The following is a 288,358-nucleotide window of genomic DNA, read 5'->3' on the forward strand; positions in this document are numbered from 1 at the left end:
CTGACTGCTGATTTTCCTAATTTAAATGGTGCAATTTACTGCACACATGTTGCTATAAAGACTCCATCACAAAATGAATATTACAAAAATCAGATTGTGTTCAATTGAAGAAAATGATGTAATATAAAGATTTCATGTTTTTCAATGTTCAAGAATGTTGTTTTGAGTGTCTGTGGATCTCTATTGTGCAAGTAGTATGTGTCAACCTAAATCTTTCCACTGGGTGTCTCTAAAATTCATTCTTTTTATAAATTGTAAATAGTGTTCAATGATCTTAAAAATCTTTGACTATTGTAGGTCTCTAACTTACTTAAATAAAATGAGAAACATTAATGAAGTAATCTAATAAAAGTCTGGTATGAGAAGAACATAAACACTGTTCAAGGCTAAACCTAAACTGAATGTTCAAAAACCTTATTTTCTTTCAATTTATATACCATATAAATCAGTCAGTCATGTCAGTCAGTCATTTTTCAAAATGGCCTTTTGAAAAATCATACCCTTTGTTTATATTTGCTAAACAGAGACTTCACACTTCTTGATCTGTTCTGTGGGTTATTGTAGTTGTGCCTTTGTTTAATGTAAAATCTATCCATCCATTTATCCATCCATCCAACTATTAAATTATTATCTAATTCTTGCTTGTCAGAACCTCATAGGCCTAGTCCAGCAGCATCAGGAGCAAAACAGTGACAGCCACTGAATGAAGAACCAGTATATTATAGGGCAACTACACTTTCACACTCATACATACAGGGATAATTTGAAGTATTCAGTTAACCTAACAAAAATTACCTTGGTGTACGTGAAGAAATGTTGTATGCCTGGAGAAAAATCCATGCAGACTGAAAAGAAAGTGAAAGTCCCACCACCTAAAGTGACTAGGCTAGAATTTAAAGCAGCACTACCCACTGCTGTAGTATATAATATAATATAATATAATATAATATAATATAATATAATATAATATAATATAATATAATATGGGGGCGGCACGGTGGCGCAGTGGTAGTGGTAGCGCTGCTGCCTCACAGTTAGGATTCGCTTCCTGGGTCCTCCCTGCGTGGAGTTTGCATGTTCTCCCCGTGTCTGCGTGGGTTTCCTCCGGGCGCTCCGGTTTCCTTCCACAATCTAAAGACATGCAGATTAGGTGGATTGGCGATTCTAAATTGGCCCTAGTGTGTGCTTGGTGTGTTTGTGTGTGTCCTGCGGTGGGTTGGCACCCTGCCCTGGATTGGTTCCTGCCTTGTGCCCTGTGTTGGCTGGGATTGGCTCCTGTGACCCTGTATTCGGATTAAGCGGGTTAGAAAATGGATGGATGGATGAATAATATAATATCTCTATATATAATCTTCATTTGGATCTTGATCTTTGTTTGTCCGCGAATGAATTAGAAGAAGAAGCACTAGATGGCAGTAGAGAGACAGCTAAAACATAGGCATTGCATTAAGAATCTCCTCCAGGCTTATACTACTGAAGACTGTAGTACGCCAGTCACACCTCAAAACACAGACATTCAAACTGAACAAATTGTTGTGCTTTAAATTAACTAAAGAGATCTTCATTTAGATCTTGATCTTTGTTTGTCCGCGAATTCCATGCATGCGTAGACCACCTTCCAGTTTAGTACGTTGTTGTTACTCACGGATGTCAACAATGTGCCGGAATGATGAAAGGGGTGGTGGACAGTGTTACGCTGGTTAGCTCCTGAGGCCTGGTTAGAGAATGAGATTGGCGAAGATAAAAGGTACGTGCCTACGTAACATATGACTGAAAGAAAGACAGTGGGTAAAATGAATGACAACGTAACAGCACGTTCCGGAAATTATTATTGTTACGTTGCAGCCGGCGAGTGCTGTGTGTCTCACAGTTGTACCATGACTTGCTCACATGTCAGTGAAGTGATCCCTATTTATGCTTTAGAGAGCCTGAATACCTACAGTATGTGTCCCCCTTTTATAACCATTGCTCCGTATATATTGCCTTATAAAGCAACCTGCGAGATTGGAGAAAGGTTGAGAAGAGATAGTGAGAGGAAACGACAGCGTCGTGAAAACGAGACGGACTGTGAATGGACAGAAGCAGAAATGCTCCTATACCACCACATAATTACGATTAATTAGCTGTGCTACCCATCTAGGACAAGTTGAAATCAATGTAGACCTTAGTGTTAATGTTTGCAGTGCACCTTGCAATGCATATATCTCTGTTACATACCATTTGGTATGGGGTTCGTACAACCAGGGTTAATGTTTGAAATGCACCATCAATTGGAATGAGTAATGCAATGCCTTTTATTACTACAAATGTTTGTAATGCTCCATCTTTTGGAATGACAGACACAGATCAACTGGACAGATAAACAGACAGACACATAGACACTTACCCTTTTATTAAGGTGAATGTCAGTCAGTCAGTCATTGTTCAACCCGCTATATCCTAACACAGGGTCACGGGGGTCTGCTAGAGCCAATCCCAGCCAGCACAGGGTGCAAGGCAGGAACAAATTCCTGGACAGGGTGCCAGCCCACCGCAGTAAGACGGATGTTTTACAGCAAAACTACTTTTTATTCAACAGCTGACTTGAAATTTCATTTTATCAGATTTGCAAAAACATACACAGTTCTTGCATTGAAAACAAATTATATTTGTTACAAATTTATTGAAATCATACATCGAACAGTGATTCCGAGTAGGCCGTTCCTATTGAATCAATATCCAAGGGTTTTCTTTTGTAATTTTGTTTCCCTTATAAAAATCATAATGCTGTGCGACGAAGGGCCCAGTTCACGACTGGCAGCCGCGTTTAAACAGGGAGCCCTTCACAGACAACTTTAACACGTGCAACGTAGTTGGGCGCACATGGCTAGTAATATAATAAATGTGTTCATGAGTCATTCATTCCTGAATTAACTCTATATTGGAATTAATGTATGCAGAAAATGAGTGGATGAAAGGAAAAATGACTGTTTGTGACAATAATAATGAAAATATAATAGCAGTAATAATAATACTACTAATACATTATATTTACAGAACTCTTTTCTTATTTGCAAAGCACTTTACAAGTACAAATCAAAAGTTCAACTTTTAACATATTTTGCCCCAGGAAAGCCTGTCATTTCCTAGTCTATTAATTAACACAATTTTACACTACTGTATGTCTTTTTTCTCATATTCATATCAATTAAATTCCATATGATTTATCCATCCATCCATCAATTATCCAACCCACTATATTCTAATAACAGGGTCACGGGGTCTGCTGGAGCCAATCCCAGCCAACACAGGGCGCAAGGCAGGAAACAAACTCCGGGCAGGGTGCCAGCCTACCAGAAGCCGCACACACACACACACACACACACACACCAAGCACACACTAGGGAAAATTTAGAATCGCCAATGTACCTAACCTGCATGTCTTTGGACTGTGGGAGGACACTGGAGTACCCGGAGGAAACCCACACAGACACAGGGATGAACATGCAAACTCCATGCAGGGAGGACCCGGGAAGCGAACCCACTGTGCCGCCTTCATATGATTTAGTTTATTCTTTTATAGATGTCTTAACCAAAAAGAGGCTCAGTATGCATGCACTTATTTACATATTCAATATAATAAAGAAAAGTGCACATTCGTGTGAGATTTACATATCTAAAACCACTTATTTATTTAAATGAACAGCAATTAAAAGATTGTATACTTTTTCTAATTGTTCCCAGAGAAGGAGCTAATACAATAATAATAAAAGTAAAAAAAAAAAAGTAAATGTAAAAGAAATTTTGCTAAGAAATGATACAACTAACTGGTGAGCCTAACCAGTGTTTAAGACTAATGTATTGGATGTTCACAGTTCTGATCTTTGTTTGTGTCACAAGGTGGCAATGTTGAGATTTTTTCTGTATTATGTTTCTTTTGCATTCTTCTTTTTATAATTCAGTACAATGTTTATGTATCTTATTACAATGCTGTTAAAGAAAAATTAGCTGTGCTACCCATCTAGGACAAGTTGAAATCAATGTAGACCTTAGTGTTAATGTTTGCAGTGCACCTTGCAATGCATATATCTCTGTTACATACCATTTGGTATGGGATTCGTACAACCAGGGTTAATGTTTGAAATGCACCATCAATTGGAATGAGTAATGCAATGCCTTTTATTACTACAAATGTTTGTGATGCTCCATCTTTTGGAATGACAGACACAGATCAACTGGACAGATAAACAGACAGACACATAGACACTTACCCTTTTATTAAGGTGAATGTCAGTCAGTCAGTCATTGTTCAACCCGCTATATCCTAACACAGGGTCACGGGGATCTGCTAGAGCCAATCCCAGCCAGCACAGGGTGCAAGGCAGGAACAAATTCCTGGACAGGGTGCCAGCCCACCGCAGTAAGATGGATGTTTTACAGCAAAACTACTTTTTATTCAACAGCTGACTTGAAATTTCATTTTATCAGATTTGCAAAAACATACACAGTTCTTGCATTGAAAACAAATTATATTTGTTACAAATTTATTGAAATCATACATTTTTTTTACAATAATATTGTTACTTTTCTTTTAATTTTTTTAGATTTGTTATTCCATGGGGAGTCACCATTGCTTGTTTCTAAATTTTATTTGCAGGGCCTTTTTTTATATCTTTTTTGCTCCATGGTTGCTATAGTAGGTAGATGGCACCTGTGCTATGTGACCCATTACATTGTGATTGATATAATTCACAGTATGAAATGGCTAGTCACATTAGGCAAGCTTGCAAAGACTCACCAGACAGTCTAAATATTTGGTTTTGAATTCTAGTTTGGTTTTGATTCAATATTTGGCTAACATTTTGTTTTGGTAATGATCTCAAAAGAAACTGGAGTAACATACAGTATCTATTAAGTCTACTGTCCACTGTTTAGTTTTATTCCTTAAAGAACGATGCTTGCTTACCTTTGCCACTTTTAAAACAATCACTTCACCAGTCCAATTGGCACACTCTAATGCTGAGCTATGAAAAAACCAGAGTGTTGTGAGAAAAGGTAATTTCTATTTAAATACTTCTCTGTTTCAGCAATTAAGTAATGGATTTAAGGGTATTACAAGGTTTTCATTGTCAGCCATCTGCATGCTATGTACTGTGTGTTCTACAAGGCGGTCATGTCTTCTTCCATAAATGTAAGTTGTCTGAGTAACATTTAAGGTAATTGAAACCTGACTTATTCATGACAACAACATGAAGCATAATGTAATTGTCACGCCGTGGATGATTTTTTCAAAAAGATACCTGATGCTCAGCAGCTTATGCTTTTATACTCTATATGTTATGACCTAATAGCTGAAGTAAGGTTTGTGCCAGTCGTTATACTGTATATCACAGGAAAATCAGCTATCAAATAGAATCCTGTCACTAACACTGAGGACTTTCAGCCAACAAATTATTCAGCAGAAGTGTGTCCAAAAAACACTACTTTTCCATTATGCCAACAGCAATACTTCTGCATAATGCCTCACCAGTCATTCTTTTGAATTTTCTTGCTTTATATTTATTCCAGTGTGTGTTTAGACCAAAGTGTTTGTATATATTTGTTTATTTATCTATTTACGTTATTTACTTAGCTATCTATTTATGTATTTATTTATTTAAAGAGCTTCTGTAAAAAAGCCAAATTTCCCCCTGGGGACAAGTAAAGTTCCTTAAATCAATAAACAAATCTATCTATCTATCTCACAGGCTAACACGATGGATCATCTTAAGAAACACATTAAAAACATCATTTTCATAGGTACATTTTATTTGTACTCCTAATATACTATACCTGCCTATAATGATCATTTTCTTCATGGATTTTCAGTCTTTACTAATCTCTACTTCTGTGCTTTATTTTCTGGTTTTCTGTGGTAACGTTTTTCACACCACCCCCTAACTGAGGCTCTGTGTAGCCACCTGTGATGCTCAAATGAAGGTGATACTCCAGCAGTCCATGAGACCCACTGCATCAAATTCTCTGGGATGAAGCCTGGAAGCATTGAGGAATGACATAAGTACATTTATGTTAGGTAGAATGCCCAATGACCTTGAAACAGTTAGATATTTTGATTTTCTGTTTTTTCTGTTCTTCCGTTCATCTGACTTTATCATCGTACTTATCTTTAGAGACAAAGGATACAATACAATATATACTCTACTTTTCTACTAATTATATATCTATGTTATGAAATCCCATATTGGTTTATTGTTGCTTATTCATTATTACTCTTAGCTAATTTAATTTGTTTTACTTTTCTTGCAACTATTGCTTTGATATTTTATAAAGGCCTTTGAGCGACACCCTGTGTATGAAAATGTGCTATATAAATAAATGTTTTTGTTGTTAATACCATCACAGATTAAGCGGATTAACATTTTTCTTGATGTAGTGTTGGCTGGTAAATGAAATCTTTGGCAGTCAATCTCATGCTTTTCTTTAGTGGTTAAATTCCTTTATTTCTACAGTTCATTGACACTAGAGAGATACAATATTGTAGACGAGCACTCAATCGTATTGTTTTTTTATTCCTCTCATGGCTTTAAATAGGATTGCAAAGCTATCTTTGGTCATTGTGTTCTTGGCAATGAATTAATTGTGCCAACTAGCCATTGAAGAAGAGCTGCAGCAAAACAGGTGGGGTGCAATAGATGTAAAATATTTAAGCACCTAACATATAAAAATAAATTGATTGCTGACAATGCTTTGGAAACTGGCATGACAAGCAAAAGTACTACCTATACCTGGAAACATTAGGCATCTGGGATGCCCTGCTCAGCTCCAGGTCTGATAGCTCACAATGGAATTTAAAAGCTTTTGAAGGAGCCCTGAGCGAACTTTGCAATGGTCAGGCTTACAGCTCCTTCCAGGCTGTGTGCTGTCTGTTTTGGGCAGCAGGGTTCTACGTATTTGTCAAGTGGTGTCAGCCTAGAGAGGTTGCAATGGCTTCCTAAAGGATCTTCTGGCTCTCTGTCAGATTCTGGGTCTATTACAGAATTCACTTTGTGGGAATATTTAAAGCTGTGCTGAGAATCTCTGTATCTGCCAGTGTGAGTTGTGTTCTCTGTGGAGGTTGCCTGTTGGGAGTGTCATATTTTACAAAACTTTTTTTTCCCCTTGGCAAACTCTTTCTTGAAGTGTGTCATTGAACAAATTACAATTCTCCATTAAACTTCAACCCAAGTCAATGTGAGGCACTGTGTGATCTGGACTAGTGTCTACTGAACTATGGATTTCTTATCTGTTGCAAAAGCTGTAACGGGGGGTGCTTCTTGTTTTCTGAAATAATAATAATGTTTTCTGTGTGTGTAAGTGGACCCTGTGATGAACTAGCACTCTGTCCTGGGATGTTTCATACAGGGTGGTCCAGATCTAATTATGCAGATCCAGATCGTCTGGATGACTTTGATTTATGTAAGGGCTGATTCCAGTTCGGCGCAAAGACGATTCTTCATGTCGTCAGTTCGCATACTTCTCGATTGTCCGGGATTTTTCGGGTGATTTCCTATGTAATAAACTTAATAAGTTATAGCGTAATGAAAATTGCATAATTAGATCTGGACCACACTATATATTGTGCTGCAGGGATGGACTTTGGCCCCAAGACAGTGAATTCGATTAAGTGGGCCTGAGAAATTATGTTATTTTATGCTATTTTAAAATGACTATTTCTGCTCTTCCCTGGAAATATACAAATACGAACTGACTCAGTCCTTTAGCATTTCAGCCAAAGTCATTTTGGAAACCTGGGGAGTAGTTTCTGAAACAAAAAGGTGCTCCTGGGATCATTATTGTGAAGAGGAAGCTTTCAGTGTTTTTAATTATTGTCAACAGTAGGGGTCTCCAACTCCTGTCCTGGAGCATTACTGTGGCTGCAGGTTTTCATTGTAACCCTTTTCTTAACTAGTGACCAGTGACCTATACAGCATTAACTTCAAAGGGCATTCTTGAAATAACTTGCCGGTTCCTTGTGTGGCCTGATTTAGCTGTCATGAACATAACCAGCTGTTCTGCAAAAATGATGGCTAGTCCTCTGTTCAAAGGCATCTTTTAAACTATCCATTTATACAAAGACTAGTGTATAGGAATGTCTACTTGGTACAGATCACTTCAGATCTTATTCTGTTAATAAGTAGGCATGATATTGTCTGTTTTCGCATTGTTTAATAATCAGTTCATAGAAGTGAAATTTTCTGCTGCTTCAGCCAAATACTGTAAATGCAGTAAATAAATACAGAGAATATTAATAAAAACCACAGCTGCACAAATAACACATTCTTGATGATCATGGGACAAGAGAATGTTGGTTGGACATGCATAAGAATTTCATTGTACTCTGTGCTCTCTGTGTACTACAACTGCTACTATTACTAATGCTAATGCTATAGACAGGCCAATAAAGAAAAATGACAACTTGTTTTGTTTATTGTATATTTACCATTGTTGATCCTAACTGTACACAAATTCAAAGTGATGCTACTATAAAGAAAACTGTTAAGTTATAAGACCCTTGAAATACAGAAGTATGCTGTATATATACTGGCATGAGCAATATGTATTCAGATTTAAGGCAAACAAATTGATTAGCTCGCAGTTTACTCCAGCATACTGTACGTAATGTGCTTTATGCAAGGAACAAATTTCACATAATGATATCTCACGGTGTGCATCATATGGCCAATGTTCATTAAGGATCAAGACAAAAGACACAGGACATCATTTTGTATTAGAATTATTTCAAATTAAAAAAGTTGTGCAAGCAGTTCAGGAGTCTGCAGCATTATAAAATAAAAGCAGCATTATATAAAAACACTTTACAGAGTTAAAGATAAAAATCTAAATGCTGGGTGTATTTTTCATTGTGATATTTTATTGATACATTGCTGACATGTATCAAAAAATGTTTTTATTTTCCATAATTCAATTGTAATATTTAATATATTGAATTAGTAAAATATTAGATCTGATCTGACCTGATTTTACGTATATCGATTAAAGTACATAAGACTGTGACCTGATTAAATGTAAACAAGCTGTATCGATTGATTCAACATTAAGATAGAATGTTTTTTATGTGTTCAAAACAATTATAGTAAAGAAAATGCAACACAGGATTTTTAGAACTATAAGGGAAGTTATACACTTATGTATTGATGTATTTCAAAACAGATGTAAATTAGCATGTCTGATGTCAAAATTATGAAAACATCAATTAGTGTGCGTCATCAAATTATTAGTCCAACACTCCTTAAATTGCAAAATACATCCATCCATCCCGCTATATCCTAACATAGGGTCACGGGGGTCTGCTGGAGCCAATCCCAGCCAGCACAGGGTGCAAGGCAGGAACAAACCCCGTGCAGGGTGCCAACCCACCGTAGGGCACACACACACACCAAGCACGCACTAGAGACAATTTAGGATCGCCAATGTACCTAAGTTGCATGTCTTTGGAATGTGGGAGGAAACTAGAGCACACCCACACAGACACGGGGAGAACATGCAAACTCCATGCAGGGAGGACCCGGGAAGCGAACCCAGGTCTCCTTACTGCGAGGCAGCAGTGCTACCACTGCGCCACCCAAATTGCAAAATAATATTTCTCAAAATAGAAACTGCACAGTGTTTTGGCATTTTTGACAAAAAATGCATTTTCTTGATATTATTTTAAATATAATTTTTTAACCTAGTTATGAAAATATCCACATTCGAACAAAGGTACACAAAGTTAAATATGAATTAACTAAATGTGATGCACTTTAGACAATGTCAATGAGTATGATTCCTTATGTGAACAACATAATCCAGGAAAATGAAAGAAGTTTTTGTGGGACATGCCAAGCATTTTCCCTTATGGAGCATTACTGTTAATAAAATATGCTTGCTCTCCTCCATTAATTTTCTGCATGCTCAATCAATTCAGGACCATAGAAACATTTCAGATAAAGCAGCCATGGATGGGATGCAGGCCATTACAGGGTGACTTCATGCACAAACCCGCATTATTAGGAGGAGTCATTAATTAGCCTAACCTGCAAGCCTTTCACATGTGGGAGTAAAGCTAAAGTACCTTAGAGTGAAACAACATAGAGACATGAGGAGAATGGGCAAATTCCATACAGACATTTGGAACTGAAACTGACTCAACTGTGTGGTAATAGTCCAGTCATTCTGAAATATTCATTTTTGACAGTTATTTTGTTAAAAGTGTTTGTCAATGCAAAGTGTCATAGGTTCACAGTCTGGGTGCCCCCTGTGTGGAGTTTGTATGTTCTTAAGTTCAATAATAATTATAATAGTTGGTCAATGTTGAAATTTAAAACTAAAATTATAAAGTATACTATAAATTAGTGCAAAAGGGGCTCTTTGTTACCTGCTCTTCCAGTCAAACTTGTTATGTCATTACTCACATCTTTTAAACTAGTACTGTGAATCACCTCTTAGATCCAGCAACGACAATGGCAGCTATCCCAGAAATTGTGCATCTTATCCCGAGACTCCATTTGCGGCAGCACCATCTGAGAAACCAAGTTGCTGGTCTAAATTTGTTTTGTGTGCAGTCATGAACCCCTTGGACCATCTCAGTCATAATTAATAGGGAAATGTAGGCTATCCAAGGGTGAAATAAAAGCCCCCTGTGGCCTGGTGTAGGACAAATTAGAAAGAGGAACACACAGAATTTTGCCTTAGTCCTACTGTGCAGCTTCTCCCCATTTCTGTGCCACCGGTGGACTCCTAAAGATTGTCAGTGATGCACATGGCCTCTGCAATGCTGCTATGTCCAAGTCTCTGTATGCAGTGAACAGATTAGAGCATGCAACTACATACAATTTCCAACAGGAGGGGGGACTTGTACAACACTAGTATTGTTCTTCATTCCGTTGTAGGCATACCTAGCATTGTAGGTGCAGTGAATGGAATGCTAATCCCCACTCACACTCCCTGCCTATTAAATACCATTTGCAAAAGTTGAAAAGGATTCTTGGTGCTAGGTGATATTTTACCACTAATGACTTTTTACAAACATTGAGGCCACATGGCCTAGGAGTACACATGATGCATATATCGTCAAGCTTGGGTCACAAAGTTCCACAGGCGAGTTCAGCAGGTTTTCCAATGAGTAGAAACTTTATTGCTGTTCTGCCAGATACAAACACAAGTCTCTTACAGAGGCGATCCGGCCTCACAAGGAACAGCCTCTGACTCCTGCTCAAAAGAACAAAAAGTCTTCTTCATCAAGGGGATCCAGCGGGCCGGTAGAAGCAGATGGAGTCTGGGAGAAGAAAGACAGGAGAGTGGGAGAGCACAGGATGGCTGGGTATTTAAATGGTTGAAGCCCCGCACAAGAGGCATGTTGCATGGCAAGCCAGCAAGCTGGTAGCTGAACCAGCAAAGAGGAGCTGTAAGAGTGTGTTTCTTTCCCATTGAAAAACTGTTTAAGACAGCATTTCTGAAGGGCTGTTGCGTTCCGCGGCAGCAGTGGTCACAGTATTTGTTCTAACTGTGGAGTGTGCCAGATGGCAAGGGATTGTGTGTTTACTTATTACTGGTTACTGGGAGGCTGTACGTATCCTCCTCACGAACACCTGCTGACTCAAGTGTTGAACCCTCAACAGGCACTGTTGCATAACATACTCTGAGCATATGGAAAATGCAACTCCAATGCCTGCACAAGTCCTCAGGAACTTCCACGAGATTTGGAAACAAAACTTCTTTATTTTTTTCCACCTCCTCCATTAGTTGTTATAAATCATCTTTTATGAAGTGTTACTTCCATTTCCTATCATTGCTTGCCATTGTTCTCTTTTGCACGCTTTAAGCCCATTTACAGATTGTCGACTATTACCATATATACTCACGTACAAGTCAGGTCTTGACACCCGAAAAATCTATCATAAAATCAGGCCCCGACTTATACGCCCATTCAAAAATGTGACACTTAATTTTTTTTAGTTTCACAGACACATTGAATTCTGTTGCAGCAGCGCAGTTACCAATTTCTTTCGCTACTTGAATGGCGTTTAATTTAAAATCAGCTTCATATTTTCTTCTGATTGAACACTCCATCGTAGATAAGGGATGCACTTATGATAAAGGTGAATGAGGGTGTGAGATGCAAGAAACACAAATCAGTGCGTGTACATTGCTTCGGAATATGTATTATCATGTGGTCACGTAGGCACAACAGAGAGAGAGAGAGAGAGAGAAAGGTTAGGAGCACGCGCTGATACAGCACATTGCCGTGCCCACATAGAAAAAAAGGCAGTGTGCTCCGTGGTTACTCTCTTAGGTGGGCGTTAGCATATCATAATCTCTTGGACCAATAGTGTGAGTTTTCTGCATTCGACTTATACGACCAACATTATAAAATACCAGAAATTATACTGTAAAATTAAGCCCCGACTTATCCGCTAGTATATACTGTAGGCAAATTAATTTCTTGTTTATTTTGTGCTCTATAACATGTTTTAAAATGTTTTCAATTTTTTTTTACATTTACATGTCTGTTGTGACAATATAGCATATATTTGAGAACTGAATGTGAGGGATCAATAGTCCTGTTATAGACAGTCTGTGCTTTTCTGATGGGGACACTGGGGAGGAGCCAACAAAGATGTACTTTAAACTCATTCATTAAATGTCAGATAACAAATGACTTCAGGAAACAATAGCAAAACTCATTTGTTCTTTACCTATATTGTTCAATGTCTTCTTTGTGATTCACTAAGAGTAATTGTTTTCTGGAAATACACCCCAGATTAGGTGAATTGTTGTTTTTAATTCGGCCATAGTTTGTTTGTATGGGTTTGTAAGACAGTTTGTAAATGACACTCTTAAAAATAAAGTGGTTCTTCAGAACAATGCCATAACATCACATTTTTGATTCCTAAAAGAACCATTTGCATGAAGGTTCTAGAAATATCCCATATCACACACGTGCGCATGGGAGGCAGCTAAAGGGCTTGAGTGAAGGCAGTTCTGAGGCATGCCGGGATGTGGCAGAGTGCACTGACTCTTTTTCTCCCTTCCCTGTAGACCATTCCTGGGAGATTCCAGCTGGATCTCTTGATATCACTTCCGGGACCGAACCAATGGAAACAGACCTTACCAGCTCTGGCCCCTCTGATGTCACTTCCGGGCTTGATCCAATGAGTGATGAACATGTGCCGATCCTTATGACCTCACTTCCTGTCTTCCCCTTTAAAAGCCTGCCCTTTTTTCCTTTTCCCTCAGTCTTGTTTTGGACTCGGTTGTATGCACTTCAGTGCTCTGTATTTCTATAAAAACGACTTTGCAGCCAGGATACCAGATTATACGGGTGGCTGCCCCAAACCTTTATCTGAGTATGTCTCATTCTTGTGACACCCTTTATTTAGGTCTGTCACAAGCTCTATAAATAACCATAAATAGATGATCACAGATTTTTGGGTTTGCACTGTTTTGATGATTTTAAATAATCTCTCGCTACATATAACAACACAGACTAATTTCAGTTTTTTTCGATCTGTTGTCTCCTGCTTGGTAGTCTGGAATACATTAATGATTTCTGTTTTGTCTGCATTTAAGGAACCTTTTCAAAATCTAAAGAATCAATTTCAAAAGCACTCCTTGTGAAATGAAATAGTTCTTTGTCAAGCAATAGATCTATGAAGAAACATACAACCCAGTAAAGTATTATTGAAGAACCAGTATTTTTAAGAGTGCACTTACACCCTGTGCAGGAATTACTCCTGCCTTGTATTCGGTGTTTGCTGGCACAGGCTCCAGCTTCCCTGCAACTGTGCCCTGGATAGTGGGTTGAGAGAATGGATCAATGGGTAGAGTATTTTATTGGAAAAAAAATGACATTTTTAAATTATGAATGCCAACAAGTTATCAGTAAAAGCACAAAATAATTCACATCAAGAATTTTACAGTAACAATTGTGTGGAAGAATTTATCATCATGCTTAATAAAGACAATTTTAAGTAGTGTAAATATTACAGTTTCAAGGTCAGTATTTATCTAATTAATAAAAGAAAAAAATGAAAAATTACTTAATGCCCTAATGTGGGAAAATACTGATTCTAACTATGGAAAGATTAAGAATTAGAATTATGTAAACATTTAGCCAATGAAACTGAGTAAATCATCAACATCATCATCTGTTTAGAGATAATGGGGCAAAAGGAGTTCCTGTTTGTTCAACAGAAGAAAACAAAGTCTTTGATATGTGCTGTAGACTCAATCAAGAAATTAAAGCAATTAATAAAAATATATAAATAGTATATTGTAATGAAAATGTGGACAATTTGTATCCAAAGCATTCAGCTTACTCTTCCAAACAAATGTTCCTGAGCTGGTCAAGTACCCAACACGCGTGATTCCCCTAAGTATGGAAAACCTAAATGGTCAGATAATTTTTTTAATGGTATGGCTGAAATTCACTTATGAAGCTTTTTTTAGGATAAACATGAAAATGGGATTCCACAGCTCAGAAGCACAGTACACACACACATACTGTAGCAGCATATCAGTTGGCTGCCATAGAAGAGAAACACTTATCACATTGCTTTAGTTGTTTAGCTAAAAAAAAGACCAGTTTTAAAAAAATGCATTAACAAAGAGAAGTCAATTAGCTTTAAAAAACGCATTTAATGAAATGTGTTATTAATGTTTAACTTCAATGTAGTCTTCATAAAACATAATGTTGAACATTATTTTTTTTTTAACTTTGTGGACTAATATAATCTTCAATGCCTTTTGCAGTGTTTTATTCTTTAGAAGTGATACAAAAACATCTGGACTCACCCTGCCTTGAGCTCAATGCAGCAGGGATTGGCCACCATTCCCTTGACCCAAGAGAGACAGAGGTTAGGAGCACACACTGATACAGCCCACCACACGACAAACCAACTTAGGATCCAGATTAGGACCCAAGTGCAGCCATGCAACAGGTGACATCTCAGCACCACACTAGTTCAGATAGAATGGAACAGTGGGAAGTTTTTTATGGTGGCTGGAATGCCAATTCTACCACCAACCCCCAAGTTTTTACCTGCAGGTTGGAGGGCCTACATGTAGGGATGGATGCAGATTAACATCATACCCAGGACGGAACAACTGCAGGTTAAGGGCCTTGCTCAAGGGCCCAACGAAGTAGAGACCCTTTTGGCGTTTACAGGATTTGAACTGCAACCTTCCGCTTACCAGTGCAGACCCCTAGCCTCAGAGCTACCACTCTACACATCTTGACCCAAAAATAACTTAAAAACTCAAAATTGATTAATTTAAATAATATAAACGCAATGGTGCTTAAACATTTAAAACGTGTACATCTGTTCATGACTGTTGTTTTGCTTTCGTTAATCTTTTTTTTGTGATTTAAGATAAAACATATCCAACTTCAACCTACATGGTTATCAAGTTGTTGTTGAAAGAAGAAAGCAGACAGTTTTGAAACAACTGTATATAAGCATAAGTCCAGTGTTTGGTACAAAGAAAGTATTTTACATGTTGGAAACAGAGAAAACCTAATTGTTTGGTATTGTACACCTTATAACTGGCATTAATGAACGACAATTTCATAATGGTTTAGAAGGGATCAACTCTCTATTTGGGGGAAACCCTTGGAATGAAAGAATTTGGCTCCACAGCCGCTGTGCTAAATGCTAAATCCAATGTTTCCTATATTTATTCAGCCAGTCGCTTTTTTTTTTTAATTTGTTTTGTCCATGGAGCTTATCAGACTGGAGCACAACAAGGAAAAAGGCTCCCTGCTTCAGGCAGATGTCACAGCTGGTCGGTGAAGATCAGCCGCATCTATTTTCACTGCAGTCATATAGAAATGGGGTAAATGCCTCTTTTCATTATTGTCAAACATGAGTGCTGACTTGTCATAAACATTGGCAATGGTATTATGGGCTCCAAATACAGAATAATATAATTCAATACAGCTGTATTTAACAGCCTACCCTAGACAACAACGTTCTTGCTTCAGTTCAAATATTTGTCATTGAAATCGAAACATTCAGCAGTGCTGGACCCCAGTAATGTTTATATTTTTAAAAAGTCTGATGTGTTTGAGGAGAGCATCTTCTATTGGCAGAGGTTTTGAATTGTTGAAAGGTTCTATAGGCTACTCCAGAGTGCTGATCATAATTATAAAAATAAAATTATAATCCTCCGACTAGTGTTCCATAGACACAGACACAGCTAAAAAAAGTTAAAGGCCAACACAACCACATGACTCACTCTGGGCTTTGAATGCACTGCTGAAGTCAATTGTTTAAAAGTCTCCCAAACTGTCACTATTGTAAAGGGTCAATGGTCTACAACGTAAACCTGATATGTGATTACATTGAAGTTTACATTAAACTTATATCATCCTCCAATGTTTACTACCATATGTGCACTGTTAGATGACATTCTTCACATTTGGTTTGGACTCAATAAAAAGTTAATTGTAGTTGGCTTCTCATTTACAAACTCTCTGACATCTGACTAGGGGATTGTTACTGATAGTTTCTAGAAATTAAAGATTTAAAAATATTTTCTGTCAGGGTTGTAGAAGATAGTACTTTGGCATTCAAACTTTTTTAGCTGAACCCAAAACAACTTCAGCTTATATTTGGTACGTTCATCTGATCCACACTGCACAAAAGCCATTATTAGAAAATACCACTCAAATCCTGCTTGGGCAAGCTGCTTCTCTTTGTTTACTGTTAATTTCTTATTGTAGCCCATCTGCTTCTGTTTTGTTTTATACTTTTGCTGTGTGATCTTAATGGATGTGGGGTGCCACAAGCAACTGCTTTGTTGTGTTTCTTTCACTTAATACCTTTAACAGCCCTTTTGTATTGACTGTAACATGAATAGGTAATCTCGGAAAAACCTACCACTGAGAGTAATGTCTTTAAGGTCACATCTAGAAAAAATAGCTTTATTTTACACAACACACAAAATTCAAATACAAAAGAGTAAAACACAAAGAACAAAATAATAAAAACATCACCACCCAGATTTCTACTCTTTTCTACAAAAAAGTCCTTACTTAACCTTATAGGATCTACAGTGGTCTCATGTACTGCAAGTACGGTGCTCTCTTTCCTATGGAAGATTTTAAGCAGAATTAACTATACATTTTTGAAACAGCATGAAAAAGTAATTGTATCCAAAAAAGAAATACTCATTAAGACATTTTTCGGCTGCAAACGTTTTTCCTTTCATTTTTCAACCCCCTGTTAAACACACCCCCTTATCCCCAATCCCAACAGTGTGTCTTTTACATAATCAACTATGTACACAACTCTTAAACACACACAGGATTCAGTTTTGGATATAACATTCCCCCTACCTTCCCCCTTAATCTTCTGTTACATAGTCACTCAGCTGACCCAGGGGAACCCGAGCTCTTGGGGGTTGATGATAACTCTGTGAAGAAACAGGAGGAGTCTGGGAAGATAACCCCAAAGAGGTTGCTTCTATTGGAGTGGACTGTCAGATGAGGACAGAAGTTTCCAGATGTGTAGTGGCTGATAAAGGTGGTGGGACTGCACACAGACGGTTAGCATACCAGTGGGACCCATCTTTAAGATGGAAAGTGGCAGGGCCCAGTTGCCTTAGAATTTGAATGGGATCTGACCAGTAAGACTGTAGCTTGTTCTTGCAGCTTGCATGCTTTACTCTTACTCACTCAGACACAGCCAGCCTAAGTGACTTTGCATGCTTCTCCCTGTCATAATTACATTTCATTCTGTTCTGTGCCTGTATTGCTTTTTTAGCTGCTTTTGTGGATGTATGGGTCCCTTACCCAGGTTTAGACTTCAGTGCTAGTTGAGTTAAAGGCAATTTTAAATCCCGGTCTATCATGCTATTCCAAAAGACTGTGTCCCAGCAGCGTTTTTACCATCACAATCCCGAGATGGCCCACATGGGCCATGTGAAGTATTCTGGTACAAGGCGGAGATTCAGAGATTAGGGTTTGGTGGACTGTGCTACACATACCTCCTCCCAATAAGAAAGTTCATCTTGCAACCGGGAAAAGGGAAGAAGCACTGGCCCTACAGCTTTCAACCATCCCTCCACAATATATTTTTTATACCAGACAGAGCAGTTCATCATCAGGGGGCTTGATGTAATTACTCAATTGTAACTAAGCCCTAAAGTGGTTCAAGCAGAATTTGAATCTAGGCACTCTCCTGTGACGATGCGGGTTTGGCTCCACACTCCCATCGTTGTTCGGGAGCCGTTGAACCCAACACCGTCGGTAATGTCACCGATGTGAGCTAGACAGTGGAGGCAATAACAATTGAGCAAGGGGATGGTATTAATGTGCAAAAGTGCTTTTATTAAAAGACGATCAAAAAACAGTGTTCAATAAAGTGCAGTGCAGTCCAATAAATAATTCAATAAAAGAAAACGTGGAGGTAAAAACAATAGAAAAAACAATCCTTTAAAAACGAGGTTAAAACATTTCTTAGGAAGCAGTTTTTAAAAACAACAACAAGCCTGCCTTTTTTTAACTGGTGACTACCCTGCTTCTCCCTGTCCAGGCTTCGCAACAGGGGAGCCTCTCTACCTGCAGCTGACCTTCTTTCCACTACCGATCTGGAGTCGTCCCGATCCCAGACTTCAGTTCCACTCCCTCCAGACCGCGACTTTGGAATTCCTCTCACGGCCAAGGCTCTCATGTGGAGGAAACCACATTCCAAATCCTGACTCCCGCTGCCATCCACGGCCCCATGCAAAGTCACCCGTCTACTTTCTTTGGTCACTCCTGCTACATGCTTTGCACTAGGTGAGAAATGCCCACACCGCAGATTGCCCCGCAGCTTGCTACAACTACTACGCCCGCTCACGAAGCCGCTGCGAATGCTTTGATTATTTGTTTACGAAAACGGCCTTTGCTCAGCGAGCTGTAGACCCATAACACCACATTTCACCCCCCATAAGACTCCAGTTGCACAGGAAGACTCCACGCCACTGCTAGCCCAATGCAACTGGAGCTCAGGTCCACAGCTCGGCCACTCTACACTGCGCTAAAATAATAAAAGCACTAAAACAAATCCCCACCATAAAACCAACCCAAGCCTCCTTTGTTAAAACAGGACATTAAAAGAATAAGAACTTTCTAAAAGACAATTAAAACCAGCAATAAATAAATGTCCATTAAAAGCTCTGTCCATTAAATTGTCCTCCTCTGGCTTGGGTACGTGGGTCCTCAAAAAGTCTGGTACCAATCCCGCTTGCTGCTCTGTCTCCTCTTCTGGCCCCACTGTTAGCTCGTTCCACTGTTAGCTCATTCCACCGCTGCCACCAAATGTGACAATGCGGGTTCTGCTCCATGCTCCCATTGCTGTTCGGGAGCCCTTCAAACCAATACCATCGGTAATGTCACAGATGAGCTAGACAGTGGAGGCAATAACAAATTGAGCAAGGGGAAGGTAAAGATGTGCAAAAGTGCTTTTATCATTTTAGTGCAGTGTAGAGTGGCCGAGCTGTGGACCTGTGCTCCAGTTGCACTGGGTTAGCTGTGGCGTGGAGCCTTCCCGAGCAACTGGAGTCTTATGGGGGTGGAATGTGGTGTTATGCGTCCACAGCTTGCTTAGCAAAGGCCGTTTGTTTTAAATAAATAAGCGCTCGTAGGTAGCAGAGCAGACAGCCTGGGTGTTAGGCCGACACCCAGGGCGTAGTAGTTGTTGTCGCTCCCACTGAGCAAGTATGTAGCGGGAGTGACCAAAGAAGGAGAAAGGGGGACTCCGCATGGGGCCGCGGATGGCAGCGGGAGTCAGGATTTGGGATGTGGTGTCCTCCACGTGAGAGCCTTGGCTGTGAGAGGAATTCCTAAGTCGCGGTCTGGAGGGAGTGGAACCAAAGCCAGGGATCGGGAAGACTCCAGACCGGTAGTGGAAAAAAAGTCAGCTGCAGGTAGAGAGGCTCCCCTGTTGCAAAACCCGGACAGTTAGAAGCAGGGGAGTCACCAGTTAAAGGAAGACACCGAGTTTGTTATTGATTTTTAAAGGCTTCCGTATGAACATTTTAACCTCGTTTTAAAGATTTTTGTGAGATCTATTGTGTTTATTTCCACGTGTTTCTTTAGTGGATTATTTATTTAAAGAGCAGTTTTGATGCACTGCATTTTATGGACACTTTGTTTTTGTTGATTTGTTTTTTAATAAAAGCACTTATGCACATCTTTACCATCCCCTTGCTCAATTTGTTATTGCCTCCACTGTCTAGCTCATCGGTGACATTACCGACGGTGTTGGGTTGAAGGGCTCACGAACAGCAATGGGAGCATGGAGCAGAACCCACATCTTCACATCTCCTCCTCTGAGACCGAACACACAGGCAGGGATAAGGAAACAGCCCTAGACAATAAATAAGCAATTGTATTTTCAGAGCAGGGTGTAAACTGCAGTTTGAATTTGGTTTAACTGATCTACCCACCAGAGGAGTCTGAGTGGCATGTGACCTGAACCTTCCCTGCCCAGAAGGGTGGTTAATGTCTGGTGGTCAGTGCGTAAGGTAAAATGCTGCCCATAAAGATAAATATGCCAGTGTTCACAGGCCTACAGGGGGAGATGCCTGTAGTAGTATGCAGGGAAGCTTGTGTATGCAGCAGGGTTAGGTGGACAGCATCATCAAAACTCCTTCCTTCCTTCCATTAAGTATGCTTTGATGCTCTTTTTCAGTGTTCAGTTCAGACATCCCACTCCCCCATTTGCTTCTGGGTGGTACACTGCTGTTCTGATATATATAATACCCTTCTATTTGAGAAGTGAACTCCACTGATGAAAACTGGGGTCCATCATCTGTTGTAATAACACTGGCTGAACAGGTGGCTTGGACAGCATATGATAGATTGTGTTCCAGTGGAGCGTAGAAGATGGCCTCAGGCCATTTTGAATACAAGTCATGCACAACCAGAAGATACCTTGCATGAACCGACGCCTCACTGAGTTCCGCACAAATACTAATTTCTAAGCATTTCCAAGGTGATTCTGGCCATGCCAGAGGTATCAAAGGAGCTGCTGTGTGTCTCAGTGACTTGCCATGAGAAGTTCCATATCATGGTCAACATTTGGCCACCAGACCTACGACAGTGTGGCTCAGCTCCACACTCCCTGTTGCTCTAAGCAGCCTCTTGTCTCCAGTACCAATCCCACAGAATTCTAAGGGGAGTCGCCAAGCCCTGCTCTGCTTGCACTGCTGCCGATACCTTTTTTTCTCCCGGTGACAGCGTGCTGTCAACCCACTGCTGCCAATTACTGTTTCCTCCCTGAGCATAATGGCGGCACCTGCTATATTTTCGCTCAACAGGAGCAACCCCCTCAGCCCCCTCCTAAACACCAGCCATGCGTTCCTTCCAGCGACTCACCTTCTTGCGCACCTGCTTTATCCTGTCTTGTACTGGCCATACCTCACTACTACTGGTTTCTCACTGTTCCCTCTTTAACCTCCATTCTTTTTTCTCCTTTTTTCTCTTTTTCATTTTATTCCCTCTTGTCATACTGGCTCTTCCTTATATGCCTCCATGGGCACAGCGCCTCAGTTGTGCACCGCAGAAAGCGAATGAAGCAACTGAGACAGACTTCACCCTCATATGCAGGTGCATCTCACCCTAATTACCTCACCAATCTCCCACAGCTGCACAACCACGCACACCCATGGAGATCGATCTGGCTACTTATTTATTTATTTAAAAAGGTCCTTAACTGATAAGCCATGGACCCACTATTCCACAAGACCGTGTCCCGGCAGCGTTTTACCTTCACAATCCCCAGATGGCCCACATGGGCCATGTGATGTATTCTTGCACGAGGAGATTCAGAGATTAAGGTTCGGTGGCCCATTGCTACACATACCTCCTCCCAATAGAAGAGTTCATCTTGTAACCAGTAAAAGGGAAGAAGCACTGGCCACACAGCTTTCGACCATTCCTCCACAATATATTTTCATACCAGACAGAACAGTTCATCATCACTGGGGGCTTGACGTAATTCTTCCATTGTAATTAAGCCCTGAAGTGGTTCCTGTAGAATATGAATCTAGGCACTCTCCTCCTCTGAGACCAAACACACAGACAGGGAAACAGCCCTAGATGGTAAACTGGCAATTGCATTTTCAGAGCAGGGTGTGAACTGCAGTTTGAAATTGGTTTAACTGATCTAGCCATCAGAGGAGTCTGAATGGCATGTGACCTGAACCCTTCTTTGCCCAGACGGGTAGTTAATATCTGATGGTCAGTGTGCAAGGTAATATGCTGCCCATAAAGATAAATATGCCAACGTTCACAGGCCTACAGGCAAGCCAATGCTTCTCTCTCCCCCACTGAGTACATTTGCTCAGCTTCTGTGAGGGCACAGGAGGCAAAAGCAACTGGGAGCATCCTGTCTGGGAGAGAAAGGCACCCAGTGCCACAACTGAGACATCACATGTGACCAGAGTAATGGCAGCAAGGTTGAAATGAGCTAGTGTCAGTAGCCTTGTGAGTTGTTGTTTGGTGTCATTAATTACTTGTGTACAAGCGGCATTCCAAGCCCATGTACCATTCTTTTACAAAAGGGCCCTCAGTGGAGCTGTCATGTCAGCATAATGTGGTAGAAAACAAAGGTAATAATTTGCCATTCCCAAAAATGAAGCCAACTCAGTAGTTGATTTAATCTCTGGCAAGACTAGTATAGCATCCACATTGTACAGCAAAGGCTTTACATGTAAGTTTGTGGCCAACAAAGTCAATTTCTGAAGTACAAAAAATACACTTTTCTGCATTTAAGGTGACCTGGCTTTGTTTCAGCCAGTGCGATACCTGATGCAAGCGAATATCATGTTGTTCTTGAGTGGGGCCATGAACTACAATGTCATATAGATATACTGATACACCAAGAATATTTTCCAGTAATATTGACATGATCTTTTGAAAAACAACTTGGAGTAGAGCTCCAAAAGCCATTCACATGATCCAGAAAACCCCCAGGTGAGAGATGAAAGCAGAATGGTCATGGCTAATGGCATGTAATGGGTAAATAACCCTGCGCAAGGTCCAGTTTGGTGTAAATGGCTGCTCACTGGAAATGCATCGCAAGCTCCTCTGTCGTAGGCAATGGATATTTATCAGGGATTATGACATGATTTACTTCCATCAAATCTACACAAAGACAAATTTTGCCATTCTTTCTCCATGTGATAACAAGGTTTGATATCCAGGGTGATAGGAGGGTCTGATTCAATGGGGCAATGTCAGAGTATATCGTCGGCTTGTGGACAAAACCAGTAATGCAACCAAGGCCTGTGAATAAGGCTGGCAATCTCTGTAACCAGGGTTCTGCAACTTGCAAAATTTGGCAACCCTCAAAGTCTGAGACTGTAAAGCATAAAGCATGGAACAGATCAAGCCCCATGATGCTATGTGATGTGGAAAGACACTGCTGAAGGGGTACGATTTTTGTAACTCACAGAAAAACAAACTATACCCAGAAACTTTATAGGAGCCTGACCATATCCAGTGAGACGAACAGCTGCAGTTTTTGCAGGCAAATGAGAAAAAAGTCTATTGAAGGTGGTATTTTTAAAAGTGACAACCTAGCCCCAGTATCCAGTAGGAGTGGGATGTCCACACCAAACACCAAGAAGATATAGTGCTTTAAGAAGAGTGTGTCCCGCTGAACCCAATTAATAGGTTCTGGTTTGTGACCACACTGATACCCACATGCAGGTTTGCGTGCAGTCATAACCACAGGAGCTGACTGGCATCAGCGTGCAAAATGATTTACGGTAAGCTTGTTACAGTGGCGGCATCGCAGGCCTTTTGCAAGGCATGTGGCTGACCTCGTATTATGCTGATTTGACCCACAGTTTAAGCAACGGTGCAATGTAGTTGCAGCTGTGACTGTGTGCACAGAAATTGGATTTGATGTCTCTGTGTGCACCCCTTGTAACTTTTGTGCATCCACAAAAGTGTTTTCTGTTTGCTTCCCTAGTGGCACTTTTTTCTCGCAGGCAGCTGGATGGCAGTTGGTTTTCTCTATGATTTGGTTATAGGTCATTTCATTTGCAAGGCTCCAAATTTAGAATGCTGTGCCAGTTTGTGTACAGCAGAAATGTACTAAATAATCGACTCACCAGGCTGCTGAGCTCTTTAACGAAAATGAAAACAGTACATATGTACACTGTGACCTGAACTGAATATGCTGCTAATGCTGCCTTTGCTGCTGTATATGTGTCTCTGGTTGCAATGTGGAGAAGATATGCTTGCCCTCTCTTCCCAAGCAGTGCAACAGCAGAGCCCTCTTCTTAGCACCTGCCATTTCATGGACATCAAAGGCCATCAATATAATTTGAACAACTCAATCCATCTCTGTCAGGACACTGGTGGCTCTCCTGAGACAGTCAGGAATGGGCTCAGAGGTGGTAACGTGAATTCAGCCATCCTCATCTGCCAAAATGTTGTATCCGAAAAAATACTCGTTAGACACTTATAAGCTCCAAACGTTCTTCCTTTACATTTTTCTTTCTTTTCTCAACACCCAGTTAACCACACCCCCTTATCCTAAATCTCACCAACTTGTCTTTTGCGTAATCAACTATGTAACCAACTCCTAAACAAACACAGGATTCAATTCTGGACATACATAAATACATATTTAATCTGTAACCATCCAGCAGTAGGCACAGGAGTGGTAAAGCTGGGAGAGATAGCCTGCCTGCCTTTTGCGGGATATGAAACATCTCCTGAACTAATAAAGATATTTAAATAATTTTAAAAAGCACACAGCCACAGAGGATGCACAAACCAGTGTGTTTCTTCGTGCCTGTGTAAATGGGGAGGGTTATGTCAGGAAGGGCATCCAGTGTCAAATTTTGCCAGATCAATATGCGGACAACAATACGGATTTCCATATCGGATTGGTCAAGGCCTGGGTTAACAACAACTGACACCTGTATTGTTAGCCAACGGGGTGCTGGCGGAAACTGTTTGCCGAAGAAGGAGAAGAAGAGGGGGAAGGCCTGTCCAGAGGCAGGGGGAGTAGAGGAAGGTAAAGAGAGTGGAAGTGAGGGTAGGAACTTTGAATGCTGGCAGTATGACTGGTAAGGGAAAAGAGTTAGCTAATACAATGGAGAGAAAGAAGATTAATATATTGTGTATGCAAGAGACCAGATGGAAGGGGAGTAAGGTCAGGTGGAGGTGGGTTCAAATTGTTCTACCATGTTGTGGATGGGAGAAGAAATCGGGTAGGGGTTATCCTGAAGGAACAGCATGTCAAGGGTGTTTTAGTGGTGAAAAGAGTGTCAGACAGAGTGATGATTATGAAGCTGGAAACTGAAGGTGTGATGATGAATATTGTTAGTGCATATGCCCTGTAAGTTGGGTGTGTGATAGATGAAAAGGTGAGTGAGTGGAGTGAGTTGGATGAAGTGGTAGAGAGTGTACTCACAGGAAAGAGAGTGGTGATTGGATCAGATTTCAATGAACATGTTGGTGAAGGGAACAGCGATGAGGAGGTGATGGGTAGGTATGGTGTCAAGGAGGGGAATGCAGAAGGTCAGATTGCAGTGGAATTTGCGAAAATGATGATATGGCTATGATACATATTTTAAGAAGAGGGACGAACACAGGGTCACATACAAGAGTGGAGGAAGATGCACACTGGTAGATTATATTCTGTGTACTAGGGTCAGTTTTTTTTTTTTTAATACTTTATTAATTTTATTGCAATCCATACAGAGCAATCAAGTTTTTACAAAAAGAAAAATTAAGTTAAAAACAGATCGATCCCCACCCCTGAGAGAGAGAACAAGCCAAACAGTGTGAAATTTAAGGCTTGTAAACATACCTAAATTAATACATTCTCTGTGCTTTATGAGCTTATTTTAGAATATTACTGATTAGATCCTGCTATGTTTTGAAAAAAGTCTGTACGGATCCTCTAACTGAGTATTTGATTTTTTCCAATTTCAAATAGTATAACACATCAGTTTCCCACTGACTTAAAGGAGGAAAGTTTGGGTTCTTCCAGTTTATCAGTATAAGTCTACGTGCCAAAAATGTAGTGAATACAATCACAATTTGTTTGTCTTTCTCCACTTTAAACCCCTCTGGAAGAACCCCAAACACAGCTGTTAATGGGTTAGGAGGAATTGTGAGTCCAAGGCTGTCTGAAAGGTAATTAAAAATTTTTGTCCAGAATAATGTTAATTTGGTGCAGGCCCAGAACATGTGACCCTATGAGCCTGGGGCTTGGTTACAGCGTTCGCAGGTTCGGTCATGCCCTGGAAACATTTAGGGTCAGTTTTAAGAAGATTGGAGACTGGTGGCAGGGGAAAGCGTAGTTAGGCAGCATAGGATGGTGGTCTGTAGGATGATGTTGGATATCAAGAAGCTAAGGAAAGTGAGGACAGAGCCAAGGACCAACTGGTGGAAGTTGAAAAGGGAAGAATGTAAGGTTGATTTCAGGGAGGAGGTAAGACAGGCACTGGGTAGCAGTGAAGAGTTACGATATAGCCGGGCAACAACAGCAAAAGTAGTACGGGTGACAGCTAAAAGGGTGCTTGGTGTGACATCTGGACGGAGTAAGGAGGAAAAGGAAACCTGGTGGTGGAATACAGAAGTACAACAGAGTATACAGAGTAAGAGGCTGTCAAGGTAGAAGTGGGATATTCAGAGAGATGCAGAAAGTAGACAGGAATACAAGAAGATAAGGCGTAAGGTGAAGAGAGAGATGGCGAAGGCTAAAGAAAAGGCTTATTATGATACGAGAGGCTGGACACTAAGGAGGGACAAAAAGACCTGTATTGATAGGTTGAACAGAGGGATCAAGCTAGGAAAGATGTGTAGCAGGTTAGGGTGCTAAAGAATAAAGATGTAAATGTACTCATAATTGAGGAGAGTGTGTTGAGAAGAGAAAAAGAGAGACAGAAGTTTGGAGAGATAGTGAATCAGGAAGTGCAATGGATTAGCAAGGAGGAAGTAAGGACATCTATGAGGAGAATGAAGAACGGAAAGGCTGTTAGTCCAGATGACATACCTGTGGAAGCATGGAGGTGTTTAGGAGAGATGGCAGTGGAATTTTTAACCAGACTGTTTAATGCAATCTGAGAAACTGAGAGGATGCCTGAGGGGTGGAGAAGAACTGTACTGGTACCTATGAAAAGAGGGTATGTACAGAACTGTAGTAATCAAAGAGGGATAATGTTGATAAGCCACATCATAAAGTTATGGGAAAGAGTAGTGAAAGCTAGGTTAAGAAGGAAGATGATGATTAGTGAGAAGCAGTTTTCATCCTGGGAAAGAACACTACAGATGTGATGTTTGCTCTTAGGGTGCTGATGGAGAAGTATAGGGAAGGCCAGAAGGAGTTGCAATGCATCTTTGTGGACTTATGTTAACTCTATGACAGGGTGCCTAGAGAGGAATTATGGTACTGTATGAGGAAGTTGGGAGTGACAGTATGAAAGAGTGGTACAGGATATGTACGAGGGAAGAGAGAGAGAGTGGCGAGGTCTGTGGTAGGAGTGACAGATGCATTCACGGTAGAGGTGGGATTACATCAGGGATTAGCTCTGATCCCTTTGTTATTTGCAGTTGTTATGGATAGGTTGATAGATGAGATTAAACAGGAGACCCTGTGGACTATGATATTTGCTGATGACAATGTGATCTATAGCTAGAGTAAGGAGCAGGTTGAGAAAACCCTGGAGAGCTAGAGATATGGAAGAGGAGGAGAGGAGAGGAATGTAGGTAAGTAGGAACATGGCAGAATAGTTTTATGTGAATGACAGGGAGGTTAAAGGAATGGTGAGGATGCAGGGAGTAGATCTGGCAAAGATGGGTGAATTAAAATACTTTGTATCAACAGTACAGAGTAACGGCAAGTGTGGAAGAAAGGTGAAGAAGAGAATGCAGGCAGGGTGGAATGGGTGGACAAGAATGTCAGGGGTAATTTGTGACAGATGGGTAACAGCAAGAGTGAAAGGGAAGTTCTACAAGTAATGAAACTAGCTACAGTATGTTATATGGGTTAAAGACAGTGGCACTGATCAAAAAGCAAGAGACAGAGCTGGAGGTGGCAAAGTTAAAAATTTTAAGTTTGCTTTGGGTGTGAGGAAGATGGACAAGATTAGGAATGAGTACATCAGAGGGTCAGCTCAGGTTGGACGATTGGGAGACAAAGCTAGAGAGGCAAGATTGTGTTGGTTTGGACATGTGCAGAGGAGAGATGCAGGGTATATTAGGTGAAAGATGTTAAGGATGGAGCTGCCAGGTAAGAAGAAAAGAGGAAGGCCTAAGAGAAGGTTTATGGATGTGGTAAGAGAGGACATGAAGGTGGTGGGTGTAACAGAGCAAAATGCAGAGGACAGGAAGATATGGAAAATGATAATCTGTTGTGGCGACCCCTAATGGGAACAGCTGGAAGAAGAAGAAGAAGGGTTTTCTCAGCATAAATTTACCATGTGCTCTGAAATTTATCATATTCTTTTTTATAGCCTTTTAAAAATTGATGAATAAAAATTATCACTGTGATTTTTTTTTAATCAGCACAGAAAATGAGCACAAAGTTGTTATTCAAACTGTGGAGACCTTCTTACCTGAAAAACATAAAAAAATGTAAATCTTGAGAATGGACAACTCTTCATGGATTCCCATTCTGCCAAAGTTGAGAAAATTCAAAGTATTTCTCTGGTAGGGCAAAATACAAAAATCTGATTTTTTTTTTGTAGAATATCATCTAGTCACGCCCATGAGCCGAGAAGTGTCACCCTGCAGTAACTCATCAACCACTGAGCGAAGTTGTGAATAAATGACTCTTCTGTTCATGGGTGACTTCAATGTGACCACTGAGACAGGGCTGTCTATAAGGATTATGTCAGTCCCCATGGGTCTGGCAAACGTAGTAAAAGTGGCTTCATGTTCCTTCACTTTGAAAAATGTTAGGGGCTATGGATCATTTAATCCTAGTTCCACTGCCCAGAGCTGCATCTTTGAACTTAGTATTCCAATACTGGTGGTGCAGTGAAGGAGATCAATCACATCCTCGTGGGCAAACACTGGAGGCTTTTGCAAAACTGCAGTGTCCACAGAAGTGCCCAGGTTGTGAATTCTGACAACAGACTTGTTGTTGCTACTCTGAAGATCCAGCTTAGGCCCAATAGACTGCCACCTACCAGGAAAATGAGGCTGGACCTGGCCAGACTCCAAAATAAAACTGTTTCTAATGAGTTTGCACACAGTTTGTGTGAGGAACTTATGGACTTGGGAGCGACTGCTAATCCTAATGTAATGTAGGAGACCTGAGGGTTGTGTTGGTGTTCCCAGTGTTCCCAGAAGGAGGTGTTTCACCTTGCAGGGCACTCTGGAGTTGAGAGGAGTTGCAGTGCACTGCTTGATGGCAACTCTCGTCTGTACCCGGAACTGAGAAGGATGGCTGAGAGGGCTCTAAGGGCAGATAAGGAGACGTTTGTTAGAGGAATCCATTTAAACTGGAGGAAATTATTTCTAGGAGTAGATGTTAAATGTTGATAAGGATAGGTATGTCTGGTCTGCCCTGCTCAGACAGTTGCTATTGAAGTCTACACCAAGAGAAGCAGAAGGAAAGTAAGTAACACAAGGTCACATGCCTTTCTGTACCTTTCATGGTTTTGAGTTGCTGTAATCATTTTCAGAGTCTGAGAAAGATGAAATAAACCTTTCAATACTTAAGTTAGGGATGTGAATGAAAGGTCATATATACAGTATATTGCAATAGTTTTAGGCATTTGTCACAAAAAACTGTTAAGCAGGGATACGTTTAATAAATAATTCCATGAATACTTTTTAATCAATAGACTACCTAGAAAGTGGAGTAAAAAGAAAATGATGTGGCCACCCTTGGCCTTAAAAGCAGCAGCAATTCTCCAAGACACACATGCACATAGTTTATAAAAGTACTTGTGTGATCAGTGGTTCTAAGCCTACAGGAGAAAGTGACACATTTCAATGCAGGCTTTGTCTGTCTCTGTAAGTAATCCCAGAATGGCTCGATGATGTTAAGATCAGGACTCTTTGGGGGCCATATCATCTGTTGCAGGATTCCCTGTTTCTCCTTTCACTATTGAATATTTGTTTGGAGATGTGCTAAAATGAAGCTGAAACCAATTATATGCCTTTCTGATGACATTGAATGATGGACAGGAATCTGCCTGTACCTATCAGCAGGGAGAGGGACATCACTTTTAATCAAATCTCCAACTTTCTTCACAGAAATTCAGACCCAAATCTGCAGGAAATATCCTCTGTGCTTTCCTGTTATCCACAGACATTCATTCATGTATCAATTTCTAGCCCTTCAGTAGATAAACTTTCTACTGTAAGACCACAAAATTTAAAAGTTTGACTCATCAGTTCAGAGAATCTGCTGCCATTTTTCTGCACACTGTCCTTTTCTTTTCATGTGGTGGGGGAGTCTTTGGCTCTCTTTCCACCTTGGAAGAATGACTTTTGTTTGCAGCTCTTCCATGAAGACCAATTCTGATAAGACCTTTCTGGGTATAGAGGGTTATACCAGGGACCCAGTGGTTTCTGCCAGTTCTAAACTGATAACAAGTGCTAGGCATGTTCTGATTTCAAAGAGAAGTAAGCTTGGTGTATCTGTTGCCTGCTACACTCAGTTTACATGGCTGACCACTATGTTTATGGTCTTGAACCTTGCTTGTTTGTTTGTGCTTCTTTAGAAGAGTTTGGACAGCACATCTGGAAATGCCTACCTTAATGATGCAGGATGACCATTTTGTGTGATGTCACTTTCAGCATGGTTGTCCCTTGCCCAATTTTATTCCTTCTATACAGCTGTTACTATATCAGTGAACCACTTTGACAATTAGCATCTGTATGTTATATTTAATTAATTGAGCACTGGTCTATATGCCTACAAAGATCTCTTTTTTTTAAATTGGAAAGTTAATTTCTTCCTTTATGGACATTCAAATATCCTATTGTATTACTTCTTTGTTTGCAAAACCAATGTTTGGAACTGTAAAATACACTGTTTCCTATTGACACACTAGTCCAGAAGTCATAAAATAACTGTCTAAGACAAAGGTTTTGTGAACTTTATATATATATAGTAAAAGAAGACACAAGAAATGATAAAGATTTGGGGTTTCCATCCCTGTATACTGTAACACAGTTTGCAGAAATTATGGTCAGTTTTGCACATTTGACAATCGACAACAATCACATAACAGTCAGACAATTTATGGGGTGGGAACGGAAGTGGACTTAGAATGCTTGGATGGAGCCGCGATGGTAGATGGATGGTAGTGACATCATCAGATGGGGACCAGAGGGAAACGAAGGGAACCCGGAAGTGTCTTGTGGTTTAGCGAGTCCAGGTGTATTTATGGCGGTGCTGCTTCATTCTTCATGAGAGAACAGAGAAAGAGAGATTAGTACACTTTCTTAAGCTGCTCCCCATGCGCTTGTGTGTGACAATATATATATATATATATATATATAGTTAATTTGCAAAAGCAATAAAGCTGATTTGTCATTTCTATAGAATTGGATTCCATTAGAAAACCTACAAACATATTCTCTTCACTGGATTGAACATTTATATGCACTCTGAAACATTATAAGTTAAATGAGTGATTTAAAAGTGGCAAAAGACTGCCAGTTATAGTAGAGACATTTGCATGAAACTTTAGATAGATAGATAGATAGATAGATAGATAGATAGATAGATAGATAGATAGATAGATAGATAGATAGATAGAAAGTACTTTATTTGCCCAAAAAGGAAAATTTTACTTTTTGCAGAGGGTCAATGAAAAAAATATTATAACTAACAAAGAACAACTCCAATCAAATACACAACAGAATAACTGAAAAGAAAGTAAATCCCCGACTTGTCTAAAGATAAAAAATGTAGTCACAGTCATAGTGAGGCAATTTAAAGTTGAATTGCCATTGGTATGGAGGAGTCTCAGTAGCATTTCTTGTGACACATTTCTTAAGAATAATTCATTGGCTGAAATTACTCAATGCTAGTGTGTCAGAGAGAGGATGCGTAACATTCTTCATACTTCCCATTAGTTTTGTATTCATTCTCTCCTCCACTACTATTTCCAGTAGGTTGAGAGTGCATCCCATAACTGAGCACGTCTTCTTAATTAGCTTCAATGGGTCTTTCTTAAAGTGATGTTACTGACCCAGCAGAGCAACATAGAAAATGTGAATGTCCATCAGAGTTTTACAAAATGTAAAGGATGTCTCCTTGCACATTAAAGGAGCACAGTCTCCTAAGAAAAAATGGCCTGCTTTGCCCTTTCCTATATATTCCAAATGTGTTACTTGACCAATCCAGCCTATAACTGATGTGAACACCAAGTACTTGTAGCCATGCAACATTTCCATATCCACTCCCTGAATAGTGACTGGGCATAGAGGCTATATGGCACATCACAAGTTAATAACCAGATTAAGATGTTAAGATATCATTGTTGGAGAATTACATACTACCAGGGTTGACTCTAGACGAATGCCGAGTAAGCATCGGCCTAAGGTCGACAGAACTCTGGGGCACCAAGGCATATGTTAGCACTCCCCTTATTACACTTCTACCAAATGTCATTACAGTGCACTATAGCGTAACAAATATGAAAATATGAAAGCGTTCCAATCTACAAGGGTGTCCTCCTCTCTTTTATTTAAAATATATATAAATATGAATGCTGTCTGATCTCTAAGAGGGACCTGAAGCAAATTCCCCCCTCTACTTTTGATATAATATACAAATATGAAAAAACAGGGAGTATATATATATATATATATATATATATATATATACAGAGAGAGAAAGAACACAGTTCACTCACCATAGCCTAGGGGAGTCATGAACCCTTGAGCTAACCCAGAATATTACTAAAAAGACATGCTCTGCATAGCTTCATACGTTTAGATTAATGCAAGAAGTACAAACATTTAATAAACATTAAATAAGCTATATAAATGCTATATATTTCAATATTTTAGAGAAAAGCCAAGCAAAATGACACCTTTTATTGGCTAACTAAAAGGATTAGAATATGCAAGCTTTCGAGGCAACTCAGGCCCCTTCTTCGGGCAAGAATGGTATTACATCTTGCCTGAAGAAGGGGTTCTGAGTTGCCTCGAAAGCTTGCATTTTAGTTAGCCAATAAAAGGTGTCATTTTGCTTGCCTTTTCTCTACATTCATAATGGCTAACACGGTACAACACAGTATGCCACAGCAAAGACACTCCAACACTGTAGTTTGGAAAGTAGTAAAAAGTCAAAAAGTGACTCACGTGAATGCATGACTGTGGATGTTTTCTGTGATGTTCAAATGAAACTTAAATCGTCGTTGTTACATGGGTAATTTTATAGGCAAGGATAGTTCTGCAATGTCTCAGTTAGGCAAGCTGTCTGTGCTCTAGGTTTGTGAAATTTTTACGTTGTCTTTGTGTGTACATTTTTTTTACTGGGTGGTCAGAACTTTCTCCCCATCCTGAACTGACGACTTTAAAATGTGTTCTTTTTATATGTGAATGTGGCTCTGTACGTTATTTTAATTAAGTTTCTGCGGATCTAAGGATTCAGAATATGGACAGAAGGAAGTGGAAACTATCCAAGAGTAATGCGCTTCCTTTATCTTCTTCGCCAGTTTTCGAAATTACAAATAAATACAAATAAAACAGTCACAGCAAATCTTTCGTTTAAAACTAAAAACACGATTTCTGACATATTTCCTTATGCAAATCGTTTGTTGAGCTCAATGTGTGAAGTAACCGCCTCGTTCCTCTTTAACAGATGCAGTGTGACACGCACACGCACACACCTATCATCACAACCTCTAAGTCACCTTACATTCCGAGCACACGCCCACATTTGCAAATAACTGGCTGTCCATTCGCCAGAACTTGTCATATTTTAGCTTCTATTCGCTACACTAGCTGTCAATTAAGCAATGGGTGGCACCAAAGTGGCTCAACTTGCCGCATTAGCTGCCAAGGAGATGCAACGTATAGAGCGAGAGATACAGGAAGGGGGCTGGTGAAGGTTGGAACAGCTTTCCTGCCCTCATATTAAAATAAAGAAATATACTATTTAGAGATATACAGATTATATATACATATATGAAAATATATATTTAAATAATTTATTTTTATAAAGGTGCACGAAGACACGGAAATGGCGCAGTCGGACCACAAGAAATTTTTTGAGAACCTCTCCGGTGCGGGAAAGGCTATCGGTGTTTTGACAAGCGGAGGAGATGCCCAAGGTAACGCAAGGAAATTAACATTTTCTGAATCCTTACTAACACAGGGGCTAATGCAGTCAGTAGTCGTAGATCAGAAAGCGAAGCCCCCTTTATTTGGAAGGCTGGTTTCTACGACCGTGGACGTAACGGTACTCTTTACACAGACCTGAGGGGGGTATGCAGATAACGGCTGCTACAAGTATGTAGATGGGTACGAAATATCCAAGGCGAGTAATGACTTGATGTACTCCGCTATCATCTCTTGCTTACTTGTTGCAGGGATACTTCTTAATGCTTTTCTGGCGGTCTGTAATTGGCCCGTATCCACTGAAAGGCATCATACTGCATTGCGGAGTCCCAGGGTTCTGTTCCTCAAGCATCGATTTTTCTCATGTGGTATGAGCAGCATAATTTCCGTTTTTGTACAGTGCAGTTTGCGAAATATAGCCGGAAATCAGACAGCTTATTTTTGCTTGTAAAATGACACCGTACACAATATCATTAGGAGTGCTGAAAGAGTTAATGTTAAAAAAATAATTTTGTCACGTTCAGGAAAAAAAAAAACGTTGCTAAGAGGATTTCCTCAAAGCACCCCCAGGCTTTATTGGATGAGTCACTGCAGAATCATCAGTGTGTCAGAATTGTAGAATGCATGTACATGTACATGCAAACTTTTGAATTAAAATCTGTTCATCAGTTGTGTTGTGAAATCACACAAATCTGCGTTGATTCCCTTTCTAGTAAGATGAAAGCGGGAGATCCATTTAATTTCTGGGTCGGAGGGGCTATCCCCAGCATCGTATAGCGGAATGTGTGTACGTGATGAGACGCAAGTCGTAGCGGATTCGAAAGATGTGCGTCACCGTTTAGGGGAAATACTAGCTTTACACGGTCGTACAGGAATTGGTCTAGGGAGATGGCCCATAATGTATTTTTCTCACTGCATACTTGCTTCCAGTTGCATCACGGCAAGGTTAATTCAAGGATAAGCCATAAGACGACGCACTGTGCAGTGACTCTCTTCAAATTTGCCAGTGTGTCTCTATTCAAAAAATGAACTGTCACGCCTAGTTGTTGAGTCAAGTTGTGCGTAACTTTATACATGTGCGATGAATTTGAGGGATAATTACTGTTAAATCATTAATAAAGCAACCTATAGAGACCGGTTAGTATTTGTTTCATAAGAGACTGTGATGATATCGTGAATTCATATTGTTGAACACACTCACTGCTGCTTTAAATTGATTTAATCCTGCTAAAAGAATAAGAATCATTCAATCGTTCCTTCCTGACTTGGTCATTTCAAACTTTGTTTCTTAAGCTATTCAGTTATATAGATTTATGTGTAGGGTTTTTTTTTTTTAAATGACAGTAGTCTTTTGCAGAAGAAGGAAATGAGGTCAGTTCTCATCCCACTGGATGCTTAGCCGTCTGGCATAATTAACAAGAGACAAATAGAAAAAAAGACAAAATGCTGTTGCTGAGGCAATTCTCACGGAATACCAGTATCTTCAATATGATGCATATTGATTGCAGCTTGACGCTATAGCAGCTTGAATATTGATAGATTTGGTGATTTATAGAAAACAAGACTATTCATCCTTTAGCTATTGGTCAAAAAGATCCACTATTTCTGTGATTGTGTATGTCTTGTATTGATTGAAGCCAGGTGCTATAGTTGTCTTAACTATTGATTGATTTGGTTGATTATTGATAAAAGTCCAGTTATCCCTTAGCTCATCTGATTTAGTTGCATAGACTTTGGTTCATTTAATTGCTTATAGAGAAATACAGAATTTATTATGTAATTTCTGTTGATGTAGTTTGTTGTGAGGTTCATCCTAGTGTTGTGTTGTCCTTACACATAATGCTTATATACTTAATAGTTATGTACGATTTTTTAAGAAAACTGGAAACTTTCTATAAAACAATACAGAAGACTGTACAGGGTAATTATTTACATGCCATCTCCAGTGTACATTTTTATGCCGAACAACTTTAAAAGATAATATGTTTAATAATAATAATAATAATAATAATAATAAAGTGGAACTGATTGAGTTTCAAGCCCTCCAGCTTTAATCTGTGTCTTGCACTGGGTGCTGCTAGGAAAGATTCTGTCCCCTGGCAACCCTATAAGGAAAGAAGTGGGTTCAGAGAATGAATAAATGCAAATAGTGTGTTTAGTGTTTGTTTTATGCTTCAGTTTTATTAAAGCACTTAATCAGTGAATAGGTAATGTTTTAGTGCTTTTGATGTCCTTGCCAAAATATAACACATTTAAATAAAGTGTAATTTCTGAGAAATGTTCTTTACTAGGAAGTTGTATAATACTCTGGAAAGGGAGGCTGAAGTTTTATTTTATATTCAGGAAGCAAGGCAGACATGTCTCACACTGCACTGTTTAAGGAGATCAGATTTCAGCTAAGTAGGCGTAGTCAATCATTTGGCTGCTAAATAAAGAAAAAAATAGACTTTGAGAGAATGCACAAGCATTTCAGTAATTGTCAGAGTGTGCTCTTTGCCAATAATAACATTGATTAGTTAAAAACAGTAATGTATTGTACAAATGCCCTATTTAGCCATAATATGGATTGAAAGTTTCAAATGCAGTAAAAGAAACAAACATCAGTAAGATCAGAAAACTTTTCTGTAGATTTTAAAAGGCCTCAATCTTACAATGTTTCAAAAGAATTGCTTATATGAATAGATGAAAATAATGATTTTAATAATACGTTTTGATATTTGGATATCATTTTATGCTATTTTTAAGTGAGCAATTGCTTTACAGAAAAGTTTTTGTCCATCTATCTTTCAGTTCTCATTTTCTGCTATTAAAGTTTGTCTCAACCTAAATCTTGCCATAGCAAAAATGGACACGGGTTGAGAACACATTTACTAGTTGTTCTTATACCTCATCCTTACAAATTTCTGGATCTTCTCATTGCCTCGCTGGCAGTGTGTTGAGTAATGCTAAAATGGGCTGATATTATTTTCTATAGCAGTGAGAGGTATCATCTCCTGTGAATCCAAAGCAGGGATACAAGACCTTTCATGTGCAGAAATTCATATCTATTGAAAAAAAGAGCATTCATCATGTTTAACCACTTTGTTGTTTTTATTTTCTGGTTTATGTAAAGTAATAGATCACCAGTAAAATTCACATCATTGAAGAATTTCCAATCTGGTTTTACATACTCTGTGGCTCATATATTTTTGTAGAAAATTACATAACATTACAGGAGCTGTTCACAGAAAGATGAGACAGAAGTGAATTCAGGAAAGGAAACACTCCAATCCTGTACTGGATAAAAGTGTGTTCTGAAAATTTATAGCCCAATAAACTGAACATAGTCTGTCAACATAAAAAAATTAAAGAACATAAAGAAGTGAACATGCTCACCCACAGCAATTTTCGGAAAGAACAAATTTAATGGTTGATTAAGGAGGAGGCAAAGCTTTAAAATTATATTTTAACAATGCTGTCTTGGTTTGAATTATTCATACTGATGTACCAGAAGAGAAAATGTCCTTAAAAGCCTGATTGATTCACCTCCAGATTTTACAGATAAATGAAGTAGAGAATGAGAGGGTTTAAAGTGTTTCTGAGTATGCAAACATGGTGGCACTGTTCAAAAGAACAGTGAAATAAGGGCTGTCTTAGTTGGTTCCCCATCACACTACTTAAATCCACTATATTCCGTGATCCCAGACTTTTGGAATTCCAGTTAGTCAGAGTTGGGATAAGACAAGTAGAACCAGTAGAAGACTTACAGGTACCTAAGTGATATTGATAAATGTAAACCTACAGCATATTACTTTTACCTGAATGGCTAAGCCTTTGACCATACTATTGCTAGTATATTTCTGTTCGAAAGTCACATACAATGATGTTAACAAAAATGTTGGTATTGATTATTTTCTTAGCTGTACTTTTTTGTCCTTGTTTTCTCATATAATTTTGCAGGAGTAGATGGTTCCCTACTATCAATTTTAAGTTGTCTTTCGGTTTGAATTTGTTTTGTAATTAAATATCACACAATATTAAAAACAAAATGGCAACATTAAAGTTTGAATGGATATCTATCTATCTATCTATCTATCTATCTATCTATCTATCTATCTATCTATCTATCTATCTATCTACCTACCTACTTAGATGACCTGCTGAATAAGAAATTACCCCATCAGAAACCGGACACCAGTAACACTTCCTCATATAATCACTCCAAAAGGGCTTAGCCTAGTTTATCTATGTAAAGATATAGCAGATATTATGCAATAAGAGTGTTTTTATCAAGAAATACATAACAGGTGCCTTTCATGTTTCTGCAAAAGCAGAATAGCTGGTAGGATCGTTTGTTGTATTAAGAACCGAATCTTAAGGCTCTGTTATGTTACACAATTTTTCCAGTGATTTTGAGTTGTTGACTTCATTTATGAAATCTTTTGTGGCAGTTGTGGCACTCTCTCATGATTTCCAGTAGTGTGGTTTGACATACCCAGCAACTCAGTCCATTCAGTTTGTAACTTGCCTTGACATAAATGAAACAGGGTTAGTCGTATGGGACTGGCTTTTGTGAATGCAACAGCTGACATCCAAGGAGCACTCACCCGGAAGTAGGCTGTAATGGATATAGTTTAGCTACAAGGAATAAGGAACACAGGTTATTGGACCTGGCAAACAGAAGAGAGATTCATCAAGTTGATGTTACATGCTTTACGTGTTTTACTTATCATGACAGCATGGAAAAAAAGAAAGAAAAGCAGAGATTGGGGTTGAATTTGCCTTACCTGCAAAACCTTTATTTGGCTCCATCAGGTAGCATGTTATTGGTGTGCAGTATTTTTGCAATACTTTTGAAATCTGAAACTATACTGCAAGGTCGTTACATAGTCAGCTAATTTGACATACTCAGGTAACAGAATCAACAAAGGCAGTCATCAGGTGTGGTTCCTCAGATGTGAAGATGTAATGTAACATTGACTTTAACTGAGGATCCTCAAACCTGCAACCATTATGTGACTAGAGTCCCAGTGATTATGGTGATGGTAAGAGGAAGATAGTGATGTCTGATTTGGCAGTCCACCAACTTGATTTTTGTTTCCTAAATTAAATAAAAAAAACACCATTAACAAAAAAAAAATCAGTATTTTCTATGAATTTGTAGGCTATTTTACAAGGTTTGTCTTTAAGCACGCACCTGTTGTGTTTCGTTCTTCTTGACGTTACCTTTAAAGTTTATATATTTAGAGTTTCTACAGCTGTCTTCTTCTACTGTCCTGTGGCTACTGACCTTTCTGAAAAGCCACTAACAAAGGTCATGTGGCAGCTAATTTATTTTTTATATCTGACCTTAATGATTTGTGTTGTTTATTGTGAATTCAGTCATTAATTTCTAATATTTATCATTTCTTCCCTGGAGTTGTTGATTTAATTACCTTATTTTTTTACATGGTGAGAAAAAACAAAAACAAAAAAATATATATTCTCTTTTAAATTTGTCCTAGGCATTATGAAGAATGGTATACAAGCCTGCAAGAACCAAATTGACTTCCCAAGCATGTGTTTCTTTATTTTGATTTCCATTTTTTTTATTTGATAGTAACCATTTAGGACTTTTGCTGAAGATTAAAATTTACTTTATAGCAGGAAGAGTACTTTTTACCGCAGCAGTGCTATCTATTAAATTCCTGAATTTATAAAATTTGGTAATTTTGGATAAAGGAAAGGTTTGAATTCTTTCAAACCTATAAACCCGATTCTGTGAACTGTTGCTGTCCCAGAAAAATAACACCACAGTACATATTTTTGACATTTTAAGGGTTGTGTGTGTATATACAGTATGCAGCATTAAAAGGCCAGAATTTGCTTTCATCTTTTCCCTGTCCCTTTTATGGGCCTAAAGAGAGAGAGAGTGAGAGGATTACAGGGCATTCAAGTGAAAGCTCATTTTGAGAAAACAGCATGTCTAGGGCACGAATCTGAGCTGGAAGTCAGTGGTACTAAATAAGTTGCACACTAATTTTACTTTACATTGCTCTGTTCATTTTGGACAGACATTTGGGCTATTTGATTTATGGCCATTCCTGACTCTTTAGTCAGTGGGTTAAACCAGAGTCTCCAGAGAAGAATCAGATGGAAATACAGCATGAGCAATTCGTATAGACACAGGTCAGAGGTGATGTCCTTTAGGATTCTGTGGCTATTGCCACAATGTCACTGTAAATTAGCAAGCATTTAATGATCATGGCATGCTAATGTCAAACACTGTAATGTATGGCTTTTGTTAGCAGTCCAAACAGTATGGAGCTCTAATGCTCGATTACAGCATATTTTGACATCTTGAAATTTTTAGATAGTCCAGATATTTGCATTTTTTCCATTAATTAAATTAGCTTGATCTATTTAGACAATTACTGTTCCAACAGACAATAACATTACCTATCACTTTGAAGTAAACCTTCATTAATGATTTGTATTTACAGCTAATCAGCTTTATAATAATCACAATTCAAATAGACATGAGAGGAAACGTGAAGGTCAAAATAGTGTAATTTCCAAAGATAAGTAGGATAGCTAATAAATCAACAATGTCATCAAAAATTATTCACTATGCAAGCTGGCACAGAGAACAAAAACAAAAAGTGAACTACAATGTTTGGAAAAGATACACACCCACACCCCAGTCATACACTGTGGTCAATTTAGTATCACTAGTCCAACTAACCTGCATGTCTTTGAAATGTAGGAGGAAACCTAGAGCACCAAGACACCTAGAGCAAACCCACGCAGACACAGGGAGAACATGAAAGACATGTTTCCATTTTACACACAGCACAAGTCCACTGTAAAGTGGAAACCTCTCATCCAGAACTTTATTACTGCCGTTTAGCCACAGAAATGGAGTCAGTCTTAGTAGGGTCTTCTGGCATTGATTCTTGTAAACAATGCTTGTCTATAAGCCTTAGGAATTCCTCAGATTTCTCTAACAGTGTTCCCTGTAAAGGTGAATATTTAACATCCATTTTGTAAACTGCCTATGTGATGTGCTACTTTTCCATCTTGAAGGATTGAATAATTTACCCAGATCTCTTTGATGCTGTCCAAACACCATTCTCCACAAGCTACTCTCAAATGTAAAGCTTTTGCCAAAGCTGCAACAGCTGTTTTCTTGGCCTCTCAGTTAGATCATATGCTCTTACTGCTGTTGTTTCATTGAATGAGTTCTTTAACTTGACTTGACATCTTAATTTGCAGGTTTGCCCCAGAAAAAGTCTATTCAGGCTGCACATCCTTCTTGGGGATGTTCATGAAGCACAGCATGAGAGGAGTCATGCTTTAAGGGCTTCCAGGACACCATTAATTGTCTTGATCTGTCCTGTGAATGTCCTTGTTTGCTAAGCCAACTATTTACATCTCTGTACACAAGTGTCTATATCATTTTTAATCATTTACCTTCAAGTTTCTAAAGTACATTGTACATTTATGAAAAATGTTTTGTTTATACATGGGGTTTGCTACAGACAAACCATGTCTAACAAAGATATCTTTCTATCCATCCATCCATCCATTCATCCATTTTCCAACCCGCTGAATCCTAACACAGGGTCGCGGGGGTCTGTAAAAAAAATCCTGTAGAGAAACAGTACGGCGATGAGATTTGATCTTTATGTTAAGATCACAGAAGACACTTAAAAGACCAGCGAGACTAAAGAGATCGGCCACGGAGCGTCTCGCGGGGACCTTAAACACGAGACTGTGTGCCAAGAGATTGACCCAGGACCGTCTTGCAATGACGTAGAACATGAGATTTGTACAAGACACGCCCTACTTACAACCAAATAAGAGCACGGGCAGCAACACACTCAGTTGTGTTTTGGCTTTGAGCACACACAGATCCAGGGCTGTCAGCGCATATAAAGCGTATAAGGACAATACGTTATAAATGAAACGTAGACGATTAAGCGAAGAAGAAAGCAGCATGGAGAAAAGAGACTTAAAAGCGTTGGAGAGACAAAAAAGAAAAAGAATAATCTAGGTGCAAATTCAGAAAATAAGGAAAGTAATTATCAGCCCGGAAGAAGTGGAATTGTAAAAAAAGCACGTCCAATCCGGATGTTGGCGCTATACACATGCAGAGCAGGTTAGAGATTATGAAAGTAATGATAAGTATTTATCAGCCTGGAACAAGTGGAATTGACAACAAAACACGTCCAATCCGGACATTGGCGCTATACACATGCAGAGCAGGTTAGAGATTATGAAAGTAGTGGAATCCGAAATGCCCAAAAAAAAAACTTTGGCGCAATACACATGTGGAGAAAGTAGGAAAATTAGAAAGTATAACAAAAAGAAATGAAAGATCACAGTAGCGCAAACAAACGGAAATTATTACTCGAAAAAGGGAAAATAATCACCACGGACCAGGTGTCATTGAAAAAAAGGCATGATAAAGCGAGGTCAGAAATTAAAGACAGAGTAGAAAACAAAGTAAAACTTCATAAAGAGTTTAAAAAACGTAGGCGCGAAACACATGCAGAGCAAGATACAGAATATGAAAGCAGAAAAAAACGACAGTGTCAAAACAAAGAAAGTAAAGATCGCATTATCGCAAAGAAAGAGAAATTATTACTCTGAGAAATAACGAAAAGGCGAAGATATTGAATATATGGACATAGGTGATATGTCAGAAGTATGTAAATATTGTAAGGCTTTGAAGTTTAAGTTAAGAGAATTTCAAAAACAGTTTACCTCACATGCATTTATTGCTTACTTTGCAAAAAAAATTATTAACTGCTGATGATGTAGATCGTTTTTTGTCTGTGCTAGCTTGCAACAGGATCTGAGTTTGTTACCTCTAGGTAGAATATACTTCTTTTTACCAGAACACTCTCAAAGGCACTACAATAAATCAAGGAAGCATTATCAACAAACCCTTTATAATAGCCATTGGAGCCTTTGGAGGTTTCCTCTCAAATTCAAAACACATACATGTCAATTGATGATTCTGATTTAGTTCTGTGTCAGTGAGGGTAGTGTATATGAAAGAGTTGGTCCTGCTATGATCAGTGCCCTTTCCATGATTGGGCCCAGCCTTGTACCTAAAGCTACCAGGGTAGACTCTTGTCCACTATGTCCCTAGATTGAATTAAGTGGGCTTGAGAATGATATATTTATAAAAAACTACAGTATGTCACAAATACAAAAGATGGCTTTATGGTAATTCCAATGCTTTAATGCATCACTCTTACTCCGACATGTGGCAAGCACTCTCTGGAGTTTCCCTTCCTTGTCTGCTTCTTGAATTATGCAATATTAGCATTAAAAGCTAACCTAAATATACGTATCTTCCTTTTTTCATTATAACGTTTGAATGAGAATCAAAAGGATCAGAGCCTAATCTGGTAGCAGCAGCTGCATGTCAAAAAGTATATAGGGTCATTAAAAAAGAAAGTCAACACTTTCAGAAATGCATTGTTCAGTAACTACATATCATATGAACAAGTAACATATCTGGGTCACCCTGGATATGAATGACCACACACAAAAACACACTCCGTAACAGGGTCAGTTGATTATCCAGTCATTTTACAAGTACCTAACCACTTCTTTGTGTCACTGGTAGAAATTAGAGAATGTACATTCATGATGAAAACCAGGAACAGGCTAGACACATATATCCGTAATGGAAGCCAAGTTAAAGTTAATTACAAAGCAAGTGACATGAGTCTGTGCTTGAGTAGCAGTTTTCTTTTTTTTGTGCCACGTGAAGGACTTGGGCTGGTATTTGCCAAGATAAGGTCTGGCACCTCCCAACAAATTAGCAACTTTCAAAAATTGATAAGTATACAGCTTATTCAAAACATATTTACATGTAAGGAAGTAAAAATATATTTTATACGTCAGAAAGATGACAGAACTAGATTAGGTCAACTAGCAATGTCACTTAAAAGTATAAAGGTGAAATGTTTATTGTATACACAATCTTATACAGTTCATTTCATTGTTTGGTATATTCAGATTTTTTCAGTTGCTCTATATGTACAGCACTAATTGTTTGCGATTTTGTAAGTTTTACTTTTTTAAAGAGGGTGTAAATTAGAAAATTAATGTCATTTTTCTGTGGTGACACAGGGTGTCCCATTGTCAGCTCATATCACTTGAGTGCAGTTCAGTACACGAGTGGGTTACTTGCTGCAGAGTTTGCATATTTTCCCTTATTCATGTGGGTTTAGTCTGAGGAATCCTGATTCTTGCTGTGATCCAAAAACATGATTTTATGTGGATTGGAGACAGTTTGGAATAGGTTAATGTAGGTGCTTGCATCCTGTTTTAATTTTTTGCCCTTTTATCAATATAGTTTTCACATAAGATAGATAATGAGCAGATGTTTTTATATACTGTAGGTTTATATGGTCATTATTGAACTGTGTATGTGACCTGTAAAGGATAGGTAGTGTGACAGTGGCTTGGCGCCCTTACCTAGCTGGGACACCCCTGCACACTATATTCAGGGGGAACAGCCATGGACGTTGCAATACCTCCCCCTGAACGCTAGTTGGCCACCTCCTTGGGATGAAACAGTACAGTAATCCCTCGCTATATCGCGCTTCGACTTTCGCGGCTTCACTCTATCGCGGATTTTAAATGTAACAATATCTAAATACATATGACGGATTTTTCGCTGGTTCGCGGATTTCTGCGGACAATGGGTCTTTTAATTTATGGTACTTGCTTCCTCAGTTTGTTTGCCCTGTTGATTTCATACAAGGGACACTATTGGCGGATGGCTTAGAAGCTACCAAATCAGAACATGTATTACATATTAAATAAAACTCCTCAATGCTATAAGATATGCTTCCCGCGCGGAACTTGATTGTTTTCTTGTCTCTGCCTCTCTCTCACCCTCTCTGACATTCTCTGCGCCTGACGGAGGGGCTGTGAGCAGAGGGGCTGCTTGCACAGAAGCTGTTTGCCTAGTGGATACTGAACGCACCTCTAAGAAATGCCGCTTTATCACGGTGCTTCCAAAAACACACTTATTGATTTTTGGATTGTTTGCTTTAATCTCGCTTGCTCGCTCTCTCTCTCTGACGTTCTCTGCGCCTGACGGAGGAGATGTGAGCAGAGAGGCTAAAGGCAAACTTTAAAGCACAAGTATTGATTTTTTGATTGTTTGCTTTTCTTTGCGAGCGCGAGCTCTCTCTCCCTCTGAAATTCTCTGCTCCTAAAGAGAAGATCTATTTGCATTCTTTTAATTGTGAGAAAAAACTGTCATCTCTGTCTTGTCATGGAGGACAGTTTAAACTTTTGACTAAAATGTGTTATTTCATGTCTAGAGGGCTCTAATAATGTTAACAGTGTGGGAGAGTTTCTAAGGGCTTAAAATATATAAAAATAACCATACAAACATATGGTTTGTACTTCGCGGATTTTCATCTATCGCGGGGGGTTCTGGAACGCAAACCCCGCAATCGAGGAGGGATTACTGTATATCGGTTTCCCGCAGGGCATCCTGGGAACTGGAGTTAGGTGCAGCCCTGTTGAGTCCAGCAGGTACCACCAGGGGGCGCTATATTTGGGACTCCTGAGCCCGTGAGGGCAGCCAATCCATTATACACGGAAGTGAAGCAGGAAATGAGGGATCAAGCACCTGGAGCACTTCTGGGTTAATTATAAAAGGAGCCAGCGACCTCCACTCAGGGGCCAGAGTCGGGTGGAAGGAGGACGAAGCTTGGTGAGGAGTGGTGGAGTGAGAAGAGGAAAGTGTTTATTGTGTGCTTGGGACTGTGTTGAGCTAGTGAGACACGGGGAAGAAGTGTCTCAAAGCTAAAGAAAAATAAAAATTTGTTTAATTTTATACGTGCCGCCTGTGTCCAATCTGTGTTGGGTCGGGCGCTATATAGCGCCTTTCTTACAGTAGGTAGACTGTTCACTATGAGTTCATGTACCATGTTCATTGCTACTTGGTCCAGCTATCCTGTAATGTATAATATATAATCAGATAATGAAAATGTATGAATGAAGTATTTCACTTGTTTGTGTAGCATGGTACATACCTTTCATGTACACGTTGACCAATTCATAATGAAATCACTTAATCTCATACATGGTCATGGGCAGCAAAGTGCATTTATGTCATTAAGTGTTGTGATATGGTCTTATGTTACTTATGTTCTGCCTCAGCATTGTTTACTGTTCAGGGTGTGGTATAACATGCCATGAGTTTGCTCAGTGTTGGCTAGAGTACTGGAGGAAATTAAGCTCACCACATTGCAGTATTTACTTATACAATATTCACTACATTTTTGTTTTATATTGGTAAATTATAATTCCCTTTTTTCCATACTGCTTGCTAAAATGGCTCATATATCCCTGTGTCTGCTGGATTAATTTATCCCAGCACAATATGAAGCTTACCAGAAAAACTAAAGTACACTGATTTCTGCTGATATTCTTTATCATCAGCAGCAGTCTCCTAAAACAATTTTATTCATTTTCTGTTGCAGCACAACAACCAAGAGTCATGGGGGGAAAAAGTTTTTAATAGATGCTTTTTTCCCAAGTGTTGGCTGGAGTTGTATGCACAGAATATAGAGTATAGCAGTAGAGTTTTGCCGGATTCCAATTAATAGTAGTAGATGTTTCTGATATTATGAACAATTTTCTTCTTTCTAATATGATACTCAGATATTCTGTAGTCTGATTTGTGTCAGTTTTCCTCTGACTTTTTAATTATAGGACCACTTTTTAACAGAATATAAAACAACCCACAAGTTTGTAGGTGTACAGCAACAACATTTAATTAAGAATAATTTTAACAATTTCACTGATTTAATTCTATAAAGACATGTTCCTTCTCAAACATTTAGTATTGTTTGACAACAGCAATCAGTACAAGATGGCACTAGAATTCTTAATATGTTTTTAATATATTTTTTAGAGGCTAATATTCCCAGCGCTTGTTTCATTTTAAGTGTAAGGCTGGTAGGTCTGATTAGTGAATCTTGCAAGTTCTCTCAGCATTTACAAGGTGTGTGCCACAAAAACAGACATTTTCTGCAAATTTTGTTTGTGTGTACTTCCTGTGGAGAGCCAAATCACTAGTTTAGCTTGAATTTTCACACTACTACCCCATTAGTGAGTGACATATTTCATACCTCCAAGGATGTGATTTCAGTTTCAGACTTCACTGCCTGGTGACGTGTTTAAATGTTGATTATCCATTCTTGCCATGCCCATGTGGGTTTTTACCTTGTACTTTGTTACCTCCCACATCTCACACAGGGGCATGATAACACAAATTTGTGGCCCCACATTGTGTGTGCATACATGTGCTCAATAACAGATTGTTTTCTGCATTGTACCTGGAGCTACAAGAGTGGGAGTCTACCTTATGTAACTCTGTAATGCAAAAATTAATTTATATATTATGATAATTGTTATACAGTTGGTCTGGTACTGGGCAAGTTTCACCAAAATTTCTTTTGACAAAATAATTTTGTGCAGCAAAGCAACCTTTTATCCTGTGTTATTATGAAGTGAGACAATTTCATTGGTAGCCTTTGCTATAATATTATATTTAGGCTGTGTTTAGCACCTTAATAATCAAAGCCATTCTAACTGTTTAAAAGAAACAGTATTTCACAGTATTATACACTATATGCTGTAATGGTGTTCAACTTGCCAGCCTGTTACCAATACTTCACCTCCAAATAACAATAATGAGGTTTGAGTTTTACTTAATACACTAAAGAATGTATTATTTAATTCAGATCATTAAGTTGTGTATGTTTACACTGCAGTGCTTTGCTAAGGATCACTGTTATTTATTTATGAAAAGTTATTTAGAACATTTATTTTATTTACAGTATCATATAAAAGTAAAAATAAAAAAATGCAGACACTTCAGAAAATGATACTAAATATTGTATTTAAAGGAATACTCCACTCAGAATTGATATTTTTATATGTTATGTACCTCATGTAGCTTGAAGTTGTGGCCAAGAAATATTTTTAATATCACATTTTTGTGGGGAGACAGTAAATATTTTTACTGAAGAGGACCCAGGAATCACCACGGCTGGACAACGAAAAGCAATGTGAAAATATGCATAGAAAAAAAGACAAAAATTCTAATGTAATTTGTGTCTCATAATCTACATGTCTCTCTTATCCACTTACAGTATATGCTGAAAACGTGCAAAATGTATGCAGTTTTTTGCTAAAATATTATTAATACTTCTGGAAGGTGCAGCTTATAATATAAACAGGAAAGGCATATTTCCATAATACTGTGCTTTTGAATTGAAGACAGGATTCTTGATCAATGAATGACAGGGAGTGGCGGATCTTCAGTAAAATATCAATTTTGCCTGGAGTATTTCTTTTAAAAGTCTTTTTTGGCTTTTATAATATTTTTGTTACCATAATACATGGATCAAGAAAGTTGTGCATTTCATTTCCCATAGCTTTCCACCCTTAAGATGAATACATTTTAATTTCTGGTACTTCCGGGCCACCACCAACAGAGAATGCCCTTCCTGCTTTTATAAAACAACTTCATTTATAGGGAACTTCATGTAAACTACATGATATATTTAGGAATAGCATCTGGAAATAATTATTGTACATATACAGATGTCATCTGGTTAGCAGACTGCTTTGCAAATGGTGAACAGTAAACACATAGGGATATCATTCTAGCCTAATACTGTAATGAAACTGTTCTCAATAAGCATGTTAAGATGGTAGATTTTCAAAAGTTTAACATTGTTTACGTTATTGGAAATTAAGTTGTAGCAAAGTGCTGGTTAACAGTGAACCGAGAGGGAGCTGTAGGAAGCTTTAGCTACCTGTGCCAATCATGAAAATATTGTTGACAATTGTTATAAAAATGATTGAGATTAACAATTTAATCATTGTATGTATTTTGACCACTGTAACTCGAACAGTACAACTCTTGTGATGTTATAATAAGGTACATGCACCTGATGAAGAAGAGAATATTTATTGACACCAAACTTCAGAATATAAATAGATAAATATTTTGGAGCATAAATCCACACTGGAGATCATCTTGGCCTATTCTGTCTCAAGCTTCTGCCAAACTGTGTCCAATGTTTCACATTCTTCTGCCCTGTATGTAAATCTTCAGAGCTCCTGAGTCCTTCCATCTCAGCTACTTTGACACCTGCATACATCTCTTGTCATTCACCCCAGGGTCCTCCTTAAGCAGAATGCTCCTCATGTTAGTCTCCTGCAGCTGAGAACATCACAAGGTGAGAATGCCAGGTAAAAAAAACAAATTTTAAAATGTTGTAGAATCTGATGTTGACACTGAAAACTTTAGTATCATCCCAAGGGCAAGTAAAAAACAGCAAACGCTAATAAAACTACTACCAAGTGTTCTTAAAGATCCATGAACACTTTGTTAGAAAATGTTGAAAGATCGGCCAAGGTCATAGATTTGTTTAGTATGGACAAGTCGCAAATTCAACAGGATGAAGATTGTCCAACTCAAATTATGGCTCGTTGGTATGACAAGTGAAGTGCTTGAGTAGAATACATTATATTGAAAGAAATAGCTGGTTGATGTTTAAACTTTGGGTAGTGTGGTTTCAAGAGTGCATTCTCATGTTTAAGATGTCTTTCTCATTCTTCCATTTTTGCCTATTGTATCTGTGGTGATCTGCTAAAAGAAGCAGTAGCTGTAGACATGAAAGCAGATGTAAAGAGACTTGGGAGACCTGAATGTAAAATTGTGAATTCATATGACTGTGAAATTATCACGATCAGATAAAATAATGGCAATCAAGCAATTGTGTAATAATTGCAGCAACCTTAGTTTAGCATCTGTAAGGACTCAGCTTTGCTCAGGCCACATTAAAAACTTACTTCTTAACACTTGTCATTTTGTTATGTTCAAGGCAGACATTATATTAAAACTTTTTTTTGTTTTAATTTTTATATACACTGCAGAAATTGGTGGAAATTCAGAATAAAGCATAGCAAGATTCTGGTTTAACAATCGACCAAAAGAGCTGTAAGAAGAAGCTTTAGCACTGCTTAGGGCTACACTTTGTTTATTCCTTCATACAAGTGTACTGTACTTCTTAACACTAATTACTGGTTTTGTTGTGCTCAGCAGTTTTATGTTTACTGTAATGCTCCGTCCATCTCCTCTAGTGTACTAGATAAGTACAGTAAATGTTTTTCCAGTTTTTCATGTTCTTTGGCTTCTAGGAAATCTTACACTTGAGAGTTAAACTGACTTGGTATGCTGTGTCCTTTATCAGTTTGGATACCCTTTGAATGTGTGTACTGGTGTTTTCTCCCTTAGCAGAGTTACTATATTCATTTTCAAAGCTGAATAAGATATTTAAATTGTCTTTTGATTTTTTGTGCAGTTTGATATGAATTTGTTTTTAATAAATACTCATTTAAAATGCTTTTAGTAATACATTCATTATGGCATTACAGTTTTATCCAGTTAAAAACTAGCAGAATAAATCTGTAAAAATTACCCTTTATTATTAGTTTTTCCTACCATTCACTTCTTGAACTTGCATAATCCTTTTGTAGTGTTCCAGAATGCAATAGATTGTCCTAACAGCATTGTTGCATGAGTCCATTGTGGGGCACAGGCACACACACCACTACTCCTCCATACCTGGGAATTTACAGTACCAATTAAGATTAAGCACTTCCTTGGTACAAAGTACATAGAGGATATCCGTGATGAAACAAAGGCCAGGATTCCAATTCAGACCTTGTTTTTATAAGCAATGACAAAATAGAATATGTGTAGGTTATTTGTTAATATGAGATCACTTTATCTACTTGATGAAGACAATACTCTATGTTTAACTATACACTTTTAAAATTTTCCATTTCAAAGTAACCAATTTTTATTTTGGGGAGAGTGGTATAGAACAGTACTTTCCAGGTTCCATCCTGGGGCCCTCTGTGGCTGCAGGTTTTTATTCCAACCAATTTTACAATCATTGCCTCATTCCTCTCTTTAATTGATCTAATTGTTTAGTTATTTTATCAGTCTCAGAAATATTTGCATTTTTGCCTAAACTTTAAATTCCTATTCTCCCTTTGCTACTCCCTTAATTGTATCCAAATGCTGACAACACTGAATGTTAAAATGGAGCAAGTACTTCAGTGGCATATTCACTTGTCTGCTTATGTGTAAGAAATATAAAAATATCAATGAAGTATTTGCTCACCTTAATTCTTTATATGTATGTCTGCTAATCATCGGCATTTGGATACAGTTAAGTCAGCAAACTCTGCAGTAAATGGTAAAAGAAACATAAAGCTATGGCAAAGAATTTAAGTATTTATGAATTTCTTAGAAATATTGTTGTCCTAAATAACAACTTAATGAAATCAAAAAACATATTTTTTGAATTTACTGCATAGAAAATGCAAGGTCAGCTGATACAGCACAAGTTTTCATTGTGGTAAATGTGATTTTATGTAAGTAGTCATTCTTTTAGTTGCCTAGAATATGTATTTGTTGATAATAGGTTTTATTTTTACAGATAGCTGAGCAAGAAGTAAGGTCTTGTTATTGTTATCAGTTTTTCTCCTGCTTTATTAATTCTTTTAGAACTTTAGAACAGTTGTGACAAGAGCAGGGTCATTCATCCGAAATCTTGCTCCATTTGTATTAACCTCTTTAAAGTGGATAGAGCTGCAATCTTTAAATTAGGTGGACAATTAATGCTAAGATAATGAGCTCAGTTATTTTTCAGTCCCACTCTCTTGTTTTACAGCCCTGTATTTCAACAGCACTCTTAAAAGATGACTGTGCTATAGTCATCCTTACACTGTTACACACATACGAGTATATATTGAAAATTGTGTGTTCATTAGTAATGGTTGTCTTTTGCTTTAACTAAACAAAATACCTGATAATCTGTTTAAGTGATACATTGAATTTAAAGATGCATACTAAACTATTACACAGCATGTAAGTAGCACAAATAGCAAGGGAGGTAATCTAAACATGATACGATCATATCATATGGAACACACCATTGTCATCTGGCATTTGAAGCATTTAACTCATACTTGCCCACCTTGCTTTAGTCACATTCAGTTATGAAAATGAAAATTTACATTTTGATCTGGTCTTTTTAAATATCAGAATAGACAAAGCTCTTAAGAGATTGGTCACTACGTACAGGCATTAACCTCTAGACCTCCAAATATTGTAAATGAACAAGCAGAAGGAAATGGGCAGCTTTCTGTAAAGCAGCTTATTTTTAGGTGGCTTTTTAGGTTAGGGTTTAACTCAGTACTTGTCATGTTCTAGTCTTTATGTAGACCATGGACAGCATTAGGCAGCTGAACAAAGTCATGTTGGTGTCCCTTTCTCAGGAGGGAGGTGGCTACTGTTTTGTTAATTTCCCATTGTCCTTTTATGTATTTTCACTTGCATTATAGTCTTTATTTTAAATGTCTTCAAAATCCAGTATCTTCAAATTGTGTGTGATTTTTTTTATTTTATGACTTGCATTATTGATTGATGAAATGTTAATATTTCTTGACTATGTAATAATGGTGATAATTAATGCAAACTAAAATATGTAAATACTGCTTATGATGGTTTCTAATTAACATTAATATAAGTATTACTTTATTATTCTACAATTTAGTATTCTACTTATTATTGCATAATGCTGCATACAGTTTAGCAGCTGCATGTTAAACACAACTCCACTTATTTATATAGCACATTTCATAAATTAATAAAGGAAATTCATAAATAAATACAAAATAGTTAAGTATGCAATACAAATGAAAAAATATGGAAGAATCTCTAACAGAACTATGCGTAACTTAAGTTGCTATTAAGCACATCAGCATTTTTTACATTTCAGAACTTAAAAATTTCAAGTTTCTTGTCTAGTTTGCATTAGTTAGGGCACAAGACAAGGAATCATACATTTACACATTGAATTTTTTAGGATGTAAAAAACAGTAGAGGTTCTTTAAATATTAAAGCCACATTTCTCATGTCTTGCATATTTTTTTCCAGTAGTCTCTAAAGTACATGTGCAGTACCAAAAATGGAAGTGTAGCAGTTGGGATTTATCCACTAGTAGGTTGTGTTCAAAGACAACCACAGTGGATGTGCCAAGGCAGTTTTTTTTTTTCCTTTTCTAATTATATTATTAAATAACTGTTTTCGTGGAAACACTTTTAGTACATTTCTTTTTTTCAAAGGCTGTATTAAATGTGCCTGCAGATTCTTTTCTTTTGTATATTTCAGGAGCTCGTTAGAGGGGAAGGGAAGCTGAATGTTTCATTTTTAAACCACTTATTTTACTGTGTTGATAAAAAGGGATTTTAGAAAAAAATAATAGACGTAACTAGACAGGGAAAACACCTTGTAAAGGCACCACTTCTGAATAATAAGCACCTTATATCCAAAGATGAATGCTGTAAAGATAAGAGCAAAGGATTGTGTAAGCTGTGGTTCAGTAACCCAGAACTGGAATATTGATAGTAAATACAGGGCTTGCTTACTTAAACGAGTATTGCCGTTTTTTTTCTCCTGTGGGAAGCACAAATCCTGGACATCTGACAGTTGCAAGGCTGGAATCAACCCATTTAGTCTATTGCATGAACCACTCACACAAACACCCATGCTCACTCAAACTGGACCAATTTAGCATTTCTAGTAAAGTTAAACTGCATGTATTAGGGGTGTGGGAGGATAATCAGCATACCCAGAGGAAAAATCCCTTAAGGAGAAAGTGCTAACTACTCATTATCAGCAGTTCTGAGAAGTAAAAACATAACATTATGAATCCTACTTAATCCAATTCAGGGTCACTCACACACAGACCTGACTCACATTCACACAAGAGGAGACTGGCATCACCAGTTGAAGTAGGGGAAAACATACAGATTCCACACAAACGAAATCCAGGCACAGGCTCTGAAGACTGGGTGTGTGTGGCAGTAGTGCTTAGTTACATAAAGTTATATTGTAAGTTCTTCTACTTTATTGATTAAAGCACAGAAGCCCCATCTTTCATTTTATTATATTATATATAACCTCTCCTCGACTGCCTATCTGACATTAAGGACTGGCTGGCTGTAAACTTCCTTCACCTGAACGATTCAAAAACCGAGGTCATTGTTTTAGTCCCGACTGCAAACAGGCTCCACCCCTTGGCCTCGTTTCTCTTCCCATTCCAGTAACTTCGTCTGTCTCCAATCTTGGAATCAAAATGGATACGTTCCTGAAAATGGATGCTCAAGTCAACAGCACAGTAAAATCCTGCTTTTTCCATCTAAGGCGAATCGCCAAACTCAAGCCTATTCTTTCTAACCACCTCCTGGAATCAGTAATTCATGCATTCATTACGTCCCGGCTTGACTACTCTAATTCCTGCCTTTTTGGTATCAGTAAAGCCACACTTTCTAGACTCCAACTGGCTCAAAATGCGGCTGCAAGGCTTCTAACTGGAAGTAGCAGAATCCAACACATTTCACCAATTTTGAAAACCCTTCACTGGCTGCCGGTTAGATTCAGAATCGATTTTAAGATTCTCCTCCTAACCTATAAGGCATTAAACGGTCTAGCCCCCGCCTATTTGAGTGTCTTGCTCCATTGTCACAATCCCCCTCGTGTTCTTAGATCCACAGATCAGCTGCTCCTAACCGTTCCCAAGGCACGTTTTAAAGCTCGTGGTGAAAGGGCTTTCTCCGTCTGTGCACCCAGGCTCTGGAACTCCCTGCCCTTAGTGGTTAGGCAAGCCGCTTCAGTCGCCACATTCAAATCTCGCCTAAAAACGCACTTCTTCACATTGGCTTTTAATTCTTAACCTGTTTCATTTTCCACTTGTCTTTTGCTATTTTCTCTATTTTATTTGGTCCCTTGACCTGTTTTTAGTATCTCTGTTTTAATTCTCTCTTAATGTTTATTTTTAATATTTTGCTTTTAGTCCTGCTTGTTGTAACTGTACAGCGCTTTGGTCAGTTGTAATGCTGTGTTTTTAAGCGCTCAACAAATAAATATGGTATGGTATGGTATGGTATATTCAAAGTGACACTTAAGAGTTTCCTGCATCTTGTCTTGTAACTTACTTGATCTCTTGTACACTGTTAGTATTATGTAAATATTCTGTCATTCATTGTTATTTTCTAAATCATCTTATTGTAGTTCATTGTTACTGTAAGGTGGGGCTATTCATTTTAGCGCTGGATGCAAAGCAGAAACCAGCCCCTGGAGAGTCAGCCCCTCATCACAGGGCACATTATACTCAGACATACACATTCTTTCATACTAGGTCAAATCAGACTGACCAGTCGTTGGGATATGGGAAAAAATGAATGCCTGGAAAAAATCATGGGAACACAGAAACCGAGGAAACTGAGAGTAAGCACTGTTAACCACTGCACCAAAAGCCACTCTGTAATACATTTTCAGTACCTAAAGTTATTATTTTATATCAAGCTTTGTGTGAAGACTTCCCTTTTATTGCTTGTAAACTACAGCAATCCGGAGTAACATGTTACAACATGATTTTTATTCTGTTAACTTGGTAGCTATTGCAAATTCTTTGTTGTATCTCATTGGCTCATTACAGTACTAGAATAAGAAAATCAGATAAGAAAGAAAAGGCCAGTGTTTTGTTGTTGGTGACTGGCCAGGCTTTACTTGAGTAAATCAGAGTAGGATTATAAAGTCAAACCCTGTTTGTTGTGTTTAATGGAAAACCTGTTTGAACATGTAAAGAATTACTCTGATGTGTAAACTCTTTGCGCATTAGTTTCACTAAACTATACCTCAGGCATTCTGCATGAAGGGTTAGGATTATGAAACGGTGCAGTTTTGCCAGTGTCTGAAATATCCTGGCCTTGTAATTATTTTTAAAGATTGTTTATAATATTTATTCATTTGTGGAGTAAGTTGTTTTCAGTTTATTTTTTTTAAATCATTTTAGATCAGATGATACTAGATGTTATCAAGGAGGCTGATTGTAGTGATTTTTATGCTTGGGAATAACTTACTAAGGTCTTCCTCTCTCCAATTTATCTATCCATTTTTTCTGCCTCCTTTTTTTCATTGCAGTTTCATAGAAATATTGCTTTACTGGGCAACAGGGGCAACAATCCTAAAAATTCCAGCTAAAAATTACAAAATATTTTTAAAATAATGTTTTTATGCCTAACTCTTTATTAACCTGTAAGGAAAACCTGGGGGTTGGTGGAAATAAAACAGTTTGGAAAATAGAATTCTACAACAGCAAGATTTATACATATAATTCACTAAGGGCACGCAAGACAGCGAGCGCATGCACGAAAGAAAGCCCCGCCCTCCAACTCTAAGACCATGGGATACGCTCGACAAAGCCCCACCTGCCAACTCTAACCCTCCTACCGCGTCATGGGATATGCATGACAGAGCCCGCACGCAACAACTCACCAAACACAGCCTCAGTCGCTTTCGTCTGTGCTACAGTCCAGATGCACCTCTAAGCCGCGTTGACTTTTCATTGTTGTTTTTGGCCACACACTAGGTATACGAACAATCCAGTTTCTCTTTCGATTTGTACGCGCCTATGATTTCCACACGTGTTCAGTCTCTCCCTGTGCGTTCCCTGTGCAGCGAGAGAGCGACAGCGAGAGACAGACACACAAACAGGTGCATGCCAGAGAGAGTGAGAGAGAGAGAGAGAGAGAGAGAGAGAGAGAGAGAGACACACACACATACACACACACAGGCGCGCGAGAGAGACACACACACACACACAGGCACATGCATACGTGAGAGAGACACACACACACAGGCGCACGAGAGTGAGACACACACACACAGGTATGGGAGAGAGAGACACACACACAAAAGAGAGAGTGACAGAGAGGGCTGGACACATAAGGGAGAGATTTTTTGTTTTTGTTTTCACTTCTGTTTACAACGATTGGTTCGTAGCATGTGTTATTGCAATGTTACTTTTCTTGGTGGTTTATTAAATTATGGGTTTTTCAAATGTTCATTTCTTTCCCTGTGCTTAAAACTCATTTAAAAAAAGTTATTTTAGTGAGCGGTTCGTACTGCTATAGTGCGAACTCTTGCAGTGTTAGTTTTCTCTGTTGTTCAAGGTTTTCTCAGTGTTATTCAATGTTTTTACATTTAGTTTACTATTACGCTGTGCATTCTATGGTATACTTAACTATATTTGTGCTTAAAAATCTTTAAAAAAATATATTTACATACAGTTTGTACAGTCTGGAACGGATTTATTGTATTTACATTCAATCGTATGGGGGAAATTACTTCAGTTGACGACCAGAATGGTTTACGGGCAGAGGTTTGGAATGACTTATGGTCGTGAACCGAAGTTACACTGTACAGGGGACTGATGGATGCTGTGAAAGCACAACACTATAACCTCCGCCCTGGACAATTGATCATTCTTCCCTCTACCTTTCAAGGCAGTCCAAGGTACATGCAACAGAAATACCAAGACGCGATGGCAATTGTCCGCAAATGTGGACAGCCTGACTTATTCCTAACCTTCACCTACAATCCTGCTTGGCCGGAAATCTCTACAGCCATTTCCCATCATGAGCAACCAGAACACAAACCTGACATCGTTGCACTGACAGTCGTATCCTCAAACCCACTACATTTGGACAACTGTGTCTTTCAGGAAGTGTTCACACATCAATAAATAATTATGCGGCATATGCTACACCGCGGGTTGGCTAGTTTATTTATATAGCACATTTTCATACAAACAATGTTGCTTAAAGTGCTTTACAAGATGTCAAAGAGAAAGAAAAAGAAAACAAATAAGATTAGGTAATAAAATTAAAGATCAAGCAAAGAAAGAAAAATACAAATGAATTTAAACAATCTTAAAAGCAGATAAATATCAAGTAGAAGAGTGGTGTCCTTATATACAATATCAAGATGTACTGTAGGTCTCTAAGGATGAGTCCAATGACAAAGTGAGATGGTCGGGAGGACAGAAAAAAACAAAATAAAAACTTCAATTAGGCTGTAGAAAAAAAACTAAATCAGTAGGTGTTCCAAGGCCAAAAAGACCACTATCCCCCAACAGGCATTCTACCTAACATAAATGTTTTTAATTCGTTACTTTTTATTTCCAGGCTTCATATGGGGGATTTGATGAAGTTGGTCTCATGGAGAGTTGGGGCGCCTGCCTTCATTTCATCATCACAGATGGCTGCATGGTGCCTTGATCATGTGGTGGTGGTGTAGATCGCCACCACAGAAGAATGGGAAAAGACAGCAGAGAAAAGTAGAGATTAGTAAAGATTGCACAGCTCTGAAGAATATGCTAATTCTGTGCCCATATAGTCTATTAGGGGTACAAGTAAAATGTACCTACTGTATAAGAAAGCCAAATTAAAATAATGGGTCTTTAGCAGTTTTTTTTAAATGTTTGACAGCATTAGCCTGACGAATTTCAGTTGGTAACGTATTCCAGGTTTTAGATGCAGCTAAAGGCTGCCTCACCACTTCTTTAAGCTTGGCTCTTGGAATTATAAGCAGACTACATTTAGAACATCTAAAGCCGCTTTTCCACTGCATAGTACGGCACGACACGGTTCAGTACAGCTCACCTTGGTTCGGCTCAGTTCAACTCGGTTTGCGTTTCGACTGCAGTTTAGTACCGCTTTAGAGTGGGCGGGATTATTCACGTGTCGTTATAGTTGCGCCGCCTCTACTGCCGTGACACCGTGGAACTTTTACAACAACACGCAGACAACGACAACACTTTAGCTCGACGACGCGCTAGGTTAAGCATCTAAAAAAAGCACATCACTAGCTAACTTTTATCACTGTTGCAAAGCATAAAATGAACTTAACTGCCAGTGTAACATTAAAATGCTGATTCTGTATATTACAGATCTTCCACATTTTGCAAAAAAGTCGCCGCAACAGACCATCTGTTTGGACATTTAACCGTGCTTCAGAGTGGTGGGATGTGATTGTTCCCGGTTTTACAAACACTCAGTGGCTGGAGAACTTTCGAAACTTCCGCGTGTCTGTACCTTTAAAGAAAAGAATAGCCAGTGACGCAGTAATGACGATTTTCTCCGGCCAATCAGTGACCAGCAGAGTTTACACGTCACATTTTGGTAACGGTTCGGCACGCTTGGAACCTCGGCTGAGGTGGTACTAAAAAAAGGACCAGGTACCAGGTACTGTTCCCAGTGGAAAGCCCCGCAAAAGTGAGCTGTACTGAACCGTGTCGTGCCGTACTATGCAGTGGAAAAGCGGCTTAAGGCTATGATTTGGAGTGTAGGGGGACAGAGTGAGATTATTTAAGGCTTTGTAAACCATTAGTAGTAGTTTACTACTAAAACTCTATAAAACCTTCTGAATTCAACCATTCCTACCTATTTTTGTACCTTTATACATCTTCAAATTATGGTTTTTCTGATTCCTTGAATGAAATCACTGTTCTTATTAGTTTGTTTCTGCATTTTTTATATTATAGAATCTTTTATTTTTCTTTTCAGGTATGAATGCAGCAGTGAGAGCAGTTGTGCGTATGGGAATCTATGTGGGAGCTAAAGTCTATTTTGTTCATGAGGTAAAAATTACACTTATTTTCTCCAGTATCAGTAGCATATATCTTTTTTGAATGGTAATACAAAACTGGCCTTAATAAAACAGTAGCTGAACCTTTTTAACTAATTAAAAAGGCAAATGCAGTGTATTTTTATGATCTAGCTTTAACTATTTGTACAAAATTATGTATTTGTTTGTGTCATGTTTTCTGGTTTTAGAATAGAGATGTTTTCGCAGAGTTTTTATAAGTTTTATTCACTTTTAACACCTACATTGGTTTTTGGTATTTTTTTCAGTTTTTTTCCTTAATTACATGGTACATCATTTAAGTAAAAATGTAAAATGTTAGGTAAAAATAGTTAAACGTGCACACTTCATATTGTATTTCAAGGTAACTTTTCTTTTCTGTGAGAAAATAACTATATTTGGGCATTGGCTGTTCAAATTAAGCATAAAAAACTATTTTTTTGATTGGTGATTAAATGTGGTCAATTTATTCCTGGTAATAAAACAAGCCCACTATTTGATTGATCTTCAATTTACAGTTTATAAAACACACTAGTTTAGTTTTTACCTGGTACCTATGGCTAATAAAATTACCTGACAGAGATTATGAAAAAGAATCTTGGTAAAGTAAGACTTAAACATTGGATTAAGTTCTTTAGAAATTTGAAAAATATGCCAGATAACAGCAAATCTTTAAATGCCATTTTGTGTTTGAAATATTCTCTGTCCAACTGGGATTTGAGCTTAATGACAAAAATTATTGTTTTTATTCAAATCCCAAGTTATGGTTACATGTGACCTGCTAGTGTTATATAAATATATAAATAGGTTCTGTGGGATGTTAACAATGTAAAATTGCTTGTGCATATATCATTCAGTCCTATTGGCTTAATATATTAGAAAAAATAATGTTACTGTGACCCCTGTGGAGTTCTCAGCACTCTACGATAGACATTTAATCTCACCCGTAGTATTATATTTGATTAATGCTTTGTAAGTTACCTCTTCAGCACTGCGGTAGCTTCTTGAAGAGATGGAGAAGTTAACAAGAAGAGCTTAAATGTAGCAAGTTAACTCTGCTGTTTAGCTGTCTCATTTGAAACATTAGGAAAGGGTGGATCTATTTTCTGTTTTTGGACATTTCTGGATGAGGTTACAGTCCCTCTGCTTCTAGTTGCCTTTGGTGGGTTTTTTCTAGCTCTCTGCTACCAGTACTTACTCATAGGAATTGTTACATTTGCATTATTTTCACTTATACTTTAAAACTTTATTAAAAACAATATTTGGAATTAACTTTTCTTCAAGATCACATTGAATTTTGATTCCGTGTTTGGACTTAAGTTCCAAATCCCCTTTTATTGGACTTCTCTTTGCCCCTAGATGTTCCACCTGAGGAGATGGAACAAACCATAGCACTTACTTTGCTGATTTTGGTTTTCTTTGTAGACTAGAGGGCTCCGCCTCCTGTTTGCTTTTCTCGCCCACCCCCGGGTTTGGTTAACCAGATATACAATTTTAAGAGATTGTTATTTTCATAGGAATTGTTACATTTGCATTATTTTCACTTATACTTTAAAACTTTATTAAAAACAATATTTGGAATTAACTTTTCTTCAAGATCACATTGAATTTTGATTCCGTGTTTGGACTTACATTGTGACAACGCAACGTATAACTGCCTGTGAGTGAATATCGTTTCTTTCTCTCTAATAAATAAAATGACTTTTTTGAATGTTTGTCCATACTCTTTCTTCTTTGCTTCGTCGTTGTCGTATCATGTAGAACATATAAAATTATTGTCCTGATAAAATTTATAAGAGCTGAGAACACAGGAAGTGTGTCTGCCAAAAGAATTCACACGGCTGAGGATGACCGTGGTCTTGTTTGAAAATAGTTGTAAGTCGGGCATGACTTGAAAGAATTTCATGTTAAAAGTTCATACCACACCAATGTTTTTGGAATCTTTTAATTCTTGCTGGCAACAAGAATTAGACAATTTACAAGTCTCAGACTTAAAGTTTAAATCCGAAATATATATTCGATCTCTTTTCGCTGTTCCGTTATTTCATTGAGTAATAATTTCCATTTGTTTGCGCTAATGTGATCTTTCCTTTCCTTTTATTGAGACTTTTAAATTTTTGTACTTCCATTATCTCTAACCTGCTCTGCATGTGTATTCTGCCAACATTTTTTAATCGTTTATGATGTTCTACTTTGTCAACTACTCTTAGTCCTTTATTTCCAGCCCTGGGCGTGGACTCGTCTCGCAAGACGTATAAGTGTCCCTAGGAGAAAATCACGTCTTGTCTCCTTCCAAGATTTGTTTCATAATAGAGAGATGTTCTCAGTTTGCATTAATGCTGACTTAAAAATATGTATAAGATGAAATGTTTAATTGTCCTTTAGGCGGCAAATGTGATGAATGCTTAAAGAAATGCAGTCCTTGATAGAATTTTACTAATAATTCTTTAAGAAATTATACATTATTTATAAACCATAGATAAAAAAATTTCAGCAAATTTTAAGTTTAGTACTTCATAATTGCAAACTTAAAAATAAGTGAGATTGAATTGCTTCCAAAAGTTATACACCATTAAGCATTAATTTAGTTTCTACGTAAACAGCCAACTTTGTTTTAAGAAATAAGATAGCAGAAATTGGAGCAGCAGATAAAATCCAAGTTCAGTTTACTATCTGCCCTTCTGTTTTGGAACTCACTTCATACAGCTATGGATTTCAGGTTTCAGAGCAACATTGGGTACCCACCATGAGCCAGGTCTGCATGGGACACTAGTACCATTTAGAACATATTAAGGCACACACCCACATGGGGCTGATTTGACCAGCTTTTGCACTTACCATCATAGCAAATGTTTTCAGCACAGAACATTTGCATAAAATGTGAAAAGTACCTACTGTTTTTTGTCATGTTTGTCCAGCCATTTGTCTGTCTGCATGAAACAACTTAGCTTACAGTTAACAGATTTGGTTGAAATTTGTTACACCTTTATTTCAAGACAGTTTAATCAGAAATTCAGTTTTCATTGAGATATCTCGAATAGAGCATGCTATATACATTTATAAATTTGAAAACTCCCATTTGAAAAGAACTAGATAATTTTCAAAATAGTCTATCCTAAATAGTAAAACATTCTCTGCAACTCCAATTACATATTCATACTCATATTCAGCTTAAATATTTTCTCCTCTACATGTACGAAAGCTGCACCTGATAGCAAAATAGATCCATAATAAAAGTTAGAAAGGCCACATAAGTTAAATGATTTTCAACACCATACAAGTAAAAAATGTCGACAACAAATATGTAAAGTTTTTTCATTTACCTAGAAAAAAATGGAAGAGGAATGGAGCTCCCTAAGCATAATTGAGTAAGCTATTATGCATAAAGTGAATAAACATGTACCCAGTATTTATGTTAACACTAAAATTATGCATATGGTGAATAAACATGGAACCAGTATTTATCTTAACACTAAAAACAACATGACGGCTGCATCAACTTCTATGATTCACTATTTCACATATATTATAATTTACTGCCAAAATGCCGTAAAGGCCAGCTATCCATCCATTAGCACTGTTGCAGCTAACAATTTTAGCTTCAGACGTCAACATATTGTAGATATTAATCTTCCATAGGCACTTCTTTCTTTTATTTTTAAGATATATCAACTACAGTTAGGCATAATCTTATCCAGCCAACAACTTAGCAATAGTACATCACTTGATTTGGAAATCTGGTATGGGTAAAAGATACTTCAGCCACCACAGGCCCATTTCAACTTGGTGTTAAATAAATAATCTTATAAAATGCCATTAAAGCATTTATGTACTTAACTAATATCCTTAATAATATTATGTCATTTTTTGTGGTATGACTCATTGTTACAAAAATATTTAATAACCAAAAATGTGTCATATCTATCTTTGATTAAGTAAATTAGCAAAAATGGAAAGTGCTCCAATTTTCAAACAGTTAACACTAGAATTACCAGAACCAGCAATAAAACTCGTAGATCTGGCCAACTTTAAATCCCATTGCACCTCTCTGTCAGCGTCTTTTGTCCTGTAAATGTGCCGATAAAGACAAGCAGCAAGCAGCCTGCTATCCCATCCCCCCACCACTGCAGAATGTGCACAAAATTCTCTCAGCTCATGCCTTGATTGATTATCTGGGAGTGAAATGCTGGAGTTTTAGAGTGGAAATAATAGATTGTTATCTGGAACACATTCATTTCATGTGTGTTCCTTTTCTACAATAATCTGTGTAAACACTTTGTTAAAAGAGAAACGTTTTTCATATTTTAGTAGTAAATGACAAAATGGTGGCATAAACTATATAATGTGTGAAGCCTGAAGTCCAAAGATCAAATAAACATTTTCACAAAAAGTTCAAGGACGATACAACAGCTTCCATACATGACAGACTGAGAGAATAAAAGTGAAAAAAAAGTTAACTTTTACAAGACCTATAAATGTACACCGTCTGTTACAGACGCAAACCAAATTTATGTGTGTACTGTATAATATTAATAATAAAAGCAGCTCACTACTGAAAATGGCAAATATAGGAGGCAGTCAAGATCGAACCGGGGACTCTTGATTACAAGACAGCAAATCTTACCTTTACGCCACAGAAGCTGTTGTATCCTCTTTGAACCTTTTGTGTCTACAACTTAAATTTTAAAGATAAACAATATTTACATACTTCTGTCATATCACCTATGTCCATATATTCAATCTCTTTTCGCTGTTACGATATTTCACCAAGTAATAAGTTCCGTTTGTTTTTTGAGACTTTAGAATTTTAGTACTTTCATAATCTCTAACCTTCTCTGCATGTGTATTGCGCCAACGTTTTTGAACCTCCTTACGATGTTCTACTTTGTCGTCTACTCTTTGCCTTTTATTTCCTCCCCTGTTTGGACTTGTTAGGTTTTCAATTCCACTTGGTCTGGGCTGATTATAACTTTCCTAATTTTTTACGAATTTGCAATTAGATTATTATTGTTCTTTTTTAAATTCTTTTTTCTCCAATGCTTTTGGGCCTCTTTTTGACATGCTGCCCTTCTTCACTTAGTCGTTGACGTTTCATCTAAAACGTATAAAATTATTGTCCAGTAAAGGACTACATTGAAGGAAACGAATAGATTGTATGTCTTGTATTAAAATGAGGAAAACGTAAAAATTTCTAAGAGCTGAGTGCACAGGAACTGTGTCTGACAATAACATTCACATGAATCAGAGGTGAGTGGACCGTGGGCATGGTTAACTCTCTTGACACAAAGTCTTGTCTCGCGGGACTTGAAATTATCTCTCTGAAAAAGTCTTGTCTCGTCCCAGGATTTTCTTATGTAATAGAGAGTTATGCTCTTAATTGTTTTTTTTTGATTAATGCTTCTTTTAGCAACTGGCAAAAATATTTGTATGAATTTCTTGATTGAATTTGTAGGGTCTTAATTTTTTTCCAACTTTGAGAACTTGTCTCAACCCTGTTTAGTTGTACAATATTCAGTCTCTCTTTCATCTGGGAATTGTGAACAGGCATTTGACCTCTGCATTTTTGTTTGCCATCAGTTTAGTGGAAACAAAAAAGCTGCCAATAGCTATACAAGGTAATTCCTGCCACTACCAGAGCAAAGCAGTCCAGTTTGGCTGTTTGATTACATATTCAATCCCACTTCATGTACTTACAGCATCAGATATTCATAACTCCTTAAAGAGAATTTTCTAAACTGAGAAAACTAAATACTATGCTGTCAAGTAAAATACTAGAAAATAATGCACAGCAGCAAGGACCCCTGTTATAGATTTATAGGGCCTTTACTGTTATGTATGCAGAGTACATTGAAATTCTCATTTGCATGTGCTAAACATTACAAAGGAAAGAATAACACTGTCACACACCAGTATTTCCAATGTATATGAAAGGTTGTAGTTAATATCTGTAAATGGCGACTCCACCAAAGATTATTAGGCCTTGGTATAAAATAAACCAAATTGCCAAAACAATTGAAATGGAATTAAGTTTCTCTGTTTACTACAAAACAGACAATGGGTGGCATCATATAAAAAATGAAATTAGTATGCTGCATCTTCTGTTGTGTTTGCATAGCTTGCCCTGGATGACATTGCATTTTCTCTGTCTGTCTACCCTTTCACTGGCTATGTAACAGTTGCTGAAGTCCTCTCTAAGATATAACAGATTTTTCACCTGCTGTAGATCTTGTATCTGAGGGAGCACTTTTTTTAACCTGCAGATTAGTCTAAGGATAAACACAATAGCTATTGTCTAGAACTTCAGATTCACACTGGGCAAGACTGCCTAGATCTCAAAACAGGTTCTACATACTATGTTGTCATTATAACCTCCACAGATTACTGCTTTCTCCCCAGTAACCTTCTGCACTTATCAAGCGATTCATTCCTGGAATTTGAATTATAATTTCTTACATGAAGTCACTTTGTTTTTTGACTTGACAGCAAATCACTTTTTCATCTATTAGTTGAAAGCTGTTAGGTTTACAAAATGTTACAATCAGCCATTATGTTAAATAGCTTCATTAACAGAATTCACAATTACCAAAGTGTTTTACAGAGGAAATTAAGTTACAATAGCACATCAAAGGACTGCTTCTGCTGTAGATTCTTAATTAAGTTGAAAGTCAAGCCACACCCAGATCGTTGTGTGTTTCCAGGCTAAAGAAAAACAGTAAGCTAATAATCCTCAGGTTTTAAAGATTCTTTTTTACCCTTGGGACCCACCAGAAAGTGGATTTAGAAGATTACATCATAAAATACAACACGATTCTCTTTGAATAACTAGAAGCAGTACATTCATAACAGATGTGTACTAAAGACAAGTAAGGCAATTAAAGTACTAAGGAGAAATCAGTGTTGCAACATTGGAAAAGCTGCCTTATTGTATAATGTATGAGTACATGAAACTAACTGTAATAAGGAAAGTTAGAAATGCCAAAGTGCAACAGGTGTAAGAAAGTAGCCAAGAAGGACGGGAACTATATTAAGAACAGCTAAACTAGAATGGCTTTTAGTGAAAAGAAAATGGCATATACACTAAAACCTTGGTGTCTGTGATGAAGAAAGTAACACATAACAGGGACTGTAGGGAATATTTATGTCTTTTTTAATGAATTGTGAGAGGAGGAGGAGGAGGAGGTTAGGAGCATGCGCTGATACAGCGCATTGCTGCACTCACCACATGACAAACCAACTTAGGAACCCAGGATAGGACCTGAGTGCAGCCATGCAATGGGAGACACCTCAGCACCACACTAGATCAGATGGAATGGGACCAGTTTGAGGATTTTTATGGTGGCTGGAGTGCCAATTCTGCCATCAACCTCCAGGTTTTTCCCTGCAGGTTGGAGGGCCTACCTACAGGGCTGGGTGCAAATTAATGTCATACCCAGGACGGGGCCTTGAGCACAGAAAATAATATATGCAATGCTTAAATAAAAAAACAAAATTATGAGAAACAACACTGCATTCTAAACCTTAAATATAAAATATATAGCAAACTCTTAATGTCTAATATTTAATGGTCAATACAAAAATTGGAAAGTTTCTGTAGATGGTAAGTAATTAATATAATTACCATCATATTAACTGATCATGGTTATTACAGACTTTTTATATTGTGTATATATTAAAGTGATTATGAAGTGGGTATTGGGTCGTGCTGGTCAGATGGTTAGCATTGCCTGCCTCATGGCTCCAGAATCCTGGGTTTTCTTTATCTGGAGTTTGAATACTCCCCCCAGTTTTTGTGTATATGTTTTTTCATGTACTTGAATTTTTCTCTCACGTTCAAAAAACATTCATGTTAGATTAATTGATATTTCTAAACTGGCATGAGTGGGCCTTGTAATAGAGTGGTAGTCCATCCAGTATTACTGAGTTGTGTCTGATAATGGAAGGATAGGTTGTGGCTCTCAACAATGTGATTCAGTAGCTATGCTGGACAGCCAATTGGATTGCAGGTTTTGGTCATTTGGTATACTTGAGTCAGATAACCCTACCCTCACAGTAATCTTAACCAAAGTGTAAGAATGTGTTATCATTGATGTATAATATAAACCGACAACCTTCTCAATGTAGTGGAGCTCTGAAGATTAGCAATTAGGGTCTATTGGATTAAGTGGGTTTCAGAATTTGGGGTTTATAGCTATAAAATGGAATTATTTTTCTTGGACCCTTTTTGCTAATATGCTACAACATTATGTAAAATGTACATGTTTGACAGCAGTGCAGCATATGGCAACTTAACTTATAAAGTTTTTGATAAGAAACCCTATTAGGCTGGGTTTAGACTTCATGCAAAGTGATGCATGCTCCAGTGGACGTTTCTGCTACGCAAACGTTGTACTGTTTATACTTGCGTGCATACTTTACATAAATCTAGAAGATTCTTACCAGGTGGCAGTGCGAAATATCATCAAGGTGAGAAAACGTTCGACTTCACTGTGTTGTGAAATACCTGAAACATCCATTAAATTCCGAGGACACCTTGCCACAATATCTCTGAAAAGGATGGATGTTTAATGATTACATCCATCAATCCAGGGATGCGCCCATTCCAGCTAGCACTAGGCATGAGGCAGAAGCAGTCCCTGGACGGAGCATCAGCTCATCGCAAGGTGAATACAAGCTGTCACATACAGTAGCGTCATTTTAGCATCACCAAATCCCCAAACCATCATATCTTTGGAAGGAAAATGGAGCACACTGTGGAAACCCACCAGGAAAACATGCAAACTCCAGGCAGGGAACTCCAGGGACGTGACTCCCTGCTCCGCCACCATGCTGCCCCCACATGTGTAATTATTAACAGTAGTCATTATTTAAATGAAGCTAACAATTTATCTGTAAATTGTAATATACATACTGTAGTATTTATGTGTTACATCATGAAAGTGATATCAAGTATAAATCTAAGGATTTTAAATGTGCATAGAGTTGTAATATTATAAATTTAATGTGTTCTGTTTGGCAATTGCTGCTTTCCACTGCTGTCAGGTCAGGAGGATGCTCATAGCGATTAACAACTGGATCGGTTTTAAAATGATGTTTACAACGGTCTACTTCAGTGAAAATATAAACTACAGGATTAAAGTAGATATTTTGAGATTAAATTTCAACTTTAATCACAAAATACACCTTTTCATTGTATCCCTAACTTTTATTTCTCTGTGGTTTAAATACGCTGCTGTACATTCTGATGTTGTTATGGAAAAAAAAAAGAGACATTTAAAATGTTTGAATGCTTGAATATAAAAGAACTGCGAATGCATTTGTATGTTGGCATTTTGCTTTACCACATCGAACCATTCATCAAACATTGAAGCATGCATATCGATCCAATAGGATCCCCAAATTGGCTTTCTGTCACATGTAGATAGTAAATAGAGACTGACGTCATGTTATGACTTTATCACACTGCTCCCCACGACTTTTTGCTGGTACTACAACTCGCACACATGTTGCATTTCTGAGGCTGTGCTCAGAGGACGCGTCAAATGAACATTGGGAACGTGTGGCAGCCATGATGTGTATAAACCAGCCCTAACAGGACAAATAATTAAACTATACAGCAGGAATTCTGGGTGCAATAGAGTGTCTAGAAAACAAAACTTAATACTAAGGTATTTTTCTGATGACTGAAATATGAACACATAAAGTATGGTGCGGTAGCTGCTGCCAGTAATTAACTCGCTTAGAATATATTTTGGTTAAGCACTGCCTTTCATATCTACCGTAGCTTTGGGCATTTTGAGCTCTGGCATACCCTTAACATTTTATAAGACATTGTTGAAACCATGGACAGATGTACTTAAAAATATTGCTGTTGAGTCATCAGCAGCATTATTTAAATAGGTTACAAAATTACTGAATAGTTACCAATTTACACAAGCTCAGTCTTTTAGAGATTTATTAAGTGGGTGAGAAAGAACTATCCACCTTAATAAATGCATGTATTCATCCAGTTGTTCTGTCTGTCTCATTCTAAAAGATGGCACATTTCAAACATAAGCAGTGATTTTATGAATTCAGTACCAAATGGCATAACCAAATGGTGCAGTACAAACATTAATGCCAAGACTACGTTGGTTACTTAGATTTCAACCAGTCTTAGACGGTTAGCACAGCTAGTTAAGCAAAATAAAAAGATACTGTGAGAAAGATAATCTAGTTGGTAACAACATGTGAACAGCAAGGTCAGAGAATTTAGTGTGTTATTACCAAATATTTTTCCTAATGTATATTCCAGAGTTATTATAAGTTTGAAGACACACTGTTGAATGTACAATACTCAGCTGTGGTTAAAACAAATAAGGTGTTATCTAAACTTACATTCAGTGTGTGAGATACCACATGGTAGTCTGCTTTGCTTCAGTGTTGGCTGAACACTGAACTCTGGATTAGTATAACTTAAGTAGATGTAACACATCATACATGAACATGCAGACGTGGCACCACCAACTTGTACTTCTGACCAGCATCATGCAGAATAGTCACTTTTCATGGCATATACGCTCTTAGACATTATGTGTGCAAAGGCCAAATATCTATTTCATCATGAAAATCAAGGTAATCAAGTGTTGTGAACCAGTTTGTCATTCTGCTACAGACTGGCACTGCAACTTTAAGCAGGTCATTTCAAGAGTAAAACAGGATTTCTCAGCCATGTGACAGTAGTCACTGTTTTTATGATATCTGCTAAAGAATGTCTAATTTTGTCTTTAAATTGAGCATATGAGTCTGCAATGCAAATGAAAGGGAAATGGATGAGTAAGTATCATTTATAATTCAGTAAAACTTGAAATCTTTTCAAAGGTTTCCATACTTTTGGAAGGCATTATACAGCATATATAACATTGAGTAAGAGATGAGGGAGCTTTTTTGATTTTTCATGTGTTTTATTTTTAACCATAAAAACAATATAGGATTTCTGCTTTGATTTGCTCAAACATAGACATGTTTCCACAACAATCTGCAAGCAATTAGAATATATAATAAAATATTTCAAGTTATGAAACGGAAAGTCCAGTTGATCCCAGGTAGTTAGAAATGAATTCTTAGGTAAAATTACAAAAGAATAGTTAAAAGCTTCTTAGGAAGTATTATTTCTTAGAAAATACTGTATATCCATACTGTGTATCTGTTTACAAATATTGTTTCACAGAAAACTATAGATTATAGCCTATGGAGTAATACTGTATATAGTGGAGTGATTCCCTGAAAAACTATGCTATGTCCAGTTCTTTTAGAATATTTCATTTTATTGATGTAGAATGCACTTTTTCTCTGTGCTATTTCTTGACAGATTTTTCATACAATTAGTTTTCTTAAGTCTGTGTTTATTTTTTATAGGGTTATCAAGGTATGGTGGATGGAGGTGATAATATTGAAGAAGCAACATGGGAAAGTGTTTCTAGTATGTTACAAGTGGTAAGTAACAATATTTTATGTATGTAGGCATTTCAATGTTGCTAATTTTGCTGGAAAATTTTTATTTATTGGAAATAAAGTCCAGTTTTCCTATTTGTATATATAATTATGTGTGCATATATTTAAATAATAATAAGGTAAAATATGGCATGGTGGCTCAGTGGTTAATGCCTGACAATTTGTATCATGTTTGCACAGGTTTAATTACCTTTACAAGAGAGTTTTTGAATTCTATTGTACTTCTTTAAGTATTAAATTCTGTGTTGAAGTGTTTGTGTAATTAAAACTAATCCGCAGTTCCTTAAAAGATATAGACTATTCCCAACAATTTTGTATACTGTTTAGAATAGGGGCTTTTAAACAAAAATCTAAATCTTAATCTAAGGACCCAAACAAGAAAACCAGTACAATACTGAGACCCAATATGAAGATTATTTCCATAATTACAGCAGACCCATACTGTACATAGGCAAACAACAATGGCCATATAATAAAACACAGTAAATGTTTTTGTTTCCATACAAGCATATTTCTCACATGAATATTACTAAAGAGAAAAAATTGAAAGCAAACATATTGTTAGTAATGGAATAATTATTTAAAACAAGGAATGGATTCCTGAGGTACTTCACTGCCAGTGTCAATGCTTAGTATAACCTTTAGTAAACGTAAAAGAAATAAATTCTTTATAAAAGGTGTGGTGTGAGGATATGATAATTTTGAAGATTTTGAAAGGACGGTATGAATGGTCACTTTATTTAGTCACTTGACTCATTTTGAAGATAAGGGAAAATGTAGTCAAAAATAAACAATGTGATTTATTTAACTTGGCTTAAATAACATTATTCTTTTTTTTAATAATGTTTTTTTTTTAAATTGGCTCTAATGTTAACAATTCATTTTTCTAAATGAATTCACAAATGATTCAACATCCTGATTTTCATTTAAAAATTCAATAAACTGACTAAAACACTTGAGTTTCATAGTTCAATTATTCCTAAAACAATGTATGCTTTATTTGTATGTTATACAGATGATGGTATAAATCTTGATAAACAACTTGAAATGTTTATTGCTACTATCTGGCATCGTGCTGAATGTTGAGGGTGCAGCTCTTCAGTCACTTTCACCCCTTTAAATATTTTCCAGTCTTCATGCAGATCTGAAATGTCCAACAAACACATCCTTCGCACTACCAGTAGATTGAAATTGTTCAAACCACTTTAAAATAATGTTACAAGAAGCATTTTTTTCATGCTAAATTTAATGCATTTTTCTTTGCACCTCTGTTGCAGATTTTGATTTAACTAATGCTGTAACAGCAAACATACATCGAGACACTGACCAGTTGTTAATGGTTAACTATGACTGATGACAATCGTGTGGTGACCCATTTCTAAGCATGATCCATTGTTTAAAGAAACACTGTTGTAGAGAAATCATTGAATACAACAAAAAAGTAGTGGGTAAAAACAAGTGACAATTGTAAAAGTAAATGATCAATGCAGGTGTGCTTAGATAGTTTAAATTGAAGAGTGAATCATGAAAACAAAGAGCAAAAGACCTCCTAATGATACGCTATATATATAAAATCCTAAGCCTAAAAGTGCAACAATTTTGTGCAAGGATTTTAGGTGACTTTTTATGTCATGCTTTAAATCTGGCTTATTTTAAAACCTACATATATATGTTTGGTATCATTCTTTTTAATAATTTATCAGACTTTAATGTGATGTTGTTAGATTTTCAGATTCTTATTCCATTTTTAAATTATAAAGTAAAAAATATCAACAACTCACGTCTTGCAAGACGGGACTTTGTGCCAAAAGATTTAACCACGCCTGGGGCCAAAAATAAAAGACAAAGAGTAGGACAGCTACTGTACAAGCTTTTAAATGTTTGAAGCGCCCGCAAGATGTAGATCACATGGCACGGCAGCAGCACCATTCCAGCAGCCTATCGAGCAAAGAGGAGGTAAAAAAAACTATTTGTTTCCCATTGTATCACCATTTAAGAGGGGGTTTTGGAGGAGCGACCGCGTCTCCACAACGCGAGTGGCATTTGTTTCAGAATTATCCTCCACAGAACAACTAAAAGATTCATACTAGATATACAAGCAAACCCAGGATTGCATCTGAGGATCTGCATGACTTTTTTTGCAGCAGCCGATATCCATATTCAAACCACAGCCATATAATAAAAGCCAAATTCCAATAGCATTTATAGCCTGATGAAAAACTGCTTAAAATATTACTTTTCTGCTTGTATTGAGGGCAAAAACATCATCTGGATAATTGTGTAAATTTTTGTCAGAAATTGGATGAGTCACAAATGCAAGTGTTACTCTGAATAAATAATGCATAGTAGACAACCTAATTGTGTACTAGCTTACACCAAAATAACCCTATTTTTACAGTCAATAATGATGGTGGTAGTTTCATGGTTTATATCTGCTTTTCTGTCTGTTAATTGAGGGAAATATCACAACCAAGACTCCATTTTCTGGAGATTAGGTCCTCAAACTAAAGTTGATTTTAAGATGGGTTCTTCAGCATGAAATGCCCTAGAACATTCAATTGATTCTTTCAAAGAATGCATTATGAGGAAAATATTTTGTTCCAATTAAAAGGTTTGCTTAGTTTTGCAAATTAGCTAGTACTTGTTGCTCTATATTTTATTTTCTTTTGGACATATCCATTTGTGTCAACATCGTATTACAACTGTGAATGTAAAGCTTATCTTTTAGAAATGTATTTAACAAGAATGTCATTGTATAAATGCATTATACATTTAAAATGCAGCAGAAGGGTCTGTGAACATTATTTGCTTAATCTTTTATCCTAATCATTTTTACTTTGAATCCCTTCATAATGGTTGTTTCAGAAATATCAATTTAGTAATATATTTAGTAATAGTAATGTATTGTGTGCACTAAATATGGAGAAAATACTAGTGAACTATTAAGGATTTAAGACAGTTTTTACAAATTACATATTACAATATTTATTACACCTTACATTTGTTGCATTCAATACATAAATGTGGCTGGTATGGGAAAGTATCTTTGTATGCGATATTTTGTATTTTTCTTTTAGGTTCATAGAACCCCACATTGTAATAAATAACTCCTGAGACAATATGGCCCAATTCAGCTTTAGGATATGACAAAAACAGTGAGGGCTTGATTAAAGAAAAAAAATTAAATGTGATTGGGATGTTCCAACTTTCATTGAAATTTAAACATGCTACCCATCACTACACCATTACAGCATGTATGAGATGCTGTCTCTTTGTTTATAGACCATATTGTAGTATTTCATGCCAGTCACTAAGCCCTGAGTTGCACTAGCCATCCTCAGGAGAGAAGGAAAGTTGTTGCAAGGTTAAAAGTTACCAGTACATAGTATTTTAGTTGGCATTAAGCATAAGAGCTGTGATTTAGGAGAATACAAAATATATAATTATATATACTGTATATACCACAATGATTAACTTATACCATTAATAATTAATTTGCTACAGTCTTCCAAAATTGATTTTTTGCCAGTGCAAGTGTTTAAAATCATTTTTTGCCAGTGCAATTTTTCATTTCCAGATTTCACTTGTGTTCAGTCATATGAAAAAGTCTGGGAACCCCTCTTAATTCTTTGGATTTTTGTTTATCATTGGCTGAGCTTTCAAAGTAGCAACTTCCTTTTAATATATGACATGCCTTATGGAATCAGTAGTATTTCAGCAGTGACATTAAGTTTATTGAAATAACAGAAAATAGGCAATATGCATCATAACAAAATTAGACAGATGCATAAATTTGGGCACCCCAACAGAGATATTACATCAATACTTAGTTGAACCTCCTTTAGCAAATATAACAGCCTCTACATGCCTCCTATAGCCTTTAATGAGTGTCTGGATTCTGGATGGAGGTATTTTTGACAATTCTTCCATACAAAATCTCTCCAGTTGTTAAATTAGATGGCTGCCCAGCATGGACAGCCTGCTTCAAATCATTCCATAGATTTTCGATGACATTCAAGTCAGGGGACTGTGACGGCCATTCCAGAACATTGTACCTCTTGGGTCATTGTCTTGTTGGAATATCCAACACCTGCGTAACTTTGTGACTGATGCTTGAACATTATCCTGAAGAATTTGTTGATATTGGGTTGAATTCATCCGACCCTCGACTTTAACAAGGCCCCAAGTCTCTGAGCTAGTCATACAGCCCTACAGCATGATGGAACCTCCACCAAATTTGACAGTAGGTAGCAGGTGTTTTTTTTGGAATGCAGTGTTCTTCTTCCGCCATGCAAAGCGCTTTTTGTTATGACCAAATAACTCAATTCTTGTCTCATCAGTCCAAAGCACGTTGTTCCAAAATGAGTCTGGTTTGTCAGAAAAGGCTTCTTTCTCATCACCCTGCCATAGAGATGTTCTTTGTGCAAATTGCGCTCAATTGTAGAATGATGTACAGATACATCTGCAGCAAGATGTTCTTGCAGGTCTTTGGAGGTGATCTGTGGGTTGTCTGTAACCATTCTCACAATCCTGCTCATATGCCGCTCCTGTATTTTTCTTGGCCTTCCAGACCTGGTGTTGACAGCAACTGTGCCTGTGGCCTTCAATTTTCTGATTACATTCCTTACAGTTGAAACTGACAGCTTAAAACTCTTTTTGTAGCCTTCCCCTAAACCATGATACTGAACAATCTTTGTTTTCAGATCTTTTGAGAGTTGCTTTGAGAATCCCATGCTGTCACTCTTCAGAGGAGAGTCAAAGGGAAGCACAACCCATGCTGTCACTCTTCAGAGGAGAGTCAAAGGGAAGCAGTTGACCACCTTCAGTACCTTTTCTCATGATTGGACACACCTGTCTATGAAATTCAAGGCTTAACGAGCTAATCCAACCAATTTGGTGTTGCAAGTAATCAGTATTATGCAGCTATATGCATTCACATCAGCAAAATTACAAGGGTACCCAAATTTTAGCACAGTCAGTTTTTCACATTTAATTTAATTTCATACAACTAAATACTGCTTCACTAAAAATCTTTGTTCGGAAAATATCTCAGTACTCAGATGTTCCTAGGAAATGAATGACATACCACTGTTTTCTTTTTTGTTGAAAGTAAATTATTATACTTGCTGAGAGGGGTTCCTAACCTTTTTTCATATGACTGTATATTATTAAGTGAGTAACTAGATTTCTTCAACATATATTTGCAGCTGATGCAGAAAGATCTTTCTAAAATGTAACTGGAAGAAAACTGCTAATTTTTTAGTTATTCCAAGGATGAGAAAGTAAACTATTTTATTTAGCTTAAAATTAGTTTTAAAACTGAAATGCAGAGTGATGTCTGGTTGAAGTTTGGTCATTTCCCCTGTGCCTGTGTGGGTTTTCTGTTGGCACTCTTTCTCTTGGCACTCCGGTTTCCTCACACACCCCAGAGATGTGAAGGTATTTCTAAATTGGTCTAGTGTGAGTGAGTGTAAGCTAGTGATTGTATCCTGTGATGGACTGGTGTCCTGTACAGGGTTGGTCCCAGCTTTGTGTTTGTTGTTTCCAGTAGAAGCTTTTGCTCCTTATGTCTCTGAATTATAAACTTTGTTTACGAAATTGATGTATGTATGAACAGATTTTGTATACTCACTCTGCTTTATAATAAGCATATATATTGATTCATTTTTAAAAAATTTATTACACTGGACTATGTTTCCTGAAGTATTGGTTTGAAAAAATGTGTGTCTATCAGGTTTCTGTTTTGAAAATAACATTTTCACCTATAAATGAGTATGAATTTCATGACCCTATAATTGGATTAAGTACAGTAAGTTCAGAAAATGAATGATCGTATACAGTATGTGCTTAGTTTAGCAAGTCAGTCAGTCAAGGCATGAACCAGCCGGTTCACCGACAAAAGCGCGATAGACATATGCGCCCCGATAAAACCGCGATGGACAAATGAGCGCCGACAAACCTGCTAAATGGTTTTCGACAAATGCACGCCGACAAAATCGCCACGACAAAATCGCGAGAGAGGCCAAGAGAGTGGGATGCCCTTGCTGCAATTCTTCCTACATATGCAGGGCGTGATCTTATGGACTATCTGCGTGCCGTGCTGATGGCATGCCGCGTCTCATAATATTGACTTCTAAAATAAACATTATTATATATGCTTTAAACTAGTAATTCATATTTAATGAAACTTTCGCAATTTTTTTCAGGGCGATTTTGTTGGCGCGATTTTGACGGCGCATTTTAATCTGCGCTATTTTGTTGGCGTGCATATGTCTATCGCGCAAATGTCGGGTCACAGAACCAGCCCTGGACAGGGTATCTGTCAAACACAGAAGTCCTTCACAATAATATCTACGCTTGCACTCTTGTACTGTGTCTAATTTAGAGTTACCGGTTAACCTAACCTGCATGTCTTTAAGGGTATAGCAGGAAAACTGGAATATTGGAGAAAAACCTGCACAGACATGGAGAGAACATGCAAACTCCTCATGGACAAAGACTAGGCACAGGATTTAAATCTAGGGCAATGGATCTATAAAGAAGCAGAGATAAAGACTGTACTGCTCTAAAATCAACGTGCTTATCGAAGTAAAATCTTTGCTAACAGCAGATATGATAAATGAAATTCAACTATTTTTATTTCAAAAGAAAGCAAATTTTTTAATTTTGTTTACAGGGAGGAACAGTGATTGGCAGTGCACGCTGCAAAGAGTTTCGTACCCATGAAGGTCGCCTGAAGGCTGCCTATAATCTGGTGCAAAGAGGCATTACTAACCTGTGTGTGATTGGTGGAGACGGAAGCTTGACAGGTGCAAACTTGTTTCGAGAGGAGTGGAGTGGTCTTCTTGATGAACTTCTCCAGGCGGGTAAGACTGCACAAACCTGTCTTTAGAGGTCATTTGTTAAATGTGCTCAGAATTAGTAACCCTGTGTTTCATGTATTCATAGCTAGATAAAGTGATATGACTCACTTTTTTACCGCTCATTTGTTTTAACAGCTTTTTCCATTCATATTATTTGATGTACATAGAACTTTTTTACTTTTAGAACCACTTGGGTGAACATAAATGACTGCCCTAGAACAACAACTTGGATGTATTTCCAAGAATTAGGGAAATGATTGACTAATCATCTCACATATCCTCTTTTGTATTAATATAATCTTTGAGAGAGCAGGTTTTACCTTTGTGCCTATAACAGTTTGCATACTGGATACTGGCCCTCAGGTCAGCAGTGTCCCAGACAAGTGGCACTCACAAGATTGCAATTACAGTATAGTAATTTTCATCACAACACAATTGAGCAAATGCTTATTACAAGAGAAGATTGAATCCATCAAAGAAACAGCATAGGAGAACTATGTTTATAAAAAAATGTGAGAGTGGAAGTTCCCTATCAAAACCTGCTTCCTCCAAATTCAGAAGCACCAGAGAAGTAAGGGGTCACTCAACAGAGTAGGATCACCCTTACAATAAAATCTTCTTCTTCTTCTCCTTCTTTAGGCTGCTCCCGTTAGGGGTCGCCACAGCGGATCATCTTCTTCCATAACCCTTACAATAAAATATAAGAAAAAAAAATAAGGAATTAAAGTGATATGATTTTTTCATACATATCTGCATACAGTTGGACTACCTGCAGTGGGTGATAGCAGTTTAGAATGGAAGTGGAACGAGGAGAGGCTGCACAAATGAAAATTACGTAACGCTAGGTTCATAACCATAAACACATGAATAAAGTAAACAAAGCTCAGGACATGAACCAGGAAATGTAGTGGGGTAACATTGTGGAAAAATCGTAGTCAAACTGGGAACACATAACCAGATCCAAATGGACTAGAAGATAATTAATAAGGGAACAGAAGGATACATCATAACCAGAATATATTAAAATGAAAAAACACTATTGTTTTTGTGGGAAGAATCTGCAATCTCTGGTGACCAGGAAATGTATAATGCTGACTGTATGTCTTTGCAATAATGATGTCACATGTCACACATTCCTGTTCATCTTGCCTAGCAATGACATTGTAATGGGTATAGCAATGGCCTAGTAATAGGCTATGCAATTTTTGTTGACTACTGTAAACAAAAAATGGCACTGCTCAATGGCAAAACTACATGGCGTAGCAGAAGAATGTAACTTTTTATCATTTTTCAAAATGCATTGAAATAAAAAAAAACATACATAACCAATAGATTCCTTGGTGTTCAAAAACCTGGGAATGATTTTAAAATAAATTTAAGAAACTAAGGAATTGTCAGAAGAAAATACAATTACACTGTATGAGGCATATCATGGCATGTTTTTTAGTATTGTATTTTATGCAATAAGGCCACATTTTCTATATTGCTGTTTTAAGAATGGTTGCTTTTTACCAGCTTTTAGCAAACCTTGCTTGAATTACAGTTCCTCAAATCATTTTCTGTGGTTTGACCTGTTTTCTTTGGAAAATGCATATATTTCTCCATTTTTCTATAGTTATGAATGTTTAATAATTATTCTGCTTTGACCATTAAAATGTGTGTTTTGCCTTAACTCTAACACAGGAATTAATAGTATTCATAATAACGCACAATATGTGTTTTGTCAGTTTGTGAAAACAAACTATATATGTTATATTGAAGCTTATAGCAATTTTCCCATTTTCATAATCATTCAGGAAAAATCGACAATGAAGCCGTTCTGAAGTACTCACATTTGAACATTGTGGGAATGGTAGGATCCATTGATAATGATTTCTGTGGAACAGACATGACGATTGGCACAGACTCTGCTCTGCACCGGATCATTGAGGTTGTAGATGCAATCATGACAACTGCACAGAGGTGAGTTGTGGATACGATAATGAGATTCTCACTTTGGACAAATAATAAATCATATAGCAGCAGGCAGCTGCTTCTATTTCAGACCTTTCATTACTGCTGTTAAGAGGAACTCCTAACTCTTTGGCATCGTCTCATATTACTTTTCACTTTCCAGAATATGTCAGTTGGAATGTAAATATTAGGCTGTGGGCTGCCTCCGCTAAATCTGAATTACACAGTAACATTAAAGCACAACCGCAAATGGAACTTGCTAACTGGATGACAGTTTATAAATATCAGGAAAATATAATGTTTACAACTAATCGTGGAAAATGAAAAAAATAAAATTGGCTTTTAATGTAGTGTTATAATGGAGAGTACAAACTACAATGAAAATATTATTTTGACCAATGCATTTCTATTATATAAATAAAGTCACCTTTCTAATGGAGGATTACACAATGAAGAAATATATTTTTTTCACATTATGTTTTTCATGAAGCATATCATGAATGCAAACAGCAGGATGGTTCTGGATTCAGGTCTTGGCCCCAGCTCTCTGTCTTTGTGGGTTTGGCATGTTCTCTCTCTGCCCCTGTAGATCATTATCTTGTTCAGTTTGAACCCACATCCCAAAGATATGCACATGAGGCTATTTAGTCAGTATAAACTGGCTCAGTTTGAATGAACATAGTTGTGACCTATAGTAGTCTGGAACCATATCCAGGGTTGTTTCCCAAATTGTATCCAGTGTTATTAGGATAAGCACCAACTTTATGTGACCCTGAATTGGGTTAGTTGGCTGGGGAGTGGGTAGATGGATGGATCATGAATGCATTCTGCTGAGTTACACGTCTTTCATATTGTGCTCTGATTCACATATCTGATTAAAGAGTCAAAGCCTGACTTGAACAAGGACTGACAGTGGTTTATGAATGATATTGTAAAGCAATATACTACTAATGAAATAAATTATCAGATATTCATCAGTACTAGGGTATTGTACTGTGTTAGCCATTATGAATGTAGTGAGAAGTCAAGCAAAATGACACCTTTTATTGGCTAGCTAAAAATATTACAATATACAAGCTTTCGAGGCAACTCAGGCCCCTTCTTTAGGCTCATAAAATTTTTTTTTAATTAGCCAATAAAAGGTGTCGTTTTGCTTGACTTCTCACTAGATATTCATCAGAATTGTAAATTTGAGTCCAGGTGAAATACAAACAATGAATTGGCAATTTGAAGTTTAATTAGTTTCACTAATGTATAGCTTATAATGATCTCATTTTATTAGAGCCTGTGATTTACAGTATTTATACATGTTATAATATATATACAAGTTACAGCTAATATACAGTAGATAAGGCAACTCCTGTTGTCTGTTTCTATATATGATCATTTCTGATAATCCAGAGATAGACAGGAGGTACAGGTACTACTTTATTAAACAGCTTATGCATTATTGAATTTGTCCTTCCATCTTTCCACCCATCATCCAATCCACTTAATCCACAGTCAGGGGTCAATCCCATTAGCCTCAACCCTGCACAAGGCACCAGTCTACAGCAGGGCATGCACAGGTCACTCATACTTTGCCAAATTATATTTATACAATTAAGTTAACAAACATATGATTGAGTTGTATAGCAAAACAGGAATACCCACAGAAAAAAAAAAAAGCAGGACTGAGTAAATGTGAAACTTCCTGCAAGAGTGTGTCTGTTAGGCATCAGTGCTAAACACTGCAGCACAATACCCCTTGTTAGAATTATATGTGTATCAAACCACAGAGAATTTTGAGCATCCGCAAAATATTTATATACAATAACATGTCATCAAGTAGCAAATCTTAACTCAGCTTCCAATTCTTTTCAAATGCACAGAGCCATAGCATTATCATCTAAATGTGAAAAAAATCAGATAATGGGTAATGCTTGCCTGATAACCTTTTATTGTATATTTACTGTGAATGAACACATCTACCACAGTCATTCTGCCTATGAGTAAGAGCTCATTGATGCAGTCTTTAAAGAGTTTGGTCATGGGAAGGATCAGAGACTTTTATCATAGTTTTTAAAGATACTGTGACATTCTGCTAAAGTAAAGAGTAACTAATGTAGAGGCAGAGCAGAAAGATACTGTACTTGAGTGGGTTACAGATTAGGCTATAGTAAAAGTAGTGGTACTGTCAGCCAGACCACAGATTTAGCAACCTTACTCGAGTGAAATGTCACAGAGCCACTCAGAGGGAGTAGGCAACGGGGGAGGGTGACTATGGTACACCAGTTAAGCAGACATTCTAGCTATTAGCTTAAAATGAACTGACAAAACCAAGCCATTTAGGGTGAAGGCAAGCAATTAATTATTTTCTTGGCATGACCCTGTGCCTAATTAAGGTGCTGAGTGTGATAAGACTGCTATATTTATTTCATTTATACAGTTAAGGTTGTTCTGAAATATTGCATTTTTAAATGCAAGACCCAAATTATGTGTTGTTTTTCTGTATATGTGTTTCTTCCAAGAAAAATTATAGGCACCATAAACATAATAGGTTAACTAAAGTCTGAAAAGAAAACAGATATACAGTATATGGTAATCACAATATATCTCAAATTTTGCAGTTGCTAGTAAATGAAATTTGACTGTGTCTGAATGCTATCTTCCTGTTGAACTTAATAGCTGATCTTGTGCGTAATTGGTTCATACTGGATATTTGACTTATCTTGGGATATAATTTGCTTTGTACTGTATTAACTATTACCTTTCTCAGTTGGTCATGAGTGTTATAACTGTCATATTTACAATAGTTGTCAACTGTCCCAAATACAATAGATACAGTATATTAGGGGAGAAAAGAGTTTCTGTTCCTTTTCTTTTTTTCCCATTTTATATAAAATCTATGATGAGAAGGAACATTGAATCTTGCTTGTCTGAGGTTTGAATTCTTACTAAAAAGGTTTGCCTTGCCTTTATTGACTGATTTATTTATTTTTCAATCAGCCACCAAAGGACATTTGTTTTGGAAGTTATGGGAAGACACTGTGGGTAAGGCTTTATTTCTGATATTTCTAGTATTCTCTTTTGTTTTGCTTAAATGGAAAATGGGCATGTATTGATCTGTCTGCTTTTTTATAGAATATTTCTAAATCACACATTCTACTTTGATGATTATTATTGCACTGTGTAGATGAATGTCTCTGGATTTGAACATGCATTTTTTTGCATGGTCTTTTAGAAATACAAATACATACCATTTACTTTATTATAAATGTACAGTACAGTACCTTGAGCCTATCAAAAAATATGAACAGACTCACTTCCATATTTTTTATGTTTAGTTACAGTATTTCCACAATGGGCTTGCTGCTTGTGCCCGAGAAATAGGTTAATTGTGGACATTTAAATTCTTAATATGTAATGACAAGTTGTCAGTTGAGTGCAAATAATGCCATCCCAAGATAAGCCTGGCCTTTACCAATCCCACTTAATATACCTGGAGCCACTTTTTTGCAGGTACTTGGCACTTGTTAGTGCATTAGCTTGTGGGGCAGATTGGGTTTTTATTCCGGAAATGCCACCAGCAGACGGATGGGAGGAGCTGATGTGTACAAAACTATCAGAGGTATTTGATGAGTGTACTTCAATTTAAAGATTTTTTTGGTACTGTATATAGATTATGTAGGTTGCTAAAATTCCGTATTATAGAGCTAAATTAATATTTTTTTTAAATTATGTAATAAAGAATTTGAAACAAACAGATTAATCAGTTTTAAACATGTTTTATCATTTAATAAAATGTGCATGTTAATGATGTTTGAATTAAATACATACATAGCTCCAATTAGTACATTTGTTATGAAACATAGAGCTTTAGAGAAATGCTTCACCGAAAATGTTATTAACCTTGTGTTATTTGTGGTGATGGCCAGGTAAAAGTTTTAATCTTGTGCTTTAATGCATAATGGAGATAGCAAAGTTTCTGGCCAGTGCTGGACAATAGCAAACAATATTGAGATAGTCCATGAAAAAATGTTATCCAGTTGTTGCTCACAACATCCCAAACACAAGTATTTTTACTAAAATATTGGTAAATAAACCACTTTCAGAAAAAGCTTCCAAGAACAACCATTTGAATTGAAGACCCCCTCCCTGGCTCAGGAGTTCATACAATAAACATCTTATTCACTGGTTAACACTGTCTTTCACTGTGAGTGAAAACATTATCAGGAAGAGAATATGCCTCTTACTGGGATATATCTGAGATGCTTAAATAAGCATAAGGTCAGTTCAGCCATGCAAGTAAACAGACTGCTGCTGAATAATCCAGAGGTAGCTGTGCCTCACTTCTGTTGCTATGAATATAAATGAAATGATGGGAGACAAGTCTTCAGTGTAAATAGCAATATAAATCTAATGAGAGGAGGCAGGTGTGCAGTTCAAATGCTGATTCACATTCCATATTTATTGACAAGAGCATTTGCAGGAGGTGGTTTATTTAACAATATTTTAATAAAGATACATGTGTTTGGAACATTGTGAGGATAAGACTGGATGCCTTGTCATGTGGATTAGGTGACATAAGTAAAGTGAGATTTTTTTATGGACGATTTTATTATAGTTTGCTCTGGTCTGGTGTTGACAACCATAGACACTTATTATATCAGAAATTTTGTTATCTCCATTCAGCCTGAAAACATGAGATTAAAAATGTTTCTTGGCCATCACTACAAACTACAAAAGGCAAATAACATAAAAAATACATTATTGTGTGGAGTATTACTTTAAAAGAAGTGTTATGTAAGACTGCTAAAAAAGCTACCAAGACTTTTCAATGCAAACTGAGCATGTGTTTTGTGTTAATGTATTAAATAACTAATTATTGCAGTCTTTGTTTTCATTTGGTAGCACCCATCGGAGCTCATGGCATTAGTTTCATTGGAAAATCGACTACTTTTATTATGGGTTTGTCTAGAGGCTTTCCCTCTGTTTGTTTCAAAAGGAAGCCTTTTATTTTTGCAGTGTTTTGTTTTTCCTTGTTATATAGAGCCGTTCTCGTGGTTCACGGTTGAACATTATCATAGTTGCTGAAGGAGCCATTGACAGACATGGGAAAGCTATTACTTCTAATATTGTCAAAGATGTGAGTACCTGAATGTGATAAAGCATCAGGTGACACAAAGTATGGACCAGGATTGCAGAATAGTTTTGATCCCATGTTAAATTTTAAAAAGAATTAAGTTTTATATAAGATGAGATATTTAATTAATTAAGTAGACCATTTTTACCACCAAAGAAAAATACCACAACTGTTGTTAAATTATGTATGGGGTCAGAAACTATCCCAGCAGAATGGAATTCCATCTTTTGAAGCCTATGCAAAATTTTTGTTGTGTTGTTATTTGTTTTTATTCTCATAGAACCGTGCGCGAAAGAAAAGGCTGAATATCATTATTGTATCAGAAGGAGCGATTGATTCTAACAACAAATCTATTACCTCAGAACATATTAAGGACGTAAGTACTGTATTCACTAACTGGTAGGACAGCTCCTGCACTGACCACCACTTTGTCTGCACTCCCTACATTACTGCCTGTGGGATATTGGCTCTTGCTATGGTAGGAATGGCTTGGTCACTGTTGCTTTTAGCTTGCGTTTCAGATTTGCTTGCTTCTGTGTGCTTTTTCTGTAATTTGTTTTTTACTGATGTGAGTTCAACTGCACAGAAATTTGTCGTTACTAATCACGGTTTAGCCCTAAACTGTGAATTTCTACTTTTGGATCAATAAACAATTTTATATCTGTCTAGTATGGATGATGACATGATAACAATGACTCTGACTATCTTTCTATCGATCTACCTGTATCACAGTAGTTCTAAATATAATTTTAAACATAAAACTGTTACAGAGAGCTCACATGAACTATGCAATGAGAAAGAAAAGAATCAGTAAGAATTAAAATTTAAGTACAGTAGCTGTTAGATTTGTTGTAGTTGCTCTTTTGTGCCTAAATTATTAATTTTTCTGAAATTATTCATTATAGTTTACCATCAACAGTATACTTGTACTTTGATGAATTGCCTATATCTTAATTTTGAAAGATATTAACACATTAAGTTTTGACTGTTGCCGTGAATGAAAATATTTTAACAAAACCACTTCGTAGATGAAAATTCCTCTCAATCATTCATTCTTTATCTCATTCTTTATTATAAACAGTAGCATTGACATATTGATAAAATATTGTAGAGCAAATTGTACTCCTTTAGTGCCTGCATTTAGTACAGTAAATTTGCTCAGCATGTCATATATACATTTTAGAAGGTAACTCTAATTCAGATCATCAGACTTTTTTCTTTACTCTGTTTTATTCAATTTAGAACATAACACCTAATTTGTAGCATTTCTCCATTCAAAGTGTCATAAGCATGTTGAAGTTTGCATGCGGTCCTGCAGGAGTTGAACTATACACGTGCATAGTACTTGGTCCTGCTTGCTTCTTCCTGTCCTGTTTCAAGGTCTTTATCATGGGAAAGCTTCCCACTGTTTCTGAGGGAAGGAGGTTGTGAAGGTGCATGTGTAAGACAGTATACCGCAGGCTACATACTTGTCTTCGAGCTTTCATTTGTTTTGTCTACAAGTGTGTGACACAAATGGCACTTTTATATCACTTTAAGGTTGCATTTAATGTAGCCTGCAGTATGCATGCCACTTGATCTAATATTCAATGTTTTGTTATTCTGAATATGGAAGCAACGGTGTTTTCTTTACTGTGTGTTTATGAAAAAAATGTATACATGTACTGTGTAAATGTCAAATGTTTAAATGAAGTAAGTAATTGTAGTGAAGCATTTTCAGAGCTTGCTAATCAGTTACAGACACAAGTCTTTGTATTGTTCAGTGTTTTTTTATGATCAGCACCTTCTTTAAACACTGCTATATCCAAATTTAATGCAAGAATGAAAACTTTAGTCATTTAGCCATTGGTGATGTTTTATGTGTTAGGTATTTTTGCCAGCTAAGAAGACCTAATTTTCAGGGTTAAAATAAATTCAAGAATAAGTGGTCCCAAAGAGTGATCAAAATGCAGTTACCATTAAGTGCATTTGACTAATATAGTCGAGTAGTAATAATGAGTAGCAAACTCTGATGTGCACTTCTAAATTTACATACTGTTATTAATTTCCTTTATTAGTGTCCAATGATGCAGTTTCATACTGGGAACAGATTTGGATTTAATGTCTTTCCTGTGCATATATATTTTGATAGCCTTTCTCATTTTGATAGTATAGAACTGACTAAGTATTATTTTGAATCCACACATTTTTGTATTACATTGAAAATCAATACATTTCAGATATTGGAAATGCACATTCATCACATTTAAAACCTGTGTTTTGGAGACATCACATAGCAGCAGTGAGCACAATATGGATAACTGTGCGTACAGTTCATACAGTTCTTTTGGGCCAGTTAATCAGCAGCAGCTCTTGGGCTGATAGTGAAGGCTACACCTCCATACAAATACTGGAAGAAAATATTTTCTTTTCAACTTCCTCCCATCCTCATATCTATTGGTATTGTCTGTCTGGTATTCTGTCCAAATTACCTGACAATAGAAAGAGCAACTTGTGTCTTCAATATTCATTAATATAAAGAATTCTCAGTGCTCCCTTATGTTACTAGCCATATTACTTGTCAAAGACATCTAACAGAATAAAATAAAAAATATTTGCAATCTCTTGCCCTATGTTTACTTTTCTGCATTCCTCGTTGTGACCTTCCTTCATATGCGCTTGTGTCTGAACCTCCTTCTCGGTTTCACTTCATTAAAGCCAGCTTATCAGACTCAAACACTTATCTTGAGGTGTTTTTCTCGCTTCCTGTACACTTTTATATGTGCTGTCTTTGAAGGGGACTCTCAGTGTGCCTCCTATACCTTTACCTTTGATTGTCAGCTTCAACCTCTCTTGCTCGGCACTTTCTTTGTTGATCGCATCACCAAAGCAAAATTAACCTTTGAATGGACCAGGCATGTACTGTACACACACACATACAAACAGACATTAGCGTTTTATTATATAGTAGACTTTTTCTCCTATCATTTAAATTAGCAGGACAGTCTCACACTAAATTCAGTCACCAATTCAATAGTCAATAGCTGCCGACTCAGGAGTAGGTGCAAAAGCATTTTTACATCCAGTCTTGCAATTAAATTAATTTAACAAATCTCTAAGTTTTCAAAGGAGACATTAGAACCAAGTTTTATATGGTGTTTATTTGTTTTCTTTGGCAATGTTCTTCTTTTCTTATTCTGGCATTCTGTATGTTGATTGACTTCTAAAATAACCCTAAACCTTGAGCTGCTCATATAGTGTGACATGTAACTTGGAAACAGTGTGGAAACTTGAGAACAATCTTGTTATTAGTAATGTATTTCGATTCATTTAAGGTGACATCTCTAGTGATTTTAGCAGCTGTAGTTCTTAAATGTGACATGCCTCCTTTTTAAACTCTTTGTGAGTTGTTCTGAGATGTAAATCTCTCACTACTTCTCAATAGTTTATCTTAATTGCATAATAAACAAGTGTTCTGATGTCCTACTTACTATAATTAGATTGAAAGTTTGTTGTTATGTATGCCTAATTTTTTATGAGTATGCCTATTTTGATTATAATTTATTAAAAATGTATTGCTTTTTTGAAGGCATTCTTTTATTGTAATTCAATTCAATGCTGTAAAATGGCATTCTTTACATTATTTGTTTATTTTGGCTATTATTGAATTGCTTATTCGATTTAACTCTGCCCCACTACCTGTCACAAAATCATCAAAATTTTCAGGGGGAAACACCATATCTTTCATACTTTTCCCCATTCGAATACATTTTGTAAAGCTGATAGATCTCAGGGCATCACAAAGTGCATTTAACTTGTTATAATTTTTTACACATTCCATGTCTCTCCAAAGCTAAACTGCTCACCCTCCATTTTGCACGTATAGAATGGTTTTCAGAATTCAATATCTAGCAGTTCTAATCAGCACAGCGAAAGTTGAAACAGTTGTGCTAATAACTAAATGTAAATACGAGACATGCTTTCCAAAGGAATGGATGTAAATTTCTAACCAAAAATGAAAATCAAAGCCATGTTTCTATGTTAGAATTGCAGATGTCGGTTAAAATGGTTGTAAAAAAAAAACAATAAAAGCAAAAACAAGGGATATCCTGGATTGGTACTTGACATCTATTTGTTTCCTTAAAGTGTGTGATAAAAGTGCAAGCACTTAACAGTAAATGCATAATGAAACTGGATAAAAGGCTGTTTAAGAGTTATTAAATTAATATCACGGCACAGTAAAGCGGTTAAAGCCATCAATTGACTGAGCATCACTTATGATAAAATCCATGTGCACATTTTCTACAGTTCCTAAAGACTCCACTGATCTCAGTTCTATTAAATTATTCTTCAAGCATTTCTTTGCCTGTTTCTTTAAATGAGTGCATTGAGTACATTATTCTTTAAAAAAGTGTAAAAAAAGTGTAACCTTCCTCTTTTGTAGCTGGTTGTGAAATGTCTGGGTTTTGATACCCGGGTGACAATCCTTGGACATGTGCAAAGAGGAGGGACCCCTTCTGCTTTTGACAGGATTTTGGTAAGTTTATAAACATTTTAATACTGTAGGAGTCAGTAAAACAAGAGTCATTCTTGAAAACAGTCAGGGACCTTCTCACATATAACTGAGACAAGCTGGATAGCCAGTTATAATTAAGACTTTTTCCACACATAATTATGAAAATTAAGTGCTGCGGATGTAAGGGAACAGTATTGTACATATTTTATCTTGAGTGAGGTATGATTGCCATCACAAAATTCATACATACATGCATTTAGAAAGCTTGCTGTCTTACTATAAGTAATATCCTTTTGAGGATGCCTAGCTGTGTGTCATTTTATTTTTGTTTGTGAGCTCTGAATGTATTGAATATGATGGACAACACATGAGAAACAGTGTCCCACCTGGACTTGACTTGGACATCTTACGTGGCAGGGATGCCAATAACATGGAAGGACTGTGGAGAGCAATACATTCAGGTTATTGTCTGCCCCCTACACTAAGTGGCAACATCCCTGGGCCACAATACCCCAGCGGATACCCATGGGGCATAATGGGATTTGTAGTTCTTTGGGTCAACCCTGTTGTGCCCTGTGGGTGCTGCCAGGAGGTGCCAAAGGGGCTGGAGGGCCCTACTTTGTACGACTTCAAATGGACCTGGAAGTATTCCTAAGCCCCATCTTTGGGACACAGGAAGTACCTTCAGGGTCCACAATAAAAGCATCTACATTACCTTGTCCAGGCGAGTCGGAGCCAGGCGCAAAGACAGACAACACTCGCCATGGAGAAGTAGCAGTGCAAAGAGAGAAACAAGAAGAGACACCTGTTGAATTATTGTAAATAAGGCATTTTTGTAATAAAACCCCCTTTATTTGAACCCAGAACTGTTTTGTGTGTTTGTGTTTGGGGTTTTGGGCTCAGTGGTGCTCCCTAACTTTCACAGAAAATACAATTGCATATCACACTTTTTTGTTAATAAAAAAAGGTAAATTACAATTTTATCTGATAAACAACTTTTTAACTTTAATGCACATTTTAAAAGGTTCCCTGACAAACTTTATGAGAAATAGCAAGATTTACACAGTATTGTGGCTAATTCTGACACAACAATCAGTAAATAAAGAATCAGTAAAATAATCAAAAAATAAAGAATCAATAAATCAATCAATCAATCAATATCAATCAATAAATAAATAATTTAGTAGCTCATCTTTGGAAATTAGCCCATATTATATGAATGTATTAGTGACAGAGATAACTCACATGTGGGGCACAGAAGGCTCCTTTTCAGAGCTGGATCTTGAATGGCAATATTGTCTGTTTTCTTACTAATGTAAGTAACATTTAACACCTTGCTTATAATGTATACATTTTTTCTGTGGTGCTACAGTAACCATGAGCTGAGCCCAGGGTATCTATGGTTTGATTTTTAAGTACCTTCATTTACACAAATGTTACAATGAATCATTGCATTTAACAATCTAATTGTTTTACCCTTCTGGCCTTAAGTTGTGGTGCCTCCACTTAGTCAGGAATATAATAAAAATGATAAATAATTAAAATAAAACGTAATAAATTTTACGGGGCGGCACGGTGGCGCAGTGGGTAGCGCTACTGCCTTGCAGAAAGGAGACCCTGGGTCCTCTCTGCTTAGAGTTTGCATCTTCTCCCTGTGTCTGCGTGGGTTTCCTCCAGGTACTATGGTTTCCTCCCACAGTCCAAAGACATACAAGTTAGGTGCATTGACGATTCAAAAGTGTCCCTGGTGTGTTTTTTGTGTGTGTGTGCACAACCCCTGCCCGGGGTTTGTTTCCTGCCTTGCGTCTTGTGTTGGCTGAGATTAGCTCCAGCAGACCCCTGTGACAATGTAGCGGGTTGGATAATAAACTTTACTGTATATCTTATCTTACTTAGTCAATTATTACTGTTTGTTTAAAAAATGAACTATAAATGAATGAACTATAAGTATGTGTGAATAGTTTTAACTGTTAAACATAAAAGAAACCCATGATTCAATAACCCAGTGAGTTGTATAAAATACATTTAAAGAATGATTATAGCTATAATCTTCTAATAAAAATATTCCACTTAAACAAATAGCAAGCAAAATTACAAATTCACATCCATTTCTTTGTCTTAATAACCTCTTTAACTGTGCTTATTATGCCTATATTAAATGTCAACCAAAGTTTTGTCACCATGCCATTTGTAAACTCATTTAAGTCTTCACATTTATGTGCACGAACCAGCACTCCCTCTTATAGCCTGTTCTCAACCCATCATAGGATTGAATCATGGCTTGTGAATGTAGGAACTTAGAGCTGTATTGGATGCTTCCTAATGCAAGCAGCAGAAACAAAATATACATGAGCAGCTTAGACAGTGCACAAAGAATGATAAGTATTCTAATAAAAGTTGATATTTTGGTAAAAAACAAAGGATGAAAGCTGGACATTGAGTGAAGCTCTCACAAATTGTGGCAATCACCTGTAGCTACTGTAAATTGAAACTGCATCAACCAGGATAAGGCAGGATAAAGAAAACATACTCTCCGTAGTGGTCCAGGAGGGCTTCCCCATTCACTTTCATGGTATTTGCCACTAAAGTCCGTCTCCTCATGCAACAAAACGGTAAAATTATCAACAAAATCCTCTACAGCTAAAACAAAACTGATGTTCATCCCAAATGGTTCTTGTAGCTGCTGCCATTATACCCTTCCTTCCACAGTGTTCCCTTAGTGTACTTAGTCCACCCCTGACCAGAGAGATTGGTTGGCTTGGGATGTACTGATTTACCAGTGGACAAAATGGAAGCACATCAACTAACATGCTTGGGAGACTAAGGATAGGCATTGTGCTAGACGTGCTGACTTAAGTAGATCTCATGCAAACTTTTAAAGCAAACCTAGTAAAATTACTTGAATAAGTAAACATGTTGTTTCTGAACATTTTTTACTTATTTTAACCAACTGGCACTTTCATTATGAACAATAATGAACTATTTATATTGGTTTAAATATATTACTGTGAAGAGTCATTGCACATTTTAAACTGGGCTACAAATGAAAATGAGAGACATACAAAAAATAATAGAAATTGTATTGCATTTACATTCATCATAGAAATGTGATACTCCAGCAGTGGCATTGTAGTAGTGTCAGGAAACTGAACAAAATCATACTGTTGTATTTGTGAGAAATTAAGGTATTAAAAGTAAATGAAATGCTTAAGGTGTTTTTCACACATTGATCTGTGCCTGATGGAGTGTTAAATGTATTGTGTTTGTTGTTTTAGTGAAGTATGCATAACATGGTGCTTTTTAACTTCATATTCACATTCATGCCATAATCAGACAGTAGTTTATCATATACTGTACAGTATAAGTGTGTTCATGGTGGAAACATCTGCTTATTCTGTGCTGTCTTTTAGGCTAGTAGAATGGGCGTTGAAGCAGTCCTTGCACTGCTAGAAGCTTCACCAGATACTCCAGCCTGTGTTGTCTCACTTTGTGGAAACCAGTCAGTGCGGCTGCCACTCATGGAGTGTGTGCAGATGGTAAGTGTTAGATAATGGCCAGTTGCTTTTTTTTCCAGCAGTTATTATTTATTGAGAGGAGCAGAACTAAAAGAAAGCTTTGTCATCTATTCAGTACAATGCCTTACTTCATTTTAAACCCTTCACTGCAGACTCTTTACTGAAAGAAACTAAAAGATGTAAAGCTTTTGACTGCATAATATTTGCATATGTTATTGTAACCTATAAATCAATTTGTTTCTTATTCATTTATACAAAGGTAACAGAGTTTTTTCCCTGCATAAAGCTAGGTTCCTACCTGTTATAGAGTAATCTACATCTTCCATGACTCCAAATTGCATATACTACTAAAGGAAAATGAATTGGTGTGTTATTATTGACTAAAACAGAATTTTTTGTTTGAGATCAAGTTTTTTCAAGCAGTATACCTTAACAGAGTATAGAGTGGCAGTGTACTTCATTGGCGGGCATGCAAATCTGTTTCAGTAGCTTATTCCAGGAACTGTGCATCTTTGTGGCCATATTATACGGTATACTGACTCGTCAGCATAACTAGAAACTCTAAACTCTTGTTTCACTACCAATTCTGTTTATGCTCCTTTATTAGCTCCATTAAAGGTTAAAAATAGCCACACCAAATTACACAGTAGCCTCCTATTGATCCAAAAAAACAACTTGTTTTATGAGTTTAGATACAAATGTAACGATTTTTTTCCGCTACACTTTACTAAGTTTAACTGAAGATTGCAGGACAACCTCAAACTGCCTTTAACCCCTTCCCACAGCGCCGAAAGGTGATTTATAATAATAAAAACGATATTAACAAACCCACACAGAGAAAAAAATGCAAAAACAAAAAACTATAATTAATACACTTTTAAAACACCCCCACTTCCAATATATACTATGAACACAAAGCATGAAATTATGTTTCCAAAACTTTCCCCTCCCCTCCGTCCTTTTGATTTAGTGTTTTTCTTGTTTTACTATTTCTTCATAGTCCAGTTCATTTGGCATGCCAATCCCAGAATAAAAAGATTTACCGCTCACACTGTTTGCGATCCTTTTCCTGGTATCCTCAGTGTATCCGGAAACTTCGAGGTGGCCACCCCAGACTGCAGTTGACTTGTGGTGCTCCCCGAAAACAAATCTTTGTCCTGGACTTAGAATGGTCATGTCCTTTCCTCCTTCACCATAAAACTCGGGCTGTCTTTTTTTTCTCTTCCTCCTGCCTTTTCCCGCCTCTATTTAAATAGTGCGTCTGTTTCCATGGCACTCACGAAAATTGTAAATAACAGCCCTGTACCTCCCAAAAGGTCTTCTCTATCTAACCCACCTATCTTATCTTCCGTATATTTTTTTTTTGACAATGGGATTTTACATAGAGAAAAGAAGAAAAGAAAAATATATACTTTTTTTATGTGGCAATGCTACACAAATATCATACTCCACTTTATGTCATGACTATTTTCTTCTTTCTCTTGTTTGCGGGTGCTTCCATTAGTCTTTTTTATTGTTGTCAAGTTGAGCCATATTTTTCAGGCAAGAGCAGAGCAGTTTTTCCTATCTTGCCAATGCACTGTTGGTGAACAAAGAAGATGGCAAGCCTGTCCTGAAAAAATATGTCAAGGGGAGTCTGGTTGTAACAAAGCCCAGAGTTGAATATTTCTATTTAACTAAAAAAGAGTATTAGTGAAGTTTTCATGAGATGCAGAAAAACCTTTGCTAAAAGTAAAAAGCTGGTAAAGGTGGAGTATATTGTGATAAATAACATTTTGACATTGGTAGCAGCAGCAGAAGAAGAAGCTCTTCCAATATGTAAAGCAGGGCAAGGCTTTTATATGAATAAATATATGCATTCCCAAGGCACTGACTGTGGTCATTACATGTATTAGCTGTAGAATTACCACGTCAACCAATCTAATATAAGTGATTTATTGGCTGCATGTACTTAGATATACATGGCTTAATCTTTGGCATACTACACATATCTGATACAGCAAAGCTGCAAAGTGTTCGGGAGTTTTTTTATGATCCCTTGGACTACTACAGAATGATTTGGATATCTCTGTTCCTGTACCGCTGCTGTAGCAGATAGTGGCAAATGTTGCTTCTCCCTAGATTATGCATACCTTTGTTTGGCATGCCTCGCCAGGCCTTTGTGCCCAGCAATAAATGCTGGCCGAACCTTTATTTTTACTTTTTTATTTACTTATGTTTTTATTTTATTTTGACTAGCCATGACACCTGTGAGAAACGGACAATAGAATAGATTTAAAAATATCTGATATCTCCTGCCTTACATCTACCTTCTTACACCATTTCTCTGTATCCTTGTGTGTCTGAACCTCTCTTGTCCAGGGCTCCGACAGTTGAGTGGGCTACTGTAAAGCCTGCTTCGCAGACCCAGTCATTTTGAGATGCTTTGATAGCCTCCTGACCACTTTTATACTTCCCATCTTTGAAGATGACTTTCAGCATGGCTCCTACACTTCCCACACCTCCTTGTGTGTATGACACTCACACTTCCTCTTTTAGTTGTGCCACCAAAGCCAAAATGACCAGGCACATTGCTTGGATGGAGTGGAAACATAAATGCACATACATATACACACACACACACTTTGGCATTTATTATATAATAGATACTTATGAGGCTTATTTATATAGATTCTTCATTCAAAGTTAATGTTATATATGATGTACACTGGATATAAAATTCAGGTAGAATTAATGCGTTTTGTGAGATTTGCATAACTACCAAAGATCCCTCCCATAGGCTGCCATTTCACAACTACCCATTGTTAAATGAACATAAAATGTAATCTTATAGTGAATATCTACTGTTTGCATTGTACAATTTTATTATTACATGATCTTGGGTGGCCAGAGCCAGTTGTAGTTGCAGCTAACTCTAGGTGGGAGGCAGGCATGGATTGCTGTACAATTAAGTGATGTTAGTTAAACTGACGTGCAAATTTTTGGGGAGCAGGGAGAATTTGGAGAGCATCACGCTGATATGGTTAGAATGTGCAGAGTTCCCAGAGACAGTGACAGAGTTGGGTATTAAAGCCAGATTCCTGAAGGTATGAGGAAGCAAAAATAAATCAGGCAATATTTAGAAAATATAATTTTTTCATTTTTCAGAACCCAGTTTTATTCGGTAAAATAATGATTCTCAGTTTCTTATAGAAAAGCAGCCTTATTGCAATACTTGCAATTATTTACATCTGGTTATGAACATTTAACGTTGTGATGCTTCCTGATTTATGATACATGTGTAAAACTGAATATCAAAAATTATTTGCGTATGTGTTTATATCATATAGACTCAAGAAGTACAGAAAGCCATGGATGAAGGGAAGTTTGAAGAAGCTGTCCGTCTACGCGGAAGGTCTGTGATGTACTGTTTTTAAAAGATGACTTTTGAAATGTCAGATGTTGCATCAGGTCTACCAGTAAACATTCCTGCTGGCAATATTTGTTTTATTTTTGCTGGCAATATTTGTTTGTCTCCTGTCTTTTGTATTTATTTGTGGCTGTACCTCTTGCAGGCAGTGAAATGTCTGAAAATGACCTACTAAAGCCTGTTCTAAATTTATATGCCACCATCTGAAGTGCTGTCATTTTTTTTTCTTGCTGTCACTGCCTTGTGCTCTGTTTAACTTTTTATCTGTCACAAGATATCTACAAGCTACAGCAAATAAAGGAGAGGAGCACTCGTTTCACATTTAGACCTGTTGTTTTGTAAAGGGTGTTACTTGAAAATGAGCAGAGCTATGTTTAAGTCCCTGGGTAACCTACTTATTTTTATTACAGGAGTTTTGAGAACAACTTGAATACTTACAAACTACTTGCACACCGGAAACCCCAGTCTGAGCTTCCACATGTAAGTTTGAATATTATTAATGTCTAATTAGATGCTTCTTCTTTTTTCACTTTATTTGTTAGGGGTTGGCCATCCAGATCTAAAATTATCCCTCAGATCCAGTACCTTTAGACCTCTTGCCACCAGGTCTCTCTACCTAAGCATCTGTCTTCCTCATGATCTTCTTCCTTCCACTGAAAACTTAATACTTTTGCAATAGGATTGTCCCCTCTACTGCATGCAGCATGCTCAATCTATCTCATCCGACTCTCCAAAATACATCTGACTCCTGTCATTGTGTGGACTTCCTTATTTATTCATAAGGAGACCACAAGGATCCATTGGAGCATATGCATATCTCTTTTGTTCCTCTTCTATCTTTCTGATGACTCAAGTTTAACAGTCATACAGCAACACTGGTTAGACTACTCTCTTACAGAACTGATACTTATGTTTTCTTGGAAACTTTAATTGTTTAAGAATCTTTGATTGTTTATAACTTCTCCCACTTAATTAAATTTTATCAATCCTGCTCTAACTCTCTCCTTTATTCTTGTTTCCCAATCACCTCTTGCCTCAAACACTTAGGCAAGGTATTTGAAGTGGTTCACTTGTGCTAGCTGCTGCTACCCACTATGTGTTTTTTTAATCATTGTTTTATTTGAAATGTCTTATCACAACCAGAGCAAAAAGAGTTTTTTTTGTGTCTTTGGATTGAATGTTGATAATACTAAAAAGAAACCATGATTATATTAGAAAGTGCTTCTGGTGCAAACAGTTTTACTCTATCTTATAGGCTACCTAAAACTTAAGGCAGTGCAGGTATTTTGCCTTGATATTGTTTATTATAATAGGATTTGATTTACAACAAAGCATTAGTGAGCAATCTGACCAATTCAATTTAATTTAATTTATTTTGATACACTGCGGTGGGCTGGCACCCTGCCCAGGGTTTGTTTCCTGCCTTGCGCCCTTTGTTGGCTGGGATTGGCTCCAGCGGACCCCCCGTGACCCTGTAGTTAGGATATACCGGTTTGGATAATGGATGGATGGATGGATATTCTGATACAGCATTGTTCACTGAAGGGAGGCTTAGGGTTTACACGTATAAAACAATAACAGATTATTAAATATAAAATACACTTATTTTTGAGTGAATTGAAATATCCATTAATTTTGACCAAAGTACTGCATATACTCGTGTTTAAGTTCTCCCTCGGATAAGTTGGGGCTTGATTTTACTGTATAATTTCCGGTATTTTATAATGTTGGTCGTATAAGTCTAATGCAGAAAATTCACGTTATTGGTCCAGCAGATTATGATATGCTAACGCCCACCTGAGAGAGTAATCACGGAGCACAATGACTTTTTTTTCTATGTATTGGGCCTACGTGACCACACGGTTATACCCAAACTATTCTGAAGTGACGTTTGCACTGTTTAGTGTTTTTTGTATCTCACGCTCTCATACACCTTTATCATAACAGAATCCCTTTTCTACGATGGAGCGTTCAATCAGGAGAAAATATGAAGCTAGTTTTAAATTAAAAGTCGTTGAAGTTGCGAAAGAAATTAGTAACTGCACTGCTGCAATAAAATTCGATGTGTCTGAGAAACTGGTGTGAGATTGGAGAAGCAAGAAGATGTAAAAAAAAAAAAATATATGTGTCATGTTTTTGAACGGGGTCAGGGTCTGATTTTATGATCGATTTTTTCGGGTTTATATACCCGACTTATACGCAAGTATATATGGTACTTTAAATAGAAATCATGCTAACAACAGGTCTAAATGATTGACAATGGAAGAGTGGAGACCAGAATGGTCCAATAAACCTCTGAAAATCTAAAGTCAAGACTTGACTGTCCTAGACCATCTTTCCTCCACTGAATATCAAACATTATCATATTGCACATCCCCCATCACAATAGAAGAAGAGATGATCTGGTGCTCTGTTTGTCACCATCTACTTTGACATCTGATAGTCTGGCTCGAAGTAGCATGTTGATGAAAATATCAGTGAAAAAAAGTATAAGAGCCAAATATCTGTAAGAAAAGCAGAATGGGACTGCATCAATAAATGCTGGTGAAGATGCTTACACCCTTGTATTTAAGAATATATCTAAAAACAACCGTGAAATAAATAAAACACATGTATGAGAAAGGTTGGTGTTCTAGTTGGGAAATACCCCTTTAATGTTTGGAAAAATAACTCTTTCGAAAAAAGAGATGAACAATCCTTTGAAATTCTGAGGATGACACAGCTGTGCTTCTTGGGGCAACAGATGGTCAAACGATGCCAACTTTCTGTTATTGTTTTTAGTGTTTTCATATATGATGCAGGAGTCAGAATAGATGAGTCAGTATGAAGTGGAAGAGATATCAGTGGTCATCGGGCAGGATTACGTCTCCACTCAGTGCTCTGTAAAATCTATCCTTTTAAGGACCATGATTAAGTATTTGATAGAGCCTAATGAACATCTTTAATAAGGGTGCACAATGCTAACATAGTTGGTTATAAAAGTAATCCGACTTTCCAGTTGTAGCTAGTGATCATTGCTGCAACATTTTGCAAAAAAAATGTCTGAACATGCAGTAAATTAAGAAGTCTGTTTAAAAAATAGCAATCCATTGGATAACTCTTTTTTTATTGTTTGTGGTAAGAAAACAAGGCTTTCATTTTGTGCAAATGAGACAAAACTTTTATTCAGGCCCTTCAAGTTGAAAGATTGCAATATCTTGTTACTATGTGCAGAATTCCAGCCTACTGACAGAATTACTTTAAGCTAAAGACTATTTTAAAAATGCAGTGACAAATGATTTTGTCTGCAAGTCAAGTCAAGTTGGGGAGAATGCACTGGTACAGTGTGTTGCCGCACCCACTACACGGCGAAACAACTCGGGATCCCGGTTGGCAACCCTCTAGGCAGACATGCGGTCCAGTCCTACCCTCCGGAAGTGACCCTCCATCTGCTGCAGCCAGGTGTTACGTGGGCGATTCCTTGGCCTGGTTCAGCCACTTGGGTCCCCAGCAACGAGGATCTTATGAGCCGGATCACCCCCGGGGAAACGCGCCACATGGCCATAGTGTTGAAACTGACGCTTCCTCACAATGCAGGTAATTTGCCTCATTCGGTACTCCATGAGCAACCGCTCATTCGACACAAAGTCAAACCAATGGTACCCAAAGATTTTCCGGAGAGACACAGTACCAAAGGAGTCCAGTCTTCGTCTCAGGTTACTGGATATCGTCCATGCCTCACAACCATATAGCAAGATAGGAAGCACCAGGACTCTAAAGATATAGATATTGGGAGCGCCACACACCCCTTTCCAGCGACCTCATGACCCCCCATGCTTTCCCAATCCGTCTACTGACTTTACAGAAAGAGTCACCAAAGATATGAATGTCACTGCCAAGGTAAGTAAACCTCTCAACAAGGTCAATACTCTGTCCGCAAACAGACACACTGCTGATGGCCATGCCCAAGAGGTCATTAAAGGCCTGGATCTTGTTTTTTATCCAGGACAATTGCAAGCCCAGACACTCAGACTCCTCACTCAGTCTCTCGAGTGCCCTGATCACAGCACTCACTGTACCAGTGTACAGACCAGCCATAATATCCAACATTTTGTCTACATGTCATTAAAAATCAGCAATGTTAACAATTACCTTTACTGTACCAATTCCTGATAAAAATAAAGGGGTCTTGTTAATTGGCTACATAAAGTGCCTTTAAATCACTCTAACTTCCACTTGCATTAAAAAATGCTTTAAAAGTCATTGATTACGAAGAGTAAAACTATGCTTTCCATCAATTAAAATTAAAATTAGCTCAGAGTACAGTGACTTTGGATGGCTAGATTGGCTTGTGTGTGAATTTTAGTGTGACCTTTTAAAATCATGAATTCTACATCTGAGGCTTTTTATCACAGGAACCCAGAAACATTTGGAACTTAAAGGTTCATAGTTTTGTGTCAGTACCCAGATTCAACCATATGCAGATATCAGTATGTTACACAATACCGACCTTGAGATTGACAATATACCATACTGAAATTATCTCCATTGTTTGCCTATAATAGTTAATGTATTGAATTTAAACACATCTTGAACATTTTTCCAGTGCTTGCATTTTACAGTATATTTTGGAATTATTGAATTTTACACAGATACCTTTATCAAGTTGTCACTTTCTTTTCTGCCAACCTGTTATATGCAAAACACACCTAGGAAATTAGATAGTTATTTAACAGGATGGCAGCTTTGGCACGAGTAGCACTAGGTCATGAAGTTTTCTCAGAATTCATTAGTTGCTTTTATTGGGTGTGACTTTTTTGTCAATTTCTGGTTAAATGCAGTTCTAAATAATAAAAAATTGTTGAATTGTTAGTTAGTTTTTTTTCATGCTGTATGCCTGTTAAGTTTAATATTCATCACTGCAGTTAACTAATTTGCCTACCTGATACACACTATCAAGGCTTTAATGCAGCAGCTTGAGGAAAAGTCTTTCATTAGCATGCTTGTTTGTCATTGCTTCTAAAATCATTATGTGACATTAACAAATGTGTATTGTTCATGTTCTTTGCCTTTATTAGGTGGGACGTTTTATCCATTACTGTTCAGGTGCATTTCTGCACAATTAAAAATTGCTGGATTGTTTTTATTTGATGATACTTGATGTGTTTGTAATTTAATTTATTTTGCCTGCCTCATGTGAACCAGCATGGTTTTAATAACAACAACTTGGAAGAAATTTTTCATTTAATGCATGTTTCTCCTATTCTGTTTCTAAAATGAATATGTGACATTAACAAACATCTAATGTTTCTGTTCTTTCTGGCTGACAGGATGAGGCCCTATGTAGAGTACGTAATAAATAGCACGGTGGTTCAGTCTTAGGTGCTTAAATAGATATTAGCACGTTCTAAGAATTTATCACCCTCTTTTGCATGACCCTAGACATTAACCTGGCTTACATATACTCTTTAGCTGCTGCCACGCTTCATACAGTTCCTCATAACACTTGGACAAACTTCCTAATAACCAAGATAGAAAGGTAGTGGCTCATTTTCTTTATATTGTGAAAATGTCTGTCTTTCAAAGAATAAGCAGAATAAAAAGGACAATAAATCATACCTAAAATGCGAGTAGAATTGTTAAAAAGAAAGGATCAAGAAATGCCTCAAGAGCACATATTTCGTCTGTTGTGAAATGGGAGCACAGTAAAGATATTATGAAGCCTTACCAGAAGTTACTTTATAGGGCAGTAGATTTCCTTATAATTACTTTGGATGCTGTCAGTAAGCCTTACTTTATACACTCATGCTCTCAAGCTTACTGTCTTCCTTTATCCTTCTAAGATATCCATGTCAACAACTGTTACTTTTTTATCAGTGATATTAACACTCCTCAACCTGAAACCTACAGCATACATTGAAAATCTTTTATGTATATAAAAAGGCAATGACATATAAAAGGCTGCCTTTGTTTCCCCAAGGACTGCCAATGAATAAACCTCCAGAGTTTCTGCCAAGTATATAGTTTTTAAAAAGAGCGACAGTCAAGATATTGTTTGTGTTGTCATCTACAATATTGCAAGCCATCACATGTATCTCTACATTGGAAGTAATGACTTTCAGTCATTTCTGAAGGCTGACCAATAATCTGCACTTTAAACAGAACATGTTCCACTAACAGAAAAACATATCACATTTGACACCAAATTAGAACTGTTGTGTTTCAGAAGTGATTTATTTATATGTATGGATTGTGTCTCCTAACCTGACCTTACTTGTTCAGCTTTTTATTATTTTAAAACTGAACACTAAACTCTGGTAATTGATTACTACAAATAATCACGGAGGTACAAACTTAAAAGCAAACTGGAATGTTGATAGAATATATAACTAAAAGTAACAATATTCTTGGATAAACCTGTATACATAAAGAGAGACAAGACAAGGTGTATAAAGATACAGTAGTCATCTTTCAAGACCCATTGTTTCTGTTTCAAATACTATTCTCACACGCCATAACTTCATAATTTATTTTGTCTCCCAATTCCAAGTAGACGGCAGATAATTTAATTAGCCTACAAAATAATGGATGCCATGCTTTAAATATGTATGCCTATTGATGCATCTTGTCACATTTTAACTGTAGTTGTATGATTGTTACTGTTTGTACGTGCTTGATACTTGAACTCAATTCAACTGATACTTTTTAAATGCTTTTCGCACTTTCACAGACACATAATTATTGATTGTGGCAGAGTTCTGAAAATCTGCAAAAGACAGAACACTTCTGCACATTTTATATTACCAGGATATTGTTTAATTGTATTTTATAAAATTGTAAATGCACAGTATATAAATACAAAAAACAATTCAGCATTTATTTAAAAATATTTTATATTTGTTGGTTAGTGGTAAGGGTGGATGATAGTTAGATCTTTTTAGTCTCTGTTAAGTGATTTCATCCCTGTTGTCATCTTTCGTTTCCAATGAACTATTTCTGCATTATAGTTTCCAATTTCCATTTTCCTTGTAAATTGCTACTTAGCTGTTATTATTATTGTCTTTTGCCATAATACACAATGTAGAAAAGTATAAATGTTAACATACTAGCTGCAACATGAGAACATGAGAAGCACTAAATGCTCTTGCTTTATCACTGAATGACTCTAGTTGTTAAAAGGAAGTAGCACAATGAAATAGTTAACTGGAGATGCCTTTGTGCTTTTAGATAATGATCTCATACCTGTATTATGTAAAATGTCACTGTAAAAATTGATATAAATAAGGGTAGAAAAGGATCAACACAGAAAGACAGAAAACGATTGACAGTGTGGCTCTTTCATTTTTGTTTAAAAAACTATTCCACAGAATTAGTCATCTGCCATTTTCCACAATGTTATTCTGCCCCTGCAGCATGAATATTTGCATTTAATAGCCATTCATTCAATAAAGCTCTGCTTCCCTGGGTTGTATGTGCTGGCAAAATGCAGTGCTGCTCATGTAGGACATAGAATTGCTTAGAAGTTAGGTGCTTATGTTAGGTAATGAAGAGCTGAGACTCAAGAGTTAACAGTGTTTGTATTTGAAATATGCAATAATTGATCTGATTGTTCTGCATGTAGCATGTTTTCTATTAATATATTTATTTTTTCATGTAACATTTTACAGTTGTACTATTTTGATGAAATCATGAATCCTTGCAATGAATGCATGAATATATCTGCTGTGTTTATTAAAATGATCCTCAGTTAACATTGTATATTTCATTTATAAAATTTCTTTTCAGATACATTCTGTTTGTATTTTTAGCGTTTTGTATAATATACCAAACATCGCAATAAAGTTGCCATCACCAGTTGCAGTCACATATGTTACTGAGCAAACAATTTGTAGCAGCAAGGGCTTTTTTTTTGTAGGTACAGTGGAAACTGACACTTGCTATTAGGTATATACTCAAGGATCAGATCTTCCTCATTGAGGTTTTGAAACCAAATGGGCATAGACTTTAAGGCTTGGAATGACAAACTAGGTTCCGGTCATTCTGTCAATAGCGGGTACTAAACTTATTAAGCTATCAGCCTGTGTCATCTCATCATTAGTTATTTCATTTGATCTCAGATCAAGTGTTGCATATCTACCAAGGGGAAAACTGTATTGCTGCTAATTGCTTATCTTGATTTGTCTCTGCAGAGCAGTTTCAATGTGGCAGTGCTGAATGTTGGAGCACCTGCCGCTGGTATGAATGCGGCTGTCCGCTCAGCAGTAAGAGTGGGCATTACAGAAGGACACAAGATGTTTGCTGTGAATGATGGCTTTGAAGGATTTTCTAGAGGACAGGTATGTTGTTGAAGAAAGTATACTTACAAAAATGCCTGTAATGTGATAACAATGTGATAAAGGAAAATGTTTGAAAAACCTTAAGGTCATGTGACACTGCATTTTCCAGCGATTTTTAGTCATAGACTTTGTTTACATAATCTTAAGAGTTAAGGGCAGTTGCAGCATCCCCAGAGACTCATTTCACTCAGTCTGCAACTCGCCCCAACAAAATCAATTAGATTTGATTCTCTCTTAAGTCATAGGGACTGGCACTGTGTGCATGAGAGCTGACAACAAATGACCACCCACCTGAAGTATAATGCATATAATGCAGTAATGAAGAATAAGGGATATGGATGTTTTGGACCTCGCAAACAGAAGAGAGCCTCATCTCTCTGATGTCTTGTTTTACATACTACAGCATAATGGAAAAAAGAAAAAAGTACAGAAAGTACAGCTAAACTTTCTGTTCCTGTTATCCCTTTATACAACACTGGCTCCATCAGGAAGCACGTTATTGGCTGTAAGATAAAGGAATGAGCACATGATTCTTTGAAAGCATGAAACTGTGCTTTCACAGTCAGGTAATTTGACATCCTCAGAGGTTTCTAGTTGTATAAATTGACATCCTCTGTAATGAGATCAGCAACGGCAATTGTCAGCTTTGTCATATCCTCTGGCTAGAAGTTGTGTAATGTGACATCTACTCTATAAACAGTATGGTAAACAGTTAGGTTGAGGTCATTTTAACTTACAAAAGTGGGCAGAAGAAATGTGACATGTCCAAAAGATATCATTGTACAAATCAGATACTGACTGTGCTTTTTCTGTGTGACAATGCTAACCCCATGAACCTATTAACTATAGATTGTGCTTTGGTGATGTATTCAAATAAAATATTATATAAAAATTCTCCCATAGTCAATACAAATGTCAACAGTGTGGCATAAATCGTTCCACTCTCTGGCAAGAAAATCGTTTCACTAATAAATAGTAGTCCAGTTTGTCTGAAAAATGACTTTCAGAATACCCAACAGACTGATAGTAACTAAGAAGTGCTTCCCAAAACCCAAGAAAATAAACAGATGTTCTTTTCAGAATGAAGCAGTATGCTGAAGATGTTATATTAAGTAAAACCCTCAAAGTTTCTGATGCAAATGGATAAGAACTGTACCATAAAATCATAGAGGTGTCATGTGATGTACTTTGTCACAACTAACTATCCATCCATTTTCCAACCTGCTGAATCCGAACACAGGGGTCTGCTGGAGCCAATCCCAACCCACCGCAGGACACACACCCAGGCCAATTTAGGATCGCCAATCAACCTAACCTGCATTGTCTTTGGACTGTGGGAGGAAACCCACGCAGACACGCGGAGAACATGCAAACTCCACACAGGGAGGACCCGGGAAGCGAACCCAGGTCTCCTAGCTGCGAGGCAGCAGCGCTACCACTGTGCCACTGTGCTGCTCACAACTAACTAGTGTGTCATTATTTCTCCAGCAAGAACATCCAGTTCATTATTGTTGGTTAGATGGGGCAGTATGACCAAAAATCCATATCCTGGTATAGTTAAACATTCAGACAGTTTGGGTAGCTTGTTGTATAATGTATCTGCCTATAGTTTTTAGACTTTAACAAATAACATGCATATTGATGATTTGAAATGTTTATTAATGTCCTGCTGCTCAGCTTGGTTTCATAGCAGGTATTCACCTCTCTGGCTTGAACTGATGATAGTGTAGCATATTCGTTTTCTCACTCACGCTGGTGCCAAGCACCAACAGGACAAGACATAGTTTTTATTTGTCCTCTTTGTCAGCTTTAAAAATGCATATGTTGTCAAACCAAAGTTATCCAATGTACAGTTACTGGAATGATGAAGCTACCATCAACTCACTAATCAGGCTAAAATGCCCATCACTCTGGGCAGTATTTATAAAGGGGTAGGCTCACTTAGTACACACTGCCGTCTGGTTTGGCTCCATTTTCCCCATTGCATTTGGGAGCCACCTGAACCTGACACCATTGATAGTCATAGACCAAGATGAGACCGAGATGAGCCGGGCAAATGAGGACACACATTTACAGCAAGGGGTGGGTGTAAAAAGTGTTCAAGTGCTTTTATTGAAACAATCCACATAAACAGTGTCCAAAACAGTGCAGTGCTTCAAATTAATCTTCAGTAAATAAATAATCCATGAGAAAATGTGGAGGTTAAGATATCATAAATAAACCCATAAAAGCAAGTTTAAAATCCCAGAGAGTTCTTGTAAAATATGAGCCCCAATGCTGCCTTCTTAAAGCTGATGTCTCCTTTGTTTACCCTTCATGGGAACTGGCAACTGAGGAACCACCTATTCGAAAGGTGCAGTGAGCCTTCAAAATCTGGCTGGGGTCCCCTTTGCCAGGCCTTTGGCATCCCTGGAGTGCCATGCCATGCTGATTATGTCTCCCGCTGCATGTCCCTCAGCGTCTGCGGGAGGCACCCCACACTGAGTCACTCCTGGCCCCAAGGCTCACACCTGATCACCTGCCTTCATTCCATTTCGCTTGGCTCTACTCCGATCCTGCCTCACTCACTATCTGTCTTCCTTTAACCTCAGTTCCCTTCTGGTTGTTCTTGTCTCATTTTTTATTTGTTCGTTCTAACCATCCACCCCTAAATGAATGTAAACCATATTGCATTATGGCACAGTTTAACATAACTACTTTTAATAAACTGATCACATTTTTTTCAGTTTATAACTTCACTATGTTTGAAGAAATGTTTCCTTGCTAATAAAACTGGTTTCCTTTTAAAAAAAACAACATCAATGAGGATATTAATTCTGAGGGTTTTGAAGATTGTACAGTACAACTTTGCTTTCTGATTCTATAAATTACCTGCTGCCATGCAGTGACTCAGCAGAAGAAGGTGCTTTCACTCACTTTATCTTTTACGTTTAAAAAGTTTAGTTGTGAAGGAAATAATATAATCAGGCCCTCAAATATTTACCCAGTCTACAAGAATTTTACTTGTTTGGATTTTTTTTACTCTTAAATGATTTTAATGGTTAAGTGAATCTCTGTACTTCATTAAATGTTCTTTAATGTGGGAAAGCATTGCGGTCTCTGCAATGCCAAGTGAGATTAATATGGGAACTTTAGATGTTAAGCTGGCTGCATTAGTCTCCAAGTTACATCACTTAACATTTTTTTTATCATGTACACATAAACTGTGGAAAGCACACTGTTTTTGTAACGTAGTAAACAGTGCCTTTGTAGTCATTAATCACAAATTAAAACTATATATTTGAGTATTTCACCAGTCACTGGACATTTGATTAACCTGTTTTGATTAACTGGGAATAAGATATCTTTTGTTTTCTTTTTGTCTGAAGTAGTGCTTCTTTTTAGGGTTTGTTAGGAACATTATGATTACTTACATTTTGCACATTAATACTATGCACTGTTTTCTTGTACAGTCATATGAAAAAGTCTGGGAACCCATCTCAGCCTGCATAATAATTTACTCTGATCTCAACAAATAAGATAACAGTGGTATGTTTGATCTTTGGAAATGAGGCTTCACTCATTATATAGTTTATGCCTACATTTTGTAACATTTATTATTAAAATATGAAAAAGTTTCTGTTTTAACAATGTGTTTACACAGATTACTGTAGAAACGGAGCACACATGAAATGCATGTGTTCCAAATAACGATCTGTTATTTCCACTTTAAAACTCCAGCAGTCGAGTCACTCCCAGATAATCAAACAAGGCATGAGCTGGGAAAACTTAGTGAACTTTCTGCGACGGTGGGGGATGGAATAGCGGGATGCTTGCTGCTTGTCTTAATCGGCACATTTAGAAGACAAAAGAAGGTGGTGGAAAGGTGAGAACGGTTTTAAGGTGGGCCAGATCTATGAGTTTTTTCGTAGACTCTGGTATTTCTAGTGTTAAGACAAGCACAAAGCAGCCTGCTATTCCACCTCCCACCGTCGCAGAACGTTCACTAAGTTCTCCCAGCTCATGTCTTGTTCGATTATCTGGGAGTGAACTGCTGGAGTTTTAGAGTGAAAATGCTGAAATACTATTGTTTCCATAAGGCATGTCATATATTAAAAGGAAGTTGCTACTTTGAAAGCTCAGCCAATGATAAACAAAAATCCAAAGAATTAAGAGAGGTTCCCAAACCTTTTCATATGACTATATAGCAGCTATAATAAAGGTAGTAATTCAAAAAGGGCTCAGATCATCACGTAGATCATCTACCCCTTCCCAAAATTGAAACTAAAGTTGGAAAAAGAGAGAAGTTAGCCTAATCTTAAGATTAAAACCATTTATGACAAAACCATTAGTTGTAAATCATTGTATCAGAGAATTATACTATTAAGACTGTAATATCATTACTGTATAATTGTTGGGATTAACACAAATAGAGCTCTTATGCACATGAGCTTAGGGTTGAAAAGTTACATGATGCATATTAATACAATCCCTTTCTTATTTGTTTGCAAAAGATAAAAGAGATTAACTGGGGAGATGTAGGTGGCTGGACTGGTCAAGGTGGATCTCTGCTGGGCACAAAACGGTAAAGGCACAATTACATTTTATTTTTAAATAACCCATGCATATATTTACATAATGTTGGCTAAAGTTACTGTTATTTTTGAGTGGCTTTTTTATTTGTGGTTGGTATGGAAGCATAGTGGTTAGTGCAGCTTCCTCATAGCTTCTTTGCCAGCCAACTCATCCATTGGAGTATGTGTTTAAGGGACTTCTCTGGGTACTCTGATTTTCTCTCTCATCATAAAGATGTGCAGGTTAGGTTGATTGGGGATTTTAGTTGGTTCTCTATAAGTGAGAGGGTTTTCACATCTATGTGCCCTCCAGCAGACTGGCACCCTGTCTATGATTGGTTTCTGTTTTATGCCAGATGTTGATTGGGTTGGTTGCTGCCATGTGAGACTGGATTGAGCTACTCCCATAAAGGTTGAGTGTATTTTGATTGCATGGTGGCATATTTGTACAGTGGTTAGGGTTGCTGTCTTATAGTTCATGTGAACCAGATATTAACTCTTGCATTAAACAAAGTTTGTGTTAGGTTTTCACTTTCTTGTTGGATTGTCAGGTTCATTCAACACCCTAAAAACGTCAGGTTGGCAACTCAGAAATGCCAATATATTTGTTAAAGTCAATAAGTTCACCCTGTACTTGTCCAATATCTCGTCCATGGGTTTTTTCAGCTTTATGCCATATATGGCAGGGGCATACTTCTGCCTGGAACCTTACAGTAATATTAACTGGTTAAGATAATGGATGGGTGGATTTTCATTATGTTGAACTGAATTGTATTGCTACAGAAATATTTTATACCTGTATCTTTTAAAAGTTACTACAAACCATTTGAAATTTTTTCTAGATATGACAGATATTTTTACATGACCTTTTAAAATATGTGGTTTACATGCACAGTGAAGCTATGAAGACTGTAAATTAAAAATACTTCCATGATCAAGCAGTGTTTCTCTCAGTAACAGTGAAAGCACATAATCAGTAAAATATTTGTGTGTAATGTTTCCAATGCGTGAATAACTTCAGCCTCCAAGTTTCAATTAGAGCAGTGGTAATATTCATTTATAGTATGCAGTTCAAAAGGAATCACAATTTACAAATATATCTATACTATTTATGGTGCCTATACAGTGGCACAGTGGTTAGAGCTTCAGCATAATAGCTGTAGTCATTGTGGGGTGTCTGTGTATCCCTGCCAAGTACAGTGGGGCCAGCTCCTGGCTCTCAATTTTGCAAAATCTGAAACATACAAATGAGCTGAGTAAGTGTGCTGTACCACAGTCTGTTGGCATACCCAGGATTGGTTCTTCTCCTATTCTCTTTCTTATTCCATCTCCTGTGTAAAATTGATGAACAGATTTTTCATGGGGAGAAACATTCTACAGTATTTTATACACATAAAGTCTAAATTTGCACATGTTTACACTTTTCAGACTTAAAGTCAGGTCAAGTAACTTACTCATTGAGACTTTTTGTCGGCCAGACAGTGAGTCAGTGGTGAGGAATTAATCATTAGTGTTTCTGCTATGATTCCTTAACCATTTGGTTATAAAGCCTGTTGTATAATTCAGCTGGAGCTTATACTGAAATCATCTATAGACTGGCGAAATGTCCAGCACAGGGCATTCACACACACCCACATTGTGCCAATTTAGAATCATCAACCTGTCTAACCTGCATATCTTTAAGGATGTTGGAGAAAGACTTGAGGATAAGGAGAAACACAGGGAGAACATGCAGACTCGGGATCTGGTACTGCCTCGGCTAGGATGGGAACCTAAGGCAGCAGAACTACTACTAAACCGTGGTGGTACCACTGATGTGTATAATGACATTTTATTTAAATATTATTGTTACATAATGTTTACTTACTTACTAAATGGTAAAATTTCCAAAAGAAATGAATGACAAGATTCAGCGATTATAAGAACTTAATTCAAGTCCACTAGACTTACTGCAGATGCTCATATTTTTTTTTAATATATTTTTTTCATGTTTATATACTTGCTTGTGTTAAGCAGTAAATTTCATAATACTAGAATGTATAACAATAAGTAAAATGAAACAGATTTCCTGGTGCTTAATAATCACATTGTATTACTTTCCTTAGAACTCTTCCAGCAAAGTATATTGAAAAAATCGCTGAACAAATGCGAATAAATAACATTAATGCCTTGTTAGTGATTGGTGGATTTGAGGTATGTATTCTTCACTAAGTGCCTGGTGAATTATTATTACAGATTATTTCAGGATATTTCATTTGCATTCAAATATATAATTGACAGAACTATACCCAAATGTAAATATTGTAAAAGTTTATTTTTGCATTGTGTAAGGCTGGAAATTGTATTGAATTTAAAATTAAATGTTTGTTAAAAATGTTTTTTTTGCAAGTGATTCAATTTATATATATATTGCTTGACATTTAGTCAATACTGTATAGTGTTGCTGATTAAAAAGTCACGTAACAGTGTCAAAAGTATATGGTACAGTGTTCACAAATTATTGTTATGTAACACGTATGTAACAGTATCACGTGCTTTCAAAGACTGAGAAACCATTGACAGAATCGCATGTGACATAGAAATACTGTAAGCCATTCACTAACGGAATAACTTTGTCAGTTTATTTGTCTTATAACCATGACGTCCATAAATGTATGTAAATTAATGCAGAGTAAACCTTAAAAATACTAATTGCAACAAAATTCAATATAGTTTATGATGTTATAACAGCATTAATATTATTAGCTTCACAAAATTAATTCAGTTTCTGTTTTGTAAATTATTTACTTGGTTTATTTTATAGATTAGTGGGAAAATTATTCATTTCAGAGCAGTTTTTAGTAGTTTTACTTTTTACTTTCTCGTATACGAAGTATACAGAAAGTATTGTAATTGTCCAAAAATTTGACCTCGAGATTTTGATGAATTTCGATGTTTTAGACCTCCCTGAGCCCGATTTACTTTCTCGTAGGGAAAGTATTGTAATCGTCCAAAAATTCGATTTTGATGAATCTAAACGTTTTAGACCTCCCTGAGTCCTAATATACCATTTTTGGAATTATGTTTGTGTGTCGGTGTGTGTGTGATATGTAAACACAATACGTAGATTTCAAAAACGTAGATTTCTATCAACTTTTGAGTTATTTCCGCTAACCAGTAGTGTTAGTTTTTTATTCATGTAGCTGCAGAGTCAGATTTTTTCAACTTTAATTTAAGAATAATTGTTCAAGATATTATTAATTTGGTTTGTTGTTGATGGGTCTTTAATGTACATAATATAAAAATATAATATAATAAAATAATATAATAACATAATATAAAAAACCAGGCAGTTTACTCCTCAAATATCCATCCCCATATCTGAGTATACGAGAAAGTCTTGGGAAGACCACTACCGATTTTTATTTCATGTAATTTTCATGGTGAACATCAATCCACAAGGTATGATATTCTTAACACCTTCAGCATAGTCTCATTAAGCAGCTTAGGACCAGATGCTCGTTGCTGTGAATACCCAGATAGTTGCTGAAGTTGATAATATTTAATTAAGAGCTAACAAACAAGGAAGACATGGATCTAAATCAAATGGGGAAACAGTCAACTGTCAGTAATCATTCTAAAAGGTCAGAACCAAAAGTATTGTTTAAACTATATACCAAAATGAAACAAACTCATTGTCAAAAATAAAGGTTGCAGGGTCCTACAATAACTTGGATTTTCTGCACATTGGTTAATCTTAAAGAACTGATTTAAAATGTTTCTTTCAAGAATTTGATCAGACACTCTGACAATGTTGACATGTGTTCTGCCATCTTTTAAAGGTGGAGCAAGAAGATGCACATGTCATTGTGCTCATCTGATTAATAACAGACATCCCAAACATTTCAAAATATGTAATGAGAAAGAATTATAAAATGCAAATTATTGTAAACATACTCATTCTTCTGTGTAAAATACACAAATATTTGCAAACTATGCCAGATATTACTAGTTTGACACAAGAGGGGCATGTAGGTATTCAGATTACAGGACTAAAGGACATATTATAGTCTTCTTTAAGCTCTTTTAATAAATATGAATTAAAATTTTTAACAAGTAATGAATGCTGTACTTTTTAATATAGATAAAATGTCAATAAAAGCCACATTTGTAATTCATTGAACATTTAAATCTGTTTGACTACTTATAAATGGCTTGGTTTTAACTAAGATTTTGGTTAATGGATCTTCACATAACACTGCATGAATGGTTTTTAATGAGAAGTCAATATGTAGAGCTCAAGATAAGATGTAAATACTTTGCCATTTATTTGACTTGGATAAACTGTATTCATCCTGTGTTTATAGTGAATATAGTCCAGATAAACTAGTTCATCAGAAAGATTCAGAATCCACATACTAAGCTGCTGAATTTTTAGCAAACATAAAAGCCATGCTTCTATACAAAGCAAAAAGACGAATCAACATTTGATGGCAACATAATAATTTCAAATACCAAACAAGATAAACAATAAGTGCAGAACAACAGTGTCAACAATAAACTGTCTCAAAGTACATTAAAGATAAACACTAAACAGCTCTAACTAACATAAGCCTAAGTCTTGAATTGGAAATAAAAGTAAAAGACCTTCTACTAATGCCCAGAATATTTGTATTATACACTGCAACCTAAAATACTCATGTTTGTTATTATCACATGAACTGCTCAAAAAAATTAAAGGAACACTTTGAAAACACATCAGATCTCAATGGGAAAAAGAAATCCTCCTGGATATCTATACTGATATAGACTGGATAATGTGTTAGGAACGAAAGGATGCCACATCGTTTGATGGAAATGAAAATGATCAACCTACAGAGCCCTGAATTCAAAGACGCCCCAAAAATCAGAGAGAAAAAATTATGTGGCAGGCTAGTCCATTTTGCCAAAATTTAATTGCAGCAACTCAAAATTGTACGCAGCACTTTGTATGGCCCCTGTGTTCTTGTATACATGCCTGACAACATCGGTGCATGCTTCTAATGAGATGACAGATGGTGTTGTGGGGGATCTCCTCCCAGATCTGGACCAGGGCATCACTGAGCTCCTGGACAGTCTGAGGTGCAACCTGGTGGCATTGGATGGACCAAAACATAATGTCCCAGAGGTGTTCTATTGGATTTAGGTCAGGAAAGTGTGGTGGCCAGTCAATGGTATCAATTCCTTTATCCTCCAGGAACTGCCTGCATACTCTCACCACATGAGGCCAGGAATTGTTGTGCACCAGGAGCCACTGTACCAGCATAGGGTCTGACAATGGGTCCAAGGATTTCATCCTGATACCTAATGGCAGCCAAGGTGCCTTTGTCAAGCCTGTAGCGGTCTGTGTGACCCTCCATGGATATGCCTCCCCAGACAATCATTAACCCACCACCAAACTGCTCATGCTGAATGATGTTACAGGCAGCATAATGTTCTCCATGGCTTCTCCAGACCATTTCACTTCTGTCACGTGCTCAGGGTGAACCTGCTCTCATCTGTAAAAAGCACAGGGCAACAGTGGTGAATCTGCCAATTCTGGTATTCTATGGCGAATGCCAATCGAGCTGCATGCTGCTGGGCAGTGAGCTCAGGGCCCATTAGAGGACATGGGGCCCTTGGGTCACCCTCATGAAGTCTTTCTGGCTGTTTGGTCAGAGACATTCACACCAGTGGCCTGCTAGAGGTCATTTTGTAGGGCTCTGGCAGTGCTCATCCTGTTCCTCCTTGCCCAAAGGAGCAGATACTGGTCCTGCTGATGGGTTATGGACCTTCTATGGCCCTCTCCAGCTCTCGTAGAGTAACTGCTTGTCTTCTAGAATCTCCTCAATGCCCTTGAGACTGTGCAGGGAGACACAGCAAACCTTCTGGCAATGACACGTATTGATGTGCAATCCTGGAGAAGTTGGACTACCTGTGCAACCTCTGTAGGGTCCAGGTATCGCCTCATGCTACCAGTAGTGACACTGACTGTAGCCAAATGCAAAACTAGTGAAGAAACAGTCAGAAAAGATGAGGAGGGAAAAATGTCAGTGGCCTCCACCTGTTAAACCATTCCTGTTTTGGGGGTCATCTCATTGTTGCCCCTCTAGTGCATCTGTTGTTAATTTCATTAACACCACAGCAGCTGAAACTGATTAACAACCCCCTCTGCTACTTAACTGACCAGATTAATATCCCATAAGTTTCATTGACTTTATGCTATACTCTGATTAAAAAGTGTTCCTTTAATTCTTTTGAGCAGTATATTTAGCTACCAAAAGAAAATATCATTTTCAAAAATAAATTTGTAACATTTATTTAAAGTTTGTGTGCATATGTCTAGAGAAATGCTGGTTTCCAAGGGTACTGTGTGGGAACTGCATTGGAGACCCCAATGCTCGCAGCAGATGAAACATCACCATCTGCTGGATGCTGGTTATAATAGCTTTCTGGTATTTTGCATTATTTCTGCTTCTGTTACAAAGTAAGACTTGTGTATCTTGACACTGCCATACAACTTTTTAATCATCAGCACTATACTTGGGTTATTTGAATATATGATTCATGGCAGTAATGCTGAACATGGAAAGTGCCATTTCACTGCTTCCATTTCTGTCATTCCATTTTTTATGTTTTCTTCATTTTGCTAAAACTCACTGGAAACTGATCCTTTTCTTTATTTAGTCAAACAATTCATCTTGTAATTAGATGTTATGTTTGGAAACTTTTAAAGACATCAGTGAAATGTGCAGTGCAACTTTGTTTTTCATTTCAAGGCATAACCTACCTGCATTGTTTGCAAATGTCAGATTTCAGTTCAGATGCTTTTAGCTTTAAATTAATGTTTAGCTAAATGTTCTTATTAATTTTAGTGCAGATGTCTTTATAGAAGAAGGTAGAATAATGCACTTTCTTCATGTCTTTTACTTTTGTTTTCAATGTCATCTGGTACCTCTCTTGTGTCTTACTATCTGCTGTGGTGGAAATGGCTCTCCCGTTAGCACCTGCCATGTGTTTGCCTTTAATATTTTGATCTGTGATTGACGTGGCTCTGCCCTGCAGGCCTACCTGGGACTCTCGGAACTGTTAGCCGCACGTGGGAAATATGACGAGTTCTGTGTCCCCATGGTTATGGTCCCCGCTACAGTCTCCAACAATGTGCCTGGTTCAGATTTCAGCATTGGTGCAGATACAGCTCTGAACGCTATTACTGATGTAAGTCTGTCTTGGGCCCAGTGCCTAATAACATGACCACCACACTGCATTAAGATGCTTTAACTTGCCAGCATCACTTTTCTCTTGGATAATGACAGCCTCAATTGTATTTGGCATCACTAGCTATGCATTCCATCAGTGCCATAGAACATATGTGTGCTCATCTTTGATAGAACTATAAAGCTTAATAGATTAAATTGTTTAAGGAATTGCTGTAGAAGTGTAATTCATAAATGTTTAATGAGAATTGCACTGCTACAGTAAACAGCGCACACACCGTGTGAGCATGTGTCAGAAAAATAATGCAATAATTTGCAAATGAGTTTCACTCATGTGTGTGATGCTGGGACAGTAGAATACCATTGCCAAGGTCTACAGGTGAGTAGTGCTTTAAGCATGCAGTGTGGTGGCATGTGACATTACACGTTTATTGTCTTGGCTGCACATGAATTGCTTCTTAATACCTGTGTGGATGGCATATGTCTTTTAACCAATTCTGTGGTGTTGACTGATTTTTCACATTTGCTTTGCATGCCTTCTAATGTTGCAGCAACTAAGTATATAACCTTAAATTATTTTGTGCACGTCTTTCAAACATTGATATTATTTCAGTCAATGCAAGTGTAATCATCATTTGTGCATGCAGTGCAATTCGGTAGTTTCTTTTTGGCTATAATGCAGTTATATCTTCAGTTAAATAATCAGTCACTGTTTGCCTCAGAAACTAAATTATCACATACTTTGCTGGCAATTGTTGCCACAGTGTTGCATACATTGAAGAAACTACCATAAAGCAGTGTGTTTAACCTTGCATTGACTCTTCAGATCTTATTCCTTTGATGTTAACAATAAACAAATCAAGTATGTAAAGGAGATTTCAAAATCACTAAAAATATGAATTATTTGTTAACCTTAATAAAGTCATTGAGATTAAAGTATAACTGAAAAAGCTAGTTTGCTTCTAATTAAGACTTATCCTTTGTTATAATTCTTATCTATCAGTTAGTGACTTTGCATTACAAATAAATGTTGGCTTAACTTATTCTTTTGCCCCTTCCAAAATTCAGTCTGCTTTCCTGTACACTAATCACTCACTATGTTTCTTAAACCTCTGTGTTTCCCTTGGGATGTGAATGTGCCAATGTGTGCCCTTAGTTTACTGGGACCAGGCTTTCTTCAGATCTAACATAACACACCTGAATTTTAGCCACACCCCCTGCATTTTATCTCCTGTTTGCCAATGGGAAGCCAGGTATCCTATCACACGGAAAGAGTCACGTGTAGGGTATATACCAGTATTAAAAATATGTTATAATGCACAATACAGTACAGATCTAATGCATTTACAATGCTGCTCCAGGCATATGAAAGTTTGTTGCAGTTAAGTGAAGCACGTCTCCACTTTGAGGAGCTTTGTATCCCCATGTGTATGCTGCCTGCTACCATTAGTAACAATGTGCCTGGCACTGATTTCAGTATCGGTGCTGACACTTCACTCAATGCCATCGTGGAGGTAAGATAATATTTCAGATTTATTTTTATAATATTAATGGAATTGGCCCGCATTTTACTGTTTTCTTTTTCTCTTCTTACATTATATGAAATGAGTACAAGATAGCCTAAGTGTGTAGCTCTCCAAAAACAATTATGTTTTAAATTCAGTGAATAGTTAGTTATTCAAAGACTTTGGGTCCTGAATGAAGTGTTTATCAGATAATGTATCAGGTAATGTAGTTTTAGTAGCTACTGCAGTATATTCCCAGAAATTACTCCTAATTTTCACATACCTACAAAAGAGTTTCTGCCCAGGTATAGATAATGTTAAAATAAGTGGGTTCATTTTAGATTTTTATTTATCGTGTTAATAATCATAATAAGACATTTTATTTATAAAGCACCCTTCACATATTTGATGTGCTTAACAAGATAAAGATAAAGGTTCATACATATATATTGTACATGACACCAGAGATGGTAATGTGTTGCATGTTAATTGGTACATGCAAGAAAGAGTTTGACTGTCCTCTATATCTGTAATATTAATGACTAGGGATGCCACCTATGTCTGACAAAAATCCTGGACATGGACATACAGACCATGAACTGGCGTCATAGAATTAGAAAAGGCTGTGCTGTGTGCATCTCTTCTGCAAATCTCCCTTGATTAAATGGTGCCAACACATTCTCAACTAAGTCCTCTCTCTTAGTTCTGCCACAGGACATCTTAGTTTCCATTTTAGAGTTACTGAATATTTTAGCACTGGCCTTGTTCCCGCAAACAGTGGACACGTAGCTGTGGCCATGTCACAGACCGTGATAAGTAGTAAGTAACCTTTATTTTTCATCCATATTGAAAGACATTGAATGTGTCCGTTTCTTTTTTACTGGTCTGTCAGACTTAGAAGACAAAATATCATCTTTATCCTCCATCTCGGCACACATCTCAGCACAATTATTGGTTCACTGCACATCTAGTGCCGCCAGTAGTAGCCGCACAGGCTTGATGGGCCTGTCACACGATCACGCTAGAGCCAATGATAGTGCACACCAGTGGAAAACTGATGTATAATTCAAGAGGATGGGCATAAAGACAAATTCTAAAACTGAACTAGCCTACTGAAAACCGGGACAGAGAGAGAATATTGTTTCCATGACTGACCATTAAAATGAAGGACAATCCCAGGAAAACTGGGACAGGTGGCAACCCTAGTAATGAACCTGTTATCCAGTTTTTCATAATAAATTAGAGACATTAATTTTCATTAAAGATCTAATATGTCATCAAAATACCCAGAAATATTGCCGATAATGTATTATGTTGCATGACTACCGTATACTAACTTTTGCTGTAGTGCATTCTGGTATATGTTATGTTTCACTGGGAACAATAAAATGTTAATAATTACTGTAGAATTTTGTTGCACCCATCCTCTACACATTGGTTTCTCAAAATTCACACATTTTAAGAAATCACACAATTCACCCAAGCACATCCCTCATATCACTACAATAATCTTTAGGTTTCTTAGTGCATTAATAAAAAGCTTAAAATAGTTGGAATGAAAACCACTGACTTTTTCATGATGAATTGCCTAACATTATTTTAAAAATGAAATAGCATCAATGGTATATGCTTATTTCTCAAAGCTGTTGTTAAATATTTAATATTCAAAAGAAAATACCAGAAATTATGAATTATAATTAGTATTAATTAGCCACTACATGAATACTATTTAATACAGGCCATTGTAAATAATGCATTTTTTTTGATTATTGAATGAATTATAAAGTACTATATAATAGCATACTGTAAACTTATTTTTTTGGCTACAGCACCAAAAGGATATATTGACTTATTTATTAATTGTTTTTGTTTGTATCTTGCACATAATGTTTTGACACAAAAGCCAAGTTGCAGCAATTTTTTTAAAGAAATTGTGAAATAGTTCCCACCCCACAGCCCATGGGAAAAACAAATCTAAATTTAAATACTATTCTCAAACATTATATATCTATGTTGTTTAATAGCCTAAACAATTCAACTTTTTTTTTTAAATGTTTTTTAATAATTATGGTTCATTTTCTGTTTACAGAACAAAAAGATCAAGAGATGCATCGTGGAAAACCCCCTTTACATACGCGCTTTGGTGTTTTTAACATTTAATAGAATGTATTAAATTTAAAGGATAGCATTATTAATTCATTCGATATTTCACATTTACTAACATAAGACCAATATAGAGTACTAAAAGATATTTCTTTAAAATAGAGTTTTAAAATAGAGCCGCTGCACTTGTGTAATTAGATTTTTTTTCCCCATGCATCATTCCCCTTGTTTATTTCTTATACTTTCGATGTTTCTGCGTTAGACCTGTGACCGCATTAAGCAGTCCGCCAGTGGCACAAAGAGACGTGTGTTCATCATTGAGACGATGGGAGGATACTGTGGCTACTTGGCTAGTGTGGGTGGTCTAGCAGCAGGTGCTGATGCTGCGTACATCTTTGAGGAGCCCTTTGATATCAGAGATCTCCAGGTTTGTGTAACACTTTTTAAATATTCTTACTACTTTTGGTGGAGGTCCAGCAAACGTAAAGTTGCAAGATATATTATTACATTTTTTGATTCTAAACTCTGTTACATAGTAAGGAGAGTTTTAATTGTGTATCGGAAGATACAGTTTAGTCAGAAAGAGTAAATAAGGTAAGAAGGGAGAAAGAGAAGATTGGCTGTTTTAGGTTAAGAGTTTAATTATAGTTTTGATAGTTCAAAAGGTTCATCTTACATCTTCTTGTAGGAAATAGTCAGTTTCTCAGTAGGTTATGTTGGTTTAAATTGTAACAATAAATGAGATTCCCATTAATAAATTACTGCTTATATTCATATTACTGTGTATTTAAAGCCCACTGACTGTACACAAATGCTTTGTATTAAAGGTACTGTATATTAAATTAGAAAACAAAAACCAAGGTCTCAATTCTTGCATCAGTGTCAACATTAAACAATTTGCAAAATTTTCCAAAATCCTCTTTATGCTTTATTATTCTGGGACATTGATTGTTACTTGATGTGGAGGAAAAAATAATTTAAATTATTTTAGTGCAAGACTGCAGCATAGCAAAATGTGTAAAAAAGTGAAGGAGTTTAAATAATTTCTGAATCCACCATATAAAAAAACGAGAAACAATGCTCAATAAAAAGTAGATATCTAAACTGAAATTTTTTGGGTTTCAAGACACTGTCAGTCTACTGACACTGATAAAGAGAACATTCAGTGTTCAGGAAAACGTTCATCCCTTTGGAAGTTTGAATTGCCCTGCCAGTCTTTAAATTTTAAAGTGTGGCATCAATTATGCACATTCACCATTAACTTGGTAATCAGTTTTTTTTTTTTATTATTAATTTCAAATCATGGAGTTACTGATATGCAAGTACAAGCAGTTGAAATGAGTTTCCTCCGCAGGGTGTCTGAGCTTACCCTTAAAGATAGGGTGAGAAGCTCAGTTATCCGGGAGGAGCTCAGAGTAGAGCCACTGCACCTCCTCATTGAGAGGAGTCAGATGAGGTGGCTCGGGCATCTGATCAGGATGTCTCCTGGACGCCTCCCTGGTGTAAGGTGTTCCGGGCACGCCTAACCGGGAGGCAGCCCCGAGGAAGACCCAGGACATGCAGGGGGAACTATGTCTCTTGGCTAGCCTGGGAACACCTTGGGATTCCCCCAGAAGAGCTATTAGAATTGGCTGGGGAGAGGGAAGTCTGGGCATCTCTGCTTAAGCTGCTGCCCCCGCGACCCGACCTCGGATAAGCAGAAGAGGATGGATGGATGGATGGAGTTACTGATTTGACTGGGATTACTTGAAAATATTTTCTATTGTCAGAAAATCTGAGTATTTTTGAAAACTGGCTTAAAAGAACGCAATTGCCAATACAGTAATCCTGGCCATTAGCATAAATAAAGCTGAGGGCAAAACTAGAAATGCATTGAAAACAGACTAGAAGAATCCAGTGTTTTGCAGCTTATTAATTTGACAAACAAGTAATGCATCTTTTTTTGTCTAACTTTAATCCCATGGCTAACACAAATATTAAATGTTTTAAATGCACCAGGCCAAAATTAGGTATTTCTAACAGTATATATATATATATATATATATATATATATATATATATATATATATATATATATATATATATATATATTTATTATTATTTTATTATTGTTATACAATACATTGACTAGAAATAATGTAGTGAAGTAAAAAGGCAAATATTAACTTTATCTGTTTAATTTAAAACTTTATTCAAAGCTGTTTAGAAATCATAATTTAAGGGTTTTCTCCAGTTTTATTATCTGAAGCACTGACAAGTGATTAGTTAAAGTTACATATTATTTTGACTAAACCAGCAGCACTGTTTGCTTTGTAACTTTGTGTGTTTTACTGTTTTTAGTCCAATGTGGAGCACTTAACAGAAAAAATGAAAACAAGTATTCAGCGAGGCCTGGTGCTGAGGTGAGTCCTAAGGAATCTTTCTTTAGTGACTTGCAGTCTGTTGTGTATCTGGTTGAGAACTTTTTGTTGAGTATTATGGCACACTGATCCCTAACTGAGGTGTCTACTTAATAAAGTATTCTCGCACAACACATTTGGTAAAATTTCGAACATTCTTTATTTCTATTCTTGTTTGTGTTATAGAAATGAGAATTCAAATGAAAACTACACAACAGACTTCATCTATCAGTTGTACTCCGAGGAGGGAAAGGGGGTGTTTGATTGCAGAAAGAATGTTCTTGGACACATGCAACAGGTATTTAAAAACTCCATGTGCTCTGAAAAGATGTATTAGTTATGTGCTGCATGCTAAGTATTGTGAATCTTTGTATTTTCACAAAGCAGTGTTTATCACTCTTAAATTGCTTACATTTTTACTCAAAAGCTGAATATGTAAATATGATCAATTTATGAACTTGTTCTGCCGACGCTGTAGTCTTAGAATAACCAGAAGGTGAAACATATCCAAGAGTCAAACATAATTAGATAGGCTATATTTCATCAATCCAAAAATTGTAAACCCAAAATCATAGTCAGCTAGCTATTGCAAAGTTTGTTTTAACCAGAATACCCTGCAAAGCACACACCAAACCAAACCACCAAAAATTTTGTTTGCAGTTCAGTCTCAAATATCCCAACGATCCTAGGGACTGACCTTAATGCATTTGTGTCCGTGAGGTCACACTTTGCACTTACCAAGCTGGTTTGCATAGTGACAAGCACTCAATAATAATAAAAACAGAGACATAAAAAAGACACTAAACAATACTAAAATCTTCATAAATTGATCCAAAAAATATTTGAAGAGCAGAAATGAAATGAAAGTGAAAGAAACAAAATTACTAAAAATGTACAGAATTATCTCTATTCATGGGTTCATGGGTTGTGGGTAAGTACACCAAGTGGTCAGTTAACTATATAGGCTATCTACTGAATAGTGAGTTAGTCTCCTATTTATCCTTTGAATAGTCTTGGCCTATTTGCAGTATGAAATCCATAATATGAGGAAAGTACAGCTAGATGATCTTGATTCACATATGCCCATACTCAGTTCAGATTAGTTTGTGTCATATCTCTACTACAAATCGCTCATTTCCTTTCATTCCTCAGAAGCTGGATTGAGTTCAGTAGAAAATTGTCAACTGGGTGGGCAGAATTAACTGTCATGTTCTTAAAACAATTATAGGACTTTCTAAGGCTTGTAGCATGAAGACCGGTTTCACTGCTGCCATAAAGATAATATTCATACTATAATTAGTCCAGGTGTACAGATCTTGCTGTTCTTATACGTATATAGTACATGCTGTGATACACCACACATAAACACACTACAGCTGTATTGTTACCACATGGTGGAGGATGCAAACTCTAACTCATTTTCTTCATAACTTAGTTCTCTCATGAGCATGAGTCTGCAGAAACTCGACAGTCCTTTAATCCTCCATTGTTCTAATGCTTGTGACCTTTTGGCACACTGAAACAGCAACTTGTTGCTTTTTTGCTGACATGACTGGTACTTGGTGAGGTCATCAGCTGCCATGACAAAGTACCTGAATGGTGTGTTCTTATATACCTCTTGCTGCTTTAGTTAGCTGTTATTTTAGTTTATGCGCACTGGAGTACGACTGGCTGGATTTTGGACTGAGTCCCTTTTCCTTTACACTTAGATTTCATAGTGTTAAGTACAAAGAAGCGCTATATGGGCTACTGATATGCTAATGGCAGTGATTTGATGCATTGTTGTCCCACATTCAAAGCCACATATATCTTTAACACTGCCCACTCTCTAACTCTGAATTGCACACTTGCATAACTTGTCTTTAAACAGTAGCAGGAAAATGTCCCATTTAATAGCCATGGCAAGAGTTTAGTTTTGAAAACACCATTTACATGTTAAATAAAGGCTTACATGAGCACTTGTGTGACCTGAGATGCTGGTGGTCAACTGACCCTGCTTTGGATGTATTTTATGTTCCTTACTAGAAGGGATGTTGGGGTAGAGACAAGATAATATCATTGTTCTTTCACCTCGTACAGAAACACAAACCACTACAAATACCTCCTCTTAAATCAGTTAATGTAAGGCACTCTCCAGACTCTCGTGAATTACATTTTCATGCATGGGTCATATTAATAACTTATTGACAGTCATCTTCCTAACTTTTACCTTCAGCTGAGAGGTTTTTTTAGAGGGAGTCAGACTTCATTATGTTTGAATTAAATACTACTAGAAGATTTCAAAGCTGACAATTATTTGTGATATCACAAAGTGCTTTGTTGCTTTTTACAACTGAGAGTGAGAACTGTTCACTTTTGTTATATATTACTTGCCAAAATGCCCAGCATTACCTGGGTGTAAATAAATATGGGAAAATTTGCCTTTAGAAAATTCAACGTGGCTAAACACAAACCACAATGACACAAAAACATGTATTCTTAGACAAAAGTTTTAATCCTGTGAGATACTGAAATTGTTATGCAAAACAATTAAGAAGAAAACACTATACTTACCTGTAGTCCTAGATGAGATTCTGCTTTGTAAAACTTGTACCCTCGTCTGAACACCAGTACACTCTTGCGGCCTGATGGGAAATGAAGTCCCTTTTTTCAAAGCTGTTTATTTGAGACTCCCAATTCCCATTAAAACTCCTTTTCCTATTATGACTTATAATCTGTATTTTAAGTTGGACCAACAGCAAGGCACATGCAGCATTTAATGAAAATCAGTTGTTTTTGCATGATTAGTGAATAAGCTAAACAGACAATATTTTATTTATATATAATTTTGTTTATATAGATTACGGATGCAGAGCACTAGCTTATAGGTCTTTGTAAAGGTTTTACTGGAGAAAACTGTACTTGGATATTTCTTTGCTTGTTCTTATTACAGTCTTGTTACTGATGTTTCCTAGAAGCTTTGAAGTGTAATCTTCAATTAACTTGTACTTTTACAGGGTGGTTCACCTTCACCATTTGATAGAAACTTTGGAACCAAGATAGCAGCTAAAGCAATGCTGTGGATTTCTCGCAAGCTTAAGGAAACCTACAGACAAGGTATTATCTTCTTACATAATACCAGCTTTCATATACATTATTGCCTCTTTCTAAGAATCCATAAGAACTCTCTTCAATTATCCATTTAATTTCTTTTTGTATAGCACTGTTAATTGAGGACAGGCTCAGAAGGTTTTCACAAGTTCCCAGCTATAATAACAAAAATAATTTAGTCATGCAACATTTACACAAATATTATCACATCAGCGAAGGTTTAACTCCTTGGTCTAGATTTTACAGTTTCTAACCAATTGAATATACTGTACATTATATTGTGCATTGTGTTGCAGAAGTCTGTATTAATATCTAGAAGCTGTACCATATTGTATGCACTTTAGAACAGGTAATCCACTGCTATGTTCAGAGCTGGCCAGTACTTGGATGGAAAGCCATCTAGGAGAAGCTTGGGTTGCTGCTGGAAGAGGTGTTGCACGATACGCTTACGCTGTGGTCTTCATGTGGATTCCAGTGCTCCAGTGCTATCACAGGGACATTTTTCTGTAAAAATGGTGTCATCCTATGGATGAGATGCAAAACCAAGGTCCTGACTCTCTCTGGTCATAAAAGATCCTCCATAAAGAGTAGGGTGTACCCCGATGTCCAGGCTAAATTGCCCACCAGGTCCTAGTCATTCTGGCCCCCTAACCATACCTTGTCCCTAATTGGGTCTCACTCTTACCAATTCACCAACTACTTGTGTGTGGTGAGTGTATTGGCACTAAAAGGCTGCCGTTGCATCATCCAGATGGGTGCTACACATTGGTGTTGGTTGAAGTGGCTCCCCACTCTCTATGTAAAGCACTTTGAGTAGTGACAAAAGTGCTATTTAAATATAAAGAATTATTATTACCTTAGCACAGAGCATATTCAGAAGGAGAGAAAAATGAGTTATTTTTTACAAGTCATTCTATTAACAATGACTGCAACAAATTGTCTATTTATAATGTGGGATTCCTGGTTCATGGTGTATTACTAAAACTCAGAAATGCAGAGGAAAGGTTTACAGGCATACAAGTTAAAAAAAATGAAAAAGTACTGAAAATGTGCTTTGTGTGAGTGAAAGGTATAATCCAACTCATATCTGGCTTTAGTTGGACCACATGTAAACTTAGAGTAGACCCAAGGGGGCAAGGTGTGCCCTCTACCTTGAGCACCATTTGGGAATTGAGGGTTCACTGTTTACATACATTATAGAAGCAACCACAGGAGGAGGTTATATGGCCAATTTCTGTAAGCATATTTGAGCCAGGTGGAGGAGGCAGGATGATTTATGTGAAGTAGAGGCATGAAGAGAGGAGACGGAGGGCAGGGGGATGTGGGATAGCTGTTACCTCTATTACTTCAGTTCTTCCAAGGTCCTAACAGGGCAAACTGGTCTGCAGAAGTCTAATACTTGTTGTCTTTTGCTTTGTAAGCCAAACTTTTATGAGTTAATTTAATAAGACCATTTTGTATGTCATTTATTAATGTTGTGTATTGTTTTGTATTTTAATTTTCAGGATCCTGAGGTGGCACTAGTTAGAAGTGTGGCATAATATACTATATTATAATATTTACTGTATACACAACCAAATAAATTATATATATGTGATTTTTATATAGTTGTAAAATATACCAGAAACCTTTGACCTGGACTCAATAGCTAAGACCAAAGCACCTTGAAAACCAGTTGTAGCAATTAATTGAGTGACACCGCCAAACTGAATAATTATTTACAGAAATTTGGGCAGAAAGTCTTTGGAATCATTCTTTGACTCTTACAAGGTTTGTAGATCCTGGAACTTTGGTTTTCTGTACAGTTGTAACAACCTTATAATATCGCTACCAAACGGTTACACCATTACCATGTCTGGCAGCTGCTTACAAAGTTACTAGGTATTGCATGAAACTCTACCAGGAGCCATGCCACCTGCTCTTCAGAACAGGCAATCCATCTGAAGCTAAGGATATTTGGTTTCAGTCATTATTTGGATGGGAGACCAACCAGGAAAGCTTTGGCTGCTGCTGGAAGAGGAGCTGTTGTGGTGAGCAGGGGGAACTTAATCTGTGTTTCCCAATGCTCCAGTGCACTGACATGGACAATGTTCGGCAAAAGAATGGAGTCAGCCTTAGGATGAGATGTAAAACCAAGGTCCGACTCTCTGTGGTCATAAAAAATGGGTGTCTTTCAAAAAGAGTTCCTAAATTACCCATCACCTCCTCATCCATTCTGCCCCCTAATTATCCCCTGTCTGTATTTGGTGATCTCTGTCAAACCTTCACCACCTGATAGATAACATGTGGTAAGCATACTGGCACAAGAATGACTGCCATTGCATCATTCAGGTGGATGCCTCACATTGGTGATAGTTGAGTAGCTAGAAAATCGCTATATAAATGTAATCAATTATTATTATTGCAGAATTCTTTATAAACAGCATTCTCAAGAGCTGCCAGCCTGTCATTAGTGTCAAGAAAAGCTGTAAAATCAGCTGTATGCATGACAACCTCTGCTAACCAGTTGCTTGCTGCTAGTAAAGACTAGAAGGTAACAGACAATGACCACATTGTTCTTTCATTTGACTATAATATCAAGTGATAGCAACCCGCTCAGCCAGTTCTCAGACAGGCATTGTCCATTATTTCACAGACTAGGAGTGTACATTGAATTCATTTTTCACAGCTTAATAGCCTCTTGACTATTTTTATTCCAGTATGTTATATTGCTGTCTTTTTCCTTTTAGTGAGTGTCTTAATCAATATTTGTGTATAATCTTGTCAATTCATGGATTTTCTTACTGCTTTTTTATTTTTTGAATTGTGAACACACTGTAGTTAAATTTGTTCTTCATTCTTTTTATCTTGTCCCTCTTTCTCTTGTTGCTGTCTGCATGGATTGCCTTAGATGAAGGTAAATCATTTACATTTTTTCTAGCAAAGCTAAATGTTAACAACACTGACAGATAGAAAGTGTTGTACAGCAGCCTCAAGTACTGTAATTTCACTGAAGAGTCCCCAGAAAAGTCTATTCATTCATCCATTTTTCTAAATGCACTTATTGCCAAATCATCCTTTTTACATATGTGGATCTAAACTCTGCACACAGACGTTTTGACATCAGACCAGATGACCATACCAATCTGGAGCTGTCCACCAACACATACCTTGTAGATTATAGATGTACTGCACATAAGGAACATACACAATTTCTAGGAGCAGCTGTTGAAAGAGGTTTAATGCCATAGACTCCTTAGTGATTCTTCTTGTAAAGTTAGTAAAGACACTTCCATGGTAAATCATTTTAAGAGGGAAACAGCACAGAAGAGAGAAATTCAGATGAAGAAGCAAACAGAAGTGCACACTGTTTGGCAACTGTAGATTCAAAAATGTTGTATGAAAGTACAACCAAGTGCTTCGTGAATACATGTAGGTGTGCACAAGTCATGTCTGCTGAAGTTGTTTTAGGGCATTTAGTCCATTAGACAGTAACAGTAAAAGGGAGCTGTCACAGCAGCATCAAGAGCAAAGGAAGAATTAAACCTGCATTTGTTGTTACTCTGTCACAGACTTGCTAATGTACATGGTCACACTCATTCATACCTGGTCAATTTCACGACAAAACATTGTTGAAATCCTTATCATAGAAGCAGTGCATCCATTGCTGTACACTTTTGTAGCTCTGATTTTAGCAACCAAACAATGCAACAACTGTCATAAAAATGGATGTGCTTCCAGAACAACTGATATTTATGTTAACAGACAGTAACAATACACTAACTTATTGATTGTAATAAATAGTTTATATAAATCCATAAATTAATTAAATGTGACATTTTAAAGTAGAAGAAAAAGACCGTGTAGCCTTAAGTCATGTCGTAACATTTTATAGTAGCAACTCCAATCACAATTCTAGGACTGTCTTGGAATTAACCTTCTGCTGAAGCTGCTCAATAGGCTGACCAAGACGTCATGCAGACAGTGTTAGGCCAGGTTTATACTTCACGCGACGTAACGCCTGCTCCAGTGGACGCTACTGCTACACAAGCATTGTACTGTTCATACTTGCACGTGTACTTTATGTAAATCTGGAAGATTCCACCAGATGGCAGTGTGAGATATCATCATGGTGAAAACAGGTTTAGCTTCGCTGTGTTGTGAATTGCCTGAAACATCCAGTAAATTCCGAGGACACCTTGCCGCAATATCTCCGAACAGGATGTTTAATGATTACATCCATCAATCCAGGGATGCACCCATTCCAGTTAGCATTGGGCACGAGGCCGAAACAATCTCTGGAGGGGCAACAGTTCATCGCAAGGTGAATAAGAAGCACTCACATACACTGGCGTTATTTTAGGGTCCCCAGATCCCCAATTCTGCATGTCCTTGTAAGGAAACTGGAGCAGACTGTGGAAACCCAACAGGAAAACATGCAAACTCCATGCAGGCGACGTGACTCCCTGCAAGACTGTCATGCCCATGTATGTAATTATTAACAGTATTCATTATTTAAATGAAGTTAATGATTTATTTGTAAAGTGTGACATACATGCTGTAATGCATTTCACAATGAAAGTGCTATCAAGTATAAATCTAAGGATTCTAAATGTGCACAGAACTGGAATATCGTAAATGTAATGTGTTCTGTGTGGTGATCTATTGCTGCTTGCCGCTGCTATCAGGTCAGGAGGAAGCCGCAGAAGCTCATAGTGATTAACAGCTGGGTCGGTTTTAAGATGACATTTACGACGGTCTACTTTAATGATAAAGTAAAATATAAGGTTAACGTAGACATTTTGAGATTAAAGCCAAAATATCCACTTTAATCACAAAATACACCTTTTTACTGTGTCCTTAATTTTTTTTCTCTGTGGCTGAAATATGCTGCCATACATTCTGATGCTGTGCAAAAAAAAAAAAAAAGACAGCACAGAAGGATGGTATATGAGACCTTTTAAAATGTATCGTGCCATTACGTTGAATATAAAAGCTTCACATACTGAAACTCGCGGACACATAATTTCTGAGGACGCATCAAACGAATGCTGGGAACGTGTGGCAGCCATGATGACAGCCAGAAGCTTAGCCAACGTCTTTCTCTTTGTTTCTTTCTCTATGTAGGACATGCTAGTGCCAGCACTTCTGATTAACGTTAAATAAGTCTGTTGCCATCCTCTGTTCTCATGCTGCTGCCCCAACATACCACTGTGTAGAAGAGCCTATTGTAACCACAGACTGGGGTAAAACATACGTAGAAGTTTTCCACCCACAACAAAGGACCTGAGCCCCTTCTGGAAATACAGTCAGCTCTGGGCTTTTTTTTATATTTGCCTTCTAAATTTGGTTATACAATTAAGATCACTGTCTGCTTGCATACCTGAACCACTTCAACTGTTATTCTCTAGGTTTTATTCTCCAGGTCTGAGTTAAGGCCAGTAGTTTTATTGAATTTGAACTGTGGAGGGTTCAAGCACTCCAGCACTCAATCAAGTCCTCTACTCCTCCTCCTGTCCACCACCAAAACATGATAGTCACCCAAGAGTTTCTGCAGGCTGGTTAAAGCAGACTTTTATTTTAACACAAATTTAACAGATTTGTTTGCAACAAGAAAGTACAAAACTACATAAGGTACAACAAAACAATCTCAGCAGCAGCAGATGACAACCATTGTAACCCACCCAAAAGTTATGTAAAAATAAGACTAACTGTAACAGTTCCATACCATTTTCTAAGCAGGGCAGCGGGGAGAATTTAGATTTCAGCATGATCCTGGCAACTATGTGAATTCTACTCCGAGGATAAAAAAGATCTTAAATCTGGTGCTGTTGACCCCTGGAAATCTAAATCTCCCAACAAGTGAAACAGGAAACCAAGTGTGGCTTCTGTCTAAAAGAATTGAGTCTGCCTTCTTTCTAATGTGTTTGTTATACAATGTAGTGAAAGAAAACTGCTGCAAACTGATACTTCTATTGCTAATTTTTTAAATGTTGTTTCGATTGACAGACAGACAGAAATGTGTTTGTCTCCAGGGAAGAATTTGGCCTTGTATTGAAGCTTGTTAAATAAATAAATATAAAGAAAAACATTGAGAAATACAGTGCTTCTGTAAGTTTATATTGGAAATACCAAAGTTTCTAAACCAATATACAGTACTGTATAAAAGCCACTTTACCATAGGTTATATGAATTCTCCTCTTGAAAGTTTTTTTTTAATATGTTACCCCATGTAGGTTGTAATGATAGCTGAGAAAAAAAATTAACCTTATGCTTTTAGGCAGAACAGAAAATAAATCAGAAACATGTTAACAGAGGTTTAAAAATGACTAACTCTGCAAAACAACAAACATTCTTAAGAACTCCTTTAAAAAAATATCATATTACTCATGTTACATAATCAAGGTGTCAAGTCGTCCAGTCATATGCTCATAACGTTCCAAACATACAGTATGTGTTTTTACTAGAATATTGTTAAACAAATCACTGCAAGAAAATGCTCATGTGAATGAAAACAGAATGCGTTTACATGTGACTGAGCAGTTGAATTGAAGACCCACCTCTCCACCTCATTCATTGGTCAGGAGTCCAGCATAGTAACAGCTTATTCATTGGCTAACAGTGCGCTTCACATAATATCAACAAAACACGTGCGGTGACAGACATGCAAAACTAAAGATTAAAAGTTAAATAAAAGCAAGTGAAAAACATTCTCTTTATCATTAACTAGAGAATATGCCTTGTATCCATGCATAACCGAGATGCCCAAACAAGGTCAGTTTATCCATACAGTTTCATAGACAGCTGCTATGAATATAAATGTAATGATGGGAGCCTGGTGTAAAATTCAAATGCTTGTTCACATCTGAGTGCATTCCATTTTCATTCATGAGACAGTTTTCAGCAGCTGGTTTATTTAATAATATTTTAGTAATAAATACTTGTTTTTGGGAAGTTGAGAGCATACAACTTGGTTACTTAATATGCAGATTATGCAAAATGAGTATTGCAAGATTTTTAGTGGATGCTTTTGATGTTGTTTGCCGTTGTCCAGCATTGGCCACATTAGCCCTGACCCTTGTTACATCAGAAATCTCTTTTCTGCATGAAAACATAAGAGTAATTTTTTTTTTCAACCATCACAACAAACTACAGTTACAGTATGTGGGGTAGTTTAAAAATAAAAATATTATTCTAGTATGTAGTTCATTTACGTTAAAGATTTTAAAAAAAAAATCTTTTTGGTTTTGTGTATTTTAAAAACAACGGAGCTTCCATAGAAAGAATAGCCATTTTATTTCTTTTTCCACTGTTTTTTTTGTTCTGTATTGAGATCAAAGGTCAGCCTGTTATCAATGGGGGTGGGGTCCCAGAAGCGTATTTGAAGTGTGAAGCGTAGAGAGAAAGGGAGCTCAGACTGTCCTGTAGAAATTGCAAGTTCGAGAATAATGTTATGAAGCACATTAGTGGGCCAGACTTACAGTATACTGACCCAGGCTGCATGTGTGTGAAAATGGATCAAAAAATAAAGCCAGCTTCTGCCATGGTGCAAAGCTGGTATTGTCCATCAAACACTAATGCTTTAGTACTGTATAGCTATGTCCAAACTACTGTTTTGTGAAACAACTAACTTTAAATCTTGAGGTATAAAGACATTTCATTGTTTCTCTTCTGTCTGTCTTTATTTTACATAATTACATTTTCCCTTCCTAAAGAAAAGCAGTCTTGTACATTGATGATGCCACCCTTGACACCCTTAAGTTGGAAAGATAAATATGTTTAGTGCTTAAATCCAAAAATTATTTTTTTTAATTACTTCACTGCAAAACTTTTTTCCAATTTTTTGCTAGGTTATTTAACACCTTCTTAAAAGCGGCTGTAGAAAGTGGGTTAGGGGGAGGCTTCTGAAGTGGCAACGCGTCATGAAGGACGACTTTGCAAAGTGGCACATGGGTGCTGAATGTGTTACATTTTCTCTTTTGTTGCTCTTTGACATTTACCTTATGGTGGCACCCCTTATAAGATTTTTTTCTTGAGTGCCAGCTCAGAGTAAAAGGCCCACCTAAGCTTGGCAGGGTTTGTGTTGAATAAAGCACCTTACACTATTTATTAGTTTAGGTAACTTTAGTTTGTTTAAAGTGCATTTATATTCACCTCAGAATTTCAGTAACAGTTGTTCAGGGCTCCTGTACTTCTGAGTTGATAGCCACCATAGTTGCTTGAAATTCAATATGTAATTAAGAGTTCTTACTAAAATGGTGTACCTCTCCTGTATTGAAATTAAATTTGTCTTGTCATACTGTAGCGGTTACAATGATGCAAAGATTCACACTGTCCAAAGATGGCAATTTGTTTATTTGTGGGGACACAGGAGCACACCTAGCCTTGACCTGGCACACACACATAGACACTGATAAATAATAATGAATGCATTAATCAAAGCACAGAAAAAGAGGACATGATACAACAAAACCATGTATGCAAAGGCCCTCCCCAATGGTAATAATAAAATGCAACACAGCACAATAAACACTAACGAAAACGTCCGAAACACTTCAATGGATGAGCTAAAGAAATAACATTGTGAACAGCTTTCCGAAAGGAATGTAAGGTTTTGTCCTACCAGTTCCTGATGTATAGTGTGGTGATTGAGTGTGCTCCCCAAACAAAAACGTATCCAATCGGGATGGACTCGCATAGATAAGCAGCACATACATCCAGATGTTAACTGCAATCCAAGTGATGAGTTGTAAACCAATGGCGTGTGAGAGGTATATGAACAAAGATATGAACAATCGCGATTCCCACTGAGTTTTTCAGGATCCTTTTAAATGGCCTACTTGCTCAATCTTCTTCCCAGCAGCCCCTGCATCTTCTGAAACTGTCCAATAATGTTAAATCACAGAGGCTGCTGGGATATGTAGTCTTCTGTTTGGATGGGTGGAATACATTTGAACATGAATTTAAGTTTTATTCATTGTAGGCATGTTTTTCCATGACGCTGTAATGTGAGTCAGAGTTTTTGGACGATTTTTTAGCCATTTGAACATATGCACATTTTTACACGAAAATACCAGTTGACACAATTTTCTATCTATATGATGGTAGTATCTTGCAAATTATTTTAACAATTTTTATTTTAAAAAATACATTTGCTTGAAAGAAGTGTGTTCAACGCAAGAACTGGCTAGATATCTGTTGTACTGTTAGTCAGCTGGGCAACATGCACAATATGGATTACTCTGTTCTTGTCTTTCCAGGGAGAGTGTTTGCTAATACAGAGGACTCAGTGTGCTTGCTGGGAATGCATCGGCGTGCCCTTATCTTCCAGCCAGTTGTTCAGCTTAAGGAAGAGACGGACTTTGTGTAAGTTATAGCACACCTGAACAGAGGGCAGGGGAAAAACTATGGCCTTAAAAAGAAGTATACATTTACTAAGCATAAAAACTCACCACTAAGTGATGGTTGATCGCACAGGAGAGATGTGTGGACTTTGTTGAGGGATTGCCAAGAGTGTTGCCTTCTTTTTCCAGCAGCTGTAATCACTCAGACAGCTTGGCTGGAAGGTGGACTTAAAATGCTAGGCTGACGCTCATTTAAACGGCATGCTGTTAACTGAACTGCTTACTTGTGATGGAGATTATTCAACGGATGTGCGTGCTACTGAATGCATTCAGAAACATGCACACAAAAGCACAAAAAATTTAACATAATGAGTATGTCTGTAGTGAGCAGTATTATTCCTCATCATTAGTGACGGCTACTAAGATACTCACCTGCGTCAAATCTACCTTGCCTTATTTGAAAGTCGTCAGTTTGAAAGGCAATTGAAATTCAGCCCAAAAAAATATTCTGGGGTTATTACGGACACATTTTTATTTATGGAATTGTCAGAGGCCCGAAGCTCAACTGTAACTAAGTAGAACCATCTCCACTCTTCCAATTCTTGTTTTAATGTATGTTTAGAACGTCCACTGCAAATGTGGCGTTTTCTTTCAGATGGCATTTGAAAAAAACAATTATACATGGATGAACATTTTGTAATCTGAAAGATCCACTGTCAGCCTGTCACCATATCATTGTGTGACGTAACTGGCAGCTTGAAAGGAGAAAATAATATATATCATGGTCGGTATGAAAATCTGCAGCATTGTATCTTGAGCACATCAAAGACTCTTTTTGTAATCTCAGAGATGCGTTACCATGCTCATCTCTTAGGGGATAATTCATGTGAAACCCAGGATGGAAACCTTTCAGCATTTTGCAGCACTTCTTGGGTGGGACAGCCATTGCATTGATTGTCCTCCAATAATTTAAATGAGATCAAATAATTTTCCTACAATTCTCTTGATTATCATTAGATTAGATTAAACTTTATTAATCCCCTGGGCAAATTGAAATGCATAGAGCAGCATAAACATAAAAATGATACAGACTCAGAGGACAGATAATACATCCAATCACTCAATCGATAAATAAATAAATACAAATGGCATCCAGTTTTGCCACCATTCTCTTTTTCACAACAGCTTCCAGTGAGTCCCAGGCACGCCCTGTGATGCAGCAGGCTTACCCAGTAAGTTTATTCAGGCATTATGCTTCTTTTGTGCTTAGATTGCTTCTCCAGGAGATTGTAGTGTAGAACACCTCACTGGCTACTATGGGCCGGTGGAACATTTCCAGAAGCTTGCTGCACACATCAAGAGACCGAAGACTCCTTAGGAAATGCAGTCTGCTCAGACCCTTCTTGTACAGCACCACTTTGTTGTCAGACCAGTCCAGTTTGTTTATGTGAATGCCTGGGTACTTGTAGCTCTGCATCACTTCCACGTCCTCCCCGAATGGTGACTGGTCTCAGGGGCTTCTTGGCTCATTGAAAGTCTACCACCCGCTCTTTTGTCTTGCGGAAGTTGAGCCACAGGTTGTTGTCACTGTACAAGACGAAGTCCTCTGTGACTTTTTCTGTACTCTGACTCATCTCCTTTATTAATCAGCCTATGATGGACGAGCCATCTAAAAATTTCAGTAAATGGAAAGCTCTGCTATTGTGCTGGAAATCTGTTGTGTTGAGGGTAAACAGGAGGGCAGACATGACAATTCTCTGAGGTGCTCCAGTATTACACACCACCATTTTGGACATACACTGCCATCTGTTGGTTGAGGTAGTCTACGATCCAGGAGATTGTGGAAACATCAAGATTCAAAGCCTTGAGCTTTTCCTCCAGTTGATGAGTAATTGTTGTAACCTTTTGAGATTTTAGCCCCATTAAGTGACAAATCAGTTTTGGGTTAACAGGCCTTGTGTGCCACTAAAGCCTAGAAGATTGGGCTCTGTGCCAACTTTGTCCTACAACAGAGTTGACCAATAAGACGATCTTTCTTTTAGGTGAAATGTGTAATATGCAGGCACACATGAAGTAATGCTTTATATGGACAGGGCATCCCTGAAGTTGTGAGGTTTGAACTCATGTCTGTGCTGAAGATGCCTCCACGGCCTGTCGTTGGAATGAAATCACCATCAAGATGCACTTTGACAAACACGTCTAATCTGTCACACCCATAATATTGAATTTTCATATGTAATGTTTGATAGTAAGTTTAACATCGAAAACATTTTTGCACTTTATTTCACAGGCACAGAATTCCTAACGAACAATGGTGGCTAAAGCTACGCCCACTGATGAAGATTTTGGCCAAGTACAAGACAAGCTACGATGTGTCCGATTCTGGGCAGCTTGAGCACGTAGTACGCAACAGATCCAAAGAGACTGAGAATGTAGCAATCTGATGGGACATACCTCTGTCATAGTCACTGTAGGTCAGTTTGTTTTTTCCACCAAATTGAAAAGTGTGCTAAGCCTTCTCCTAAATTATGATTTAAGTTATTTTACCAGCACTTTATGTGAAACAAGGGTTCCTGTCAACAAGTATTTGACCTTCATTAGTGTGCCTGGAGAGAAGAAAGTCCAGAAGAGAGCAGCAATGATTTGCTAAACAAAGGAATGTCACGTTCTGCTTGATACATAAAGTTATCCGCTTGTCTCCATACACTTGTGTTGCTTAGTATAAATACATATATATATTTATTATATATGTATGTGTAATTGCACTTTGTTAACATCTATAGTCTCTGTATTACATCCAAATAAAACTAGCGAGCTGTGTGAAACGTTTGTGTTTGTGAGACCAATGCAATAAATAAATTTGCAATCTGACTCATTTTTTTCCATGCATTGTGTTAACTGCTTTGAGTTTATTTTTTTTTTTATTTGACCAGTCCTTTTCTACACTCCATTCTCTTTCTACAGAGGAAAATATTAATAATTCTGTGCAGTATAGGTATTTGCATACAGTAAAGCAGCAAAGGCTATATACCATTTTATCTGTATTTCTATGCATTATAATAGCAAATTATATTAGACAAGTTAGCCAAAAAAGGGTTTACAAAAAACATTGTATGTTTATTTTTTGTTACAGCAATGCTCACGACTTCTTTATACGTAGTTGAGAGTTATATTTAAAATTTGATGTTAGACTCTCCATATCGGTATGAAGCAAAGCCACTGCAACAGCCAAATCTGACTGAGCTGTGGCTTACAGTTGTGTTTGAAAGTTTGTCAACCCTTTCCAATTTTCTATATTTCTGCATAAATATGACCTAAAACATCATCAGATTTTCACTCAAGTCCTAAAAGTAAATAGAGAGAGACCAGTTAAACAAATGAGACAAAAATATTATACTTGGTGATTTATTTATTAAGAAAAATGATCGAATATTACATATATGTGAGTGGCAAAAGTATGTGAACCTTTGCTTTCAGTATCTGGCTTGCAGTTAACATTTCCGGTAACTTTTGATCTTTCCTGCACACCGCCTTGAAGAAATTTTACGTCCTTCCACAACAGCAAATGAACTGAGCTTTTGATCCGGTTGTACAGGGACCGAATAGCCCACAACAGATGGCCTAGTACCCACCCCCAATAGCAAATGGGACTGTTTGATGGTCGTGGTCATATGCCTTTTCCCAGTTCACAAAACAAATGTAGACTGGTTGGGCATAGTTCCATGAACACTCTACAGTCCTTTTGTGGGCAAAAAGCTTGTCCAGTGTTCTGTGATCGGGACAATGCAAAATCTGCATTGTTGAGCCTTGGAATCGGGAACAAACAGCTGCATTCTTTTTCCCAGAATCCTGGCATAAGACTTCTCAAACAGAGGAGTGTGATCCCTGTAAAGCTGGAACACACCCTTCAGTTCCCTTTCCTAAAGATGGGGACCATCACCCCAGTTTGCCAATCCAGTTGCACTGTTCCCAAACTCCACACAATGTCGAACAGAAGTGTCAGCCAGGACATCACAACAACATCCAGAGCCTTTATGAACTTGGGGCAAATATCATTCATCACAAGAGCCAAATATTTTATCAACCAACTCAGCTCTAGTGATGTGCGAGTCCTTCTATGAGTCCCCTTGCTCTGCTTCCTCAAAGGAAAGCATGTCGTTGGGATTTATGAGGTACTCGAAATGCTTCTTCCTCCACCCGGTTATATCCCCAAGTGAGGTCAGCAATACTTCATTCCTGCCATAAACTACATGAATGAAGTACTTTGTCCCTCCTGAGCTGTGTGACAGTTTGCCAGATTCACTTGAAGGCCAACCAAAAGTTATTTTCCATGGCCTGACCAAATTACCCCATAACCCAATTTTTTTGCTTCCCCAACTGCCAGTGAAGCATTCTGCCTGACCTGTTAGTACCTTCTGGAGTTCCCACAAGCTAGCCAAGCTCAAAAGGCCTCCTTCAATCTGACTGTTTCTTCAACCTCTGCTGTCCACCACTGGGATTGGAAATTACCATTGTGACAGGCACCAATGAGCTTATACCTCAAGCTTTAAACAGCTGCCTCAAAAACTCAAGTCAATGAATGTGGCCTATTCAGATTCAAAGTCCCCTGTCCCCCTCGGAATGCAAGAAAAATCAATCAGGAGGTACGATTTGAAAGTCTCCTGAACTGGGGCGTCTGACAAATGTTCCCAGCACTCCCTCACTATACATTTGGGTCTGCCTGGCACCTTCTCCTGCCATCTGATCCAACTATATAGTGATCAGTTGACAGCTCAACTCCCCTCTTTACCCGAGTGTCCAAGGAATACATTTGTATATCTGATGATACAACTAGAAAATCGATCACTGACATACAGCCTATACTTATATACTTATGAACACCCATTATGCTCAGACATGACATTTGTTATTGACAAACTACGACTAGCACAGAATTCCAAAAATAAAGTATCCCTTGTGTTCAGATCAGGTAGGCCAGTCCTCCCAATCACACCCTTTCAGAGGTATTGTCATTGCCCACATGAGTGTTAATGTCCCATAAGCAGAACGATAAGAGTCTCATGTGGGAGCACCTACCAGCAATTCCCCCAAGGTCTCCAAGAAGGCCAAATACTCTGACTCAATTGTCAGCTCATAGGGACAGACAGGCAAGAGTCAGACCCCTTCACCCGACTGAAAGTCACCAGGAGGCAACCATCTCTTCTTCTGGGGCCAAAGCACTTGCCTTTGACGGCCACTAAAGCCAAATTAGCAGAATATTACATTTTCTTTTTTTCCCTTTATTAATTTTTAATTTATCCAAGACTCTAGTTTCCTTTCACAGTTTTTTTCTATTAGGTGGGCTGGTGGCTCCAAATTGGCTCAGAATGATTGAATGTACCTTTTAGTGTTGGTTCCTGCGGTGACCCTACACTACATTGAGTTAAAACAGGGAACATAAGGGTAAAGTGTTGTATGAGGTAATTGCTGTACACACATTTTAAATAAAAAAGAAATGCTGCCTTTAACATCCCAGACAGTTGGATCTTCTGAGCATACTCACAGTATGTAGCCTAAGGCTGGAGTTATACTTCACGCGACGCGACGCATGCTGCAGCGGACGCTCCTGCTACACAAGCGTTGTAGTGTTCATACTTGCGCGCGTACTTTACGTAAATCTGGAGGAATCCACCAGGTGGCAGTGCGAGATATTATCACGGTGAGAACATGTTCGGCTTCTCTGTATTGTGAATTGCCTAGAACACCTATTAAATTCTGATGACACCTTACCACAATATCTCTGAAAAGGATGTTTATTGATTAAATCCATCAATTCAGGGATGTGTCCATTCCAGCAAGCATTGGGCACGAGTGAGGCCTCAGCTCATCACAAGGTGAATACAAGCACACACATACACTAGCGGCATTTTAGCGGCACCAGATCCCCAAATCTGCATATCTTTGGAAGGAAAACGAAGCACAGTGTGGAATACAAGCAGGAAATACCAGCAACATAACTCCATGCGAGACAGCAGTGTAATCGCTCCACCACCGTGACACCCCCATGTGTGTAATTAACAGTATTCATTATTTAAACGAAATTATATGTAAAATGTAACATACACACTTTAATGCATTTCATCATGAAAGTGATATCAAGTATAAATCTAAAGATTCTAAATGTGCAGAGAGTTGGAATATCATACATTTAATTTGTTCTGTGTGGCGATCTATTGCTGCTTTCCGCTGCTGTCAGGTCCAAGAAGCTCGTAGCGATTAAAAACTGGGATGACGTTTACGACGGCCTGCTTTAATGATAAAGTAAACTACGAGGTTAAAGTGGACATTTTGAGATTAAAGCCGAAATTTCCACTTTAATCACAAAATACACGTTTTCACCGTGTCCTTTATTTTTTTCTCAGTGGTTCAAATACTGTATAACGCTATACATTATGTTGCTGCTGTTAAGTTGCAAAAATAAAAAACACGACACAAAAGATGGTATGTGAGACTTTTAAAATGTATCGTGTCATTACGTTCGGGTACTATCTACATGTGACAGAAAGCCTCTATTCCAATCCTATGGGATGGATGCTTCGATGTGGTGAAGCAAAATACCGACATACAAATGCATTCATGGTGCTTTTATATTCAAGCGTCGCAATGACACGATACATTTTAAAAGTCTCACTATCTTTTGTGCTGTCTTTTTTTTTTTTTCAACTTCACATCGGCAACATAATGTATAGCACTGAGAAAAAAATAAAAGACACGGTGAAAACGTGTATTTTGTGATTAAAGTGTAAATTTCGGCTTTAATCTCAAAACGTCCACTTTAACCTCGTAGTTTATTATTAAAGCAGACCATCATAAACGTCATCCCAGTTTTTAATCGCTACGAGCTTCTTGGACCTGACAGCAGGCAAAGTAAAAAAAATAAAAAAATGGCACAAAAGATAGTATGTGAGACTTTTAAAATGTATTGTGTCATTACGATCGGGAATATGCGACGCTTGAATATAAAAGCACCACAATGCATCTGTATGTCGGCATTTTGTTTCACCACTTTGAACCATTCATCAAACAGCAAAGCGCGCACATCGATCCCCAAAGGATCTCCATAGAGGCTTGCGGTCACATGTAGATAGTAAACAGAGACTCCGACGTCATGTTCCGACTTTTAGCATACTGCACAAGCCCCCGACTTTTTGCTGGTACTGCAGCTCGCGCACACGTTGAGTTAATTTCTGAGGACCTGCTCAGAGGACGCGTGAAATGAACGCTGGGAATGCGTGGCAGCCATGATGCGGACACGTACGCGTTCTGAACGTGAAGTATAAACCGAACCTAAGATGATCTGTGAAGGTGAATGAGTGAAATGGACCGATTCCTTTCTTATCTAATGTGGGTGCCTAAAATGTGTTAAAAAATAAAATTTCAATGTACACTGAAAAAAATCTGAAAATCTTGTGTGCACGCATGAGGATACCTGGATTTCACAATCCTAAAAATAGGCAGGTCAGTATTTCAGTTGAAGTAGAACATTTATCCATCTTCTTTGAACTCAGTAATGGAAAAACAGAACAAGGATGCAAGTAAATGGAGAAGTTTAATCACTCTACACAGTCATATAACGTACAGTGTTGTGCACAGCACATTGTAAGTAACCTGTTAAATTAACAGAAGTACATTTCAAAGTAAATAAGGATTATAAACACAATTCTTTCATAAGCTAAAAAAGGAATTTTTGACTCCTTATACCAGTTAGGCTAAAGCTAACTGACATAGTAGTGCAGGGTCTCGTATTACAAAGGATGTTAGCAGGCCACAAGGTCCATACACAAACAACCTTTAAAATACTGCAATGTGCAACAGAACAAAGGTATTCCGAGTCAAGACACTTAATTAACAATAATATATTTATTAGTTATAATCCTTTCTGTGTACAAAACAGACGTCAAAACGTCGTTCAGTTGATCTCTACTATTTAAAACGGATGATAGAGTTTTTCAGTATAATCTTTGCCAAGTTTCAGAAGGCACAGAGCACGGATTCAAAACACTGCATGGGTTAAAAACAGGTGAATTAAAACTGAGAATTTCAAATGAAGTATTAGAAATGTGAAAAATGTAGAATTTGTGTAATCTACACTGAAATAAAATTACCAAATTTCAGTGGAATGTCATACCTTATTACCATACCTTATTGCAAAGGTATAACTGGAAAAAAAACATGTTGAGGGTAAGAGCTACAGTGGCAGAGCACTTCTTCCTTTGTAGTGTTTGTGTTTAATTTTTCCTCAGTCATCGCACTACCCATGATGGGTCGCTGTTAACCTTATCATTTGCTGGCCCTAAAATTGCAACGGCAGCAGTTCTTTGGCCAAATCCAAGATACCTGCATAATCAGAAAATAAAGTATTATTCATTGCATAATAGAACAATGAAGCAAAATTAAGCAAGAAATGCCCAGCTAAATATTATGTAAATAAATATTTGGTAAATATTACACGTGACACTGGATTTAAAAAATACTGCAATACAAAGCTTTCAACAACATCAAAAATCTTAACATGGCTTTACATATTTACTTAATATTGCAAGTTTTAAACATTTGAGTGCATCAACTAAGGTGGCATCATACTTTTATGGGTATGTAGAACATGCTCACCGTACTGAAAAGGAAAAAAGTTGTGTTTTTTTGTAGGAATCCATCACTATATTATGTTGAGTTGTCTTTCTTTTACTGGCAAATTAGAAAGTCATTAACAATTTGGCCTGAAAGCAATAGAATAAATGGAAGGCTACGTACTTGTTGGCAACATCAACAATGCTGCTCTTGTCAACTGCAAATAACTGCTCTCTAAACTGCTGCTTCAGTTCATCAGAAATCCCACACATGAAGAGGTTCATCCCTATATTAAAACAGGCATTTTACTATTTGCACCCAATACTGCTATTCGCAAAAGATAAAATGTTACATTTTCTCAGTGAATATCAAGCATAACTAATAGCAATATCTACTTTACTAAATCATAAAACCCACAAGAAACCCAAGTTGCCAAAATAATGTCAGCACATATTCAGTCAATTCAGAGGGACAATGAACAAGACCAGAGGGGCAAAACTAAAGTTACTCTGCAAATCTTTCCACATAGTTCAGAGTCACAGGGGGATTCCGTGTAAGCGGCCACATTAAAAATGATGAAAGGGGCTAACTGGGACGTTCATGACAAAGCAAAGTCACAGACTGGATGTAGTTGCAGTCATGAATAGGGTACAGCAGTTGGCATACAAACGAAGTTCCACTCATGCCATTGCAAAATATGAGAGGGTGGCGTTACAGGGGGCTAAAAAAACAATAAAAACAAATGATACTGTAGGATTTTTAAAAAAAAAAAAAAATAGAGTATTGCCTGCTCTGGTGAATGATATTTTGTGATTATTCATGCTGGTGGAAAGACCACTAAAAAAGTAAGCACATTTAGTGGGCTCTGGTGGTGGTGTAACTATGTAGGGTATGCATCTACAGCACACAGCATGGCATTTGATAGGAATAAAGCAACATCTGAATGTTGTCACTTGACATCTTAAAACTGCTGCTTATCGGGTAGGTACCTCATGGCAGCAGTGTGCCTACAGTATTTGTAAGTGGGCTTCATCAGTAATGTATGGCTCCTGGCCAGATGTCTAGAAAATAAAAGTCTTTGAATGTTTCTTGAACCATGACCCATGAATTCATCTTTAAAAAATAGACCAGATTATAATCTAATTGGCGATCTGTAGTACAGAAAATATGCAAGGACTACAAAACAATCTGAACTTGAGATAGGCCAAACATCTCTGTGAGAGAGTTTCTATCTACAAATAAGTTCAGGTTGTAATGTGGGGAAATAAGGAAATCAACCAGAACACACAAAGTAGTCACTCTGTATATTTCAATCCTGCTATTCATTTTATTTATTTATTTATATTTGATCAGTAACTGCCTGGTAACCCACTTAGTTTGACCAATTTTTAACTGCAATCAACAATAGATCACTTGATGCCTAACTACATTTTCTTAAATATTGGACTACTGAAAATGTAATTCTCATGGACATTTTTGTCACAAATTGTTCTCACTAACTAAAACTAATAAAATATTTATACATAAATAAGGTATACTTTCAACATTCATAATTATAAAAAAAGTAAAATAAAACATACTAAAATAAGTATAAAATAATTTTTTGTTTGCCCTGCATATACATTTGCTTTAATTCCATCCATACATTTTCTGCCATTTAACCAGGTCTGGGTCACGGGGGCAGCAGTCCAAGCAAAGATGCCCCAGTGTCTCTCTTCCCCACCACCAACTACTACTCTTCTGTGATGTCTCCTCCCAGTTGGATATATCTGAAGCACCTCCACAAGGAGTCAACCAGGAGGCATCCTAATCAGATGCCAAAACGACCTCAATTGGCTCCTTGGATGCAGAAGAGCAGTGGCTCCACTTTGAGTTCTTCTTGAATGTCTGCACTCGTCACAAATACTCTAAAGCGGAGCTCAGATACCCTGTGAAGGAAGCTCTTTTCCGCCACTTGTATCAGCAATATAGTTCCTTCAGTCACTACCCAAAGCTTGCAACTATAGGTGAAGGCAGGGACATAGATCGACTGGTAAATCAGGAGCTTTTGCCTTTCAAAGTTCAGCTGGCTCTTCACCATGACTAATCTATGCAATGTCTACATAACTGCTGAGATCCATCTATTGATCTCCCACTTCCTCTTTTCCTTACTCATGAACGTGAAGACAGTTAAACTCCTTCACATGAGGCAACATCTCATCCCCAATCTGGAAAGGACACTCTGCTGTTTTCCAGCAGAAAACCAAGACTACAGATTTGAAGGTGCAGATCTTCATGCCAGCAGCCTTACTTCCCACTGAATTTGAATTCCAGATTCACCCAGAACAAGTCTGGTACTCTTGAACCACCATCCACAGGACACTCCTAGGGACATTTTCATATATGCCTTTTCCAAGTCCATAAAATGCATGTAGCCTGGTTAGGCATACACCCATGAACCCTCCAAAATCCTTGTAAAGGTAAGCTGGCCCAGTTTTCCACAACTGGGACAAACCTACATTATTCCTCCTGGATCCAAGGCTTGACCTACAAACAAACTGTCCTTTCCAGATCCCTGGCATAAACATTCCCAGGGAGGCTGAGGAGTTTGATCCCCCTAAAACTGGAACACACCCTCCAGTCCACTTTTTTAAAGATGGGGATCACCACCCCTGGCTGCTAATCCACACAATGCTGAAAAGGCATGTCAGCCAAGACAGACCAACAACATTCAGAACACTCAGGGTGAATATTATCCACCCGTGGGGCCCTGCCACCTGCTTCAATTCCTGCAACTATATTTACTGATTTATACAAATTCAAATATTAAACTAATTAGAAAGACTGAAACACAATACGCTCTACAATTAACTTGTGTTACCACTCCTTAAAATTAAACAATTAAATAAATTATAAAATTGCAACTTTATTAATTTTGATATATAAAAAGGAACTATGAAACTACATGCCTTTGTCTGATGGTGCTACTGGTGCATCTACGGCCGAAAACACAGACAGTTTGGCTTCATCAATGTCCTGCTCCTTGAACTGTCCAGCTTTAGCCCATTCAGATCCATTTCTGAAGGTAGACAGAGTTTCTAGGCAGTTTGGATCTCTAAGTTTAAACAAAAGAATCAGCATCAGATTAGCAAAATGCAGAACAATGCACTGTAAAAAATACTAAGACCAAAAAGAAAAACGATTGTTTAGAAATTCAGTCATTTTTCAACTTAATCTGACCGGATTACACATTTTCGAAAAGTGTTGTACTTTCATTTGCAATTAGTACAGCCTGCTTGCTTTTTCTTCTCTTGAGACAGTATAGTACGATTTTGTGTGGGTACTGGTGATCACCTATCATGGCTGTACCATAGATGCCAGGGAGCAAAATGCTGTAGGTCAATCTAGCATTCCATGAATGAAGGCCCATAAAGATTTCAGCCTCTGTTAATTGGAGCACATTGGACAGATGCCACCCACTGCACAGACACTACCCCTCAAGATGAATTATTTGTATGATTATGTTCTTATATTCAGTCTACTATTCAGTGTTCATATGTGTTTATGAACACTTTAATTTTTTGGTTAATTCTTGAAAGTGAAGGAATACCTATTCATCTTTAATAAAAAACAGTTGAATATGCTCAGTTTTACAAATTTACAGAATATCTTCAGAATTTAATGTTGCAAGAAATAATGTTAAAGAGGTAAAAGGTGCAGTATTAGTGGTGCTGTAATACATGGCAGCAGGATGCCCAGACTTGGCTGTGCACATTTAACCCCTAACTCAGAAACCACTCTACACCACAGCCTATCACTGGCATTTACAACTACTAAGATAAAAGCTATGCAGCATTAAGGCAGAAGTGGAGAAGGCAGATAAAGGAAACCACGGCCATCTGCACAAATATTGCAGTACTGATGTTGGAAGGCTATGTAGAGGGTTCTCATGACCTCTTGTGGTTGCCAAGGGATCTGCATTATTTTGATCAGAGCAAGTTTTATGTAATGACAGGCAAAAGAATATACTGAGAGTGTGTGTGGGTATGTGTGTGTGCATATTTTTATATATGAGAGAGAGATGAAAAAATAAATATAGTGTGTGAATATATGTAACACTAGCTATAACTGATCCTCTATTAATGTTAAAAATTTATCTAGATTAAACCTAAATTATGTAGTAACTCGTGTGTGAATAATTTATGGTTTAACACACCTTTATTCCACATACAGGATAAATGAATACAATCTTTGTCTGAATATACATATAGTATTTTTAAATATTCATATATAATACATAAGGCAAAATTCAATCTAGAAACAGATCAATTCTGAGAACAGAAAGCACTAAAAAAAGTGTAAGTGTATTGATCAGAAGGAAAATATAATCTTCCAACTAAAGTATAACAGAAACATTAATACAAGTAGTTTTACACAGTTATACATTATGTAAGAAGAGTAATTAGTCATCTTCTGCTCTACTCTCTGGCTAAAAGATTTTAAAAATGTATGCGTAACTCAAGAGAAAATTTGAGTTTTATGAAGTATAGTGCCTATAAAAAGTAACCACTTCCTTGGAAGTTTGCACATTTTGTTATTACAATATTGAATCACATTGGATTTTATTTTTATTTTGACACTAACCATTAGAAAAAGACTTTAATGTCAAAGTGAAAACAGGTCTCCACAAGACCATGGAAAAAAGACAGTTCCCCCTCTGGAATTAACAAAGTAAATCAAAAAAATCATAGTGTTTTAAATTAATTATAAAACACAAAATAATTGAGCACATATGTATTTTACCCTTTTTAATATGATACACCTAAATTAACAGTGGTGCAGCCACAAAAACTGAGTAATCATGCATGAGGACGAGCAGTGAGGGAGGCCACAAAAAAACCTACGATAACTCTGAAGTAGAACAAAATATAGCTACAATGGCTGAGACTGGAGAGGCTGTATGTACTGTACAACAACTGTTGAATGGGTGCTTAAAAAAAAAAAAAAAAGAAATGCATATATCAACTCGGCTAGAGCTTGCCAGGAGGCACATTAGAGTCTCTGAAGTCAACTGGAAGAAGGTCCCATGGTCTGTTGTGATCAAAATTCACCTTTTTGACTATCACAATAATAGCCAAATACTGCAAATGACCAAAAACCCTCCATTCAAAACATGAAGCATGGTGGTGGTAGCATCATATGCTATGAGGATGTTTCTTTGCACCATCCCTTTAAGGGTTGTAAGAGCAGAATGTAAAATTAATGCAGTAAAATACGGACGAAAACCTAAGGCAGTCTGCAACAAATCTGTGCCTTGGGAGATTGGTTTTCAAGCAAAACAACAACTCCCAAGCATAAAGCAAATGCTATTCAGGAATGTCTTTAAAAGAGCAATAATTTCCTGGGAAGACCGAGTCAGAGTCCAGATGACAATTTTATTGAGAATCTGTGGCTAAACTTGGAAAATGCTACTCAAAAGTTCCCATGCAACCGGCTAGAGCTGGAGCAGTTTCTCAAGAAGAATAGGGAAAAAAACCCTGCAACATCCAGATGTACAACGCTGATACAGAGCTATGAACATAGATTCAAGGCTGTCAGGGCTGCCAAAGGTGCATCAACTAAATACTGATTTGTAGAGGGTGAATATTTACATTGATTAATTATTTTGTGTTCTATATTTGTAATACATTTAGACTGTTTTGTAGAGGTCTGTTTTTGCTTTTGTATTAAATGATCTATTTCCACTGTGATTTAATGTTGTTACAAAAGTAAGATATGAAAATTTACAGGGAAGTAAATAATTTTAAAGGTATTATACTTCAATGTTATAATAATTCTAAAGTCTGAATTCAAAAATGGCTATTTACGTGTTGGAAAAATACTAAAAATTAATTCATCCATTTTGATCCATTTTATCATACTGATGTGCACAGGCACATTCTTACCAACACTTACACGGTGACAAGTTATAGCTGCAATTAACCTTACACTAGAGTTTTTGGGGTGTGGGACAAAAACACCACACAGGGCAAATATGCATGCTCTAGAATAACCACGAATTGGCCTGGGATTTAAGCCCTGTCTATTGTAAGTATAACTGACAACCACTGTTTTCCTCTACCACAACATTCTAATAAAGCTAACAATTACTTAAAACTGTATATAAATATTCTTATAATTAGTTTTTGTCTTAAAACAAAAACAAACAAAATTCAATTACATTAATTACAGCTCCTAATTCTATTGGCATGTAAATGGTTCTCTAGCTGCCTCTGCTCAAGGCTGATCATGACCACTTTCTCCATCCTTTAATGCTCTGTGTGGCAGTCCGCATTTCTGTGCCACAGGACATTATAAAAGATTACGAAAATCTTCATTCACAGATGTAAGTGAATGAATAACCAATAGGTAAATAGATGGGACAAATAAATTACTATCTAATGTTATTTAAAAGAATAAGAAAACCAAGCAGGAATACAACATTAAAAATTCATCTGCATAACCATACTCTATTCTGGTCTCACTGCTATCAAAAGTCTGGAAGAAAAATTAAAAAGTGCACCTGATATTTCCTGAATATTTCTAATATAAAAATTCCACAAAACATTAATGATCATTAGGTATTCAAAATAAAATATTGAGATATCGCATTATAATTTCTTAATAGTAAACATTCAAATAAAACTGTAAGAACTGTTTTAGACAAATATAATACCTGTAAGAATAAAAGGCAAACAGTCCGCCATGGCCCATTTTTGCTCCCCCTCCATAAGCTCCACCTTTTTCTCGAATTTCAACATGTAAAAACTTTGCTGTCATCAATCGTGCAAGAACAGTAAGGCTGCCAGCAAATAAGAGTAAGCAGAATACCAGGTTTAGAATGTAGAACAAAGTGAAAAATTGGATTAGCCTCCCCCCTTTACAAAACAAAGTTTTTTTCCCTTACCTTGCAAAATCTTTGTCAGTGTATGGAACTGTTCGAATGCATTCACTGACATAATTAACAGGAAAAGGAAGCCGAAAGTATGTTTTCATTTGGCAGGGTTTAAAACTAGGGTCCTAACATAAAAAATATTAAATGGTGATAGAATAAATGTTTAAAAAACTTAAAACTGTAAATAACACATTCAGTAAATAAATACAAAGGAACTGAACAAATATCACAGTATAGCTTAGTAAATAAAACCCTAAAAATCTCAATATAAAACAAAATTAAATACAGAATGCATTCAATCCCATTTTAAATAATATCATGAGCATTTATGAATGTTTAAAAAGTTTAAAATGTAAAAAAAAAAAAGTTAAAATAGAATTACCAGAGCCTACAAAAACTTGTAAATCTAGCCCACCTTAAATCCCTTCACACCTCCCCATTTGCCTCTTTTGTCTTCTAAATGTGTCGATAAGCCCAAGCAGCCAGCTGCCTGTTATACCATCTCCTTCCCCCCCCAAAGAACGGGCAAGAAGTTCTGCCGGTTCCTGCCTTGATTGATTATCTGGGAGTGAGCTACCTAGAATTGCAAGGGGAAATAATTTGATGTGTGTTTTGTATCTACAACAATCTATGTAAACACATCATTAAAACAGAAAAGTTTTTCATGTTTTAGTAATAAATAACAATATGTAGACATGAACTGTATAATGTATGAAGGCTGATGGCCAAATATCAAATGAACACTTTCACAAAAGGTGCAAGCACAATACGATATCTTCCGTGGTGCAGTGGTAAGATCCGCTGACTTGTAATCCAGAGGTCATGAGTTTGAAACCAGCTCCCTGGCAAATTTACCGTTTTTAGTAGTGAACAGCTCTTATTGTTAATATTATACAATAAAAACATACATTTGATTTGTTTCTGTAAAAGTCGGTGCAAATTTATAGTACTTGTAAAAGTTAACATTTTTTATTTTCACTTTTACTCTCTCAGTCACGATCACAATACAACAGCCCCCCAACCCAGATCTGACCTGGTTACTTTTTATCTGAAACTGGGAATAACTGTAGATTTGAGTGGTGTTTTGAGAAACCTGGAACTGGAAATTCTCTGATCTAAAGGGATAAAAGGTGACACACAAACGCTGGTGAATCTGCCTTCTTCGTATCTCACCGTCACTTGAATTTTTTTTTAAGTTTTATTCAGTGTTCCTGCTCACACTGAATTAGTATGCACCTTATGTACATGATGTCAAAGCCGCAGTGACAAAAAACAGAGACATATGTATATATGATATTTGGAATTACTGATTTTTTAACCTGTATAGTACATTTTGTAAAACATTGTGGCACTGATGTAACATTATTCATATTCATTCACATAACATTTTGTGGTTGTCGTTCTTTTTTTTTTTTTTCGCGATAAAAGAGGCTGACGGAGAGGTACAAAGGGATTTAAGGTGGGCCAGATTTACAAGCTTTTTTGTTGGCTCTGGTAATTCTAGTGTTAACCTTCATCTTTTTTTTTTTTATTTTATTTTTTTTATTTTTTCTTTCTAAAATTACTTACAGAAATTAGTTTTCTGCTAATACCAGTCCCGGGAATAAAAGTTTTTTCGTTCAGTGGATTTAGTGGCTTCTAAAAAATGAACAAAGGCATTTTTTGTCAAGGCATGGTCTTCATGCACCAGATACTAACAGTCTACAACAAAGAACAAGTTTACAAAATAACTTTGTAAACACAAGCAATTCAGTTTTAAGAAATTAGAATTCTTAAATGTTCTTACCATTTCAATCTAGAGAAATGTAAGATTTTTCAACAACATAGTTCTATAGCAAATATATTTTGAAGATGATAAAATATGAGAATATATGAAACAATGCACTTACAGAAGCATTATATACACATTTTTCACATTAAATGTACCATTTTAGACAATTTCCTTTCAACATCTACAGTACAAAAATATTTATACCAGCAATGAACAATATTAAACACAACAGAAAATTTAGTGGACTTGAAACATTTGTACAGTACAATAAAGACATGCACTCTGCACTGTATTCAGCTACAGTCTGACAATTTAATGTGTTTAAAATATGTAAAATGCTACTGTGTCTACTTAGTCACCATAGGAACATATTTTTCCATGTATAAAATCTGAATTAACCAGTGTGGGTGGTTAGCAGTTGGACACTAATATCAGCTCCAAACAGCACAATATAGGAAATGGCCATACATCCACACTCTTTACTACCAGATTAATTCAGAAATTACAATAAACTAAGCATGAAACAGAAGGAAATATAACAATTGTAGACTGTACTTTCAATTTCTCTTAGTGCCATTTCCCTCACAACTCCAACTACTGTAACTCCTTTACTTATTAAACAGCAATAACTGAAAAATGGCATTAAGGGGACTTCAAGGAGGTATTCTCAAAACCATTTTACATTTTAAGCAGGATATCACCAAGCATGGTCTCTGTAAGGGTGGAGAAACTTCATATTCATGGAACTGGGGACCATATGCACAGGTATTTGAGGGGAAGTGGGAGATTGCTTATTCTGCACAAATATATTTTGTGAATTTAGAAATGATTTAAAATAGTGTACATATTGTTTTGGATGGATACTGCACTAAAATATGTACTTTGTGACATTAGACCCCAGTTTACATTTACATACTAAATCAAGCCCCAGTAAAGCAGGTATAGGATTCTCTGGAGGGTACAATGTGTGTCCTCTCCTCTTTGTGATTGTCAAACCCGAGGATTTGAGATGGCCAAGTCTAAGAACCAAACAGTTACATTTATGCCATTTGTGAAGGACACTGTCTATTTAACCTTATAAGCCTGTGATCACCAGAGCATACTGCAATGATCTGCGGTAAAATATGACATAGTCAATAGAATTAGCACCTCCAGATCTAAGGTTACGATTATGGGAGTCAATTTATCTGTACAAATTAGGGTGAAACTGCTCCTGCCCAAGCACAAGAGTTAAATTAAAAATAAGTTTGGATTATTTATGCAACTCACAGCTGAAAGATGTTTAAATGTGTTACTGATGTGATTTGGTTTCTCTTCAGGTTTCATTGTCTTGTTTTTTTTTGTTTCATTAATGTGATTGTTCTTGTTAAATGAAGAAAACTGCAGTTGTAGTAGTTGTCTGCTTTAGTGCAAACCTCAACTGTTTCTCTCTTTTAGATGCTTGTGATTTAACTATTTCTACTTTTTCATTATGCATAGAAAGATAACGCATATCGCAAAATATTGAAGACTTTTTTTTTTTTAACATGACATAATTACATTCTGACAAGTCAAAATCACACTTTCACATTTTAACTAAAATACAACTGACAAGTCCGAATTCATATTTAAGGTAACTTGAATCAGTTTTTGGATTGAGAATTACAGCTATGTGTGATTTAATATTTACTCATTGGAATATGATTAAGCAAATTTCTCCTCTATAACGCAGTTCATTACTTACTGTATATACAGAGTCTTCAGAAAGTATTCAGCTTTTACACATATTATTTTGCAGCGATATGCTAAAATCATTTAAGTTAATTTTTTCCCCTCGTGAAACAACACATTTTTAGTGACACTGATCCTCAAAATATATTAATTAAGGACACAAGCAACTCACCTCTGTTAGTCTTTCCCTATTTTTATTTTTATTTAACTGTGGTAGGAACCAAAATGTGTGAAACTGTAAGCTAAACACACTGCAGTATTTCATTTACTTCAATCTGAAAAGAATGTAGAGGCAATATATGCTACATTAAAAAGTAAATATTTGCATATTTTTAAGCTTTTTTAATAGATGAGATCCTAAGTGTTAAGATTTCAATTTTATTAGACACCTGAAACTGTTCATAGTAGGGGTCAGGAGGATTATTATTGTAGATCACCTTTGTTAGTATTGCTAGACTTGGCCAAGGCATCTTAAGATATCAGAATGATATTTAGCTCAGTTCCTGCAATGTAAGGTTTATGAAAAATACATTTTGACATAAAAAAATAAATGTGTAAGTAAATTCACAAATTGAATTGTATATCCTACAGTTGATCTTACTTTTGTTTCTGCAATTAAAACATATACAAATATAATAAATATAAAGTAAAATTCAATAACAGCTCACCTGGGATTTAATGTATTACTTCATATCTTAACGAAAAAGTCATTTTCACACCTTGACAAAAGCTTTTGAATGCTATTAAATACAATCTTTACTGATAATGTACAGTAATCCCTCCTCGATCGCGGGGGTTGCGTTCCAGACCCCCCTGCGATAGGTGAAAATCCACGAAGTAGAAACCATATGTTTGTATGGTTATTTTTATATATTTTAAGCCCTTATAAACTCTCCCACACTGTTAACATTATTAGAGCCCTCTAGACATGAAATAACACCCTTTAGTCAAAAGTTTAAACTGTGCTCCATGACAAGACAGAGATGGCAGTTCTCTCACACAATTAAAAGAATGCAAACATATCTTCTCTTCAAAGGAGCGCCGTCAGGAGCAGAGAAAGTCAGAGAGAGAGAGAGCGAACAGCTTCTGTGCAAACAGCCCCTCTGCTCACACCCCCTCCATCAGGCGCAGAGAATGTCAGAGAGGGTGAGAGAGAACGAGAAAAGCAAACAATCAAGCACCGCGTGTGAAGCATATCTTATATCATTGAGTAATTTTAGTTAATATGTAATACATGCTCTGATTGGGTAGCTTCTAAGCCATCCGCCAATAGCGTCCCTTGTATGAAATCAACTGGGCAAACAAACTGAGGAAGCATGTACCATAAATTAAAATACCCACGGTCCGCAGAAATCCGCGAACCAGCGAAAAATCCGTGATATATATTTAGATATGCTTACATTTAAAATCCGCGATGGAGTGAAGCCGCGAAAGTCGAAGCGCGATATAGCGAGGGATTACTGTAATTCTGAACCTAAAAAAAAACAACATTTCAGTCTCTTTTGTATGTTTAAAAGCAAAAAAAATGAGTCAACACTAACACACTAAATACCTCAATGATGTTTGGACGGGAACCTTTTCTATCTTTTTTCTTCCTTGCAATTCCATTAATAAATTTCTCCACTTCTCTGGAAGCATCTGATAGTTTAGAAGGAGTTGCATTAACAGCACATCTGGAAAAAGCATGTTATTTATTACTGAACTGCACACATAAGGTTTATTCTTTATCATTAACACTATGACCACCACTTGATTAACAGCTGATTTCTGGATGATCAGTTGCTCTTCGAAATTTTTTTTAACACTCTTGGGCATCTTTTAGGATAAGCCCCATGTTTACTGCCTATCCATATATAAAATTGGGACACAAGTGCTTAATGTAAACAGGGTATGTAATCACATGATGCAAATTTTTGATAAAAGAATGCCTATTGACGATTTAATGATTAGTCATCGATTGCTGATGATATGAACTAACAGTACACGCTTAATGCTCACATATCAGTTTTGTTATTATTTATTTACTGTCATATTTCACAATGCATTTATTTATTGACTTGTTTATTCAATTTTGTGTAAAGTATTCCTCCATAGTCTGCAACTGTACTTCACCTAACTAACTTTCTGATTTTCTCCAAATCGATACCTGCATCAGCATCCTGCAACCCTCTCAAACAATTCCTGAAAATGATGGTCATACTCTTTTTTCTGGCCACCCTTTACTTTTATTCACCCACTTTCCACTACCAATACAATGGTATATACTCCTGACACTTCTGTTACAAACAATACATTGCAATGCACCCATTTTTAAAATTTTTTTTGGCAACTATAATCTTGGATTTCCCACATTTACCATGAGGCTTTCATCTTAAAAATTATCTTTATACTTCAGGATCTTCATCTTCAATTTATTTCACTATAAATCTGAGACTATCAGTGTAGAGGTGCTGCCGTAACACTCATTCACACATTACTCTGGTCACAACCCCTCTGTAATGAGAAATAATGGATTCAGAACAGAGTCCTGTTGCAGTCCTACCTTCAACTTTCCCCATCATGCTGTCCAGACCATTTATGCTTTCTCATACACTGACATCACCATGGACACCAACTACTGCCTATCTCTCCACACCTCAAAAAGTTAAAATGATGTACATTTGCCCGGAGCGTATACCAGATAAGACAACCAATTCAAAACAGGTAATCTCCCTGAGGAAAAGAATATATAGAAACAATATCCTCTGTACTAAATGAGCAGCCAGGCAAGATCACAACAGATAAAATTCAGCAAATTGAAAATACACAATTTTATTTTTGTTCTTCATAAAGATATGTAGCCAGATTATAGCAGAAAAATATACAGTGGCACCTCGGTTTGCGAGCATAATTCGTTCCGGAAACGTGCTCGCAATCCAAAGCACTCGTATATCAAAGTGAATTTCCCCATAAGAAATAATGGAAACTCAGATGATTCGTTCCACAACCCAAAACTATTCATATAAAAATGATTAATACAAAATATAAAGTAAAATACATAATACAAATTAACCTGCACTTTACATTTAAAAAGAATCATGGCTGGTGTGAGTTTCTAAACTCATGTGGGATTCCACCCAACGGGACAACACGTGGAAGAGCGTCCCAAAGCAATCGCAGTCTCCCAGCGCTGTAGCAGTGCACCGAATAAGCGCATCCAAAAAGATCGCAGACATGCTATAAGCACCTGTCGTCAATGGGTCATACAAGGAACATTATTAAGATCCCGCTACAATAAATAACAGCGCTGTTGCTGTTTCAAGCTGAATAAAGTTGGTGTTAAAGTACTGAGACTCAGCTTCGTGTTTTGGGGAGCACGATGGGGACTCGCACTTCACAGCGCACACACACACAGTCACAATGCTGTAGTAAACAGTATACACTTGTATGGATGTTGACTATAAGAGTGAGGAACACAGACTCAGACGGAGAATAGGACACGATTGCCAGTGAGAGAGAGAGAGCGAGAGAGAGAGAGAGAGGGAGGGAGACGCACTGGGCGAGCGAGCAAGCGAGATGAGAGAGAGAGAAAGAGAGAAAGACGCGCTGGGTGAGCGAAATAAGGAGAGAGAGAGAGAGAGAGAAAGACGCGCTGGGTGAGCAAGCGAGTGAGATAAGGAGAGAAAGAGAGAGAGAGAAGAACCATCAGTTCAGTTGTGATCACATGACGCTCAGCAGACAAAGTGTATCCATACTACTCGTATTGCAAGACATCGCTCGTTTATCAAGTCAAAATTTATTAAAAATTTTTGCTCGTCTTGCAAAACACTCGTAAACCAAGGTTCCACTGTATTGCAATAAAGGCATCAAAATACTACCAAAGCTTTATCCATATTTTACAATACTTAAAATTTGTACCGTATATTCTCTTGACTGAATATGTATCTCTTTATTCGTGGAAGCATGCGTAAAATTAGCGTGAGATCTGTCATCTCTGCAATTCGTTTCATCTCTTTGACCTTGAAGGTGAGAAGAAATAAATATCAGAAAACAAATTCCTTGCTTTAACCAAACAAATTATACAATAAATGCATAAAGTACACATTTACAATACTAACTTGATGCATGCCGTTAAATATTTCCTTTAAGTCCCCTGAAGCAGTGAGAGTCCTTCCAGCTCTTATCATTGCATACATGTGTCCAGAGTCTGCAATTCCACTAGAAAGCTCCTGGGCAGCCATCATAACCAGAACTCTCAGTCGTTCTTCATCATCAAAATGTGGACTGAAATGCAAATACAAAAAAAAATCATGTTTTAAACATTACACCACAATAATACAATAAACAAATGTTCAAGTTAACAATTATGTAATAGTTACAATTCAAACAAAAGACACGGGAAACACAACAGACACGTTACAAATACGTAACATAAAAACTAATATATCAGTTAATAAAAGTAATATCACAAAATACTGTAAAACTACATTTAAAAACATACTAAAAATAAAAACTGGCCATATTAAAGAATAACACTATATCAATAAATAAAAAACAACATTCAAGTTATGCTCAGAAAAAAAATACATTTCTAAACATTCAATCTTCCATCAATTTTCTTAACCTGCAGTGTATAACACAGAGCCTTGAGAAATGAAGGCCTATTCTGGAAGCATCAGGTGCAATGTAGGAACCAGTTCTGAATGAGATGTCAAGGTATCACAGTACACACTAATGCACATACCCATACTAATTCACATGGGGCCAATTTAAAGGCATTCATTAATCAAATGTGCACATCTTTGGAAAATAGGTGGAAGTCAAACCATGAAGACAAAATGCCACGGCTGGGCTGCTAGTCTAACCAAATCTCGGCCAATACCCCCAGGCAGCCAGATGGAGCCCTCCCTGCAGTATGGAGGTGCCCCAAAGATTAGCAGGGAGTCATGGACTATGTAGTTTTTATACACGACCCTGCTGGATACCACAGGGGCCGCAAGAGGGAGCTGCAGGGAGAACCGAAGAATCATTCGTGCCCTATAACCCGGAAGTATGTCATAGGAAGAGCGATGCGCTTCCGGGGTGAGAAGAAGGACTTGTACCTGCCCCAGAAGTGATAATGAATCACATGGACTGGGGATTGGGAACACTTCCGGGTCAGGATGTATAAAAGGACTGTGGGAGCTCCCAGACAGTGAGCTGAGCTGGGTGGAAGGGTGGCAACGCGTCTGGGAGTCGGAACACACACACACACACACACACACACACACACACACACATATATATATACACACACACACACATACACATACATAGTATTAAATAATCCCAAATGGATACTGCTACTTTTTTTGCAATAAGAGAAATTGTGGTTTAGTTGTAATAATATTTCTGCTACATTAGAATGCTGTTCAATGACATTTATAAAAGTTTATTACTCTTACCAATGCATAAGGATCAACTAGCAAAGATTTACAATGATAATCAAAACAAATTTTAAACTCTCCTTTTTTACTATAACTACTTTTACTACAACTACTGTGAAAAAATCAGAAGCCAAAATAAATGTTGCTGAAAAAATCCAGAACAAATAAAACAAAATATACTACTTTAGTACCTCAGTCCTGTGTAACATTTATACACCTTTCATTTTACACAAATTACTTAATGTAGGTAATGAATCAGCTTTTCTTCTTTCTGACAATTACGAGCTTAGAAAAAGTATCACACAATATAATCAGAGACTAACACTTGTATATAACATTTGCATTACAAATGAATCTGAAAAATGCTGCTTTATCAAATTAAAAAAAAATTCTCACGCATTAAAAATATCACTCCACAGTTGCATCATATCAGGTAGATTTCTCTCCAGGCACATAGAATCAAGCATAATACTCTGTTGGAAAATAAAGAGTTAAAAGTATTAAACAAATAGTAAATGATTTTAGTTTTTTTATTTGTAGAAGGAAATTAACTTACCTGTTCATATATATCCAGGCTATTGCAGTCTGGAATAACCTGTTGTGAGGCAGACATTCCTCCGGTCTTCAACTCAATCTGTTGAGCTTGCTGTCTATAATCTAGGATTCCACATCCTAATCTGAAACAGATTCATTATAGAGAAAAATGATTACAAAAAAGTGTCATAACTACAGGAAAAATAGAGCAGTAACTAAATTATTATTTAACTAAACATCTTTTAGGATTTATGAAACTGGAAAGGAAAAATAAATATGGGAAAATAATAAACAAAAATCAATAAAAACAGGACTAAAGATATTTCACATTAATTTGTAAAATACATTCCTACCCTTACAAGTAACATTCCTTTGTTTAAATGTTATTAGTTTAAAGGGAATCACAAAAAACTGTGGATGTGTGAATGCAGGGTTGCCCTTCTAAACAAGAAAAGTAAACCACTGCTCATTCCAGATAATGTTCTGTCAATGCCTCACCTAAATGAGAGGGAGGTGACATAATCATTCTTTATACCTTTCAGTTTTGTTTGGCTTTCAAATAATTGCTTACTTTGTAATGACGTTGCAGAATAGAGGAACATATACTTTGAGATCTTCAGGAAGAGAGTTCAGGCTACACATTGCTCTGAAATAAACCATGCCATTGGTAGGTTGTGCACAGTACTGAACTGGTGCTTCACCTAAAAAATATACAACTGTGAGCAACTAGAAAGAACAACAAATTAGCATGCCTGTATAATATAAAAATATTAAACATGAAATGGTGAATGCATACCAAGCTAGAAGGTAGACAATATTGTTTATCTAACTAACCTTTATTTAAAATTTTCCCAATCTACATAAAAAAAAGAATTATGGACAATAAACTTGCATCACCAGTTAATCTGTGCCCCTAAACATACACATAATAAAATTATCAACAGCATTTTCACATACAACAATAAAAGTAAATGCTTTAAAGAACGGCCTTACTACTTTATTTCCTTTATGATTTAAAAGAAATTTTGTTCATAGTTTGAAAACTGCTACATTTAGCATTACCTGCATTTCCAATTTCAACTTCTGTGAAAGTAATTTTTGGCTGAATATCAAATACTTTCAGGGCTGGGAGAGAAGAAGCATCATGTGGTGTATTCTGGGCAGCTATCAGCTGTAAACCTGATGGATAAATTTCAAGAGTCATGCCACATATAATTTGGAACATTTTATCAACTGTTTCTAAGTGAATTCAAATTAAACTCTCTTGCTTATATCATTAGATTTTGTTGTAGCTATTATAAAAAAGTCACAGATGACTTGTTTGTTAACATAATGTAACTGCTTATGGTTAACAAAAGCAGTGTTATTCTCTCTAGGTGCCCATATTGCAATATGAATGCATTAAAGTGTTCCTATTACGTTAGGGAAATTGGACACTGTTGCAAATTCCCCTTTTATGCTGGTAAGGTGTTACATTATATGTATATGAACCCATGCCATATGAAAACTGGATGTAGCATTTTGGTTGGTTAAAGGCTTCCAAGCACACTGGGAATGATGGGAGTGATTCTTGGCTGAGATATTCCTGACCTGTGAGCCAGTTCCTGAGAACTGATAACAAGTAGCCTAAACTAATGGAGAAGGGAGAAAAAAACCACAGTCTACATTATAATCATCACTTTTGAGTTCTAAAATGTTAGTCATGTCAATGCACATTATGAATAGTCATTTAGATGGTTTGCCTGCATTTGAACAAGGGTATTACCATTTCCCAGTTTCTCTGTAATGTTGCGTATGCACGAGTCAGAGTTGCCATACATACACAGCAGTTCTCCGAAGTTTTCTTTTATAAATCCTAACCTTTGCATGGGAAGTTACATATGTATATTTTGAGCTTAATTTTGTGTGTACACAAGCTTTATAAATGAGGCCCTTGTCCTTTAAAATATAGTAAACTGCATTTCCCATTTAGAATAAAAATGTTTTGTAGATTATAACCAAATGCATCTTCCTGAACTGAGGCAAGATTATGAACTCTTAAAAGAAAAAAAGATTTACTAACCTTTATCAAATATTTCTTTTTTATCATTCTCAGTCAAAGCAGTAATTTTCCCTTGCAGCTTGGCTGCTTCCATTTTAGCTTGATTCTCAAAGTATGATTCATCTGGACTCATTGAAAGGGTTAAACGATGAGGGTTATCCTAATGAAAAAATAAAATATGTTACACTAAATGTCTGTATATTATTTTACAACCCTGTAATTCTGCTAAATATGTATTTGTGGTTTACAATATATTTTACATGTATGTTCTCCTCACTAACTATATTAAGAAACATTACCAAACTTGTTTTATTTCACAAAAAGATACATAAAACAATTTCACTTGCATGTTACCTTAAAATACAGTTTGACTTTCTCCTGAAGGAATTTTGGATTTTCTTTAAGGCATTGTCTGAATCTGGATACTTTTTCACTTATCTTCAATGTCTCAATAGGATCTCCATCATGATTCCAACATGATGCAATATACTACAATTTCATGAATATCAAAGACAAAGATATGGAAATATGGAAAAAAACTGTTGCATTATATACTATATATTTCATCAAGCACAATGATTAACAACTTCACAAACAGAAAACATACTTCACAGAAATGCTATATTTACTGAAAATGGATAAAAATTAAACATACTGATGCAAGTGCCAGTCCAAAATTTGCTGTCTGATGTTTCATCTGTATTTCAATTTTGTGAAGCAGAGCTTCTATTCTTTCCTTCTCAAATCCATTACTTTTGAAAATCAAGAGAAAAAAGAATTATAAATAACATATAAAACATGAATCAGAATCACATTTATTTGCCAAGTATGCCTGCATACAAAGAATCTGACTAACTTTTTGATGTCTGTTCATGTATAGTTACACGACAAATGTACACATGATTGATAAGTACACACCTGAGATAAATATAAGACAAAGAATGTAAACACATGCATACACATGTGCAGTGTAAGTAATACTAAAATAAATAATGAATTACACATTAGCTATATGTAAGAATATTGCAAGATATGTAAATATAACATAGCAAGAACATGACATACAATATAGTAAACTCTTGAAAGTTTTAGATTATTATATATATAAATATTATATTAGAATATTAACAACTAGCAAAATACCCGCGCTTCGCAGCAGAGAAGTAGTGTGTTAAAGTTATGAAAAAGAAAAGTAAACATTTTAAAAATAACATAACCTGATTGTCAATGTAATTGTTTTTTCACTGTTATGAGTGTTGTTGTCTTCAAGGATTTGATTATCATTATTTCTTTCAATCAGGTTCGTATTTGGAGGACGTGTTGTTTTGAAGTTACATTCCGTGTTTGTCAACCGTTGTAAAGATAACAGGTTTCATTCATCGAAGTGTTCACTATGCAAATCGCTTTTCGTGAATGTAAGATGTTTAACAGGCATTCCTGGTATTAACTTGTGCTAAACGTACCATGGAGTCACGTATGGGGAGCTGACTGTAAAAAAGCAAGGAGGCGCGTATTTTGAACGAAAAGGGAGAAGACAGTGAAGGAGCGGAAAAGTGAGAAGGAAAACTGTTTAAATAAAGAGCTAGGAAGGTGAATGGAAAGAAGCGGTAAAGCAAGGAAGACTTCGTAATAAGGACGGTTCAGTGCACGTAGAAGGTGTAACAATAAGATTGTTAAGCCTTATGATAATGTTCCCGCACGGAGGATTTAGAGAGACACACTGGGAGAAGTATAATCTGAAGCTCTCTACAGTTTCGTTTATTTTCGGGTTGTAATGTTCATCAGATTTACGTATCATCTGGTCCAGTGGCGGACCGTGCATTTCACACCTAGGCCTTCAGTAGTGCTCCGTCTGAATCAACCCGCCCCTCAAAAACTAATTTATGGTTATAAAAACCATCTTAATATGCAGAAATACAGTATAAAGAGCAGCTGCATCGCAGATAGATAACTCCTGTAGCCACAATAAATGCCTTTATTGAATAGACAAACCAGGGGTGAACAAGTTCCTTTCTACTGCAGCTACAGCCGCGACACACATAAAAAACATCAATAATAACTCATAAACTTACAATATTATTTAGGAAAATCGCAACATTTTACTCACCAAAAATTCGGATTATTTGTAAACAAAATCCATCCTTCTCTCTTTCGTCAAAAACAGTTCAATTACTCTGTCGTACAAATTATCCGTGCGCTTCAATTCCATCAAAAAGTCCCTTTCTATCGCCATCGAAGCTAATGCTGAAAGTCGAACCTGCCCTGTCGTATTTCTGGCATAAGTTTTAATTCGCTTTAGGGCCAAAAATGTCCGCTCGACAGAAGCAGTGTACAAGGGAATGGTCACCGCCAAATATACCAATGTGTACAGCTGCCCCATGCTCTCATTCAGATTTTTCTGATGAAGGAAGTCAAGGAGATCAGTGGGAGAGTTTCCTGCAAAATCATCCATGGCATACATTACAGTCAGTAATTGAGAAGGCCTCTCTGCCTGGCAACAAATGATGGCTGAAATGTGATTAGTTAAATGCTTTAATAAGAAAATACATGTCTGGAAGCAGCACAACCATCGGAAAAGCTATGAAAGGAAGCAGACAGACTATTTGGAATTATTTAATAAGTATTTATGGACAAAATATAATTAACATCAGTTTGTGATTCAGATATTTTTTTAGGCCAGCAGAGAAAAGCTCATGGTTATCCATTAAGATAAAGGTATAATGTGACCGTAATGTTTTCCTCTGCCTCCGGCATTGCAAGTTTTGTGTATAATGTGAACTCGTCCTTCCATGTTTTCCATGACTTCGCCAGGGCCCTCATGTATAAACGGTGCGTACGCACAGAAATGTTGCGTAAGAACTTTTCCACGTTCAAATTGTGATGTATAAAACCTACACTTGGCGTAAAGCCACGCACTTTTCCACGGTACCTCATACCATGTCGTACACAAGTTCTCTGCTCAAAGCAGTGCTACTGTTCCTGTGTGGTTACAACTTATTTTCCTGACGTGGCTTTATAAATACAATGAAACTAACCGCATATTGTTTATTAGTGTAACAAATCTGATTGTAATTAACTTGTAACAATATAAAGGTCCAAGGAACAGCCATAGTATTCCAAATACCATAGCTGCTTTAGCGTTGTTACTCTCACTTATTCTACTTCTTCTTTCAGCTCCTCTCGTTAGGAGTTGCCACAGCTGATCATCTTTTTCCATATTACTCTCACTGCACCACTCAGAATATTTATATCACTGTATCTTAGTGTGAATCACAGCAGCAGCTGATCGGAAAGAGAATTATCGGTATACAGCTTCAAGGACAAGCTGTCTCAGCCACTGCAAAACGTTTTAAAGCCTTTCCTGTACGGACCTCGCGGTTCAAAAACAGTTTCATCCCAAGAACTTTAAAAGCACTCAATCAATTGCACCTTGTAGAACTGTTAGTACTTATAAGTACAATCACCCCACTGTAAACTTGCACTACAGTTATAATATCTCACAACCTGAGCCACTTTATAAAGCGCGTATTTACATATGATGATGATATCATTTTTAAGATGAAATGCAGCAAAATATGTTTATTAAATTATACAGATAAAACACAGATAAAACTTTAACTTCATTTAAATAATCTATATTCTTCACTGGGAGTGTCGTGAAGGATAGAATAATTAAACATGTACTACGAAGATATTTCAATGTTCCTTAAACGTTTTGAAGAATCGGCGCTAAGCTTACAGGTGACTTAACTTCTATTACAGAGCTGATTGTGTGGCGATCGGTTACTTGGGGAAAGAAAAGCAAGGATTGCAGTGGCGGCTACACCAATATATATTGAATATAAAAAATAAAGAGAAAATAACAACACAGCTAAAAACGCAGCAACAAATTTCGGCAAAAGTTAAATGCTTGTGTCATGAGCACGAGGCGGCTATGCAGTGTCTGCAACGGACGTGGCCATGCACCGTGCATAAGCTACCTTACTGACATTGGCGGGCGAAGGAGCCACCGATTCTTCTGCTGCCCAGTGCCACTACAAGCCTAGAGCTGCCCCGGAGTACTGCTGCAATAAATTATTTCATCGAAGTGAAACCCATGTTTAACAACGTGCTTTAACTCCTATCATCATAAAAAAGATATCACGTATACATCTCAGTATTTTAATTATTCAGAGAGCTGTAATATCACGGATGTAATGGATTCTGTGTCCAGTTGGAGGAAGAAAGCCAGTTTAAGAAGCAAGTAGTGATTCACACACAGAGCACATAGAAGATCAAATACAAAACAAAGCATTTAACGTGCTACTTTAATTACGATTTAATTTGAGAAACTGGTTAATTAAACAATTTTAAGATAAAGTTTATGATGTTCTACTTTAACGACAAAATAAACTACGTGATTAAAGTGGAAATGTCGAGATTGAAGTTGACATTTCGTGCTTTTTCCCCACTGTATGCCTTTTGTTCTCTGTACCCTAATAAGCTTTCATATGACACTCAGACAGTGGGCTAGAACTCGCCTTTTCACGGCGACTTTGATATGTCACTTCTTTTTTATTTCCGGCACTGTGCGATTTTGTGAACGTGAGCTTGCAAGTTTCTCCAACACGCTATGTCACTTGATCAACTTCCTTTTGTTGATTATACCACGGTTTATTTGAACAAATAGTATGTTTTTCCTTTGCCTCCACTTGGTATTCGCTGAAATTCTTATATTTTCCCCCATGCTTTTCCCATTGTCTATTCACAGAAGGCTGAGTTTAAGGGCAATTTATATTCATTTGCATACTCAAAGAGGCATAATTCTGGGAGGAGTTGGGGCATTACATAAAGCGCGTGCACGAGCGTTAGTTTTCACGCTGATCGGGATTTATGTAGCGGAAGAACGTGGAAGTTGGAGTACGCACAGATTCCTGCATCTGGATTTTTCTGTGCGTAAGCACATTTCGGCTTTTGTGCTTACGCCATGTTATAGTGCGAGTTCTACGCACGGCGTTATACATGAGGCCCCAGGTCTTTAGCATCAAGGCTTTATACCCTGTGTCTTCTCATTAAACTTGTATCTCGCAAATATCTTGTGTGATCTTGCGATGTCCATGGCTTTATTTAATTTTAGCTCAGACCCGGCACTTAAAAGTTTCTCTCGCACTTTCACTGAGGGAGGGTTTCTGCAGTAGCTGCACTTATGAACATGCTAAGCACAGTCTTTCACCTGCAAATATTTACCTTATATGGGCAGGCACTCAATTACGTGGGAGGCGTGATGATGCGAGACGCAACTCTGCCTCACACGGCGACCGAGCTGCAGGCTATGGCTGTATACAGTATATGGACGAAAGTGGGTTCCAGTTATGACCATTACGCGTAGAATTTCGAAATGAAACCTGCCTAACTTTTGTAAGTAAGCTGTAAGGAATGAGCCTGCCAAATTTCAGCCTTCCACCTACATGGGAAGTTGGAGAATTAGTGATGAGTGTATGAGTGAGTCAGTCAGTCAGTGAGGGCTTTGCCTTTTATTAGTATAGATGAAGGAAGAATGAAAGAATACAATATTTTATATATAAATTACTACAGAAATCAGCACAACTTCAATGAATGTAATTACACAGTTATGAAGAGCCATAACTTAGAACTGGATGTAGGCCAAAATCATTGCAAAGTACATTTTTCATTAATATATTAATACTCACTTACAGCATTTTACAGTCACCAGTTAGGCTAATAACCACAGTAATGAGAAAGAAAACTGGAGTACCAATAAAAAAATTAGCAGATACACATAAAGAACATGCAAATTCCACTCACACAGCGATTGAGCTGGCATTCAAAACCTTGCCTCCTGCTGTTGTGCATTGTTAATTGTGTGTGGGTGCTACTTTAGTGTCTTAAAACACTGCTATGCAAAAGTTATGAGTTTCAATTAAATAATGAAGTTAAAATATCAAAAAATGAAATGAGTGTGTCTGTCCAAAACATAACTAACAGATGGAATGATTTTGATTTTAGTAATTTATAAGTAAAATTTAGGTGGGCGGCATGACTAAATGTGACCAAAGCTATTACACATTTTAGTGTAAAGAATAGGACTTTGATTTAAAAGTTAGTTTTACATTGTTTAACTGAAAAAATTTGTATGAAATACTTACACAATAATGTCATCAATTGTTTGTGGTATGATACACTTAACAGTTTCAATGTCTTTCTTTGCAACTCCTTGTAGCCCAACACTGAATGAAACATCCTTTGTGCTTCCATCAAAGCTAAAATAAATAAATGAATAAATAATAAGACTTGCCTACTGTGCAGGTACTTCGGCAGAACTGTACAGAGACCAAAAAATGGAAAATTAGGAAAAAAGAAAAATCTAAATCTAAGTTATACCTTAACTTCAATCAGAATAGCAGTACGGGATGAGAGGTATTGTCCATCCATCCATTATCCTCTATCCTAACACAGGGTCACGGGGGTCTGCTGGAGCCAATCCCAGCCAGCACAGGGTGCAATGCAGGAAAAAATACTTGGGCAGGGCACCGGCCCACCGCAGGGCACACACACACCAGGGACAGTTTAGGATCGCCAATGCACCTAACATGCATGTCTTTGGACCGAAGGAGGAAACCAGAGCACCTGGAGAAAACCCACGCAGACACGGGGAGAACATGCAAACTGTAAGCAGGGAGGACTGGGGAGCGAACCCAGGTCTCCTTACTGAGAGGCAGCAGTGCTACCACTGAGCCAACGTGCCGCCCCTGAGAGGTATTGTGCTCTGATTAAAAAGTTGCAGATGTATATGTTTAAATGAAATGTTCAAGCAAATTATAGAAAAAAACCTGATCTAAATCCGTCAAATAGTTCTCTCGTTTAAAGCGGACAGACATACAGAAAGACAGATATTGGATTTTATATATTATATATTAGTAAACCTTCAAAATAATGTGCAGTTAAAGTCTCAACAGCATTCTCAGCATTTGTGGAGCTTAGTAGAGTCAGATAACTATAAGAATCTTCACCAAGCAGCTCTGAAAATGTCTGATTTGTTTGGGTCTACATACCTCTGTGAGTCTGCCTTTTCTGACATGAATGTCATGAAATCAAAGTTCAGAACAAGACTGACAAATGAACATTTAAATGACTCCATCAGAGTGAACCTAAGTGGCTACACTCCACCATACACCTCTCTTGTTGACTCCATGCAGTGCCAGTCATCTTACTAACTAAAAAACACATCATACATGCAACCGGATATGTGAATACTCTTGTGAAGTGAAACGGTGACATGTAACAAAATGACAAATGAATAAGGAATATTTGTTTATTTGGAATTGCATTGTTTTGTTTTGACAACATTCATGTTTTAATTCAATAGTGTGAGATACACTACAAAATGCATATATACATACAAAATGCACTTGCAAGCGAACAAATATTTTTTTGTGATGTTTTAATGCAAAATGTGAGTTGTGGCCACCAAAATTTTATAAATGTTCAGGCAAAACAAGCTTATCCAGTTTGTTTGGGTTGAAATAAGCTATGCAAATAAACGTTAGAAAACATGAGTAGCTCTCAGTCATTTTCATTTTGTAAAAGTAGCTCTCAGGGGAGAAAAGGTTGGAGACCCCTGTATTACACAGTCTTCATCATTACTTCACTCTAAGTACTCCCGAACCAAGCTATGCTTACTATCCTTCACTTTCACTGAAGCGGTCTACTCTGCGTCCACATTTTAACTATCTAAAGAATTTCCTAAATACTTCCATAATGTGTCTATTTAAATAAAAGCATGCCTCAGTGCAAGTCTGTACCAGGCATCTCAATGCAGCAAAGCTATTAAATTTCCAAACACAAATTTCAACTACTTGGATAATTATTAATTAATTTATATTAAAGGTTTAATTTTATCAAAAACAGTTAATCATTAACTTTCTTAAACGTTTATTAAAATATCTTTATTAATATCAAATTATTTCACATTATTTAATATGTATATTCACTTTAGTATAAAAAACATAAAATGTATGTTATGACTGTACATAGAAAAATTTATATCGAAATACGTTTATAGTTTTTGTTTTTTAATCAAATACTGTGAATGTAGATTTGCCACATACCCCGATACAGATGTAAAATCCGTTCCAATATTTGCCTCTATCAAAGTTTTGTAAAAGGGAGAGTTTGGTCCAGACACCAGTAACGATGACAGGAGGTTTAACGTGAAAATTTCAAATGTATCTGAAATGCTGAAATTGAAATTGTAATCATTACTATGCTTTCTGTTTGTAAAAAATATATGAAAACATAGAACAGATGATAAAACATTTACAATAAAATATGACCAAATTTGCACCAAATAACACATTATAGTTTACATTTGTAGAACATTGTATCAATGTAAATGGACATAAAGCAAACTAACAGAACAACTTTATATATTACTAATTATAGGCTGCAGCCCATCCCAGAAAGCACAGGACACAAGGCAGAAAGAAACTCTGGACAGGGAGTTAGTCCACTGCAGGGTGAACACAATCAAACTAGGTCTAATTCAGCAATGCCAATTCACATTACCTGCATGTTTATTGACTGAGAAAACCGGAGCACCAGGATGAAACCCACAAAGACACGTGGAGAACATGGAAACTCCATAAAGGGAGAACTTAGGACATACAGTTGTGCTGGAAAGTTTGTGAACCCTTTAGAATTTTCTATATTTCTGCATAAATATGATCTAAAACATCATCCGATTTTCACTCAAGTTCTAAAACTAGATAAAGAGAAACCAGTTAAACAAATGAGACAAAAATATTATACTTGGTCATTTATTTATTAAGGAAAATGATTGAATATTAAATATTTGTGAGTTGCAAATGTATGTGAACCTTTCAGTATCTGGTGTGACCCAACTTGGCAGCAATAACTGCAACTAAACATTTCCGGTAACTTTTGATCATTCCTGCACACCAGCTCGGAGGAATTTTAGCCCATTCCTCCGTACAGAACAGCTTCAACTCTGGGATGTTGGTGGGTTTCCTCGCATTAACTGCTTGCTTCAGGTCCTTCGACAACATTTCGATTGGATTAAAGTCAGGACTTTGACTTGGCCATTCCAAAACATTAACTTTATTCTTCTTTAACTATTCTTTGGTAGAACGACTTGTGTGCTTAGGGTCATTATCCACCTTCTCTCAAGATTCAGTTCATGGACAGATGTCCTGGCATTTTCCTTTAAAATTCTCTGATATAATTCAGAATTCATTGTTGCATCAATGAAGGCAAGCCATCCTGGCCCAGATGCAGCAAAACAGGCCCAAACCATGATACTACCACCACAATGTTTCACAGATGGGATAAGGTTCTTATTCTGGATTGTGCTTTCCTTTCTCCAAACAAAACGCTTTTCATTTAAACCAAAAAGTTCTATTTTGGTCTCATCCATCCACAAAACATTCTTCCAATAGCCTTCTGGTTTGTCCACGTTATCTTTAGCAAACTGCAGATTAGCAGCAATGTTTTTTTGGAGAGCAGTGGCTTTCTCCTTGCAACCCTGCCATGCACACTATTGTTGTTCAGTGTTCTCCTGATGGTAGACTCATGAACATGAACATTAGCCAATGTTCCAAGCCACTGCTCTCCAAAAAAAACATTGCTGCTCGTCTGCAGTTTGCTTTGTGACCTTGCCGACTATTACACGCCTTGCTCTTGGAGTGATCTTTGTTGGTCGACCACTCCTGGGGAGGGTAACAATGGTCTTGAGTTTCCTCCATTTGTACACAATCTGTCTGACTGTGGATTGGTGGAGTCCAAACTCTTTAGAGATGGTTTTGTAACCTTTTCCAGCCTGATGAGCATCAGCAACTCTTTTTTGGAGGTCCTCAGAAATCACCTTTGTTCGTGCCATGATACACTTCCACAAACGTGTTGTGAAGAGCAGACTTTGATAGACTCCTGTTCTTTAAATAACACAGGGTGCCCACTCACTCCTGATTGTCATCCCATTAATTGAAAACACAGGACTCTAATTTCACCTTCAAACTAACTGCTAATCCTAGAGATTCACATACTTTTGCCACTCACAAATATGTAATATTCGATCATTTTCCTCAATAAATAAATGACCAAGTATAATATTTTTGTCTCATTTGTTTAACTGGTTTCTCTTTATCTAATTTTAGGACTTAAGTGAAAATCTGATGATGTTTTAGGTCATATTTTTCAGAAATATAGAAAATTCTAAAGGGTTCACAAACTTTCAAGCACAACTGTAAAACTTGGCCTACTGAAAGACAGCAGTGTTACTGCTCTGCCACTGTGCAGTCCTAGCTTTGCACTAGCCTACCCATTTTCATTTTCCTCTTAGACATTCTTTTCAGTTTAATGTTGCTTTCCCATGAATCATTTATATTATATTATGCATTTTATTTCAGCTCTACTTTATTTGCTTAAGATGACAAAAACTCACATAATTTATCATGGCTGGTATAAAAAAGTTAATACAGTATAAAAATCATTTTTAAATATTTTCAAATGCTTTGAAAGGTGTTTCAAATTACTGAACAATACAAACAAAAATGTATTACTTAGGTTGGTGATAATTACCAATAGACTCTCTTTGTATTTTTTTAATTTAACAACTACTTAGGGGTAATTTAAATATTCTGTTAACAAGAATTCACATTTCTTTGTTAAGTCAGATTACATTCTTTTATTATTTCTGATTGGGTGGCTTTGTAAAAATGTTTTAAGATTTGCTTTTAAATTTTTTAAACAAAACATACAGTAACATTCTTAAATCCTTTAATCAAATCCAATTCACAGAAGGCTGAAGCCTTTTCTAACATTGGGTGCAAGGCAGGAAATGAGTCAGGACAGCTCACTCCTGCATCCTTGGCTAGTTACCCTAACCTCAACACCTTCTAGAATTCATTTACCTTACATCTACAGCTCCCACTAAGCTTTGCTAGACAGATTATTTCATTCAAGAGAAAGGTCAGAACACATCAATAAGAGCAATTGACAATTTTTTTTAACTACTGTCTACTTCTATTGCTCTATAATGACTACTATACTTAATGAACATAGCTAGTATTTATCAAACTTACAGTAGCTTTTAAAAATGATAAAAAGCTGCATGTACTATTTTCTCAAGATTACAGAAATTCCAATTTTAACGTTTTCCATAAAACAGATATTATACTTAAATTTTCTTTTTTTAGAATTTGAGAAAATACTTACTCTCCTAGCAAATAGCTAATACAAACAGTATTTTGCTTAGAAGGATCTGGTGCTAGTGGATCTGGACCACAAGTCACATGATGCTCTCTCTGTTGGAAAAACAGAAGAATAATTTATTCAGTGTCAAATAAGTGAAACTGCTGGTATTGCAATTGTACTTTAATAACACATTTGAAACAATAAATTTGATTGCTTACTGGCTCTCCCCAACGTGGCTGTGAAGGAACTGCTGTATCTGTGTCTGCAGCTGATAATCTAGAGAGTGCTTCTTCATGAATTTGTTTTAGATGCTGCTCTAAAGGAAGATCTCCGTAAGTGAAAAATCTGTAAAACAAGTAGTATTTCAGATATCAAACAATAATCCTCAAAAAGTCCCAAATAAAATATACAATAATCTCAAATCAACTTCAGAAGCATACATGCACAATACCAGAACAGAAATACATTTTTATTGCTATACCTCTCACCACTCACTTAAGACACATATCAATCAAATTGATCTTTATATATTACTATCATTGTTTTTAATTTTTCATTGCATTCTTTTTTGTTTTTGCCTTTTCTGATGAGGATCGTGATGGTCTCATACTAAGGCTGACTTGACCATGCAGCCCTTTCTTAGCAACTTTTTCTAGTTTTTTTCCTAGGATATATCCAGACCCCCTCAACTAACAAATTGTTAATCTGAAGAAGCAGTCCCCAAGTCTGCCCCTCCTCCACACTGTTACCTCCTTATCCATTCACAGAAAGGATGCCCAGAATCTGTGTACAAGAAAAACTTTTGTCTGCTTGTATTCACAATATCAATTTTGCGGTCACTAAACAGAGACTGTGATCATTGGAGAGGATGGGGATATTCAATTACTTGTTTTGATAGTTTTGTTTGGCAATTTCACTGTTACATCTTTACAAAATCTATATGATTACATACAGTATATTTGATAGGCAAATAACATGGGACACACAGTTACATTACAGACATTTTTAGTGCTGCATTTAGTGGCATGGCTATATGCCAGAACAGTGACAGATCAACAAAGGCACTATATGTTGCAACTTAAAAAAAATATGCTGTATATATCCAGAATCCTGCAGAGCTGTTACAGATTCAAGATGTTTCAAGGTTCCTTTAAATGTTTTTAATCATCAGAAATTTGAAAGTATTTTAAAAGATCATGACAAGATTATTTCTTGCACCCAAGCAGATACTTAATTTGCTTGGAGACAGGAAGTCCAGTTAATACGCAGACAAAAGAAAAACACTAATAATTTTTGGAGGAGACTCTGCATAGATTTCTATGTCAGGAGAACCATGGAGCTGGTAAAGAGTGATAAAGAGGGTCAATGTGATTAAAGTGAAGCTAAAATACACCAGGAAAGCAGCAGCATTCCAGACAGGTTTAGGAGCTCTGATAGGAAAGGGTCAAAAATATGATGACTTGCAGGAAATAGCACCCATTCTCACATTAAGGTTATAGGAAGCAATTACAAAAATTGGCAATGACTTAAATACAAACACATATGTTACATTGAACTTTTTTTGAATTTTGCAAAGTCAAATGAAGGTCTCAACAAAGATCAGTGCCTAGTTAAACTTTTTTTTAAATTGTATCAGTGATTAAGATATGTGACTTAGTGGCAGCACTTCTCTCTTCATATTTCCAGACCGGACCATTTTAAGTGTGGAATTTAAATATTCTAATTGCTTTTTCACAGGTTTTCTTCTAGCAGCTTGTTTCTGTTCCACATACCACAAACATGTATTAGGTTCACTGGCAATTGTAGCCTGGGGCACTATTTAGAGTTGTTATACATCTATCCAATGTGCAGTCTGATTAAGCAACAGCTCTGAACTGAACAGATATGCAACTAAATACAGGTGAAATCCCGTTATAGCGAATACTGAAGTAAGAAAATTTTCAGAATAACACATAATTTTTGTTGGCCTGGACAAACGTTCATACAAAATCATGTTAAATGGACTTAACTTGAACAAAATGTAACTTTCAGCATAATGAACATTTTTTGACCACAAATGGCCACAGAACACAATAACGCTAAAAATACTTAATGCTGTGCCTATACTTTTGCCGAGTCTCTGGAAACCTGCAACAGGCTGTTTCTTTCTTGTTAGATCAAAAGAAAGCGATAGCCTGTTGCAAAATTTCCAGTCTCAGGCAGTCTCGGCAAGGCTCAACATGAGTGTAGGTAAGACATCATACACATAGCTGAATTGTTCACCACAGTCACAAGAGCATGTGTATTTTTCTCACATTTGTTATAACAAAAAATACTATGGTCCCATGAATTTCGTTTCAATGTGATTCCTCCTGTATCAGGTTCATTAAGTACATTAACGGATACCGTACAATTGCTACAGTATCTACAGGCTATTATGAACTAGTTTTCAGATCTGGGCAGACATATAGCAAATTAAGTTTAATAAATTTAAATGTAAAACTGATAGAAGAAAAATATGGAATATAATTATACAGTGAGGGAATCAGAGATAGAAGGTATGCCTTATGAGAAAGAACTGGAATTAAATTTAACTCTGCAGTCAGACAGTGTGCAAAAGTGGCTTTTATAGCACCCAAGCCACATACCATATTTGTAAGGCCACATTTGGAATCAGAATACAGTTTTAGCCTAGTCAGTACAAAAAAGTAACAAAAAGAGCTTTAAAAATGAATGGACACCAAAAGTAGTAAAATACTGTTCTAGAAAATTAGTGATTAGAGAGGGCTTTATCTAATCTCCTAATGAGAAGTTGATTTTTGTGTTTACTGGTTCTGGAACAGAACAAACACATATTAATGTTAACAATCGCATAAAGATTAAGAAAAAAAACAATTCTGTATTATGTAATTTATAGATGCATGGAAGTTACCAAAAAGCGTAGAGAAAAGCTGCATTATGAGGACGTTCAAATCAGGATTTAAATTAATGTTTTAATTGATCCAATTTTTTGTAAAAATTGATCGATTTGTATGGAATGATTACAATAAAATGTATAAAATTATAAAAAAAGAACATTAATTGAGGTTATCAGCATATTACTTACAGAATGTTGTGAGTCTATCGAAATGGTTCTCTGTTTCACTCATGATAAAACTCAGCATGGCACAGCTTTGCTGGTTTAGAGTCTTTTGAAAACGCTATAGCCTCATTATCAAGATATTTTTCTGCAACTGTCGAGCAACATACACATATAATCTTGTTCAGGACCAATGAAATTATTTGTTTGCTCAAATTATAGACTCATTTCTTTAATCTTACCTGTCCAATAGTTTGACTTTAATGCAAATTAGGCCAATGTTTTCTGGGTACAGCTATTTTTTTTCCCCACAAAATATTGTATGTATTATTATTATTATTATTATTATTATAAAGCCTGAGTAATTGGTTAATTTTTACTCTTTCAGAAAAAAGTGCATCTGCAACAGATATGGGATGAATTACAAACTAGAATAAACTTCCAGCTTTCAGCTATACTTGTACTGTTGAAGAAATACTTATAGATAGTGGCTTTCAGCTGTGAAGGAAACTTTGGAGATTACTAAGACATAGATGAAAGGAGCAAGAATTGAAGTGGTCTGTTGTCTATTTAAATGCAGCTAAAGCGAAATGTAGAGGTGATACTATCAAATAGGTGGATCAAGCATAAACGGTGAAAAATATACATTTTAGCATTTGAAGTTTGCATTTATTTTATTCAGAAGAGACAGACCCTATGTTCCAAAATAATTTGAAGAAGATAAGACTACAATAATTCTCCTCCCACCCCCACCTTTTTTTATTTTGAAAATGGGGGGGGAGGGGAATGGTGGAACAGACTTTTAGTGCACAATTGCTAATTAACCTTGATCAATGCCACCTCAGTCAATTTTTAAAAATATATACCAACGAAACAAAAGAACCAAACTTTAGGCTAAAATCTCTCACATATTCTCAGAATTGAATAACTAACATTTAAAAGGGGTTAACTTTTACCTATTTACAAGTATTAGGTATTGATTATGTAACTACAAGCTGTGAAAGTATGACATATAAACCAAAACTGTAAATAAAAATAAACATTTATCAGACCTAAATGTATTGCACCACAATATGTGTTGCAACTTGGAACGTTTATATCAATAAGCTGTTATATAGTATTGTCTTAAACAATAACTTATATTGTATAATTAGATTTAATATTAAGTCTACCCAATTTATTTGGCTTCATTGCATTGCTGCCTAAAACATGAGATATTACATATATATATATATATCGTTATTTACTGAATTATTTTGAAAGTTTAATAAGAGGGTAGAGTTTTACTTTTAATGAACAAACTGAAAAATTGGTCATATTAAGAATAAACATGTTAAAACAAAATAAGTACTTATGCTTCTGTAAGCCATTTTGATTTTTTCAAAAAAACTAAAAGTAAAAAGATAAAGATTTGTCAATTGAAGACACTGAACCTGGCATTGCTTGGGTGGTAGTAAGTAGCGTGAAACTTCTTCAGTTGCTCCCAAGAAAGATCAACAATATGAAGGGGTTTTCCACCAGACACAACCGAGTAAGTATGCTCAGGATGCAGCATATTTTGAACATACTGAGCAAACAGCCTCTCATTATCTGCCTAAAAGAAAAGAAAAATCCTGAATAGATGTACATACATGTTTATTCAATCAATCAAAAAAAAAACATACAGTGTATACAGTATATACACAAACAAATGCATACACACATACTGTATATTGTGACCAAAAGGGAGGCACTAACTAAACCCTAACTCAAGCTCACTTAGCATTAGGGGAGAAAAAAACCTTGCACTTACAAAAAATGTTTTGCAAAAACTGTACAAATTCCACAATCAGAAAATCCTAACCAAACTGAAAGGGAAAAAGGTGGAAATCCTCTTTGCAAGTATGCAGTTTTATGTTGCAGCAAACACTGTAAATATGATACAATGACAATTGCAGAATCTTGGCTAAACTCTGAAGATTAGCGTTAGTGTAATATAAATATTTACATATTATTTGGCAAACCAAAGTTGGGATGTGGATTTGACTAGAAAGTAAGGACAGACAGCTGCAGTTGGGATGCATTATAGATCCCTTCAAACAAAAATAACAGTATCAGTATGCAGTATCTCTCTATTATAAAAAAAAATCTTGGAAGGAGACAAAACATGATTTTCTCGGGGAGACACTTTTACGTCCCGCGAGACGAGTCCACGCCCAGGGCCAGAAATAAAGGACGAAGAGTAGATGACAAAGTAGAACATCGTAAAGAATTCAAAAATGCTGGCGCGGTACACATGGAAAGCAGGTTAAAGATAATTTAAGTACAAAAATTTGAAAGTCTCAAAAAAAGGATAAGAAAGATCACATTAGCGCAAATAAACGGAAATTATTACTCTGTGAAATAATGGAACAGCAAAAAGAGATTGAATATATTGTTCAGATTTAAACTTTAAGTCGGACACTTGTAGATTGTCTAATTCGTGTTGCCAGCGAGAATTAAGATTCCAAAAATATTGGCACGGTATGAAGTCCCATTAGTCTGAAACTGTTAACACAAGATTCTTTCAAGTCACATCCTACTTAAAACTATTTTCAAACAAGACCACGGTCATCAGTCGTGTGAATGCTTTTGTCAGACACTCGTGTGAATACTTTTGGCAGACACACTTCCTGCGCTCTCAGCTCTTATAAATTTTATCAGGACAATAATTTTATATGTTCTAGATGACATGTCAATGCCTAAGCGAAGAAGAAAGAGCATAGACAAACATTTGAAAAAATTATTTTATTTATCTATACTAATAAAAGGCAAAGCCCTCACTCACTCACTCACTCACTGACTCACTCACTGACTTATCACTAATTCTCCAACTTCCCGTGTGGGTGGAAGGCTGAAATTTGGCAGGTTCATTCCTTACAGCTTCCTTACAAAAGTTGGGCAGGTTTTATATCGAAATTCTACGCGTAATGGTCATAACTGGAAGCAGTTTTTCTCCATTTACTGTAATGGAGATGAGCTTCAACGCCGTGGGGGCGGAGTTTCGTGTGACATCATCACGCCTCCCACGTAATCACGCAGTACATAGAAAACCAGGAAGACCTCAAAAAAGCGCTCAAGAAAACATGCATTATATAATTGAGAAGGCAGCTAAACAATAAGAAGCGAGCGAGTGACATATACAACCATATTCATGAGTTCTGCTACTTCGGAAACAAAGCACGATGTAAACCTACACTTTAAATTAAGTTCATAGACAGGCTGGCGTTTGTAATTTAGTGCCTGCCCATATAAGGCCGTCCGTCAGCGGCAATCCAATAGCAAACTGCCACGGGTAAATATTCACGGGTGAAGGACTGTGCTTATGGAGAGGAAGATGAGATGGTCAGGGTGGTGTTTGACACAAACTCAGCGAAACTGCGAGAGAAAGTTTTAAGTGCCAGGACTAAGGTAACATTAAATAAAGCTATGGACATAGCACGAGATGGCACCAGCACAGCTGGGAACCTTCGATGCATGTACACCGAGTGGCTCACGTGAACTGACGCAGTGCACAGATAAAAGCAACCGTTCCAAAGAGCTGAACAAAACCGAATTACACAATTGAAAAGGCAGCAAAAATATGAAGCGTCTGATAAGCATATTCATAAATGCAGCTACTGTGGAAACAAAGCACACGGTGGAAAAAGTCAATGTCCCGCTAAAGGAAGACAGTGTAAAAACCCGTGCATGCAGTGTGTCAGGTCTCAGATAAAGAAGAAGACGAGCTGTTTATTGATGCAGTAAGAAACGAATCGATGAATGAAACCTGTCATCTTTACAACGATTGACAAACACGGAATGTAACTTGAACACAACACATCCTACAAATACGAATCTGATTGAAAGAAATAATGATAATCAAATCCTTGATGACAGCAACACTCAGTAACACTCACAAAACAAATACTGTATATTGACAGTCATGTTACGTTATTTTTAAAATGTTCCCTTTTCTTTTCTAGCTTTTTAACACACTACTTCTCGCTGCGATACGCGGGTATATATATATGTATATATATATCTTGATCTACATACTCGAATAATGGATACTTTATTCGCCATCAATGATTGTTTTGGTAAAGCCATACTCAGTGTATTCATTAGATGAACGGTAAAAAAGTAAGAGCGAGGGGAGGATGACTCATTGACGCATGCAGGCTGTAGTGCGTGTCAACTCTATCTGAATTGCGCGATCACATTTGAAAAAATATATCTTTTCAAGTTCTATTTAGTCCATATGTGTCAAACTCAAGGGCCGGGCCACATCCGCCCGGCGTAATTATATCCGCCCGAGATCATTTTATATACTGTATTATTGTTATTAAAGCCGGGTATATGAAGCGCTGGTAACACAATAAACTACAGATCCCATAATGCAGCGCTTCAGCTGCCTTGCCGAACACTTACCGCTTACTAGAGTTATTGCGCACTGAGTTTGCACGGCGCTTTGGTGACTTTGAAGAACAAAAAAAGTCCGTCTACATGCGGCTCGAACCTTGTGCATGTTTGGTAGCACATATCTGTGTGAGAAGCTCTTCTCAGTGATAAAGACTAACAAAACAGCACACAGGAGTCGCCTCACTGATGAGCACCTGCAATCTATCCTGAGAATCTCCACAACACAGAACCTCACACCAAACAGAAACGAACTTGTGGCCAAAAAAAGATGCCAGGCGTCCAGCTCTAAAATGACATATGAGCAAAGACAACTGAATGATTTGATTTGTTATTGCACGTAAGAGCGGGAGTCAACCGTTTTAACAAACAGCGTATTGCACTGATACTGAAATAGCTGTGTGTGTATATATGTAGATATGTATGTATATGTATATATATGTTTATATATGTGTGTGTGTGTGTATGTATACAGTGGAGGAAATAATTATTTGACCCCTCACTGATTTTGTAAGTTTGTCCAATGACAAAGAAATGAAAAGTCTCAGAACAGTATCATTTCAATGGTAGGTTTATTTCAACAGTGGCAGATTGCACATCAAAAGGAAAATCGAAAAAATAACTTTAAATAAAAGATAGAAATTGATTTGCATTTCATTGAGGGAAATAAGTTTTGAACCCTCTAACAAAAAGACTTAATACTTAGTGGAAAAACCCTTGTTTGCAAGCACAGAGGTCAAACGTTTCTTGTAATTGATGACCAAGTTTGCACATTTTAGGAGGAATGTTGGTCCACTCCTCTTTGCAGATCATCTCTAAATCCCTAAGGTTTCGAGGCTGTCTCTGTGCTACTCTGAGCTTGAGCTCCCTCCATAGGTTTTCTATTGGATTAAGGTCCGGAGACTGACTAGGCCACTCCATGACCTTAATGTGCTTCTTCTTGAGCCACTTTTTTGTTGCCTTTGCTGTATGTTTTGGGTCATTGTCGTGCTGGAACACCCATCCACGACCCATTTTCAGTTTCCTGGCAGAGGGAAGGAGATTGTCGCTCAGGATTTCACGATACATGGCTCCGTCCATTTTCCCGTTAATGCGATTAAGTTGTCCTGTGCCCTTAGCAGAAAAGCACCCCCAAAGCAAAATGTTTCCACCCCCATGCTTGACGGTGGGGACGGTGTTTTGGGGTCATAGGCAGCATTTTTCTTCCTCCAAACACAGCGAGTTGAGTTAATGCCAAAGAGCTCTATTTTGGTCTCATCAGACCACAGCACCTTCTCCCAGTCACTCTCTGAATCATTCAGGTGTTCATTGGCAAACTTTAGACGGGCCTGCACATGTGCCTTCTTGAGCAGGGGACCTTGCGAGCCCTGCAGGATTTTAATCCATTGCGTGTAATGTGTTTCCAATGGTTTTCTTGGTGACTGTGGTCCCTGCTAATTTGAGGTCATTAACTAACTCCTCCCGTAGTTCTAGGATTCTTTTCACCTTTCTCAGAACCATTGACACCCCACGAGGTGAGATCTTGCGTGGAGCCCCAGAGCGAGGTCGATTGATGGTCATTTTGTGCTCTTTCCATTTTCAACAATCGCACCAACAGTTGTCACCTTCTCTCCCAGCTTCTTGCTAATGGTTTTGTAGCCCATTCCAGCCTTGTGCAGGTCTACAATTTTGTCTCTGACATCCTTGGACAGCTCTTTGGTCTTTCCCATGTTGTAGAGTGTGGAGTCTGCTTGATTGATTGATTCTGTGGACAGGTGTCTTTTATACAGGTGACTAGTTAAGACAGGTGTCCTTAATGAGGGTGACTAATTGAGTAGAAGTGTCTAACCACTCTGTGGGAGCCAGAACTCTTAATGGTTGGTAGGGGTTCAAAACTTATTTCCCTCAATGAAATGCAAATCAATTTCTATCTTTTATTTAAAGTTATTTTTCGATTTTCCTTTTGTTGTGCAATCTGCCACTGTTGAAATAAACCTACCATTGAAATGATACTGTTCTGAGACTTTTCATTTCTTTGTCATTGGACAAACTTACAAAATCAGTGAGGGGTCAAATAATTATTTCCTCCACTGTATATATATATATATATATGTATTTGTGTGTATATATGTGTGTGTATGTATGTATATGTGTGTATATATGTGTGTGTATATATGTAGATATATATGTATGTATATGTGTATATGTATAGATATGTATATATATATATGTTTATGTGTGTGTGTGTGTGTAAATATATATATATATATATATATATATATATATATATATATATATATATATATATATATATATATATATATATATATATGACAACAACACTCATCACTCACAACAGTGACAAAACAATTACATTGACAATCAGGTTACATTATTTTCAAAATGTTTTCTTTTCTTTTCATTGCTTCTTTAACACACTACTTCTCCGCTGCGAAGCGCGGGTATTTTGCTAGTTAGAGAGAAAGAAACAAAATTCACTCACAGGCAGTTATGCATTGAGTTGTCATGATGTAAGTTCAACACGGAATCAAAATTCAATGCAATCTTGAAGAAAAGTTAATTCCAAATATTGTTTTAACTAAAGTTTTAAAGTAAAAGTGAAAATAATGCATATTTAACAATTCCCATGAAAATAACAATCTCTTAAAATTGTATGTCCAGTTAACCAAACCTGGGGGTCGGCGAGCAAAGCGAGCAGGGGGCAGAGCCCCCTAGTTTTAATAATATTAGAAAAACTAGTTTACAGGGGAATTCTACAGTAATGGGGGAACATTACTTGCCCAAATATTAACTGGAAAAACCCTATGAATAGCAGAGCACTAGAACACTTAAATGTAATCAGTGACTGTTTTTTAAACCAAAATGTTAAAGCACTAATAAGAAGTTAAGCTTACAGTATCTAGACTTATTATTTGATAGCAGTCAGAGGTAACTAAACTAAGAGGATCTAGAAACCATAATACAACTATTAAAGTGTTTGTCAAAAATGAAAAAAACTATAGCTTCAAAATTCAATTTTAGTATGACAAGGTTTGAATAAATGCCACAAAGTCTAAAAGAGACAAATAGTGACAAACCTTTAACCTCCTTAGCATTAGACCCGAGTGCCACTCAAGCTGTTGAAACAATTCTAAAAGTGTTAGTCCCGAGAGTCGCTTGGTCAACGGTATAGACCAGGGGTCGGGAATCTATGGCTCGCGAGCCAGATGTGGCTCTTTTGATGGCTGTATCTGGCTCGCAGACAAATCTTTAATAAAAAAATAATAACGTTAAAAATATAAAACACTCTCATGTATTTCAATACATTCATGTCCTACCGCTCATGTTCATGGCTGCAGGTGGCTGTAGCCGATCACAGCTGTCCTCCGGGACAACACCAAATTTTTATTGGATAATGCGTAGCGCACGGAGTCGTTGTGAGGTCAGGAAGTAAACTTCCCTCCTTTTAATGAAGTAGTCAGCTAACTAATTGCAGAAACCCTTTTATCAAACAAGATGGCTAAAAGAAAAAAAGATGAGGAGTATTGTACTTTTCAGCAGGGATGGACAGAGGAATTCGCCTTTGTGGAGAAAGCAGGTTCTGCAGTGTGTCTAATATGCAATGATAAAATTGCATGTCTGAGCGAAATCCGAACTTTTCTTGAAATGAAAAACGTCGAGCATCCTGAGTTAGCTAACACTGAGTGGCTCCTGAAGTTCTGCTATCTCGTGGACATGACTGAACATCTGAACCAGCTCAATGTGAAAATGCAAGGCGTTGGAAATACAGTCTTATCCCTTCAACAAGCAGTGTTTGCATTTGAAAACAAGCTAGAACTCTTCATCGCGACATTGAAACAGGTCGTTTACTACACTTTGAAAAACTGGGAGAGTTTAAAGATGCATGCACAGCAAGTGACCCTGCTCAACATCTTGATCTTCAGCAGCTAGCGGGCTTCACATCTAATCTCCTGAAGTCATTCAAAGGCGCTTTGGAGAATTTCGTGAGCGCACTTGTCTTTTTAAGTTCATCACCTATCCACACGAGTGTGCAGTGGACAGCGCCGACCTGAGTTACATCCCTGGTGTCTCCGTCAGAGATTTTTAGCTACAAGCTGCTGACCTGAAGGCCTCAGACATGTGGGTTCAAGTTCAAGTCACCGAATAAAGATTTGGAAAGACTTGCACGACAGCAAGCAGAGTTGGCGAGCAAACACAAGTGGGGAGAAATTAAAAAACTTCAAAACGCGGACCAGCTGATTGTCAAAACTTGGAACGTGCTTCCCATCACATAACACACACTGCAGCGTGTGAGTATTGCTGTACTGACCATGTTTGGCTCTATGTATGCATGTGAACAGTCTTTCTCACATCTAAAGACTTATTGTACTTTAAAAGTGTTGGTCTTACATAAAATGCACACATTTACTTGTATTTAGTTTTAAACATATTGTATGGCTCTCATGGAATTACATTTTAAAATATGTGGCGTTCATGGCTCTCTCAGCCAAAAAGGTTCCCGACCCCTGGTATAGACGCATTTTGAATAAGCCATAGGCTTTACATTGGCTGTAGAACTGTCAATAGCATTAGTGCCAAGCGTTACTTGGGCAACAGCATAGGCGTGTCTTGCGTGTCAGTCCTGAGCATTACCTGGGCAACGGCATAGAGAGGACTTCTCCTAGTCTCCTAGTCTCATAATGGCATCTACTAAGAAATTCCTCTCATCAGCAGTAATGCTGAAGTGAATCTGTCTTCAGACAGTGAAATTGAAATGGTCAGTAAAACTGAAAGTGATTCTGGGAATCTGAAAGTGACACTCGCATCACTCACAAATGTGCAGTGTGCTGTTCATATTATTATTATAATTTGTATCATTATATCTGCATATATGACTTTGTACTTTTAGTGTTTTGCACATTTTACAATAGAAAGATTAAGTTTAATAAAAATGTCATTTTTCAAGACAAAAAATTCAATGCTTCTCACGTTTTTTTTTTGAGAAAAAAAAAAAAGACGTAAAGCTAAGGAAGTTTAATGTGGAAAAGGACAAAGAGTGTAGGGTTACATGGTATACCAGTACTGAAAAAACACATTTTTTAAAACAGTATGGCACCAGCATTTCAATATTTTCTGTACTTGAATTAAATGTTAGTTTTCCACCCATTACCCCACCTCCTTCTGTTCGACTTGCAGTAGACTATCCGTGTGAAAGCTTTGACAAAGTGAATGCTTCATAAGGTGAAAAACATGCTTCAACATGCTGGAGACTACCATTTTGCCAATAAACACAGTACCCAGTGAACGTACATTTTCCAGAATTCCAACAACGACACGGTTTTATGGACTGAATTGGACCCTATTCCAGACTTTGGTTTCATTTCTCCGAGTTTCACTTGTCTATACTCTTGACAGGCTTTAGCTTTGGTGGAGACAGTTCATGAGCAACAATTAAGCAAATATAACCAATCAACCCCTTTTCTTTGTTTAATACGTTTCCTCTCATTGGCTTACACTAAGGACCCATTGAGACCTCTCTATAGGAATGTTGAATGTCATCCTTTACTGTTTAATAAATAACATACATAAATGCCACATCTTACACAGGCAAAGTTAGAAAGTATTTCCATTGTCATTGCAAAAATTTTTATCTTTGATATAATAAAAATACAAGCAACTTACAAAGGCACCTTTCATTTCATTGAAGACCACACCTTTGAAAGCCAATGGAGACTTCGGATCAGTAGGATTTTCATTTTCTAGCCTCCACCCTTCCTGCCTAAAAATACAAAGAAAATTCTCACAAAGTACATTCAAGACAGTATGTCAAATTTTAAAAATTATTTTTTGAAAGCAAAGTGACAGTAATGTACCTTTAATATACAGTATATACTATATATATTTTATATATTGTATTTTGTACTGCGGCTTTTTTAATTGTTATAATCACATTTTTGTCACAGGCTCAAGAAAAACTTTCTATAAGCATAACTAGCTGGGTCAGCAAAATAAAAAAAATGTTAGTGCCTATTAAAAAAAAAACACCTTATCATACACTACTGGGATGGTGTCCACTTTTGTCTTAGTGCCTGAAATCAAAAGCAATCAGAATTTATTTACACATTTAGCTTTATTTATACATTTTGCCTTAAAGGTCTGCTGAGTTATGAGGAAAGATCAAAAGAGCTGAACCTTTTCAGTTTAAGACAAAGGAGATTAAGAGGAGATATGATTGAAATGTGTAAAAATAAGAAGGTAATTAGTACAGTGGATTGAGACTGTTACTTTAAAATAAATTCAGCAAGAACACAGGGACACAGCTGGAAACTTGTTAAAGGTAAAACTCATGCAAACGTTAGAAAGTTTTTCTTCACACAGAAAACCAGTCATGGAATAAGTTGCCATCTTGTCTAGACTGTTTGATCGTTCTAATAACATTCAAGTAATGAAAAATGACAACAGCCCTGAAAATCAAAAAAAAAAAAAAATATTTGCCCATTCTTCCTAAGAGAATTGTTCAAGTTTAGTCAGATTTCATGGAAAGTGTTGACAGACCTCTCTCTTAAAGTCCATCCTTAGATTTCCTACTGGATTTCAGTCTGGACTCTGACTTGGCCACTCAAGAACTTTTACTTTCCTCATCTTTAAACCAGTGCATTTATTTTTAGGCAGTGTATTTAAAGGTCATTGCCATGCTGGAATGTGAACCACCTGCTCGCCCAGAAGGCCACCAGTTTTCCACAAGAATTTGGGTGTGATTGGCAGCATCCATTTTCCCTTCAAACCTGACTAATCACCTAGTTCCCCCACTGAAGAGAATCGCCCCCAAAAAATGTTGCCAAATTCATACTTCACAGTAGGTATTGCAAGTTTTGGGTGGTGTGCTGTGTTTTGTTTTCATCAAACACAGTTTTTGGAGTTCAGTAAATCTTTGTTAATCTTTCAGTTCAAAGCAATCTTTTTCTCAGTTAACCATAAAACCTTTAACAAAGTGCCAACAAGACTCAGTGTGGTATATTTTTCAAAAGAGGCCTTTTTGAGATTGTTATCACATGTACAGAGGGATCAATATCAGCCATGAACACTTAAGTCCTTCATAGTTAACAGTGGCATCTTGGTAGCTTCTCTAATCAATATCCTCCTGACTCCGTCATCCAGTTTCATCGGACAGCCTTATCAAGGCAAAGTCTCAGTGATGCCATACACTTTCTATATCATATTAAAACTCTGGACAGTACCTGGAGGGCTAGTTTTATATTCTTCTCCTAACTTGTACATTTCCACAACTTTATCCCAAAACCCTTTAGGAAGCACCATTCTAACCATGGTGATTTTTTTTGTGTTGCCATGCACTACTATCAGAAACATCCTCAGGGAACAGGCGGATTTATTCTGAAGTAATCAAAACCACAACAACTGATGTCAGGTGTGGGCTAATTAGCCTGTATTTGGTTGTACATGAACAAGCTGATAATGGTTACTGTAGGAGGCTGATTACTTATCCAAACCAGGTACTTCACTCATTAAATTTTAATAATTGTTAAGGATTTCTTAAAAGATCATTTTTCACTTTGATGTTGAGGGTTATAATGATTAAATAGAACATTAAATAATTATATTCAGTTTATTTTTATTTCCTTAAAGATAAGGATTTTGACCGGATATGATGACTTTCTTATAGGGACTGTATATGTATATAGTGTAGTATAGTGTAACATTTTGAAAGCAATTGCTTTAGCAGAAAGGACGATATACCATATATATGAGCCATTATTTGGTATTGTTTACATCAAACAAGATAAAACCACACATGCCAATTACTCAAAGTATGGGAAATTGAGATTATACTGTATTTTTAAATATTATACTGAAAAAGATTTTTCTTTGGACAGACAACCCTAATGGTATTTATGAAGAAAATCATGAGGCTTGGTTTTTTAGATTATTCTTACAGAAGGGTGTGCCATAGTACAAACATTTTCATCAGAATTTATTAAATAAAGAATATTCCATTTTAAGCTTACCAAAAGTCCAGTTCACGAAGACAAGGGAAAAATGCTGCATCCAGATAAACAGATAAGAGGTTCTGAAAATCCTTACCATTCTGTGTTGAGAATGGATACATTGTGAAATCACTAGCTGTGGGAGGGAAAGAAAAAAAAAAAAACACACAAATAGAAAATGTACACAGATTTAACAAACAAATCATTTAAAAAACCTAAAGCAGACTTGACAGAATCTAAAACTGAATCCAAAACAAAATGCTTATTCCACCAGTCATTAGAAAACTTTCCCAATTTTAAAGAATAGCAGTGGGAGCCGTTATTTTATAAAATTAACCATGCACCATGTTCAGTTTTATGTAGCTATCTTCACAATTCAAAGTCCCTAGTCATGCCGCACATTTTCTATTGTAACTGCAGCTGCTAAGCCACATGTAAATCTGTCTTCCCAAGAACATGCCTACTTCTCCAATCATTTCAAGATCAATTATGGAGTCTAATGTGCGTTTGGTAACATTTTTCCATTGTATTGTCCATTGAAGGTGTTCAACAAATTACACAAAAACATGGCTAACTTTAAGAAATGTTCAGGCAACAACGATATCTAACATCTAGGGGTGGGAAATGTCGGTCAGAGGGCTGCTGTGGCTGCAGGTTCTTGTTCCAACCCAATTGCTTCATTAGAAACCAATCCTTGCTGATCACAAACTTTATTTAATTTTATGGCTTGTTAGTCTGCAATGTTGGGTTCTTACATCATAGATTTTTTTCCTTTCAAGGATATCACCCAAATCATTTGAACCCTAAAACAGATAATTTTCAGTCAGTCATATTCTTTTCTTAAATGTTTTATTAAACCATTTAGTGCATGATGAATGGAAACAAGTTAGTTGGAGATCTGCAGGCTCCTTTGTCATTTGAATCTAATTGCTAACTTGCCATCCTCCGCAGCTATGCCTGCATAGTAGTGAAACAGGACAGTGAGGAGGGTTGTGCCCAGCTCCCCACTCCTGACGTCACGCTTCACCCTCCCCTCGGTCCGCGGCCTCTGTCTCGGATTAGCGTCAATATATCGCTCCTGCAAGTGAACTATTATTCTTAGCGCAATGAGATGTCGTCACAAAATCATCCGGAATGTTCAAGCAAATTCTAGAAAAAAAAAAGATCTAAATCCACTTAGTAGTTCTCTTGTTCACTAGCTAAGTGAATTTAAGATACCCTACCCTCCCGAGGCTGTCACATGAGTGAGGAGGGCCCCGCCACCCTCCCCTCAGCCCGCTAAGTCTCTCTAAGATTAGCGCAAATAAATTGGTACCTTAAGTGAACTATGATACATAGGGTAATGAGAAGTCGCAAAGTCAACTGGAATGTTCAAGCAAATTACAGAAAAAAAGAGATCTAAATCCATTAAGTAGCTCACTTGTGAAAAGCAGACAGACATACAGACAGACGATGGATTTTATATATACAGAGATAAGGAGCTATTAAAAACAGTGAATGCAGCTGTTTAAGCTTGAAATGAGCAATTAATGGTAGGGAACCTTAACAAATAAGACCACTAAAATGAAGCTTCAAATTGTCACTTGAGCAATAAGTGCTTCCTCGGCAATAATTGACTTCTCAATAAGAAACTGGGTTGGAACAAAAACGTGGCCCTCCAAGAACAAAATTACCCACCCCGATCTAATATTGGTGATGTGTTTCAACTATGATCTGACACAAAAACAAAATCAGCCTTATCAAAGAAAAACAAAATTTAAATGCATGGTGTATTATTAAGTTTTCCAAAAACTGAATATCTAACTCATCTTTCATCCTTATCTCAAGTTTCTTAAATGGCCACAATTTGTACATCATCTGGCTAAGGATGATAAATAGTTCCAGGATTTTTTTCAGGGTAGGCTATTGTCCTTTGTGTTTTGGGCTGTAGGAGACTGGTACCCCACAGAGTGCTCCAGTACAATTTGAACATTGAAATAATTTCATCACTAAAATTATGATAGAAAAGTATTTTTTAAGATGTTCTTTGGGTAGTGAATACAGGTAGAACTTTGATACCACAGAAAATTTATCTGTCAGAGAGTTTGAAAGAATGCTGCCATCAATGGTACAAGAAGGAAGCAGCTGGAAAAAACATAGTCCATGTCTAGACAGATTCTGACAAAAGGGAGAGTAAAAAGAGCATTAAAAGTGAGATTTATACGGTACTTAAAACTAAAATCAGGTAGAAGTTTACAAAGCGTGTGAGTAGACTGAGAAATAAACTGAAATACAGGAGTGGAAAATTTGTTTAATAAGGGGTTAATGGTATTCACTTCCTTTTGGCAAATGGTTTCCCTTAATTGCAGCTATTGGACGTTTATGTACACATTTCTTTTTTATGCAATTGTGCGTTTTCATTCCCATATTAAATAAGTGTCTCCCACATGTGAGGTCTGTGTATTTATTCTTGCTATGGATTACCCTTGCAATGATAAATACCTGTAAGCTAAGCACTCTCGTACATAGGTCACTTGCTTCTTAATTAATGTTTGATGAACTTAGAGATGAACAGGTAATCAGGTATTATCTAATTAGATAATGTTTACTATACAGTAGTATATGCCTTAAGTCTCTGGAAATAATGCTACAAAGTGAAAATGGGAGGAAAAAAAAGACACAGGAAAATGTCCAGCATACTCTTTAAAATTAATAGGAATACTTTATCAAATGCTGGCCTTTAAACAAAACTGTTCAGGTGAATGTGTCAAGTTGTTTGAAAATGTCTGTATGGCAATGCATTACAAATTCTGCAGTGGCATTACCATAATGCAGCCTAAAATTTGACAGTTACAGTACTAAACTTAACCCTTTAAGCTATTCTAATTTCATCTCTCAGTGTGCAGCACAAATATATTATTTTACATTCACAATAAAGACAGTGCATATATTTTCCAAATATACATTTGCAAATATATTACATTGTGTTTTAATACTAACCTGTAAAAGCATTCATAAAGGTTGACAGTGATCTGTTCAACATTTTAAAGAATGGGTCTCTACATGGATATTTCTCAGAGCCACAAAGAACGGTATGCTCCAGTATATGTGGTACTCCAGTGTTGTCCATTGGAGTGGTTCTGAACTGGACACTGAAAAAGAGAGAGAAAAAAAGAGAGACTAACATTAATGCTGTCACTCACACTTCAGATGGCACATGTTGTTGAGCATTATTTTAAAAGTTTTTAATAAAAAAAAAAAGCCCTACCCTAATGTTAAGAGTTTAAAAATGATACAACTCAACTATCTATGTTAATTGTTTTTTTAAAAGTCAAATACTGGTCAGAATTTAACTGACACAAGCAAAATTCACAGGACCAATGTGGAATTAAGTAATTTACATGACTAGTATCATGAATTGAACTTACTGTTGGAATATGGCTAGTTAATGCTCTTCACAGAGCTTTCAACCATAAACAGTTCTTTTCTCATTTAAACTTTAAATGCTACAGAATGATAATATACATTTAATATCCAGCATAAGTTACTCTTATGTTTCAAGGTGGTGGAGAGGAACAGTAAATGAAACATTTACAATTCATCAAAATAAATAAATAAATAAATAATAAAATAAAGCAGTAATCAGAAACATTAATGTTAGGTCATTGTTTAAGGTTTAATAAGTTAACACCAACAGTGTATAATAATGCAGGTATCACATCTAGTTTTGGTTTGCAACAGAAAAACAGAAAAATATTTTTAAGTAGACCACAACAAAAAAAAAAGGAAAAAGATAGATAGCACGACTTTTAAAAAAACAACAAAAAAACGTAACTTTAATGCTGACAGATTACAATGAAAGTTTTAGATACTTATTTTATATTTTTGATGAATAGCTTAAATCCCTTTTTGGTATTGGTTGGTATTTAGTCTCCTCACTGGACGTGCTAGATCTTAGACTATTAGTGAGAAATCAGTCTCTCAACATCATTTTGCACCTTCCACTCCTTGACACCTTTCTCCACATGTTGTAGGAATGTACTCTGAGGGTCTGTGGGCAACTCCTTCTCCAGAATTCATTTCTTCTCAATTCCCCTGTCCATTCAAGCTCTCCTTCTCCTAGTCTTTTTCCCCCTTTCCTTGCTTTCCCTTTCTCTCCCTCATCCAAGGGTTCCATTACATGTACATTATATGCCTGGTACCATTACATCTAAATTAATATTAGCCTGTCCATTGAAATATCCTGGACTTGCCTCCACTGCACTTGTATAATCTTGCCATTTATGAACTCTAGAATTCTCAGATCAACAACGCTGTCTGCATCCACTGTCTGCTCTGTTAGGCAGTTCCTCCTTCCATCCTTTTTACTCCTAGCTCCTCTCTTTTACTACAAGTTCTCCTGTACATCTATTTCATATTTCCTTTCTTTTTTGCTATTATATATTCCAAAAATTGTGTCACTCCTTGCTTACCTAATGTACTTTCTTTTTCCTTTTATTATTAAAAATTTGATAACAAAACATTACTAACACAAAGAAACATGTAAATAAAAATGAAAGTGTGCAAAGACAGTGGGCCAGAACAGCAAATTCAGGAACTATAAGTACAACTCCTGAGGAGGCAAACAGGTAGAAATTGGAATATAGGTCTTGTAAGTTTAAAGTTTATTTTAGACCATTTATCACTCCAATAAGTGAAGAGCATAAAAGTTGAATGTTTGTAATCATGTTCCCAAGCACCACTGTATCCGGCCTAGTAGCGAGTAACCAATTCAAACTAGGGAACTACATTCTTAATGTGGGGCCCAATCTGCAAAAAACGTAGTCTAACTGCTTGTTTATTCTGTACATATACATTTATTTATAACGGTGGTATAAGGATTAACTACTGTTAACTGAAAAGGTACAACAGAAGAGACAAATTGAATTAACTACCCTACTGCCATGTACTGAAAGGGTCTCTGAGAAACGAAAGTGGAGAGCTCTCCTATTTTTAGGAGTCCAGATCCAACACTGGCATTTCTATCTGGCAAGAGGAAGAGTTAAAATCCAGTATTCCCAAGTAGCAACATTAACACTAGAATTACCAGAGCCTACGAAAATCACTCGTAGATCCGGCCCACCTTAAATCCATTCGCACCTCTCCGCCAGCGTCCTTTGTCCTGTAAATGTGCCAAGAAAGACAATCAGCTGGCTATTCCATCCCCCCATCGACTTAGAACGTGTATGAACTTCTCCAAGCTCATGCCTTTATTTATTATCTGGGAGTGAAGTGGAGTTTTAGTGTGAAGTGTGTGTTCCATTACTACAATAATCTGTGTAAACACATTTTTAAAACAGAAACTTTTTAATATTTAAGTAGTAAATGACAAAATGTAGGCTGCTTGCTGGTTGTCTTTATCGGCACATTTACAGGACAAAGGACGCTGGTGAAGAGGTGCGAATGGATTTAGGATGGGCTGGATCTACGAGCGTTTTCATAGGCTCTGGTCATTCTAGAGTTAAACCAGAATCACCATGCAGTGAGAAGATTGATGACCTGAAATCTATGACCAGATTGGCACTTTTAATATAGAACTGCCAATCCTGCGCTGGGATTAACCTTGCTGATGCAAAGAAGAATGAGAATGGCATTTGTTTTGTGGATTTATAACTTTTACAGGATGATTTAATGTTTAAGATATTGTGAAACAGGTTTAAAATATTTAATGTCATTCTCCTGGTGAGTTTCTTATAGGCTGATAGTAAATGTGGTCCATTAGACAGGTTCATTAACACAGTAGGGGCAGGATCCCAGTAATAAAACACCATTGCAATGACATATTACATTTGTAATTTGGAGTGAAAAATAATTCAAGGTGCATTAAACTTCTTTTTCAATTATAATTTCTATTCCTCTGCCAGACCTTGCACTTGTGATGCCATTGTTAATTCTGACCATTCTTATCTTATCCTGGAACGAAGAAGATCTAGTACTAATTCAACATGTAATTGGCAATTTAATCCAGTTTTTTTATCAGATGAAGATATTACATTCACACAAAGTGATATTTTTTTTTAAAACTGACATATTTCTGTGTTAAATACCACAAATTGATGTGAATTCAAAGAATGTCTGAAGGGTCAAATATTTTCTTAAACTTTACAAAAAATAAACTGAAACCCTAATGGCCAACAGAATTAGTAACATCTTCAAATTCTACTATGAAAATGCAATGAATATCCCCTTTGATAAGATGTACAAAAACATTGGGATATATAATAAAATATAAACAAAAGAATTTTGGAATACTATTACAGAAGTCAACAGTGTAATCAAAACCAAAGCTAGCAAAAACAGGGGTCATCTGCAACACATTTAACAAATACTATAAAGATGTATTACTCATCAAAATTTAATGAAAATAATACTCTAGTTTAAGATTTTTTTAAACAAAACAGAAATAACAGGTTTTCTAGGCTCATATATAATAAACTGGATAAACCTTTAATGTTCTCCAAAATCCTGGGTAATTTTTTCAAGGACACCGTAACTCCACATACAGTCATATGAAAAAGTTTGGGAGCCTCTCTCAGCCTGCATAATAATTTACTCTGCTTTCAACAAAAAAAAAAAGATAACAGTGGTATGTCTTTCATAGGAACATCTGAGTACTGTGGTGTTTTCAGAACACAGATTTTTAGTGAAGCAGTATTTAGCTGTATGAAATTAAATCAAATGTGAAAAACTGTCTGTGCAAATATTTGGGTAATTTTGCTGATTTGAATGCATGTAACTGCTCAATACTGATTACTTGCAAAACCCAATTTGGTTGGATTAGCTCGTTAAGCCTTGAACTTCATAGACAGGTGTGTCCAATCATGAGAAAAGATATTTAAGGTGGTCAATTGTAAGTTGTGCTTCCCTTTGACTCTCATCTGAAGAGTGACAGCATCCTCAAAGCATCTCTCAAAAGATCTGAAAACAAAGATTGTTCAGTATATGGTTTAGGGGAAGGCTACAAAAACATCTCAGAGGTTTAAACTGTCAGTTTCAACTGTAAGGGATGTAATCAGGAAATGGAAGGCCACATGCACAGTTGCCGTTAAACCCAGGTCTGGCAGGCCAAGAAAAATACAGGAGCGGCATATGCGCAGGATTGTGAGAATGGTTACAGGCAACCCACAGATCGCCTCCAAAGACCTGCAAGAACATCTTGCTGCAGATGGAGTATCTGTACATTGTTCTACAATTCAGCGCAATTTGCACAAAGAACATCTGTATGGTAGGGTGATGAGAAAGAAGCCCCTTCTGCGCTCATACCACAAATAGAGTTGCTTGTTGTATGCAAATGCTCATTTAGCCAAGCCAGATTAATTCTGGAACAAAGTGCTTTGGACTGATGAGACAAAAATCGAGTTATTTGGTCATAACAAAAAGCGCTTTGCATGGTGGAAGAAGGACACCGCATTCCAAGAAAAACACCTGCTACCTACTGTCAAATTTGATGGAGGTTCCATCATGCTGTGAGGCTGTGTGGCTAGTTCAGGGACTGGGGCCCTTGTTAAAGTCGAGGGTTGGATGAATTAAACCCAATATCAACAAATTCTTCAGGATAATGTTCAAACATCAGTCACAAAGTTGAAGTTACACAGGGGTTAGATATTCCAACAAGAGAATGACCCAAAACAGTTCGAAATCTACAAAGGCATTCAGGCAGAGGGAGACGTACAATTTTCTGGAATGGCCGTCACAGTCCCCCAACTTGAATATCATCGAAAATCTATAGGATGATATGAAGCAGGCTGTCCATGCTCGGCAGCCATCAAATGTAACTGAACTGGAGAGATTTTATATAAAAAGAATGGTCAAAAATACTTTCATCCGGAATTCAGACACTCAAGGCTATAGGAGGCGGCGTCTAAAGGTTGTTGTTATAATGAATATTGCAAATTTTCTGTTAATCCAATAAACTTAATGCCACTGCTGAAATACTACTCTTTCAATAAGGCATGTCATATTAAAAGGAAGTTGCTACTTTGAAAGCTCAGCCAATGATAAACAAAAATCCAAAGATAAGAGGGGTTCCCAAACTTTTTCATATGACTGTATGGAAAAATACAATAGTGGACTTGTGCGGTAAAGTTCAAGACCAGTGCTTTATTTACAATATATGCAAAATCAAATTGTACATTATATGAAAAGCTTTTCTTTATGATACAATTTGATATATTTATAGCTATCCTGCATAAGACCCAGTTAAAATAAAATTCCAGTCTGGATAATAATGGATCTTTGAAAATGCTAGGCTTTTAGTTCTGCTAAGTGAAAATGAAACTAACTGGGCTGGAAGATTCAAACTGGACTTGTGACTAAAGGAAGTATAATAGTATTATCATGAGGAGAGAACATGATATGGTGAATTGAACAGTTGTAAGGTTTAATTCCAGTTTGGTTCCATATACAGTTGTGCTTGAAAGTTTGTGAACCGTTTAGAATTTTCTATATTTCTGCATAAATATGATCTAAAACATCATCAGATTTTCACACAAGTCCTAAAGTAGATAAAGAGAAACCAGTTAAACAAATGAGACAAAAATATTATACTTGGTCATTTATTTATTGAGGAAAATGATCGAATATTACATATTTGTGAGTGGCAAAAGTATGTGAACCTCTAGGATTGGCAATTACAGTGCATCCGGAAAGTATTCACAGCGCATCACTTTTTCCACATTTTGCTATATTACAGCCTTATTCCAAAATGGATTAAATTCATTTTTTACCTCAGAATTCTACACACAACACCCCATAATGACAATGTGAAAAAGGTTTACTTGAGTTTTTTGAAAATTTATTAAAAATAAAAAAAGAAGAGAAATCACATGTACATAAGTATTCACAGCCTTGGCTGAATACTTTGTCGATGCACCTTTGGCAGCAATTACAGCCTCAAGTCTTTTTGAATATAATGCCACTGGCTTGGCATACCTATCCTTGGCCAGTTTCACCCATTCCTCTTTGCAGCACCTCTCAAGCTCCATCAGGTTGAATGGGAAGCGTCAATGCACAGCCATTTTAAGATCTCTCCAGAGATGTTCAATTGAATTCAAGTCTGGGCCACTCAAGGACATTCACAGAGTTGTCCTGAAGCCACTCCTTTGATATCTTGGCTGTGTGCTCGTTGTCCTGCTGAAAGATGAACCCTCGCCCCAGTCTGAAGTCAAGAGCGCTCTGGAGCAGGTTTTCATCCAGGATGTCTCTGTACATTAGTCAGGATAAAGGGAAAGATCACTGCAGCAGTCTCCCAGTTCCTGCCAGTGAAAAACATCCCCACATCATGATGCTGCCACCACCATGTTTCACTGTAGGGATGGTATTGGCCTGGTGATGAGCGGTGCCTGGTTTCCTCTAAACATGATGCCTGGCATTCACACCAAAGAGTTCAATCTTTGTCTCATCAGACCAGAGAATTTTGTTTCTCATGGTCTGAGAGTCCTTCAGGTGCCTTTTGGCAAACTCCAGGCGGGCTGCCATGTGCCTTTTACTAAGGAGTGGCTTCCGTCTGGCCACTCTACCATACAGGCCTGATTGGTGGATTGCTGCAGAGATGGTTGTCCTTCTGGAAGGTTCTCCTCTCTCCACAGAGGACCTCCCTGGTCACCTCCCTGACTAAGGCCCTTCTCCCCCGATCGCTCAGCTTAGATGGCCGGCCAGCTAGGGTTTCGAACTTCTTCCACTTACGGATGATGGAGGCCACTGTGCTCACTGGAACCTTCAAAGCAGCAGAAATTTTTCTGTAACCTTCCCCAGATTTGTGCCTCGAGACAATCTTGTCTCAGAAGTCTACAGACAAGTCCTTTGACTTCATGCTTGGTTTGTGCTCTAACATGAACTGTCAACTGTAGGACCTTATATAGACAGGTGTGTGCCTTTCCAAATCATGTCCAATCAACTGAATTTACCACAGATGGGCTCCAATTAAGCTGCAGAAACATCTTAAGGATGATCAGTGGAAACAGGATGCACCTGAGCTCAATTTTGAGCTTCATGGCAAAGGCTGTGAATACTTATGTACATGTGCTTTCTCAATTTTTTTATTTTTAATAAATTTGCAAAACCTCAAGTAAACTTTTTTCACGTTGTCATTATGGGGTGCTGTGTGTAGAATTCTGAGGAAAAAAATGAATTTAATCCATTTTGGAATAAGGCTGTAACATAAAATGTGGAAAAAGTGATGCACTGTGAATACTTTCCAGATGCAGTGTAGTTTGAAGGTGAAATTAGAGTCAGGTGTTTTCAATCAATGGGATGACAATCAGGTGTGAATGGGCACCTTGTGTTATTTAAAGAACAGGGATCTATCAAAGTCTGCTCTTCACAACACATGTTTGTGGAACTGTATCATGGCACGAACAAAGATGATTTCTGAGGACCTCAGAAAAAGAGTTGTTGATGCTCATCAGGCTGGAAAAGATTACAAAACCATCTCTAAAGAGTTTGGACTCCACCAATCCACAGTCAGACAGATTGTGTACAAATGGAGGAAATTCAAGACCATTGTTACCCTCCACAGGAGTGGTCGACCAACAAAGATCACTCCAAGAGCAAGGTGTGTAATAGTCGTCGAGGTCACAAAGGACCACAGGGTAACTTCTAAACAACTGAAGGCCTCTCTCACATTGGCTAATGTTCATGTTCATGAGTCCACCATCAGCAGAACACTGAACAACAATGGTGTGCGTGGCAGGGATGGAAGGAGAAAGACATTGCTCTCCAAAAAAAACATTGCTGTTCATCTGCAGTTTGCTAAAGATCACATAGACAAACCAGAAGGCTATTGGAAGAATGTTTTGTGGAAGGATGAGACCAAAATAGAACTTTTTGGTTTAAATGAAAAGCTTTATATTTGGAGAAAGGAAAACACTGCATTCCAGCATAAGAACCTTATCCCATCTGTGAAATATGGTGGTGGTAGTATCATGGTTTGGGCCTGTTTTGCTGCATCTGGCCAGGAGGGCTTGCCTTCATTGATGGAACAAAGTTGTTCTAGCAAAGAATGGTTTAAAAAGAATAAAGTTAATGTTTTGGAATGGCCAAGTCAAAATCCTGACCTTAATTCAATCGAAATGTTGTGGAAGGACCTGAAGCAAGCAGTTAATGTGAGGAAACCCACCAACATCCCAGAGTTGAAGCTGTTCTGTACGGAGGAATGGGCTAAAATTCCTCCAAGCCGGTGTGCAGGAATGATCAAAAGTTACCGGAAACATTTAGTTGCAGTTATTGCTGCAAAGGGGGGTCACACCAGCTACTGAAAGCAAAGGTTCACATACTTTTGTCACTCACAAATATATAATATTCAATCATTTTCCTTAATTAATAAATGACCGAGTATAATATTTTTGTCTCATTTGTTTAACTGATTTCTCTTTATCTACTTTTAGGACTTGAGTGAAAATCCGCTGATGTTTTAGGTCATATTTATGCAGAAATACAGAAAATTCGAAAGGGTTCACAAACTTTCAAGCACAACTGTACAGTAATCAAAAACAAAAACTGGAAATTCAATGAAGACTGCCCTTCTAAAACCATTTTGATAAGAATCTGCGAAAATGTGTTTCTAACATCGACAGTTGGTAATTTATAAAGAACATTCTGCATGCACTCTCTTTCTGCTGTTTATTGTTCTTCAGTAATGTAAATTATCCACCCATTTTCTTATTGTTTTTTCAGTGTAGGGTCAGAAGGGCAAATAATACTCTAGCAGTACTGTACACAAATTATAAACCAATCCTGGATGGGGCAGTCTCTTTAATTGAAGTTTGGTTTTAATGTCTTAATGTCCATGGTGAAAAAGTCAAGTCACAATAAAGGTTGTGTGTTAAAAAAAGGCTTTAAGTATTTTACTAAGATACCTTTCTATCTATGAAAAATTTGCTCTTTACCTTTAAAATATGAACTTAAAAATATTTTCTCAACAAAATGTTCAAGGTAATTTACATATTGAATATTTACCTGAATAAGTTATTTGAATCTTCTCTTGCAACATGGAGATATTGAGCCCTTGTTCCATCATGAGTCAGTTTAACTGCCGCCAAGAACAAATCAGGAACTGGAGTTACCTAAAAATTTTAAAATAGGATCTCATGTGCCATATCAAAAACATTAAAACATTTTCACAATTAAAAACATTTTAGTGTAAGTATTAATAGGACTGTCGCACTGCTAAAATTAAAGAAGCGGAGGTGATTTTTGGGTGACAGTCAGATTCACTGCTACCCTGAGACCATCAGCATGCTGTTATACTGTAGGTACCCAAAAGGTACTACTGAACATTTCATCTCCATCTAAAACTGCTGTTTTTCTTACTTATCTTCTTACTGTGCAAATTCCAATGGGCACAATATGACTTGGCACAACTAGCAGAACATTACTTAGCCCTCTAAACTCTGCTCACTTATTTCCTAGTCATCAGTGTGCAGTGGTATTAACTAATTTTTAAGAAAAAAAAGTATTGGAGAACTCTTGTTTACAAGGTGCTAAACTTGCGGTTTAATAGTTTGCTGTTAAAACGGCACATTGTATGAGTCCGTACGCTTCTGGTATGTTTTTCTATTTGCCTGAAAAAATGGCCAAATGTGAGAATCACAGTCTGGCACTCCCACCCTTCATTTCAGAGTGTATAATTTTGAAAGGGTGGATTTTATAGGCAGGCTTTTATCCATGAAATAAACAGAGCACTCAAACACTATCAAGGTTACCTTCCTATGTCAGGCTAATAGCGGGATTAGGCAATTTCAATATAACCTGCCGTTGCTTGTCAACTTTTGGATTATATACTTGCTTTTACTCTAATTGAATATATATATATATATATATTCTCCAGGTTCTGCCCTTTCAAAACAAAATATTTCTTGTGCCAAATACTGATCACCCAGATGCCTAAAGAGAAACAGAATGTGCCCCCTTGGTTATATTAGATAATTTAATAGAGAGAAACAGATAACAGAGTATCTTCAGACCAGACCTTCGTTAGAGTTTTGAGTAAGATGGCACCTACAAGAAAAGAAAAGCCTATCTTTTTTATGATGATAAAGGATAACATGTTTTTTGTTAAATAGTATAGGTAAGTCCTTTGGTGATGGACATTGCGGGGGGAGAAGGGAGGAGCTGAACATTCTGTACTTTGTTCTTTGTTGATTTATTCTGCTTTCTTCCAGTGTAATAAGGATGAAGGGATTAAACACATATTTTATATATAGTATAGTTGAGTTCTTTGTTTAATTGTTCTGCTTTCTTCCAGTATAATGCCAATGTAAATTGGGGTGCTGGAAGTTGCATATATTTTTCGTATTGTATAGGTAGGTGTTAATGTGCTGTATTTAGTTCCTGTGTATTTACAAATAATTTTGTATTACTCCAAAATTACTTAAAGCTCATAATAATAAGTAAAAAAAAAATTGTGTGACTATATGTATACATTTTACAACACCCACATTTTTTTTTGACATTTAAGCAGTTTAAGTCTAGTGAATAACCTGAAATGGTACAAACGTAAGTGGTAAGTTTTAAAAAACACGTTTAATTTTTAGCATCTGGTAACCCAATTTAATTTTCAAAGATATGCAAAAAAAAAAACAAAAAAAAAAAAACACACGTTTCCAGGGAGCAAGTAATGGGTTAACAACTTACAGCTTTTCTGCAGCAATGGAAGTTATTTAAGTCTTGAAAGTTGTAGCAACAGTTCCTACAGGTGTCTCAACTTTTGTTGATTACTTACAGACCTTGTGTCTGTATAAAAGCAGTGTTGGAACAAACTGTGTTGCTGCAGTCTCTGAAGCATTATTTATCTTAGTATAATAATGGAGTGAAAAAAGCAATTAAAGGAAGACATACACACTTGCATGTCGTGCATTTTTATATAAATAAAACTGTTGAGGTCTAGGAACAGGCATGTCAATAAAGTGTAAGGGAGAAAGAATACTCATAAGAAATAAGCTACAGTGACAGTCATATTTGGGTGAAGTGTGAGACAAAGTTAATGAAAGAAGATAGTGAACCACAGTCCTGGGTGCAAGTGCACTGCAACTGTGAACTATATATACGTAAAGATTGATAAGTATAAGAATAGGCTAACAATAGTAGCAACAGAGGAGTGACAAATAATAGTGGGGCTACAGGAAAAGAATATGTTCATCTTAAATAAAGTTAATATTTTAAAAGAGGTGTCCATAAAAGCCTTCACCACGATAAAACATCTGCTGCTGCAAGAGAGCAAACTGGATCAATCTACTTTTATAGGGCCATAAAACAGCAACTTAAAAAAAAAAAAAAAAAAGTTGTTAATATCTACCAGTTTAGAAAAGCACTTTAGAAAGAACTTCAAAGCCATCTGTAAAAATGAGGTTGCCAGAGTTAGCTAAACAGAACTGAAAATTAGAAGCAAGAGGCAACACTGCTATTTTGGAGGAGTGCCTTGTGACTCCAAAAATCAAAAGGGATTGTTGCATTTTTTTTTTTTTTTTTAAATTCCTAAATTTGAACAAAGAAGGCAAAAAACATACGCACAGCTACTTTTCCTTAATAAAGCACAATTAAACATTCACAAATAACATGAAAACATATTTTCATTGGAGGTTCAAGTTTTCTCATGTTTCTTCTGTAATAAAGACAGAGCTTACAATCTATCTTGAGCAACTGTGCCAAAAACTCCACTTTCTTCATTCTCGAAACAGCAGTGAATGTAATTCAAACTTCTTTCTACTTTGCTGACTAATCATACTTTGATACCATTCCTTTCATATTTTTATACATTTTGCAGCAAATCTGTTCTAAAGGACATTTGAGCATAACCTCAAAACTACCTAATTTCAGTACTCCACAAAACTAATTTTACTTGGATTGTAAAGAAAAATAATTTTCAGAAACAGGTCATTTCTTGTTAACAAACAAATAAATAAACAAATTAATAAAACCTATTATATTCTTCACACCAGCACAACAGCTCTTGGTACAACATAAGTAAAATTACCTGGTTAACCGTGAACCCATGAATCTTTTGTCCCACTTTATATGTCAAAGCTCTTTCTACAGCAATTCCACTGCTGTATCTCCATGATAACTTAACTGCAAGCCTATGATTATAAAGAAAAAAATATGATTACAAGAGAATCCTTTTTTTTCCCCTTTTCAAAAATATCTAAACCAGTTATGACATAACTTTTGCTTTTGAATATCACTCAAAGCTTAACAATTAATTTGGAGGATTGGTATACACAATATTAGACAGACTTAAGGACATTTTAAGAAAGGTCACAAAATCAACTGCCCCTTTTCTACTTGTCCTCTAATTAAACAATCAAGAATTTTGCTACCAGTCATTAGTATCTCTTACATTTAAATGCTGACCGATCCCAACCTACTATGCAACATCAGTGAAAAGAAAGAGTGGTCAAATGACAGAAATACCACATGTAAGATGAGATTAACTTTGATGTAAAGTAACCATGCCACCATGATTAGAGAGCATAACAACATTATCTCAAAACTCTAGTCCTGGAGTCCCTCAACTCCTTACCTGAAAAAATCTTATTACACACATAAAAATACAATTGACCATTAAGAGGCAAATTAAATTTCACAGAAATACGGATGACACTGAGCTGTATTATGACTTAAAACTTTTCAAAAATAAAACTGTAAAGAATTATTTTTAAAGAATACTGCTGGAGCAATTTTATCAAAATTTGTTTTATCAAATTTTGAAAATTCTGAAAACCTTTATTAGGTCTTCATACAGTCTTCTCTACTGTTAACCAAAGATGTTTACATATCTTTTCCTATGAGACTAATACTTACTTTTTTAGTGCATTTGGCTGCTCTCTGTACAATTTCTAATGCTGGTGATCAGAACTGTACATAGCACTTCTCATGCCAACTGACTACTGCATTATACAGTTTATTGCCCCTTGATTTATATTCAACATTTTTAACCTACCTCTGTACATTTTAAATGCACTTGTACACTGTCTAGATGTCAACATGAACCCCAAAATCTTTCTCATTATGAGTCACTATTCTTTTATTTACAATTAACATTCATTTTGATTGCATGTGGCACTTCAGTCTTCTACATTAAAAGGTATTTTCAACAGTTTGTCCAGATCTTTTAAATCATTCTTGCTGCCTCCTCACTATCTGCTATGCCTTCAGATTGATTGTGTTTTCAGTGACCTTCACAAGTCTACAAAATATCCCAGAATAAATGCCATTAATAAAAAAACTGTAAATTTGAAAAACTACTTGACTGATGACCTCATCTCATGAGGAGCATTCACCTCTTACGTGTACTCTTTGGAGTTGGCTGACTAACCATCTTAAAATCTCATTTTGTAAGTTATCCTTGATGCCAATGTATTTGAGTTGTTGTGTGAAATCAAAGGGATTTTGAAAAGTTTTAATTAAATTATGTCATCTGTCTTTTCAAAATGCATTTGATTCAATTCCACAGTTAATTTGAAACTATTCAGGCAGTTTCTCTCGCTCACTTGTGACTTATAGTTGCTTACACATTAAGTGCTGTAGAAGATGATATCTACTCTCTATTGGCCGAATGTCTGCTTTTAGCAACCGCAGAAATCTGTCCAATGAGATGTCATTAGTCAGAGGATTTCTCCATCAGGACTAGTAAAATGCAAACCTCCGCTTCCCCTGTGTTTAGTGTTATGGACTGATCTGTTCTGTTGCACAATTATAAAAAAATTGCATCTGGTAACAATTTTGTTAAGTGCTGCTTTATTTGGAAAAAAGAAATGGAAATCAACACAATTTTTTTAAGCTGTCAAGCAAGCCCCATTTTAAATTTTGTACTACACAGGATGACTGTGTGTGCATTGTTTAATCTACTTATTGTTATTTGGAACACCTGCATTTTATGTATGTTCCGTTTCTACAATAATCTGTGTAAACACATTGTTAAAACAGAAACGTTTTTCATATTTTAGTAATAAAGGACAAAATGTAGACATAAACTATATAATGTGTAAAGCCTAGAGTGCAAAGATAAAAAAAAAACATTCACAAAAGGTTCAAGGATGATACAACAGTTTCCGTGGCGCAGGGGTAAGAATTGCTGGCTTATAATCAAAAGTGAAAAAAACGATAACTTTTACAATTACTATACATTTACAGTGGCTGTTACAGACGCAAATCAAATGTATGTGTGTATATTGTATAATATTAACAATAAGAGCAGCTCACTACTCAAAACGGTAAATTTACGAGGCAGTCAGGATCAAACTGGGGGACTCTTGATTATAAGTGTGTGATGTATTTACACAGGTTATTGTAGAAACGGAACACACATGAAATGCAGGTGTTCCAAATAATGATCTATTATTTCCATTCTATAAATCCAGCACTTCACTCCCAGATAATGAAGACTGGACCTGGGAGAACTTTGTGGCCGTTCTACATCGGTGGGGGGGATGGAATAGTAGGCTGCTTGCTGCTTGTCTTGACTGGCACATTTACAAGACAAAAGACGCTGACTGAGAAGTGCGAAGGGATTTAAGGTAGGTTTACAATTTTTTTCGTAGGCTTTGGTAATTCTAGTGTTAAGTCAGCTAAGATTTTGCATAAAATCTAAGATGTTCAATCAGTTCATGGTCCTGTGTTCTAAATCATATTGTTATTACTATTAAATAAATCAGTAGCATCAGAATATTATTGCATGTTTATGTAACTCAAAGTAAAGTAAACTCAAATGAAATTGTGGACTATCATGATTTCTAGAAATTTGGAAACATATAATTGTTTTGTCAGTATAATAACAGGCAAAGAAATAACTGAGAAATAGGGAAAGTAAGTACAACCACTAGATAGAAATGGCAATAGGTAAATAAGGTTAAAAAAAGAAATGGCAATAGTATCTTTAAGAAACAGAAGTGTATATTCCTGGCAAGATCTATCCAATAATCCATCCAGTCAGGCCCCCTGTAGCCTCACGCCCTCTCATGTGCCGGATAGGGTGGATTCAGTCCCTGTACTGTATACTTCCTCACCTTCCTGCATCCAGACAAGCCTTGACGCCAGCACCCCTACTCCCCTTTTCAGACTGTCTGGTTTAGCTGATCAGGTGGGAAGAGAACTGATGAATCTCTGCATAGTTGACAGACAATTGAGCCTGGCGGCATTGCTCCAAGGGGCTGAAGTTATGTGCCACACAGCTCTGTGGGGACTTTTAGCACTTTATCAACCTTTCTGTGAAGCTGCACAGGATGCAATAACTTTGAAAGACATCCTGCATAGTCCCAATACCCAAGGCCTTCTAGTAGGCTGGCCGCGAAAATGGTACAACACCTGGTTACAGGTCACCTGAATGCCCTTCTGCATGGTTAACAAGGAACCCTAATCCCAAATAGACAAAGCTGGCACTATAATCAAGTTCACATTTTTTGATTCCACCAGTGCATTTAATACTGTCTAGCTCTTTCAAAAGGCAAATAAGCTCAAGTGGGCATTTCCCTGGTGTCCTAAAATGGGAAACAATGTGCGGCTCCTGGATTTTGTGTCAGGAGAAACTGTGGAATTGTCTGTCTAAATTTGTCATCATAATGTACACCACTGCCAACGGAAGGAGAAGGAGTACAGAAATTCAATGAACAACACTATCATATGGAGCAGGAGATCTGCCACTAGATGAACACTACCAAGGAGTTGGTGAAGAACATCACTCACCATAATGAGGGAGGAGATGGTGAAGAATTAGAAATACCCGAGGATCCATCTAAACAGAAGACTGCATTATATAAAACAAAATAGACATACTGTACAAATTGGGACAGAGATGGCTTTTCATTGCGGGGAACCTCTGGCCATGCATGTGACAAGATGGTATGGAGACTTTTTCAGTCAATAGTGGCCAGCATACTGTTCTACATGGTGCTGTGCTGGAGGTGTAATACCATCTCAGATGATGCCAAACATCTGAAAAATTAAACATTAAAGGACTAACCACAAAGTGACAGAAGTTTGAGGAAGAGGATGCTGGAAAAAATTAAGGGCCATTATGGCAATTGCTGCCCATCTCATCCATGACACGCTGTCTTTATTCCACGTGACACTACTGGGGGCTCCTTTTGTCCACAATCACTGAACTGCATAATGATCCCTCACATCATTTCCATCATCACTCTGTCCTATTACAATGAGATATATTGGCACAGAGTCAAAATTTCTGTATGTTGATATTTTATTGCATAAATAGCTCTGGTTATTGGATGTAATTATTTGCATTTTGTAAATGTTCTGCACTTTTGTTTCTGGTTGAGGAAGTGAATTTTCTTCCAGGGTCAACAAAGTACTTCTGCCTATGACACCCATTTTGTCCAATGCAACAGAAGGGAACAACCACCTCTGGACAAAGCACAAGCTATACTAAGGCTAACTATCAAGAAAGTATAATCATTTAGGAAAAAAAACGTTTACATAATAAAACGAGCAGGCGCTTCCTCTGTTATCTGATGGAAAACTGTTTTAAAAAAAAAAGAAACTCGGATGATTTCTGGAAAGATCGGCTAAACAAGGAAACAAAAATGAATATTTCATAATTAAAATAAAAAAAAAATGTAAAATCCGTCCTATACAAACGATAATGATACATTAACAATTCAAAGCTGAAAAGACTTTGTACAGGTACAGTACCTAAACCGCTAAGTATTAACAAAATAGTACTCATTTGATTCCAGTTAAACCAACTTTCAGATTTGCGAGAAGATGACAATAGTCGGAAATCGGACATTCATTTGCCGTACCCAAAAATACAAAGTATATTTTCAGAGTAATGCACATCTTGCTACTACTATAAAAGTACCGCCACCTCCATTAACTATTAAGAAGTACCATGCAGTTTCCATTAATAAAACCCATTCCCTGAATCCGCTTCGTTTAAATCATGGCTGTGAGATGCCATAGGCCATTTAGACAGCATTAGTCTAAAACAGCGATTCACCGGACTTTTCTAGAAATCAGAAGCATCTTTTCTTTACGACAATAGAATTACTATCAATGAGTATACATTAACCAATAATAATTATAGAGAAAAACAAACAATAGAACATATATGATACCTTTTCTGCAGGAGAGCCTTCCACCCACGAAACATTCTGCCCAAATTATCGGCTGCAGCATTAAAAAAAAAATAATGAAACGTATAAATCCGTTAAAGCATTCCCGTTGTCTGTGTGAAACGTCTACGTTCCATGCTGGCTCATGCTCCGAGCTGTCACATTGAATGTAGCGCAAGGCAATATTATCACTTCTCATTGGCCAGCTACACTCCGCACAATACTTAATGATTGGTTGTGATGTGAACAGCTGAAAGGATCTGACAAAGCAAAAACACAATCAGTCTTTAACAGCATGTGGAATTTGACTATGTTATAATATTAATGCGTATTTTTTCTGTATGTATATCAGCATGTCAATTGGGACCAAAGGGTTTTCACCGTTATTTTTCTCTGCTGAATAAATGTTTTCCAGACTTGTTACTCCGCCGGTAACTTGTACGCATTCTCCATTAATGGTTGCTTTTTTCTGGCTTCTCCGGTTTCCTTCTAATCCTAGCTGTTCCGTTGTTTGGATGTTTCTACATAGGGTCCTTTTAATCATTTTTGTGATAGATTAAGATGCTCAAGCAACTAAGTTCGCCAGATATAAAGCTGTCTTTGCGCATGTGCTAGATGATAAAGAGTCAAAGTGACCGCTGGCATAAAAAATACATTTTCATTTTCTACGGATAATAAAGTGTAAATTGTTCTTTCATAGACGGACACCTTTCCACTGATGCCCTTTGCTCATGAGCAAGCACCGTTCTCTAAAGTAGTGATGTGCAATGAACGAAAGAAATAGTTCTTTTTCACTTGTCTTAATCTCTATAAGAACGTACTGGTTCAATGACATTAAAGAAAGAATTCTCTCAAAGCATGCGCAGTGCCTGAAGCGTTTTATATTGCATTCCGCGACAGTCCGGCGATTATCAACTTAATTTCACTTAAATGGCTGCAGTCTTCAGGAAATAGCCTATCAGTAAAGTTTTTCAGCAAAACGGTCATGACGTCAACTAGCCAATGAATGACTTGGGACATGACACCAAGCACCTCCCATTAATCGGTTGTCTCTGACTAAGTGGCTATGACAGTCTCAGTACACAGACTGTTTGAATGAATCAGTACGCCCCCTACTGATATAAATAAGTTCGTTCATGAACTGCAGACAAGATTCTCGCAGTACATTGAATCGCAGCACAGTTCACTGATGTATGCGTGAGAGTCTGCATCAGACAATGGGATTTTATTAATTAAGATTGCTGGTCATTTCTGAACTATGAAAATAAATTTTAAAAACACGGAATTTTTTAAATTGTTGTTGTTCTTGTTGTTGTTGTTTATAATATGAAAGTAGGAAAATTAGAAAGTTTAAAAAAAAGAAAGTAAAGATTGCAGTAGCACAAACAGAAATTATTACTCGAAAAATGGAAAATAATCACCACAGAGGTGATTAGAGGTGTCATTGAAAAAAAAGCAAGATAAACCAAGGTCAGAAATGAAAGACAGAGTAGAAAACAAAGTAAAACGTCATAAAGAGGTTAAAAAACAAGGGGGCCAAACACATGCAGAGCAGGTTAGAGATAATGAAAACTGGAATTCAAAAGATCACAGGGTTAACATTTTAAAGTGATATCAATAAACTCTTGCCATGTTTTAGATAGTGTTAGACATGGCCTCTTAGAGAGAATCAGACTTTTTCTAACTTGAGATAATACACAACACAGCATGTACACTGAGTTATGGAAGGTGGTTTGGGATTTTTCCAGTTGAGTGAGATAAGTCTGTGTTCTGGTAGTGCTGTTACAGTCAATTTATTCCTGTGCACTTTAACCCCATCCTGGAGAACACCAAACATTGAAGTTAATGGATTAGGAGTGGTTATAAAACCAAGACTTTTTGAGAAGTATGTAGATTTATGTCCAAAATGACATTAATTTACTACATCTGCAGGACATATGGCCTTGTGATGGTGGAGCTTGATGGTAGAGCTCATAGGTTGGGTCTTGCCCTGGCTACATTTTGGGCTAATTTAAAACAGATAAATTTGATCAATAAAAAATAAATAATGTAACAAAGCAAGTAATATTACAAAATATAGAAGATTATAAAACAAAGTTCAGCAACATATTATATTAAACTGATTAGTGTGTACTTGATCAGCTCTTTACCCCCTCTGGTTGAACTGAACAGCTCTTGCTGCCTCAGGAAAGTGGAAAACATCTTAAAAGACTCCTCACACCCCGCTCATGACATGTTTCAACTGTTGCCATCAGGCAAAAGATATAGGAGCATCAAAACAAAGACTAATAGACTGAATAACAGTTTCTACCCTATTGCTATTAGGGCACTGAATGCCACCTAATCACCTCCAATGCAATAGATGACATCTTGTGCAATAGTGTTTCATGTGGAATTAAGGTCTTATGTTGAATGTTTGTGTTCTACCTTATTTATTCTTATCCTTTCCTGTCCTTTTGTAATTATTTTTATTTATGTTTTGACACCGAAGGGACTGCACCTAATTTTGTTGTATTTGTTACAACGACAAGAAAGATATTCTGATTCTGATCTAACATGTTGTATTCACATTTTTTAAAATTTGTTGGATATAATTCCTATTCAGGTAATTTCTTTTCTTTGCAATATTATGGTAAATGCAGAAGTGCAACTTTTAAATGTACCACAGACTATTCTATCATGATTATTATGAATGAATATGAATATTAGGATTATTCCTTAATATGTTTCTTGTGGTATTAATGAAGATAGAAAAATTCCAGATTTTGTGTCAACTCAGGATGTAATCAGCACTTTCTGGACTATAGTACTATGTGTTGGTTCTATTTAAGAAATATTCATAGCCATTTTTATTTGGGTTATAATTATTCAGCAATACACTGCCTTTGTGTATAACGTCAATAGCTGTGTATAGCTTTATTTATAGCATCAGTACCTCATTTACCTTATTTATTCCATAAGACCTTTCAGAAGGTATATGACATTGACCTGGTCAATGACCTGCAGTGAACTTGTTCTGTGTTCAAAACATGTATAATAATTTAAAGCTCCTTATATAATGTCCTGTGCTCTATATCTAGCAAAATTCTGTTTAAATTCATTTTCGTGGTTATGCTGTCTCACAGTTGTATAGTGACGTAACATAAGGGCCATGCCATTACAAACTTCTGTGTACTAACCTGCATGTGTCTGGACAGTGGGAGGAACCCATGCAGACACAGTGGAGAAATATACAAAGTCCACACAGGGAGGCCCCAGGACACAAACCCTGATCTCCTTACTGCACCACCGTGCCACCCCACTTCTTTCACTTCAATTGAAATCCTGACTTTAGAATCACTTTTATTTGTCTTTGGCATACATGTAGCTACAACTACATAAGACTAATATGCAAAGCTTCAATCAGTTTCCTCTATGCTCTTTGGCTACCAGAAACATTTAAACTTCCTAGAGAAATCCCGATGCAATAAGTTTTGCACTTCTGCTGTACTGCAATGGAAAATGATTAATGATTATCACTTTATTCATACTCAAAACTCTTTTTTATTAACCTAGGCAATCCCACCAAAGTTTACAACCATAATTCAAAATATAATCAATATTTTAGATCCACTAGATAACTGATTCAAGAGGAAAAAGTTGTTAAAATATCTTTAGATGTACCGTTTGCAGAACAGAGTGCTACTGAGATAGATTCCAACTCCTCCTGGTTCTGGACTGAATAAATAGGGTACACAATGGATGGCTGAAGTAATGACCTGAGATGCAGTTTCTATGTATTCTCAATAATTTCTATTGAAGGAATAAAAAACTAATTGCAATTAAAAGTAAGTAAAAGGTAAAAGTGGCACCATTGTTGCTGCTAATGCCTTGATTGTAGTTTGATGACATTGTGGTAATCTTTTTCTATGCACTTAGCATGTTCTTCACTTTTTATCTTTGGTTTCCTCTGTGAAAGTATTAGCCTACATCTAGTAAAACATGGTTGAAAAGTTACAGCCAAAATGTCAATTATGTGTTGCTGGTTTTAAAAGAGCAACCTTGTGCTTACCAGTTATACGCAGCAACATGATGAATAATTCTTTTAAACATTAAATGTTTACAGTGTAAATTTTATGAATGCATGAAGGGAATCATGTTTTTTTTTAAACTAAAAAAGTTCCTTGGTCATCACCAAAAAAGAAGCAGCTATTTGTAATCTAATCACATAAAAATAACCCAAGAACTGCATTGTATTATTTACCCTAAAATAAAAAGAACACTGTTTTGACTAGAGATGCGCCGATCCGATATTCTGTATCGGTATCGGTCCGATCCTGACCTAAATTACCGGATCGGAAATCGGGAAGCAATAAAAAATGTAATTTGATCCTTTAAAAATTACGGAAAATAATTACCGCATGCATAACGTGATTTGGGACATGCATCACGTGATAAGACTTGCCGAAATGTCAGCAGTTTGGAGTTACTTCCGACTCAAAGAAGAAAAAGCCAAGACTGCCGAATGTAATTTATGCAATACAAGTGTTTCGCGGGGTGGTAGCAGAGTTGGAAACTTTAACACAACGAATCTGATTAAACACCTGCAGAAATATCATGGAAAGGAGTACACGGAATTTATTAATTCCACGAGCGCCAAGAAGAAAATGGTGTCGCATCAACAAACACTGTTTGAAACAATTCAGAAACGCGAGAAACTCCCTCCAGAAAGCAACAAAGCAAAGCTGATAACAGAGAAAATCGTCGAATTTGTTGTGCTTGATGACCAGCCCCTTTCTGTTGTTGAGAATGTGGGGTTTCGGCGCTTAATGGAGCATTTGGAGCCTCGTTACGCTACCAAACCGACATTTTATCTCCGAGACAGCCGTTCCAGATAAGTACAAACAAGTGCGCAAGTTCATTTTTGAATGCTTGGATAGCGTTCCCGCTTTAAGCTTGACCTCAGATATTTGGAGCTCAGACGTGTGTCCATTGTCCTTGCTAGGTCTAACAGCACAGTGGATAGACTCAAGTTTTAAGTTGCAAAAGCAGTTTTGCACGCTAAGCAGCTTCGTGGCTCGCACTCAGGAGAGTGCATCGCTACAGCTATAGAGGAAATGTTAAATGAATGGAAAATTTCAAAAATCAAAGTTCATGTTGTTTTACGAGACAATGGCAGCAACATAATAAAGGCAATGGATAGACTAGGAGTTCCAAGTTTAGGATGCTTCGCGCACACTTTGCAACTCGTGGTGAATGAGGGACTGTTATCGCAACGTAGTATTAGTGATGCAGTGGCTGTCGGAAGAAAAATAGTGGGTCACTTTAAGCACTCTGCACTTGCATATTCACGTTTGGAGAACATTCAAATTGAGCTCAATATGCCACCGAAGCGTCTGGTACAAGATGTGCGAACACGGTGGAATAGCACATATTATATGATGGAGAGCCTCATCGCTCAAAAACGAGCCTTGTGTGCATATTCCGCGGAGCATGACCTGCCAGCCACATTGTGTGCACGTCAGTGGGGGCCACTTGAAAAGATTGTAGCAGCTCTGGTTGACAAGGGAGGTAAGCTCCTCATGGTCATCAGCATCTGATGTTATCCCCATCGTCTGCGTCCTTAAGCGCGTTCTGTCTCGACGAAATGAAAGTGACGAGGGAATAAGGACGATGAAGATCACCCTTCTCGAGGCTGTTAACAGACGCTTCAAAGATGTAGAATCTGAGCCACTATATGCAGTTGCAACACTGCTGGATCCAAGATATAAAGACAGGTATGGAATTTTTTTAATGTGTGTGTTTGTGAGAGAGAGGGGGAGAGGGAGAGTGTGTGGTGAGAGAGAGAAAGAATGGGATAGAAAGAGAGAGAGAGAGTGTGTGTGTGTGTGTGTGTGTCAGTGAGAGAGAGCTAAAGACATTTACTCACAAATCCCACACTTGACTGTGAGGAAGTTAAGTTAAATTGTAATATTTCATCAGCCAACAGTATAATAATCTCTTAATATTGTGGTTTGGCTATTATCGTTCCAGATACTTCACAAGTGTAGAAATCTCAAACCAGGCAAAAGCTGCTTTGATCGTAGAGGTGAGAAAGATGGAGGAAGTGTTTAAAAGAAGCACATCAGATTCCTCAGAGCCAGCAGAGGGGACATCTTGTGAATCAGCTGCTGTGGAACCAGCAAGCAAGACTCCACGGATGGAAACTGCAAGCCACAGCAGACTTGAAAGTATTTTTGATGAAATCCTAAAGGAAAGCTCTGTAGAGCCTGCTCCTCAGTTAACCACCTCAAGTGCATGTATTGAAGTGCAAACCTACCTCAGTGAGCCAACTATTCAGCGCTCAGACAATCCACTGTTGTACTGGCAAGTCAACCAGCCTAGATTACCCACTCTGGTTTGTACAGCAGCTAAATTTCTTTGTGCACCTTCAACAAGTGTGGAGAGCGAGAGGCTCTTCAGTACAGCCTCCATCATTATTGATGAAAGGAGAAGCAGGCTGACAGCTGAGAAGGCTGAAATGCTGATCTTTCTAAAGAAAAACCTACCCCTTATGTTAAAGTGAAGCAAGAAAAGAGTTCCACAAGTTCAGTAAGACATCCCACTGTAGGTGTATATTTATGTTAACCATTAAGTAAGGGTCAATTCTAGATTTTTTTTGAAAGTATATATTTTATGTTGCATTATTTTAAATTGCAGTTCCTGTGTTGGTTTGGCATTAAAAAGCACTTTGAATTTCATTATTAATGTTTCTTTAGATACTAAGCTTTTATGTCATCTTATGTTTTATTTTCGTATACAGTTGCTCTTGTCTTTTTGGATTTTTTGGATGGTGCTGGTCCGTCAAATGCTGCTAAAACTGAGGACATTTAAATAAAAAGAAGCGGTTACTAAACCATGTTCTCTTTGCAATGTTTCTTTCTTATTATATCACAGTTATGATTTCTGTATTTGTGTTGAGGTATATAAAATGTATCTGGACATTTTTTTGAAAGCATTAATTTTTGTTTTCTGTTTAAAAAAAGACTCAATGACTGTATCGGATTTGTGACGTATCGGCAGATATCCAAATTCACAATATCGGTATCGGTATCGGACATAAAAAAGTGGTATCGTGCCATGTCTAGTTTTGACGTAACCTGTGATGACTAAATGCAGCCTTGAACATATAAATATTGCTCTGATGTCCTTGGCCATATCTTTATCACATTCTTTCAAAGTCATAACAAAGATCAAGGCAGGTTAAAAAAAACCTTGGTCTTAGGAAGACAGAGCACATTAGCTGTATGTATTGCTGAATTTTCCATTTAAAATTTACACTGCAAATGATTGGTGTGATAGGTAATCTGTTCTTAAGTTTATTGTTTAATTTCATTAATCCTTAGATGCACATAAGAGTTCAAATGAACTCTTGTGCACTGTGTATACAGTAAGCAAAGATTTACAGTGTTTATTTGTTCACTAAAGATGCTGCTTGAAAGGCTTAAAGAGCATTTATTCAATAATTTAAGATAGATAATGTGTTTTTTGGGGTCAGTATGTTGACTGCAAAACCCATTCTAGCTGACTGTTATGATAAAGTATTAGCACCACAAATACAGACCCTTCAAAATTTGAATGTGTGCACCAACTGTTACTAATACTTTGGTACTGTATCTTAAGTAATATTTCTGTGTTTGTTTGTGTGCATTGTGTCTTTGTGTTTAAGTAGTCATCGACAGGGAAGGACATATTTTTTATCAGTATAGCCTGGGAGTTTTGAAAATGCAAAGGCAGTCTTGATTTCTTATGTCATCTTTAATAAATTGTTGCTAGTCTTGTTCTTGTGCTAAATATCTGCCTCTTCCTGTTTAATTTAAAAAAATGGGGAAACCTTTTTGTTTACTATATTACTATCATTTACAAATGCTGAATATATTACTTCACTTCAATTTCACTCCACTTATCATGAATAGTCCCAGAGCTCGTAACCATTTGTGAAGATGGGAATGTAGAATGTAGACTAACCTCATATTTCTGAAGCACCTATGACAAGATACTATACTCTAAGTACCATGAGCTTTTTCCAAATACAGAAAACACAAATAAAAAGGATTAACACCTTCTTGTGACCTCTCAAATATCTATATAAGGCAAAACAGTTTGTCAACTGTTCGTGTACCCTGGCATAGGCTTTCCAAGTGAGTTCAATGAGCGTGATCCATTTTTATCACTTTTTGTAAAATAGACACATTCATTCCATTCTGATAGTCTTGAGTTACTGCCCTGGACTACCATTCAACATCCATCCATGCTATTTTGCCACTTTGACGCTTTTGAATCACGTCTTAGATGAGGGTGTATCCAAAGTGCTTTTTCATCTCTCAACGTATGTCCAGTTGAGGACAATGTTTCACAAAACTTGGTAAAACATTTTGGGGTCATCCTGTTTGCACGTCCAGAGTCATTGAATGATTTGTCAGAATCTCTTCAATGGCATCTGAAAGTTCTTCCCTGTGGTGTTACCAAACTTAACCCACACACCACATGAGATTTTACTTCGGGTGCAGCTTTGGCTGATGCCATTTCTGTCTGCTATTACCTCTCAGCCAGATCTGGAGTCCCTCCTGCTAACATTGTGGAATTGGAAGACATCTTTTTCCAACCTAACAGCTTCTCTTACCACTTGTGTCCAAAAATGAGTTATTGTCTTTCCACCATGACAGATGGGAACAATTTTCTGGCCACAGCACTTTGCAGCTGCCTCCATTACTTAGATCTTGAACAGGGCCCATTCAGAGTCTGACCCTTCCTAAGACACATTAAACTTTTTGAGAGGTAAGCATTGAACAGAAACATCCACTGAGCAATCCAGTATTTCCTCTTTACATGTTTGAGTCATCCAGGTCCATACAGTAAATGCTCTTTTCATCAACGGTGGTGATCAATTGACAGCTTAGCAGCTCTGTTTTCTTGAGAGTATAGAAAATACAACTTCAGATAAAATTATACAACTATGTAGTTGATCACTGACCTTTGGCCCAAGATATTCTGGTTCCAGGTTTATGAGCATCCTTGTCTTGAAACAGGATGATTGTTATGGACAGTCTGTGACTAGCAAATGTACAAAAGCAAGTTACTGCTTTGATTCAGATCAGGCAAGCCGTTCCTTTTAATTATGTTCTATAAGGTATCTCCTTCATTGTCCAATGTCTCCAAAAAACTTCCTATCTGCAAATAAAAGGAGTATCAAGGCGATCCCCTCATCCACAAGAACAAACTCCATCTGTTTAGTCCTCAACTGGGGTTTGTGATTATCCTAACACCCACCCAGGGGCTTTCTCTCCGAGTAGGAGAAAGATATTCAATGTAGAATTATCCAACCTTCCATCCATTATACAACCCGCTATATCCTAACTACAGGGTCACGGGGATCTGCTGGAGCCAATTCCAGCCAACACAGGGCACAAGGCAGGAAATAAACCCTGGGCAGGGTGCCAGCCCACCGCAGATGTAGAATTATCCATCCATCCATCCATTTTCTAACCCGCTGAATCCGAATACAGGGTCACGGGGGTCTGCTGGAGCCAATCCCAGCCAACACAGGGCACAAAGCAGGAACCAATCCTGGGCAGGGTGCCAATCCACCGCAGGACACACACAAACACACCCACACACCAAGCACACACTAGGGCCAATTTAGAATCGCCAATCCACCTAACCTGCATGTCTTTGGATTGTGGGAGGAAACCCACGCAGACACGGGGAGAACATGCAAACTCCACGCAGGGAGGACCCGGGAAGCGAACTGCGAGGCAGCAGCGCTACCACTGCGCCACCGTGCCGCCCAGATGTAGAATTATTTACACTGTAAATAAGAGTTGCTCTTAATTGTTCATTTCACATGTGCAGATTATCGTATGAAGTTATAAGTAAACTGAACAAAGTCTAAATTGTAAACTTTATAATTTCCCAGATCAAAACAAAGTAATACTTCTGATTATATGTAAACAAAATCGTATGACTGCCAAGCCAAGTAGACTAAACAGCACAACAAACAATCGTATAAAGTGGTAACCTTACTGCTAGTGAGTTGATCGTAAGACACGTGCCTTAAAGTATACAGTCTACAGATATATTAAGTACAAGTATTTCACAAAAAAATCATGGAAGTTGTTTTTTTTGTTTGTTTTTGTCTGTTTTGCAAGGTAAGCTATTTGAAAAATGCCAGGAAACTGGATGGACTCTAAATTAAGGGAGCTACTCTTCATTTCAGTTGAGGAGGAAACTGTTAATCATGAGTTCCACCAGATGCAAACTTGCACTGTCCATTTCACAGCTCCCTTTTTCATTAACAATAGGAAGGTTTCTCTCTGATGGCAAAGAATCAGCAGTGAAACAGATGGAACATTCTGGTTATCCAGCATAAATGAGGCTTTATGCAACTTATGGGAACAGTAAAAACTCATGCGCCATGTATTTTCCAGTTCTTACTGGCTGGTGTTCTTCTCTGTTTTTTTTTAATGTCTCAAGTTTTTTTACATGTGCCTTTGTGATCTGAGTACACTGCTCAAAACATACATTTGTTTAACATAATAGTAATGGAAGAAATACAAAATTTGGCCACTGTTGCTCACTAGCCAATGGCTATCTAGTCTAAAACTAAAACACATGTGAATGTGGCATTCAAGGAATTTTTTTTACAAGTTTCAGGGTTATCTCCCCTTCTCTGGGACTGTCATTGTTAAACAATGGGCACCATGTTTGAGGGGGTCTGTTGCTTGGCAACATATAAGCTACATCATTCTCAAATATTAAAGTAGTGTCTTTATTTTCTTCTATTATGCATTGCACTACAGCATGGTCTGAAGTCAGTTTTGCATACCCTATTGTGTGTATTCTGAAGCAACTTAATTAATTTGCCCAGCTGGCAAGGGTTGCCTGGGTCAGAGGTGATATTAATGTGGGATGTGGCACAGAACCAGCCTAGAAGCAGCGAGAGAGTGGTAAAATTCCACTTTGGCAAAGTGAGAGATCCTTTTCATGTCATTATGAACAGATGGACACGGGTAGGGGGGTGGCATGCTCATGCAGTGCAGAGTGTAGCCAGAAGTAAATCCTCCAGAATCTCCCTTTAAAAAGAAAGAGGTTTTAATACCTTGCAAGAAAGCCTGCAAACATCCTGTAGGATACTCCCTCCAATATAAACATGTATTAAAATAAAAAAAAAAATAATTAAATGAAGAACAAGCAACAAAACTAGTGATGAAAATAAGACAGTTCAGTACATTGTTATCCATAGGATAAGTTTATGAAGGATCAGATCAAAAATGTAATATTTATGTACTGACTCAAGATGAGACGGTGAAGATTTTAATAAAAACGATCAGAAGGTGAGATTTACTTGGGACATCGCACTGAGGTCATTACCAAATTTTAAACTGATCTGTCATCAAGTTAAAATTGCAAGTCAAAAAATCAAAGGTCTAAGAAAAATAAGTAATATTGCAAACCAGGAAGTCATTTAGTTAAAAACACCAGCACTGTTATCCGAATCTCAGATATTTAAGAGATATGTGCACCAATCTTTATAGGGTCTCTCCAGTGACATCACATGTAGCAGATCCCAGTGCCTTCTGTGAAAGATCATCATATAAACCAGGATGCTAAATGCAGAAAATGGCATCACACAAAAAAGAATTGAAAATGGTGTCGCAAAATAACAATAAAAGTATATTAAAAAAGATTTCTCTTGAGTGGAAAATCCCAAAGATGGATGTATTTCCATCAAAAAGGACATTACTATTGACACAAAAAATAAAGGAAGCCCCAACAGTCTATTTTTACTATATCTTTTACTTTATCTTTTAAGAAAGATGTTTAGTCTTCTTTGCTGTTTCTAAAAATTATTTCAATTTGAACATAAAACTGCTAGTAAAATAGCAAAGTAAATCAGTCTTTAGGGTAAAAATATACACTGGTAATCAGGGATTCATACCTACACCATCTTTACTGTTATGCTATGAACCCAAAATGTGAAGGTCAAAACTATTGAAAATACTTATCTCACAACAAAATATTTATATGTAATGGAATTATTTATTAAAAAAGGAGATCTAAAATAGCTATAAAATTCAAAGTCAACATTCAAAATTCTACATTGAAACTCAAAAGAAAAGAAAGAGTTAAAGCAATAATCCATAATCCAAAAAAATCCAGAAGACTAACTTTCAAAACCAGAAGTCAAAACTACAGAATTCAGAGATCCAAAGACATGACGATCAGAAGACCACAAACTTGCAAAATCTAGAAAAACACAAAGGCATGCTGTAGAACACAGTTGAACAACAAATGCCACACCACTTAATTGAAGCAGCTGAAGGCCTTAAACAGCCCTGCAGCCCTAATGACTACAGCAATTTAAAATCTTAATTGCGGATTATTCCTTGCCTTGGCAGACAAACATTAAGGGACCATATAAACATACAGCAAAATTAAAGTAGAACAAAGGAAAAGGAGTGAGGAAAATTACATAAATATAGAAAAATCTAAATATAAGTGTGACATTGTTGCAGCAATATTTTTAAAATAATGTGTCAAAAAAAAGTATATAGATTCCAGAGAAAAAGGGCGTCTAAATCAAGGGATGTGGTATTAGTAATAGAGTTTGCATATGGGTAGGCAAGTGGTCTTTGTGGTATGTGTGGAAAAAAGTGTCTGTTCCATTTTCTTAAATTTTGGTGTGTTGTGTACACTAAAGTTGCCCTAAAAAAAGTAAAAGTCAGAAAATAAATTAAAAAATCCTGAATTTGAGGTATTTGGTAGAAATTACAATGGGAAGGTGTACTGAAATCTGCTATGTTTTAGATCAAAGGACAGGTTAATAAGAATGATAGCGTATAAAAAGGAAATATGTAATGTTATTAATTTTGCATGTTCCTTAAAGATTTGAAAAAAAAATGAACAAGCAAATTCTATTTTTCATTTTTTTCCTTAGAAGGGTGGGAAGAGCAAAGTAAGGGTGAACATATTTGCTCTTCCCCGTAATACGCCTGAAGGCTTTTCACTGGAAGATAATGTTCTTCAAGCTCAAGTCACTTAAAAACAGGGTAGCCAAGCTTGTGCCATCAGTCAGACAAGGTTTATAAACAAATAATACCTTGCACTTTTTTGATAAACAAAACAAAAAATGTATCTTTTATTGTAGTGTTGGGAGTATAAAGAGATCAGTGGCTGTAATACAGAGTTCTACTGTACATTTTATATAGTGCAATAGATACCAAAGAGCCTAAATTTAACCCAAACAAAACAACATGAAAATTACATTTTAAAATTACACAGACCTGCTCTTACAACATAGGTTTTGGAAATGTATTTGTGAATTTGGGGTTCCTAGGGACAAAAGTCTCAAAAATTACTCAAAATGCCCAGAAGAGGAAGGAAAACCATCAAACCTTAGCTAGTAATGAGAGGGCAAACATAGAATCTTTTTTGAATAAATGATTTATCTATATACGAGGGGAACTCAAAAAGTAAAGGAATTTTTTTAATTTCTCTTTTCAGAGTTTGGTAACACTGCTCGTATCCAGCACTGAATGAGTGTAGTCGGCAACACTTCTACACAACGTGTAACTCTTATTCCCACGTTATTCGTTGGAGTGTAGCAGACCGTTAAACATGACAGCTCCATTGTCGATCTGCACCAAGGAGGAAATGAGGGCAGTGATTCGCTTTTTGTTTGCGGAAGGTGTTAAACCTGCGGACATTATTCGTCGAATGCAAGCACAGTATGGTGACAACTGTTTACCACGAAGCAAGATCTACGAATGGATAGAGCGCTTCAAACAGGGAAGAACTTCTTTATGTGACGAAGAAAGATCGGGCAGGCCATCAGCGTCAACCACTGAGGACAATGTGATAGTTGTTGATTGCAAAATTGATTGCAGATGCAACTGAAAAACTTTTTTTCCGACGGAATCAAAAAACTTGTGAAACGTGGGAAAAGTGCATTGGAGTCTAGGGAGGTTATGTAGAAAAATAAGGTATGTTTCACATTTCTATCATTAGAATAAATGCCCCTTTTCTCAAATGTCCCTTTATTTTTTGACTTCCCTTTGTATATAAAAGTCAATGTGTGTATGTATGTATGTTCCAGCATCACATCCGAACTGCTGGAGTGATTTTTATGAAACTTGGTACAAATGTTTCTCAATGGTCGACTAAAAATACTGTAGGGTGAAATCAGCCCAAACCCACCCCTTCTTGGTAAGGTGGGGGGTGATCTTAATGGTTTTGTATGCATATTATCATTCAGTTGACACTCGGAACGACCACCAGAGGATGAACTGGAGGTGACTACCAGCATTCTATATGTTTGAGCACCACCATGCTCCTGTTGGTTTTGAAATTAAATAGAGTTCTATGCATGCAAGTGTGTTTGTGTCTGTCCGGCCCGGAAGTGAGACGTAGAGTTGGAGTGAGGGCTCCAGCTCAGAGAATACGCAAGCAAGTCCAGCACACCGGCTAAAGGAAACATCCTACGAAAGACAGTCGCTTAGCTGCTCATGCACAAACAATACGAGCACGTCGGCAATATGAGCCCTCATAGCAGAGAGATGCCCAGAGTAGTTCTGACGATTTCAATACTTTGTAGGATCCCGTGCTTTTATCAAAACAGACTTACACAGTTAGTATATAGCAGGCAACTGCCAGCATTCTTTATGTTTGAGCTCCACCACACCCCTGTTGCTTCTGAAATTAAATAAAGTTGTCCGGTTCCGAGCATCAACTGCATGATAACATACATACAAGACCGCAAGACAAGGACATTAGTGGGTCTTTATTGTTTGTTAATTTATTTTTATTTTTAAAGTTTTTTTAATAATAAATAATTTTTTTAATGTTTTCTCAAAAAATTAAAAAAAAAACACTTTATTTTCCTCCCGGGCAACATTGGATATTTCAGCTAGTTAACAATAAAAATGTTCAGTAACAAAAAATAAGCTCCAAGGAGCACAAGAGGTGAAATGAATTACCTGCAACAACAAAGGAAATCAATCAAAAAAATATTTTGTATGTCTTTATTTGTAACTTAGACAAAACAATGTAATATTAGTGTTACATTATTGATAATAACAGCAATGGTTTGATAGTTTAAAACCCCTTCCCCCCTTTTAAAGTAATTTTACAACAGTGTTGGGGGGATGTTCCTCAAACAAGTTTGGTAAGTGTTTCTCTGCTAAAGTCTATGTCAACCCCACACAAGAAAGCCAGACTGCCTAACTGCTTTACCTTAACATATGGTTTTTGAGGCAGCTGTTAAGGTGTTCTATTCTCCCATTCATCTGAAGTATGGCTGTTTAGAACTGGCCTTTAAGTACCATGATGTCTTATTGGCTATAGGGGTTGGACAGAAAACCTATAAATTTGCTTGCTTTACCTCACTCTCTCTTTCTCTTACCAAACTGATGAAAGACCATCTCACACCATGAACTGAAAAGGACAACACAATGAAGAGCATGGCTTGGCAGCCATATTGAGACAGGCATGCGGCCTGTTCTGAAGAAAGCTGACCAAAACTTATTCCTTAACTAGAGACAATTTAAGTAACTAACAAGTCTTTGTGTTGCCTGAAACCACACCACCTTTTATCAGGTTGTATGGTTGCTAATATTCAAATGTACTTTGCATATTGTTGTTATTTATGGATATTATCAAAAATATATTGTTTAAATTGTAACTTAACTCCTGCTTGTCTTTTACTACACCTAATTGCCTGAGGTTATAAATGTAGAAGGGAAGGTGGGGAGAAGTTATATGGTACAATACCTTATAAACAGTGGTAAGTCTGTGAGATTGCAGGCATTCTGACAATATCTACATATTAATAATACAAAAGGGGAAAGTAGAGTAATCTATTACTCTACCAAGACGAGACACTGTTCCAACACACAAATCCAAAGAGTAGTCAAAAAACGGAGCACAGAGGTAAAAAAAAAAATCAGCAATTCACAGAAGCACAAAAAAATCACAATGAAACTCATCAAAAGAAGCACATTCGATGAACTGCAAGGGACTTTTGGATTTTGCTGAGGACAGTCCCTTAATGGTGATGGGCAGGTGACCCAAAAAGCACAAGGCATATAAAATGCGATACATAGACATACAGAAACTAAATGATCAACAATGTTAACATGAAAATGAACAAAATAAACATAAAAAGAGACATTTGAATCCCGGCCATAGGAGAAGCCCTGGCTGAAATATAACAATGTTCATCAGGCTTGTCTAGACTCCTAAGTTGAAAAATCCATAATGATAGCCAAGTAAGTGCCCTCATCACGATTAGAATCCTTCAAAATCAAGAAATAAACTCTGAAAAACAAATGGTGCAGTTTAACCCGAATAATTTAAACACTGTTAATACAAATACAGTACATCAGACACGCTTTTGGCTGCAGAGTTGTTGTTAAGGAAAAAAAAGTTTGGCAGACAAACACCAGCTAAACAACAGTGTGATACTTTAATCCACTTACCTATTACAAGAACTCACAATGGATCATAAGAAATGCATATAAATTGGATCTTTATTACATCTTGCTAGCTGGTATTAATACAGTACAATTTGTTTGTGTATAGCATCCTTCACTGTGTGCAGTCGCAGAGCACTGTGACAAATTCTCATATAAATGCAAATGTAAATTATACTAATTGTTAAATATAGTATTTGTATATACTGTAATGGGCAATATGGGTTGGCTGGCATCCCAACCGAAATGGATGGTTTCTTACCTGGCCAGGAGACCCTTTTAATGGAAGGATGTGGGTGGATGGGCATCCCAACCAGGTTGTTTAGTTGTATATTATCCATTATAAAGGATAAACAAGGGGAGATGGCTTCCCTGGGTATACTGGGTGGAAACATTCCTCTGGCATACATCCCATTTGGACACCCGCAGGGCTGCCCACCAAAACTACAACTCCCATGCAGTGCATGGCCCTTGGAAGGTGCCTACCCCTGTCCTTTATTTAAAAGGGCCTCCCAGCCAGGTAAAGAATCATCCATCCCAGGATGCTAACCAACCCATGTTGCCCATTACAATATAAAGATATACATTTGTTAAAATGCAAAGAAAACTTACAAATTAATTAATATAAATGGAAACCAGCAAAATCTGTCCATTAATTAATTGCTGAACTATGGCCAGTTGGCAATGGAGGAAATCAGAACTGTAACACATCTGCCCTAGAAGAAAAAGAAAAAAATAGTTAATCTCTTGGATAATATTTTTTGGAGGGGGATCCTAAACTTGTGCTTCTAAAATGTCCTCAGGGATACTGGGTCAAGTATGCTGGTTTCATCCATCCATCCTCCAACCTGCTATATCCTAACTACAGGGTCACGGGGGTCTACTGGTGCCAATCCCAGCCAACACAGGGTGCAAGGCAGGAAATAAACCCTGGGTAGGGTGCACACACACACACACACCAAGCACACACTAGGGACAATTTAGGATCACCAATGCACCTAACCTGCATGTCTTTGGACTGTGGGGGGAAACTGGAGCACCCGGAGGAAACCCACACAGGGAGAACATGCAGACTCCATGCAGGTCAGGACTTGGGGAGTGAACCCGGGTCTCCTAACTGTGAGGCAGCAGCACTACCAATTGCACCACCATGCTTCCCCATTCTGGTTTTAGTTGGTACTAATACATCTTGTTTAGACCCACAGACATCACAAACCATAGTAGTGTTCAATTTTTAACATAGTAGAATATGCTTGATATATGACGTACATTAATTTAAATCCTTGCTCGAGAATGCCTCACGTTTCCCAAGGGCAGCATACCAATGCAGTTAATAAGTATACTGGACACCATTTTATTAAAAAATGTGGTCAGTCTTCAGACGCAAACCTTAATTAAAGCCTTAGACTTTGTTTCTTCCAATTAGTTGCATTCTCTGTACTCGGATTAAGCTCTTTTTCAAACTATCATGAAGTTTTTTTTTTCTTTGTAGGCCTGGAATGAAGTCTTAGACTATGTATTAGCTACTTAGTTACAACATCAGATAAGTTTGAGCACCAAAGCAAGAAAAGTTAAGTAAAAATTTTAATACAAAGGGATATGATTAATAGGGATGGCACAACATTTGTGAAGTACATAATTTAATGCTGCCCATTAACTGCCTTCCACACCAAATAAAATTAAAAACTTTGAGTCTCATTTCAGTAGCAAATAAAAAATCTAAAGCTTGACAATTGAAATCCATGGCATTTGGCTCCTCCACCCCATCACATCATAATTCTGAAGCTTGTAGGCACGAGCGATAAGAATTCACCAGAAGGCACACATCATCTTTCTGACACACTAACACTGAGGACTTTTAGTCAACAAATTATTCAGCAAAATTGTGTCAAGAAACACTACTGGGGCTCCTTTATATCACTTCAATATGCCTGCATGATGCCTCACTGTGACTGGGACTGCCAATCCAAGTTTTTAAATTCCTTACTTTTTAGTCATTCTGGTGCATGTTCATACCATGCTGTGTGTGTAATATATATCTATTTATGCATTAATTTATTTAAAAACTTCTGTAAAAAGTCAAATTTCCCTCTGAGAACAAACATCTACAGTGGTGTGAAAAACTATTTGCCCCCTTCCTGATTTCTTATTCTTTTGCATGTTTGTCACACAAAATGTTTCTGATCATCAAACACATTTAACCATTAGTCAAATATAACACAAGTAAACACAAAATGCAGTTTTTAAATGATGGTTTTATTATTTAGGGAGAAAAAATCCAAACCTACATGGCCCTGTGTGAAAAAATAATTGCCCCCTTGTTAAAAAATAACCTAACTGTGGTGTATCACACCTGAGTTGAATTTCCGTAGCCACCCCCAGGCCTGATTACTGCCACACCTGTTTCAATCAAGAAATCACTTAAATAGGAGCTGCCTGACACAGAGAAGTAGACCAAAAGCACCTCAAAATCTAGACATCATGCCAAGATCCAAAGAAATTCAGGAACAAATGAGAACAGAAGTAATTGAGATCTATCAGTCTGGTAAAGATTATAAAGCCATTTCTAAAGCTTTGGGACTCCAGCGAACCACAGTGAGAGCCATTATCCACAAATGGCAAAAACATGGAACAGTGGTGAACCTTCCCAGGAGTGTCCGGCCGACCAAAATTACCCAAGAGCGCAGAGACGACTCATCCGAGAGGTCACAAAAGACCCCAGGACAACGTCTAAAGAACTGCAGGCCTCACTTGCCTCAATTAATGTCAGTGTTCACGACTCCACCATAAGAAAGAGACTGGGCAAAACCGGCCTGCATGGCAGATTTCCAAGATGCAAACCACTGTTAAGCAAAAAGAACATTAGGGCTCGTCTCAATTTTGCTAAGAAACATCTCAATGATTGCCAAGACTTTTGGGAAAATACCTTGTGGACTGATGAGACAAAAGTTGAACTTTTGGAAGGCAAATGTCCCGTTACATCTGGCGAAAAGGAACACAGCATTTCAAAAAGAACATCATACCAACAGTAAAATATGGTGGTGGTAGTGTGATGGTCTGGGGTTGTTTTGCTGCTTCAGGACCTGGAAGTCTTGCTGTGATAGATGGAACCATGAATTCTACTGTCTACCAAAAAATCCTGAAGGAGAATGTCCGGCCATCTGTTCGTCAACTCAAGCTGAAGCGATCTTGGGTGCTGCAACAGGACAATGACCCAAAACACACCAGCAAATCCACCTCTGAATGGCTGAAGAAAAACAAAATGAAGACTTTGGAGTGGCCTAGTCAAAGTCCTGACCTGAATCCAATTGAGATGCTATGGCATGACCTTAAAAAGGCGGTTCATGCTAGAAAACCCTCAAATAAAGCTGAATTACAACAATTCTGCAAAGATGAGTGGGCCAAAATTCCTCCAGAGCTGTAAAGACTCATTGCAAGTTATTGCAAACGCTTGATTGCAGTTATTGCTGCTAAGGGTGGCCCAACCAGTTATTAGGTTCAGGGGGCAATTACTTTTTCACACAGGGCCATGTAGGTGTGGATTTTTTTTCTCCCTAAATAATAAAAACATCATTTAAAAACTGCATTTTGTGTTTACTTGTGTTATATTTGACTAATGGTTAAATGTGTTTGATGATCAGAAACATTTTGTGTGACAAACATGCAAAAGAATAAGAAATCAGGAAGGGGCAAATAGTTTTTCACACCACTGTATCTATCTATATAAATCAAATTGACATTGAACCAGAATTTGTACAATGCAGTGAGTGCAGGGCAGTTCTAACCCAGCTTGCCGGGCTTCTGTATTTCAGGTTTCTCCCCTCTATATTTGCTGACATGTACCATTAGCAATGACATTTTTTAATTCCTGGGTAAAAGCAAATAGTGTTTTTCATTATAACCCAAAAAGAAAAAAAAAAGAACCAGGAAAAAAAAACTCAATAAATTAATTCAAGAAAAAGGTTAAGGTTTCATTAAAATACATAAATTACAGATTAATAAGTCATCTTAGTCAGATCAGATGCCCCTACAGAAAGAAGCTGATTAAATATGAATTAACCTCTGAAATATGTAAAATGTAGAAATGGTTTAGTATGTCGAATTAAGAACAACAATAATTAAAACTTTCTAGACTAAAAAACATTTGAATTGTTCCTCATAATGGGAATTTAATTCTTTCAAACCTACTATATAAACAAAATTGTAATACCCTCTGTCTTTTGAAATTTTCATCTTCCTTTGATGTTATCCATTTTGCACACTAAGGACATTTTCTCAACTTTCAGATCACCTATTGGTTGTTTGTTTGTCTGGTTATTTGTTAATAATGCAAAAATGTCTGGACTAATTTTCAACTTAAAATATAGGAAGGGTGGTTGTAATTGGGGATTTTTGAAATTCTGCGTGCATATTACTGTTGATGCAACTTAAAATCTACACTTTAAGGCCTTTAAAAAGTTCCAGCGAGAAATGGGGTTGTAACGGGACTGGGTGCAAAACCAAAACTGCTATCATGCTATAACAGTTCAGGTGATATTAACTAATTTGGAATATTGTTTAGGTTTGCCCCTACTTGCTATGAAGTCTAAATTCCATGTCAATAATTTACAGGAAATGATGGCGGGAGTGGGTGAGGTGTGATTGGGGCACCAACGTAAAAATCACGTATCACACAAAAACGGCAATGTCTACTTTCATGAAATATTGCATTTACGTTATTATTCATTAAACATTAAAACAATCCAGATGAGAACATGCCATTCAGCCCAACAGAATTTGCCAGTCCTATCCACTTAATTCTTCCAAAATAAAGCACCTACTGTCTACCACACTATTTGGTTACTTATTCCATGTGTTTATGGTTCTCTGTGTAAAGAAAAAGTTCTTAATATTTGTGCAAAATTTACCCTTAACAGGTTTCCAACTGTGCCTCTTGTTCTTGTTGAACTCATTTTAAAGTCTTCTCTTGATCTTCTTTTGGTTAAACTTAAAAGGCTCGGCTCTGTTAATTGTTTCTTATAATTCATCCCCTGCAGTCCAGGAATCAGCCTAGTTGCTCTTCTCTAGACTTTTTTTTAGCAGTTCTGTGCCTTTTTTTTGTACCTTTGAGACTAAAACTGCACATAGTGCTCCAGATGAGGTCTAACTAGTGCATTATAATACTTGAGCATAACCTCCTTGGACTTGTACACCACACATCATGCTACATAGCCTAACATTCTGATAGTCTTCTTAAAGGCTTCTGAACACTGTCTGGTAGTAATGACAAATTCACTACAAATCCTAAGTCCTCTCATACATGTAGTTTTGATTTTCAGACCTTTCACTGTGTATTCAAATGTAACATTTAGCAGTGGCCTTAGCACTGGCCAGTATGAGATACCACTTTTAACATTCTGATAAGTTTCCTTGTACCATCGCCCTCTGGTTTCTGTTTCAAAAGTTTCATCATGAATAGGTGTCAATAGAAGGAAGAACACAAATACCAGTAGTTTTTCCCAGCCTACATGCCATATCAGTGATTCAATTATTCAACAAGTCATCCAATTTATTAACGTGGGATTAAGCATCTATTTGTGAAACCACAGTAAACCAGGAAACACAAAAATGTAACACATGTTTTCAACCCAGCAATGAGTTTCTACAGTTAAGAAATTTAATCTTATACAAAGAGAACAGATATTTGACTCATGAGAGCAGAGAAATTGTTAGAGGTAGTGGAGATGACAGATGGGTCCACTTGCATTTCAGCAAGCCATGCCAAAAGTTCTGGCATTTAAAACAATGCATAAATATTTGCTTTCTTACCTTAACCCTTTATACAAATACTGTATACCTGGGCAACCCAGGGCACTCCACCTAGTTTTCAATAAAATAAAACATTGTTTCTCTTGTTGAATTAAATTTCCTCCATTTTAGCACGATAAGACAAGGAGTAAGTGCCAGTGTAAGTTATCCCATTAGATTGTAATTGACATCCCTGAACTGTCTGATAAGTAAGCTAAGATTTATCTCAGTTTTGTCAAAGCAGGTGATAGTTCAAATCGGGACATCAGTACTGATACCCAGACCTAGTAATCACCAACTGTCCTTACAAATCAGAATGCTGAATTATTTGTATTGTGAGAGAGTGAATAGTTGGTAGCATGCTGCCAGAAGAACACAACATAATCTTACAACAACTCCCTCAAGAAAAAGGCCAGCAATACTAGGAACAAAGAGATGGAAGAAAAGCCACACATGATGTCACCAGGCTAGCAATATTTTTGCAGAGAACAGAGTTCCAAAATATGGTCCAATGAAACAAGCACCTAACAACATCACTCACAAGTAGATGCATTTTGGATAATCTAAAGTGGAAGGGAGTCATGAAGATGACAGTGTTTTTGAAGAAAAGTGTATTTTTTCCATAGCTAATTTCCATTCATCATCTAAAGATGCAGCTGAAAGGTCCTGTTCTTTTCTCTGTATAAGATTACCTAGCGGTAATAGTAAGGGAGGATTAGGAATGCTGGGCCCATTTTTTTTTACAAAGTATTGATGTTGCATGCTGTTAAACCATGCTTGAAAAAGGCAAATATTTTAGATAGGCAGAAATACATGATTGTCTTCTAATTGTTCAAATAACAGTAACATGAAAGTCTTGAAGTAGCTACATGTACCCTGATCTAACTGGGTATTGAATCACTAGATTTAGCAATAATGAATAATAAATGTTACACAGAACAAAGTATGCAGAGATTTAGTGAAAATGTTCCTCTTCTTGGATAACCAAGCCGATACAAATTTATTTCTATCTGATTGCTCCCACAACCTCATAGTAGATACAGTACATTTGTAAACCAGAAGCAGAACATAAGTTGTGGCAGTGTTATCACCTCCCACCTTTGTTTTAGATCTCTGAAAATGATTTTTATGTGTGACTTCTTCAAAATAAATCTAGAATTGTGTCCTGTTTTTTGAAGATGGTCTCATTGTTAAGGATTGCTCAGGGCAATGCCCCCACTCTCTCTCTCGAGTTAACCTTCTTAAGATGTAAGAGATGAATATTAAAAAACAAATTATTGGTATTATAATCCAATAGGGTCTCTTAGCTGTGATGGTGTATCTCTTGTGCAGCAGCTATCCTCTCTATACCTGAGCTGTTAAAGAAGGTGCCGGAAGTTAAAGAAGTATAAATTTATATATTTTGTACTAGCTGTCCCCCGTGGCTCCTCCCGCATAGTAGTGGAAAAGGACAAACTTTAAAAATCAATTTAAAAAAAAAAGTATTAATTTCTATTGAGAAGAATTTATGTTGATAGCTTTCATATCTAAGGGCCTTTTGATATACAATATTTTGGGTTTTGCTATCAGGTGCGAGAATGTAGCTGTGATCTCTTTGCCAAAAATGTAAAAAGTTGGCAAGGTATCTCTGGCCAAGTGGAAGGCAGTGTCACACACGTGCGATTAGGAGACAACTAAAAGGTGTGAATAATAGTAATTCCATGCCTGACCAGGGGGCGGCGAGGTGCACTAATTGTCTCTCTCAATCCCTTACAGACCATTTTTGAGAAATCCCACCTGATGACGTCACTTCCAGTTCTGGCGCTGCTAATGACATCACTTCTGGTCCCGGCCCTGAAGACGTCACTTCCTCCGCTTGTACTTAAAAACCACCATTTTAAGGCAGCAACTCAGTTCTCTTTTGGACTTGCATAAGTAATGAACTCTGACCAATTTACCTCTTTGCAGCCAGGATATAATATACGGGTGGCTGTCCCAAATCTTTTCATGTTTTATTGTGCTTTCTGTGACAGTAGGTATGCTCCAACGTCAAATGTTGCCACTGTATGTGATCATGTTCAGCTCTGATAGGAGAGTGTCTCCCACGTGGGGAGAAGAGCATGTAGCTGTGGTATGTCTGCCAATGAGCAGGTACCCTCTAAAACACATATAGCTGTGATCTGTCTCTCAAAAACGTCAAACATTACTCTTTAACAATCTCTAGATGATAATGTGTGCAGAACAAACAGATATCGCTAGCTAAGTGGAGACGAGGTACTCTCCAACATGTGGCAAAAGGCAGAGCGACTCAAACGGAGGCTGGAGCGTGAGTGAGGATGGCCCCCGCCCGGCTGCCAACTCCTGAGGTCCCTCCTCCCTCTCCCCTAGGCCCGCAGCCTGTCTCTTGGATTTGCATGAATAAATCGGTGCCACAACAAAACTATAATACTTAGCACAATGACAGAAGTTGCAAAATCAACCAGAATGTTCAAGCAATTTATAGAAAAAACCCAATCTAAATCCATGAATTAGTTCTCTAATGAAAAGCGGACAGACAGACGTTGGGTTTTATATATAGAGAGAGATTGGAATGCACTGAAAACAACATGGATTTTTTGAAGACAATTCATTTTAGTAATGTTAATTACTGAATTTAGGTAAGCTGAAGACCAGACTAGTTGGTAAGGTCTTGTTTATCACACCCTTCGTGGTGTTATAAAGTCATACAGTACTGGAATAAATCTTTAAATGAATGTGTAATTATGATTCCTAAGTATGTGAGCTGCTGTGAGTCAGTTAGTGACTTCTGAGCTCTATACAGGAAATAATAGGATCTTAGTCAAATTAATCTCAAACCCAGAAATTTTAATTCACTAATCTGCGATTACATCTTTTTCTTTCTGTTCGTGGTTCAGACCCTTGAATAAACTAATGTGTTTTAATTGATAATTATGGTTAATCTGTTCAGTTAATTTATGATGTCTGAACAACTAATTTATAAATCCAGACATCATTACTATGAACATGGAGAGAAACTAATAAGCTTTTAGCTTAACAAATCCACAAGCTCGCAATGCAATCCCAGTAATCACCAACACAAACGGAGACAAAATCATTGACCATAAAAATATAATGCACACATTTAGAGACTACTATAAATCCTTATATTCTACTGAGTTTAAAGAAGACAACACACAATCTAATGTATTTCTGGATACATTACAGATACCACAAATAGATACTTTTAGTGTGGAGGAACTGGATAAACCTCTGGGGCTATCAGAATTACTAGATGCTATAAAGTCACTTCAAGGCAGGAAAGCAGCAGGCCCTGATGGGAACCCTGCATAATTTTATAAGAAATTCTCCACTCAGCTAGCTCCCCTCCTATTAGCAACATTTACAGAAGCTAGAGACAATCAAATTCTTCCTCAAGCTTTTCACCAAGCATTAATCACTGTCTTTTCTAAACAAAATAAGGACTTATTACAATGTGCATCATACAGACCAATTTCACTTCTGAATAATGATGTTAAGATACTCTCAAAAATCATAGCTAGAAGGATGGAGAAAGTGCTGCCTTCGGTAATATCACAAGATCAAACTGGATTTATCAAGGGTCGACACTTATCTTCCAATCTTCATCATCTGTTTAATGTAATATACTCACCAACAAAGTCAAACACCCCAGAAATATTATTATCATTGGATGCAGAAAAAGCATTTGACATGATTGAATGGAAATACCTTTTTCACTACATTAGAGAAATTTGGGTTTGGCCCAAACATTTGTGCATGGATCAAATTACTGTATACCAATCCAGAAGCTTCAGTTTGTATTAACAACATTTGTTCAGACTACTTTAAACTAGAACGTGGTACCAGACAAGGATGCCCCTTGTCACCACTGCTATTTACAATCGCCATTGAACCACTGGTGGTTCACTGTCAAATGCTATACAGATAACTGGGATTATCAGAGAAGGACTGGAACAGAAAATTTCTCTATATGCAGATGATATGGCACTGTATATATCAGACCCACAAAATTCTGTGCCTGCAGTCTTAACAGCACTTACAGAATTTCAAAAAATCTCTGGTGTCAGAATTAATCTGAATAAAAGTGTACTCTTTCCAGTGAATTCTCAAGCATATAATATTAGATTAGACACTCTACCTTTTATCATTGCAGATCAGTTTAAATATCTAGGGGTTAACATCACAAGTAAACACAAACCTCTTTATCAACAAAATTTCGCTGTCTGTATGGAAAAAATTAAGCAAGACTTGCATAGATGGTCAACCCTTCATCTCACTCTAGCTGGAAGAATTAACGTTGTTAAGATGAATATACTTCCTAAGCTTCTTTTTTTATTTCAAAACATTCTGATATACATCAATAAATCATTTTTTAATCAATTAGATTCAATAATAACCTCATTTATTTGGAACTCAAAACATCCACGTATCCAAAGAGCGAACCTACAAAGACCTAAGGCAGAAGGTGGCATGGCTCTACCCAACTTTCAGTTTTTTCACTGGGCAGCAAACATACAAGCTATAAAAACCTGGACACAAATAGATGAACATACACAGGCCTGTTCCGCAATAGAAGTAAAATCCTGCAGTACTTCTTTATATTCCCTGCTTTGTTCCCCAATAAATGCAAGTTATCAGCAATATACTAATAATCCAATTGTGCTTCACTTACTCAGAATATGGAACCAATGTAGAAAGCACTTTAAGATGGAGAAGCTTTTATCTGTTGCTCCTCTGCAAGAGAACCACCTTTTTGAACCATCGCAAACATATTCAGTTTTTAATATCTGTTAAAGATTTGGGATTAAATTGCTTAGAGATCTTTATATAGACAACATCTTTGCATCCTATGAACAATTACATTCCAAATTTAACATTCCAGCTACACATTTCTTTCACTATCTTCAAAGTAGGAACTTTGTTAAACAGAACTTGTCAGATTTTCCTCATCTAGCACCCTCGATCCATGCTGGAAAAAAATTGCTCAATTTCAAGGACTTAGACACTATCTCTACAATATATAAAACTATTTACAGTCCATCCCTTTCAAAGATCAAAGAGGACAATGGGAAAAAGATCTCTTAATCAATATATCAGAAAATGAGTGGAAAGTAGCAATGCAGAGACTTCACTCAAGCTCCATATGTGCAAAGCATACAATTATTCAACTCAAAATTATATATCGAGCAATCTGTCTCACCTAAAACTGTTCAAAATGTTTCCAGGGCAAGATCCAACCTGAGAATGCTGCAATCAAGTCCCAGCCTCACTGGGTCACATGTTTTGGGCCTGCACCAAATTAATACCATTTTGGATCAAAATTTTTAAGTGCCTTTCAGACAGCCTTGGTATCATAATCCCTCCTAACCCATTAACAGCTGTGTTTGGTGTTCTTCCAGATGGGCTTAAAGTGGAGAAGAGCAAACAAACTGTGATTGCATTCACAACACTTCTGGTACACAGACTTATTTTGCTAAACTGGAAGAATCCTAACTCTCCTCTTTTAAGTCAGTGGGAAAATTTGAAATTGGAAAAAATCAAATATTCAGTTTGAGGATCTGTATAGAATTTTTTTAAAACCTGGCAGGATCTAATCAATAATATTTTAGAATAAGTTCTTAGAGAAAGCAATTATCTCCTCATTTCTTTTTCTTCTCCATTCATCTCTATTGGTCTATTAACTCATCAATTTAGGTATGTTTACAAGCCTTAAGTTTTACCCCATTGGCCATGCTCTCTCTCTCAGGGGTGGGGGTCGACTTGTTTTTCAATCTCAATCCTATTTTTTGTAAAAATTGATCGATTTGTATGAAATGATTACAATAAAATTATTTAAAAAAATTATGGTTAATCTGTTTTTTGTTTCTAAAAGTCATACGTAGTAACAATTACATATTTCTTGTCCTACTTGCAATACAAATTGTTAAGAAATTTTCATCTGCTGAACCATACAATATCTTAAAATAACATTTTTGTTTGACTATTGTGAGGAATTTGCAGGTCTGAATTGAACAAGACCTGCAGGGAACATCCTTTGTTTTGTTTATTTGTTTGCTTCTGGTTTCTTTCTGGCTGGCTCTCTCTCTTGGATGTTACCCCTGTTCAATTGGCCGTATCACTGAGTAGCACCTGTTTCGATTCCCTCCATAGATTCCACATCTTTCAACAGCATCTGTCCTGGTTCTCTGCAGCATGTGACTCAAAACAGCAGCACTGTAGTTCAGTCAGCTGGCCAAGTATCTTTCCGTTAGCCCTTCAGACATTTCCTTAGCCACATGCCAGCATGGCAATAATCTTGAGTTTATTGCTTTGTCTGTCTCTTTATCTTGGCTCCTTAAGGCATAGTGAATGCATTCCTTACCAGTCTTCTGCTCTTAACCTTTCATGCATGGTCTACTGACACTCAGACCACTACCAGCTGCTACAATCTTATGTTTCTGCACAGCCAGTAAATATAATTCCTTGGTGATGCAGCCTCTTCTTTCTCATCATTTCTATGACATGTCCAGTTGGTCAAACCTGCTTAGCATCAGCTGCCTGATTGTCTCCTTTCTTGCTCCCATGGTGGTATTTAGTTTACATAATGCAAAACATTCACTCAAGCACATGCTGTCTTGTTTAGTGAAAAGTTTTTTCTGACTTTGACCCTGGCAAGTCTTTGATCATGATAATGCTTTTCCTTTTTCAAATTTCTTATTTACTTGACCCTGACACTGATTTCTTGTTCTTACTTTGAAAACTGTATATATGTATGAAACCATCTATGTTATTTTGTCCTTTGTTTTCCAGAATTTACTGGGTTTTTTTTGTTTGTTTTTTTTATTTGGCACACTATTTTACAGTACTTTGAGTACTTGGTCTATTTATTGCTTTTCAGCAGTTCTCTGACTACAGGCGTAAACATAAAGCAACAGGTTTTTAACTCCTACAACAGGTTAGCGAATACTTGCTCAACATGTTGTTAAAACATCTGTTTACTAAAAACTATTTTTTTACATTTTTATGCTAGCTGGACTATGACAACAGATGAACAAAATGAGGAAGCACTTTAAGGTAGATATCAGGAGGCCCTTATTCACATAGGACATCATTAGAATATGGAATAAACTTCCCAGTCACTTTCTTAACTTGAGGTAAAATGCAGTGGTGTCAGGAATGCAAGTGAACAATTAATTATCTATTGTCATATCATGCTTTTTTATTGCAGGAATACTTGAGGACATTCTCTCCTTGCAGTGGGCTGGCACCCTGCCTGGGGTTTGTTTCCTGCTTTGTGCCCTATGTTGGCTGGGATTGGCTCTAGCAGACCCCCGTGACCCTGTAGTAAGGATATAGCACGTTGGATAATGGATGGATGGACATTCTCTCCTAAAACATAAACTCATTTTCAAATGTACAGATTCTTTTCCCATAGACCCCACCTGGAATATCAGTAAACACACTATTAGCTGCCCAAATTTACATTAACTTTTTGAGTTGGTAAACTGGAATATTGGGACAATGGTTGACTGACTGCTATGCGTAGAACATTCTCCTGTGAGCCCAAATATGGACATCCACAGGTGAAGAATGGGAGTTGTGGTGGAGGAAGAAAAGGAACAAACCAATGAAATTATATAAATTTACAAAACAGTGAAAACCAAAAAAATTCCAAATCCATTCTCATCTCATGTCTCATAAAATTTTCTGAAACCACTTTTCCTGGTTAAGGTAGCAGTGACAGCAGGACTACTAGGTCAGCTCAGATTTTCCTGTCCCCAGCTGAAGTTTCCAGCTTTTTCTGGGGAATTCCAAAGTGTTTCCAAGCTAGCTGAGAGATATAATCCCTTCATGGTGTCCTGGGCCTGCCACCAGGTCTTCTCCCAGTGTGTCGTGTCCCAATCAGCAGTGCAGTTCAGTCATTTGGCCAAGTAGCTTCCCAGCAACTGTTCTAACATTTCCTTAGCTGCTTACCACCATGGGAGTAATCTTGAGTTTCATGCCTTATCTGACTCTTTATCTTGGCTGCCTAAAGCACAATGAATGCTTTCCATACCTGGATCGATTTTGGGATGCTAGGAGTAGCATTGTTGCTTTGATGTAGTTGATGTTGTCCGCTTTGCCTCATATGACTTTGACCTTCTGCTTGTACTTCAGGGATCTGATGCCAAGTGTGGATGAGGATGAGGATGAGGATCAACATATTCAAGTCTGAAGTTATGGTTGTCTCTTGGAAAACAGTGGATTGCTCACTCCAGGTAAGGGAGGAACAACTGCCTTGAGTGGAGGGGTTCAAGGATCCTGTTCACAAGTTATGGAAGAAGGAAACATTAATTCCAAATCCAAAATCCTAATAATGGGGTGCATGTCAAAATAAAATTAACCCAAAACCTAAATGATCAGAAAATGTCTACATTTATTCAAAGAAAGGGGAAAAAAGGAAGCCAATGAACCCAGTTACAGAAGAAACTAATGCCACAGCAAAGAAGCTGTGGCAAAAGGTGTCTGCAAATGGTCCCCAGGTAACTGGAACCTAAAATGACCACAGCCCCTACAGGCATTAATCTAATCAGAGGCTTTAACCAAGCAGGAAAGAGAAAACACAAAAGGTAAGGAATTATACGAGGGGGGACCCAAAAATAACCGGAAATATTTTTAAAGCGTGTTTAATTTAATTTTCTGTACAAACTACAATTAGTCTCCTTCAAAGTACTCTCCATTGGCGGAAATACACTTATCTAACCGTTTGCTCCATTGTTCGAAACATTTTTTAAATTCGTCTGAAGTAATGCCCATTAATGATCTAGTCGTTTCTTGTTTTACCTCTTTGACATCAGCAAAATGCCTTCCTTTCAAGTCTTTTATCATCCGAGGGAACAAAAAGAAATCACACAGAGCTAAATCCGGTGAGTAGGGTGGGTGGTTCAGAGTTGTCATACCGTTTCAATAACAATAGTTTCTGCAACACTTTTTTCAAGAAGAAAACAAAATTTCACTGCCGCGCGTTGCTTACGATAATCGGCCATCGTAAAAAAACGACACTTGCACAAAACTACTTTTATAAAATTCACTGAACACAAGCACAACCTTCCAGACTGATGGCACTTGGCAGACTGACTTGTGAGGAGTGTAACTAGATTGCCCTAGCGGCCCAACCACGTACCACTAGTACCAACCTTACAACAACAAAATTCTGGTTATTTTTGGGTCCCCCCTCGTAAGTAAACAAAAAATAAAGAAAATGTAAAGAAAACCAAGGCAAGGGAGTCGGAGAAATTGACAAACATAAAAAATATATAAACTGGGGAAAGGAACTGCCAAAACTCTAACACCCATCTTGCATTTTGCTTTGCCTGGAAACAAGATTTAGTGGGTTATTGTGTTACAAAAGTGTTGTATATTTAGAAAACTTTTTAACTGCTGTTTGGAGGTTAGTCATTGCATTTTCTGGTTTATGTTCTTAATTTTTCCTTCTTGTTGTTCTGTCTGTTATGGATTAATGTACCTTCATCTCCTCATTAAATAGTTTTTTCTATACAGATTTGGCTACTGATATCGATTTGTGTTTTACCATAGCTTAATGCTCAGTGGCTGTTAGGATCAGCAAGACAAAACCAAACTTAAACATTGCCATCAGCCTCCTCCACTCCTTTATGTACAGCCTAGTCTTCAAGAACAGCCTCACTATCGAAGCATCGCTAACCATGAGAGGAACAGGAAGGCAATCTTTGTGATGATGTAACGTGTCTCACAAGCTAAGTATCTCGGAGTGTTACATCACAAACAAAGTGTTAGGTATTACTCTGGATTAAACTCTGGCCTCCTTTTTTCATTTATTAATTGCTGTCCTGTAACATTGTCCATTTTGCTGTACGGCAAGGCAACATTAACAAAGCACAATTGTATGATGTGTGGGAACAGCAAATAAATACAAAGCCCAACCCAAGGCTGTACTCAAAGATTATACCTTGTAACTTTGCGTGAACCATCTACTGTACTTTTTGCTATTTTAAATATGTTGGGATTTTTGTCGTTTAACTACATGCTTTTCTTTTACCATTTTTTATGGACTTGAACTTTATTGCCAAGCAATGAAGTTGCAAGGAATTATTTATGGTGTTACATCCATACACATAATAAATGTAAATATAATTAACTACACAAAATACAATATATGACACCATGTGAACCTTATATAAAGTCAAAGAGAATAATAATATATTGCAGAAAAACTGAAATATATAAACCTATTTTATAATACAGATTTGCCGTCATGTCAATTAACATATCATGTAATCCTCTATGTAGTGTAAATAATTTTGAGATCAGGGAAAAAAAGAAAAATCAAAGAGTGTGTTTTAACAGAGTAAATGTGTTAGGAAAATAGTAGTTGCTTTTAATGACTGGTTACGTTTCTGTGATGGCAATGAGTAAAAGAGATAGTTACCCGAGTGCGTGTGGCCTTTAATTCTATTTCCATCATGTTTTCGGATCCTTGATGTCTACAGGTCCTCAACAGAGTCCAGCTTGAGGTCCACAATCCTTTCTGCTAACTGAATGACATGCCACAGTTTATGTTTTAATTGAACAGATGCATAGTCAAACCTCTATCTATGTTGCATGCTCCGAAGGATTTCCTATTTGTTTTCGACTTCTCTTTCTGTATTAGAGATAATAAGTTATTTTAATCAATTTCAGATTGCTTTCTAGTATTTGACTTTTTGGCCTTCTCATGGTTTTCATCACTGTTGGTAGTCTAGAATTATCTGCACTTATAGAATATGCCTCAAGTAGTTAGCAAAGCATCAAGATGTGTCACTTCACTACTGAGCTATTGCATCCATGAGAAGAGAGCTAGCTTTACAGTTCCTTTACAGTACCTGGCTTAGTGAAAGGCATTCCCATATTTTATTGCACACCTCCTTTTGAACAGTATCATCTCCAGACAGAGGAGCAGCTTCAGCGACAGACTGCTGTCACTGTCCTGCTCCACTGACAGACTGAGGAGATCGTTCCTCCCCCACACTATGCAACTCTTCAGTTCCACCCGTAAACGCTAACATTATACAAAGTTATTGTCTGTCTGTTATACCTTCATTGTTATCATTCTTTAATTTAATATTGTTCTTTATCAGTATGCTGCTGCTGGAGTATATGAATATCCCCTTGCGATTAATAAAGTATCTATCTATCTATCTATCTATCTATCTATCTATCTATCTATCTATCTATCTATCTATCTATCTTCTAAGTTAAAAGAAGGGTTGATACAGTATAATTCCTCAGAAAAGCTACAGTAAACATCTAAATATTTCCCACATATAATTGACCTCTCATAAATGTCTTTGTTCAAGGTTAAAAATAACAGTTTGCTTCATTAAAAGCAAGGAACAAGCCTCCATTTTGATCCTCCTAAAAATTCACTTCCAGAGCTCCAAACAGTGCTCCACTAATCAGGACACATATAGAGAAGAGAATGAGGAAGACAAAGTGTGCTGTCTAAGGACTCCTGTTGTCTCAGATCAGATACCGTAGAAGTGTCACGAGCACACATACACGCTATCGATATTTAGAGATACCAGTTAGATTGACAGCATGTGGGAGAACACAGCATTCTGGGAGAAAATGCAAAGCAACCTACCAAAACAAAGCAGAAGGATTCAAATTCCAGTATCAAGCTGCCATTATAGTTCTGTTTTCATCCGTTTGTGTAAAATAATATCAAAAATTGAGATTGAGCTAACATATCATATTGTGTGCTAATCAATGTAATTAACTTAATGCGTTACTGATTTTACAGTGGAATATGATAGGTAGAAGATTTAAGTAAGGTCAGTGTATTTGCACATTCCTTATGTCGGCACTGGCTACACTTGGGTTTCATGAAGGTGTGCATTGCTCTGCAAATTTTGATTAATTGTTACAAAGCCATTTATTACTAGATGGTAACAAATAACATGTATGTCATATGTTAGTTTTACCCTGAAATAAAACTGAGTGTGTTGGGTTATAAGCAATATTTTATGCTATGTACATGAAATAGTATTCCTTACCACTAGATGGAAGCAGAAAGCCACACAATTTAAACTGAAATTCAGTGAAGCAACATAAAATCATCCCCCTTGAAATCAACATGAAGCTACTTTAGTTGGAATGTGGGCTTTTTCAGTGACTTTTTTATTTTCTGGGTCATGTCAAGTAAAGCATTTAGGCAGTAACATGCCTGAAGGCAGAGGAGACAATAAACGGTAACGTTCTGCTGTGGCCAAAGATTTAACCCATTCAGTGCCAGCATTTTTTTTTTTCTGCTACAGGATCACTAAACCTATTGCCAGCTTTAAAATGGCAACATTTATTACACATGTTACAGCTTATTGAAGCCTTCTGCAATATATATTTTGGAAAAAGAAGACTGTGCATCCTAAGTGTATGAGAAGCTTGTTTGTGCAAGTGTCTGCCAATTCAGATCTGTGCACTGGAAATGTGTGAAAATTTTTTTCACACATTCCATCTGTTAAAATTGTTTACAGAGATATTGTAAGTTACATACATTGTAGCATGTATTGCAACTGAGTAATTCCAAATTTGCACAGAATACTAAATATTTAATTATGTAACGTGCAAATTCTGTGATGTGAATGTGAAAATATATTGTTGATCATTATTATCAGGCTGATATATTTAATTCCTTAATCTCTTTTTCTTCAAGCAAGCCTAAATGCCCTGAGGCTGCTGAATGATAGTAGTGTGGTAGAGATTTGCATTTTCAAATTAAACAGGGACCTTCATATATTACATTGCCTGCATGGTTAAGTGCTGCTGCTTCAGTTCTCTGAAAAGCTGGGTTTAAATTTTGTCCAGTTCATCAGGCAGATTTTGTTCATGTACTCCTTCCTTCCACATTCCATAGACATTCAGATTAGGCTGATACTAAATTGGCCAAGTTTGGGAGTGAGTTTGTGTCGTGTGTTGGACTGGTGTCTCGTTTAGGGTTGATTTGTGCCTTGCTTCCAATGCTGCTTGAGTTGATTTTAATTCATTTGACATTGTAAGGAAATTAGGTACAGAAAAGGGACCACTCCATTTTATGCTCATTCCAAATGGTTGAATATACTGTAGTAAAGTACTGTATACAGTAAATTTGTAGTCTACTAAAACATTTTTGCATGTCAATGCTTACTCCATTTTCATCTCCTTAACCTATTTCCTGAACCACATTTTCACTATTTCTAGGTTGTCAATCAAAAAGCACACACACACACTTTCACTAACACTGGACTGTCAATGAATTGCTTGTTGATCTGATATACTAAATTTTGAAATGTGTGCATATATATATAAACTGCTCAAAAAAATTAAAGCAACACTTTGGAAACACATCAGATCTCAATGGGAAAAAAATCATGCTGGATAACTATACTGATATGGACTGGGTAATGTGTTAGGAACAAAAGGATGCCACACCGTTTGATGGAAATGAAAATTATCAACCTACACAGGGCTGAATTCAAAGACACCTCAAAAATCAATGCAGCAGGCTAGTCCTTTTTGCCGAAATTTCATTGCAGCAACTCAAAATCGTACTCAGTAGTTTGTATGGCCCCCACGTGCTTGTATGCATGTCTGACAACGTCGGGGGCATACTCCTAATGAGATGACAGATGGTGTCCTGGGGGATCTCCTCCCAGATCTGGACCAGGGCATCACTGAACTCCTGGACAGTCTGAGGTGCAATCTGACGGCATTCCGCAGGGCATACTGGAACCTTTAGTCACTTGATAAAGCCCTGTAGGGTTCTGTGGGGGCCACCAGGGGGAGCTGACAGGATTCACAATCCTTACTTTATGGGTCTTGTAATTGGCCCAGAAGTACTTCCATTGGGCTATGCCCTTTCACTGGAAGTACTCCCGGGTCCAAGGTAAAAGAGACCACTCAACCTCATCCAGACAAGTCAGAGTCGGGAGAAAGAAGGACAAAGCTTGTCTGGAAGGTGTGGAGAAAGACACAGAAGAAAAGAAGTGTGTTGTGGTTTGTTTATGCATATATACAGTATATATATATATATATATATATATATATATATATATGTGTGTGTGTGTGTGTGTGTGTGTGTACTTGCCAAATAACACAAAAAGTACACAACATGTATTTTACCTTAATTGGGGCTCATCAGGTGTATACACCTTTGCAGGGATCAAACCCCAGACATCAGCGCCTGAGGCAAAGCCTCTGACATTACGCCATTGTGGCTGCAAAGGTGCGTACACCTGATGAGCCTCAATTAGGGTGAAACACGTGTCTTATACTCTTTATGTTATTTGGTAGGTACTGTATCACCTGTCTATGATCTGCTTCTTGCAACTGAGAGGACGTGTCAGATGTTTGCAAACTGGCCAACCAACCACAAGCATTACCTGGTAGGTAATGATCCAAATAATAAACTGACTTTATTAACTTCAAAATTTATTTAAACATGCACAACAGAGGAATAATACAAATGCAAAATATTGTAAATAAAATCTAGATACTGTGAATAAAATGGATCATTAATTTTTTTCATCATATTGTTCAATTTCGCACATTAGCTTATTTAAATTAAGAAATTAAAAGTGCTGATTATTTCAGTGTCATTTAAAGTAACATCACTGTGTTTCCATTTTATTACCACTGGCATCACCATTTTGTATTTTCTCATGTTCCTACAGATATTTTGTTGTTAGAGACAATGGCTCTTGTACTGTATCCAATACCAGTGTTTGCTAAACCCCTAGTTTGTATTTTATTGTTGTTTTTGCTAAACTAATATAATGTCATGCTCTGACTTTCATACATGCTTTGTAGCATAGGGACAGGTGACTGCCAATTGACATTTTAGATAGCAGATTTACACTAGTATTTGTACAGGCATATCAGCCAGGTGGTTAATTAGTCTTTGTTTAGTCACTAAATTGGTACGATGAAACATTCACTGTAAACACAGAAGTATAACTCAGGTTTTTAGAGGTTTAATCAATTAACAATTTTCACATAGGAAAACTTCTTCTTATTAGAAAATATCTGTGGTGTAAATGAGTCACAAACAAGCAAAGTGTAAGTCCTTGTAAAAGTCCCAAAAAAAAAAGGGTTGGACCTTCACCAACCTACCCAGCTGCTGACTTACTACTAGAAAACCCCTAACAACAATAAGTAGACTTTGGCCTGCACAGACCCAAAATAGGGCCCTGGCTTTTAAAGTTTAAAATATCTCAAATATTGAAGAAATTTACAAAAATTCTGTTTGAAAAAAGTATTGCCCACTCTCTGGCTTGAATAGACAAGTCCAAAACAAGAATATTTATAAATAAAGAATTTATAATACAAAAGCAAAAGGAGGCCCAAAATTAGAAAAACAGGATTTAACTAAAAAGGCAATCCAAGGTGAACTAGATCCATAATGAAATCCAGAAGCAGCAATCCCAGAACAGGAGCAAAATGTATCTATCTATTATATAAAAAAATTTTGGGTCGAGACGTGATCATCTCGGAGAGACACTTTGAAGTCCCGTGAGACTTCTTGCACATCATGCCCTACTTACAAACAATTTCTCTAAGACACTTTAATGTCCCATGAGACAAGGAAGTGAGACAAAAGGACAGCTGCTGTACAGGCTTTTAAATGATTGTCGCGCAGCGCAACATGCAGATCACGCAGCAAGGCAGCAGCTGATCTGTCTTTAGCATGCGTTCAGCTCCCCCGCAATGTGAGCGGCAGAGGCGCGAAGTGGCTAGCATGAAGCACGCCCCCAGGGGTGGGGGTTGTGGGGTGGGCAAGCGAAGCAAGTATATATAAAAAAAGAAAAAAACACCTAAGGGGAAACAACACTTACATAACAACTCCTAGAATGCTACATGAACCTTTGTTGCTGTGGTATCAGAGTGGCACCACCTCTTGATGTTCCATCTACAAAGTACAATGAATAACAGGACACTTAAAGAAGCAGTAGACAAATACCAAATAATAAACCAAAATAACATAGAATCTTTAAAAAATACTTTAAAGATAAACAATAGTCTTCTTTTCCGTCTTTCGGCTGCTCCCTTTAGGGGTTGCCACAGCGGATCATCTTCTTCCGTATCTTTCTGTCCTCTACATCTTGATCTGTCACACCCATCACCTGCATGTCCTCTCTCACCACATCCATAAACCTTCTCTTAGGCCTTCCTCTTTTTCTCTTGCCTGGGAACTCTGTCTTTAACATCCTTTTCCCAATATACCCAGCATCTCTCCTCTGCACATGACCAAACCAACGTAATCTTGGCTCTCTGACTTTGTCTCCCAACTGTCCAACTTGAGCTGACCCTCTAATGTACTCATTTCTAATCCTGTCCATCCTTATCACACCCAATGCAAATCTTAGCATCTTTAACTCTGCCACCTCCAGCTCTGTCTCCTACTTTCTGGTCAGTGCCACCGTCTCCAACCCATATAACAAAACTGGTCTCACTACCGTCCAATAGACCTTCCCTTTCACTCTTGCTGATACCCATCTGTCACAAATCACTCCTGACACTCTTCTCCACCCATTCCACCCTGCCTGCACTCTCTTTTTCACTTCTCTTCCACACTCTCTGTTACTCTGTACACATGGAAACTGTCTGTAAAGCTGCATCATTTTGGATAAAAACACCTTGTAGGAATAAAACTACTACACATATTAAAAAAGAACTTTTGTTTTTAAAAAGAAAGAAGAAAACAATATGTTTTTTCTTTTTGTTCAAGAAAAACTGTGGAATCTTTTGTCTTTGGTTTTGTTTTACACAGTAAGAGACCCTTTGCTCCAGACTGAGTAGTTTCTAGCTCCGAACTCCTGATAGTTTTGCTGTTCAACAGCTGAGGCCAGTATTGCAGTTGAGTGAATACGCCTCAGGTGTCTGTGACTACAGAAGCACAGAAATGGTAATAAGGCAAGGCCTTCAAAAAGACCCACAAAACAGGCCTGACCCTAAACTAGGCTTCAGACTTGTCTAGGCCTCACAACTGCTTATAAACTTCATAATTCACAAGACAGTCTCAAAATATTTAAAAACAAATTGTCTCAGAAGAAGGTGAACAATGAAACTTGGGCTTGCATAGAGACAGGGCCACCTAGAATCTTTGTAAAAGTACATTTTACTAACAAAATAGGACAAAATAACAAAACACTAAAAACAAATGCAAAACAGCATTTGCCCAAAAGGCAATCCACAGCACCAAAGTCCAGCTGGGGGCTGTTCTCAGTGCTAAGGTAACAATGGCCCCATCTCTTGGTGTCAACCCAAAAAGTACAAGGAACTTAGGAGAACCAATTTATGCACATACAAACTACATAATAAACAAAACTGACATAAAATACATGCTGTAATTAGGCAAACTACATAATAAACAAAAATAACATAAAATGCATTATTAGCAAACAATAAAGATTAATAACAATATTAACATAAACAAAAAACAAATAAATAAAATAACATAAGAAAAGAAATTTTGATGTAAGCCATTGGATGAACCCTGGCTTAGCGCTGCTGTCTCACAATAAGGAGGTTGTGGGTTCGCATCCTGGGTCCTCCCTGCATGGAGTTTGAAAAGCATTTTGAGTAGCAAGAAAAGCGCTATATAAACATAAATTATTATTATTATTATTAATGATAATAATAATAATAATAATAATAATAATAGCCATAACACCAGTGGTAACAGCCTTTTCGGTGTCAACTATTCTACTAACTGGTGGTATTCCAGTTGTGCTAAATCAGCTGAGCAACATTCAGACTGTAGGTTAGTTGCTTGCCAGTTTTGCCAGCCCTGTACTCTTTGCCTTATCTTTCCTTTGCCCTTTTCTTTTTGGTTAAGCTGAGCTATTCCCAGCTAAGCAACAGCTGGCCTGGCCTGTCTGTAATACTTCATTTTTACATCTATTGGTGACAATCATGTTTTGTGGCATTTGCTTTGCATCCAGTCATGTATCCTTTTTAGTCAGCAACTGATTGTTTCAATATTGGCTTCCGTTTTCCTGATTATTGAGGTCAATGACAAATGGTTGTTTATGTAGCCTGCAATTAATATATGGTATAAAACAAGTTTTGCTAGCATCTAGGTACTTAGCTTTTACCATTCCATAAAATAACTTTTTTATTTGTCTAACTGCATTATGAAAAATAAACACAATATAACTCATCTTTGCTTACAATAATTTCCTTTAAATTAAAGCACATTTTTAAAATTCCCATAATAATACTTCTCCAGCTCCAAAATCAGACACATCTACTTCAATCCAAAAAGGAGCTTGAATATCTCAATGTCTCAGAACTGGGGCAGTAAACTGAATACTGTTTCAACAAGATGCGTTAAACCTGAGCCTCTGCTGTCCACTCAGACTTCTTTTTTCAAAAAAAGTTTTATCAGAATATGTTACTTTGGCCTGTTTCACATAAACAAGTACAGTATGCCTCTCCAACAGTAGGTCAGCCTGCAATACATGTTCCACTGCATTCTTCGTAAATGTAATTTTTACTTTAACAAATACAGTTTTCTTTTCTTGTTCTAATATTATATTTTTATATATTATATATTTTATTAATATATTTTATGTATATTAACAAGACTCCCAAAGACTTTGGAAGAAAAACAGCCCCTCAAAAACCAGATCCAGCACCATGCCTTACAGTGGGGTTTATGTTCTTTTTTCACAAAGTTTACATCAAATCTCTGTTGTTTATTGTATTAAAAGCTTTTTATTCTTTTTTGCTTCATCAGACCATATGACCTAGTTCCAATCAAAATTCTAGTAATATTTAGCAATTTCCAAATGCTTATGATTTTGGTTTGACATTAACAGATGCTTTCTTCTGGCATGCCTTAGACCATGTGTAGCTATCTACCATATACTGTATCTCTTGTCAACTATGTAGTACTGCTGTTAGCTTCATATTTCTCAAGCTAGCTGTAGAAATTGTTAGTTTTTGCACTACATCCTGTGAAATCACATTATACATTCCAGACCATCAGTACCATATGACAAGCAATGGAGTTTGATGATTCTAGCAATGGCAGTACAAATGCAAATCAACCGCAAGACAATATCCCTCATCATAAAAAGAAAAACAAAAATCAAATGCCAAAATGATGATAATTTTGTACAAACATATGGTTATAACATGTCAGAGTGTTGTTTTATGACTTTATTAGACTTAGTATGGGTGCCAGTTTGTATGTAAGTGTTATGCTAGCAAGAATGGTTTTGAGTTGGACCAGGGGATAAGAATTAATCAGAACACAAAAAGGGCTGAAACCAAAATATCACAAAATCAATAGTAATGAGAGACAGAAATCAAAGTAAAAAATGGCTACAGAAACATTAATTTTTGAGAATAAATATGTTTAATGAAAGGGCTTTGTATCAATAAAATTGGATGAGGAAGTGCTCCAAAAATTGAGCTTTAAATATGAAAACTCAACCCAATTCATGGCAATAAGTTGCCTAGGTCTTCCCTCTGTATCAGTAAGTTGATGAGTCCATTGAAAACTACTCTGAAAAAGAAGAATAAAATGTAACTTTTTTCCTTACCCTATCTTTGTTTCAAAATTCCATTTTGTTTACATCATAGGAACAAGAGACTTCCTAAGTGTGAGCCAGCAATAAAATAATTTATGGCTTATTTGTTTTCATTTTATTTTACTTCTTATTTGGCTTAAACAGGTCTATTTCCCTTTGTGTGGGTGCAACCTCAAACTTGGAATAGATTTTCTGGATCTTGACCTGAGCCAGTGTTTGTTTTTAATCCATGTACCTTAAACTTCCTTCCATCCATTCATTATCCAAACCACTATATCCTAACACAGGGTCATGGGGGTCTGCTGAAGCCAATCCCAGCCAACACAGGGCACAAGGTAGGAAACAAACCCTGGGCAGGGTGCCAGTCCACCGCAGGGCGCAAACACACACACACACACACTAGGGACAATATAGAATCGCCAATGCACCTAACCTGCATGTCCTTAGACTGTAGGAGGAAAATGGAGCACCACGCAGACACGGGGAGAACATGCAAACTCCATGCAGGGAGGACCCAGGGAGCAAACCCAGGAGACATACCTGTGTTGAAGATAAGTAATGTGATTATTCAGTAAGACTGATCGTTAGCCCAACTGAGTTAATACATAAATTAATGCTTCAGTATCATCAATATTTAGAAATCTTTTTAATTTTCCAATATTATTAAGATGGATAAAACAGATTTTAAGTAATTTTGTAATGTGTGTTTTAAAAGACATGCTGGTGTGAAAGATTGTTGCAGTCTGCATCATTCACCCTAATTAAGTAACATCTCTGATTTTTCTGTGTTTGGTGACAGGTCTCATCTATCTAGTCGATCGATTAAGGTCACTATCGGAGTAACATTGTTTGATCTTAAATAAAGGTTTAGCTGAATAGGGTCTTCATATGAGTGAAAATGAATGTTTTCTAAAGATAGCTTCAGTGAAAGCAGTGAAGGTCCAAGTACTGAAACCTGTGGATAACAATATTTAACTAACTATTTAAATACAATAATGTATTACTGTCAGTACATTATTGTTGTAACAGACTTGGTAAATGTGGATATAAATGGTTGGAGCACCAAATCACTGGAACCCTGTTGAATGAAGTCTTGAGTAAAGAAAATGAATAAAAAGAGGTGTCCATGCACCTTTTGACTGACACTATCATCATCCTGACAAAAATAGTCAAGAGTTTTGTCTCTTAAGGCATTACAAAGTCAAAATAACATGCTCCTTCCTGTAGACGGGGCAGGACTTGGTGACGGGGTTAGGTGAGATGGTCATTCAGAGCTGGGGAAGAAAAGGGAAAGATTGTTAGCATCAGTGTCCCCTTCTGCCACATGCTGGTATTGTCGGAATTACCTGAGCCTTTTGGGTGCTCACATATGCACGTGTGTGACACTGTCTATACTAAAATCAACTTGATAAATGTGAACTAAATTCAGCATTCAGCAAAGACTTTAATTTTTGCTCTGGTATTCATCAGGTTTTCATTTACTTTAGACTACGTAAAGTATTCATGTTCTGATTTACTGATGTAGCAAGGCTTTTTTATTAACATGAGAGATTGTTGAAATCTATGGATACATTCAAGTAGCAGAAACACAATTGCAGAAGGGCTGGAAATATTACAATATATTTAAATCCAGGAAAGAATACTGGATCAATCACTTTGAAAATCATTACTGTTGCAGAGTAACCATTTCAGTAGACTTTGGTTGACTGTTTCTTTTTGCCAGTTAAATTCAGAATAATAGGAATATTTCCTTTAGTTCGCAAATTTGATCAACAATATCCCCAGAAATGAAATTTAAATTGGGTTCCTGGTCTGAAACAACTGAACCCAGAAACCATGATATTGAGAAACTTCAGAAATAAATATATCGTAAAGTGCAGAAGCAGTGGGGAGTAATTTTAAGGGAGTAAAATGAAATGCTTTAGAAAATCAATCTACCACAACTAGAATAGTAGTAAAACCTTTAGATGGGAGTAGATCTGTTTTAAAGTCCATTGAGCTATGTGTCTATGGCTTATCTGGATTTGGCAATGGATGGAGAAGCCCTGCTGAATAACAATAAATTGATTTTGCTCGATTCCGTTTGAATCAGTCTTTGATGTATTTTTTCATCTATGCAGTCATTTAAAACGAAGAAGAAAGTGAAATCTTGTAAAGTTAACTTTGATTAACATTATTAGGGAGAGTTTCATTCTGTGTAGCAGACGTTTCTAGGACAATAAAGCAACATTGTCTTTAGCTGCATCCAGAGTATAGTCATGAAGAGAAGGAGGAGGCGACTCATAGCAAGAATATTAATGAGTGTAAATAGTTACTTCTATGAAACTTTAAAATTATTACGAATGACTGTGTTTATTAATTTGGCACAACTTGTTGTTACCTTTGTATTGGAAATTTATTGGCATATCTCTTTCTTTGTATTTCATCACTGGCAAAATACTCAATGTTATTGACCTCTATAGCTTAATAGCAAATAAAGTATTGCTATTTTGAACAAATATTAAAAAAAAGAAAGTAAGATATAGAGGCAACTCTGGGGCTGAGCAAATGCTAGTGAAGTACATTCAACATAAATAAGAATTATGTACTGAAAAGGTGTAGAATTATTTATGATAATAGCAATCAGTAGCAAAATAGTAGAAGAAACTAAAGAAAGCAGAATCAAGCAGCTGGGAAGTTTACAGCTCAGCAGAGCTGATCAAATAATTTATCTGAGTGCACAAGACCAGCAGGGAGTACCAGTGACTAATGACAACTCTACATTATTATAGGTCTCCAGCTGACTGAAACTGAAATATTCCTCAGTGGGGTGTGAAAGAAAGAAACATCCAAACCAAGGGGTCTCAAAAGATATTTCATTGATTATGATGTTAAACCTACTGAGTTTATAGAGCTTCCTGTAGCCTCCAGTTAAGTAACAGAGACTGACAGAAAACTGTGCTGTGACATTTAAAATATACCTAGAGGATTTAATGTGTTTTAAATCTGATTGCATTTCTCTGTACACCATTAATGATAAACTCACATTTAACCAGTTATTCTTTCTTTAATGTGTAGACACTGGAAAGTGATAACTACAATAATATACTGAGCTAAGTAAGCTTGGTGGGGCAGATAATGTTTAGGCTTCACAAATGGAAAAGTCAGTAATGTCAGAGAAGTTTAGATTAGCTAAAACACCTATTTTACTTCTTTGATCTATACTCAAACCTTACATCTAAAAAGCATGCATCAAGCAGTTCATTCACAAAACCGTGGATTATAGAAGCAATTTGTACATACATGCATTGGATTCAGAAAGTATTCTGACTCCTTTACTTTCTGCAAGCTATATTGTATTGCAGCTATAATTTTAAATTGATGCACTTGGCATGTTTGCCTGTCAGTCTACACTCAATAATCCATAATTTCAAAGAGAAAACATGTTTTCAGGCAGGTTTACAAATTCATTCTCATTACTCATTTGTGTAATATTGCAACCCTTCATTACTTTGTAGAAGCTCCACTGGCAGCAATTACTTTTTCAAGTAAGTTTGCAAATGATACCAAGTTACAGTAGGTGGTCTGTCAGATAATCTACAATCCGTGGAATCATTACAGAGGGATTTGGACAGCATACAGGCTTGGGCAGATTTGTGGTAGATGAAATTAATATAAGTAAATGTAAAGTATTACATGTAAGAAGTTAAAATGTTAGGTTTGAATACAATATGGGAGGTCTGAAAATCAAACGTACACCTTATGAGAAGCATTTCAGAGTTGCAGTGGACTCGACACTGTCAATGACCAAACAGTGTTCAGAAGCCATTAAGAAGGCTAACAGAATATTAGTTTATATAGCACCCTGAGGTGTAGAGTACAAGTCCAAGGAGGTTATTTTCAAACATTGTAATGCACTGGTTAGACCTCATCTGGAGTACTGTGTGCAGTTTTGGTCTCCAGGCTAAATAAAAGACATAGCAGCACTAGAAAAAGTCAAATGCTGTCATATACAGTACCTTTTAATCAAGAGAGGCTTCCATCTAGTCATCTAGATTGATGGAGTGTTGCTGAGATGGTTATCCTTTGAATAGTCTTTCCTGTCTCAGCAGAGGACTACTGAAGTCCTATTTGAATGACCATTGGATCCTTTGTCACCTCCTTGACCAATTTCCTTTTTCCCTCATCAGCAGATTTGGCTGGATGTTCAGCTCTTCTTTGCTGGTTCCAAACTTCTTCAGTTTCACAATTATTGAGGCCACTATGCTCCTGGAAACAGTCAAATCTTTAGAAATGGTTGTATACCCTCACCTCAATCTATGCTTCACAACGAATTTATCTTGTAAGTCTACAAAGAGTTCCTTGGACTTCATGTTTTTTTTTTTCTCCTGATATACAGAGTTAATTGTAGGACCTTATATACACAGGTAGATGTTTTTCTAAATGATGTGTAATCAATATAATTTGCTACAGGTAGATTCAAATCAAGTGCTAGACACATCTCAAAGATAATTAAAGCAAACAGGATGCATATGACCACAGCAAAGGGTCTGAATACTATATAAAAAAATAGAGAGTGGTCTCCCCCTAGACTTTCTTGTATACTCATATATGGGGATGGATATTTGAGGAGTAAACTACAAGACAGTGATTATATTTTTATATTATGTACATTAAAGAACTATCAACAACAATTCAAATCAAATTATTAATACAAGGTGGGCCATTTATATGGATACACCTTAATAAAATGGGAATGGTTGGTGATATTAACTTCCTGTTTGTGGCACATTAGTATATGTGAGGGGGGGAACTTTTCAAGATGGGTGGTGACCATGGTGGCCATTTGGAAGTCGGCCATTTTGGATCCAACTTTTGTTTTTTCAATAGGAAGAGGGTCATGTGACACATCAAACTTATTGGGAATTTCACAAGAAAAACAATGGTGTGCTTGGTTTTAACGTAACTTTATTCTTTCATGAGTTATTTACAAGTTTCTCTTTGTTTACAGCCATTGACATGTCGCAGAGGTTAACACGTGAGGAGCGGATAGAAATTGTGTTGATGTCTGGTGAACGCAGTAACCGGGTCATTGCAGAAGATTTCAATGCAAGACACCCTACGAGACCACCCATCTCCCATGCTACAGTTATCAAACTGCTTGCTAAGTTCCGTGAAACTGGTTCAGTGTTGGATTTGCCAAAATGTGGACGCATGAAAACTGTCACTAATGAAGAAACATCAGTGGCTGTCCTAGCTTCATTCAGCAAGAGCCCACAGCGTAGCACTTGCCACATGTCACTAGAGAGTGGCATTAGTCGAACATCCCTTCGGCGGATATTAGCTACTCACAAATGGCACCCTTACAAACTCCAGCTACTGCAGCATCTCAACGAGGATGACCCAGATCGGCGCACTGAATTTGCAGAATGGGCAAAACAAAAATTGGAACAGGACCCTCAGTTTACGCAGAAGATTTTGTTCTTTGATGAGGCAAACTTTTATGTGAATGGTGAAGTTAACAAACAAAACCACCGCTATTGGTCTGACACTAACCCACATTGAATAGATCCCTCCAAGACTGTTGGAACAAAAAAATTGATGGTATAGTGTGGTATATGGGGTACAAAGATAGTGGGGCCATTTTTCATCAATGGAAACCTCAAGGCCACTGGATATGCGAAATTGCTACATGATGATGTGTTTCCCTCTTTATGCACTGAAGCTGGCACGTTCCCTGAGTTTTTCCAGCAAGATGGTGCACCACCACATAATGGGTGTCAGGTCCAAGTATTCCTAGATGAACAGTTTCCTGGAAAGTGGATTGGTCGTGGGCCAGTTGAATGGCTCCCAAGGTCTCCCGATCTGACCCCCTTAGACTTTTATCTTTGGGGTCATCTGAAGGCAATTGTCTATGCTGTGAAGATACGAGATGTGCAGCACCTGAAACTACGGATACTGGAAGCCTGTGCTAGCATTTCTCCTGCGGTGTTGCTATCAGTTTGTGAAGAGTGGGAGAAGAGGGTTGCATTGACAATCCAACACATTGAACACATTTTATAAGTGGTCAGAAACTTGTAAATAACTCATGAAAGAATAAAGTTACGTTAAAACCAAGCACACCATTGTTTTTCTTGTGAAATTCCCAATAAGTTTGATGTGTCACATGACCCTCTTCCTATTGAAAAAAACAAAAGTTGGATCCAAAATGGCCGACTTCCAAATGGCCACCATGGTCACCACCCATCTTGAAAAGTTTCCCCCCTCACGTATACTAATGTGCCACAAACAGGAAGTTAATATCACCAACCATTCCCATTTTATTAAGGTGTATCCATATAAATGGCCCACCCTGTATATTAAACAATTATTAGAAAGTAAAGTTGAATAAATCGGACTCTGCAGCTGCATGTATAAAAGGTAAAGTAACACCAGTTGAGAGTAATAGCCCAAAAGTTGATAGAAGTTTTGTACCTAATACGTGCAAAATTTGGTTGACCTAAGTGAAAGCGTATTCAAGTTACCGTGTTTACATACACACACACACACAGACGGGCACACAGACATAATTCCAAAAATGGTGTTTTTGGATTCAGGGAGGTCTAAACCATTGAGATCCATCATAATCTAGACATGGTATCTTTAGACAATTACAATACTTTCCCAAAACTTTGTATACGAGAAAGTAATGAGTGGTTTCAGTTTTTGATTTTTAATTAAATTTGCAAACCTTTCTGAAAACATGCTTTCACTTTGCCATTATGGGTTATTCAGTGTAGATTGCAAAATTAGCATATTTATCGATTTAAAATTAAATTGACAGCACAATAAGTTTTGCAGAAAGGCAAGGGACTTGGGAACTTTCTGAATTCACTGCATTATACTTTCAGTATAAGAATACTAGGGTGTTGTAACCTGTTACCCATTATGATTTAGTGAGAAGTGAAGCAAAATGACACCTTTTATTGGCTAACTAAAAAGATTATAATATGCAAGCTTTCGAGGCAACTCAGGCCCCTTCTTCAGGCAAGATGTAATTACATGTACTATTTATAAGAGTAAAAGACAAACACTACTTTGGTCTGGAATCTGCTTTTACTTTCTCTTTATGCAGCACAGATGACATCCCACAGACCCTGCCTGTGAAATGTCAAGCACTTAACAGAGACCAACAAGCTTCTCTTATATAATGGAATGAATATTATACACCTCTCAATCAAATTTGAAACGGAAAAGCTTGCACCATAACTAATGACTGATTTGATATACTGTATGTGCATTACTTGTTTTTGTTACAGTAATACATTTAATCAGAAACAGTATGTACTAATACATTCACTGCTCATTTACTGTAGGCACTGTGTATTACCATAACTTGAGCCACGGATTCAGAAGTTACAATTCTTACATAGAATTGATCCAAGGCTTTTAGGCTCTAGGTTCAAAATATTTTGGTTCAAATCTGATTTTCTTCTTTTTTTTTCTTAAATGTGTTTTCCTACAATTAACTTAAAAATGGACTGGCTTTATTAGTTTCTTTCTGCTTATTGTCCTTGGGCACTGCGACAATCACTGATCTTTTTCAAAGGTCAAAGAGTACTCTACTATATATTGACCACTTAAACAGCTTCTGAAAAGTGGGCAATATCTGTATAGCTACTGTTCCTAAGCTCTTAGAGCTGATACTATCACATCCATAAGCTTTTCCTGAATTAGCACATTTAAATTTCCATTTAGCAGTAATAGCAGTTATTTTAAGACCTTCTGCCCCTGGAACATCCCTTGCTTTGTTGATAATGCTTGTCTGTTCTAAAACAAACCAGCAGAAGGAATTGTTAAGATCATTCACAAAACAAAGTTAATTTTCAATAGTCATACATCATGGGCTTATAGTCAGTAATTATTTGTAATCACCACCAGACTTTCTTTGCATCCTTATTAAAAATTAATTCTATTTTGTCATTATCTGTTCCCATGCTTCCCTTAATCTTATTTGTAATCTTTTTCTGCACGATTTTCTTGTCCTTCTGCTGCACTTACAATTAAATAGACCGAAACCTATATATATATATATATATATATATATATATATATATATATATATATATATATATATATATATATATATATATATATATATATATATCTGGAGATAGGTGTTGAAGTCTCATTAATGTTCATTGTTCTAACCTACTGTATTTTTTCAGTTTCAAAGAAAGTGTGTGCTTTTTAACTAGCATTTACAGACAATTGGCCATTACGTTCCACATCATGGCGACCTTTAAGAGGCTGCTCTTGAACTATATGAGTCCTCTTGTGAAAGACCACTTTGACCACTACAGTTTGCCTATTAGGCAACAACTGGAGCAGAAGATGCAATTATCTCCCTGTTCCACAAGGCTTATTCCCATCTGCAGAAAGCTGGCAGCACTGTGAGGATTATGTTTTTTGAGTTCCGCAGTGCCATCCAGATACTCCTGTTAAGGGGTACGCTCAGAACTATCCTAGTGGGTATGTCTATGGTGTCCTGTTGCCCAGTTTGTAAAGCTCAAGAACTGTGTCTCTGATTTGGAAATGAGCAACACTGGAGCAACACTGAACTTTGTTTCTTGGTAAAAAGAGAATTGTCTGCATTTTAACATCAGCAAAATCAATGAACTGGTTACTGAACTTAAACACACCAAAGAGGCTCTACACCCAGTCACTATTCATAGAGTGGATGTGAAGGTGGTATACTTCTACAAATACTTGGGGGGTTCACATCAATGTCAGACTTCACTAGTCTTGTAACAACAGTGGAACTATATAAGAAAAGTCAGAAAGGACTCTTTTTTCTTAGGAAACCTTTAATGTGGGTAGTGACATCCTTTGCATGTTCCACAACTCTTTGATAGACAGTGTGATTTTCTGTGCTGTTGTATGCTAGGCCAGTAACATCACTTCAAGAGAGGCTTACTGAATCAACAAATTGATTGAGAAAGCACGCTTTTATGGGATGCACTCCCTATCTGCTGAAGGTAGTGGCAGCAGAGACAAAATAGGTGGCCATTAAAATAATGCAGCACATCCTCTCTGTGAAATACTATCATTAAATACTGTTAACCAATGAATTATTCATCAGAAGTGTGTTACGAGATGCTACTTGAGCTCCTTCATACCTATGGCAATGCACCTTTATAATGCTGCACTGTGATTACTTTTTTATCTTTAACCAAGTGAGACATTTTTTTCTTTTTGTAGTGCAGGTGTGTATTTGAGGGCCATTGTTTTTGTTAATGTTTGTGTATAATATTTCTTTAACCTTTTTATAAGGCTAAATGTCCTCTCAGTAGGAAAGATACAGTTTGCAGGCATTTTCCAGTGAAATTCAGATACTCAGGCAACACTACAAACTATGTCTGTTTCTCCACTCCAGTTGACTGAAACCAGTGAAGGCTGATTTTGACTGAATTTTGAGTTCTCCGTGCAATTTACTCAAAAAGAAAGCTAATAGGAACACATTTAGTTCTCTGTGTCTCTTTTTGTCCTGCTGAACACAGAAAACTATAATGCATTTTTGAATAACAAACCTCTATTGAAATCCCCCTTCGCATTCAACTACAGTGTTCACTGCATCTTATGGGCACTTTATTCTCCTCTTTCCTGATTATTTAACATACTCTTATGGTATAGTGAGTCCATGGTGACAGTGATGTTTTAAATATATAAACATGCACTCAGGCTTATGCAGAATATAGGTGAGTCTGTAGTAGCATGGCGGAGCGATTCCAGGATGTAAACTGAGGTGATTGGCTATACCCCCATTTATGATGGAGATGTTTCTCCCAGGGATCCCATAGACACTAAGGCGGGCATGGTGGAAGACGGAAGGACAGATAACTCTGAGTGGTCTGACAGACACCAAAGGATGCAGCTGGGACGTGAGTCAGAAGTGGGAACTGCAGCAGCTGGCATCTCCACCAGATGAGCAACCTTTAGAATGAGCTGGGGAACGGAAGTGGAAAAGACGAACTGGGCTTTAGAGGGAGACAGAAAGAATGACTGTAAGGTGACTGCTGACTGCAAGGCTTTATTCTGTGTTTTGTCATTTGGATTATTTAAGAATTGACATTTAACTCACAGAAGAGGACCTGCTTTTAAGAATTAATTATTGACTTTATTTATGCACTGCTCTGTTCATTTTGCACTTTATTCTTGGATTGAATAAAAGCACAAAGCAGCAACTCTTGCTGACTGTGTGTGTCCTCATTTGCCTAGGTCATCCACGCGACAATGTCAACAGTTCCATGTTCAAGTGATGCCAAAAGACATGGAGCCAACCCAAACTGTCACAACTGGTACACATAAAAAAATCTGGATTACCATATTGTGACTCAGATATCCTGATAATGTCATATCATGGTTTATTGTACTTGCCCATTCTCAGTCATACCATGCATGCAAATTCTTCATAATCACCCTTGTCAATTAAATTACACTACTTTCTTCTTGCTTCTAGAAATATGATATTTTAAAATGCTATCATTAAACCCCTAGTTAAACCCCACAGAAATGTATTCTGGTTATTCTGAATAAATTGAGAAGAGCTTCATAAGAAAGTATGCAAAGCATTATTTATTTTAAAAGCTTATTGAACTTTGTAGTACATTCTTCCCTGAAACACTCTTTAATGTCTTTCCGTGAAACTCCTTCAGACTCAGCATTAAAATCAAGCCTGACGTCCCAACTTTTTATATTGTATTCTACACTGGCAATTCTATACTCAGATTCTGACAGTAAATTTTATTACGGTGCCTATCTTTATTCTTAACTCTGTTTGATGTACAATCGTATTGACTTTACTGTCTATATGTACTATGTAGAGTCAATACCTTATTTGATTCAGTTTAGTTCTTCCCCTAATGAAATATTGATATTGATTACTTTGTAAAGTACTTTATGAAAGTGTGACAAGATATAGGATTAGTCTGGGTGCATTTTTCTATTCTTAGTTCATCCCTCTACTCTAATATACGTTCATTGAATCAAAATAATTATAACAAACAAGTTGTTCGGATTTGTACAGCCGTATGATTAGCAGGATACTACTTCACACCAATAAATACAGGCAATGCAACAAAAACCTTCAATTTAGATGTCAGAAGGAAATTAATTTGCAAAAATTTCATTACATTACTTACTCTGTTTAGTGTAAAAATGACACAGACTCATTGTGAACCCGCCATAATATACAAAAAAAGGACTTTTTCTTTCAGCTTTTTTCTTCTACTTGGCTTGCTTTAATAGCCCATCTAGCTGCTCTGGAATATTTATTTTAGAATATTGTTCCTTTGCAACAGTTATTGCCACCTCCAAAATACCACTTTGTATTCAATAGGCTTCTATTCTTAATGTTAAATGTACCTTCTAGGAAGTGTTCAAATAAAATAGCATCTGGGTTCACCAAATCCAAGGTTTTCACTTCTGTCTTGTAATGTAAAGCATTTTTAAGGTAAACAAAGTTATTGCTTCTTTGATGTACTGGCCTACTGAGTAATTTATTTTGAATTGAGATTTTTCCAACAAGGTGTATTATGGATACAATATATTTATTCTGAATATTTTTTATCCCATTCGCAATATTCATCATTCATTAGACCCTAACTTAAAAAATGCCCTTTTTATCTGTCCTGTGAAAATATGACATTATATTGTGTTCATAAGAATTACTTATGAATGCTTTGAAGTCACTTCAGTTTATTTTTTGTTCAGCACCTCCTGATTCACCAATATGAGAAAAACCTCACATATGTGATATACTATTGTCTAGTGTCATGCATGCATGTTTGTGTATCATCCTCATCCTGTAAGGTATGAGGTACCACCCTGGTTCAAAAGGGGTGCTGTCACTAACCATGTTCCCTGCTTTTCCTTCTGCAGCACCAAGAAGATGCCCCCTAAGGGCACCTGATTTCACCCCTTCCAGTTTCCCTGCTATTGAGAAGGAGGCCTCATTCTGTGGGCAGAGCATGACATAGACAGAGTTGCTGTGACAAAACCCGAGATTAATACAAGCCTGACTGGGGCCATTTTATTAGACTCATTTGTTGCATTTGTGCCTGTGGATGACTGTAGTATTGTTAAAGATACTTGAAGCTTTTGGGGATGACCAATTTGGTGCCTCAACATTTCCTTGTCTGGGACTTGCAATTCATCACTCGTTCACAATGGTTATGCAAGATGTCAAGATTTTTGGACCTGAAAATCCCCCATTTTTAGCCATTTTTGGACCATATTTTGTGCAGGAAATTACACTTTCATGATAAAGAGTAAACCAAACGGTTTCTTCAGAAAAAAATGATCAGAAGGAGTCAAAGTTGTGTGTGCCACATCAACCGGCCCAAGGGGGTTCACCCCCTAATAGGATACAAGGATTCAAAGTTACTTCTTTACAAAAAACTTCTAAAATGTTGATCATTAGTAAAGGCATATGGTGTGAGTTTGCTGATCATGAGTATGATCATATTTTTAATATTTGATTCTTTGGTGTTGGCCCTAGCCCTCTATGATCCACTCCCAGAAGGATATAAGTGACAAATTTCAAAAATAACCATGTGGGATGTCATTTTAGACTATTTCAAGGTCAGTGATTACAAATATGTAGTTTTTGATTTTTTACTAGGAACCTATCCATCTATGGACTTTTATTAGAAAGTGAAAAATAACAAATCTATATTTAGACATTCAAACTGAGCCACACAATTTAATATTTCTAATTTCTGACACAACTATTCATGTTTATTATGTACTTCTAGCCCATGAAGTAAATCATTACATTTCTTGTGAACACCTCAATAGGGTGGCTTTTGCTAATTCAGACTTTTTTTCTGTTGCAGTAAGGAGCATGTTTGTGTGTTACCCAAACCCTAAAACAAAGAGTGCCAAACGTTTTTTTTTTATTCCATATAAAAATACACACAAATAAATAAACACAGATCAAAATGTACAGGGTCTGATTTCTAACTATCAAATAGAGCAGGTTGTCATCAATTGGTGGCCTGTGGAACTCAAGCCCATCCTCAAAAACATTTTTTCAGGTATTACAAAATATTCAGAATTTATAAATGTCAGGAAACTTAAAAAACTAGCATTTTTCAGCTTATAATGCTTTGAAAGATGAGGTAGACCTATCTCTGTTGATATGATCACAAACATGTTAACAGAAATGTATAGTGGCAGAGATGTGTGGTTAGCAAAGCTGGTAAAGCAGTCTAGAAAAAATGATTCAGTAAAAACAAAATTTTTGTTGTTTATTGATTTTTTGTACCCAAAGTAAAGTTGATTGCTATAGTAACTAAAATGTGATGAACGTTGTGAATATGTGACACATATTTGAATGATGCGATAAAGAATAGAGATACATGTGCATGTGTGGAAGGGGAGAATTCTTTATGTCACTGGTTATCAATAAATTTGACCTGTGGACAGTTTCTTACACCATAATAAAGTGATTTTCCCACTCAAACAGCTCATTTCTCAAAATCATTTCTTCTCTTACTTAGCAATTGAGTCTCTTCCCCACTCAGCTTCTGATGTATAACTTGAAGGGGCCATAAAAAGGCAGAGGTCTTTAAGTACCACACTAGAATGACTTCCAAGACAATACCAAAAAACATTTCTGGGGCTAAGAATGTTATCTGAAAGTCCTGGACCCTCCCTTTCTCATGTAGCTATGTTGGGTATTTCCCTGTGTTCCAATTTAAAATGACAAGAGTTAAGTACCCTTGATAGTCCCAAGTTCCCTTTCCTCAGTAATATACAACAGGAACCAAAGTTCATCTAGACTCCAGAGTGTACACCATGACCTCTGCCTTATATCAATGGAATGGATTATAGAGTAATTACATCCAAGACGCTCTTTGAATAAATGTCTCATTCCATTTCATATCTACAGAGATTGTGTCTTTATCATCAAGAATTCATGTTTTGAAGAGCAGAGCAAACCAAACCCATTTCCTGCCATCTGCCTGTCTTATGTACTTTCTGCCACAGGCAACCTCTTATTACCTGAGTAACCTTTTCAAGTATCTGTATTATGTAATGAGTTTCCTTGTCTTATTGATACAAGAGCCAGATTGATTGATCAACCTAATCATTTATCCCTTACTATCAGTGTGAAGTTTAAAGGACAAAAGTTCAATAAGCACATAATATCAAAAGAAAATCCTAAAAAGATCAGAAAAATCTTATTGAAATCTATTAGTCTAGTAAAGGCTATAAAGATATTTATAAGACACTGGAATTCCACAATACCTCAGAGACAGCCATGGTCACTAAATGGAAAAACTCTTGGAACCGTATTGAATCTCATATTAATTGCCGGCTTGTTAAAATTATTTTAAGAGTGAAACATTAAATCATCCAGGGAGTTACAAAGGGTCATAAAAATGCTCAAAATAACAATAATCATCATTTTCCCCAGCAAAGATCAATGTTCATGATATACAACCAGAAAGATGCTGAGAAAAACTGGGCTTCATTGCAGAGTAGCATCCATTTGCCAGGGAGTGCTTGGATGATCCCCAAACCTTTTGGAAAAATGTTCTATAAACATGTTAAAATATATTAGATTAGATTAGAATATACTTTATTTGTCCCCAAGGGGAAATTTAAATTCATCAGAAGCACTTAAAAAGATAAATAAATAAATACAATATCCCTACAAACACACATAAAACATCTGGCTTTGATAACAGAGAGCTGCTGCTGTCAATTACAGGCTTGCAGGTGGCAGTAAAATGAGGTCAGGTATCCTCAAATTGTACCACAGGTTTACATGTAAAGTCATTAATATTTGGATAGAGCATATCCAGCTTCTAGTGTCCACTAATGGAGCATTCCTAACAGACACTTGATTCCTTGTTTGAATCGCCGTCATTCAGAAAGATTCATCATAAAGATACTGGTACAGAGTGAATCATTTCTGTTGCTGAGTGATTCTGCCAGAATGATGTAACTTACTTTCCAGGGCAGTATCATGGATAAATTCAGTCTGGATTTTAAAGTCTGGATTCTAGATTTAGTTTAAATTTTCCTGAGCTATCTTTTTCATTATTATCTTATTCACAGAAATGTCCAGTCCCCTCCTGTTTTTTCCACTCAGTCTCATGAAACCTAGAGTCTGAAATAAGAGGTGTAAGCCAGTTCTCCACGGTAATGTAATATCACAGTACCTGATCTTGCTGTAACTCGTTATAAGATATAACAGTTCAAACAAATTATGTGAAAGAAATAGAAATTTTCTCATTATATGAAGTCAATACAGGTCTAAATTCTTTCTACTTTACTTTTATCCTTACTCCAGATGAGTCTAAGGAGGAAGTTTTTCGATGACATGAATTCTACTATGTTCAGTCATTCAGTCAAACATGGTGGTGGATGCTTGAATGTGTGGGAATGTTTTTCTGCCTTGCCAAAATTGTAGAAACCATAAATTCTGCTCTGTATCAGAAATTTCTTAAGGATAATATGCTGTCATCTATACAAGAGGTATAGCTGGGTCATACGGTAAGACAACAATCCAGAACTAAACCCAACAGAGATGCAGCAGCAAGGTCTTGAATGAACAATTCATGGTTCGATTTTTCTAAAATAAATATGTTCTAGAAGAAGAAGTGGGCTACAATTCCTGCATGGTGTTGGAGAAGACTGATACTGAATAACAAGAAGCAGTCAATCTAATGTTAATTTCTATTTCACAAAGTCCTAGTTGGTGCTGAATAACTTTGTTCAATTAATTACTGATATAGGTAAACAAAAGGCGTTAATTTGGTCACTCAAGAGCTCTTTATCTAATACTAGATTTTGGTCAAAGATCTCAGAATATTCAGGGTCAAAGGTTTGCAATAGAAAAGGAACCAGAAAGCAGGAAAATATTTTTTTATCAAGAGGTTCCCTTTGCGTATTCTCATGTTTTTGTGCTTTTTGATCTTACTTTGTATTTGAATAAGACATATTGTTTTTTCTTGCTTTGATCTATAGTATATGGCATATTAGATTACAGACTTCATACATAATCAACATTTATTTTACCATCCGTTATGCTGATGTTGATGTTGCCTCATCCTGTGCTTCTTTCCAACTCCAGCTCCACTTTTCATGGTGTCAAGTTGTGCCACAGTTCTAAGGCGTGTTTTTTTTTTTTGCTGCACTTAAATCAGTGCTAAGGGGCTGTACTGCATGTACTTCTAGTTCTGTTGACATGCCTGAACACCATGTGCCTGACACTAATTTTTGGTGCTTCTCTAGGTCATGAGTTCTTCTGCACAAAATGGAGTATCACAGTGTGCTGTGGTTTACTTGCTTTGAGACACAGTTCATGATGAAAACAGAAAAAATATTTAATAGGTTCTATTATGTTTAATAAAAATACAGTTTAGTTTTACTATTTTTCTTGGAAATGCAGTGTGTTTTGGTGTGCACAGGAGTATAAATGTGTAGAATTATTAAAGTCATTGTCTTTTTCATATAAGAACTAATTATAAAGAATGGTTCTCAAATGAGGCAATACATTTTTGAATAAATAATTCAGCTCATCACCACTGCTTAGGAAACAGAACTGACTTGTAGCAAAGGCACTGCGACAATTTAATAAAACAAAAAAATGTATTTTAGAAATTTATGATTATTTTCAATAAAGAAAGAAGCTCATATGTGTTAATCAGTAATGTACATATTGTATATAGATATGGAATAAGAACATATCATATCTTTACCAAACTTAATGGAACCGACAGTGGATCACACCACACTTGGCATGCAGCATTTCTTACATCCTTATACTAAGGTGCACTTGATAAAAAAATAATTAATGTTTATGCTCCAATTACCATACTGTCAAATGTGTTAAAAATAATGACTAACTAGAATAGTGGTTTATTCCACAGACATCCATTTGTATATTCACAATAGCTTCTTTGTTAAATTAAGAAATGTAATAATGTATGTTTAAGCTTGTGTCTCTGTGAGATGGAGACAACCAGAGCAAAGGCAGCTGTAGATTGATGGTGTCTAAGTAGACAGGTTAACAAGAACAGGAGTCAGCCATAGCTTAACATAAGGCTGCTGACTTTAAAGGATCAGGTCCAATGCAATATGACCAGCAGTGGCTGAACTGAAACCAAATTACAGGCAGTACTCTGTTTATGGCCATACGTTAGCATTCGTTTAAAGTGTGTGAGTGGGGCCATGAAACTTCGAGAGCTGCAATACAATACAACTCGATTAAAGAGTAGGATCCACACATAGCAATGAGTAAAAAAACATTGCCGGTAATCCAAGTAAAAATTGGAAGAGGTGAGTACCTGTATCCACTTCAAGCACTACTGACAAGGATGGCTTAATCAAACTAATAAGCAAAAAGCAAAAGAATAAAAAAATACTTTAAGCTACTTGATTTTACTTCATTCATAGTCCCAGAACACAGATTCTAAACATAGAAAGAAAATCCTCCAGAAACAGTCATCTTTGCTTTTTAATCGATTGTACCCATGACATTTCCAAACAATGCAGCAATAAAGAGTGCTGTTCTTGCCTTCTGGATTTTTAAAAATGCTACACTTGATGTTATACATTTTTAAAGTACCATGTGTGCTTTAATTTTAGGCTGTTTAATGATTTTCCATTTAGATGTGGGAGTGTTTGTCAGTTTTTTTTACATTTTCTGTAGTACAAATGACCCTGCACATTGAATTGTAATTGTGAGGCAGTATATGAGGCTTCTGATGTATAATTTTTAGATGTTTAACCCTGATGAAAACCCCTTTATGATGAAAACTCCAATTTGTTGATGGGTATTGCATTATCACTGCTCTTCTGTTATACCAGTTTAGTTCAAGTCAGGTTTATAAAGGAAAATGCACCAGTAATGTATTTGTCTCTTTACTATCGAAAAGATGGGAGAAAATGAGTATTGATGTTTTCTGCAGATATGACAAAAATATCATTGCAGCACTACAATGTGTAGAAGGGTCCTCTAAAATGCCTATGTGACTGCGCTTTGAAATGCATTTGCTTTAGAATATTGTGAGTTAGCAGACTCAGGCCAATAGGCAGCACTCCCACATTGTTTTTTTTGGAATTGTGAATGCCTGCTTTTTACTGCCTTGATTTTTAATGTTTCTTTGGATTTCACATCTTACTCCTATTTTTGAACTTCAGTTTGCCCCTGAGTTTAATCTAGATCCTGTTCCTGATTGTACTGTTGCCTTATTGTAGACTATATAGTGTCCATTTTTATTCTTTTATATCTGCTTACATTAAAGTTTTGTCTCTGTCATTGTTCCTGCTTGTTTTACTTCTAAATGTGCACTCTCAAATCTATCTTAAACATTTACTTAACCCTATTTGTGTTGCTTTAAATGATCATGGGTCTTTAGCATTCTGTTGCTTTTATATTGACTTGTTGCTTCTGTGAGGTGTCTCTCAGGCTGTGCACAGGAAACGTACTGCAATAAGTCAAAAACATTAATGAAGTTGTAAAGAACAGAGAAAATATATGATATGTTCAAAATAGCTTGGCCCTCCAGGAGTAACTCTTGCTAGGATAGACTCAGGTCACCAGCAACATTTAACTGGTTTAAGCAGAGTCAAAAATGCAAGCATGCAAGCTTAGGGAGGATGTTATGAGCTCTTAACGGTCAAGAATCCGAGGGAAGGGAAAAGAGGAAACACACTAATTAAGAATTTTCCTGCATTTCTTCTATAGTGCAGGAAGACCTCCCTAACATCGGTTCTGCCAGACTTCTGGAAATCCCACCTCTTCTGTTCCAGCTGTTACTTTTGGCATTTATTCATTGAGCAGCTATGAAGGTAAATGGACCTTCATGAAATGAAGCTTTCATTTTGCTAGCTAAGAAGCCAAATCTGTCATGTGGACTGATGGTCCTAAGAACTTTTGTTAAATGTATTATTGTTACATTGCAGCAATCATCTCGGTGCTCTTCTTTTTGTTACAGTGTCATAGCTGCCAGGATTTCTGAAAACATGATGGATCAGGCACACTTATTCAGCAACTATAAGAATAAGTGAGACAACTACAAGCAGCAATGTAAGAAATGTAATGTCACATGTAATAATTAATTTCTTTTTTTTATTTATTTATTTTATTAATTTTATTACAATCCATACATAGCAATCAAGTTTTTACAAAAAAAAGAATTATGTTAAGAACAGATCGATCCCCACCCCTGAGAGAGAGAGCAAGCCAAACAATGTAAGATTTAAGGTTTGTAAACATACCCAAATTAATAAATTCTCTGTGCTTTATAAACTTATTTTAAAATATTACTGATTAGATCCTGCCATGTTTTGAAAAAAGTCTGTACAGATCCTCTAACTGAGTATTTGATTTTTTCCAATTTCAAATAATATAACACATCGGTTTCCCACTGACTTAAAAGAGGAGAGTTTGGGTTCTTCCAGTTTATCAGAATAAGTCTGCGTGCCAAGAGTGTAGTAAATGCAATCACAATTTGTTTGTCCTTCTCCACTTTAAGCCCCTCTGGAAGAACACCAAACACAATACACAACACAACACAACACAATAATTAATTTCTATAGTCACAAAAGCTTCTTTGCTAATTTAAGAAACTAGTGGGCTTCGCCCCCTGCTCGCTTCGCTCGCCAACCCCCCCGGCCTGCGGTATGTTCCAGCTACTACACGTCCCTGCCACACGTGTATGTGGATTTCACTTGAAACAAATCTTTTAATTCTCACAGATGTGCTGCCTCTTCATTGGGAAGAAACACTATTTTTCCCTGATGGCAACATGAATTAGACGATCTACAAGTCTCCGACTTAAAGTTTAAATCCGAACAATATATTCAATCTTTTTTTGCTGTTCCGTTATTTCACAGAGTAATAATTTCTGCTTGTTTGTGCTAATGCAATCTTTACTATAATTTTTTTCAGACTTTCGAATTTTAGTACTTTCATTATCTCTAACTTGCTCTGCATGTGTATCACGCCATTGTTTTTCAATTTTTTATGACGTTCTACTTTGTCATCTACTCTTTGTCTTTTATTTCTGACCCTGGGTGTGATTATATCTCTTGGCACAAAGTCTCATCTCACATGATGTGAAAGTATCTCTCTGAAAAAGTCTTGTATTGTCTCAGGCTAAAAAGTCTCGTCTCGTCCCAGGATTTTTTTTTATCATAATAGAGAGATGTAATAATGTATATTTAAGCTTGTGTCTCTGTGAGATGTAGACAACCAGAGCAAATGCAGCTTAACATAAGGCTGCTGACCTTAATGGATTAGATCCAATTCAGTATGACAAGCAGTGGTTGAAGTGAAACCAAATTACATGTGTTTATGGCCATATGTTAGCATTCATGTAAAGAGTGTGAGAGGGGCCATGATACTTCAAAGAGCTGCAATACAATACCATTTGATTCAAAAACTAGAAGAACAAGTGAGACAACTACAGGTAGAAGTAGCAGTGCAACAGATGAATTTCACTGAGGTGGAAGTAATGGGAACACAGGTCACAGGTATTAGGACTGCTGAGAAAACAAGATTATGTTGAGGATTACTTGTTGATTTTCAAGTGCCTGGCACTTTGACATCACTGTCCACAGCAAGAATAGACTCACATTTTAGCTTCATTTATTTTTGGGGAAGTGCCAAAAGAGTGCTATGATTTGGATCAGTCGATTATGCCACTGTAACAAAAAGAAGAGCATAAGTAAAGAGTTGGGGACCTGCATGGTATAACTCCAGATGTCCAAAAATCCAGAGTGCTATTAGTCAGTATCAAAGGGTTGTCACCTTAGCTAGTGAAAAGAAAATTCCATTTTATTAGTCTGTTATCTTTTGAAGCTACTCCCAGAATGAACGCCAACTTCCGCCGGTGGAGTTCCTTAAGTAGGAGATGGAGAGGATGAGGTGGGGCTTCAGGGAGTCTGGCAGAAGTGATGTCAGGGTGCATCAGTAGCATCTTCCTTAACTCTAGAGGTAAGGAGGAAAGAGATTTTAACAATCAGGTTACCCTTTTTCCATTCTCTCTGAGTCTTGCCTGTTCAGAGCTCATAATATCACCATAAGCGTCCATGTTTAATAGAAGATATAGTAATGGGCTGATGGATTTTCAAACAAGTGCGTGTTAGTCAGGTTTAGCATTTACTAGTGTTGGTATGATTTTTACTCAAATTATTTTAGTAGTTCAAAATTGATATATTAAAGTGTAGAATGCAGCATTAGCGTAAGTTTTAATGTGAGCAGTATATTGGGAATTAACAAAAATAAGATATTTTTCATCCAACTTGCTGTGGTAGAAAATGTTTTTTTCTAAAAACATTTTTTGAAATATTATATTAGGATTTACTACCAGGTTAATCAATGAGATTTATGGTGTAGTTTAGCTCAATATATAGATTGAAGATAAAATTATTATTAAAATTAAAATTATTAATAATGTAAACAACAGATGTAAATATGGAAATGGCAGAGGTAATAGTAATATGTTGAAAAGCTAGATCTTCGACTTTAAAACACACAAATGGAGAAGTATATTTGAAACCACAATTACACTTTGTGATATATCTTAAGTGATTGCTAACATGCTACAGTCTTTACAAATTCAGCTAATAAATGAGCTTGAGAATACAGTGGTTCAGTATTATCATGGGCGCTAATCAAGCTACCGCAGTAAATTCTTTAAGCTGCCATCTAAGCATTTAGGTGAAAGATTTACTGGAAATAGGAAGAAAAATGCTTTTAAGGTAAGTGGGATCAGCAGGAGCATAACTTGTATTTCTTAAAATAAAAGAACACTGTTTTTCTTTTTTAAAATACAAATCACATATACTGTAACACTGCTGTTTGGAAATACATTACAGCAAAAAGTAAAATTCATTTACACAATATATCTTTGCAACACATGGTTAAGTGTGAAATATCATAAAAAAGCCCACTGAGGTTTTCAGAAAAAGGCAAATGAAAGAGCTGGGGGTCTGTGTTGCTTTTTATGTAAGTTTAAGCCTTACAGACTAGAACAGAAAACTTTCCACCTTCCACTGTCTAGCTTTATAGTGAGGTTCTTTTGAGGTTATTTCGCCTGAAGGTGTATAAATCTATTACAAGAGTTCTAAACTTGTTGACAGCCCTGTGCGATGGCATTATTCTTTTCTTTAATAATACAAATGTGACTTGAGGAAACAGAAACCCAGCTAAAAAAATATATGTAGCTGGCATGTATTTATTAGTCACATAATAAATGGAACATGAGGGAATATGTCCAAACCCTGTGAAAGCTAAATGAGGATCAATGTATTTCTTTTCTCCCATCTCTTAATAATAAAGTGGTTTGATAATTTAGAGGAAAAAAAAAATCGATTCTTGATTCTCACTCACTGCATCAGCGATGTCAGAGAAGACATTTTGAAAAAATTCCCAATGGAGACTGGCATCAAATGGTATCTTTGAAAATTCTTTCAGAAAGCTGCTTTTCTGTTCCACACTATGGTTTTTCTAGATCCAGCTGGCTCTGCTATAACAGAAAACTGCTGTGCATGAAGAGTAACTTGTGAGTGAATCAGAATGTCAACAGTTTTCTGTGCCTGCAATTAAGCAAACTGCAGCTATGCTGAAGCAGTTGTTAGTGTGTTAATAATAATAATAATAATAATAATAATAATAAATTTTATTGATATAGCACCTTTCCCATGTTTATGACATCAACACATTGATCATAACATATTTCTTTAAAACTGATGTATCTATTTTGGATGCATTAGAAAGAAGACAGGGCAGCACGGTGGCACAGTGGGTATCGATGTTGACTAACAGTTAGGAGACCTGGGTTTGCTTCCTGGGTCCTCCCTGAGTGGAGTTTGCATGTTCTCTCCGTGTCTGCGTGGGTTTCCCCCATGTACTCCGGTTTCCTCCCACGGTCCAAAGACATGCAGGTTAGGTGCATTGACAAATCTAAATTTTCCCTAGCTTGGTGTGTGGGTGTGTGTGTGCCCTGTGGTGGGCTGGTGCCCTGCCCGGGGTTTGTTTCCTGCCTTGCACCCTGTGTTGGCTGGGATTGGCTCCCGTGACCCTGTGTTAGGATATAGCGGGTTGGATAATGGATGGATGGATAGAAAGAAGACTGCAATAATTAAATAATTTTGCAATAATCCCTGAGTTTTGGCTCAAATTTAAGAATAAGCCCATTTAAAGGTAAATAAAATATTCCTTAAAGCAAGCTTCAAAGTGATTGAAGACGACAGGTTAATTAATGCTTTGATTATTCTGGTCATTGAATGAATAATGTACCCCAAATAAAAATTATTTTATGCACTTTTTAGGTTTCATTAAAACAATATGCTATCTACAGCATCTTGCTGGTCTTCCTAACATATCTCTCTAATGATTTGTGAAAGCATAGTGTGTGTATATATATATATGTATATCTATTTATCTATCTATTTATGTATTTATTTAAAGAGCTTGTTTAAAAAGTCTAATTTCCCCGTAGGGAAAATTGTCTATCTATTTTCACACACGTGTGAGTAGGAGGCAGCTAAAGGGCTTGAGTAATTGTAATACCACATCAGGTCCAGGGATGGTTCCTTGCAGACCCTCTTCGGGAAATCCTGCAGGTTCCTTTGAAGACGTCACTTCTGGTTCCGGCGCCTTTGATGACATCACTTCCGGTTCTGACAAATTCACTTCCTGTTCCAGCCCCTTTGATGATTTCACTTCCTCTATGGGCCATTAAAGCCACCATCATGAAGCTAGTTAATCAGTTCTGTTTTGGACTCAGTCTTGTGAACAACTCTGTTTGAAATCTCAACCTTTTACAGCCAGGGCATATTATACGGGTGGCTGCCACAAACCTTTATGATGTCTGGTGTTCTTACTTATCACACTATCTATCTATCTATCTATCTATCTATCTATCTATCTATCTATCTATCTATCTATCTAATTTGAGTTAATGAAGGGCTACATCAATGTGCTTCTGAAAAAGGACAAGGAAATTCCCATGCTGCAAAAAATAGACCAGACAGTTGGAAAAACAACCCCTCCTTACTGTATAGCCTTCATCAGATGAGTGACTGAAATGGAGTAACACACTGCCTATGTAGGAGGGGAAGGAGGAAACAAAGTAGTGAAGGTGAAATGAAGGAAAGACCAGAGAGCGAGCAAAAATCATTTATTGGAAAAGGCAATGGAAGTGAATAAAAGGTTAATTGGTGATTTAGTACTGGAAAACTGTGAGATTCTATACTGAGAATGAGTGTAGCTTCTTCTGGTTTTCTTTCGAAGGTTGAAAGATGTTGTTGTGTGACCACCATGGCTGGGATTGAGGATAGTGAAATTTTATACAATATGCTTTGTAAGGTCTTTATCTTAACATGCTCTGCGAAGTGATCTGCAAGCGTACTCCCTGTCTGACATATTTAGATATCCTCACATATTTTGCAAAGAATATAATAAATAAAATTTCTCAACTGGCCGGAGGCCAATTTCCCTTTTTCTTTCTTTTTTTCTTTCTTTCTTTCTTTGTATGCCTTTTTAATGGTAATTTCTTTTACAGCCTTTAGGTTTTTTACAGAAGAGTACTTCTAGTATATATACAGCATAATGTGAAAGACAGATACTATATCATAGCACATTTTAGAATGTGTGTGAAAAATGGATATCAGAATTTTGTGTAAGTAAAGAATTACCCAGAAAAGGCATTTAAATAAAAAGTGGGGAGTAGGGCTTTGTTCCTTTCTTGAATTTAAACATATATCATGATTGCAGCTCTGGTGCTATCTTAGTATATGATTCCATTCAGACTTTTAGAAGTTGTGGACTGTGCATTTACCTTAAAGACGTACTCCATCAAAAAAAAAATGTTTATATGGTACTTGTTGTTTGTGGAAATGGCTGAGAAAAATGTTTAATCATATATTTTTGTGAAGAATGGGAAAAAACAGTGAATATCCATCCATCCATTATCCATCCCGCTATATCCCAACTACAGGGTCATGGGGTTCTGCTTGTGCCTCCTCCAGACCGCAAGGGGGCGTCCGTCCTGGTTCTGTTGGGGACCACGGGTCGAGGGCATGGAAGCCCTACCCTGTAGGGGCCCGTGGTCACCGCCAGGCGGCGCCCGATGCTGGTTTATCCCGTGTGGTCCTCGGCCGGGGCTGGAGCCCGGCCGGGACGCCTTAGAGGACCAGAGGAGGGCGTGTGCCTCCTCCAGACCAAATGGGGGCGTCCGTTCTGGTTATGCAGGGGGCCTGCCCAAGCCCAGCCCTGTAGGGACCCGTGGCCACCGCCAGGCGGCGCCCCAGTGCCTGTTTATCCCGGGAGCCGGGGGAGACACGGACGGCTTCTGGGTGCGCAGCCGGCACTTCCGCCACACAGGGGTGTGGCCACCGTTAAGTGCCGGGAAGCAGCTGGAGCCCATCCGGGTTCCCATAAAAGGGGCCGCCTCCCTCCAGTCATTGGTGGATGTCGTAAATAATGTTTGTAAATAATATTATTGTAAATAAACGGTGTGTGGGTGAAAATATGCTGTCCGTCTGTCTGTGCCAGGGCCAGCGTTCAAAACAGTTAATGCTGTAATACAGCGTGAGCTGAAGTACCACATTTCTCAAGGTCATTACACGAGGTAGAGGTACCCGAGTGTGTTGGGGTGGGGGGTCCTTTGATAGGTGATGCCTTGTAGTTTTCAGTTGGCAACATGCCTTGGTCTGGTGCACACTGTGCTTTCACTGTTGAAGTGTTATTCAAAAAAAAACAAATCCATCATCACCACACAACATGCCTTCCAAACAACTTTCAGCATTCCTCCTAATGGTGACATCCCAAATTGGAAAACAGTTTTTCAGTGGGTGGCTAAATTTAGACAGACAGGTACAACATTGAACAGAAAATCTCCAGGCTGTCCTCGGACTGTACAAACACCTGAAAACATCCAAGCTGTAAGTGCATCAATTTTGCAGTTTCCTAGACATTCAGCGTGCAAACATGCTTCTGCCTTAGGCATTTCCAACACGTTTTTGAGGAGGATTTTGCATAAGGACCTTAGTTTCCATCCATACAAAATGATGGTAGTACAGGAACTCACTGAGAGAGACTGGGAGAGCCTTAGAGTTTTATGCAAACCGTTCATTGAGATGCCAATTGTCATGTGCAGCAACAAGACACATTTCCATTTCAATGGTGGCGTAAATAGGCAAATCTTTAGCTATTGGGCTGAAACCAACCCTTATGAACTTCATCAGAGACCCCTTACAATTACAATTTGCTGTGCCGGCGCAGAATTTGGAATTGTAGGTCCTTACTTTTTTGGGAACAACAGTCACCGTCGCTTCAGAACATTACATTGAAAAGTTAGAGAACTTTTTGTGGTCCCAACTGGAAGAAATGGATGTGTTGGATACCTGCTTTCAACAAGATGGAACAACAGCTCATACGATGTGGAGATCCTTGCAAATTTTGCGGGATATGTTTCCAAGTTAGCTGATCTCCCTGCGTGCCGATGTTGGGTGGCCTTCACACTTGCCTAATCTCGCTCCATGCAATTTCTTTTTGTGGGGCTATCTCAAGTTGATGGTATACACACACCGACCTCAAAACCTTGAAGCCGTCTTGAAAGAGTGTATTGTTAATGGCTGAAGACATTTTTAAAACACAGAGAAAAAAATCGATTTTGTATGCCCTTTCTTGTGTCACAATTAAATTTATTTAATCTGGTACCTTTTTTGAATTGCGGTACTACTTTTTGGCCAATAGTGAACAATGCCATACAACATCCAATGTCACATAATTCATGTCACATAATACACATGTTAGTTATCCCGTTTAACGCTCAAAAAGTTAGAAACAAGTGCTGTTTTGTTAAATGTTGTTAAAAAAAACTGCACAGAACACAGGGATGAGTTTTGTGTATCATGCTGCCTGAAAGTGGTGATAAATTGCACATTGCATCAACATGCAAGTAATAATTTGCAAAATTATAAATGTGTTTTTCACATTTAAACTTGTTACAGTGCTCTGATACTACATTCAGTGAAAAGCACTATACCAAATTATTTTGAATATCCATCCATCCATTATCCAACCCGCTATATCCCAACTACAGGGTCATGGGGTTCTGCTGGAGCCAATCCCAGCCAACACAGGGCGCAAGGCAGGAAACAAACCCCGGGCAGGGTGCCAGCCCACCGCAGTATTTTGAATATGTGTACAATAAATAATCAGGAATATGAAGTAAGCCTCCTGAAACTTTCTGACTGCCACAGTCTGAAGAATTATTTCCTAAACTGCATTATCTTATCACAATGAGTATACTGTTGGAGGGACATTTTGAAAAAACTTTGTAGTATTGCAAGGCACAAAAAGCAAAAAATTCTTGAGCCCTTTAAAAATCTTATACCCATAAATCCAGGACAGAAACCAGGGTCTCATATATTAATGTGAAAAGCAGGGGATAATAGACATGGGCCTCAGTCTTCGTGTATAAGTTAAAATTAGTTTCAAAATAACATTTATTTTCCTTACAAGTTCAGGAAAAATGTGCAGAGATAGTTTTCTGTACATAGAAATTTTAACACCACTAGCATTTTGGTTAGAGTGGAGGCTTTGTGCTGAAGATTTTGGCAATAAATCCCTCTACCTGCTGTTAAGATGTGTTGTACAAATTGTTTGAAGACAAATGAAATTCTTCTGTTATTCCATCCTCGTGTATCCTGCATTTTTCCCTTACTCTATAGTCCGGTTTGATAAAGCACAGTGCCATGCAAGAGCATGGAAAAATTGAAGTTCATAAAGATTTACAGACAATCTGAAGCGTTAAATATCAATACTGAAATCTTTGCCTTGCACCTTAAAGATAATTCCTGAGGTTGCCTCTCTGAGACAAATTGTCCTGGATGGAGTCAGAATGTAGGCCTTTAAATTTTACGGTGTTGTTTCAGTCTATCACTGACAGAATGAATAATATTTGTGGAAGTACCACATTTATATGAGGGCTTAAATCCTTTATGTTGACATATCTAATAGATGGACTATTCAAAAACCATAAATGTCATCTCCAGCTATTGGAATGATATGTACAGTATCACAGCTATACTACTTTCCTGATGGCCTTGTGCACTGGAGCATGAATGACACTGTTCAGAGCTGCCTGGATAATTTTAAATGAAAACAAAGAAGAAAAAATGAATGAAATAACTGGGAGGAAGCGGTGCAAATCACTTGGAGCTCAACCAGCATCACTGAGCAGGCACAGTTTACTATTAAAGGTACACCAAACAGCATTTTGAGAATTACATATATATTTTTAGTTCATATTTGGCCTCATAACCTGGCACATTGAGTATACTGTAAAAATCACTTAAAAAAAATAAAATATGATGCTGAACCAAGGAATTCTATATGCTGGAGAAAATTACTTAAAGTATGAATTTCTGAATCAGTGAAATAATCAATAGAATATGTAATTCAATTGTAATCTTTTTGCAGCCCTGTGCAAGTTTCATTTCTGTATGCTATGGCAATATGGAATACAGGAAATCCAAAAACCTCTTTTCAATAGAAGAACTAGTATATTCAATACCAGTTAAAATTGTAGAACACCTCCATAAGAAAAAGAGGCTTGTATTCTGAAATTAAAGCTTAAAACAAATTACATGAGTAGATGTATGGATACTTTAAGCTGTGCTTGAAGCTGTTTGTAAGTAATCAACAACAGTTGGGACACCTGTAGGAATTGTTTGCTTCAACGTCTAAGGATTAATTAACTTTCATCACTGCAGAAAAGCTATAAATTGTTAACTCATTACTTGTTCCCTGAAAAAGGATATTTGTGTTACTCTGAAAGTTACATTATTTCTCAATTTTTGGTAACCTTGATGTTTTTTTACATCACAGTTTTCTGCTTACCTTTGTACCATTTCAGGTTTTTCACTGAACTTGAACAGCTTAAATTTCAATACAAACTGGAAAAATGGGGGTTCTAAAACAGTAGTGTACTGTATAATTATAAAATTAAATTTCCATCAAATAAATGGTACTGTAAGCAGGTTTTTTACATACTGTCATGGCAAATAGAAGACATTTTCAAAATTAAACATTAAAATGCAAAGTGTTCTGTGCTGTATGTGCATCTTGCAGTCCCAGTTACTCCTGTCCATTAAGTGATGATTTGCACGACTTTTATTAAATCTTTCATTTTTGTTGAATATCGAGCATAAAAGTATTGATACAATATAGCATTAAACAACTATTGATAAATAACACCATTTTTCATTTTATGTCACTGGTTTATAGTTAAATTCTCACGTCTCTCAACCTCTCTTACCGTACGTGTACCTGCAGTGTTCCTCTCCCTGGTATCCTCGCATATCTCAGTCTCTTTTGCCATACATGCACCCTCAGTGTTTCTACGATTCTTTTCCTTTTGCCTTAACCTCTTTTGTAGTTCATATACCTGCAGCATTCCTGTTTTGCTTCTGCTCAGTATCTTTGCACGTCTAAAAACTCAGTTTCTACACATCTTCCCTCAATGTTCCTACTATACCTTTCCTTCATATCCTTATGTGTCTTAACTTCTCTTTGCCCGCACTTCTTCTCTTGATCACATTCCCAGAAAGCTTACCTGTTCCTCTCAGACTGTGATTTCAAGGCACCTTGTCAGCCTCTTGTTAACTTTTTGACTGACACAACTGGTAGACGGGCCACCATTACACGCTGTGAAAACACCATTCATAGTCTTGTGAGTTTGTGAAGGCAACTTGGATTGCACCTTGTTAGTGTTTGCTCTGTAATTTACTGACTTTGTTGTCATTGAAATGCTCTATTTTAACTCCTTTTTTGGCGAAAAAAAGGTCACAATCAGGAATTGAACTTTGCATCTCTAATATGTCATGTCATCGTCCTCACCAGTGACCAAACCAAAGCCAGAATGACCACTCGGGCCAAAGCCAAACTGACCAATCAGATTGCTCATATGAACAGGACACACATGCATACATACACAAAGAGACAGTACCATTTTATTATAATGTAGAGTTTATAGATAAAGAATAACTTGCTATATTGTCCCAAATCAAGTTCTCTTACACGGTAAATTAAATTAATCTAGAGTAATGCTATACAATATAATAGAATGTAGTTTTTTTCTTCTGCTTTCAGATATTTAAATGAATCAATTTCATATTTCTACTTTTTCCATTCAAAGGTGATATGAAACAACAGCTAATAAATAATTAAGTTTGAAGGAATTTCAATGGTCAAGGACATTCCATGGCAGCATGCTGGCACAGTGTTTAACACCTCTGCCTTACAGGTCCATACACCTAGAGTTCAAACAAAAGCTGGCAACAGTCTTGGTAATTTTCCCCATGTTTATGTGGCTTTTTCTTAGTGTTTCTGTTAAGATAGTTCTTGTGCCACACTATGTTTGTTGGTTTTCAGTATAATTGAGCTTTTAACCCCTGCATAATTCCTTTAAAATATCATTTTGGATCTTAAAACATGCCAATTGGCTGCTGTGTTTTGTTTCAACATAATTTCTTAATGAGAAATCAGTTATTATTGTGGAATAATTTATTACATACAATATTTATGCTTCATTTTAGTTATCTTGTTTGATTCCATCCATCCTTCCATCCATCATCCAACCTGCTATATCCTAACTACAGGGTCACGGGTGTCTGCTGGAGCCAATCCCGGCCAACACATGGTGCAAAGCAGGAAACAAACCCCAGGCAGGGTGCCAGCCCACCGCAAAGCACACACACACGCACACACACACCCACACACCAAGCATACACTAGAGACAATTTAGAATCACCAATGCACCTAACCTGCATGTCTTTGGACTGTGGGAGGAAACCGGAGCACCTGGAGGAAATCCACGCAGACACGGGGAGAATATGCAAACTCCATGCAGGGAGGACCTGGGGAGCAACCCCGGGTCTCCTAACTGCGAGGCAGCAGCGCTACCACCGTGCCGCCCCCTTGATTGATCCCCACCCTTAATTGCTTATTGTTGTCTGAAATAGCTGCTTTCGCTGTTTTTAATTGCTCCTAATTAGCAATAAGAAAATGGAACCAGCAGTTCTCTGTCTAAATCATTTCCATTTACACCTGTGTATATTCATCGTGAACTATCTGGTTCAGTAACATATTTGGGGGAAAACCGAAGAGAAAAAAGTGAAGAGAATTAGTAATATGCTTTAGACTACAAGTCATTTGGATGATATGTTTGGAAACAAAAAATCTACAATATAAAAATGACCTAACATGGTAGAATGAAAACACTAACACGCCATAAAATGAAAAATGGTTATTGGTAAGGATTGATTTCTAATTAAGCAGTCTGGGTGGAACAAAAACCTGTAGCCACTACAGCCACCTAGAACTGACTTTGCAGACCCCTGCTATACAACATAACTGACTGAGACCCACTAGTTCTCAGACTCAGTCCTGGGGACTGCCATGTGGCTGCAGATTTTTAATTCTGTTTTTTAATTAAACTCTTAGCCTATTTAAGCAAGCTGTCCTTTTCCAGTTTCTGTGTTTAGGGATCAATGTAGAAATTAGAAAAGTAATCTTGGTCATTTGTATTAGAATGCACCAAGAATTTATGTATGTTAAATATATAATCTAATATTTTTTTAACTTGGTTTTTGAGGTTTTCATTGTTGTCATGATTCTCATTTTTCTTTTCCAGGTGTTCTGCTAAATAATCTATTATTTAGTAATGAGCACAGTATTTAGTGGGTCAGATGCCAAAGGAGTTACGACCTTTTAGCAGTCTGTGTTTTTTGCCTGGGTGTCTGCTCTGCTTGTTGTTAATTGTCATTATTAGGATGCAATTAACTGAGCACACAGCCCAAAAGAGGCAAATTAATAGGAAAACAAGAAAAGATTGCTTAGTATTTAAGCTGTAGAAAAAAAATACAAAGAAAAATATCTTACAAATGTAAAATCACATTGGCATGCTCTTCTAAGTGCAGAATAAAAGAAGAGGAAAACAGACCAACTAATTAAATAATGGGATCAAGTAGAGGTAAATAAATCACTTATTGTGAAGCTGGTTGGAATAAAAACCTGCAGCCACATGGGGTCCCCAGAACTGAGTTCGAGAATCACCGGCTTAGCCCAAGCATTTTGATAAATGATGCCATGAATGAACAAATATCATGAGTTGACAGGTATATTCAAATTCAATCCATTTTATATACTGGAATGTTGACCTCTGTAGTCTACTGTGATTGTGCACAGATTTAGGATACGGTCTCCATTTTGTTTCGTAATTCTTCTAGGTGCTCCTTCCGGTCGTCAGTTGAGGCATTTTCAGCTTCTCTGGCCCACTGAGATGTGTTGTCTTAAGTGATGCTTTCTTCTTATCAGCCCAACATCAAATTCTTTACCAACTATCATTTATTATTTAGGCATTTTATATGGTCACGAAACAAGACTGAATTAAACGTAAATAAAAAACAAGTTAAAACTGAAGATTTTTTTATTTAAAAAATAATAAATGAAATATGCATTACATAAAATAAGTAGCAAAATAAATAAACAGATATAAACAATATGCAAGCTAAAGGATACAACAGAGATACAGTCATATGAAAAAGTTTGGGAACCCAAACCCAGGTCTGGCAGGCCAAAAAAAATACAGGAGCGATATATGCGCAGGATTGTGAGTCTGTGGTTACAGACAACCCACAGATCACCTCCAAAGACCTGCAAGAACATCTTGCTGCAGATGAAGTATCTGTCCATCGTTCTACAGTTCAGTGCAATTTTCACAAAGAACATCTGTATGGCAGGGTGATGAGAAAGAAGCCCTTTCTGCACTCACGCCACAAACAGAGTCGCATGTTGTATGCAAATGCTCATTTAGACAAGCCAGATTCATTTTGGAACAAAGTGCTTTGGACTAATGAGACAAAAATTCAGTTTTTTGGTCATAACAAAAAGCATTTTGCGTGGCGGAAGAAGAACACCGCATTCCAAGAAAAACACCTGCTTCCTACTGTCAAATTTGGTGCAGGTTCCATCATGCTGTGGGGCTGTGTGGCTAATTCAGGGACTGGTGCCCTTGTTAAAGTCGAGGGTCGGATGAATTCAACCCAATATCAACAAATTGTTCAGGATGATGTTCAAGCATCAGTCACAAAGTTGAAGTTATGCAGGGGTTGGATATTCCAACAAGAGAATGACCCAAAACACAGTTCGAAATCTATAAAGGCATTCATGCAGAGGGAGAAGTACAGTGTTGTAGAATGGCCGTTACTTCCCCTGACTTGAATATCATCGAAAATCTATGGGATTATTTGAAGTAGGCTGTCCATGCTTGGCAGCCATCAAATGTAACTGAACTGTAGAGATTTTGTGTGGAAGAATGATCAAAAGTACCTCCATCCAGAATCCAGACACTCAGCAAAGGCTATAGGAGGTGTCTAGAAGCTGTTATATTTGCAAAAGGAGGCTCAACTAAGTATTGATATAATATCTCTGTTGGGGTGCCCAAATTTACGCACCTGTCTAATTTTGTTTTGATGCATATTGCATATTTTCTGTTAATCCAATAAACTTAATGATCACTGCTGAAATACTACTGTTTCCATAAGGCATGTCATATATTAAAAGGAAGTTGCTACTTTAAAAGCTCAGCCAATGATAAACAAAAATCGAAAGAATTATGAGGGGTTCCCAAACTTTTTCATATATTTAGAAAACCTCTTTATATACCACGTTACTTGGGTAAAAGTGGACACTGACCTTTTCTTCAACTGAAGTGTCTTTTAGCATTACTTTAATATCATCATATTTAGAGGCCATATAGAGTTTTCCATCAGAAAAAAAACAGGGAAATCCAAAAAAAAGTCTGACTTTATTAAATGTTTGTCCTTGAGCTTTATCAATGGACATTGAAGAGTCTGAGCGAAGCAGAAATTGCATTCTATTAATTTTAAAAGAGATTGTTTAATCTTCACTATAGACATCCATGCTTGGTAAAAGAACCTTCTTGCCCAAGGAAGACCCAGCAATGACCTCAGCTTTAATTATGTTTTGGAGGAATGCGTTATCACACATCAGATGCCTTTGAATATTCCTTATTCTTTCTCTCTGTCACTTAAGTGCCTTCTGCGATTTGCTTGACTCTCACCTGTTGTCACTGCACTTCTTGTTTCTGCCATTATGGTGGTTAGTACTTTGTTTTTGGATCACTTTGCTGTAAACACACGACATTTACATTTAATAAAGTTCGACGTTTGATGATCAACAAATACAATAAATTCTAAAATAGCATGTTTTTATAAGCACATTATGTGACATGACAAAAGACTAGATAAAAACAATAGTAAACTCTGCCCATTGTTTACACATGTAAAAATTTACATTGGATTAAAAATTGTGAACATGTATTTGACGACCCTTTTGACTATCAGCATGCATTCCTCTATCATCGTCGTTCTTGTGTTCTATATCCAGAAACTTTGTCTTGCTTATGTATGGGCCAGCATGTTTGTCTGCAGCTCAATTACTGAATTACTGTATTCCGGATTATTTCTTGCTTGTCTATGTCTAGCCTTTTTACTCTTTTTTATTCTTCATCACTTAATCACAGTTTGATTGCTTCTTAGCAGATGTTGCTGCTTTTGTTTTTCTATTTCCTCCTATTATGGTGAGTAAGGATTCCTTTTTGTTAGGGAGGATCTTGTGCCAACCAGTAAAGTGACCACCAAGTTGCCACTACCTAACATTTGTTGAATTTTCCAAACATATCAGGTCATAAGCTTTTGATTAAGACAATGATCTAAGTTCTACCCCTATTAGTTTGTGAGTACTTGCATGACAGACTGAGAGACCTTTTTATCATCGAATTTCTCTCGAAATGAAATCAAGAAAGCCATATTAAAAATGATGACTTTAAACATCTACAAAATCAACTTGGAGGTATGGATTGAAAAGTGACTTTGTGATTGTAAAGTGCAGCATAGTGGTTATGGTGTTGGACTGCAGACCCTGAGGTTGTGGATTCAATTCCTGCTACTGACACTGTGTGACCCTGAGCAAGTCACTTCATCTACTTGTGCTCCAATTGGAAAACCAAAAAGAAATGTAACCAATGTATCAAAAATGCTGTAAGTTCCCTTGAATAAAGGTGTTAGCCAATAAAGTAAATGTAATTCAAGTGAAATAAACAAAGGGTGTCCCAACAATTGATGCTGACACATTGAAGTTTCAGCTTTTTGATTTTAAATCATGTCTGTCACAGTTTGTGTGATATTTGTGTTTTTCCTTTGTCACTGTGATTCTTTCCCCAAGCACTGTGTTTTTCTTTTACACCCAAAACATCTGCCTCATTGGTTGATTGGGGGCTCTGAATTGGGTTGGAGCATACATTATGTGGCTGTTTATCTGTTCCCTGGCTTTTTTTCACAGTTGGTGCTTCCTTGCCCCCGATATTGTTTAGAGCTCTGCAGTCTTGTGTTTGATTAAAAAGACTTAAAAAATGAAAAAATAAGTGAATAATCAAACAGAGTGGACAAAGCCCATCTTAATTGAAAACGTGCAGGACATGTAAGTAGGTTTCCACAACTGACCATTTCAATTCAAAGTGTTACACAGGCGCAATAAATACTGTAGCATTCATTATACAAATAGCGTTTCATATATAAATTTATCTCCTTCAACATTTCTTCAACCATTTAACAGTCCCATTCATTTTAAAGCCAAGTAAACATGATTTATGTAATTTGAACAATTTTGACTCTATTTCATTCCCTCATTATACTGTAGCTAAATGCTGACAAGCAGTAATCAAATCAGTCACTCGGGTTAGTAAATAAGAAAAAATCGATAAGTTATGAATTCATAACCTTTTTTCACTCAGACTCATTATTAAAAGGTTGCAGGCTCCGGAAGTGTGATCAGAAATGGCTTTAACAATTATACATGAAATATCAGTTGTAAAAAGCTTGCAGTTTATTCATTACATTGCAAGAGGAAACGAATTGACTTCAGGAAATTACATGCTTTGGTTTAATGAGATCACAGTCCAGCACAAAGACCCAGTCCTTCATCGCAGCCTTATCATCATTAAATAGCCAGTATTTTTGTCATTTAAGCAAAATCACATTATTCATGTTCCTTTCATGGCTGCTTCAGTGCATTGTTATTTCTTGCTAAATAAAGTGAAATGGAAACCGCTTTAAAGAGTAAATAATGTGCCCAAGGGTAGATTTGCTTTAAGAACAAAATTTATTTGATGGAAGGGTCACCTATTATTTACTAGCACGTTTTATATTTGAAGTAAGAAGGCTGCCCCCACTGCAATCAGTGTCAAATACCACCCTGTTTCAGTAGAAAAAACACAGAATACTAGCTGCAGCAAGTAATGCTACAACTTAATTTTCCAGGCAATAGCAGACAAGAATTTGAAATGCAGAAGAGGCTTCAATAATGCTATAGACACGTGGCATTAGATATTCCTCACATTTTGGCCATCCACACATAATTTATCACGTAATAAAAGCAAGGCCGCAAAAAACCCAGTCTTTGAACATTTGGGAGGACAGTGACAGATTCAAAGAAGAGAAGTAAGATTGAAAGACAAAAATTGATAGGATAAGGGATAAACCATGTTGTGATGGTGCGAGTTAGCTCCATACTCCTGTTGCATCCAGGAGCCTCTTGAACCCACTACCACTGATAACGTATCCGAGGGATGAGCCTAGCAAATGAGGACACTTACACATAGCAACGAGTAGGTGTGAAAGTGATACGTACTTTCATTAAAAAAATCAACTCAAATGTCCAAAAGTGCAGAGCAAAATTTCCATAATGAATAAATACAAGTGAATTGTTGAGGTTAAAATCACATAAATCCATTAAAATGAGGCTAAAACACTGTGCAGGACTCTTCTACTTATAATCCCAATCCCCGGTGCAAACCCCTAAACACTTCAGCTCTTTGGCTTAATGACAAATGGGTCCTTACAGCAAAGGAGGCACCTGACTGGCAGGTCAGCCAGCCTTCTGCATTGCTCCTAGGCTTGGGCCCCTGCTGCCATCTGTGGCCCCATCATGCCAAGTCTCCAATCCCCACTGCCAGGCTCGCTCCCCTGTGGTCCATGGCTCCACCTGCAAGACACCTCATTGATCCTTCCTAATCCCCTGCAGCTCCTGCTGCTTTCTCCTGGCTTTATGTGGAGTCACTCCAACTGAGCAGTGTGTCAGTCACTCCAGCTCCATGATCACTCAGCTGGAGTGCCTTCCTTACACCCCTGAGCATCGCTTCTTTTCAGACATCCTCCCGGCTGTCTGTCTTCTCTCCCTCGCTCGTTTCACTTGCTCACTCGCTCACTCCGACTCTCTTCATCTCCTGCCTTTCTTCTCTCCTTCCTTTAACCTCCTTTTCTCCTGATCTGTCTCTTACTTTTTGTTCTCATCCTAATTCGTCTTCCTTTAGTTTTTTCTCCCTCTTCTGTCCCATGCAGGTTGTTTTATTCTATGCAGCTCAACTGGGTACCAGTGTGAGGAGTCGCTCCTGCAGCATCATTGAGGTGTCTGACTGAGTCGC

At 37.0% G+C, this 288,358-nt stretch overlaps 3 protein-coding genes across 15 annotated transcripts; 2 read left to right on the plus strand and 1 right to left on the minus strand.

The window, feature by feature from the left end:
• The first annotated feature begins 33,976 nt into the window (after window positions 1–33,976).
• Window positions 33,977–138,105, plus strand: pfkpa (phosphofructokinase, platelet a). 11 transcript variants are annotated; one of them, XM_039753538.1, is made up of 25 exons: window positions 33,977–34,058; window positions 34,173–34,281; window positions 59,795–59,868; window positions 71,268–71,345; window positions 78,040–78,229; window positions 80,023–80,188; window positions 83,168–83,212; window positions 83,681–83,789; window positions 85,585–85,680; window positions 89,728–89,820; window positions 93,210–93,335; window positions 96,644–96,708; window positions 97,134–97,203; window positions 102,033–102,050; window positions 104,892–105,038; window positions 109,532–109,602; window positions 111,697–111,784; window positions 116,654–116,806; window positions 120,676–120,840; window positions 122,754–122,815; window positions 122,999–123,110; window positions 125,809–125,908; window positions 128,793–128,798; window positions 135,142–135,247; window positions 137,516–138,105. In XM_039753538.1, exons 2-25 carry the CDS (start codon window positions 34,191–34,193, stop codon window positions 137,667–137,669), a joined length of 2,385 nt encoding a protein of 794 aa, XP_039609472.1. In that variant the 5' UTR covers window positions 33,977–34,058; window positions 34,173–34,190; the 3' UTR covers window positions 137,670–138,105. The 11 variants fall into 11 exon arrangements, with proteins under 11 accessions (XP_039609472.1, XP_039609473.1, XP_039609474.1 ...); XM_039753539.1 differs by lacking the exon at window positions 85,585–85,680 and adding an exon at window positions 85,212–85,307 and having other exon boundaries at window positions 33,994–34,281; XM_039753540.1 differs by lacking the exon at window positions 116,654–116,806 and adding an exon at window positions 118,167–118,319 and having other exon boundaries at window positions 33,994–34,281.
• A 4,689-nt stretch (window positions 138,106–142,794) lies between these two features.
• Window positions 142,795–209,210, minus strand: pitrm1 (pitrilysin metallopeptidase 1). 2 transcript variants are annotated; one of them, XR_005633779.1, is made up of 28 exons: window positions 208,958–209,210; window positions 203,860–203,962; window positions 200,844–200,950; window positions 191,850–192,001; window positions 188,892–189,006; window positions 186,550–186,646; window positions 177,906–178,066; window positions 173,633–173,759; window positions 173,436–173,524; window positions 170,315–170,443; window positions 168,353–168,466; window positions 162,862–162,958; window positions 162,561–162,695; window positions 162,228–162,366; window positions 161,228–161,344; window positions 160,737–160,866; window positions 160,188–160,308; window positions 160,028–160,104; window positions 158,324–158,489; window positions 158,124–158,224; window positions 155,779–155,899; window positions 152,315–152,383; window positions 150,758–150,870; window positions 150,527–150,652; window positions 146,781–146,926; window positions 144,016–144,118; window positions 143,393–143,601; window positions 142,795–143,265 (listed from the first exon to the last, which is right to left on the minus strand). XR_005633779.1 is itself a non-coding variant. In XM_039753549.1 (27 exons), the coding sequence occupies exons 1-27, from the start codon at window positions 208,990–208,992 to the stop codon at window positions 143,508–143,510; spliced, it is 3,084 nt and encodes a 1,027-aa protein (XP_039609483.1). In that variant the 5' UTR covers window positions 208,993–209,210; the 3' UTR covers window positions 142,795–143,507. The 2 variants fall into 2 exon arrangements, 1 of the variants encoding a protein (XP_039609483.1); XM_039753549.1 differs by having other exon boundaries at window positions 142,795–143,601.
• Window positions 209,211–214,499: 5,289 nt separating this feature from the next.
• Window positions 214,500–215,703, plus strand: LOC120530017 (zinc finger BED domain-containing protein 4-like). Of its 2 annotated transcripts, XM_039754188.1 has the most exons (3): window positions 214,500–214,710; window positions 214,967–215,156; window positions 215,192–215,703. In XM_039754188.1, the coding sequence occupies exons 1-3, from the start codon at window positions 214,607–214,609 to the stop codon at window positions 215,237–215,239; spliced, it is 342 nt and encodes a 113-aa protein (XP_039610122.1). In that variant the 5' UTR covers window positions 214,500–214,606; the 3' UTR covers window positions 215,240–215,703. The 2 variants fall into 2 exon arrangements, with proteins under 2 accessions (XP_039610122.1, XP_039610121.1); XM_039754187.1 differs by having other exon boundaries at window positions 214,967–215,701.
• Window positions 215,704–288,358: the final 72,655 nt, after the last annotated feature.

The sequence above is a fragment of the Polypterus senegalus genome, chromosome 5 (genome assembly GCF_016835505.1).
Source record: "Polypterus senegalus isolate Bchr_013 chromosome 5, ASM1683550v1, whole genome shotgun sequence".
NCBI classification, from domain to species: domain Eukaryota; kingdom Metazoa; phylum Chordata; class Cladistia; order Polypteriformes; family Polypteridae; genus Polypterus; species Polypterus senegalus.

Bases quoted from the DNA above. Each gene is read 5' to 3' on its own strand.
- pfkpa (XM_039753538.1), top strand. From the start codon at position 34,191: ATGGCGCAGTCGGACCACAAGAAATTTTTTGAGAACCTCTCCGGTGCG. The intron at 78,230-80,022 runs GTAAGACTGCAC...ATAATCATTCAG, and splicing joins TGATGAACTTCTCCAGGCGG to GAAAAATCGACAATGAAGCC. The intron at 123,111-125,808 runs GTATTTAAAAAC...GTACTTTTACAG, and splicing joins TTCTTGGACACATGCAACAG to GGTGGTTCACCTTCACCATT.
- pitrm1 (XM_039753549.1), bottom strand. From the start codon at position 208,992: ATGTTTCGTGGGTGGAAGGCTCTCCTGCAGAAAAG. The intron at 162,696-162,861 runs GTATGTTTAATT...ATGAAATTGTAG, and splicing joins TTGGACTGGCACTTGCATCA to TATATTGCATCATGTTGGAA. The intron at 146,927-150,526 runs GTATTATATTTG...GTTTAAACTTAG, and splicing joins TTTGCCTTTTATTCTTACAG to AGATCCAAACTGCCTAGAAA.
- LOC120530017 (XM_039754187.1), top strand. From the start codon at position 214,607: ATGAAGATCACCCTTCTCGAGGCTGTTAACAGACGCTTCAAAGATGTA. The intron at 214,711-214,966 runs GTATGGAATTTT...TTATCGTTCCAG, and splicing joins GATCCAAGATATAAAGACAG to ATACTTCACAAGTGTAGAAA.